Below are 252,699 nucleotides of genomic sequence, written 5' to 3'. Positions count from 1 at the left end.
TAATTTCATGGCTGCAATCACCATCTGCAGTGATTTTGGAGCCCAAAAAAATAAAGTCCACCACTGTTTCCACTGTTTCCCCATCTGTTTGCCATGAAGTGATGGGACCAGGTGCCATGATCTTAGTTTTCTGAATGTTGAATTTTAAGCCAACTTTTTCACTCTCCTCTTTCACTTTCATCAAGAGGCTCTTTAGTTCTTCTTCACTTTCTGCCATAAGGGTGGTGTCATCTGCATATCTGAGGTTATTGATATTTCTCCCGGCAATCTTGATTCCAGCTTGTGCTTCATCCAGCCCAGCGTTTCTCATGATGTACTCTGCATATAAGTTAAATAAGCAGGGTGACAATATACAGCCTTGACGTACTCCTTTTCCTATTTGGAACCAGTCTGTTGTTCCATGTCCAGTTCTAACTGTTGCTTCCTAACCTGCATACAGATTTCTCAAGTGGCAGGTAAGGTGGTCTGGTATTCCCATCTCTTTCAGAATTTTCCACAGTTTATTGTGATCCACACAGTCAAAGGCTTTGGCATAGTCAATAAAGCAGAAATAGATGTTTTTCTGGAACTCTTGCTTTTTCGATGATCCAGCGGATGTTGGCAATTTGATCTCTGGTTCCTCTGCCTTTTCTAAATCCAGCTTCAACTTCTGTAAGTTCACGGTTCATGTATTGTTGAAGCCTGGCTTGGAGAATTTTGAGCATTACTTTGCTAGCATGTGAGATGAGTGCAATTGTGTGGTAGTTTGAGCATTCTTGGGCATTGCCTTTCTTAGGGATTGGAATGAAAACTGACCTTTTCCAGTCCTTTGGCCACTGCTGAGTTTTCCATATTTGCTGGGATATTGAGTACAGCACTCTCACAGCATCATCTTTTAGGATTTGAAATAGCTCACCTGGAATTCCATCACCTCCTCTAGCTTTGTTTGTAGCAATGCTTCCTAAGGCCCACTTGACTTCACACTCCAGGATGTCTGGCTCTAGGTGAGGGATCACACCATCGTGATTATGTGGGTTGTGAAGATCTTTTTTTGTACAGTTCTTCTGTGTATTCTTGCCACCTCTTCTTAATATCTTCTGCTTCTTTTAGGTCCATACTATTTCTGTCCTTTATTGAGCCCATCTTTGCATGAAATATTCCCTTGGTATCTGTAATTTTCTTGAAGAAATCTCTAGTCTTTCCCATTCTATTGTTTTCCTCGATTTCTTTGCACTGATCACTGAGGAAGGCTTTCTTATCTCTCCTTGCTATTCTTTGGAACTTTGCATTCAAATGGGTATATCTTTCCTTTTCTCCTTTGCTTTTGGCTTCTCTTCTTTTCCCAGCTATTTGTAAGGCCTCCTCAGAGAGCCATTTTGCTTTTTTGCATTTCTTTTTCTTGGGGAGGGTCTTGCTCCCTGTCTCCTGCACAATGTCACGAACCTCTGTCCATAGTTCATCAGGCACTCTATCAGATTTAGTCCCTTAAATCTGTTTCTCACTTCTACTGTATGTCATTAGGGATTTGATGTAGGTCATACCTGAATGGTCTAGTGGTTTTCCCTACTTTCTTCCATTTAAGTGTGAATTTGGCAATAAGGAGTTCATGATCTCAGCCACAGTCTGCTCCTGGTCTTGTTTTTGCTGACTGTATAGAGCTTCTCCATCTTTGGCTGCAAAGAATATAATCAGTCTGATTTCGGTGTTGACCATCTGGTGATGTCCACGTGTAGAGTCTTCTCTTGTGTTGTTGGAAGAGGGTGTTTGCTATGACCAGTGCATTCTCTTGGCAGAACTCTATTAGCCTTTGTCCTGCTTCATTCTGTACTCCAAGGCCAAATTTGCATGTTACTCCAGGTGTTTCTTGACTTCCTACTTTTGCATTCCAGTCCCCTGTAATGAAAAGGACATCTTTTTGGGGTGTTAATTCTAGAAGGTCTTGTAGGTTTCATAGAACCATTCAACTTCAGCTTCTTCAGCATTACTGGTCGGGCATAGACTTGGATTACCGTGCTGTTGAATGGTTTGCCTTGGAAACAAACAGAGTCGTCTGTAACTAATACACCCAACAAAAGGAAGATGTTGGATTCTTCACTGCAAGACCACCTGAGGCCAGATTAAAGGAGTCCCCGCACACACCCTACCCTTATCAGCAACCCCACACTTTAACCATAAAACCTGGCTTAAAACTCAACATTCAAAAAAGTAAGATCATTGCATCTAGTCCCATCACTTCACAGCAAATAGATGGGGAAAAAATGGAAGCAGTGACAGATTTTCTTAAGCTCCAAAATCACTGTGGATGGTGACTGCACCTGTGAAATTAAAAGGTGCTTGCTCCTTGGAAGAAAAGCTATGACAAACCTAGACAGTGTATTAAAAAGCAGAGATATCATTTTGCCAACAAAGGTCCATACAGTCAATGCTATGGTTTTTCCGACTCACTGGACATGACTTTGAGCAAGCTCTGGGAGATGGTGAAGGACAGGGAAGCCTGGCGTGCTGTAGTCCATGGAGTCACAAACAGTTGGACCCGACTGAACAACAATGGTTTTTCCAGTAGCCATGTATAGATATGAGAGTTGGACCATAAAGAAGTGAGCACTGAAGAATGGATGCTTTGTCCATCTAGACAAAGCTATGGTTTTTTCAGTAGTTATGTATGGATGTGAGAGTTGGAACACAAAGAAAGCTGAGCGCCAAAGAATTGATGCTTTTGAACTGTGGTGTTGGAGAAGACTCAAGAGTCCCTTGGACAGCAAGGAGATCAAACCAGTCCATCCTAAAGGAAATCAGTCCTGAATATTCATTGGAATGACTGGTGCTGAAGCTGAAGCTCCAATACTTTGGCCACCTGATGTGAAGAACTGACTCACTGGAAAAGACCCTGATGCTGGGAAGGATTGAAGGCAGCAGAAGAAGCGGACAACAGAGGATGAGATGGTTGGATGGAATCACCAACTCATGGACATAAGTTTGAGCAAGCTCCGGGAGTTGGTGATGGACATGGAAGCCCAGCATGCTACCGTCCATGGGGTCGAAAAGAATTGGACACGACTAAGTGACTGAACTGAACTCACTTCAGAGAAGAGTTGCATTTGCCTCTGCCAGGTTTTGGGGTTACTGCTAATTCCGAGTCACTTGAAAGCAAGTTTAAACTTTGTCAACCCCAGTGATTTGAAAACTGGCCATATTTCCATGAGAGCTGTTCCACTTCTTGGTCATCCTGTCCTATTTGTGCTTTGTGTTTAGTCGTTCAGTCCAGTCCAACTCTTTGTGACTCCCCCATGGCCTGTAGCCCACCAGGCTCCTCTCTCCATGGGGATTCTCCAGGCAAGAATACTGGAGTGGATTGCCATGCCCTCCTCCAGGGGATCGTCCCAACCCAGGAATCGAACCAGGGTCTCCTGCATTGCAGGCAGATTCTTTACCAGATGAGCTTCCAGGGTAGCCCTGTCCTATTAGAATCCCTGGTACTGTCCTAGGCTTTGGTTCTGTCCTTCTCTTCTGGATAACTGTTTTGTTTTGTTTTTTTCCATTTTGGGGCTTACAATTTCTTACTGTATTATAATTTTTAATGCTATTAAGATTTTTTTTTAAATGTGTTACCCACGACTTTTTGTCATTTTTCAGCATGTAAATTAGCCTTCAATGACAGGATGACATATGGTATCTCCTTTTATCAGTTATATAAAGTTCTTAATAGCTACAAAGTTCTACATAGTTAAACAATGTGATCTGAAGAAAAAATCCACAATTAAAACCTTACTTGTCAGGCTTCCCTGGTGGTCCAGTGGTTAAGAATCTGCCTGCCAACGCAGGGGCTGTGGGTTCAATCCCTGCATGGTCTAGAGTCCATGCTCCACAATAATAGAGTAGCCCCTGCTTGCCGCAACAAGAGAAAACCCGCACACAGCAGTGAAAGCTTAGTGCAGCCCAAACAAAACAAAAACGGAAGCCTCTTTTCCCAAGATCAGGAAGCGTTGTAATTTCTCATTACAGACAAAAACCTCTGTGATTCCAAAATATGATAGTCCTCTCTTGAGCGCTTGTTTGAGTTTCTACTGTAGAACAAATATATATAAGCATCAATGGAAGACTAAGAAATTTAAAAACAGTTGAAGTTCTAGAAACACACCAGAAAGTAGCGTAACTAAGGTACTATATTAGTTTCCTAGAGCTCCCTAACAAATTACCATCAGTTGTATGGCTTAGAACAACCGAAAGCCACCTCTTACCCTGGAGGCCAGAAGTGTGGAACCAGCATGTCAACAAGACGGTGCTCCTCCCAGAGGCTCTAAGGGAGAGAGTCTGTCCCTCACTTTTCTAGCTTCTAGTGGCCACAGGTGTCCCTGGCTCACGGCCACCTCGCTTCTGTCCCTCATGTTCTCATGTCTTCCCTCTCTTCTGAGTCTTCTCTTCTGTGTCTCTAGCACATCTCCCTCTGCCTTTCTCTTATAAGGACACTTGGGATAGCATTTAGGGCTCAGTCACATAATCTAGGATCATCTCTCCATCCTAAAATCCTTAACTTCATCACATTTGCAAAGCAGTCCCACCCACCCCCAAATACAATGAATACAATAATTCTATAGGAGTTATATTATTAACAGCATATTATGATACATAGTGCTAAGCATATTCCGTTAATTTTTTAAAAAGCCATAGTTTGTTGCTGCTTGTAAACATGATGTACAAGTGTCAAATCTTTACTTTAAAAGTTAAAAGTTTGTATTATCCAGCCATATAGTTTAGCAGCAGATTTACATGTTAACAGAATAAGGATCCAATATGACACTTTTGCTATCAAGTGTTTAATATGTAGATTTTACTCGTGCTATATTAAAAGCTAAAAACCTTGCACATATTCTATAAAATTGGAGGAAAAAATCATAGGATTATAAGCATGGAACAATACTTGGATATCCTTTACTTGATATTCTGTCTTTTTAATAGCAATTGACAGCTAATGAAATATGTCGCTAAAAGATTTATGAGCTAATTTGTATGATGTGATCAGAGCTGCTCTATGTCAAATTGGAGGGTCCAGGTCATTCTTTATGCCTTGTTTTGTTCTCCCACCTTCCCTTAGTTTCTCTTAGTTAAATCGTGACAGTCACATCTTCTCACATCCAGTCACCTAAAAAAGAGTGATTACATGTGCACTATGTCTTCCATACAAAAATAACTAGAGCTGCACGCATATCGGGCCTATTAACTCTGAAATGTTAGCAATGATAGCTCAAGAAAGAACTGGATGTACACTCAGAATACATTGAGGACCCCTCCCGCCCCGCGCCGCGCCCCGCATGATAGATTGCAAGCATCCATCCTCAGAACTCTTTATGTATGCAGTTAGTCAAGATGGATACCTACTGAAATTCCAATTTCTAGTCACTTCAAAAAGACTTCAATCCTTGAGAGTGTGTGTGTGTGTGTGCGCGCGCGCGTGCTTACTCACTCAGTTATGTCCAACTCGTACTTTGGCACAAAAGTGTTTCCCTCTACTGTTTTCTGTTGCATTTCTCTTCTGAGACACAAGGGGGAGTAATCACTTCTCACTATCCTGACCTGGGAGGTTCAATGCCCTCTACTGGAATTAGGGAGTCAGTCCAGTTCAGTCGCTCAGTCGTGTCCTACTCTTTGTGACCCCATGGACTGCAGCACGCCAGCCTTCCCTGTCCATCACCAATTCCCAGAGCCTACTCAAACTCATGTCCATCGAGTCGGTGATGCCATCCAACCATCTCATCCTCTGTCGTCCCCTTCTCCTCCCGCCTCCAATCTTTCCCTGCATCAGGGTCTTTTCCAGTGAGTCAGTTCTTTGCATCAGGTGGCCAAAGTACTGGAGTTTCAGCTTCAGCATCAGTCCTTCCAATGAATATTCAGGACTGATTTCATTTAGGATGGACTGGTTGGAATCCAGGGAACTCTCAACAGTCTTCTCCAACACCACAGTTCAAAAGCATCAATTCTTTGGCACTCAGCCTTCTTTATGGTTGAATGCTCACATCCACACATAACTACTGGAAAAACCATAGCTTTGACTAGATGGACCTTTGTTGGGAAAGTAATGTCTCTGCTTTTTAATATGCTGTCTAGGTTGGTCATAACTTTTCTTCCAAGGAGCAAGCATCTTTTAATTTCATGGCTGCAGTCACCATCTGCAGTGATTTTGGAGCCCAAGAAAATAAAGTCTGCCACTGTTTCCACTGTTTCTCCATCTGTTTGCCATGAAGTGACGGGACCGGATGCCATGATCTTAGTTTTCTGAATGTTGAGTTTTAAACCAACTTTTTCACTTTCCTCTTTCACCGTCATGAAGAGGCTCTTTAGTCCTTCTTCGCTTTCTGCCCTAAGTGTGGTGTCATCTGAAAATTCATAATGGCCTTCACTTCTTGAGTTTTAAAACACCAAATAATATAACAAGCACTAAATGAATGTTGGCTCCTTTGATAAACTGCATGTGTGCATGCTTAGCTGAGAGCTGCATTTTCTTTTTTTTTTTTTACATAAATTGATTATTTAGTAAACATTTATTGAGGTTTTCACATGTGCCAGGCACTGTGCTTATTTTCTAACCCATGTTAATTTTCCGTGGGTTAAAATTCCTCAGAGTTAGCTCAAATGTTACCTTCTCCAATATGTCTTCATCTCCCAAACCAGAATTAGTCTTCCCATTGATTCAATAGCATTTTGTTATTGTTACTTTTATTTGTTATTTGCTAGTTTTATTATTTTCTATTTATTGTTGACTGACTGAGATCAAATCAGTCAATCCTAAAGGAAATCAGTCCTGAATATTCATTGGAAGGACTTAGGCTGAAGCTGAAACTCCAATACTTTGGCCACCTGATGCGAAGAAGTGACTCATTGGAAAAGACCCTGATGCTGGAAAAGATTGAAGGCAGGAGAAGGGGATGACAGAGGGTGAGATGGTTGGATGGCATCACCGACTTGATGGACATGAGTTTGAGCAAGCTTTGGGAGTTGGTGATGGACAGGGAAGCCTGGCGTGCTGCATTCCATAGGGCTGCAAAGAGTTGGACACCACTGAGTGACTGAACTGATTTATTGTCATCTGTTACTTTTATTACAGCACTCTATCTTTTCTCTAAAAGGCAATACCATTATAGAAAGAATATCAAGAGTCAAGAAAAGTAGAACATCATTTATATGTGAAATCTTAAAAAATACAATAGAAAATTCCCTGGCAGTCCAGTGGTTAGGGCTCCGGACTTCCTCTGCAGGGGGCAGAGATTTGATCCCTGGTGTGGTCCCGGAACTAAGATCCTGAAAGCTGCTTGGTATGGTCAAAAAAGAAACAAAGAAAAAAAAAATACAATCAACTAGTGAATGTAACAAAAAAAGAAGCAGATTCATAGATACAGAGAGCAAACTAGGGGTTATCAGTTGGAGGGTCAAAAAAGAAACAAAGAAAAAAAATACAATCAACTAGTGAATGTAACAAAAAAAGAAGCAGATTCATAGATACAGAGAGCAAACTAAGGGTTACCAGTTGGGAGAGAGAATGAAGAAAGAAAGTGAAATCACTCAGTTGTGTCTGATTCTTTGTGACCCCATGGACTGTAGCCTACCAGGCTCCTCTCTTCATGGGATTTTCCAGGCAAGAATAGTGGAGTGGGTTGCCCATTTCCTTCTCGTGAGAGCTGCATTTTCAAAAGACATTTTAAAAGACAACTGAACAGAGATTTCATCGTGTTGGACTGCTAGTATCAGTTAACTTTCTAATAATCAACATGCTTCTGATTTCTGCATACTTAGCCTCTTGGGTCCCATGAAACTGAAAGTCGCTCAGTCCATTCCGACTCTTTGCAACCCCATGGACTAATCAGTCCATGGAATTCTCCAGGCCAGAATACTGGAGTGGGTAGTCTTTACCTTCTCCAGCTGATCTTCCTGACCCAGGAATCGAACCGGGGTCTCCTGCATTGCCGGCAGATTCTTTACCAACTGAGTTATCAGGGAAGCCCCTTATGTCCCTTAGCAGGAGGAACTTTTTGTCTTCAGATTTGAGGTTGCAAACTGCTAATATGAGGATCAAATCCAGGTGATTGACCTATTACCTTTGGCTGCATAGTTTAAAAGTTGGGAAATTTTACATAAAAATCTTGATTTGTGATTCCCTTGAGGGACTGGGAAACGTAACCACATTGGTTACATTCCCACAGGGCAACAATGTGTTGGTGATACACAGTAGAAATTAGCTTTGAAGAGGACCTGCTGGCTCCAGTTGGCTACAGGTTTCTCTTTTCTTGCTTCCTTATTGATTCCTGGCTCCTGTAAGCACATTAAGTTTCTGACTATTCTTAGGAGATCAGTAAATGCCTTGCTGCCTAGGAGACAGATGGCTACATTGTAGATGAGTCAGCAGAACAGTTTTTGAGAGTTTGTGTGTGTGTGTTTTTAGTGTAGCTGCAAAATAAGTTAAGTACCAAAGATTCAACAGACTTGAAAAGAAAAACATTTCCTAGGTTATGTGATTTATATCCCTTCTTTTTTTTTTAAGTTACTTTTTATTTTTTATTTTTTTATAAATTTATTTATTTTAGTTGGGGGCTAATTACTTTACAATATTGTAATAGTTTTTGCCATACATTGACATGAATCAGCCATGGGTTTACATGTGTTCCCCTTCCTGGACCCCCCATCCACCTCCCTCCCCATCCCATCCCTCTGGGTCATCCCATTGCCCCGGCCCTGAGCCCTTGTCTCATGCATCGAACATGGAATGGTGTTCTGTTTCGCATATGACAATATACATGTTTCAATGCTATTCTCCCAGAACGTCCCACCCTCACCTTCTCCCTCAGAGTCCATAAAATTGTTCTATGCATCTGTCTCTTATTCTGTCTCGCATATAGGGTTATCGTTACCATCTTTCAAATTCCATATATATGCATTAGTATACTGTATTGGTGTTTTTCTTTCTGGCTTACTTCACTCTGTATAATGGGCTCCAGTTTCATCCATCTCAGTAGAACCGATTCAAATGTATTTTTTTTAATAGCTGAGTAATATTCCATTGTGTATATGTACCACAGCTTCCTTATCCATTCGTCTGCTGATGGACATCTAGGTTGCTTCCATGTCCTGGCTATTGTAAACAGTGCTGCGATGAACATTGGGGTACACGCATCTCTTTCAATTCTGGTTTCCTCGGTGTATATGCCTAGCAGTGGGATTGCTGGGTCATATGGCAGTTCTATTCCCAGTTTTTTAAGGAATCTCCACACTGTTCTCCATAGTGGCTGTACTAGTTTGCATTCCCACCAACAGAGTAAGAGGGTTCCCTTTTCTCCACACCCTCTCCAGCATTTATTGCTTGTAGACTTTTGGATAGCAGCCATTCTGACTGGTGTGAAATGGTACCTCATTGTGGTTTTGATTTGCATTTCTCTAATAATGAGTGATGTTGAGCATCTTTTCATGTGTTTGTTAGCCATCTGTATGTCTTCTTTGGAGAAATGTCTGTTTAGTTCTTTAGCCCATTTTTTGATTGGGTCGTTTATTTTTCTGGAATTCAGCTGCAGGAGTTGCTTGTATATTTTTGAGATTAATTGTTTGTCTGTTGCTTCATTTGCTATTATTTTCTCCCATTCTGAAGGCTGTCTTTTCACCTTGCTTATAGTTTCCTTTGTTGTGCAAAAGCTTTTAATTTTAATTAGGTCCCATTTGTTTATTTTTGCTTTTATTTCCAATATTCTGGGAGGTGGGTCATGGAGGATCCTGCTGTGATTTATGTCGGAGAGTGTTTTGCCTATGTTTTCCTCTAGGAGTTTTATAGTTTCTGGTCTTACGTTTAGATCTTTAATCCATTTTGAGTTTATTTTTGTGTATGGTGTTAGGAAGTGTTCTAGTTTCATTCTTTTACAAGTGGTTGACCAGTTTTCCCAGCACCACTTGTTAAAGAGATTGTCTTTTCTCCATTGTATATTCTGGCCTCCTTTGTCGAAGATAAGGTGTCCATATGTGCGTGGGTTTATCTCTGGGCTTTCTATTTTGTTCCATTGATCTATATTTCTATCTTTGTGCCAGTACCATACTGTCTTGATGACTGTGGCTTTGTAGTAGAGCCTGAAGTCAGGCAGGTTGATTCCTCCAGTTCCATTCTTCTTCCTCAAGATTGCTTTGGCTATTCGAGGTTTCTTATATTTCCATACAAATTGTGAGATGATTTGTTCTTGTTCTGTGAAAAATACCATTGGTAGCTTGATAGGGATTGCATTGAATCTATAGATTGCTTTGGGTAGTATACTCATTTTCACTATATTAATTCTTCCAATCCATGAACACGGTATATTTCTCCATCTGTTTGTGTCCTCTTTGATTTCTTTCATTAGTGTTTTATAGTTTTCTATATATAAGTCTTTTGTTTCTTTAGGTAGATATATTCCTAAGTATTTTATTCTTTTTGTTGCAGTGGTGAATGGTATTGTTTCCTTAATTTCTCTTCCTGTTTTCTCATTATTGGAGTATAGGAATGCAAGGGATTTCTGTGTGTTAATTTTATATCCTGCAACTTTACTATACTCATTGATTAACTCTAGTAATTTTCTAGTAGAGTCTTTAGGGTTTTCTATGTAGAGGATCATGTCATCTGCAAACAGTGAGAGTTTTACTTCTTCCTTTCCTATCTGTATTCCTTTTATTTCTTTTTCAGCTCTGATTGCTGTGGCCACAACTTCCAAAACTATGTTGAATAGTAGTGGTGAAAGTGGGCATCCTTGCCTTGTTCCTGACTTTAGGGGAAATGCTTTCAATTTTTCACCATTGAGGATAATGTTTGCTGTGGGTTTGTCATATATAGCTTTTATTATGTTGAGATATGTTCCTTCTATTCCTGCTTTCTGGAGGGTTTTTATCATAAATGGATGCTGAATTTTGTCAAAGGCTTTTTCTGCATCTATTGAGATAACCATATGGTTTTTTTCTTTCAATTTGTTAATGTGGTGTATTACATTGATTGATTTGCGGATGTTAAAAAAACCTTGCATTCCTGGGATAAAGCCCACTTGGTCATGATGTATGATCTTTTTAATATGATGTTGGATTCTGTTTGCTAGAATTTTATTGAGGATTTTTGCATCTATGTTCATCAGTGATATTGGCCTGTAGTTTTCCTTTTTTGTGACATCTTTGGTTTTGGAATTAGGGTGATGGTGGCCTCATAGAATGAGTTTGGAAGTTTACCATCTTCTGCAATTTTCTGGAAGAGTTTGAGTAGGATAGGTGTTAGCTCTTCTCTAAATTTTTGGTAGAATTCCGCTGATTTATATCCCTTTTGAAGTTCCTTAACTCTTTCATGAGTTGATTTATCTCTCAATATATCTGATTTGTTTTTCTTTTGCTAAAGACATTAGAAAATTTAACTAAAACTAAGACTTAAACCAAATTAATAAAAAAACTTTACCAGGGCTATTTTTTCTTTCTGAAATGATTAATAATAATTACTCTAAAATATTGAATGGTGAACCAAGCAGGCATGTTGCCTGATGGCATTTACTAGAAGCTATTATTTCCAGTGTATAGATGTAAATATTATCTCAATAATTTTTTATTTCCATTTTAAGCTCATTCAGATTTCCAACTAACACCTGAATAAATGTTACAAACAACACATCAGCAACTGCTGTGGAACCAAGAACAACTATTTACACTAACCTGGTAAGATAATGAAAAACTATGTTTTAAAAAAGTCAAAGTTAGGCTCAAAATCCTAGAGCAGAGACCATAAACTAGTAGCCCTACTACTGTATCTGTCTCACACATTGTATTCAAAAATTTTGAATTACAGTAGTTGCAAACTTGGAAAATCACGGTGCGGTAGTGTAGCTTCCACAAGGGGGCGCTGCCAGAACACTTGACCAGGTTAAGTAACATGCCTGGCCCATAGGCATTAAGAGTTTGTGACCTGTGCTCCACAGTTATTCTTTTTCAGTTCAGACGTGTTACAAGGAGACTCATTTTCACCATTTCTTCCTATTTTTAGAAAGTATTTATGGAAACACACACACACACACACACAAGAAGTAGCTGTTGGAAATGATAAGGCCAAAATGTGACATCATTGTGTGAGTATTAAATCCAAAAAAATTAGCAAACTATCAGAATTAGAGGATTTAATAAAATGACTGTGGATAGATAAATGTAGCTGTTAATAATGCTCTAGTATTTCTGCATGGAAAATAAGATAATTTCTCCCTCACCTCATCTTTTTAAAAGTATGTGCTAAACACAGTGATTCTTGTTACATGTGGTAGTTAAGTTCTATAAAGTTGCCACAGACTTTGTGTTAGTGAATATTGAACCATTACTTCTAGGGGAAATACAGGGATGGTTTCCTGTGAGCTTCTGGTCATAGCTGACCAATACATGACCTTGCTTTTTGTGTGTTTCTGTTTAAAAACACTTTATTTAACATAGTGTTAGTCGCTAGAATTTTTTGCACTTGGGAGAATCCCTCTGTTCCTCTCTAGTGATAGAGGAACTCACCACATTGCTAAGTACTTCCACCTCCACAAAAATGACACTGTCCTTACCATCCTTAATCCTCAAAAAAATAGAATGGGCCAGAAGTACAAGTTAGTCAAATGCTGAGGAACTCAGCCTGACTCGATTCCTAAGTCTTGTTGTTAGCCCTGAGCATCTTGTAATCCTCACTTTCCCCTCAACAATGAGTCTCCCTTTGAGAAATAATCACTGGCAGGCCCATGAAGATCCCTTACTCTTAGACCATAGGAGGTTCAAATCTGATCCAATTTGGTTTTCTTAAATATTGCCAAGGTCTTATCCGATACGCTCATACTTATTACTGATAGTTCAAATGCATTCAGTACTTTCCCCTGAGATGTCCCACCTCAGGCCTTGTATGATCTTCATGTTGAAGACCTGTTCTTCTGGAAAAAAAAATGCCATCAAAAGACCAATCTTGAAGCCAAGTGGAAGGAACCTTATTTGTTGTTGTTTAGTCATTAAGTCATGTTTGACTCTTTGCAGCCCCATGGACTATAGCCCACTAGGCTCCTCTGTCCATGGAATTTTCCAGGCAAGAATGCTGGAGTGGGTTGCTATTTCCTACTCCAGGGGAATCTTCCCAACCCAGGAATCGAACCTGAGTCTCTTGTGCTGTGCTTCAGTTGTGTCTGACTCTTTGTGACGATATGGACTGTAGCCCTCCAGGCTCCTCTGTCCCATGGGATTCTCCAGGCCAGAATACTAGAGTGGGTTGCCATTACCTTATCCATAGGATCTTCCTGACCCAGGGATTGAACCCTTATCTCCTGCATTGGGAAACAGATTCTTTACCGCTGAGCCACCTGAGAAGCCCATGGAAACTTATACTGTCTTTCTAACCACTTGTACTGCAGCAGAACTATAAGGAATACATCTTTTTGTTTCTCAATATTTAAAAGCAAAAGTCTTAATTTGAAGTTGGGAAGTCACCCGAGCAGCAGACCTCAAACAGGCTCCTTGAGAGCTCCCGGAAGCAGATGATGACATGAGACAAACTGCTTTCTCATGAATTTTGGAAAAGGCAGATAGCACCACAGTGGGGTCAACTTCCGCCCACGATCTTGCAGCACAATTGCCTAGGATTCCTGTCTCCAGTGCCCTTCATGTTCCTCCTTTGTATCTTCATCATTTTTAATTTTTCTATTTTTCATTAGTTTCAGAACTTCCTGAGTCGTGTCTTTCCTATTCCTTTCCATTTCTGCCCTCCTTCTCTATTCCTCATTTTTCTACAGTTGTGCACTTTTTTTTTTCACATTTGCCCCATCCCCCAACTTCTCTGACCTCTACATCATAAGCAAGAACATGTGAGATGCTAACCAAGAAATTCACTGCATTGCCTCCACAAGGGGGTCACAATGCTGACCCCATCCGTGAAGGATCTCCACATCAGTTTCCTGGAATCCACTAGACTGGTTCTCACTGGCCTTGGGTCTTGGTTTTACTCCTTTTTACAGTCTCTGATAAACAATTTTTTACTTTCTTTTAAAAGTATTCTTCTAATTAAGTACCTTTTCTCCAGAACCCTTTCTCAGCTTTAGACCACCATCAGAGCTCAACAGATGATTAAGCCCATGCTCCAAGGGGGGAGCCAACAAGAAACTGCTGACTCCATGGACAATTTCACTGAGCCTTGACCAAAACCCACAGGGATTAATGAGATTGTTCGAAGACTGATGATGTTTGTATTCAACAAGAGGAGGCACTGATTAAGGCCAAATACGGACCTTTCCCCCTTTGTCTGAACCTGCAGGTGAGGCCAGATACTGACCCTCCAACACTCCTCTGTCTCACGACTGATTTGCTAAGATTACAGCTGTTTGTCCCAGGAAACTAGCTAACCACAGAAAAAGACATTTCCTGTTCACATAATTGACGCAACTTCTTGCTGGGAAAAAAACCCCTCAACTATAAATCACCCTCTCTGCAACTTGTTTACTCCTCCCTATAAACGTCGAAGGCAGAATCACCCTGTGGAGACATTCTGATCATTGGATCTTAGATGCTGTTGCTATTGCCTGCAGACAACCTAGCTCCTTACTTGACTGACTTACCTTTGATATTTGTTGTTCAGTCACTCAGTCTTGTCTGACTCTTTGCGACCCCAAAAACTGCAGGCTTCCCTATCCTTCACCATCTTCCAGAGCTCATGTCCATTGAGTCAAAGTGATGTCATTCAAACATCTTATCCTCTGTTATCCCCTTCTCCTTCTGCCTTCAATCTTTCCCACTATCAGGGTCTTTTCCAGTGAGTCAGTTCTTCGCATCAGGTGGCCAAAGTATTGGAGCTTCAGCTTCAGCATCAGTCTTTCCAAAGAATATTCAGGGTTGATTTCCTTTAGGACTGACTGCTTTGATCTCCTTGCTGTCCGAGGGACTCGCTAGTACTCTATTGTCTATCAGACAGTAGAGTACTAGTGCAAAATCAAATGGACCAAGAAACAGAAATCAATCTATGTTATAAGGGAATTCCATGTAGGATAAATAAGGTACCACCAAGGAAGGGCAAAAAAATTTTTTTAATTGATGCTACTGGCCAAATTGCCTGGGATATCCCATGGACAGAGGAACCTGTGGGGCTACAGTTCATGGGTCACAGAGTTGAACATGACTGAGCAACTAACACTTTCATTTTCATGGAGAAAAGTAAAGTTGAATCCTTACCTTATTCAAATAAAAAGATGGGTCTCAGACTGAAGTCCTAAATTCAAAAAGTAAATTTATAAATCTAATTGAAGAAAATGTAGGAGAATATCTATGTGAACTAGAAGTGGAAAGAAATTTCCTAACCAAGACTCACATAATGAAGAAATACGAATGTATCAAACCTAAAAAATTTCTGATAAGCAATGTACCCATTTGGCAAAATTAACAGAGACATGACAGACCAGGAGATGTTTGAAAATCTATAACTGACTAGGGATTACAGCAAGGACAATTGATTTTAGATAATGATTTGCAGATCTTATTGAGTGATAAATTCAACTTAGAGAGTTGCAAGCAGAACTTTAGAAAGTGAAGCAAAATAGAATAGAAAATATCAGCATTCATAACAAGCATTATGAAAATATACTCATCAGCATTTTGCTTACATCATGTAAATAAAAATGTAAAATATAAAATGCATATATATATACAATAGTGTATATATACACTGTTGGGAATGTATATATTAATAATTAGTCATATTTAATTGTATAGAAAAAAACAATTATTTTACAAAATTAAAGTAATCAGAATCTAAAAGTTTTGTTACTTCATAATGTATATATATGCTATTTCTAAACTCCAAAATGAAAAAAAAAAATGAGCACTAATACCTGAAATGTATCTTACTGTATTAGGAAAAAAACAGAGGTATTTTTAGTATGGAATAAAAATAAATTTAGAGACCACAAATAAACCACAAATAAACATATCTGTTCTAATTTAAAATGGGCTCAATCAAGGAATAAAATGTCCCTACCATCACTGAGGGAAAAAGATCTATTGGAGCCTTTACAAAGGTCAATACAGACTAGTGGGTGTCTAGAACACTGCCTGATACATAATAAATTTTTGTCAAATAAGTGAATAATATCAAAACAAGAAATGCAATATATGAGGATAAATGATCAAATTGATAGCTGAAGAAGAAAGCAGTAAGCTGGGGGATCAAGAGAAGAAATGTTGCTAGAAGGTAGAAAATGAGAATTAAAAAAATGGTATACTTAGTAAAATTAAAAATCAATCAATCAATCTAGGAAGTTATGTAAAGTAGAAAAAAGAGTGATGCCTAGTGAGACCTGCCATTGATATTTTATTAGTGAGCTTATACAGTCTAAGCTTCCCTGGTAGCTCAGATGGTAAAGAATCCACGTACAATGCCAGAGACCTTGGTTCAGTCCCTGGGTTGGGAAGATCTCCTGGATAAGGGAATGGCTAACCACTCCAGTATTCTGGCCTGGAGAATTCCACGGACAGAGGAACCTGGCAGGCTACGGTCCATGGAGTTGCAAAGAGTCAGACATAACTGAGCAACTTTCACTTTATACAGTCTTAATGGAATAGATAATTCATACCTTAAATGAATACACCATAATAAAGGAAAAGCTGTCAAACTCATTTTATGACTGAACTTCTTTATGTCAAAACCAGATACGGGCAGTACCAGAAAAGAAAATAATAGGTTCATTTCACTTACATTTATAGCTGTGAAAATCTAGAATAAAATATTAACCAGCCAGACTCATCAGTATTAGTGATCAAGGAATGCAAGAAGGGTTCAAGTAAGGTCAAATTACAAGTCTACAAGGCAGAAAACTGGTTATAACTTTTCCTCTGCCAGAAAAGAAATCTTCAGAAAAATAAACCTTTACTTCAACATGCCAAGAGTCTACAGTCAGCATAATTACCTCTGCTAATTACTGCTAATAATTACTCTAATAATTAGTGCTGCTAAGTCACTTCAGTCGTGCCCGACTCTGTGCGACCCCATAGATGGCAGCCCACCAGGCTCCTCTGTCCCTGGGATTCTTGCCATTTCCTTCTCCAATGCATGCATGCATGCTAAGTCACTTCAGTTGTGTCCGACTCTGTGCAACCCTATGGACAGCAGCCTACCAGGCTCCTCTGTCCACGGGATTCTCTAGGCAAGAATACTGGAATGGGTTGCCATTTCCTTCTCCAATTAACTCTTAGGTTGGTGCAAAAGTAATTGTGTCTTTTGCATTGTTGAAATCTGCTTTTGATACTGGAATACATTCTTAAATAAATGTGGTTATGTTATACATCATTTTAATAACACATTTCTCACTTTATGTTTTTTCGCTGACATTTTTTTTTACTTGCCATTTTTTATGTTTATATTAGATTATGGAAATGATGTTAGACAAAAAGCAAATTTGAGTGATTTTCTTATTTGACTTCAAGATGGGTCATAAAGCAGTGGAGACAACTTGCGACATCAACGACACATTTGGCCCAGGAACTACTAATGAACATACAATGCAGTTGTGGTTCAATAAGTTTTGTAAAGGAGAGGAAAGCCTTGAAGATGAGCCGGCCATCGGAAGTTGACAGTGACCAATTGAGCGCCATCATAGAAGCTGATCCTCTTGCAACTACATGAGTAGTTGCCGAAGAACTCAACGTTGACCATTCTATGGTCATTCAGCATTTGAAGCAAATTGAAAAGGTGAAAAAGTTCTATAAGTGGGTGCCTTATGAGCTGACCGCAAGTCAAAAAAATTGTCATTTTGAAGTGTCATCTTCTATACAACAATGACAAACCATTTCTTGATCAGCTTGTGATGTGCAACAAAATGTGGATTTTATATGACCACTGGTGAAGACCCTCAGTGACTGGACTGAGAAGAAGCTCCAAAGCACTTCCCAAAGCCAAACTTGCACCAAAAAGGTCATGGTCACTGTTTGGTGGTCTGCTGCTGGTCTGAACCGCTTCAACTTTCTGAATCCTGGCAAAACCATTACATCTGAGACGTATGCTCAGCGAATTGATGAGATGCACAGAAAACTGCTATGTCTGCAGCTTTGATGAGATGCACAGAAAACTGCTATGTCTGCAGCTGGCACTGGTCAACAGAATGGGCCCAATTCTCCATGACAATGCCTGACTGCATGTTGCACAACCAACACTTCAAAAGTTGAACAAATTAAAAAATTTCCCATTAAAGGTGTCCTTATATTACAGCCAAGAAAATATATTCATAGATAAAGATAAATTATCAGAGAATTAGAATTTTGAAAAATAATTGGCAAACTTAAGTAAAAATAGAAGACATCAAAATAAGTACTATACACGATCTCAAACTGAGAGGAAGCCCTCTTGATGTAAAACAGTGCTATAAGCTTCTCTTTTTCCTTTGGAAATGTATCTTTTCTTAAGAAATAACAATAAACTTTTCTGGAGGGTAGGAAAAGTCAAATAATTAGAGAAGAGTACATCATGAAAGTGAAAAAAGTAAAAGTGTTAGTTACTCAGACATGTCCCACTCTTTGCAACCACATGGACTGTAGCCCACTAGGCTCCTCTGTCCATGGAATTCTCTAGGCAAGAATACTGGAGTCGGGACTTCCCTGGTAGTCCAGTGGCTAAGACTCCACACTCCCAATGCAAAGGGCTTGGGTTTGAACCCTGTTTGGGGAGGTAGATCCCATATTCTCCGACTAAGACCTGGAGACCAAATAAAAATAATAAATTAAAAAAAATACTGGGGTTGCCATTCCCTTCTCCAGGGGATCTTGTCAACCCAGGGATTGAACCCGGGTCTCCTGCATTTCGGGCAGATTCTTTACCATCTGAGCCACCAGGGAAGGTATCTTATATTTATCCTTAAATAAGGGAGAGATTTTAAAGCATATATAAGCAAGAGACAGTTTCTGCTATTAATATGTCTAATTCAAGTTAACAAAAATAATCTTTATAGTTTCAGAATTACAGATTATATTACTAAAACTGATAACAGTGAAGAGACATGGGCTTTTAGAACAAGGCAATCTTGTGTGAATTGGGGCTCTGCAACATTCAGGGTGAGGACCCCAGGAAAATTAGTTAACTTTATTATAGTAAAGATTAAAACTAACAGATATTCTTTTGAAAATAGCTTACGTCTGTAACATAAGTGGTATATAGTAAATGTTAGTCTTCTTCATTTATATTTTGTAATATTATGTAGTTTTCAAAGCCTTATCAAGTGTATTCTAATCTTTTATCCTTATCCTAACATTGTGAGCAGGTAATATTATTCCCAGGTTAGATAGCTAATAAGTAGGAGAGCCAGTTAAAGGAATTAGAACCTAGATTTTCTACTTTTAATATAGGACTCCTTTCACTCTACCACAATATGATTCAGGATGGAATAATGGAAGTTGTAGTAAAATGCCCTCATTTTATAGATGATGGGCTAGAGACCCAGAAAGTGATTGCTTAAAACATACCTAGTTCTTGGCAGAGAACTAGATTAGGACTAGATTAGATTAGTGCATAAAGGGTTAACAAAATTCTTTTCATTGGGTTAACAAAAAACTTCTGCATGAGTGTTTGAACTCCTGTTAACTTTCTAATTCTGCTTCTTTGGTAACCTGATCAATAAGGTGTGTTGACTGTGTTACCAGGCAGTATTGCTTGTGGTAAAAATGATTCCTGATTGGGAAGCTGTGAGAACTAAAAATGCTTGATCTCCCTTGGGCTTCCCTGAGTGTGCTGACTCTAGTCACCTGGAAAATATGCCTATAAAGTTGTCACAAGCGATTTTACTCCTCTAGGAAGTGGGGCTTCTAAAGTAGGGCAGCTCCCCTCCCCGTGATGTGAGTCTTATGTCCTTGAACTGAGCCCTCCACTGGGGGTGGAGGAGAACCACGCCTACAGGGCTGTATGGACAGCTACCAGAAGCCCTCTGAGGAGCCATGCCTGATGCTGTCGCCTAGTAAGAGGGGGATCCTGTCCTATATCCTCTCACCAGACTAGGGGGTCTTGTGACTCTGAATGTTGAGACATGAGTTCAGATTTCCACTCTGCCATTTACTGTGTAAGCAAGATACTCAACTATTCTGAGCCTCAGTTTTCCCATTGGTAATATGAAAAGTCTACTTACCTCAAAGGGTTGTTTTAAGCAACAGCGTGTATGTAAAGTACCTAGAATACAGTTATTGTTGCTGTTGTTGTTGCTCAGTTGTGTCTGACTCTTTGTGACCCCATGGACTGTAGCATGCCAGGCTTCTCTGTCCCTCACTATCTCCCAGAACTTGCTCAAACTCACGTCCATCGAGTCAGTGATGCCATCCCACCATCTCATCCTCTGTTGTCCCCTTCTCCTCCTGCCTTCCATCTTTCTCAGCTTCAGGGTCTTTTCTAATGAATTGGCTCTTCACATCAGGTGGCCAAAGTATTAGAGCTTCAGCATCAGTCCTTCCAGTGAATTCTCAGGATTGAGTTCCTTTAGGATTGGCTGGTTTGATCTCCTTGCAGTCCAAGAATACAGTAAGCATTCAATAAATTGTATATTTTATGATTATTATGTTTTATCCTCCAATTCAGGAATCAATCCAAGTTTGCCAGAGCACGTGACTTCCTCTTCAAATACCAACAGTGAAAGATTCTGGGTCAGTAAGCAAACAAGTTCTCTAGGAGGACCACAGATGCAGATCTTGGGGCTGTTGAACAATGCCCTGCCCCTCCCTAATCAGGGACCAACTGAGTAAATCTCCAAACTCTTTAGCATAAAATGACTCAGTCTAAGAAGTTCTGCCATTTACAGAGTTCCCTGAAGAAGTTTTCTTTCACAGACCTTTCCCTCCTGGTCTGCCCCATATCCCTACTTACAACTCAGTCCCTGTTGACCTTTTGCCAGACTGATTTCACCTCATTCAACATTTAAATAAGACTTCTACTGATCAGAGGCAGATTTATTTTTTTCAGTATACGTCAGATTCATTTTGACCAAGTTTACTGATGACATGATCAGCTATTTTTATGTATTCTCAGTCACTTAGTCATGTCTGACTCTTTGCAACCCCATGACCTGTAGCCCGCCAGGCTCCTCTGTCCAAGGAATTTTCCAGGCAACAATACTGGAGTGGGTTGCCATTTCCTTCTCTAGGGGCTATTTTTTATAGGTTTATAAAAATATTTTTAAAGGAAAAAAGTTATAGTTTATTTGAATTATGTCTCCCCCAAAGTGGGCTCAGTAAATGGTACCCAGAATGCTGGAGACAGACTCAGTTACTTGTATGATAAGATTTCTGCTCCTAATAATGGCAAATCTACATTTACATTATAAAATTTAACACAGGTTGATCTGTTATATTTTCAAAAGGTGTTCATAAGCTATTGTAAAATTTCTTTATTTAGGAAAAAACTCTCCAAATCATAAAAAGGATAATATAGACTCTGGTAGAGAATAGATAAGACAAATCCTTTAAAAAGAAAAGTTAAATCTCTACAAAATGTATAAAGCATGGGTGTGAGAAAGGTAAGTGTTTATTTTAGACCCTATCCTGAAAATAATAGACAATAAGTGAAAGAACACATTCTATTGATTATAAATACTAAAAATATTGGGCTTCCCTGGTGGCTCAGCAGTCAAGAATCTGCCTGCAATGCAGGAGCCTCAGGAGACTCAGGTTCAGTCCCTGGGTTGGGAAGATCCCCTGGAGGAGGGCATGGCAACCCACTCCAGTATTCGTGCCTGGAGAATCCCATGGACAGAGGACCTGGTGGGCTACAGTCCATAGGGTCAGAAAGAGTTGGACACGACTGAAGTGACTTAGCACGCTTGCATTAAAAATATTATAATGACAATGCATAATATATCCCATATCTGTAACTCACCATGTTACTGGAGGTAAGAAAATACTTGACTATGTTATTCTTTTACAGTTTTAACATCAGAGTAACAGGAAAAGTGTAATTTATTCTCTCCTAAATAATATAAAACACATGATGTTGGTTATACATTTTTTAATAACAACAAACAAATGGAAAAATTATACAACTCAAACAGAAGAATCATAATATACTTTTATATTGCAATCCATCTTGCCCAAGATATTATTTAAATCTATTAAATCTTTGTTGTTGTTTAGTTGCTAGTGGTATCTAACTCTTTTATGACCCCATGGACTGTAGCCTGCCAGGCTTCTCTGGCCATGGGATTTCCCAGGCAAGAATGCTGGAGTGGGTTGCCATTTCCTTCTCCAGGGGATCGTCCCAACCCAGGGATTGAAACCACATCTCCTGGATTGGCAGTCGAATTCTTTACCACTGAGTGCAATTAAATGTTTAAAAACTGTTAATTCATACACAAAATGTAGATTTTCACTGAGCACGGCAGATCTGTAATTCACCAGGGAACAGCTCGCCTTGCACTTCTCCCATTTTCTTATTCTCCCAGACTCAAAATCTTGACGTTACCTCAGACTTCTTTCTTCTCCCCAATGTTTCTTTTCTCCTGCATTTAATCAATTTTCATATGAATGTCATAGTTTTTGATTCATCCTTTCCTTGCGATTCTACTCTCACCACCGCAAGTTGGGGCCTCACTACTTCAGTTGTGGATTGCTGCAATAGCATCCTAACAACTATTTTTCTAGTTTGTCTTTTCTTTTTTAAATATTTATTTGTTTTATTTATTTATTTGTCTGTGTCAGGTCTTAGTTGCGACATGTGGGATCTAATTCCCTGACCAGGGATTGAATCTGGGCCTCCTGTATTGGGAGTGCAGAGTGTTAGCCACTGCACCACCAGGGAAGTCCCTGCTCTAGCCTTTTCAAATTATCCTCTTCTCACCAGTCAAGTTGGTATCTCACATATTACTTTCATCATGCTTTAAGAACTTACCTACCTACTACTAACTTCTCAGATTCATGTATCCAAGGACTTAATTATGTCTTATTTATCCAACATTAGATTCCTCCTCTGCATCCTCCTTCCAGAAAACATGTTTGAAGTCTTATTTAACTGACACCAACGGGTTAAGTATTCAACTGACACCAAAAGGCTTTGCTGGTGGCTCAGATGGTAAAGAATTTGACTGCAATGCAGGAGATGCAGATTCGATTCTTGCATCAGGAAGATCCCCTGGAGGAGGAAATGGCAACCCACTGAGTGGGTTGGGTCCTATACAAGTAACCCGGAGAAAGCAAAGGCAACCCACTCCAGTACTCTTGCCTGGAAAATCCCATGGACGGAGGAGCCTGGTAGGCTGCAGTCCATGGGGTCGCGAAGAGTTGGGCATGACTGAGCGACTTCACTTTCACTTTTCACTTTCATGCATTGGAGAAGGAAATGGCAACCCACTCCAGTGTTCTTGCCTGGAGAATCCCAGGGACGGCAGAGCCTGGTGGGCTGCCATCTATGGGGTCGTATAGAGTTGGACACGACTGGAGCGACTTAGCAGCAGCAGCAGCAGCAGCATACAAGTAACCCAGCATGAAATCAGATTTCCAGGTGCCCGTGGCGAATGGTAGCCACGGAGGTATCGGCTCAGGTCTCTGCTCCAGAGAACCTGCAACTGAGGATGAAGTCAGCAGACAGCCTCCAGCTTCCCCACTTCATTTCCCTGCAGTGTTCCCTGGGGGCAATGCCCTCCCTCGGCTGCTCTCAAACAAGGGAGGCCTGCACCAGGAGGGACTTAGAACTGACCATTTCTGCTTGACATGAAACTCTTCTAAAGGCAATCCTGTTCCTAGGTTCACCCCTGGCTGAGACTTTTTTAGGATGGCATGCAGCCTGAGGCTCCTCTCCCCCAACCCTCCCCCTTCCTCTCTCCTTCCACTGGCAGCTCTGGGGCTCCTGTTCCCTCCCCTTTCTTCATTCATTCTCTCAGGCGTATCAGGTTCCATCTTGGAAGCTACAGCAGGACCCTGAAACTAGCTCTTAGATTCATAAGAAAACCTATAAATTCCTGAAACTTCAGGGTGATTAGAGTGAGTGAATGTTATGAGGCCCAGATTTCCCCAGTTGTAGGGGGATTGTGTGATCCGAGACCAACTCACTGAACAGAACTTCTCCACTGACAATCATTTCTATATTACCAACCTTTGTTTTTTCTGACGTTCTTCCTAAATTACTACCACAAAATGAGTTACATCTTCTTACAGTGGTCTATGGATCAAACATTTTCCCTTACAGGAATTCTTTTTAAGTTCAAATGGTCCCTCCCATTCGGCTGCCCCACACATATACACACACGTTGAAAATGCTTACTGTTACTTAGAATCTTTAACTTGGTATTTTTTATTTCAGTTTTCAATTTTTAACATCTAATTCTCTTTCCCTGATTAATTCTGCTAGAGATAAACAGATTTGAAGTATCCTTTTTTCATTCATTCAACAGATACTTAGTAATGACTATGTATAGCAAACAATTTGCTGAAAGAAAAGACAAGATGGAAAAGAAATATAAAAAATTCTTGATAAAGAGAGAATTATTTTAAGCTCCTGTTTCAAAAAAATACATTGCCAGGAATGAGACTGTGATAATTGCATCTCTATTAACAAAATTGATTTTTTTTCTAAGATTGCTGTTTATTTGCAATAATTCATTTTATTTTTTTTAATTAGTTTATTTATCTATTTTTAAACTTTACAATATTGTATTTGTTTTGCCATACATTAATAATTCATTTTAGATAGATCAATTTGTTTTCAGAGGGTTAATTTTTTCTTCTAAGTCCCAAAGGAAAACTATATGTTCTTAAAAATATGATTAAAACAGAAAAAAAAATTGACTAGAATGATTATCAATTTTATCACAACCATAATCTCTGAGATTTATGAATGGCACGATGGCAAATCAGAAAGTGATCTCTTTTTTTAATTTGATCCTGAGAAATGTTCACAAGATATAACCAATTTATTCAGAGACAGGATCTAACATGACAGATTCTCCTGTAAACTGATCTAGGTTGGGGACCAAAGGAGAGTTAGGACAAACCACAGTTCAGTTCAGTTCAGTCGCTCAGTCGTGTCTGACTCTCTGCGACCCCATGAATTGCAGCACGCCAGGCCTCTCTGTCCATCACCAACTCCCGGAGTCTACCCAAACCCATGTTCATCGAGTCGGTGATGCCATCCAACCATCTCATCCTCTGTCGTCCCCTTCTCCTCCCGCCCCCAATCCTACCCAGCATTAGGGTCTTTTCCAATGAGTCAACCCTTCGCATGAGGTGGCCAAAGTATTGGAGCTTCAGCTTCAACATCAGACCTTCCAATGAACACCCAGGATTGATCTCCTTTAGGATGGATTGATTGGATCTCCTTGCAGTCCAAGGGACTCTCAAGAGTCTTCTCCAACACCACAGTTCAAAAGCATCAATTCTGCGGCGTTCAGCTTTCTTCACCGTCCAACTCTCACATCCATACATGATCACTGGAAAAACCATAGCCTTGACTAGATGGACTTTTGTTGGCAAAGTAATGTCTCTGCTTTTAAACATGCTATCTAGGTTGGCCATAACCTTCCTTCCAAGGAGTAAGCGTCTTTTAATTTCATGGCTGCAGTCATCATCAGCAGTGATTCTGGAGCCCAAAAAGGTAAAGTCTGACACTGTTTCCACTGTTTCCCCATCTATTTCCCATGGAGTGATGGGACCAGATGCCATGATCTTAGTTTTCTGAACGTTGAGCTTTAAGCCAACGTTTTCACTCTCCTCCTTCACCTTCATCAAGAGGCTCTTCAGTTCTTCTTCACTTTCTGCCATAAGGGTGGTGTCATCAGCATATCTGAGGTTATTGATATTTCTCCCGGCAATCTTGATTCCAGCTTGTGTTTCTTCCAGCCCAGCGTTTCTCATGAGGTACTCTGCATAGAAGTTAAATAAGCAGGGTGACAATATACAGCCTTGATGTACTCCTTTTCCTATTTGGAACCAGTCTGTTGTTCCATGTCCAGTTCTAACTGTTGCTTCCTGACCTGCATACAGGTTTCTCAAGAGACAGGTCAGATGGTCTGGTATTCCCATCTCTTTCAGAATTTTCCACAGTTTATTGTGATCCACACAGTCAAAGGCTTTGGCATAGTCAATAAAGCAGAAATAGATGTTTTTCTGGAATTCTCTTGCTTTTTCGATGATCCAGCGGATATTGGCAATTTGATCTCTGGTTCCTCTGCCTTTTCTAAAACCAGCTTGAACATCTGGAAGTTCACGGTTCACGTATTGCTGAAGCCTGGCTTGGAGAATTTTGAGCATTACTTTGCTAGCGTGTGAGATGAGTGCAATTGTGCGGTAGTTTGAGCATTCTTTGGCATTGCCTTTCTTTGGGATTGGAACGAAAACTGACCTTTTCCAGTCCTCTGGCCACTGCTGAGTTTTCCAAATTTGCTGGCATATCGAGTGCAGCACTTTCACAGCATCACCTTTGAGGATTTGAAATAGCTCAACTGGAATTCCATCACTTCCACTAGCTTTGTTCATAGTGATGCTTTCTAAGGCCCACTTGACTTCACATTCCAGGATGTCTGGCTCTAGGTGAGTGATCACACCATCGTGCTTATCTGGGTTGTGAAGATCTTTTTTGTACAGTTCTTCTGTGTATTCTTGCCACCTCTTCTTAATATCTTCTGCTTCTGTTAGGTCCATACCATTTCTGTCCTTTATCAAGCCTATCTTTGCATGAAATGTTCCTTTGGTATCTCTAATTTTCTTGAAGAGGTCTCTAGTCTTTCCCATTCTGTTGTTTTCCTCTATTTGTTTGCACTGATCGCTGAGGAAGGCTTTCTTATCTCTCCTTGCTATTCTTTGGAACTCTGCATTCAGATGAGAATATCTTTCCTTTTCTCCTTTGCTTTTCGCATCTCTTCTCTTCCCAGCTATCTGTAAGGCCTCCTCAGACAGCCATTTTGCTTTTTTGCATTTCTTTTCCATGGGGATTTTCTTGATCCCTGTCTCCTGTACAATGTCACGAACCTCTGTCCATAGTTCATCAGGCACTCTGTCTATCAGGTCTAGTCCCTTAAATCTATTTGTCACTTCCACTGTATACTCATAAGGGATTTGATATAGGTCATACCTGAATGGTCTAGTGGTTTTCCCTACTTTCTTCAATTTAAGTCTGAATTTGGCAATAAGCAGTTCATGATCTGAGCCACAGTCTGCTCCTGGTCTTGTTTTTGCTGACTGTATAGAGCTTCTCCATCTTTGGCTGCAAAGAATATAATCAATCTGATTTCGGTGTTGACCATCTGGTGATGTCCACGTGTAGAGTCTTCTCTTGTGTTGTTGGAATAGGGTGTTTGCTATTACCAGTGCGTTCTCGTGGCAAAACTCTATTAGCCTTTGCCCTGCTTCATTCTGTACTCCAAGGCCAAACTTGCCTGTTACACCAGGTGTTTCTTGACTTCCTACTTTTGCATTCCAGTCCCCTATAATGAAAAGGACATCTTTTTTGGGTGTTAGTTCTAGAAGGTCTTGTAGGTCTTCATAGAACCGTTCAACTTCAGCTTCTTTGGCGTTACTGGTCGGGGCATAGACTTGGATTACCGTGATATTGAATGGTTTGCCTTGGAAACGAAGAGAGATCATTCTGTCGTTTTTGAGATCGCATCCAAGTACTGCATTTCGGACTCTTTTGTTGACCATGATGGCTACTCCATTTCTTCTAAGGGATTCTTGCCCACAGTAGTAGATACAATGGTCACCTGAGTTATATTCACCCATTCCAGTCCATCTTAGTTAGCTGATTCCTAGAATGTCAACGTTCACTCTTGACATCTCCTGTTTGACCACTTCCAGTTTGCCTTGATTCATGGACCTAACATTCCAGGTTCCTATGCAATATTGCTCTTTACAGCATCGGACTTTGCGTCTATCACCAGTCACATCCACAGTTGGGTATCGTTTTTGCTTTGGCTCCATCCCGTCATTCTTTCTGGAGTTATTTCTCCACTGATCTCCATTAGCATATTGGGCACCTACTGACCTGGGGAGTTCATCTTTCAGTGTCCTATCCTTTTGCCTTTTCATACTGTTCATGGGGTTCTCAAGGCAAGAATACTGAAGTGGTTTGCCATGCCCTTCTCCAGTGGACCACAATCTGTCAGACCTCTCCACCATGACCCATCCGTCTTGGGTGGCCCCACACGGCATGGCTTAGTTTCATTGAGATAGACAAGGCTGTGGTCCCTGTGATCAGATTAGCTAGTTTTCTGTAGTTTTAATTTTAGTGTGTCTGCTCTCTGATGCCCTCTCGCAACACTTACCGTCTTACTTGGGTTTCTCTTACTTTGGGCCTTGGGTAATTCCTCTTGCCGTCGCCCCGCCGCCGCCGACCCCAGCCCCCGGCCTGGCCTAGCCTCTCTGGGCTGCCGCCCCCGGGCCCCGGCCCTCGGCCCCTGGCCCGGCCTAGGCCCTGTCAGCCGCTGCCCCCGGCCCCCGGCCCGGCCTAGCCCCTGTCGGCTGCCGCCCCCGGCCCCCGGCCCGGCCTAGCCCCTCTCGGCCGCCGCCCCCAGCTCCCGGCCCCCGGCCCGGCCTAGGCCCTGTCAGCCGCCGCCTCCAGCTCCCGGCCCCCGGCCCGGCCTAGGCCCTGTCGGCCGCCGCCCCTGGCCCCCGGCCCGGCCTAGCCCCTCTCGGCCGCCGCCCCCGGCCCCCGGGCCCCGGCCCGGCCTAGCCCCTGTCAGCCACCGCCCCCGGCCCCCGGCCCCCGGCCCCCGGCCCGGCCTAGCCCCTCTCGGCCGCCGCCCCCGGCTCTCGGCCCCCAGCCCCTGGCCCGGCCTAGCTCCTCTCGGCCACGCTTCTGCGCCGAGCCGTCGCAGCCGCCTCGCTTCTGCGCCGAGCCGTCGCAGCCGCCTCGCTTCTGCGCCGAGCCGTCGCAGCCGCCTCGCTTCTGCGCCGAGCCGTCGCAGCCGCCTCGCTTCTGCGCCGAGCCGTCGCAGCCGCCTCGCTTCTGCGCCGAGCCGTCGCAGCCGCCTCGCTTCTGCGCCGAGCCGTCGCAGCCGCCTCGCTTCTGCGCCGAGCCGTCGCAGCCGCCTCGCTTCTGCGCCGAGCCGTCGCAGCCGCCTCGCTTCTGCGCCGAGCCGTCGCAGACAAACCACAGTCTGCCCCAAAACCATTTCTCCAAGAGGATTACTTTATATTAGGTATGCTTATACACGCACACACACAGACACACACACACAGATATACACACACAAAACACAGAAGACTAAGAAAAGATATCAAAATTTTAAGTGGTATGATTTTAATTTTTCTTCCTCATACTTTTGTTTTCTAAATTCCCCCATTACTACTCTTAAAAAATCAAAGACAGATGAAAAAGAAACACTTCCTTATAATTATATACATATCATAATGATCCTCAAAACTGCTGCTTCTGAGTCCTTTCCTTGTATTCATCTGCTTATTCATTTTCAACAAATATTTATTGAGTGCCTACTCAATAAATTGTGGGATGTGCCTATTGTGCCTGTGGGATGTTACATATTGTGCTACTTCATCTGAACATCTCTCATAGAAAGGTGCTCTCATTTCATATTTATGTTCTCCTGTTTATCCCCAAATTTGATATAAATTTCTTTTTATTCCTCTTTCACTTATTGAACATCAACCATGTGTTAGTCACTACACTGGACAGGCATTAAAAGGAAATGTGATAGAAAATGAGCACCACACCTAGTGAAGAGGACAGACATGTAAAGAGCAGAACCAGGCTAAGAGGTGTGATTATATAGAGCTGTGCACAATGTTGCACTACTCAAAGGAAAGAAAAACTCATTATCAAAGAAAGCTGGGAGAGAATTTCTCAGTAGAGGAGACATTTCAACTGGACCTTGAATGATGGGTCAAATGATCATGGATGAGAAAGAAGGAGACTGGCAGAGAAGGAGGAGGCTGGCAGAGAGGTGGAGGCTGACTGGGAAGGCTCTGTGGGGCAAGCTGGGGGCAGCAGGGAGGGCTCCCAACTCCAAAGCAGGCAGAGATTCTAATGACACTGGCTGGCGTCTACCAACAAAGGCATGGAAGGGGTCAATGGGCTTGGAGCACACATTCTTGTTTGGAGGTGGAAGGACTGTTTGCTGACCTTTCCAGTCTTGTCCAGTCACCCACCAATCCCAGCTCTTTCCCCTTCCCTTCCATCTGAATTGCACTGTGGTTTGCCCAGAGCCCTCAGCCATTGACACTCAGTCATTGATACTCACCATGCTCAATCCTCATGTCTGCTCTCCATAGGCTGCATCAAGTTTTCGTTCTTCACCAGTTAGAGGGATTGCCAAGTCAAATAATGGTTTTTCCTTTTCTGGAAATGGTGCCAGTTAACAGAAGGGTGAGGTCTGCATTGCTAGACTCTGTCCCTGGCGATAGCTGATTAATCTAGGAATAACCATCTGATCTAGACTCTTTCAGCCAGTCAGGTTCCTGCTGAGGACTTTTAACCTGAACTGGAGCCCCATGATGGAAATTCTAGCTGTGTGTATGTGCAGGGAGTTTAGTTACATGACAGCAAAGTGTGAGGTTGTCAGGAACTCCTGACACTGTAGCCTGAGCTGCCTGGGTTAAACATGGACTGCCTGGATGTGACATGAGATGGGGGTGGGCAGGAAGAGGGGGTGGATATTAGTTGAACACTGAAAGAGGAATATTGTAATTTAGAATGGTTGCTTCTGATGGTGCTGAGAGACTCAAATCCCAGTATTACTGACCTAGCAAAAAAGACTTCCTCAGAACTGTCTTGTGACCCTTCTGAATGAAGCTCTTATGGCTGTGGCCCAAAGCTCAGATGATGAAAACCCAGTTCAGAACTGATTTTGAGGATTTCTGAAGTACACTGCCAGTTGAATTCACAACTGAGGTAGATATTGTTAATGAACATCAAAGTGGTAGATTATATGTCCAAGTGTGCACTTCAGTTGTGTCCGACCCTGTGACCCTATGGACTGTAGCCTGCCAGGCTCCTCTGTGCATGGGATTCTCCAGGCAAGAATACTGGAGTGGATTGCCATGCCCTCATCCAGGGAGGAGATCTTCCCGACCCAGGGATTGAATCCTTGTCTCCGGCACCTCCTGCACTGGCAGGTGGGTTCTTTCCCACTGGTGCCACCTGGGGAGCCCTTTATACTTCCACAAATGACTACAATAATCCCTCCTAACCCATAGGCTCTTCGGTCATGTCACCTTGCCACTCAAAAGAGGTGGAGTCTGTTTCTCCTGCCTTTGAACCTGGGCTGACACTGGGACCACCTTGGACAGTAGAATGAAGAAGTGATACTCTGAGACTTTGAAGTCTCAAGTGTTAAAGAAAATCTGGCAGCTCCCACTTCAGTGTTCTGGGGGAAGCCAACTGCCACGTAAGAAGTCCAATTACTATGACACTACAAGTCTGTGCGTAAGCCAAAGCTATTAATAGCTTGATGGAGAGGCCACGTAGAGAGACAAATGCCTCTTGGCCAGAACCCAGCTGCTGCAGTCAACCCAGCTGAACAGCCAGATGTGTGAGTTAGGAAGCCATCTTGGACATCCCAGCCCTGGCCCACAAAGAAGCCTAAACTTGTTCCTTTGGAGGACGGTGCTTTCTGATAAGTCTGCTGCATTTGGTGGCCTTCAGTGAACCTCATCTCTCAATATTTATGATTGTGCTTAGTCCTCCTCCCTTAAGTCTGGGCTAGGCTGGTGATTGGCTCTAGCCAATAGAATGTAGATGGTGTTTTGCTAGTACTAGGCCCAAGTGTGGCAGCTTCCTCTTTTGCATTTTTAGGAGACCTGAGCTGCCATGTAAGAGGTCCAACTAACCTGGTAAAGCAGCCTCATAGAGGGGCCAGGTAGAAAAGAAACATGTCCAGAGACTACTACATGGAGTGAGAAAGAAGCTCAGACATCAGGTGCCCAGCTGAGCTGAGTCTCCAGCCAACCCTCCAGCAGAGGATATACAAGAGGGGTCATTGGTAAGACCAGCAGAAACACCCAGCTGAGTCCAGCCCAGGCTACCATCTTGAGAAAATAAAATGGTGGTTGTTTTGTTGTTGTTCAGTTGCTCAGTTGTGTCTGACTTTTTGCAATCCCATGGATGCAAAGATCACCTAAATTCTTATTTAGATCTAAATTCTTCCTTCGAGGAAACCTATGCCAGTTCCTGCTGTGCTTCCCTTGTAGACTAAATCTAAAAATCCCTCCTTTTCCCTACTCGTTGTCAAATGGTGGATTCTGACTCAAACTGGAGAGTGTTAAGCACTATCAGAATAGAAAAGAATTATACCATAGAATTGCAAATTATAGAGTATGCTCTTTTTATTGTTAAAACTCAGAGGAAATGTTTATGGACCAGGAATTTTGAAATGGTCGACAAAAGATTGAAGAATGTAATTTGTGATTATTTTTTATTCATTGTCATAGTGATGCTGTATTTGTTATGCTAGCTAAGGCTGCTGGCTGGGGTTCTAAGGGACTGGATTGACTAATGTAAATTGGGCCCAATACCTGCACTGTTAGGTGATGGTGAAGGGCCAGAAAGCACCTGATACAGTGGAGAGAGAAGAATTCAAAGACTGATAACACTCAGAAGTCTCTCTCCCTTTTTTCATCATTAAGAGCAGATTGATAAGGGAAGCATCTAAGTCTTTTAAAATGTGCTCCCTGACACACCCTGTACAATAGCTAACACTTCTAACAGCACTTTCTAGATGCCAGGCTCTGTTCCAAGCACTTTACATATGTTAACTCCTTCAATTCCCAAGGAATCAAATGAGGCAAGTAATGTCATTTTTATATTGGCAATAAAACTGAGACACAGAGAAGTTAAGTCACTTTCTCAAGATGATGCAGCTAGAAAGTGGCAAAGACAGCATTCTAACATAGATGATCCTACTTTGGAGTCCAAGCTCTTAACTGCCATCTTGGTAGGACTGGATGAAGGCAGGTAGTGCTTCACTTAGATATGGATCCCTTATGTTAACGGAAATGAGAGGTGCCGAAGATGACCACATCCCCAGTGCTCATTATAATGACAGCCAAGTGGGCACCGTAGCCATGGTACCTAGAGGGCCTTGGCACCTGATATGTTGCTTCCATGTCAAGCATGGGCCTTCCCCTGGCCATTTAGTGGCACACTGTAACTCTTCTGCCACTGTGACTCTGTGCCCCATTCTAGTGGGGAGCAAGGTGACCATCTCACTATGTAGTAGGACCCGAAGAGCATAAAGAAACAATTTCCTAAGATACCCTGGTAAGATTCAGTGATGAAATAGAAAATCAAAGTTAATAAGAATACGCTTTAGCAAAGTTTGGATGAAGTCAGTATTCTGGATCCCACAGCGATCTCCCATTCCAAAGTAAAGAACAGGCTAGAGAACCACACGTTGCCTACTGCCAAGACAAACAATGCCTGGAAATGGGAGGCTGAACATGCCACATACCATTTAGAATTTCTGCTCTAATAATTTTGGTTCAAAAAAAATGGACAGCTTTGAGTGGGATCTAGCCCAGTTCCAGCTGCAGTACAAATTGGTTACTCTTCTCTCATGACCCAGTAGACCAGTTAAGCCTTGTTTGTGTCAAGAACTGTGAAGGATCTGAGATATTATCCTACTTTCTAAGTAATGACGTAGTTTTGGTGATGCTGGAGAGGACAGAAGACACTGGGACAAAACAAAAAACTCATTACTTTCAACAACAGCAGTAGCCAGAGTATCAGCATCTTTGTACCATACTTTGCACCTGAGCCCTAGGGTAACACAAAGCAGGCTAGATGACATGGACACACACGATGAGTTGCATTACCTGATAGGAACCCTGAACTTACGGAACCTGAATCTTTTATCATGGGCAGTAAGCGTGCTGCCTTTTGCTCCAGAAAAAGATGAGTTATCTTCATTATACAGTAAGCATGTGTACCCATTCACTCTGCATGGCTTATCCACTACCATGTGTTCCTCCATTTCTGTCACTTTATGTAGCAACACAGGGAATGAGGTAATAAAAAATGAGAATAGTAAGGCTCTGATGAATTTGGAATTTTTCCAGTCAGAAAATCTGGAAAGAAGTTAATTTAATTTCCACGTACATTTAAGTGTTGTATTATAATCAAACACTTAAAATTTTAATTACCCATAGGGAGACACAACAATCTTTTCAGCACACTGGAACCTTAGACATTTTAATCCCTCACAATTTGCCTCTGGCCCTCTCCTCATTCACATCACAAAAAGAAGTGAGGTAACGGGTGGATGTTTTGGGGATTCATAGCATTATTTTTTTTAAGTCTTTTTTGAAATTTTTTTTCTGTCTTATGTTTTGGTTTTTTGGCCATGAGGCAAGTGGGATCTTGGTTTCCCAACCAGGAACTGAAGCTGCACCCCCTTCACTGGGAGGCCAAGTCTTAACTTCTGGACCACCAGGGAAGCCCCCACTGCATGATTGATACTCTGCCATCCAGAAACATGGATGGTCTTATGACATAAGGAAGTCTACCGAAAGTTCATGCACAGTGGTCCTGGGGACACTGTGGTTTCTCTGGCTGGATGAAATGTATGTTCCATGTTGGAGATCCCCAGTATACAGGGATGCTTGCGATAGCTGGAACACAATAATCTGGGAAACAAGGGGTGGAGAGTGAATGTGGTTATTTTTAGATTTCACTTGATAAGCCACTGCTAACAGTTTTGCTTTTTGAGCTCTGTTAATCAAGTGGCCTATCTAACCAGTGTAAAAATACCAGTGAACACAACAGTGATCCCACTGATCCCACCAAGACTGCCATATAGCCATTTTTGTTTCCTGGTGCGTTAGGAAAACAGGCACAAGAGGGGATCATCAATCTTATTGAGAAAAAATAGAGACACTCTAACACAGTGAAAGTGAAAGTCTCTCAGTTGTGTCCGACTCTTTTCGACCCCACAGACTATACAGTCCATGGAATTCTCCAGGCCAGAATACTGGAGTGGGTAGTCTTTCCCTTCTCCAGGGGATATTCCAACCCAGGGATTGCACCCAGATCTCCCACATTGCAGGCGGATTCTTTAGCAGGCGGATTCTTTACCAGCTGAGCCAGAAGGGAAGCCCATAACACAGTGAGGACCAATATTAATTGGGTGGCTTCCAGGCCACACACTTTTACTACCAAGGATACCCCAAGATAAAAATCCATAGAAACTGAAAAAAAAATCAATGGAAACTAACTTACAGAGCCTCAGATCCTTCAGGAATGAAGACATTTCATTGTTTCCGGCAAAGGATCCTAATCAAGTGAGGTACAGTTCAGAGACAAGGCAGCACGTAGAATGTGTGGTAGAGAGATAAACCTAAGATAAACTAAGCCAGCTTTAGTATTAGTTACAGGGTCATAAAAGAGTCACATTTTTTTTGGTCTTTTGCTAAAGTGTAATAATTATCACCATTTTCCTCCTTTTTGACAAGGAATTAAGAGAAATTGATAGCACCTAGAGATTCTGGACTCCAAGAACAGTGGCTCTATGACATTATCTCTAGAATCCCATCATTAACTATGACTTTGAATGGACTGTTTTCAGGGAAGTGGTGAATAAATTTGTGGTCACATGAAGAATGAATTAGCTGAGCAGGGGTATCTTTGAACACATAGGAATACAGATGCATACATGGCATCCTACAGCTCAAACAGCCAAAGTGTAGACCACAGGATAGAATCTTAGGTTAAATAACTTTCCTGAGGACACACAGCTTGTAGGTGATGGAGCTAGATAAAAACCAGGCTATAAGATGTTAATATCAGGGGCAAATGAGTGTGGGTTATATGAGAACCCTCTGTACCACCATAATAACTTTTCAGTAAATGTTAAAGTAGTTAAAAAAATTTATTAAAAGAAGAAACATAGGTTGTCAGACTCTGTAGTTTACACTTTTAACCTTTGTGCCATGTTTAATCTCTGGAGCCCTAGCCCAGGTGACGCTCTGAGGAGCTGACAAACTCCTGTCTCCTACGTCCCCAGAGTGGGTCTTCTTCCTCCCCACGGACAAGCACTGCTTGTCCAGATTTTGCTTTGATTTTTCTGGCTTCCTGTAGTATCCTTCCAATAAACTCCCCTTTCATTGTAATTAGACAGGATGGATTTCTATTACCTGCAATGGAATAGCAACAGCTAACACTTAAGAGTATTCACAACGCCAGGCACGGTTCTAATTACTTTGTATGTATTAATTCATTTGGCCTTCACAACAGCGCAATTAGGTAGGTATTAATATTATCCCCATTTTACAGGTGAAAACACTCAGGCACAAAGAAATTAAATTATTTTCTCAGGTCATACATCTAGGAAGTGGCAAACCCGTAATGTCTGGCTCCTGAGTCTGAGTGCAGGGTCTACCCTGCCCACTATCCTCTTAGAAGAACTTTCAGGATACACAGGCGTGGCCATGGTTTGCAGTTCCCAGAAATGGACTCTCCTGGGCTGGATGCCTAGCCTTGCCCCATGTTGTCATGAGCAGTCTGTGGCTCTTCCTGGGCTTTTCCAGGAGGGTGTAACTCTCTGATCTCCAAATGTACTGGCCATCTTCTGACGACCTGGGAATGGGTGCTCTGAGAGCACACAGAGTTGCATCTTTTGGAATTCTACATGTCACATGTAGTTCTGTAAACCAGTACCTCCCCCAGACTCAGCCCCATGGTGGGGTCACATTTCCTTTTCTTTAGGTGTTACAATCTGACTTTGAAGTTGCCTCAAGAAAACCCAAATGGCTTCACCTGTAATTCCCATGAGGTTCTGAAAGCGCACACGGACATGAGCCTCCTTTATCACCTATCGTTCCCTGGCAGGATTGCATTGTACTCATTCTAATCTGAAAAAGACAAGGCTCAGAATGAGCTCCAGTCAACAAAAACCAAAGAATAAATACAGAAAACCCGTTCCCCAAGAGATAGTTATCATTTTTCATTTTCTTAAAAATCTCAAGGAAAATCTCCTCAGTGTTAACATAAGAAATTTTCTATGTATCCAAAATAAGAGAATGGAATGGTAAACATGTTGACAAAGTGTAATTTGAGTTAAAACGCTAATTCTATAATATTTTATCTAATTTTTACATTAACATTTAAATACGTTTTTTTCTAGGAATTGCCTAATGAAACTAGGAAATACAGAGAAAATTATGATTATCATTTGTTCACTATTCAAATTTTCATCTATGAACCAGCTAATTGGCAGTGATATTTGTGGGGTTCACATTGTTTCTTTTAATCAGTTTTTTGAATGTATCCCATGGGTGGATGTTACGTATTTGGAACATAAATGCTATAAAAATTAATCCCCCTAGCAGTACAGCTGCTGCAACAGCAATAAGTGTGTGTCCTGGAAATGGCAGAGGGACTTCGTCAACATAAATCTGCAACAGAGAAAGCAAAGTCTTTAAGTTTTCTGAGCTCAGCAATTCAGAACATTGAACTTGACATGATTCACACAATGGTGGAAACACTACTACTCATATAGCAATATTCTGTCCAGACCAATAGAGATATTCAACCTCCACAAATCTTAGAAACAATCTCTTGGCAATCTGACAGGTAACGATGTGCACATGTTACATAGGGAATAAGAATTCGATTTATATCCTGTATCTTTATCTTTTGTCTTTCTTCTTTCTTCTTCTTCTTAATCTTTTTTCCTATGCTTGGGCTTACTTGCTCTGTGGCATGTGGGATCTTCCCGGACCAGGGATTGAAACTGTGTCTCCTGCATTGGCAGGCAGATTCTTTACTACTGAGCCACTAGGGAAGCCCTATCATCTGTCTTTAATGGCAGAGATGGTCAGACAGAACACTTACACAGTAGGAAAACATTCTGTGTTTGGTCACAGAGGAACAGGCAAAGTGCCATTAGAACACAGTGAAAGTGAAAGTGGCTCAGTCATGTCAGACTCTTTGCGACCCCATGGACTATACAGTCCATGGAATTCTCCAGGCCAGAATACTATAGTGGGTAGCCTTTCCCTTCTCCAGGGGATCTTCCCAACCCAGGGATCAAACTGGGGTCTCCTGCATTGCAGGCATATTCTTTACCAGTTGAGCCACAAGGGAAACCCAAGAATACTGGTGTGGGTAGCCTATCTCTTCTTCAGTGGATCTTCCCAACCCAAGAATCTAACTGGGGTCTCCTGCATTGCAGGCAGATTCTTTACCAACTGAACTATGAGGAAACCCTGACTGTTTGGAAGAGGTACCAAAAATGAGGTATTGAAAGCAACAGAATTTAAAAGGTGGCTCTGGTAAGTGGTGTGGAAAGCAATGAGAAACTGCTTCCAATGTGAGAAGATAATTATCCTCATGGTAATGGACCAGCTTGTTTAATCATGTCCTGTTTTACTTGGAGGCTCAGACTACGTACCCAGTGCTCTGGGAATTATTGGGGATTGAAGGAAATGGCAACCCACTCCAGTACCCTTGCCTGGAAAATCCCATGGATGGAGGAGCCTGGCGGGCTACAGTCCATGGGGTCGCAAAGAGTCGGACATGACTGAGCGACTTCACTTTACTTTTATAGAAAAATATTACCTATTGAATGTGATACACTACTTGTGGTTTTCAGTATGGTGCTCCAAGACAACAAAAGTTTCTTTTAAAGGTGGCCCATCAGAGGAGGTTGGATAGTTAGCTTTGTAAGATCTAAAGATCTAATCTGTTTGTGGTCTGTGAGGGAGATAGTTGTGTGCTGCACGTAATTGCAAAAATGAGTCTGCTTTTTTCTAAAGCAAATGCTGAAGTTAGGAAGACCAGAGGAAATAATCCATTGTAATCATAATCTTTTTTTGTCTTCTATCTCTCTGTTCTGCTTCCTCAGTGTCAGATGACTCCCTCCAAAGTCCCAACAGTCCTATGGCTTGCCAGTAGCTCCTGAGGAGGCAAGTTTCCTTGTTCAATATCATTAAGAAAGAGCAAGTTCACATCTCAGCACTTTGAGCAAAAGCACTAGGATTGCGCAGTTGTAGATTACGTGCTCATCCCTAAACACTCCTTTTCAAAAATGTTTAATAGCTTCTCATTGCTGATAGGAATTTTCCAAAGCTCTCATTCCAACATTCGAGGTCTCCCACAATGGGACCCTAACCTACCCACTTTCTTATATACAACTTTCCATTCCAGCCAAATGGATCTACTATTGAAATGACTACTTAATGCCTCCTTGTATCTATGTCTTTGCTGCTGTCATTCTTTCCACTCAGAATGCCTTCCTTACCCATTTCTACCTAGAACAAAATTCTAGTGACTTTACCGACTGGACAATATGAAAATTTCATTTCTTCAATTAAGCCATCTAATACATTTCTAGGGCTTCCCTTGTGACTCAGCTGGTAAAGAATCCGCATGCAATGCAGGAGACCTGGGTTCAATCCCTGGGTTGGGAAGATCCCCTGGAGAAGGGAAAGGCTACCCACTCCAGTATTCTGGCCTAGAGAAGTCCATGGACTGTATAGTTCATGGGGTCGCAAAGAATTGGACACCACTGAGCGACTTTCACTTTCACTTTTATACATTTCTAAGAATGGAAACCCTATCGCCCCTGAATCATGTATTCTCCAGCTAAACTTCTGTCTCTAAAGTTCTTGAAAACAGTTTTTCTTTAAATGTTTCCCTTCCAATCTTCTATAATTATCTAAATATTCCACACCCTCTTCCAACAACACAAGAGAAGACTCTACACATGGACATCACCAGATGGTCAACACCGAAATCAGATTGATTATATTCTTTGCAGCCAAAGATGGAGAAGCTCTATACAGTCAGCAAAAACAAGACCAGGAGCAGACTGTGGCTCAGATCGTGAACTCCTTATTGCCAAATTCAGACTTAAATTGAAGAAAGTAGGGAAAACCACTAGACCGTTCAGGTATGACCTAAATCAAATCCTTTATGATTATACAGTGGAAGTGACAAATAGATTTAAGGGACTAGATTTGATAGACAGAGTGCCTGATGAGCTATGGACAGAGGTTCGTGACATTGTACAGGAGACAGGGAGCAAGACCATCCCCATGGAAAAGAAATGCATAAAAGCAAAACAGCTGTCTGAGGAGCCCTTACAAATAGCTGGGAAAAGAAGAGAAGCAAAAAGCAAAGGAGAAAAGAAAAGATATTCTCATCTGAATGCAGAGTTCCAAAGAATAGCAAGGAGAAATAAAGCCTTCCTCAGCAATCAATGCAAAGAAATAGAGGAAAACAACAGAATGGGAAAGACTAGAGATCTCTTCAAGAAAATTAGAGATACCAAGGGAACATTTCATGCAAAGATGGGCTCGATAAAGGACAGAAATGGTATGGACCTAACAGAAGCAGAAGATATTAAGAAGAGGTGGCAAGAATACACAGAAGAACTGTACAAAAAAGATCTTCACGACCCAGATAATCACGATGGTGTGATCACTCACCTAGAGCCAGACATCCTGGAATGTGAAGTCAAGTGGGCCTTAGAAAGCATCACTACAAACAAAGCTAGAGGAGGTGATGGAATTCCAGTTGAGCTATTTCGAATCCTGAAAGATGATACTGTGAAAGTGCTGCACTCAATATGCCAGCAAATCTGGAAAACTCAGCAGTGGCCACAGGACTGGAAAAGGTCAGTTTTCATTCCAATCCCAAAGAAAGGCAATGCCAAAGAATGCTCAAACTACTGCACAATTGCACTCATCTCACACGCTAGTAAAGTAATGCTCAAAATTCTCCAAGCCAGGCTTCAGCAATATGTGAACCATGAACTTCCAGATGTTCAAGCTGGTTTTAGAAAAGGCAGAGGAACCAGAGATCAAATTGCCAACATCCGATGGATCATCAAAAAAGCAAGAGAGCTCCAGAAAAACATCTATTTCTGCTTTATTGACTATGCCAAAGCCTTTGACTGTGTGGATCACAATAAACTGTGGAAAATTCTGAAAGAGGTGGGAATACCAGACCACCTGACCTGCCTCTTGAGAAACCTCTATGCAGGTCAGGAAGCAACAGTTAGAACTGGACATGGAACAACGGACTGGTTCCAAATAGGAAAAGGAGTACATCAAGGCTGTCGCTTATTTAACTTATATGCAGAGTACATCATGAGAAACGCTGGGCTGGAAGAAACACAAGCTGGAATCAAGATTGCTAGGCGAAATATCAATAACCTGAGATATGCAGATGACACCACCCTTATGGCAGAAAGTGAAGAAGAACTAAAGAGCCTCTTGATGAAAGTGAAAGAAGAGAGTGAAAAAGTTGGCTTAAAGCTCAATGTTCAGAAAACTAAGATCATGGCATCTGGTCCCATCACTTCATGGGAAATAGATGGGGAAACAGTGGAAACAGTGGCAGACTTTATTTTGGGAGCTCCAAAATCACTGCTGATGGTGATTGCAGCCATGAAATTAAAAGACGCTTACTCATTGGAAGGAAGGTTATGACCAACCTAGATAGCATATTTAAAAGCAGAGACATTACTTTGCCAACAAAGGTCTGTCTAGTCAAGGCTATGGTTTTTCCAGTGGTCATGTATGGATGTGAGAGTTGGATGGTGAAGAAAGCTAAGCGCTGAAGAATTGATGCTTTTGAACTGTGGTGTTAGAGAAGATTCTTGAGAGTCCCTTGTACTGCGAGAAGATCCAACCAGTCCATCCTAAAGGAGATCAGTCCTGGGTGTTCACTGGAAGGACTGACGTTGAAGCTGAAACTCCAATACTTTGGCCATCTCATGCGAAGAGTTGACTCATTGGAAAAGACCCTAATGCTGGGAAGGATTCGGGGCAGGAGGAGAAGGGGATGACAGAAGATGAGATGGTTGGATGGCATCACAGTCTCGATGGACATGGGTTTGGGTAAACTCCGGGAGTTGGTGATGGACAGGGAGGCCTGGCGTGCTGCAATTCACGGGGTCGCAACGAGTTGGACATGACTGAGCAACTGAACTGAACTGAAATATTCCATGACATGTTTAAAAAAAGGTTGAACCCCAGAATCACAGAAAAGTATGTTCTAGACACGATATCTTTTTATCATCAAAATACTTCAGTTTGTGCTTCTTTAATACAAATTGAAAGGATTCACTCATATTAGAATGCAATTATCAAAACCAAGATATTAACTCTGAGACAATGCTACTTTCTAATCTACAGATCTTACTCAAATTTTTTCAGTGATTTCAATAATGTCCTTAATGATGAGAAAAAAAGCCAAAATTTTGTGTTGCATTCCATTGTTTCAGGATACTTTCAAAAGCATGATTTAAGAAACCTTATCTTTTTCTATTGTTTCTTAATGATTCTCTTCCTTTATTAACTGTGCAATCACTTCCTATTTTTCTTTCATTCATTTTTGTAATTCTTCCTTCATTCCTGAAACTTTGTGTCTCTGTTGACATGTCTTCTTAGCCTGAAGAACTTCCTTATGCATTTTTTTAAGAGAAGTTCTGCCTATAGTAGATTACTTTATTCTTCCTTCACCTGAAAATACCTTAATTTCCCTCTCATTCCTGAAGGATATTTTCACTAGATATAGAATTCTGGGTAGACAGTCCTTCCTCCCTACACTGTGACTGTCCTCAGTACATTAAGGATATTGTACAATTTTCTTCTTACTTCTGTGGATTTATGAATCTAAATCATTAAGAGTTTTATCCCCCTGTATTATTGTGCTCTTCCATGAAACTGGGGATGACCATGGGACAAAGAGGTGAGAAAAAAAGAGAAAAATAATGAGGATTTTCTCTTAGGCTCCTCATATGACAGGTACTTCTTTTTCTAGATCCTCTTTCTAGTGGGATGGATTTTCTCTCAGGATCTTAAGTGTCTACACAGCTGCTTTGGCCACCCATCTGGTGCAGACTCATTACTGAGGCAGGGCCAGGACAGAAAAGGGAAAAAGGAGAGAGTTGAGAGCTTTTGTTTTTGATAATGTTGTATTGGTATTTGACAATGAATGAGCCATTAACTAATTTAATCAAATTCTCATTCTTCCACACCCCCATAAGCAGCAGATACCATTACGCGAGTAAGCAAAAATGAGTCACTGAACATCAGAGGGTGATTTGAGGAGACTGACTTTAGCTTTCAATTCTTTTGGATCTTGATGGCTTTGGGAGCATATAAGACTCTATTGTTACAATGCAAATAACCAAAGGGAGGATAATGCTGGAAACTAAAATGTTACAGACCGAGGTCTCTGTGGGGAGATGGTGGGGGATCAGAAAATCTAGCTAAATACGGAAGGTGAAGAGGGAACAAAAACAAACACAGGCACTTATTACAACTTTCCCAGCATCAGCTGGCCCTGAGACCTATCGAGGGCCCTGACTTCACCCTCGCTGATGATGTCACCTCCAGTCTCCAGGACCCCCCATCTCTGAGCCTTGTCCATCATATATATTCTGTCATTTTTTTCTCTTCAGTGTGTCCTGGAGAGATGCCTGTCATATTACTTCCCTAGCCATCACCCCACTGGATAACACTGGATACCTGTGCCTTCACTGTACCTGAAATTCTTCAACTAAGTTACAGAAAGAGACCCCCGGAACAACAGACACTCTGAAGTGAAAGAGCTCAGAGCCCTGTGGAAAAAATACACCAGGCATTAGCAACATCAACGTTTATGTTCCTTTAAGTAAAATTATACATTGGGGTTACTTTCCCTACTGATACTGCATAGAAAAATTCTCATCTCTTTTCTAAGCTTCTTGAGCATATACTTCATATAACAAAATAAAAATGGAAGAAGGACAAGAGTTTGAAACAGAGGGGTTCGATAGCTGATACTTTTTTCTTTTTCTTTCTTCTTTTTTTGAAGAAAAGATATTCATTCTATTTTATTTATTTTTCCCTACAGCTCTACTGAGGTATAATTGGCAAATAAAAATTATATACATTTAAGGTATACATGTGCTGGGGTTTTTGGGTAGATTTTTCTAAAATTGGAGTATAATTTCTTTTCAGTGTTGTGTTAGTCTCTGCTGGACAATGAATCAGCTATATATATATATCCCCTCCCTCTTGTACGTCCCTCTCTGCCCCCTCTACCCATCCCACCCATCAAGGTCATCACAGAGCACCTAGCTGAGCTCTCTATGCTATCCAGCAGGTTCACAGAAACATAAAGTCTAACAAGGCCTTGAGGAGTACTTTGGGCTAATCCATATATATGGTTTTAATATGTCCCCTAACTTTTATTGGCTTTCACCACAATTACCTAGATTATGTCAACCTGCTGTGCTCTTAGAGGCAGCTGGACCCAGAAGACATGTATCTGTGTATGTCAAGGTGAAGAATAGTGAGTCCGTTTCCACTAACTTGGGGAAACATCTTATCTGTTCCACCTTGATAATCCATTAGTCTTGTATTTCAGCTCAAAACATGGTAAGTTAATGTTAAATTCAACATTAAGGTACCTTTAGAAATAATAGCATCAAGGGAAATGGAGGACACTCTACACACTTCTCAGATGCTATTTCCACCATTCATAGATAACTAAACTTTAAAAACAAAGACATACAGGTCTTATCTAAACTCAAAATAGGGAAAATACAAATGTTGTCAACTTACTTTTATACTTAAGTTGAGGCCTAAAGGATTATACACTGGAGCAGAAAGAATCGATTCTAAGTAGTCCTTCATTTTTTTAACATTTTCTGGCACAGTGTGTCCTAAAATCACACCAAGTGTATATTTTAAGCACATGTATGCTATTTTCTCATTCTGCATAAAGTTTCTTAAATACACTAAGGTACAGTGAAAGATTCCACTCTATAACATGGCTAAATTTTTTCATAGTTTTAGTTCTTCTTGACTTGGTGGAGAATATATTTATGGGAAATTAGCCCTAGCATATGACAGTGTATCTTCTCAGGGGGATCATCAAGAAGGACAAGATCTCTGACCACCTTAATCCAGACTGACCTTTCTTTCCTGCCCTATGCTCTTGACTAGTACTGATCTGCCTATATTTTGGATATTTGGCAACGAAATAATTTCAGGACTACCTTAGCAGTTGGTAAATGATTTCCAGTAAGGTTCCACAATAAGGTCACTAAAATCTTTTCCAAAGGAAATGATCAGTTTCTCCTGTCTTCTTATAATTCTTTCTAAAACTAGATATGTAGTGTAGGGGTTAGAAATTGCAGTGGTGTAATGGTACATGGGATCTAAAGGGCGAAAAAAACCTCTGATTGCAGCATCTGCCAATTTTCAGGATGTGAATATTCTTTTCTAAATTGAAAAAAAAATTAAGTTGAAGTGTAGTTGATTTAAAATATTATGTTAGAAAAAAAATATTACGTTAGTTCCTAGTATATAGCAAAGTGATTCAGCATATATATATATTCTTTTTCATATTCTTTTCTATTACAGGGTATTATAGGATATTGAATATAGTTTCTTGTGCTATACAATAAGACTTGTTTATTTATTTAGTTTATATATAGTAGTTTGTATCTGCTAATCCCAAACTCTTAATTTATCCTTCTCCCACCCCTTTTCCCCTTTGGTAACCATAAATTTGTTTACTATGTTGACAAGTTTTCTTCTGTTTTGTAAATAAGTTCATTTGTAATATATTTCAGATTCTACATATAAGTAATATCATATGATATTTATCTTTTTCTTACTTTGCTTAGTGTGATAATCACTAGGTCCATCTATGTTGCTGCAAATGGCATTCTTTCATTCATTTTATGGCTGAGCAATAGTCCATCTATATATATGTCAATATATATATATATCTCACATCTTCTTTATCCATTCACCTGTCCGTGGGCACTTAGGTTACTTCCATGTCTTGGCTATTGCAAATAGTGCTGCTATGAACATAGGGGTGCATATATCTTTTTGAATTATAGTTTCGTTGGGATAGATGCCCAGGAGTGGGATTGCTGGGTCATGTGACAGTTCTATTTTTAGTTTTTTTAAGAAACCTCCACACTGTTCTCCATAGTAATTGTACCAATTTACATTCCTACCAACAGCATAGGAGGGTTCCCTTTTTTCCATACAGGGTGTGAATAGCCTCTTCGTGACTAATTTTAAGCAACTAGTGTATAACAACCAGTATGCAAAATACTTGAATATTTAACAATTGGTGCTCAAAAAGAACAGGCTTCAGCAAACCACAGAAAATAAGGATGTTAGTTAAAGCAAAATATTTACTAATTCTCTTTGCTCAATTTTTCATTTCAAAAATTCATATGTGGGTCAGAGTACGACTCACAGAATATGAAATGTCTGGATATTTGGTCACATTTAGAAATTTCATTTAACTCCATTTATTGATCTATCAATCTATCTACCCATCAATCTCCTTAAAGGTGCACATTCATGAACAAACACAAGTGTGCAACAAAAAATTATGTATTTGAGGTAAAATTGAATTTTGGTAGATTTCATTTTACTTATTTAGAAATACTTCTGCATTATTTCAATTATTTTACCATAAGCTATTTAATAAACTTTTCTTATATAATTAGAAGATAGATCCTAAGGATAATCTGGCAACGCCTTTTATATCTTCCTCCATACAAGCAATGAAAGGAGACACCAGACCAACATATGGCACAAACTCAATCAATTATTTTTGCTGCTAATCTAGATAATGGCTCTGAATCCAGGTCACTGAAGTGATGATGAAATAAGTGTGAGACACAGACACAGAAAACAAACTTACGGTTAACAAAGGGGAAAGGGGAAAAAGGGATAAACTAGGAGGTGGGGATTAACATATATATAGCACTATTTACAAAATAGAACACCATCAAGGACCTATTGTATAGCACAGGGAAATCTACTCAATATTTCCAATTAAAATAAATAAATTAAAAAAATTTTTATAATTATAAAGAGTAAAGAATCTCAAAAAGAATATATAAATATATGTATAACTAAATCATTGCACTGTATTAAAAAAAAGAAATGAGTGTGAGATGATAGAAGTAGCATGAACAGTGATATGATAATTGATTCAACTTCATTTCCAAAGACCTCTTGGTTTTCTTTTGTGTAAAAAAGGTTTTGCAAACCACTTCTCTAGGTAATAACAACAGTGTGTGTGCTGTGCTCAGTCGTATCCAACTCTTTGAAGCCCCATGGACTGTACCCCACCAGGCTTCTCTGTCCATGGAATTTTCCAGGCAAGAATACTGGAGTGGGTTGCCATTTCCTATTTCAGGGATCTTCCTGACCCAGGGCTTGAACCCACATCTCTTGCATATCCTACATTGGCAGGTGGATTCTTTACCACTGTGCAATCTGGGAAGCCCAATAACCACAGTACTTATAGCTATAACAATTACAGAAGAAAGCAAATCCTACTTAGGTTCCAGTTTTCCCTGTTATTCACTTCAGTCACAGTAACCAGGTATGGAGTTTCCACTGGGAAATTTCCATCTTCACTGTAAACTTGCAAAGAAACTGGATATTGTATAACTGGAAACTTAAAACGAGGAACCTAAAATGCAAATGCCAAGAATGAGTATAAATTTGGAAAATTCAATACTAATTTCATTTCCGGGAAAAGGATGAATAGAATTTGGCTATTCTAAATTAAGTGTGCTTCTGAGAGAATTACTGCCTTCTCAGGTCATGGAAAAAAATCTGTCTTACAGCAGAATCAGTGTGAATTTCAAAAGTAATGTGCAAACACTGTGGTAGTAAAACTTGTATCTTTCTATTGACCTTTTTTATTTTCCATAGGAATTTGCTATGATGATTTTTTGACTAACCCATATCCCTTAAGGTATTGTATGAACTGTAAGGTACTGTATGAGGAGAGTGAAAAAGTTTGCTTAAAGCTCAATGTTCAGAAAACAAAGATCACGGCATCCAGTCCCATCACTTCATGGCAAATAGATGGAGAAATAGTGGAAACAGTGGCAGACTTAATTTTTTTGGGCTCCAGAATCACTGCAGATAATGACTGCAGCCATGAAATTAAAAGACACTTACTTCTTGGAAGAAAAGTTATGACCAACCTAGACAGCATACTAAAAAGCAGAGATATTACTTTGCCAACAAAGTCCATCTAGTCAAGGCTATGGTTTTTCCAGTAGTCATGTATGGATGTGAGAGTTGGACTATAAGGAAAGCTGTTATGAACCGGGTCTTCCCAAAGCCCTTTCCCTGCTAGTCATGATCTTTCAGTCATACTCATTAAACTCAGGCTCTAGAGTTGAAATCTAGCTCCATCACATATTAATGATGTGATCTTTAGCAAATTACCAGGCTTCTCTGTGCCTCTAGTGAAACGAGACAAGTCATGGAGAAGCCTTAGAGCAGTATATGGTAGAAGTAAATGCTCAAGAAATAGTGGAATTCAGCAAGCGTGGAGTTGTGGTGGTATATAATAGCAACCTTTGTAGTTTACTGAATGCTGACTCTATGCCCAATATTATGGTACATGATTTTATTTTTATATAAAAACAAAGCAATGAAATCACTTAAAATAGTGTCATACATAGTCTGACAAGGACTTTGAAATAGATCTACTTGAAAGTTACACCAAGTGCGTAGGTTGAGTCAGCTAATGCAGACGCCAACATCAACCTGATACATGTCTGAATGCTTGGAGACTAACAGAAGGAACTATTTGACACAGAACCCACTCTCTTAACCAGCATATTATACTGTCTTCTAGTTTGTCACTACTACCTTGAGCTTCAAGTTTGATACTCCAGAGCCTGATACATATTATATACTCAATACTTTTTTGAATAAATCAATATTTACCACAATCTAGTGTAGCTTTTGGAGAAGGCAATGGCATCCCACTCCAGTACTCTTGCCTGGAAAATCCCATGGACAGAGGAGCCTCGTAAGCTTCAGTCCACAGGCTCGCGAAGAGTCAGACAAGACTGAGCGACTTCACTTTCACTTTTCACTTAAATATATCGGAGAAGGAAATGGCAACCCACTCCAGTGTTCTTGCCTGGAGAATCCCAGGGACGGAGGAGCCCGGTAGGCTGCCGTCTATGGGGTCGCACAGAGTCGGACACGACTGAAGCGACTTAGCAGCAGCAGCAGCAGCAGCAGTGTAGCTTTTGACAGTTTATAAATTGCTATCATATAGATATATGCATGTGTGTATCTTTATAAGAACCTGTGAAATGAATAGGGCAATGCAGGTTTTATTCTCTTTTACAGATGAGGTTAATTACTATGTCTCAGTTCAGTTCAATTGCTCAGTGGTGTGTGACTCTTTGCAAGAGAATTACTATGTCTGGAAACATTTAAATTACAATCTTTTTAGCTTGATGTCGTCTTTAATTCTATGTCACAATAAGACTTTATTTCTACGTCTTCTTTCATGTTTAACCAAAATGCCCATTTCAAAATCTTATTAATATAAAAGCACTATGTCTTCAGTAAATTAAAGATTATCTTACCTTTTCTCGACAATCTGAGAAAGCAACAGCATATGAAAACTTCTGATCATTTGTACAATTACACTCCTTCCGAGTAGTTGCATTTGCACACTGTTTGAATTTACCAGATCTCTGCAAATAGAATTAAAATAGGTCTATGTGCTGGTTTTGGTGGCAGAATTTCTGCATATTGAGTAAATATGAAATAAATATTTGTTCCCTGAATGAATAAAATCTTTGAGAAGGTCAAAGGGGAAAAATCCATTAATAATAAGGTAAAAGCACAGTATTTCTGAATTTTGTCTCCTTGCTTAGTAAGGAACCCAAGTATCACTCAGCTGCTTACCTCAGGGTTACCCTAGAGTCAACTTGCAGGGGACCAGAAAGATTGTATCATTAAAAAAAAAAACAACAACCAAAACATTTATTTTATATCTGGTGCGCTGAGTCTTCCTTGCTGTGCACAGGTTTCCTCTAGTTGTGCTGAGTGGGGGCTACTCTTCGTTGAGGTGCCCGGGCTTCTCATTGTGGTAGTTTCTCTTGTTATGGAGCACGGGTTCTAGGGTGCAGAGGCTTCAGTGGTTGTGGCTCCTGGGCTCTAGAGCGTGGGCTCAGTAGTTGTGGCACACAGGCTTAGCTGCATGGCATGTGGGATCCTCCCAGACCAGGGATTGATCCTGTGTCCCCTGCATTGGCAGGCAGATTCCTATCAACTGTACCACCAGGGAAGTCCAGCCTGTGTCATTCTGAATGCTGTAATTAGGATGCTCACCTCCCTGTCCTTGGCTGCTCCCATCACTGGCATGGAAGCTGAGACCTAAAGCAGCAGACTTGACATGACATGCTGCAGACTATGGATAGTCTTCAAACTTATTATTTTGTACTTGTCTCTCCTCATCACAGTCACTAATGCTGTTAAAATCCCCACTGTAGCCATCCACGTGTTATTCACTTTTTCATTTGATCACTGTTGCTAGAGGTTAGTTTATTCATTTTGGCAAAGAAATGGCTTTTGATTTTGATAACCAACTCTATTTCTAAAAAAGTTATTCTTCTTTCTTTTTATAAGATTACATTCTTGTCCTCATTGCTTCTTTTTTTCTTCTTTCTATTGAGATAAAATTTATCATTTTCAAGTGTACAATGCAGTGGGCTTTAGTACATTCACAATGTTGTTCAATCATTACCACTATTTCATTTCAGAACTAATTTGCTGCTTAGTTGGATTCATTAAGCTCTTTGAATCTTTTGAACTCTTGGTTTCACAATTATATTTTAAATTTTTGACTTTTTTGTGTGTGTGTGATGTCTGTCTCCATTTTTTCATTGTTACAATAGTTCCTTGAATTGTTCTGAAATAGTTACTATGCTTATTCTAAAGTTTGCTTGTATTTATGGTACTGTTTTCTGAGGCACAGTTTTTTAAGTTGTTGAGATTATGCTTCTTTCTTATTGTGGAAGTTTTTTTCAAATATTTGTTGTTGATCGTCATTGTTCAGTCACTCAGTCATGTCCAACTCTTTGTGACCCCATGGACTGTAGCACGCCAGGCTTCCCTGTTCTTCACCATCTCCTGGAGTTTGCTCAAAGTCATGTCCATTGAGTTGATGATGGTGTACAACCACCTCATCCTCTGTCATTCCCTTCTCCTCCTGCCCTCCATCTTTTCCAGTGAGTCAGTTCTTCCCATTAGGTGGCCAAAGTATTGGAGTTTTAGCTTCAGCATCAGTCCTTCCAATGAGTATACAGCGTTGATTTCCTTTAGGATTGGCTGGTTTGATCTCCTTGCTGTCCAAGGGACTCTCAAGAGTGTCCAACAACCACAGTTTGAAAGCATTTGTCTGCTTATTCTTGGGGAGTCTAATTGCAAACTGTGTATCTGGAATGATGTTACACATGATTGCCTAGTAAGGGGATGATGTCAGTGTAACAAGAAGTTACAGCATTGGTCCAGATGCACTTTTCCCACAGGTGGTATGTTTTGAGGTGATCAGAGGCAGACTTACATACATTTTTAGTCTGCTCCACTAGGTGATGCTATTTAATTTGTATAGCTTTCAAAACTTGAAAGTGAAAGTGTTAGTGAAAGTGTTTGTTGCTCATTGTTTGTGGCCCCATGGACTGTATAGTTTTCAAAGCTTTTTCTCCCCCATTAAAGATCCTCAAAGATGTCATGTTTATCTAGTTCACTGTTGTCTCTCTAGAAAATATCTATACAGTGTCTGTTAACTCTGGAAATGCTGGAATGTGAAATTAACATTTGCTGAATGTAGAAAAGGTGCCCACCAGAAAACTGGTCAACCACTTGTAAAAGAATGAAACTAGAACACTTTCTAACTCCATACACAAAAATAAGCTCAAAATGGATTAAAGATCTAAACATAAGACCAGAAAATATAAAACTCCTAGAGGAAAACATAGGCAAAACACTCTCTGACATAAGTCACAGCAGGATCCTCCATGACCCACCTCCTAGAATATTGGAAATAAAAGCAAAAATAAAAAAATGGGACCTAATCAAAATTAAAAGTTTTTGCACAACAAAGGAAACTATAAGCAAGGTGAAAAGACAGCCTTCAGAATGGGAGAAAATAATAGCAAATGAAGCAACGGACAAACAATTAATCTCAAAAATATACAAGCAACTCCTGCAGCTGAATTCCAGAAAAATAAATGACCCAATCAAACTATGGGCCAAAGAACTAAACAGACATCTCTCCAAAGAAGACATACAGATGGCTAACAAACACATGAAAAGATGCTCAACATCACTCATAATTAGAGAAATGCAAATCAAAACCACAATGAGGTACAATTTAACGCCAGTCAGAATGGCTGCTATCCAAAAGTCTTCAAGAAATAAATGCTGGAGAGGGTGTGGAGAAAAGGGAACCCTCTTACACTGTTGGTGGGAATGCAAACTTGTACAGCCACTATGGAGAACGGTGTGGAGATTCCTTAAAAAACTGGGAATAGAACTGCCATATGACCCAGCAGTCTCACTGCTGGGCATACACCAAGGAAACCAGAATCGAATGAGACACGTGTACCCCAATGTTCATCACAGCACTGTTTACAATAGCCAGGACATGGAAGCAACCTAGATGTCCATCAGCAGATGAATGGATAAGAAAGCTATGGTACATATACACAATGGAATATTACTCAGCCATTAAAAAGAATACATTTGAATCAGTTCTATTGAGATGGACAAAACTGGAGCCCATTATACAGAGTGAAGTAAGCCAGAAAGAAAAATACCAATACAGTATACTAATGCATATATATGGAATTTGAAAGATGGTAACGATAACCCTACATGCGAGACAGAATAAGAGACACAGATGCATAGAACAGTCTTATGGACTCTGAGGGAGAAGGTGAGGGTGGGACATTCTGAGAGAATAGCATTGAAATATGTATATTATCATATGTGAAACAGAACGCCAGTCCAGGCTCAATGCGTGAGACAAATGCTCAGGGCTGGGGCAATGGGATGACCCAGAGGGATGAGATGGGGAGCGAGGTGGGAGGGGGGTTCAGGATGGGGAACACATGCAAACCCATGGCTGATTCATGTCAATGTATGGCAAAAACCACTACAATATTGTAAAGTAATTAGCCCTCAACTAAAATAAATAAATTTATTTTTAAAAAATTTAAAAAAAGAATAATTGCAGTTTAATGTTAAAGATTATATAAAAAAAAGAAGAAGAAAAGGTGTCCACCAAAATCTGTTATTTACTTATATGTAAATTAGATAATTTCTTATTCAACTCCTAAGAAAATCCAGAAGAAAGAAAAAGAAAACCAAAAGTAAGGATTTCCATGTAAATATATTAAACTCATACTTCAATAGAGAAGGCTTGATTCTAGTGTCATAACAGAGTTCATCTTTGGAAGAGACTGCTGCTGCTGCTGCTGCTGCTAAGTCGCGTCAGTTGTGTCCGACTCTGTGCGACCCCATAGACGGCAGCCCACCAGGCTCCACCATCCCTGGGATTCTCCAGGCAAGAACACTGAAGTGGGTTGCCATTTCCTTCTCCAATGCATGAAAGTGAAAAGTGAAAGTGAAGTCGCTCGCGACCCCATGGACTGCAGCCTACCAAGCTCCTCTGTCCATGGGATTCTCCAGGCAAGAGTACTGGAGTGGGGTGCCATCGCCTTCTGAAGAATTCGGTATTTGAGTTGCTCATTGCCTGGAATAGAGCTTTTTACCCTGAAATCTAAGGTTCAACAAGTCAGTCTCATGTTGTGCATGTATGTGTGTGTATGTGTGTGTGTGAGTGTGAGTAATAGGATGTGTATAAACATGTATTATTTGTTTGTTGAACAATTTTTAAGCACTTCCTGTGTCTGGCACTTTTCTGGGTACTGAAGATGCATGTGTGCCAAGTCACTTCAGTTGTGTCCTACTCTGTGAGCCTATGGACTGTAGCCCGCCAGGCTCCTCTGTCCATGGGGATTCTCCAGGCAAGAATACTGGAGTGGGTTGCCATGCCCTCCTCCAGGGAATCTTCCCAATGCAGGGATTGAACCTATGTCTCTTACATCTCCTGCATTTGCAGGCAGGTTCTTTACCACTGAGCCACCTTTGAAGGACACTGAAGATAGCAGAGAGAATAAAACTGATTAAAAATCCTCAATAACAACCCTGTCTTATGTAATTTACATTTTAATGAAATAAATAAATGGGTAAAATACATAAAATTGTAAAAAGTGCAATGAAGAAAAATAAGGCAGGGAAGAGGGGCAGGATTGGTATCAGTGGAGGTGGATGGTACAGTTTTAAATAGGGTGGTCAAGGAAGGCCTCACAATGACGGCAACATTTAAGCAAAAACCTGAAGACGGTGATGAGATGTGCCATGTGATATCTGGCAGAAGTGCATTCCAGACAGAGGAAATTTTTAAAGCTTAAAGACCCTGAGGTGAAAATACATCTAGTATATTTGAAGAATAGCAAGGAGGCCAACATGGCCAGAATAGACCGACCTGGGGGGAATCAGGTCAGATGCAAATCCAAGGCTAAACCATGGAGGACCTTATAAACCATTGTAAGAATTAAGCTTTTACTCTGAATGAGACAGGGAGATGAAGAGTTTTGAACAAAAGGAACAACCATTTTCTGTCTTTGTGTGTGCATGTACGTTCAAGAATGGATGTGAATGTCTGCGTGTCCATATGTATATGCAGTTAGGTGTGTTTTTCTGGAGGGAGATTTCACAGGTATCTATGAGGTTCCCTTGGGCAGCCACCCCCTGATGCACTTTCCTTTTGAACCTAGTGGCTTCTCTCTGTTCTCTCTACTTTGTTCACTTAAACTCGAGAGAGGCAGAGTGCTGCTGGGGTTAGGTTATTTTCTAGGCAGGAAATGAGTCTATGTTGGAGCAAACACTCTTCTCTCCTTTTGGACATCATTCCTTTTACAGGGCTCGAACTATGAGATGCTTTGGGGCTCTTTCATTAAAAAACAAAACAAAACAAAAAAACGATGCTCTCATCCTCCTTATGCTCTTTGAAATTCAAGTGGGAGTTTGGGCGAGGTCAAGGGGAAAGAGTCCATTTAGACTCCTTGGTTCCAAAACCAAATCCAGGAATAGCAGTAAGAGAAGAAAGGGCTAAAGTAGTAGCAGGAAGAACAGGGATAGCAGTAGTAATAGTAGTAGTGGTAGTAGTAAGGGAGGAGAGGAGGGGGAGGGGAAGAAGAAGCAGCAGTGCTGTATAGGGCATATTATGCTTAATGCGTCTTCTCATTTAGTCTCTGCAGCCAGGTCTGGTCATCTGTAATTTTACTGAATGATTTCTTGAATGAAGATAAATACTAGTTTACCTGCAGAAAAAATATTTACCTTCGACTTGTAAAATAGATTTCTCGGTATGGGTTTGCTAGGATCTGCATGATAAAAATTATCTGTAAGTGGAATAGCAATTCCCATATTAGATGGAGGCCTGTAGTTTATCTGAAAATGATCAAACAAAGATACTGTAAATTTCATTATTATTTACTAAGTCTTTAATTTAAAAATCTTGATTTTGCAGAAAAGCATTCAAAACAGATATTTTACTTTTAGCTCCATGTATTTAAGTAAATTTCTCTTCCCCCAGCACTCTCTCAACCCATGGTAACGCAACTTGGACCTTGTAAATAAGTGAAAAAAGTTTTAGAGACTAAGGTAGCTGTCATGAAGTCATGCAACAAAGTTTAAAAATCTTATTAAGAGTCTTAGTGACATATTTAATAAATAATTCAATTATTTACTAAATAATTGAAGGTTTGGGTAATAATTTGGGGGTTTTTGTTACAAAGAAAATTATAAGTAATCAGTTAACAAAGAGCAGTAATTTATATTTTAAAAAGAGTCAAGCGTTCTGATGAGGCAAAAATTAAAATCGTTACTTCATTGAAATGGGACCAGTAAGATATATCAGCTCAGGACAAGTATGAGTCAGCTTAAGGGCAAATAACTGTATATACTGTGAAAGCCCAAGATTATGCCACCATAATATAGCAGAAAATTTGATATTAATAATGATGAGACTATTACACTAAGAAAAACCATTAGTTCAGAACATTTTCACATTTTAGTCATCATATCCTCAAAATGACATGAGGATTGAAAAATAACTGAAGTGTTTTGAGTAATTCAGGAAAGAATGCTAAGACCAAATGGCCAGCCAATCACACAAAAGTAACATATCACTGGAATTGCTCAGGTTTCTTACCGGCAAAACTTTGATCATATTAAAACCCTGACTGTTCATGTAAACTCCACTCATCCAGTCTTCCAAGGGTATAATTTCACTAGGAATGTGATGCATAGACTTGAGATAACTACAGCTGCTTTTCAACATTGGCACGAATGTTGTAACATAACACTCAGTCGACGCTCCCCAGACAATAAACTCTAGTGAAGTTGAACCCTGGAAATATCCAAATAAATGAAGGTTAATTAAAGTAACTGTTATTGACTGAAATTTGCCTACACCATATGTTGAAGTCCCAACCTCCAGTATCTCAGAATGGGACTGTATTTGGCAATAAGGCCTTTTTGTTGTCATTGTTCATACACTCAATTGTGTCTGACTCTTTGGAGACCCCATGGACTGCAGCACAACAGGCTTCCCTGTCCATCACCAACTCCCAGAACTTGCTCAAATCATGTCCATCGAGTCGGTGATGCCATCCAACCATCTCATCCTTTGTCATCCCCTTCTCCTCCTGCCTTCAATCTTTCCCAGCATCAGGGTCTTTTCTAATGAGTCAGCTCTTTATATCAGGTGGCCAAAGTATTGGATATTCAGCTTCAGCATCAGCCCTTCCAATGAATATTCAGGATTTATTTCCTTTAGGATTGACTGGTTTGATCTCTTTGCAGTCCAAGGGACTGTCAAGAGTCTTTTCCAACACCACAGTTCAAAAGCATCAATTCTTTGGCACTCAGCCTTCTTTCTGGTCCAATGCTCACATCCATACATGCTGCTGCTGCTGCTGCTGCTAAGTCGCTTCAGTCGTGTCCGACTCTGTGCGATCCCATAGACGGCAGCCCACCAGGCTCCCCCACCCCTGGGATTCTCCAGGCAAGAATACTGGAGTGGGTTGCCATTTCCTTCTCCAATGCATGAAAGTGAAAAGTGAAAGTGAAGTCGCTCAGTCATGTCCAACTCTTAGCGACCCCATGGACTGCATCCTATAAGGCTCCTCCATCCATAGGATTTTCCAGGCAAGAGTACTGGAGTGGGGTGCCATTGCCTTCTGAGATCCATACATGACTATTGGAAAAACCTTAGCTTTGACCAAATGGACCTTTGTTGGCAAAGTAATGTCTCTGCTTTTTAATATGCTGTCTAGGTTGGTCATAGCTTTTCTTCCAAGGAGCAAGCATCTTTTAATTTCATGGCTGCAGTTGCCATCTGAAGTGATTTTGGAGCCCAAGAAAATAAAGTCTGTCACTGTTTCTATTGTTTCCCCATCTATTTGCCATGAAATGATGGGGCCGGATGCTATGATCTTCGTTTTTTTGAAAGTTCAGTTTTAAGCCATCTTTTTCCTCTTTTACCTTTATCAAGATGCTTTTTAGTTCCTCTTCACTTTCTGCCATAAGGGTGGTGTCATCTGCATATCTGAGGTTATTGGTATTTCTCCCAGAAAACTTGATTCCAGCTTGTGCTTTATCCAGCCCGGCATATAAGTTAAATAAGCAGAGTAACAATATACAGCTTTGACTTACTCCTTTTACAATTCGGAACCAGTCCATTGTTCCATGTCTGGTTCTAACTGTTGCTTCTTGACCTGCATACGTTTCACAGGAGGCAGGTAAGGTGGTCTAGTATTCCCATCTCTTTAAGAATTTTCCAGTTTGTTGTGATCCACACAGTCAAAGGCTTTAGCGTAGTCAATGAAGCAGAAGTAGATGTTTTTCTGGAATTCTCTTGCTTTTTCTATGATGCAATGGATGTTGGCAATTTGATCTCTGGTTTCTCTGCCTTTTCTAAATCCAGCTTGAACATCTGGGAGTTCTCATTTCACATACTCTTGAGGCCTAGCTTGGAGAATTTTGAGCATTACCTTGCAAGTGTGTGAAATGAGTGCAATTGTGCGTTAATTCGAACATTCTTTGTTCAAAGGCCTTTAAGGAGGTAATTAAATTAAGGCCTTGAAGAAAGAAAGTGAAGTTCCTCAGTCATGTCCAACTCTCTTCGACCCCATGGACTGTAGCCTACCACGCTCCTCCGTCCATGGGATTTTCCAGGCAAGAGTACTGGAGTGGGTTGCCATTTCCTTCTCCAAAGGATCTTCCCAACCCAGGGATCGAACCTGTGTCTCCCGCATTGTAGGCAGACACTTTACCATCTGAGCCACCAGGGAAGGCCTTAAAAGAGGTAATTAAATTAAGATGAGATAATTAGTGTGGGCTCTAATCCAATATGATGGGCATCAGATAACAATAGGAAATTTGAACACAGATGCACACGGGGGAAGACCAAGTGAAGACACAGGGAGAGGTCAGCCATCTGCAAAACCAAGGACAAAGACCTGAGAAGAAACCAACCCTGCCAGTGCCTTGCTCTTGGCTTTTAGCCTCCAGAATGGTGAGAAAATAAATTTCTGTTGCTTAAGCCACTCAGTCCATTGTATTTTGTTATGGCAGCCCTGGCAAACGAGGACAGTAATCAACTAAAGAATACAGAAAATGAAAAGAAATAAAAAACAATGATAATAGAAAACAAAAATAGAGTCATAAATTTGACCATAACGATCTGTTTTAGAATAAATCTCAACAGAAGACATATTCTTTTCCAGGAAGAAATACATCCCAATCCAATTGGCTGTGTGTGACATTTGAAAATGAACAAGTATCAAGTGTTTATTATTAAATAAACACCATAATTGGATGTAGTTGTATATAAAACCAACTTAGAATAGCAAGACCTCCCTCATTCATTGATGAGCCTGTGGACATTTGCTTTGATAATACGAATAAAATAACTTCCATTGGTATACATTCTGAAAACAAGATATTCACTTAGTAATCACTATATTTCACAAAGATATGCTTTTAGTAGAAATTTATGTACAGAAAACATATTTTCACCTTGCACAACATTAAACATTCAACAAAGTTTGATAAATTCTGTTTGAAATTCTCAAATATTTCTGGAAATTAAAAAATGTAGAGATACTAATAATTGTAGAGATATAGTAACTCTGGTAGTTTTGTCCCTATCCCCATACTCTGTAAACCATTAAAAATAACAATTTTTAATGAATTTCTGCCAAAACACATCGAATCAGAATCTAAGCAGGGTTCTACTATTAAAGGAAATTTGGGGTGGGAGGAGGGGGGCTACCCAAGTTCAATAAGAAATAAGTAAGCAAACAGAAACATCCAGAATACTGGAGACTCTGCAACATAACTGACTCAACAGCAGCAGTTCAATGGCAGGGGAAGATAATGGAGCAATTCCTACTTTTGATGAAAAGAGACGAATAAATAACCACAGACTATGTGACTCTCGTTTGGATCCCAGTTCAAACAAACCAACCATGAACTATTTTTTGGAGAAGATTGGGGGAATCTGCTTATGCATTGGGCTTTATAGAATATCAAAACAAATTTAGCTTAAAAAATTTCAAGAGTGATAATGGCATTCTTGTTATGTGAGAGATTATATACATATTTTTGAAGATGTGTATGATGCCATATATGTATGAATTTGAGAAAACTTCTGGAGACAGTGGAAGACAGAGGAGCCTGGCATGCTATAGTCCATGGGATTGCAAAGAGTTGGACATGACTTAGCAACTGAACAACAACATGGACGCATATAGGAGTGAAATGACATGAAGTTGCTATTCATTTAACAGAATATAATATATTATATTATAACAGAATATAAATGAATTCTGAATATAATTGATCAGAAAAAAAAATTAGAATGATAAAACAAAAGTGTCAAAACCCTGACTGTTTAATTTGAGAAATAGGTATGTGGAAATTCATCTTTTGTCTATATCTGAAAATTTTTACGATAGACAAATTTTAGAGTATGCAAAAATATTTACACAAAATGATTATACCATAAAATTAAGTGGAAGTAATAGCTTACAGTGAATGGTGTCAGATTTGTGATTTCCAAAGAAGAGAATTTAGCTTCAGGACCAGAGAAGAGGCTCCAGGCAGTCAGAGCTTCATGTGCCAGAAGTTTTATTACGATGAAAAAGAGACAGAGAAAGCTTCTGAAATAGACATCAGAAGGGGGAAGAGTGCCCCACTCTTGAGAGTCTTGATCAAGGTCTTATATAATTTTTCCCTGGTGATTTCCCTGGTGGCTCAGACAGTAAAGCGTCTGCCTACCATGGTGGGAGACCCGAGTTCGATCCCTGGGTTGGGAAGATCCTCTGGAAAAGGAAATGGCAACCCACTGCAGTACTCTTGCCTGGAAAATCCCATGGATGGAGGAGTGTGGTGGGCTACAGTCCATGGGGTCGCAAAGAGTCAGACATGACTGAGTGACTTCACTTTATATACTTTTTCAATTGGTTACTAACAATAGAAAGGTCTCACCAGACCCACTCCCACAACATCCATCTTAAGGTAGCAGGGTTAGAACTAACAATAGAAAGGTTTTACCAGACCCACTTCCACAACATACATTTTAAGATAACAGGTTCTTAAGGAGAAACATGGCCTTGAGCAGGATATATTGCTGTTATATAATCATTAGTATAGAGTTTAAGGAAAAACATACCCTTGAGCAAATGAGTTGCTTTGTTGTGTAATCATAGCTCTGAGATTAAAGAAAGTTAGTCTTAGAAGAAATAGATTGTTGCAATAACAATTCAGAGCTTAAGGAAAAAACATCTTATGTGACTAAGATGAAGGAATGTAGAAAAAAAAAATTGTCCTTTCTCCTCCTCGAGGGCCTCGGACCCTTATCAGTCTCTCAGAAGGAGCAAATTTTTTAAAAGTGTATATATAATGCTCTCCTAGTTTAAGGGAAAAAAGGAAAAAACAGAAAATTCATTGTTGTTCAGTCACTAAGTTGTACCTGACTCTGCGATCCCATGAACTGCAGCACACCAGGCTTCCCTGTCCTCCACTACCTCCTGGAGTTTGCTCAAACTCATGTCTATTGAGTCAGTGATGCTATCCAACCTCTGTCTCCCCCTTCTCCTCTTGCCCTCAATCCTTCCCAGCATCAGGGTCTTTTCCAATGAGTTGGTTCTCCACATCAGGGGCAAAAGTACTGGAGCTTCAGCACCCATCCTTCCGATGAATACTCAGTGTTTATTTCCTTGTTGACCATTTTCTATGTGCCAGACAGTTATTGGAATGGCCTACATGACTTATCACATTTAATTCTCAAAACAATCCTATGAAGTATGACTATTATCACTTTAATTTTATAGATGAGTAAATTTGGTCAAAGTATGTTTCTCAAGCTCACAAAAACAGTGTCTGCACGTGTGCTAAGTTGATTCAGTCGTGTCCAACTCTTTGGGACCCCATGGACTGTAACCCGCCAGGCTCCTCTGTCCATGGGATTCTCCAGGCAAGAATACTGGAGTTGGTTGCTATGCCCTCCTCCAGGGGATCTTTTGACCCAGGGATCAAACCCATCTCTCTTGAGTCTTCTGCATTGGCAGGTGGGTTCTTTGCCACTAGTGCCATCTGGGAAGCCCACGAAAACAGTACCAGCAGTGAAAACCCAGTCTTTTCCAGAGCTCTATTTTTAATGTCTATCACAGACAGCCTTTTTGTAATGCCCAAGATGTTAGAAGTGTTTCATCATCCTTGATAGGTAGGATTATGCATAATTTTTCCTTCTTTTTCTTGTTTTATATCCTAAATTTTCTATAATCAATAGATTTTTAAAAATAATTAAAGGAAAACTTACTTGGCGTAAAGTTTTGCTAGCTGTAGAAACTTCCATTATATAACTGTCAGTTTCATCAAAATAGCCTTCAACTTTAACTTCCAACAAATTTGGGTTTCCAACAATTACTTGCAGTAGTGGTATTTTAAGCGTTCTAAGAACTATGGAAAAAAAACCAAGAGTTAACATGAAATCATGAAAATTTTAAGCAGTTTCATAATGATTGGTCAATCAGAATTCTATAACATCTACAGAATCTATTATGAAGGCTGCATAATGGCCACAAATATAGCTAGGGAACTTTAATACTTCTTTGAAAAAATTTATTTATTTTTTTAAAATTTATTTATTTTAATCGGAGGCTAATTACTTTACAATATTGTAGTGGTTTTTGCCATATATTGACATGAATCAGCCATGGGTGTACATGTGTTCCCCATCCTGAACCCCCCTCCCCCCTCCCTCCCCATCCCATCTCTCTGGGTCATCCCATGGCACCAGCCCTGAGCACTTGTCTCATGCATCGAACCTGGACTGGCGATCTGTTTCACATATGATAATATACATGTTTCAATGCTATTCTCTCAGATCATCCCACCCTCACCTTCTCCCACAGAGTCCAAAAGACTGTTCTATACATCTGTGTCTCTTGCTGTCTTGCATATAGGGTTATCGTTACCATCTTTCTAAATTCCATATATATGTGTTAGTATACTGTATTGGTGTTTTTCTTTCTGGCTTACTTCACTCTGTATAATAGGCTCCAGTTTCATCCACCTCATTAGAACTGATTCAAATGTATTCTTTTTAATGGCTGAGTAATATTCCATTGTGTATATGTACCACAGCTTTCTTATCCATTCGTCTGCTGATGGACATCTAGGTTGCTTCCATGTCCTGCCTAAAAATATGGAATGCTTCACAAATTTGTGTGTCATCCTTGTGCAGGGGCCATGCTAACCATCTCTGTATCATTCCAATTTTTAGTATATGTGCTGCTGAAGTGAGCATTTCTTTGAAAAAAGTTAATGTCACAACTATTTTCTCCTCTTTTTTCACAGAAATATTGCTCCTCTCCACCCCTAATTCTTCAGCCAGGTTCTCAAATGCATATAAAGGTCATTTGGATAGTCTCAGTCAAATTGAGTTGGATAACTCAGTAGGGAAACTGAGAATACAGGCTCAGTTTAAAGGGCTGTCAGTCAGGTGCTGCCAATAGAAAAATTCTAGGCAGTTAACACAGTATGTCATCAGGCCACTTTTCTGCCTGCAGGGCCCCTGTTTGCACCCTCTCCATACTGAGAAACTTAATGGAAAGAGACATTTGAAAAACTATGCAATCTAACTGCCATCTTTACTAATTAGTAAATCAGAGCTGAGAAGTAGTAAATGAGTTGCCTTAAGTCTCAGCTGTAGCTCGCTCAGTCACGTCTGACTCTGTGACCCCATAGTCTGTAGCCCACCAGGCTCCTCTGTCCATGGGGATTTTCCAGGCAAGAATACTGGAGTGGGTTGCCACACCCTCCTCCAGGGGATCTTCCCAACCCAAGGATCGAACCCAGATCTCCCTCATTGCGGGTGGATTCTTTACCAGCTGAGCTATCAGGGAAGCTCTTACAGCTGTAGTAGTTTCCCTTAAACCAAAGTGACCTGGCCAGTGCTTCCTAAACTATAACTGGAGATGTTGTTAGAATGCCAATTCTGACTTAGCAGGTCTGAGGAGGGTGCTGAGATTCCATATCCAGTCCCCTTCATACCTTTATTGAGGTATTTTGACAAATAAAACTGTATATTTTTAAAGTGTATAATGTGGTGGTTTGATGTACTTAAAGGTCTGTACAGTCAAAGCTATGATTTTTCCAGCTATCTCACATGTACAGATGTGAGAGTTAGACCACAAAGGAGGTTGAGCACTGAAGAATTGATGCTTTTGAACTGTGGTGCTGGAGAAGACTCTTGAGAGTCCCTCGGACTGCAAGGAGATCAAACCAGTCAATCCTAAAGGAAATCAACCCTGAATATTCATTGGAAGGACTGATGCTGAAGTGAACTCCAGTACTTTGGCCACCTGATGTGAAGAACTGACTCATTGGAAAAGACCCTGATGCTGGAAAAGACTGAAGGCAGGAGGACAACGGTATGACAGAAGATGAGATGATTGGATGGCATCACTGATTCAATGGACATGAGTTTGAGCAAACTCCGGGAGATAGTGAAGGACAGGAAAGACTGGCGTGTTGCAGTCTGTGGGGTCGCAAAGAGTCAGACATGACTGAGTGACTGAACAACAATAACAATATACATTGTGAAATGATTACCACAATGAAATTAATTAATGCAGTCACCACCTCACATAGTTTGTATGTATGTGTTGTATGTGTGTGGTGGCAACACTTGAGATCTTCTCTGTTAGCAAATTTCAAGTATACAATACAGTACCATTAACTATAGTTACCATGCTATGTATTATATTCCCTAAGACTTATTTATTTTATAACTGGAAGTTTGTATCTTTGACCAATATCTGCCCATTTTCTCCATCCCTCTGTCCCTGGTAACCAGCATTCTACTCCCTATTTCTATGAGGTAGACTTTTTTTTCTTTTTTAAGATTCCACATATAAGTGAGATAACACACTACTCGTCTTTGTCTGTCTGGCTTATTTCGCTCAGCGTTGTCTGATGGCTCAGCAGGGAAAGAATCTGCCAGCAATGAAGAAAATGTAGGAGACATGGGTTTAATTCCTGGGTGGGAAAGATTCCCTGGAGAAGGGCATGGCAACCTACTCCAGTATTCTTGCCAGGAAAATCGCATGGATGGAGGAGCCTGGCAGGTTAAGGTCCACAGGGTTACATATGACTGAAATGACTGAGAATGCATGCATTCAAGGTCTTCCAGATTCATTTTTTTGTTCATCCTTATTTTTTATGGCTGTATAATATTTCACTGTGTATATATACCACATTTTCTTTATCCAGTCATCTGTTGATGGACATAAGTTGTTTTCATACCTAGGCTACTGTGAATAGTGCTGCAACGAAAATGGGAGTACATATACCTCCCTCCTCAAATTGTGATTTTGTTTCCTTCAGATATATACCCAGAAGTGGGATTACTAGATAATGAAAGTGTTAGTTGCTCAATTGTGTCTGACTCTTTGCAACACCATGGACTATAGTCCACCAAGCTCCTCTGTCCATGGAATTCTCCAGGCAAGAATATTGGAGTGGGTTGCCATGCCCCAGGGAATCTTTGCAATCCAGGGACTGAACCTGGGTCTTCCATGTTACAGGAAGAGTCTTTACTGTCTGAGCCACCAGGGAACTCCTTACTAGATCATACAATAGTTCTATTTTTAGCTTTTTTTGGAGAAATTTACACACTGTTTTTAATGTGACTGAACCAATTTATATTCCTACTAACAGTGTACAAGTGTTCACTTTACTCTATATCCTCATCAGCACTTACTATGTCTTGTCTTTATGTTAACATACATTTTAACAGGTGTATTAGAGGTGATATTTCACTGTAGTTTTGATTTGCATTTTCTGATGATTACTTTGCTGAAAAAGGTCCATCTATTCAAAGCTACAATTTTTCCAGTAGTCACATAAGAATTTGAGTGTTGGACCATAAAGAAGTCTGAGCACCAAAGAATCAATGCTTTTGAACTGTGGTGTTGAAGAAGACTCTTGAGAGTCCCTTGGACTGCAAGGAGATACAACCAGTCAATCCTAAAGGGAATCAACCCTGAATATTCACTGGAAGGACTGATGCTAAAGCTGAAGCTCCAATACTTTGGCCACCTGACTGGAAGAACTGACTCACTGGAAAAGACCCTGATGCTGGGAAAGATCGAAGATGGGAGGAGGAGACGAGAGAGGATGAGATGGTTGGATGGCATCACCGACTCGAAGGACATGAGTTTGAGCAAGCTCCGGGAGTTGGTGATGGACAGGGAAGCCTGGCATGCTGCAGTCCATGAGGTCACAAAGAGTCAGACACGACTGAGCAACTGAGCTGAACTGATGATTGGTGATATTAAACATCTTATCATGTACCTGTTAGTCATTTTTTCAAAGCCTATAATTTTTATAAATTGCACTTTCTTACATTTTTCAAATAAGCATTTCTAAAAAAATAGTGTTTTGTCCTTTTCATTATGGTTCATATGCCTTCTTTTATCTAAGAAAGTAAAAGTCGCTCAGTCATGTCCGACTCTTTGCAACCCCATGGACTATACAGCCCGTGGAATTCTCCAGGCCAGAATACTGGAGTGGGTAGCCTTTCCCTTCTCCAGGGGATCTTCCCAACCCAGGTCTCCCACATTGCAGGTGGATTCTTTACCAGCTGAGCCACAAGGGAAGCCCAGGAATACTGGAGTGGGTGGCCTATCCGTTCTCCAGTAGGTCTTCCCGACCCATGAATTGAACCGGGGTCTCCTGCATTGCAGGTGGATTCTTTACCAACTGAGCTATCAGGGAAGCCCTTTTATCTAAGAGTTTTATATATATTATACGATTATTTTTATAATGTCTTTCTGATTTTTCCATCAACTCAAGATTGAAATTTTGTTTCCTATGCTTGTTGACTTTTTCTTCTGTTGGGTCATTTCCTTACATGGTTTTAAAATTATTTTTCTCAATACATGGTCAGTGTAGATAGATTTTTTAAATTGGAGGATAATTGTTTTACAATATCGTGTTGGCCTCTGCCATTCATCAGCATGAACTAGCCACAGGTATACATATATCCCCTCTCTCATGAACCTACCTCCCATCTCCACCCCATCCCACACTTCTAGGTTCACAGAACACTGGGTTGAGCTCCCTGTGTCACACAGCAAATTCCCACTTGCTCTCTATTTTACATATGGTAATGTATATATTTCCATGCTATTCTTTCAATTCGTCCCACCCTCTCCACTGTGTTCACAAGTCAGTTTTCTATGTCTGTGTCTTCATTGCTGCCCTGCAAATAGGTTCATCAGTACCATCTTTCTAGATTCCAAACACGTGCACAGAGTGAAGTAAGTCAGAAAGATTGATTGTTTGTGTGTGTGCAAGTCCATGTTACCTGGTTTATGAAAGTATTTGTACAGGTGGTTTTGTGCTTCATTAAACTGGGGCCCAGGGATTGTAATGATTTCTCAGTTTGGGATTCTTGTATCTGGTGTGTAGTCTCTGGGTGTTACACAGTCTAGAAGTTTGGGTTTTTTATAAGAAATTTTTTGTGAGTCCCATGGAGATCATAGTCCCCCTATCTCCTTCTCTGGGTTGTTGGGTAGCATTGTTGTTATTGCCTCTTCACCTCTCCACTATCTGATGGTTCCAGCCTTACTTTATGTTCTCAGTTCCAACTTCATACCACAAGGTAGAAATGTCAAAAAGCCTACATCTTCAAACCAATGGCTGGGCATTAAAACACATTCCACTATCTAAGTGATCTACATCTGAGCCTCACAACCTTGTAGGAGTTACATATTAGCTAACTCTTTCAACTTTGAGTTCCCTCTTCATTTCTTGTTGTTGTTGCTCAGTTGCTCAGTGGTGTCTGACTCTTTGCGACCCCATGGGCTGCAGCACACCAGGCTTCCCTGTCTTTCACCAACTCCCGGAGTTTGCTCAAACTCATGTCCATTGAGTCAGTAATGCCATCCAACCATAGTGTCCTCTGTCGTCCCTTCTGAATGAATATTCAGGATTGACTTCCTTTAGGATTGACTGGTTTGATCTCCTTGCAGTCCAAGGGACTCTCAAGGTCTTCTCCAACACCACAGTTCAAAAGCATCAATTTTTTGGCACTCGGCCTTCTTTATGGTCCAATGCTCACATCCATACATGACTACTGGAAAAACCTTAGCTTTGACCAGATGGACCTTTGTTGGCAAAGTAATGTCTCTGCTTCTTAATAAGCTATCTAGCTTTGTCATAGCTTTTCTTCCAAGGAGCAAGCATCTTTTAATTTCATGGCTGCAGTTGCCATCTGAAGTGATTTTGGAGCCCAAGAAAATAAAGTCACTGTTTCTATTGTTTTCCCATCTATTTGCCATGAAGTGATGGGACTGGATGCCACAATCTTTGTTTTTTGAAAGTTGAGTTTTAAGCCAGCTTTTTCACTGTCCTCTTTCACTTTCATCAAGAAGCTCTTTAGTTCCTCTTCGCTTTCTGCCATAAGGGTGGTGTCATCTGCATGTCTGAGGTTATTGATATTTCTCCTGGCAATCTTGACTTCAGCTTGTGCTTCATCCAGCCTGGCATTTTGCATGATGTACTCTGCATATAAGTTAAATAAGCAGAGTGGCAATATACAGCCTTGAAGTACTCCTCTTCCAACTTGGAACCAGTCCGTTGTTCCATGTTCAGTTCTAACTGTTGGTTTTTTATCTGCATACAGGTTTCTCAGGATGCAAGCAAGGTGGTCTGGTATTCCCATCTCTTTAAGAATTTTCTACAATTTGTTGTGAGCCACACATCAAAGGCTTTAGTGTAGTCAATGAAGCAGATGTTTTTCTGGAATTCTCTTGCTTTTTCTATGATCCAGCAGATATCTGATTCCTCTACCTTTTCCAAATCCAGCTTGAATATCTGGAAGTTCTTGGTTCACATACTGTTGAAGCCTAGCCTGGAGAATTATGAGCAATACTTTGCTAACGTCTTCGTTTCTAGTGACAAGATTTTCCTTTTTCTCTCTCCTCTCTTTCATCTTTCTTTCCTCACGTTCTAGCTAAGTTATTTACTAAAGTTTTTTGTTTTACTTTTTTCCAGTATGCCATTTTACCATCATCTTTAGTAAGTATTATATTTTTAAATAAATAAATATTTGGAAAATGGAGCAAAGTATAGAATTCTATTTAAAAGTCTTTTTTTTTGGCTTAAAATAAATACTTGAAATGATTATAACAATAACAAGGTAATTAAAAGGTTTTCTTTTCAGAGGGCAGCTAAAATTTAAACTAAAATCCTCTGTAAATTTGGGCTGGTAATATAACCTCATTTTTCTCATTTATAAAATAAGGATTATAATCTAGCCCATTAGGATAGTCATAAACCATAAATTTTAAATGTATAAAAACATTTAATACAGAGTTTTGCATAAGTGCTCAATAATTAGAAGCTTATACTGTTAGCAATAGAATGCCACCTACTAATGAAACCAAAGATAAAGGAAATATCAAAGAGTATATTTTACATGCAAGAAAAGCAATAATATCTCCTCTTGATATTTCCCAATAAAAATAAACTTACCTTTTTTATTAGGTATGACCTTCATTTTTAAAGTGTGAGATTTCCCCAGATCAATGTATTTCAGGACACTGAGGGATAGTGAATCATCTTGTTGTTGAAACCAGTAATTACATGGTTTTTCATATATGTTCCATGTTTGTCCATTCCTTTTTCCAAAGTTGTATAAGAACCAGGAGTCTTTTTGAAAGGTCATGTTATGGGGGACTATTTCAGGCATGGTAGCAACAGCTAAAGCATTCTCATTATCTAAAATCGTTGTGATCAGGAAGCTGCTGTAACCGGGAATCACCACAGTCTTTTCTATATCCGAATCTTGAAATGAGGAGATAACACCTGGAGCTAAAACAAGAATGATTTGGTATAAAATAGAACAGCCAATGTTTTCCAAGCAGCACTGGTGGACATAACTGAGGAATACATTATTTGAGTTTTTAAACTATGGTCTTAACTAGAGAACATATTTGCCTCTGGCATGGTCATAATTCAAATTATTTTGTAGAAAGTGTATCACAAATATGCCAAACACAACTTCTACTGTGAAACTAGTTCTATAAAACTCTCAGTAAAAAACAACCTACATAGGGTTATGTAATGATAAGAAAGCTGATTTCTTTTCTATAGAACTAGTAAGAGCCTTAATAACCTAGAGATTGGAGAAAATCCATCAGAGTGGATATGAGAGAAGTCAAAAGATGGCTGTTTGAAGGAGAGAGGAGTCATTATTTTAAAATGTTTTGAAACACATCAACAAGGATACTCACCTTGTTCTGAAAAAAATAAATAGAAGTAGTCTGAAGAGAACCTCATAATTCCTTTATTATGCACACATGTTCTAATTTTTCCCATTTCAACAAACCAACAAAAAACCCTTTTTTACATTCCCTTCAACTACCATCTCATTTCTCTCTTCCCCTTCACTGTGAGATTCCACAAAAGGATTGCCTTATTCACTGTCTTCAATTCCCTGCCTCTTGCAATTTTTTGACCCTAACCCAATGATTGCATGTCATTTTTGTCTACATGACTCCACCCAACAACAGCTTTTTTCAACTTTACCAGTGACTTTGACACAGATCCATCAGGCAGTTTTCTCTCCCGACCTCTTTTCTAAACCCACCTCTTGGAAGCATGTAGCACAGCATCACTCCCTCCTTCTTGAAGTAACTTCTTCACTTGGTTTCCGAGACATACTCTCTTCTCCTAGTAGACCATCCAGTCTTCCCCATCTCTCTGACCACTAAATGTTGGAAGACCAGGGATTGGATCTCAAACTTTTTCCTTTCTTTATCTATACCTGCTTTCCCAGTGATCTCATCTAACCCAGCAGCATTAACTATCATACATGCTGACCACTGGGCTTCCCAGGTGGCTCGGTAGTAAAGAATTCACCTGCCAGTGCAGGAGATGCTGGAGATGTGGGCTTGGTTTCTGGGTTGGTAAGATTCCTTCAGGAGGGAATGGCAAACTGGTCCAGTATTCTTGCCTGGGAAATGCCATAGGCAGAGGAGCTTGGCGGGCTACAGTCCATGGGGTCGCAAAGAGTTGGACATCACTGAGTGACTGAGCACACTTGCTTGATGCTGGTCACTCGCTTTTCCCTCCACCTTTTGACTTTTTGAGATATAATTGATACATAATATTAGTTTCAGGTGTACAAAATGATTCGGTATTTGTATATATTGCAAAATAATAACCAAAATATATCCAGTTAACATCCATCACCATATATAGTTATAATTTTTTTTTCTTGTGGGGAAAACGTCTAAGATTTACTCTCTTAGCAACCTTTAAATGTATATTGCAAGTGTTAACTATCATCATCATGCCCTTATATTATATCCCTATGACTTATTTTATAACTCTAGGTTTGTATTTTTTGATCCTTTCACCCAATCCCCACCTCTAGGAACTACCAACTTATTCTCTGAGTTCATTTTTGTGTTGCTTGTTTTTAGAATTCACATATCAGTTCAGTTCAGTCACTCAGTCATGTCTGACTCTTTGCGACCCCATGAGCTGCAGCATGCCAGGCCTCCCTGTCCAACACCAACTCCCAGAACCCATTCAAACTCATGTCCATTGAGTCGGTGATGCCATCCAATCATCTCATCCTCTGTCGTCCCCTTCTCCTCCTGCCCTCAATCTTTCCCAGCATCAGGGGTCTTTTCAAATGAGTCAGCTCTTTGCCATCAGGTGGCCAAAGTATTGGAGTTTCAGCTTCAACATCAGTCCTTCCAATGAACACCCAGGACTGATCTCCTTTAGGATGGACTGGTTGAATTCACATATAAGTGAGGTCATACAGTATGTCTTTCCCCGTCTGACTTATCTCACTTACAATAATGCCCTCCAAATCCATCCATGCTGTTGCAAATGGCAAGATTCCCTCCTGTTTTAAGCTTCTTCAATCCATTGGTCATTCAGTATCATGTTGCTCAATCTCCACATATTTATGAATTTTACAGTTTTCTTCTGGTAATTGATTTCTGGTTTCATACCATTGTTGTCAGGAAAGATGACTGATATGATTTCAGTCTTCTTAAATTTATTAACTCTTGTTTTGTGGCCTAACGTATGAGCTATCCTGGAGAATGTTCCACATGAGCTTGAGAAGAATGTATATTCTGTTGCTTCTGGATGAAATGTCCTGTATATCTTTGTAAGCCTATTTGGTCTAACATGTTAAGGCCAATTCTCCCTTGTTGATTTTCTGTCTGTATGATCTATCCATTGATGAAAGTGTGGTATTAAAATCCTCAACTATTTTTGTATTGCTGTTTCTCCTCAGTCTATGAATATGTGCTTTATTATTTAGGTGCTCATTTGTTAAGTGCATAAATATTTACAAATGCTATATCTTTTTGTTTGACTCTTATTAAATAATAACCTTCATTAGCCTTTGTCTTAAGGTCTACTTTCTCTCATATAAGTATTGGTATCCCAGACTTCTTTTGATTTCCACTTGCAGAAAGTATCTTTTTTCATCCCTTCACTTTCAGTCTGCATGTCTCCTTACATCTGAAGTGAGTCCCTTGTAGGCACCATATAGCATATCTTGTTTTTGTTTCTAAATCAACTCAACCACTTTATATCTTTTGATTGAAGAATTTAGGTCATTTACGTTTAAGTAGTTATGGATAGGTATGCATTGATCACCACTTAAAAATTTTTTTTGTTGTTGTTTTATCATTTCTTTCCTCCAAAATCAACAAGGGGCATGATTGAACTTATGTTTTAGTAAGATCACTTAAGCTGCTCTGTTGAGAATAGACTGGGCATGTGACAGAGAAAGGGCAAGAAGGAAAGCAGAGAAATCAGTTTCCTTAAAAACTATTGAGTTGGCCAAAAAGTTTGTTCAGGTTCTCCTGTAAGATGTTATGAAAAACCCAAACAGACTTTTTGGCCAACTCAGTAAATATGCAATTACTATTCAGCCCAGCAGTTGCACTCCTGGGCATTTATTCCAGAGAAGTGAAAACATATGTATACACAAAAACCTGTACACAAATACTTAAGGTAGAGTCAAAATTCTGTCTATTGTATGATTCCATTTATATAACATTCTGGAAAAGAGAGAAGTTAGGGAACAAAAAATAGATCATTGGTTGCCAGGGGCCAGGGTTGGGAGAGCAAAGAATTAGGAGAGAGTTTTGTGGGACTGATCACAATGGTGGCTCCATCATTGAATGAATGGATTTATCAAAATCCATAGACGTATACTGAAAAGAGTGAATTTTACTGTATGTAAGTTATACCTTAATAAACCTGACCAAAAAAAAAGATAGAGAGACTATTGCAATAATCAAGTGAGAGAACATATTAAATGTAAGATGCCTGTTATTCATCCCAGTGGAGAAATCAGGTTTTATTATATTAAAAATAAAGAATTCCTCCAGGAATTTAAGTATATGTAGACTTCTGTAGATTATCAATTGGTTTAAATTTTGAAATCTATTGTTCTATAAAAGAGCATGAACACTCATCCCAAAAGATAGTTCTTCATTTTTCCCAGCCATCAGAAATATTATTACACTTACTTTGTAATTGAAGACTAAGTTTATAGGAGTAGTTTCCAGCTTCACTAACGGAAAGGGAACTAGACAAACAAGAGCTCTCATTTACTTCCTCTATTCCAAAAGGGTCTATCAGTTCTGCAATAACTGAGGACAAAAATCCTTCAGGACTGTTATGTTGAAACACCTTTTTTATGTAAGCTGTTCCAGTTTTCCTAAAAACAAACCAACAAATATCAAGCAATTTGGATAAAACAGTGGTTTAAATTAGCAAGTTCATAAACATATAATTTATAAATTAAAAATACCACAAACGGTTAACAAATGAATATTTGAGTAACGTTTGTTCAAACTGTGGAAAATTCTTAAACAGATGGGAATACCTTACCTGTCTCCTGGGAAACCTGTATGCAGGTCAAGAAGCAACAGTTAGAACCAGACATGGAACAACAGACTGGTTCAAAATTGGGAAAGGAGTATGACAGGGCTGTATATTGTTACCCTGCTTATTTAGCTTCTATGCAGAGTACATCGTACAAAATGCTGGGCTGGATGAATCACAAGCTGGAGTAAAGATTGCTAGGAGAAATATCAATAACTTTAGATATGCAGATGATACCACTCTCATGGCAGAAAGTGAAGAGGAACTAAAGAACCTTTTGATGAAGGTGAAAGAAGAGAGTAAAAAAGCTGGCTTGAAACTCAACATATAGGAAACTAGTATCATGGCATCTGGTCCCATCACTTCATGCAAACAGAAGGGGAAAAAGTGGAAACAGTGACAGATTTTATGTTCTTGGGCCCCAAAATCACTGTGGGTAGTGACTGCAGCCATGAAATTAAAAGACACTTTCCCTTGAAAGGAAAGCTATGACAAACTTAGACAGCATTTTAAAAAGCAGGGATATCACTTTGCCAATAAAGGTCCATATAATCAAAGCTATGATTTTTCCAGGAGTCATGTACGGATGTGAGAGTTGGACCATAAAGAAGGCTGTAATTATTAAGCTGTAAGCAATCTGAAAGAGCACATCACAGTGGTTAAGTGGCCAGACTGTTGTTGTGCTTATGTGCTCAGTCATGTCTGACTCTCTGTGACCCCATGGACTATAGCTTACCAGGCTTCTCTGACCATGGGATTTCCCAGGCAAGAATACTGGAGTGGGTTGCCATTTCCTTCTTCAGGGGATCTTCCTGACCCAGGAATCAAACTCATGTCTCCTGTGTCTCCTGCATTGCAGGTGGATTCTTTACCCGTTGAGCCATCAAAGAAGGCTGAACACTGAAGAATTGATGGTTTCTAATTGTGGTGCTGGAGAAGACTCTTGAGAGTCCCTTGGACAGCAAGGAGATCAAACCAGTCAATCCTAAAGGAAATCAATCCTGAATATTCATTGGAAGGACCCTTGCTGAAGCTGAAGCTCTAATACTTTGGCCACCGGATGCAAAGAACTGACTCATTGGGAAAGACCCTGATACTGGGAAAGATTGAAGACAAAAGGAGAAGGGGGGCGACAGAGGATGAGATGGTTGGATGGCATTGTTGACTCAATGGGTATGAATCTGAACAAACTCCAGGAGATTGTGAAGGACAGGGGAGCCTGGCTTGCTGCAGTCCATGGGGTTGCAAACAGCTGGACACAACTTAGCAACTGGACAACAACAGCAAAACAGAGACAGTGTAGATGTCAGGGGTTAGTAGGATGGAGGGATGAATAGGAAGAACAGAGAGGACTTTCAGGGCAATGAAACTATTCTGTATGATAATGTAAGATGTATATGTGTCATTACAGAATTGCCAAAATCCATAGAAAGTACAACACCAAGAGTGAATCCTCATGTAAACTATGGACTTCAGGTGATTGATTATGTGTCAGTATAGGTTCACGGATTGGAACAAATAAACCACTCTAGTGTCAGACACAAAGTGAGGGAGATATGTGTGGAGATAAGGCACATGGGAACTCTCTGTACTTTCTGATCCATGTTGCTTGATCCTAACACTGCTCTTAAAAAATAAAGCTTATTACCATAATTAAAAAAAACTATCAACCTCTTTGCATCTGGAGTCACTGACCAATAGCCAGGCAGACACCTTAATTATTGACCCTGCCACCCCACTTCTCCCACCACTGGAGAAGTAAATGAGTCTCTTGTATTCAAGTGTCCAGGATGGCTCTTGGGGGGCAGTCAAGCTCTACTCTTATAGGAGGGGTGCGAATTCAGCTTTTAAAGGAGAGAAGAGGGTTTGGGCAATGAAGGATGGGCTTAAAATTAGGAGTCAGGAAGTTCCTGAGGTGGAGAGGAATATCTGTTGAGTGGGGAAAACACTACAAAAAGGCAATCGCCGTCAAATGTAACTACCTATACCTGCTAAATTCCAATTCCAGTACCCATGCTGTTTCTCCAGCCCACTGCCCTCCCCACAAGCCAATGAAACTGCTTTAATCAAGGTTACTACAGCCTGGAAGGTTGCCACATCCAAAGGTCACGTCACTTCTTTGTTCTTATGTTACTCAGTCTCTCAGTCACATGGGTCACAGTGGTTTACACCATACTTTCCAAAACATCCGCCTCCCTTGGCTTACATGTCCCCACTTTACCCTGTTTTGTTTTTTTTTTTTCTACTTTACTGGCTATTCCTTCTTGGTTTTCTTGGCTGGGGCCTCCTCTTCTGCCTAATCTCTCTTCCTGGAGTGCCCCAGGCCTTTTCTTCTCTACATACATCCATTTATATTGGAACAACTACCAAATGCAGAGCTCCTGCTATTTTTGCGGGATGCATTCGTATATCCAGGCAACTGTCAACTTCACATCTTTACCTAGGTACCTAATAGGTATTTCACACTTAATATTTCCAATATGCAAGTCTTATTCACCCTGCCTAACCCTGCACTCCAAACTTGAGAAAATGACAGCATCCTCTACCTAGCTACAAACTAAAACCCTAGCAAATTCTTGATGGCTCTCTTGCTCACTCCCACAACAGGCAATCCACCATCAAATCCTGTCTTTTCTCAAGTGCACTGCTTCGACCATCTTCTTTTCTCACCTGTATTGTTTCAGCAGCTTTCCAAGGAGCCTGGAGACTTTGACTCTCACCCAGTCCTATACTTTTCACAGCAAATGATCTTTTAAAAAATACAAATTATTTCACTATCCTGTATAAAACTTTCCAATGGCTTCCCCTGGCACCAAGAATAAAATGTAAACCCCTATGCAGCCTACAGTTCCCTGTATGATCTGGTACTTCCCTATCTTCTCACTGGCCTTCCAACACACCATCTCACTCTGCACTATCCACACAAGCAGTCCAAGTGTAATTGGACTAAGCTCTCCAATTAAAAAAAGCAGTTCTAAAAAAAAACCAAAGAAATGGTTCTGGAGATGGACAGTGGTGATGGTTGCACAACCATGTGAATATACTTAATGCCACAGAACTACACTCTTAAAAGATGGCTAAAATGGTAAATTTTATCTAATGCATATTTTGCTATACCCCCAGGCTGTAATGCAAAAAAGCATTATAAATATAAATGTAGTCATTAAATATCAATAAAATGTTCAACTCATCAAGAAGATGTAACAATTCTTTTTTGTAACACTGCAAGTTGCTGTCTTATTTTAAACTACTTTATTGAATTATGATTGACACATAAAAGACCTAACATATTTAATATAAACAACTTGATGAGTTTAAGGATAAGTATATACCCATGAAATCAACATCATAAGAAAGTCTGAGAAGATGTAACAATTTTAAACTTATACATATCTAATAACAGCCTCACACATATATAAGGCAAAATTGACAGAACTACAATGAACAATTGGCAAATTCAATATCACATCAGAAAATTTTAACATAACTCAATAATTGATAGATCACAAAAGAAAAAAACCAGCTACGGATAAAGAAAATTGGAAAATCACAATTAACAAGATTAATCTAACAAGTGAATACTAACACTGCATGCAACAATGTATAAAATGTATAAACATAGATAATACACAATGACCAAGATAGGTTTATTCCATGACTTTCAGTCTGATTCAACATTAAATCCAGAATATAATTCACAGCATTAAGTAAAAGTTCAAAGGAAAAAATTATATAGGTAAGTTCAATAGATATAGGAGAAACATTTAAGTTAAAAACAAAAAGAAAACACCTCTTCAACTGAAAAAAAAAAGATAACTAAATGAAAAAGAGTTTTTAAAATGTATGGAAAGGATAGTACATGATAGTGAAATATTTAAAATATCTTTTTAAAAGTCAGGAACAAGGAAGCCCACTGCTAATGGTCTGAATGTTTGTATCCCTCCAAAATTCCTGTGTTGAAAACATAATGCCAAAAGTGATGGTATTTGGAGATGAAGTTTTTGGGAAGTGATTCAGGTCATGCAGGTAAAGCATTTGTGAATCAGTTTAGTACCCTGCCCCTTTCAATCATGACAGTATACGGCGAGAAGTTGGCAATCTATACCCAGGAGAGAGCCTGCACCTGAACTTACCATGCTGGCACCTTTGTCTTCATAACTATGAGAAATAACATTTGTTTATACGCCATCTGTCTGGAGAATCCCCATGGGCAGAGGAGCCTGGTGGGCTATAGCCCATGGGGTCGCAAAGAGTTGGACACGACTAAAATGACTTAGCACAGCCATCCAGCTTTTTTTGTGTTTGATTAGAGCAGCTTGAACAGAATGACACCCATTAACTTCATTTATATTTCATAAGCTCCTAGATACTGTAACAGAAAGAAATGTATAGATGCTAAAAGATGTTAAAATAAACAAATTATCTGTAGGTGATGTGATTATCTGCTTAGAAAAATATTTACCCCTACTCAGAAAATCCAAAAGAATAGATAGAAAAAGTACTAGAATCAGCAAATGAGTTTAGCAAATTTGAAACACTTGAGATTGCTACACAAAAGTCAATTATAAAGCATTCTGCTTTGGCTTTTGATGTAGAAAGAAGCAGCCCAACAAGCACTGATACAAAATGGAAAAATCACAGAGCTGTCACTTTCCTCAAGCCATCCAAGAACTAACCAGAAATCCAAGGGAATAAGCCATTCCAAGGAGAGTCTGAACACAGGAACAGTCTCACTTGTGGAAGAGCATAGAAGGGAGAAATATGGCCACAAAAGAAATAAATAAGAAATGTCTAATAATAGAAAAAACAGAAACAAAAAACTGCCGAAGGCCAAGATGTGCTGGTATGTGAGTCCGGAAATGCTGGGACACCTTTCGAAAGGGAGCTGCACTCACTTGCAAGCTCCTTCCCATGGGCCTCAGGAGAAAGACTGGGGCAGAGAGTGGACCAGAGAGAGTCCCTGCTGGTGGTGCAGGCAGCAAGGGAGTGCGGGGCAAGGTCATTATAGGGAGGTTGGAGAGGGTGGGAGGAAACAGGGAGGAAGTATCATTCACTTCCCTGAAACTTCTTTCATAAGGAGCAAAAGCCTTGGCTGGGCATTAAACAGTTAAACATAGGCCTCAACAGAGGTGATCTTGGCTGGGGAGGAAGGCCTGGAGGGTGCTGGCACTGAAGCCCTGGCTCCCTGCCCTCCCCTCCCACCTTGCCTCTCTCCTCCCTCCCTCGTCTCCCCCTACACAGCAGAAGCTTTAAACTACTGAGAGAGAGAGAGGAAGCAAAGCCACCCGTCGCTGGGACACAGGCAAAGACACACTATGAGTAAGGGAAGACTAAAATAAAAACCCTCTATCCTTATGGAGAGTCAGGAAGTTGTCTTGGGCCTAAAATTCTAGGAGCACAAATAGAATATCCTACTGCAAGAAGAGTCAGGAATCTCCATTTAGGATCTAACTGCAGCTATAAAGCAGAATTCGGTTGCAAGAAGTAATTTTTATTAACAGGTTGTTGTGTTTTTTTTTTTTCCTTAATGGAACTTGACTAGCTGAATCTAACATTTAAATGCAAGAACAAAGGCCAAGAAGATCCAAGACAGGGTGTTATTCACGCAAGTTATCTGGTTAGAGAAAATTTGTCAGCATGATCTAGGGAAGGTCACATACAGTAATGAAACAGAAGAGAGACCGAGACAGACTGATGCACGTGGGGAACCAGGGTATGTTACAGCGGTGACACGGCAGATCGGAAGGGCCTTGTTTGCACAATTGGTTGTCTATACATAAAAAAATAAAGACATCTGATTTCTATTATACTTCATGCTACACTCAACATCTATTCTAGATTAAAAACAAAAGTACACAGCAAAAGTTAAAAACTACAAGACGTAATAGGAGCACAGCCAAATAGATTGTGATATATTCATATGAGTGACTATAGACACATACATCAATACCAAATAATTTTTTGTATGAAAAAGGCAAATCATAGGAAAGGGCATACATTGCTAAGTAATACATTTGGCAAAATGAAACAATATAGTTTGATACACATGTATGTTAAACCCTTAAAAAAACATTTCTTAAAATGTTCACACAAAATTTAAGATAATGGGTATTTCTGGGGAGGCATAGTTTGGGGCAGGAGAGGCAGCAAAGAAAAGGAAAATTGCCCAGAAGCAATAGTGGAAGAGTTCAGGGCCCTCAAGAGTGGAAGACTTTCCAACACCTAGAAGTGATGGGGGCAGTGGTATTCAGGTAGAAGTGTCACCCCTATCAGCAGACCTCTTGCCCCTATATCTCACCTCACTCTCAATCAAACTCCAGAAGAGGCTGAAAACCATCAGCTAAGAGGGAGGGAGGATATGAGTCTAAAAATAATAAGAATGAGAAACTCTTCACCCCCTATACTGTAGGCTCCTCAGACTGGGTCAAGCTCAAATGGGGGTTGGAAAACAGACTTAAATCGGATAAGGGTTTGAAGTTTCTTAAAACACTGGACAGGAATGGAATCATGTGGTAATTGACTGACTTAGACATTTTTAAGCTAAGGAAACAATTATTTACTTTTTAATGGAAAAGCTATGGGCCTTGCAGATACTTCATCTAGAGGCAGAAAGCAAATAGGTCCACAGAGGTGGTTTGAAAAGACAGGATGAAAAGTAAAGTTGATATCTAGCTGATTGAGTAAACAAATTACACATAATCAATCTGGTCATTCACTTAATTAGAATCCTTCAAGCTTTCTGATCCCTCAGAATAACATCCACATTCCCTACTGAGACTAAAAGGGGCCCATCTGGTCTCGAATAACTTTTCTCCTTGGTTCACAACACTCGGGTCACTCTGGTTTTTCTTGAGCTTCTCAAGCACACATCATGCTTCTTTGGGCCTGGGGGCCTTTTCCATATTGTGGTCTTGGCTGGAGCCTTTCCCCCATCCCCTTCCTTCACCCTCATTCCTCTGATCTCATCTTAAGCATCACTGCCTCTGCGAAACCTCCCCAAATTCTCCAAACAAGGACTCAGCCCCTGAGAACTCTCTCTCTCAATGCTCCATGCTCCTCTATTGCAGACTCTCATCAACTGTAATTTCATAACTGTCTACGTCCTGTGCTGGAATACAAGTTCCAGCAGTACATGGGCTTGAATGTCTTCCTCACTCTATCACAGCACCTCCCTGGGCGTCTTGCATGTAGTAAGTATTAAAAAACTATTTGTGGAAGACGAAAATATAGGGCTCATCCTGCTTCACTCCTGACCACCTAGACATCTTCCTTTGGCCTACGGCCGACCTCATGACTCCGGCTCCCAAATCCTTGACCTTTCTGGTTGAATCCCACCTGCCTCCAGTTCCCAGATCCTGGCTCTTTGCTACCCGTCCTTCCTCAGAAATGCCCATTCTCTAGTTTCTGTGCAAGTAGAGCAAAGTTACTGACTGAGCATAGAACATGCTATGCTGCTTTTTAAACATTCTGATCTTTTAGAGAATTATCATATGCTTTCAAAATAATTAGGATAAAAGTTGATATTAATATTGAGATGATACTAATCATATGTTAATTTTAAAGAGTGATTCTCTACATTTTCTACAAAGACATACCTATATAAACAGGCACTAATGGATCTGTAATATTACACATATGAAAGCCATCAAAAACAAATAGTTCTTGATGATCACAGATACTTTTCTTAGAGACAGAAGGTTCTACAATCATTGTGGAATAAAACCTAATGCCAACATCTGCTATATTATGTTTTCTTCCTGTCTGCATAATCTACCTCTGAGGGAGTTGTTGGGTGGAGCATGGAGCTGTTGGCTGCTGCTCCTGCTGCTGCTAAATCACTTCAGTCATGTCCAACTCTGTGTGACCCCATAGACAGCAGCCCTCCAGGCTCCCCCGTCCCTGCGATTCTCCAGGCAAGAACACTGGAGTGGGTTGCCATTTCCTTCTCCAATGTATGAAAGTGAAAAGTGAAAGTGAAGTTGCTCAGTTGTGTACGACTCTTAGCGATTCACAGCAGCCCACCAGGCTCCTCCGTCCATGGGATTTTCCAGGCAAGAGTACTGGAGTGGGTTGCCATTTCCTTCTCCAGGAGCTGTTGGCTATGGGACATTAGCTAGTTGATAGCCCAATGGATGTATAATAGAGAGATTTCAACCTGGTGGAACAGGGCTCACCAGTTTGGGAACTGGTGAGTTTCTGGCAATCTGAGACTGTTCCTTTTCTGGTTGTTAGATCTATGTGTGTGGGAGGGGGCGGTTGTAGAATTCATATTGTTTTTCAAAGATTTTAGCCCTTAAAGGCAGCTTTCAGGGTCATTGGCTCTTGCTAGTATCTTTGAAGAAAGCATTCCTGAGAACTGTGCATACTCTGTCAGGCAGTCTTTCATGCAGGATGGTCTCCTCTATGTTAGATTTGCTTGTCATAGGACATATGACAACTACCATGGGAGTGAGCTCTGAGGATAAGCAGTACCTAGTGTAGCCCAGACATTTTTGATACTCAGGACAACAAACACACATTTCTTTAGCTTGGCCTGATGGTGCTGATATACCTGGCCCCATGTTCCTAAAACTGGGGCACCGTGCAAAGCACCTTGAAGTCTACAAATGTATTTTACTTCGCAAGTTGTTCAAAAAAAGACTTACTCTCCTTGACTAAGAAAATTACTCTAAAAGGTAGGCTCAAAATTTAGAATTTAGATACTGGTGTGCAATCTAAGTAAAATGTGAAGCTAATCAGTACCTACCTGGAGTGTATCAATTTTCCAAAGTGAATGTCATGGAATTGCTTGGTGTATACTCTATCCTTCTGTTCATTCTTGGGCACATATGCATAAAATATCATTTCATTTAAGGTGAGATACTGTGGAGCAAGGGCAGTGTCAAAGCCCATGTCAAAAGCCTGGAACATGAAAAAAGAAAATATTGAATTTATTTGGACTGCAAGGAGAACAAACTGTCAATCCTAAAGAAAATGAACCCTGAATATTCACTGGAAGGACTGGTGCTGAAGTTCCAATATTTTGGCCACTAGATGCGAAGAGCTGATTCATTGGAAAAGACTCTGATGCTGGGAAAGATTGAGGGCAGGAGGAGAAGAGGGCTACAGAAGATGAGATGGGTGGATGGCATCACCAACTCAGTGGACATGAGTCGGAGCAAACTCCAGGAGATAGTGAAGGGACAGGGAAGCCAGGCGTGCTACAGTCCATGGGGTTGCAAAGAGTTGGACATGATTTAGCGACTGAACAACAACAGCATAATTCCATTACAACAAAATGCAGATAATGGATTTGCTTCCATTTCACATCAAAACAATATTGCTTTTCTTATCAATAGAAGGAATATCGCTGAATATCCATGCAGATGGGAGGGAAAACACACTTTTCTACTGAGGAGGAGAGGAAATTCTGAAGAGTGAAGTTCAGTTTAACATTCCTGTGTAGAAGGCTGCAACGGCAGACAGAAGTGTCTTGTCTTATATGTGGGGAAGGAGTTTAGAAGTGCAGGTTCTAGAACTTGGTTCCTGTTTGGAGTATTCTGTAAGCAAGGGGCTGAGAAGCACCTCCTGACACTTGAGAGCTACTCCCCCCATGTCATGGTGGTAACTCTGTACTGCTGCTGCTGAGTCCTCAAGGCTGGTGGTTTACAAGGCTTTTCCTCTCTCTCAACACAACTCTGGACCAGATTTCTGATCTGCAAGTCATCTTTCCAACATACCCTTCTCTGATGCTGATCTTGTCCAGCTTTGGGAAATTGTAGGAGTGAGAAGACAGGTGGGGACCAGTCCCAAGGGGATGCTGGAGTTGCCCTGGTTGCTGTGACATGAGGACGGAGGGGTAGATGCTGCAGGCTGATGGAGCAGCCACCATCAAGCGGTGCCGTTCAGACCCATGTTCTGTCATGCCTTTTCCTCTGGTCTCTGAAATTTGGGAACTCACTGAGAAGGGGAGAGAATGGGAAACAGATGCCAGGAGAATACACATCGGACTGAATGTGTATTGAACAGATGGCTTAAGGACTCTTGAAAACTGCTGACAAGGCTCTAAGAGTTCTGTGTGACATTCGAGACTGGGAGTGGCAAGAACATCTCATGAAAGAATGTGCAAGTCCCGGGGAAGACAGCATAGTGACTAAAGGCACAGGTCCTGAACCTGTTGCCCCAAACTGGTTTGATGCCTGATTCCAGGAACTAACCGGTGGTGTGTATAATTTGGGGTGGATTATTTACCCTCCCTGTGCCTCACTTTCCTTGTGGGTAAAATGAGGATAAGTAATTGTTATAAAGATTAAGTGTTCACGACAGTGTTTGGCACCTACTCAGAGCCAAACGAGGTTTATGAATCATGTGTATTCAGAGAGGACACAGATATAGTTTGTTTTGGGAGAAGGAGGTGGTAATATTGAGTGCAAATTCCTTGAACGCACTCACCCTGAGTATAAAAACCAATTTTGGCTTTTGATTTTAATAATTAAACTTGCACGTAAGAGAGCATTTTCTACAAATTGTGAGGTTAGTGAAAGTTGAGGTAACTGCTTTTTTGGTTAGGGCAACCCTGCTGATCACAGGATTTGATTTGTTTCCATGTAGCGCCATACAACAGACTGGTGAATAAATTACACAGGGAGTCACATGATGGCATCTTACTGTCACTAGGAAGTTCCACTTTTTTCTCTGCCAGTATCTCAGAAGACAGGGAAGTTAAAGCACCGTGTTCTGAACCGCAGTCTTGGCCTGGTAATTTTGAGTGATCTATTAAAACTAGAGTCACCCTTTATTCTATATCCTTTAAGCTAAAGTGCAGATTTTATTAGATCCCAGTTAAAAAATCTGTTTAATTGCTGATATATTGATGAGAATTCATTATCATGATTATGTGTTCCGTGATGAGTTTTTAGGTTCAAATATCTTTATAAGTGACCCATTCATTATACACTAAAATTATTAGAAAAATCTGCATGAAGTATCATCTGTGATGCAGATGATTATTCCTTTCTCTGTTAGCATTAGAAAAGGAAGAAACAAGTGGGGAGGGTTAGTAAGAAAGAAAAAAGTCAACAGTGGGGAAAAAACAACTCATGTTTCTTTAAGGTCAACCTTGAGAGAGTCAAACTCCCCATAAACCTGGGTTGGACCTAGTTTAGAATATCTGGTGGTTTGCTGTGAAAATATTTATATGAAAATATTCCAGGTGTGTGTGTAAATCTATAAAGCTCTGTATGGGACTTGGAAGATTTTGGAGATGTTCTGTGATATATGAAGGTTTTTCCTTTAGTTAAAAATAGCAAAGAGTAAAAATAGCAAAGAGTATTAAGAGTGTTTGTCCCTCTTAGGGAAATAGGGACGCTTTCCTGTTTCCCTCTTAGGGAAATAGGAAACGCTTTCCCATTTCCCTATTTCTCTGTATATAGAATATGACATCTATTAAAACAAGGCAAACTGTTTCAACGCATTAGATCACTGACCTGTCCAAAAATACCTTTAAAATTTCCAGAGGCAGCAAGTGATCCACCAGCTTCAAAGTGGTCTGGAGTCAGTTTATGTATGAATCCCATGTGGTCATAGTATAAAGTGAAAATTTTATCAGAAATAGATCCAATTTGACTATATTTTCCTAACCCTGTTAGAAAAGAAATGGATATCGCTTGATATTGATATGATACACTTCAGTTCAGTCGCTCAGTTGTGTCCGACTCTTTGCGGCCCCATGGACTGCAGCACACCAGGCTTCCCTGTCCATCACCAACTCCCGGAGCCTGCTCAAATTCACGTCCATTGAGCCGGTGATGCCATCCAACCATGTCATCCTCTGTCATCCCCTTCTCCTCCTGCCTTCAATATTTCCGAGCATCAAGGTCCTTTCCAGTGAGTCAGTTCTTCGCATCAGGTGGCCAAAGTATTGGATGATACAACTAGAGAACTTTTAAAACTCTACCTTATAAAAACTCTATTTAAACTAAGAGGTGAGAGAAGCGCTCTGAGACTCCATAGTTAGCAAATTCATGTTAGTTTTTGTGAAGTCCATGGAAAGTTTTTTTCAAGCTCCATTTCATTACTGAACCTGTTTGCTGAAGCAGGTGAAGGACAGACTGAGCAGATGTCTGGAGGAAAGGAGGCTAGCTTCCCCTGGTTGTGGGTTCTCTTCATAACACTGAAATCAGACCCCCCAGTAGGTGGAAGGCAGTGAGAAAATAACCTTTGCGGAGGCAAAGGGAATTATCAGTAGAGACCACTGGGTCATTAGCTATACTAGGATTAATGTGTTGAACCAGACTTGGTTATCTCCTGTTTCTCCTGTGTCCTGGCAGTAATCTGGTGGTGCAGCAACATTCACTAGACCAGACATTGAGCCACTGAAAGAGAGTGCGCCCTTTCCTGGATGGACGATGAACGCTCAAGTCTCAGTATGAGAAAGGCTGACTTCCAAGCCCCAGCCACCAAGCCCTCTCATCCTCCCAGTTTGGCCAGGGTCTCCTGGCCCATTCTCCTGTCCTAACCTCTAAATACCCAGGACAACACCCAGGACTCAGTTCTTAGATCTATTCTCTCACTCTCTCAAGATATCTGGTCCAGTTTCAGGTTTTTAAATACATCTTTATATGGATAATTCCCAAATTGAAACCTTTATTTGGTTTCCCATCTCACTCTTTCCTGAACTCTAGACTTATCTATAACTGTCTAACGACCTCTCCATATGCATGTCAGCCAAGTATCTCCCATGGAACTGATCCCATACTGCACTCCTAACCTTCACACAAACTTCCTCCACGTTCAGTCTTGTTACTCACTCAGTTGTGTCTGACGCTTTGTGACTCCATGGACTGTAGCTCACCAGGCTCCTCTGTCCATGGAATTCTCCAGCAAGAATACTGGAGTGGGTAGCCATTCCCTTCTCTGGGGATCTTCTCAACCCAGAGATGGAACCATGGTCTCTCACATTGCGGGAAGGTTCTTTACCTTCTGAGCCACTAGAGAAGTCTTCCTTATCTCCAATAAGGGCAACTGCATTATTCCTGCTGCTCAGTCCAGAAACCATGGTGCCATTCTTAACACCTCTATTTCTGTCACACCTTGTATCCAATCCATCAGGAAATCCTACTAACTTTAGCCTCAAGGTGTGTGTGTGTGTGTGTGTGTGTGTGTGTGTGTGTGTGTGTGTGTGTGTGTGTGTGTGTGTGTGTCTATATATAGATAAATAACCTAGCCTCTCTCACCAGAATCACCCTGGACAAGCTAATGTATATATTTAGTCATTAAGAAATTTATGAGGAATTACCTCATGCAATTATGGAGGCTGAGAAGTTCTATGATCTGCTGTCTGCAAGGTAGAGAAGAGGTCCAAGCACCAGGGGAGTTGGTGGTGTGACTACTAGTTAGAGCCCGAAGGCCTGAGAACTGGGTTGTTGGGAGAACAGAAAACAGATGCACAAGAAGCAGAGGGGTGAATTCCTCTCTCCTCCACCTTTTTGTTCTATTTAGGTCTTCAACAGACTGGGTGATATCCACCCATGCTGGGCAGGGCAGTCTACAGATTCAAATGTTAATCTGGTCCCGAAACAGCCACACAGACACACGCAGAAATATGTTTAATTTGGGCATCCCTTGGTAGCTCAGACAGTAGAGAATCTGCCTGCAATGTGGGAGACCTGGGTTTGATCCCTGGGTTGGGAAGATCCCCTGAAGGAGGGCATGGCAACCCACTCCAGTATTCTTTTTTTTTTTTTTTTTTAATAAATTTATTTATTTTAGTTGGGGGCTAATTACTTTACAATATTGTAATAGTTTTTGCCATACATTGACATGAATCAGCCATGGGTTTACATGTGTTCCCCTTCCTGGACCCCCCACCCACCTCCCTCCCCATCCCATCCTTCTGGATCATCCCATTGCCCCGGCCCTGAGCCCTTGTCACATGCATCGAACATGGAATGGTGTTCTGTTTCACATATGATAATATACATGTTTCAACGCTATTCTCCCAGAACGTCCCACCCTCACATACAGAGTGAAGTAAGCCAGAAAGAAAAACAACAATACAGTATACTAATGCATATATATGGAATTTGAAAGATGGTAACGATAACCCTATATGCGAGACAGAATAAGAGACACAGATCCACTCCAGTATTCTTGCCTGTAGAATTCCATGGACAGAGGAGCCTGGTGGGCTACAGTCCATAGAGTCAGAAAGAGTGGGACACAACTGAGAGACTTTCACTGGCTCAGTCAAGTTGACACATGAAATTAGCCATTATGATTACTAAGGTCCAATATGCCGTATTTCATCTATAAACATAAGATAGACTTTTCATATTTTAACATCTTGGAAATGGACATGTTTTATAATTGATGTCTTATAATCATTGTCCACTAGGTGGCACTCATGCCATAGTAGTCAATCAGCTACGGGGGATATATCACTACTTCGTCTCCGTTCTTTATATTGTCATTACTTCCCTGGATCGTTGGTATAATACATGTTGAGTTATAATGTGCTTAAAATGCTTTAAAATATTACATTATAATTTGGTATTGAAACAAAATTATTGTGGATTCAGCAAGAGAGGAAAACAAAGTACGGCCTATATTCATCAAAAAAAGCTGCTGCTGCTGCTGCTGCTAAGTCGCTTCAGTCGTGTCCGACTCTGTGCGACCCCATAGACGGCAGCCCACCGGGCTCCGCCGTCCCTGGGATTCTCCAGGCAAGAACACTGGAGTGGGGTGCCGTTTCCTTCTCCAGTGCATGAAAGGGAAAAGTGAAAGTGAAGTCGCTCAGTCGTGTCCGACTCCTAGCGACCCCATGGACTGCAGCCTACCAGGCTCCTCCGTCCATGGGAGTCTCCAGGCAAGAGTACTGGAGTGGGGTGCCATTGCCTTGCAAATGGCACTAAAGAATTACCACACTACCACATTTTCTTGTAGAACAATCACCAATTATTTTATATGACCTAATAGGAAAGAAGCCTATAAGTAGATGAAATTACATGTTTTACTGTGAAGATATACATGAAATTATTGCCTTATCACACACTAAGCTGGGGAAATAATGTCAGCATAATCCATGTATCACCCATGATCATTGTTAAAACACTGCGTTAAAATTTAACTGGAAGAGCTTTTCCTTTCTTTGTGTGAATAGAACCAAGTGTATCTTACACTTAATAAAGCTCATATTTGATGAAGTATGTTTGTAACATTCTTCAGTTGGTTTTGCATATGAATAACTAGTTGTGCATGAGCAGTCGCTCAGTCGTGTTGGACACTTTGTAACCCCATGGACTGTAGTCCACCAGGCTCCTCTGTCCATAGGATTTTCCAGGCAAGAATACTGGACTGGGTTGCCATTTCCTCCACCAGGAGATCTTCCTGACCCAGGGATCAAACCTGCGTCTCCTGCGTTTCCTGCTTTGGCAGGCTGAGTTTTTACCACTGAGCCACCTGGGTTGAATTGGCTCCAGATTCTTAGGTAATCTTTTTCTCCAAAGGTTCTTTAAAAGAATATGTGATATTATTTGTTGCAGCAGAGAAAAAACCAAAGTTGGCTTGATTCTTTTGTGCCTTTAACATTGATTTACATTTTCTACTTCAAATAATCCAGAAGTGTTTCTGCTTTTATTATTGGTTTTGCTTTTAGTTAAAAATTTAATGTCTTAATCAATTTTGATTTCCTTTATTCTTATTATTTTCAGTATTGATTCATTCATTCATATTAGAGAGCTACAATGTGCCAGGAAGAGAAATACAGAAACATCACCTTTGTTAATCACAGACAATCCCCACCACTTATAAGTTCTCAATCTTTAGCATCAATATTTGTCATCTGAGATTCTACTTACTTATTCATTCTATATGTAGACATGTTTCTATAGTTTATATCTATGATTTTTAATAGTTTATATTGTCAAGTTAGTTTAGTTTTCTTAAGTGATGATTATTTTTACTATTTCCAAAGTAATCTTGCTTAGTCTATTTTGACTTTTGTTTCTAATACGTGTTTATTCTCTGTTTGACTATTCCCCTGGATCCATTCTCTGACTCTCTTCCTTGTTTGGTGCACTGAAACGCTCATCCCTGTGAATTTCAATCTGTTGCTGTTTAGTCGCTAAGTTGTGTCTGACTCTTTGTGACCCCATGGACATTCAGGCTTCTCTGTCCGTCACTATTTCTCTGAATTTGCTCAAACTCATTTCCAGTGAGTCAGTGATGCCATCCGACCATCTCACCCTCCATTGCCTTCTCTTATTTCCCTCAATCTTTCCCAGCATCAAGATCTTTTCCAAAGAGTCCGCTCTTCGCATCAGGCCAAAGGATTGGAGCTAGATGTGTTCTGTTTCTAGCAGGCTTCTGATTGCCAAACCAAGTAAACGCAGAGCCACATGTCATTCACCCAACTCTACCTCTTACAAGCTGTGTGGCTTTAATCATATCGATTCGATCTGTAAAAGTAATCTAATATTACCCACTTCACCTTGGCTGTTGTGAATATTAAATGAGATGATACTTGTAATACTCTGAATACAAGTGCAGTAGCTCAGTGTGGGAGCTATTAATATTATTTGTCTTTGGGTGGAGTGACATCATAAATGAGAATAAAGCATAATGTTTCAGAGTTCCCCTGCTTTAGGGTTGTTCATAGGATCCTACTTTTGTAGATCCTAAAAATCTACCACCACCACCCCATCCCTGCCAGAGGAGTCTGGGAAGATGGTAGAGAAGGTTGCACAAGGAATCTCTCCCCACGTGGACAACAATTGCACTGGAAGAATCTATCTGATGTAACTCTTTGGGAACTCTGGAGTCTATTGAAGGCTTGCAACTTTCAGAGGAAGACTTGGATAGTAAATTGTGGTTAATTTCAGCTCTTAACACAGTAGAAGCTACCCATCCTCCATTTTCAGCCTCATGGCAAACAGTTATGCGTATGTTTCTGGGACAGTTGCACACAGCTTGCAGGAACCAGGGTGGGCAAAAAGAACTTTGTCCTCCAAATATTGCGGATCTGTGTTCTGTTTGCTGATTGTGGTTTCTTATCACACAAGTGCAGACAAAAAGGAGGGTGGCCATTCTTTGTGCACATCTCTCAGTGTTGCAAGTCCCACTCTCCCCTGGCTGAAATGACTTCCAGGGAATTTAAAGGGCCTGGGCTTTTCCCCCTTATTTACTCCTTAATTTCTCCTTTTTTTTTCCGTTTTAGAACCAGACATTAAAGACTAGACATCTGAGTTGTTATCAAAAAGACTAAAGATAACAAGTGTTAGTTAAGATTTAGAGAAAAGAGAACACTTGTACACTGTTGGTGGGAATGTAAATTAATGCAGCCACTGTGAAAAACAGTGTGAAGACACCAACAAAAAATTAAGTCTGAAAATACCATATGATCCAGCAATTCAACTTTTGGGTATATATCCAAACGAAATGAAATCACTGTCTTGAATAGATAGTTGCACCCCCATTTTCATCAAAACATTGTTCAGAATAACTGAAACATGTAAACAGCCTAAATGTGCACCGACAGATGAATCGATAAAGAAAATGTGGTACATATACACAAAAGAATAGTATTTGGCCATTAAAAAGAAGGAAACCCTGCCATATGCAACAATGGAGGAAACTTGAGGGCATTATGTTAAATGAAATAAGTCAGAGAAAGTACTTATAGGACCTCATTTATATGTTGAACCTATAAAAAAGTCAGTATCACATACAGTATCTCCTCTGACCACAAGGAGATGATGTTAAAAATCATTAACAAAGAAACTGTAAAATTCCAAAACTGCGGGAACTAAATAAAGCACATTTAAACTAGCAACTACCAAAGAAGAAATCACAAGGGAAACTGTAAAATACTTAGAGGCAAATGAAACTACAATATGCCAAAACTTACGGGGTGAAGTGAAAGTGGTACTATGGGAGAAATTTATTACTATAAATATTTACATTAAAAATAAGGAAGAAACAAGAGTCTATTATATGAAGTAAGTCAGAAAGAGAAAAACAAATGTCGTATATTAATGTATATATATGAAATCTAGAAAGACGGTACTGATGAACCTACTTGCAGGGCAGCAATGGAGACTGCAGACATAGAGAACAGACTTGTGGACACGGCAGTGGGGGGAGGAAGGAGAGAGTGGGATGAATGGAGAGAATAACATGGAACCAAATACATTACCATCTGCAAAATAGATAGTCAATGGGAATTTGCTATATGACTCAGGGAACTCAAACTGGGGCTCCGTAACAACCCTAGAGAGGTGGGGTGGGGCAGGAGGTGGTAGGGAGGTTCAAGAGTCAGGGGACAGATGTATACCTATGGCTGATTCACAATGATGTCTGATAGAAACCAACACAATATTGTAAAGTAATTATCCTTCAATTAAAAATAAATGCATTTTTTAAAAATTAAAAAAAGGAGTAACTGAGTGAAGGGAATCAAAGACTACAAAACTTCACTTATAAAATGAATAAGTCATGGAGATGAATAGGAATATCTTGGAGATGCTGCAACTTTGTTTCTAATAAAGCAAATATTGCAATAAAGTGAGTCACATGAATTTATTTGGTTTCCCAGAGTATATAATGCAATTGATCAGTGATCAATGCAAAGAAATAGAGGAAAACAATAGAATGGGAGAGACTAGAGGTCTCTTCAAGAAAATTAGAGATACCAAAGGAATATTTCATGCAAAGATGGGCACAATAAAGGACAGAAATGGTATGGACCTAACAGAAGCAGAAGATATTAAGAAGAGGTGGCAAGAACATGACCCAGATAACCACAATGGCTTGATCACTCCCTTAGAGCCAGACATCCTGGAATGCAAAGTCAAGTGGGCCTTAGGAAGCATCCCTACAAACAAAGCTAGTGGAGGCAATGGAATTCCAGTTGAGCTATTTCAAATCCTAAAAGATGATGCTGTGAAAGTGCTGCACCCAATATGCCAGTAACTTTGGAAAACTCAGCAGTGGCCACAAGACTGGAAAAGGTCAGTTTTCATTCCAATCCCAAAGAAAGGCAATGCCAAAGAATGCTCAAACTACCACACAATTGCACTCATCTCACACACTAGCAAAGTAATCCTCAAAATTCTCCAAGCCAGGCTTCAACAGTACGTGAACCGTGAACTTCCAGATGTTCAAGGCGGATTTAGAAAAGGCAGAGAAATCAGAGATCAAATCACCAACATCCACTGGATCACTGAAAAAGCAAGAGAGTTCCAGAAAACCGTCTACTTTTACTTTATTGATTACACCAAAGCCTTTGACTGTGTGGATCACAACAGTGGAAAATTCTTCAAGAGATCAGAATACCAGACCACCTTACCTGCCTCCTGAGAAATCTCTATGCAAGTCAAGAAGCAAGTTAGAACTGGACATGGAACAACAGACTGGTTCCAAATTGGGAAAGGAGTATGTCAAGGCTGTATATTGTCACCCTGCCTATTCAACTTATATGCAGAGTACATCATGCAGAACGCTGGGTTGGATGAAGCACAAGTTGGAATGAAGATTGCCGGGAGAAATATCAATAACCTCAGACATGCAGATGACACCACCCTTATGGGAGGAGAACTAAAGAGCCTCTTGATGAAAGTGAAAGAAGACAGTGAAAAAGCTGGCTTAAAACTCAACTTTCAAAAAACAAAGATCGTGGCATCCAGTTGCATCATTTCATGGCAAATAGATGGCGAAACAGTGACAGGCTTTATTTTGGGGGGCTCCAAAATCACTGCAGGTGGGGACTGCAGCCATGAAATTAAAAGACGCATGCTCCTTGGAAGAAAAGTTATGACCCACCTAGACAGCATATTAAAAAGCAGAGACATTACTTTCCCAACAAAGGTCCATCTAGTCAAAGCTATGGTTTTTCCAGTAGTCATGTATGGATGTGAGAGTTGGACTATAAAGAAAGCTGAGTGCTGAAGAATTGATGCTTTTGAACTGTGGTGATGGAGAAGACTCTTGAGAGTCCCTTGGACAGCAAGGAGATAAATCAGTCAATCCTAAAGGAAATCAAGACTGAATATTCACTGGAAGGACTGATGCTGAAGCTGAAGCTTCAATACTTTGGCCACCTGATGCGAAGAACTGACTTATTGGAAAAGACCCTGATGCTGGGAAAGATTGAAGGCAGGAGGAGAAGGGATGAGAGAGGATGAGATGGTTGGATGGCATCACCAACTCAATGAATATGAGTTTGAGTAAACTCCAGGAGATGGTGAAGGACAGGGAAGCCTAGCATGCTGCAGTCCATGGGGTCACAAACAGTTGGACACCACTGAGCGACTGAAGAACAACAATAACAACAACATTGTACAGGAGGCAGTGACCACAAAGAAAAAGAAATGCAAGAAGGCAAAGTGGTTGTCTGAGGAGGCTTTACAAAGAGCCAAGAAAAGAAGAGAAGAGAAACGCAAGGGAGAAAAGGAAAGATAAAACCAAATAAATGCAGAGTTCCAGGGAATAGTAAGGAGAGATAAGAAGGCCTTCTTAAATGAGCAATGCAAATAATAGAGGAAAACAATACAATGGGAATGACTAGAAATCTCTTCAATAAAATGAGAGCTATCAAGGGATCATTTCATGCAAGGATGGGGACAATAAAGGACAGAAATGGTATGAACCTAGCAGAAGCAGAAGATATTAAGAAGAGATGGCAAGAATACATAGAAGAACTATACAAAGATGGTCTTAAAGACATGGATAATTGTGATGGTGTGGTCACTCACCTAGAGCCAGACATCCTGGAGTGCAAAGTCAAGTGGGTCTTAGAAAGTATTACTACAGCAAAGCTAGTGGGCATAATGGAATTCCAGCAGAAATATTTAAAATCCTAAAAGATAATGCTGTTAAAGTTCTGCACTCAATATGTCAGCAAATTTGGAAAACTCATCAGTGGCCACAGAACTGGAAAAGGTCAGTTTTCATTCCAGTCCCAAAGAAGGGCAATGCCAAAGAATGTTCAAACTACCATATAGTTGCTCTCCTTTCATATGCTAGTAAGGTTATGGTCAAATCCTTCAAGCTAGGCTTCAACAGTATCTGAACTGAGAACTCCCAGATGTACAAGCTGGATTTAGAAAAAGCAGAGGAACCAGAGATCAAATTGCCAAAATTTATTGGGTCATAGAAAAAGCAAGAGACTTCCAGAAAAACATCTATTTCAGCTTCATTGACTCCACTAAAGACTTTGACTGTGTGGATCACAACAAACTGGAAAATTCTGAAAAAGATGGGAATGTCAGATACATTATCTGTCTCCTGAGAGACCTGTATGTCCATCAAGAAGCAATTGCTAGAACTGGACATGGTACAACTGACTGGTTCAAAAACTTGGGAAAGGAATACGACAAAGCTATATATTGTCACCCAGTTTATTTAACTTATATGCAGAACACATCATGTGAAATGCTGGGCTGGATGAAGCACAAGCTAGAATTAAGATTCTGGGAAGAAATATTAATAACTTCAGTTATGCAGATGACACCACCCTTATGGCAGAAAGCGAAGAGGAAATAAAGAGCCTCTTGATGAAAGTGAAAGAGGAGAGTGGAAGAGCTGGCTTAAAACTCAACACTCAGAAAACAAAGATGATGGTATCTGGTCCCATCACTTTATGACAGATAGATGGGGAAACAATGGAAACAGTGACAGATTTGATTTTTGGGGGCTCCAAAATCATTGCAGATGGTACTGCAGCCATGAAATTAAAAGACCCTTGCTCCTTGGAAGAAAAGCTTTTACCAACTTAGAAAGTATATTAAAAAGCAGAGACATTGCTTTGCCGACAAAGGTCCATCTAGTCAAAGCTATGGTTTTTCCAGTAGTCATGTACAGATGTGAGAGTTGGACCATAAAGAAAGTTGAGTGCCAAGGAACTGATGCTTTTGAACTGTGGCATTGGAGAAGACTCTCGAGAGTCCCTTGGATGGCAAGGAAATTAAACCACTCAATCCTAAAGGAAATCAGTCCTGAATATTCATTGGAAGGGCTGATGCTAAAGCTGAAGCTCCCATACTCTGGCCACCTGATGTGAAGAACTGACTCATTGGACCTGATGCTGGGAAAGATTGAAGGCAGGTGGAGAAGGGGACAACAGAGGATGAGATAATTTGATGTCATCACTGACTCAGTGGACATGAGTTTTAGCAAGGCCCAGGAGTTGGTGATGGAGTGGGAAGCCTGGTGTGCTACAGTCCATGCGGTCACAAATAGTTGAACTGACTAGTGACTGATCAACAATAACAACAACCTCATCACATCCAGCAGGATGATTGCTATCAAAAGACCAGAAAATAACAAGTGTTGGCAATGTTATGGAGAAACCGGAACCATTTTACACTGGAAGTCAGAATAAAATAGTATAGTGCTGTGTAAAATAATATTGCAAATCCTCAAAAAATTAAAAGTAGAATTATGATTCATCAATGCCACTTCTGGATATATACCCAAAAGAATTGAAAGCAGGTCTTAAAGATGTATCTGTATACCTGTGTTCGTAGCAACACTATTCGCAATAGATACATGTGGAAGCAACCCAAGTGTCCACTGATGGATGATTGGACAAGCTAAATGTATCTATATGGCACAATCATTATTCAGCCTTAATCATGAAGAAAACCCTGATACAAACTATTATATGTATGGACCTTAAGGCCATTATGCTAAGTGAAATTATCTAGTCACAAAAGGACAAATACTGTATGATTCCACTTATATAAGGCACCAGAATAATCAAAATCATAGAAACAGAAAATAGAATGGTAGTTGTGAGAAGCTGTGGGGAAGAGGGGTGTGGGGATTTATTTTTAAAAGGTATAAAGTTTTAAGATGAAGAGAGTTATGGAGATGGATGTTGGTGATGGTTGCAGAATATTTGCATGTATTTAATACCACTGAAGAAAGCTGAGTGCAGAAGAATTGATGTTTTTGAACTGTGGTGTTGGAGAAGACTCTTGAGGGTCCCTGGGACAGCAAGGAGATCCAACCAGTCCATCCTAAAAGAGATCAGTCCTGGGTGTTCATTGGAAGGACTGATGTTGAAGCTGAAACTTCAATACTTTGGCCACCTCATGTGAAGTGTTGACTCATTGGAAAAGACCCTGATGCTGGAAAGGATTGGAAGCAGGAGGAGAAGGGGACGACAGAGGATGAGATGGCTGGATGGCATCACCAACTTGATGGACATGAGTTTGGATAGACTCTGGGAGTTGGTGATGGACAGGGAGGCCTGGCGTGCTTTGATTCATGGGGTCGTAAAGAGTCGGACATGACTGAGCGACTGAACTGAACTGAACTGAATACCACTGAGGGCTTCCCAGGTGGTGCTCCCGGTAAAGAACCTGCCTGCCAATGCAAGAGATGCAGGTTTGATCCCTGGGTCAGGAAGATCCCCTAGAGGAAGGCATCGCAACCCACTGCAGTATTCTTGCCTGGAGAATCCCATGGACAGAGGAGCCTGGCGGGGTAAGTCCATAGGTTTGCAAAGAATCGGACACAAGTGAAGTGACTGAGCACGTATCCAATACCACTGAACTATATATTTAGAATGGTTAAGATGTTAAATTTTGTTATGTTTATTTTTATTACTGTAAAACATTTAAAAAGTCCATCTAAAACCCCTAGTATGTCTGAGACCTTAGGATCAGTTCATTAATATGGCAGATTTAAAAATACATCTTCTAACCTTTGGCTCACAGGTAGTGCTTATACCAGTAAAAGTGAATTTCTCACCTGCCTTTGTCAAGTAAACCTTTCCACTTTGGGAAACAAGAGTTATATCTGAAGTATAAAAACTATGGTAAGTATTCTTTATGATATCATCATGAAAGTCAGCTATTAAATCAAAGGTGTTGCCGCCATCAATTGAAAGCCATACCTAAGGGAATAGAAAGACAATACCTCACTAAAGAGCTGCCATGTAACAGTCAGCAATTACCTAATCTTCCTACATAAGAAAAGTCATGCGGCATAACCAGACTCCCACATCCATCATGCATTCATCCCCCTCATACACACAAGTGTAAAGACTCATTACCTATTGGTCAACCCTCTATTCCCTTCCTAGAGTTTGTGCAACAGTGCATGTGGTAGTCTTCAGTTTTATAAAAGATGCCTAAAAGAACAAAGTTATTTAATCATCTCTCAACTGGGTCCTCCTTGTTCATAAAAGGATGAAGTGTTGGATGAATTGCTATATGGAGGAGAGGGCTTACCGATATTAAAATGAGACTTTTGTGCTGAATTCCTCTCTTCTAACAGGGTTTTTTTTGTTTGTTTTTTGCAGTATCTTCAGAGTTTTCTACATATAAGATCATATCACATGTGAACACAGATAATTTTGCTTCTTCCTTTTATATGCAGATTCTTTAAATTTTCTTTTTCTTGTCTAATATCTCTGGTCAGAACTTCCAGTATTATATTGAATAGAAGTGGCGAGAGTGTGCCTCCTTGCCTTATTCCTTATCTTAGAGGAAAAGCTATGTCTTTCACTGTTGAGTATAATGTTCATTGTGTGTTTCTTGTATATGGTTTTCATCATGTTTAGGTAGTTTTCTTCTATTTCTAGTCTACCACAAGTTTTTTTCATGAAAGTATGTTGAATTTTATCAAATGCTCTTTTGTATCAGCTGAGATGATGTTGTGATTTTTTTCCCCCTTCATTCTGTTAATGTGGTATATTACATTGTTCAACTTTCATATGTTGAACCATCTCTGTGTTACAGGAACAAATCCCACTTGGTCGTAGTATGTATAATCTTTCTAATCCCATTGCTGAATTCAGTTTCCTAGTATTTTGTTGAGAATTTTTGTATCAATGTTGTCTAGGGATTTGATTTATAGTTTTCTTGTAGTATTCTTGTCTGACTTTGATATCAGGTTAATGGTGGTCTCAAAGAATGACCTTGAAAATATTCATTCCTCTTCATTTTTTTCTTCCCTTTGGTAAGAGTTTGAAGAGGTTTAGTGTTAATTCCTCTTTAAACATTCGGACCAATTCACCAATGAAGCCATATGGCCTTGGACTTTCCTTTGTTGGGAGGTTTGATTACTGATTCAATTTCCTAACTAGTTATTGGTCTGCTCAGATTTCCTATTTCTTCATGATTTAAGAATTAGTAGGTTGTGTGTTTCTGGGAATTTACCCATTTGTTCTAGGTTATCCAGTTTGTTAGCATACAACTATTGATAATATTCTCATATCCTCCTTGTTTCTGTGGCATCCGTTGTAATGTCCCCTCTTTTAATTTTTAGATGAATCTTCTTTTTCTTAGTTTATCTAGTGAAGTTTTTTCAATAAACCAGGTCTTAATTTAACTGCTTTTTTCTATTCCCTATTACATTTATCTTTTCTCTATTCATTATTATATCCTCCCATTTGCTAGCTTTTAGATTGTGGCTCTTCTTTTTTTAGTTCCTTAAGTTATAAAATTAGGTTGCCCATCCTCCTAGGCAACTATTTAATTCTGTTGTCTCTTTCCTCAAATCCTCTCCCCTCTACATTTCTCCTCCACCATCACTCATAAATAATTTTGATTTTTTTGTGAGAAAATAGAAGATAAATTCCCACATCCTCCATTACCATAGCTCCCCACCTACCTGCTTTTGAACCCCAAAACCCTTCCTCCCTCCACTTACTATTGTCTGTGCTAAGATCAATCTCTTCACTAGTTCATATAGATTACCTCCTCTCACCTCTTCAGAAATGTCTCTCCAGCAGTTTGCTCTCTTTCCTGCATCATTAATTTTTCCCTCTCTATCAAATAATTCCCGGAAGCACACATCATAATTCCTTCTATCTTAAAAAAAAACTCTTCTTTTGACCTTTCCTTTTTCAAATACTGTCACATTTTCCTGTTCCACTTTTCAGCAAAACTTCACAAAAGATTTGTTTGTATTCACTGTCACTAATTCCTTTCCTCTCGTTCTCTCTTCATTAGGCTTTTCACCTCCCTGACCATCAGAGCAACTCCATTCTTAATGTATAACCACTCAGCATGGAGTAAGTGAAGAATTTACATCTATGCTAGAGTGTAAAGTTTAATCTATACATACCTGATTACCATAAGCATACAGAAAATGGCTTCGTGGGTGGAATATCATTCCAACAGGGGAAGAGAATGATGAAGGAAAAGAGAAAAGTGGAAATTTTTGTATTAAGTCTGGTTTGTTGTGTTTTAGGATCCTCACAGAGACAATGGCATTTTTCTAGAAATAGATAAACAAAGAAGGAGCAAATTGTAAGATTTCTTTCCACCAACAGTACTAAATCTGTGTTACAATTTTTACAGTTTCTTGTTATTGGATTTTGATTAAGGTAGGGATACAACCTTTAACAGCATAGAATTGACAGGATTAGCAACTAATGATATCTCTTTAGTGCCTCCCCCTACTGTATAGGTCCCTTTTGCAGATATTGAACATGAAGTAAAGAGGATTAAATAATTTGTCCAAGGTTCTATAATAAATGTCAAGGGGGGATTTATTGTAGAATCATTACTGAGCTTGACAGACTCCAATGCCCATTCACCAGAACTATAATGTCAAGTTACTTTTTAAAATATGGACACCTAGGCCACACTACAGTTCTGTCAGATCATTATTCTGATGGGGATCAGAATATGCACCCCAAGGTATGACACTTTGGTATAAAGTTTATTTTATGCTGACATTTTAGATTCAAAAGATGCAGAAAAAAATTTCTTCCCTTATTTGACTAAAAGCAGCAACATCTGGGATATAAGGCTGCCATTAATTCCTCTTCAGAGCATATCTACTCCCAGAAGGCAGCATGCGAACAAAACCTACCCCAGATCCCTTCTTCAGCAGAGCTTTAAGGCCCTCAAGAGACAGAAAAATCACTCAAACTTGTTCAAACAAATATTATCACGGACTTTCTTAACTCCTGTTTGTTCTCCTGTAAACCCATTATCTTTTCACTTGTTTTCTTTTAAGTATCTTTCTCACTCAATTCCTTAAACTATTAAGATGGTATATAACCTCCAAAATTTAACTACCTTTTGAGTTATTCATCATTGACTTTCACCCACATGTGTGTGCATTCAGTTCACAGTCAGTTGTGTCCAACTCTTTGCAACCCCATGGACTGCAGCATGCCAGGCTTTCCTGTCCATCACCAACTCCTGGAGCTTGCTCAAACTCATGTCCATCAAGTTGGTGAGGCCATCCAACCATCTCATCCTCTGTTGTCCCTTTCTCCTCTTGCCTTCAATCTTTCCTAGCATCACGGATTTTTCCAAGGAGTCAGTTCTTCGCATCAGGTGGCTAAAGTATTGAAGCTTCAGCTTCAGCATCAGTCCTTCCAGTGAACATTCAGGACTGATCTCCTTTAGGATGGACTGGTTGGATCTCTTTGCAGTCCAAGGGACTCTCAAGAGTCTTCTCCAACACCACAGTTCAAAAGCATTGATTCTTCGGTGCTGAGTTTGCTTTATAGTCCAACTCTCCCATTCAATACATGACTACTGGAAAAACCATAGCTTTGATTAGATGGACCTCTGTCAGCAAAGTAATGTCTCTGCTTTTTAATATGCTGTCTAGGTTGGTCATAGCTTTTCTTCCAAGGAGCAAGTGTCTTTCAATTTCATGGCTGAAGTCACCATCTGCAGTGATTTTGGAGCCCAAAAAACTAAAGTCTGTCACTGTTTCCATTGTTTCCCCATCTATTTACCATAAAGTGATGGGACTGGATGCCATGATCTTCATTTTTTGAAAGCTGAGTTTTAAGCCAACTTTTTCACTGTCCTCTTTCACTTTCATCAAGAGACTCTTTAGTTCTTCTTTGCTTTCTGCCATAAGGGTGGTGTCATCTGCATATCTGAGGTTATTGCCAGGTTATTCTCCTGGCAGTCTTGATCTCAACTTGTGCTTCATCCACCCCAGCATTTCACATGATGTACTCTGCACATAAGTTAAATAAGCAGGGTGACAATATACAGCCTTGACGTACTCCTTTCCCAATTTGGAACCAGTCTGTTGTTCCATGTCCGGTTCTAATGTTGCTTCTTGACCTGCATACAGATTTCTCAGGAGGCAGGTAAGGTGATCTGGTAGTCCAATCTCTTGAAGAATTTTCTACAGATAGTTGTGATCCACACAGTCAAAGGCTTTGGCGTAGTCAATAAAGTAGAAGTAGATGTTTTTCTGGAACTCTCTTGTTTTTTTGATGACCCAATGGATGTTGGCAATTTGATCTCTGGTTCCTCTGCCTTTTCTAAATCCACCTTGAACATCTGGAAGTTCACGGTTCACGTACCGTTGAAGCCTGGCTTGGAGAGTTTTGAGGATAACTTTGCTAGCATGTGAGATGAGTGCAGTTGTGTGGTAGTTTGAAAAATCTTTGGCATTGCCTTTCCTTGGGATTGGAATGAAAACCAACCTTTTCCAGTCCTGTGGCCACTGCTGAGTTTTCCAAATTTGCTGGCATATTGGGTGGAGCACTTTCACAGCATCATCTTTTAGGATTTGAAATAGCTCAGCTGGAATTCCATCACCTCACTAGCTTTGTTGGTTGTGATGCTTCCTAAGGCCCACTTGACTTCACATTCCACGATGCCTGGCTCTAGGTGAGTGATCACATCATTGTGGTTATATGGGTCAGAAGATTTTTTTTGTATAGTTCTTCAGCATCGGAGTTTACTTCCATCACCAGTTTCATATACAACTGGGCGTTGTTTTCACTTTGGCTTTGTCTCTTCGTTTTTTCTGGAGTTATTTCTCCACTCTTTTCCAGTAGCATATAGGGCACCTACTGACCTGGGAAGTTCATCTTTCAGTGTCTTATCTTTTTGCCTTTTCATACTGTTCAAGGGGTTCTCAAGGAAAGAATGCTGAAGTGGTTTGCCATTCCCTTCTCCAGTGGACCACATTTTGTCAGAACTCTCCACCATGACTCATCCATCTTGGGTGGCCCTACACAGCATGGCTCATAGTTTCATTGAGTTAGACAAGGCTGTGGTCCATGTGATCAGTTTGATCAGTTTTCTGTGATTGTGTGTGCATTGCATGCATAAATAATTATTTTCTTCTCTCTTATTAATCTGTCTTTTATCAGTTTAATTTGCAGGGCCCTAATTAGAGGGTAGAGGAAAAATCTCTATCCCCTAAAATCATGCGGGTAGGGCTTGTTCCACTTTTTGTTCATTTAAACTAACCATTTTATGGAAACTTAAATATATACAGACCAAATACAGCTTATACTCTCCAGAAGAATAAGCAAAGCAGAATCATTATACAAACAGCATTGAATTTTGTGTTTTCATCAAACTGAATGATAATCAGAGACAAGACATCTATAAGGTATCAAGTGAAAGTGAAAGTCACTCAGTCATGTCCGACACTTTGTGACCCCATGGATGTCCATGGAATTCTCTAGGCCAGAATACTGGAGTAGGTAACCTTTCCCTTCTCCAGGGGATTTTCCCAACCCAGGGATGGAACCCAGGTCTCCTGCATTCCAGGTGGATTCTTTACCAGCTGAGCCACAAGAGAAGTCTAAGAATATTGGAGTGGGTAGCCTATCCCTTCTCCAGCGGATCTTCCCGACCCAGGAATCAAACCAGGGTCTCCTGCATTGCAGGAGGATTCTTTACCAACTGAGCTATCAGGGAAGCCCATAAGGTATCAAACTATATTAATTATCATAAATAATTTCACTGTAGCCAATTTTTATCAACTTACACTGCCAAAGAAAACAAGAATTTGGAAATAAGTTTTGATCAGGTACATTTTCATTATTGTGGTGTCAAGAGTAATCCCCACTGGGCTTTAAGGCCTACCTGGTTATGGAAGAGGTAGACTGCAGAACTTTGCTCTTGGTCAACAAGAAATGTTATCACAGTTGAAAGAATAGTTTTTGTTCCTTTTGGAACAGGGGGTAAGCAAGGTAACCATTCAAGAAATGGTTCTTTACTGTAAAAACAAGAGCTTGCCTACAAAAAGAGAAAGGAAAAGTTAATGCCATTGTTGAACTCTAAAAGTCCTCATTAGCTCCTATAGGCAAATAAACCAATGGACCATTGTATTGTTATCTTCTGGGTGATAAGAGTCCAGAAAACATGGCCAAACATCCCTTTCTGGCATGAATTGTTAGATAATTGCTGCTGCTGCTAAGTTGCTTCAGTCGTGCCCAACCCTGTGTGACCCCATAGACGGCAGCCCACCAGGCTCCTCTGTCCCTAGGATTCTCCATTTAAGAATACTGGAGTGGGTTACCATTTCCTTCTCCAGTTAGATAATTACCATTAGATAATTACCATTGAACCCAAGCAGCAGCACCATTGGGAGCAAAGAGTGATTGTTAAGCTTTTCAGCCTGTAGAATTGCCATTCTTTAGATTAATAACAACCTATGAAATTATGCACAGCAAAAATTCTTACTTTTTAAAATATTGAATATCATACCTCACTTAGGGTCCTGTTTCTGTCAAAGGTGATAGTAACATAATCAACTATAAAACATAAAGGTATAGAAATTATAAGTAGCATCTATATTTTTAAATGTATCATTAAGTATATTCAAATATAATTTTCTTGCATTTATAACAGGGCATACCTATTGCCTTATATTTAAATTAATTTTTTCCCCCAGTTTTAGGCTCTTCACTTATACAAAACAAATCTCTTTATGTTTAATTCTATTTTTATTTCATTTTATCTAATCTATATGTGCTATCTACATTAAGAAAAGCTTATTAAAATTTACCTTCAAAGTGTTCTCTGTTAGCAAAACATCTTTCATTATACCACAGTTTTCCTTTGATGTAGTCAACCTACATAAATAAACAAAAGTATCATTTAGGCAATACATAGACTTAAGATGTAAGATAGAAAAACATCAGAAAATTTAAAAGTTAAATAGTTCAGGAATATGAGGCAAATAAACAGAAAAAAACTGTGTGCCGACAAATAAAAGATCATAGAAGGAAGGCAGGAAACAAGAATATGTTTTTTGAACAATACACAAAAAAGGAATAAAAAATTTTGCTTGATTAGCATATGTTAATGAAGATGCTGCTATCTATGAATTGTCTATCTGAGGCTCCCAGGAGCTGTTGATCTTTCATTACAGTTAAAACAGGCTATATGCTTATCTTTTATTCTCCTTCAGCTGCAGCTAGGTTTAAGCAGTCTTTCCAGAAGCCTGACAGCAGCACAAAGCAATAAGAAAAAAATACAGGTTTTGAAAAATTGGTCATAAGAGAGAAACTTCCAAGAAGATAAGATTACACATGTTGGATATGAGTTATATGCAAGAATTTGAGATGGTTTTGTTATAGGTATCTATGAAAAAATGTTGCCTGCCTGCAGTAAACAAAGGATTTGCAGCCATCAAGCCACTACAACCACGACTGTGAGCCTTGAGTGAACTCAGAATGGAGACAGATGGGCTGCCTGCCTGCTGCCATGCCCTCGGTCACTGCAGCCAGCCCCCAAAGATGCATCCTGAGGAGACTCAGGATGAGAAAGCACAGGGTACTGGTCCCAAAGAGCTGAGGTGCACATCAAAGGAATGATTTCAGGGAGCCCAGACTCTTGCATCTTCCCATACATAGAAAAGCACTAAATTCCTTGAGATATCTGGTTTTCTTTAAAGAAAACCTTTGATGTTCCAACTACCTGGTCTTTGCTGCAAAAACTCCTTATATATCCTGGTTCCCCCTTCCCTCTTGGGAGCAGTCTCTCAAAGCTATCTGAGAGGCTGTGTCCTGGGCTTATGTCTTCACTTTTGTCCACAGAATAAAATATAACTCTCAACTTTTAGATTATGTAATTTTTTCAGTTAACATAGGAAGACTCTGACTCTCAAATTATTGTTGAGACAAAAGGAAGACCTTCTTACATTTTTAAAGACCAATAATAAAACCTGCATAATCTGTACAATAAAAGCCTTTAAAATATTTTAGAATAGACTATGGTGGTGATTGCACAACTGTGAATATACTAAAGGCCATTGAATTGTACACTGTAAGTGGGTAAATATTATGCTATGTGAATTATATCTTAATAAAACTGGTAAACAAACAAAAAAGCCTTTTAAAATGGAACAGATAATAATTTATTTGAATTTCAATCTAAGGCATTATATCAAATGAGCCTTTTGAGTTCTCATATAAATCTTTAGTGTTTTAGAATATTGTTATTATCATGACTCTATATGGGCAATTAATATAGAATCTCTACTGGGTCCTGAGATTCCCTTTTTTTTTTTCTCTTGCTCTTTAGATTTCTTTTTTTTTTTCCTACCTGAAATAAAACTGATAATACTTCACTGATAATACTTCAGTGAATATCCTTGGGGATAATTTAATCTGAACAGGCTGACTTTGTTCCAAGGATGAGCTCATGCCTCAGGCCTGATTTAGAGTCACAAAGACGGGTCAGGAATGAACACACAATCCAAATTAGGTTAATGAGTCGGCCCTGAGACTTGGAACTACCAGAAAAGAGATATTTTGTTCCTGCGGGGATCGCTAAATTGCTTGCACCTAAACTTGGTGGCCGTTCTTACTGACAATTGGAACAAATCCACTGAGAATGAAGTTAATGTAGAGGAAAGCAGACTCAAATGCTGAGAAGACAGAGTTCGACAGACACTTGTTAGGCACAAAATCCAGTCATGTCTGAAAGCCAGATTCTTCATTCCTTGAATTCCCTGCTCACATGAGCCAACAACTGCATCTCCTTTGCTAAAATCAGATTTAGTTGGTTTCTGTCATTTGCTTTCAAAAGGTTCTGACTAACCGTTTGGAGAGAAAACATAGTTTTTGTTTGTTTATTTGTTTAAGTTTCTACTTTGCTTCATGAACCAGGCCAAGTTTTTATATAATGTTATTTAATCACTTCAACTCTAAGAGGTAGATAATGTTATGAACACTTTAAAATGAAGAAATTGAGGCCAGAGAGGTATATGACTGTTCAAAGTTCTGTGCTGCATGGCTACTAACTTCCTACAAGACTGGACTCCTGTCTGTCTTCATTTATTCACTCATGGATTCTGCAAATATTTATTTGAGATGACCTATGTGCAAGGCAGGGTGGTAACTTATTAGCATACACCAGTAAATAAGGTAGTTCTTGACATGAAACCTAAAATCTGGTGAGGCAAGTCAGAGGGCTCAACAGACAAAATAGGGTGACAAATGACAGCCATTAGTGGTGAGAGCATTGAGACTGTACAGGAAAGGCACCCTTGGTAGTCACAGAGGGGTTATTGAAGCAGCGGTAGGAACTCTCTGAGCCATGGGTCCCTAACCTCCAGGATCTAATGCTTGATGATCTGTGGTGGAGTTGATGCAATAATAATAGAAATAAATTGCACAATAAATGTAATATGCTTGAATCATTCCAAAACCATCCTCCTCACTCTGGTCTGTGGAAAAATTGTCTTCCAAGAAACTGGTCCCTGGTGCCAAAAAGGTTGGGGGAACCTTGCTCTAAGTGAAAATGAAAGGGAGGGGGAGGGAATGCACCCTAAGGAGATGAAACATCTTGTCCAACTGATTCAAAGCGTAAGAAATGATGGCTCATTTCAGGGCGCGTTTGCTGTGCCTGGAAAGGGCTGCTTGGGGTGAGGAGCAGGCACAACAAGGCTGAGGAAGGCATGAGAGGCTCTGACCGTGAAGGACTCTGTATGTCTCTCAAGAGCTTGGATTTTATCCTTAAAGAAGTGACCCCAGATGCCTGCTATTTTCACTAACCAGATTTTGGCAGAGAGATTTTGCCTCATGTCAAGTTCCCAACTGAGGACCTTTGCACCAGTGTCTGGACATATTTTGGCAAAATCATTTCTTCAAATCATTTGAATTTCTGCTTCAATTTCGCCTGCCATAATCACCTGGCTTAAAATACAATATTATTCTCTCTTAACTCTCTGTTTCCCTTTCCTGCTTTAATTTGAATAAGCCCTTTTTACTCTCCACAGTCTGCATATGTTTGTATACTTGTTCATGGTCCAGCTGCTTCAGGAGAATGGAAAGCTACAGGCGAGTCAGGACTTTATCTTGTATGTCTTTGTCTAAACAAGCCTGACTCAACAAACTTTTGTTGAATGGATGAATAAGGGCATGAATAAAAGGCAATGGCACCCCACTCCAGTACTCTTGCCTAGAAAATCCCATGGACAGAGGAGCCTGGTGGGCTGCAGTCCATGGGGTCGCTAAGAGTCAGACATGACTGAGTGACTTCACTTTCACTTTTCCCTTTCATGCATTGGAGAAGAAATGGCAACCCACTCCAGTGTTCTTGCCTGGGAAACCCCAGGGATGGGGGGGCCTGGTGGGCTGCCGTCTATGGGGTCTCACAGAGTCGGACACAACTGAAGCGACTTAGCATTAATTCCTTCAAATTCCTGGTTGGATAGCCACACACATCCCATTCTTACTGTCCTTTCTTCAATCATTATAGAAGAGGCCTTTCCTAAAGGTAAATCCCTATACCTTTAAGAATAAGTTCACTTTCACCTGCATTTTGCCCTGCCACATGACCTCACTATCTTTGGATCGCTTGTAATTCTCCTCTCTCTCATCATTACCAGAAGTCCCTGAGTTTTTGCTAAAACATTTCAGCTCAAGAGGATTTATTTTAATATCCTTGTAAATAGTAAAAATGTCTATGAAAGGCAACTTGTGATTGTCTTTTAATATTGTACAAGGATTTACTCCATGATGTGTCCATCCAAGTTCCAAGAATATATTGTACTGATATAGCCGGATACATACAAACTTGCTGGATACAAATTATTAGTGGAAGCGTTGTTTGTAATATAAAAGCAAAAGATTAGAAAAACTACTCAAGTATCCACTCATAGGAGAATGGTTAAGTAAACTCTGGTTAAGTTCACAAGATGGAATATATGCAGCTATAAAAACACAGAAGGGTGGGCTCAGGTCTGGTGAAAAGCACAGATAAGTTTCCTGCCTCCTTTAGAGTTCACATTTCTAGTTCCATCATTATTTCTGTCATCCCACTTCTTCATGGGAATCTCTGGACGATAAACTCTCCTGATGCCTCATCTGTGAAAATTTCTTTTCTTCATCCTCACTCTTGAGTGATAGAGTTTTTCTCAGTTTGGAATTCTGTCCTTGACAGTTCTCCTCCTTGCTGTTTGTAATGGAAATCAGTTTTGCCTGCCAGACCTTCCCAGTTCTCAGCTTCATGTTTCTCGGAATCAGTGCAGCAAGAAGTCAATTCCTTTTGCTTCCTGAGAAGTAAGTGCCTCTTTGCTTTAGTCAGTGTGAGTAAGTGTGCATGTGTGTGCCCATGTGCATCTGTGCCCACAGGCCTATATGGGAGGGGACATGGCAAAACGCTACAAATACTCATAATTTTGTTGTGCTCATATGTTGATAGCAATGAGGCAATGACTTAGTTGAATCTCAAAACCTGACCTCATAACAGAGAGGGGAGATAATTCATGGAACAAAATTACACCCTGAAAAGCCAGAATCAGAGCTTATGTGGTTGCTTGTATCATATTAGAAAGAGTGCCCCTTTCTCTCAGTAGACACAGACTCATACGAGGGTCAGGAGCAGGCAGACTGAGGAGTCAAGTGTTAAGCCAGATTTCATCTCTCACTATCTTTTCTTTACTTTTTTGTTTTTTTTAAGATTTTTATGATGTGGACCATTTTTTAAAAAGTCTTTATTAAATCTGTCACAATATTGCTTCTGCTCTATATTTTGGGTTTTTGGCCCTGAGGCATGTGGGATCTTAGCTCCCCAACCGTGGATTGAACCCATGTCCACTGAATTGGAAGGTGAAGTCTTAACCACGGGACTGCCAGCAAACCACTGGATTGCCTATTATCTTTTCAACTGGGTACTCTTGTGCAGAACACATTGAACAGCTACAGCAGTCCTGGATAGAACACATAAAGAAGGGGTAAGGGCTGCCTCTAAAACAAAGAGTAGCATTTCCTCCTTTGAAACAGAACAAGAGATCATTGCTTAATGGTTAGTGGAAACACATTTTTAAGTTCAAACTGTAAATAATATGTAGTGTCAGGTATCATTTATATTATGAATTCTTGTCTTGCACCTCATCTCTTCGGTCACCAAGGAAATGCATATCTTCTAACAAACCCTTGTAAATTGAAAGCTCCTTACCCTTTCGAAACCGCAAAAGTCTACCCTTGAAAGCTAGAAGAAAGAAAAGAAGGAATTTAAATTTTTGCTTGCAATCAGAAGGCATGATAAAACATAGCAGTTTAAATTACACCACATGTGTTTTCTACATGTATGTATTTGAAACTTCCCATAAATTTGTATAGCAGCAAAACTAGCACCATTTCCAAATGATATATTCAACACTATAAGGCAAAGGAAAAAATCATGATATTATGCTTTCACATTTCAATTTTAAGATGTACCACACATAACTCAAGTATCCAATATTTCTACTTTATATCACATAAGATATTTAAGGTTAACTTCTAGTTACAGAGCAATTCACCTACCATTAAGACAGAGGATGATGGATAACGAAGATCTCCACTTATAAAAAGGCCCAAAGAGGTGAGGATAACTAAAAAATGATTTGTTAAAACCATATCCACCACTGAGAGCTGTTTGTGTTCTAAAGGAAGAAATCATATAATGGGTTAAAAGATAAGGGAAAAGTGATGTTTTCAGCAAAGCAAAGACATTTCATAAATATTCATGAAGTGTTGATGCAAAGGAAAATGTCGAAGATGAAGTCACTGTTAGAGGAGTTACCTTCTCCAACTTGGGAATAGATCGTATCTGTCAGGTTATACCACTGGGTATCATCATAATCCCCAAATCCAGAAAAGCTGAGGCCTATGTAAACACCTACCATGAGAGAAAAGGGAAATTAAGGCAAGATAACTGCAAAGTGAGTAACTGACTACTAAGGTGCTAGGTTTTAGGAAGGAGAGCCTGCATCTGCCCCACCTTCCAGCCTATGCTTCACCTTTGCCCCAGCCCCTCAAAGTGAAGTTTGAGTGTCACTTCCCCAAGCATTAGAAAGATGAAGTTTCAACTTGGGTTATACAACAGAAGTTTAGCCAGCCGTCAAATTATTAAGGATTTTGTTTTGTATTGAAGGAGATCAGAATACGTCATCCCTAAAATATGCCACTTTGGCATCAGAGTTTTGAGCTGAAGGCAAGTGAGAATCAAGAGATGCAGGAAGAGTTCTTTGCCTCCCTTTTCCTGCTAAAAAGCAGGTCATTTTCTAACCACTTCACCTGTATCAGGAAGTAAAAGTTAAAGTCGCTCAGTCGTGTCTGACTCTTGACCCCGTAGAATATACAGTCCATGGAATTCTCCAAGCCAGAATACTGGAGTGGGTAGCCTTCCCCTTCTCCAGGGGATCTTCCCAATACAGAGATTGAACCCAGGTCTCCCACACTGCAGGTGGTTTCTTTACCAGCTGAGCCAAAAGGGAAGCCCAAGAATACTGGAGTGGGTAGCCTATCCCTTCTCCAGTGGATCTTCCCAACCCAGGGATCAAACCAGGGTCTCCTGCATTGCAGGCAGATTCTTTACCAACTGAGCTATGAGGGAAGCCCATAAAACCAGGAAGAGAAGAGAGCAATCTTCTCACCAGAGACAGGGAGATGATTCCAAAATGAGTCTGCATAAACAGACTTCACCAAAATAAGTCTTATCTTCCATTAGTCCACCCATGAATTTCCCCATCACTTCACAATTTCTTGTCCCTTGAGGTCTAGACTCCTTTGCTTTGTTAAGATGGTATATAAGCCTCCAAGTTTAACCAGTTCTCTGAGTTTCATTTCTCTTCTGGGAACTCCCATGATTATAAATATTAATAAAAAGCACATGCCTTTTCTCCTGTTAATGTCTTGGTTAATTTGGAAGTCCCCAGTCATAACCTATGAGGATACAGGAAAAACTTTTCCTTCCTGACAATATCCTTCTAAGCAAAAATATGTTGCTATTTCAAGAATACAATTATAGTGAACAATACAAAAATTCCAAAGAAAAAGATTAAAATGCAAAACCCAAAAGGGAAGAAATTGGGTTCGATTTACTTTATTTTTTGAAAGTGATTTGCTTTATTGTGATTTTTAAAATAGAATAAATTGTTAATAAGAGAATCTATTTGTGGCTCAGATGGTAAAGAATCTGCCTGTAATGCAGGAAACCCAGGTTCAATCACTGGGTCAGGAAGATCCCTGGAGAAGGGAATGGCTACCTACTCTAGTATTCTTTCCCTTAGAGATAAGGGAAAGTCTACCCACTCCAGTATTCTGGCCTGGAGAATTCCATGGACTGTACAGCCCATGGGGTCACAAAGAGTCAGACACGACTGAGCAACTAACACTTTACTTCATTCAAACTTTGAGAACTTATTAAAAAGAGACTGAACATATTGCAAATACCGAAACCACTTTGTTCCTTGATCTTACCTTTCCTTGGCCATAGTAGGAATGTTTAGCGTCTTTTGTGTTTTAAATGTGGAACATTAATATGAAGTCTAGTCAACAGGCATATAATTATGTGGGTGGTAGAGGGAGCCTGAAGAGAGTTAATAATCTAATGCATATGCTTTGTTTCTAAAAGATGAATGCAGGATCACTCAGATTGTGAAGTGTCTGTTTCAACTTCTAGATCTTTTCTGTGTAGGGAAAGATATAGAAGAAAATGTTATCATCATCCACTTTTTCCAGAAAGAGGAAAGCTAAAGACAAGCTTTGCTTTTCTAAGGCAAAAGCTAAGCATATCACATGACCAGACTCTGGCAAAGTCTAGAAATATTTAATAGAGAGGTAAGTAGTAAAATAAAAGCTTATTCTGGTTGATATTTTAGACTGAAATTAAGTTACAGGCTATTCTCTGTGACAAACTGGCCATAATTGTATATCAGGGTTACAGAAGCTGATGTAGACCATTGCAATGATTTTGGATTTTATTCTAATGGGCAAAGGGAAGCCACTGGAATGTTTGAAGCTGGAAAGTAGTGTGATTTGTTTTACACTTGAGATCATTGTGGTGACTGTTTGGATGGTGGGTTGTACTAGGGTTAGAAACAGGGAGACCACTTAAGAGGCTGTGAATTAGTCTCATGAAAAACCATTGTTATCTTGGCCTAAGATTTTACCAGAGGAGCCAAGTGGTCTCGCTGAGGATAGACACTGGATGTGGCCTCATCCTGGAATGTCATCAGAGTAAAAACAATCAAGAGTTTATGCTAAATTTTATGTTTGAGTAATTGGATATACATTAGGATGAAAAGTACTAGAGAGGAACAGATTTTAAAGGGAGATGAATCAAGAGTTTTGGCTTAGCTTTTTATATCAGAGATGCTCATTAGATATCAACAGGAAGTGTAAAACAGACAATTAAGTGTGGGAGTTTGGTCTCAAGGAAGTGGTCAGCACCAGGAATACAAATTCAGGGATCATCAGCCCGAAGGTGGCATTATTACCAAAGGACTAGATTACATTTCTCAGAGAGGATCTGGTAGAGCTGAAGACAAAGCCTTATTTCATTGACATGTTAGGGGTCACAACAAACGAGCTGGTTTAGAAAACTAAGGATTGACCAATGAGGTAAGATAAATGTAACTACAGGTGGTGTAAGGAAGCCAAAAGAATAAAGTGTTCTGTTGAGAAGTAAAGTAGTTAACTGTGTAAAATTCTGCTGGGAGGGAGAGTAGAATGAGGATAAAGAATTGACTGTTGGAATTGGCAACATGGAGATCATGGGTGACCTTAGAATGAATTGTTTCAGAACAATGGTAGGAACAATCTGATTTGCAGGGGAATGAAGATAAAATAGGAAGGTGGAAAATGTAATGCCATCTACAATAAATTCTTCCAATCATTTTGTTTGAAGGGGAACAGAGGGATGAGGGATGGTGGTAAAGTGAGATAAATGAAGATTTTGGCTAAGATGGAGGATATTAGGGTATGTTTCTATACTAATACATCTAATCCAGTGAGGAGGGACAGAGTGATGATGTATGAGAGAAAGGTGAGAACTGCAGGACAGATGCAGGAGCAAGGTTCTCCAGGTGATTGGAGAGAATGGGATGCAGGACACAAGGGGTGATGGGCAGCCTTTGGCACAGCAGAAACATTTCCCACGATGCAACAGGCAAGAAGGCAAAGCATGCAAGTACTAAGGCAGGTAGTGTGGCAGGTGAGTGCAGAAGCGATGATGGAATGCCTTGTGATCAGTCTTGATCTTCTACGTCAAGTATTAAAGGCACAGTTGAGAGCAGAGAGGGAAAGGAGGTGAGGCACAGCATTTGAGGAATGGGAAGAGGTGTGACCAGATTACTCTGCAGAATAGGAAAATAAACATCCCAAGGAAGAGAGGTGGGATTTCTGGGTCATTCTGAGTACTCACTTGAGACTTGCAATCATGAATTTACGGTGAGACCAGCTAGTGGAATTTTAAAGAGAGACTGGTGTGCAACTTTTGTCTAGTAATATTCTGCTCTGCCAATGGAGTAGAGGTGGTTTTAATGACAGTTGAGATTATGCAGGCAAGGAAGAAAGAGAAGGGCAAAGAAATTACAGAAGTGTTTATAAAGAGAGACAATTAAAATTATGGTGAAAAAATAAGGATGTTGAGTAGTGAAAAAAAGTGGTGGAGAAAACATATTGATGTCTCCAAGAAGTGTCAGACTGTGAATACTAGGGTAGGCTGAAAGTATAGAAGGTAGTGGGCAGACCGTGAGATGATTGTAGTGGAGATTTTGGAGGCAATAACAATATCAGAGACAACAAGGTCAAGAAAATGACCACAGAAGTAGGATGAGGGAAAGATCACTGGGGAAGAACAGGCCTTGAAAGCATTGGTCCATATGAGTTGTGAAATCACCAAAAATAGTAACAAAAATAAGGTGGAGAGAAAGGCAGGGGTCCAGATGCTAAACTCATCAATGAAAGTGAGTGATGGGAGGGTTGTCATAGACTGGCAGCCAAGAAGAGTTAGAGGGAGTGAAGTCTGAATTCAAAGGGACTGAACATTTTCAAGGAGAAGACAGAAGTTAATTGTTAAAAAGTAGCCTTTAAGGAATAAGGACAATGACCCCTTGAGACTCAAACATGTGCCATGTGAGATGGCTGCAGGGAAAAGAATGATAACTGGGATTGGCCAGATTACTCTTTACAGCAATTGAGGGGACCATTAAGAGAAAAGATTAGTAGTATGGGGGAATTTACTGATAACAGACCACATATTCCAATGAATGGATTTGGGTGAATGGAGATGGATGGAAGTTTCAATTCAGTTCAGTCACTTAGTTGTGTCCAACTCTGTGACCCCAAGGACTGCAGCATGCCAGGTCTTGCTCTCCATCGCCAGCTCCTGGAGTTTACTCAAACTCATGTCCATTGAGTTGGTGATGCCATCCAACTATCTCATCCTCTGTCGTCCCCTTCTCCTCCTGCCTTCAATCTTTCCCAGCATCAGGGACTTTTCTAATGAGTCAGTTCTTCACATCAGGTGGCCAAAGTATTGGAGCTTCAGCTTCAGCATCAGTCCTTCCAATGAACATTCAGGATTGATTTCCTTTAGGATGGACTGGTTTGATCTCCTTGCAGTCCAAGGGGCTCTCAAGAGTCTTCTCCATCACCACAGTTCAAAAGCATCAATTCTTCAGTGCTCAGCTGTCTTTATAGTCCAACTCTCACATCCATACATAACTACTGGGAAAACCATAGCTTTGACTAGACAGACCTTTGTTGGCAAAGTAATGTCTCTGCTTTTTAATATGCTGTCTGGGGTGATCATAACATCTTTTTAATTTCATGGCTGCAGTCACCATCTGCAGTGATTTTGGGGCCCCCAGAAATAAAGTCTGACACTGTTTCCCCATCTATTTGCCATGAAGTGATGGGACCAGATGCCATGATCTTAGTTTTCTGAATGTTGTTTGGGTGAAATTAAAGGAAATTCAAAATAATATGTGGTATAGAGTAACCATAAGTGACCTGGAGGCTTAGGTTTCTACAGTGACATAAAACTGGGGTGAGAGGCATGATGGATGTATTAGGAGTGTCATAGAGGAGGAGGATGGGTAATAAGTCTAGACTGGAACATATGGACCATATGAGGCTCCTGGATTCCTGTTCTCACCATTGACTCCATTTGGGATGAAGCCTCATTGGTGCGGGGAGGGCAGATGAACCAAAGCCTCACAAAAGAATGGTCAGTGGCAGCCTGATACTGTGGGAACTTATTTTCTGCTTCAGCACACCAGTGGCCAGCTGAGGGAAAAAGTGGATTCATCTAAAAACAGGTTTCCAAAACTTTCTTTTCTGGAGATGTTGAAGTGATCGAGTGAGTGAGACCCTGAGGAACTGAGACTGCCTTCTCTCCTATGATTCTCAGGGGTGTGGCAGGATGCAGAGAGTGGCTCCTCTCCTGTGTCTCACAAAAGTATGGCAGGTTTGGACAGAGAAAAGAGGAGGGGGCCCTGGTCTTGCATCTATGGAACAAAGCTAGAAAAGAGCTGAGTTTCCATCTGGTTGAGAGAGAGGAAAATGAGACACAGCTTCTCACTGAACTAATTCTGCCCAAGCAGGCTGGAGCTAGGATAATTAAAAGACTGCAAGTCGTTGGAATTCAAAGAAATATGGGACAAGGCTATCTATCTATCCCTATACCAGTGCATATTACTTGAATTTATTACTTTATCATGGTAGGGCAACCTATTGTGCTCTTTTATTCTTTAAAATCATGTTTGTTAGTCATGTTGCTTTAGTCTCCCACATGAATTTTGGTATTGGCTTATCAATTTCCATACACACAAAAATACAGATGTAATTTTTCTTGGATTTGTATTGAATTGATTGATAAATTTTGAGAGAACTAACATTTTTACATAAAATCTTTTTTAGTCTCTTTTAATAGCCTTCATTAAAATTTTATAATTTCTATACAAGCCTTGCACGTCTTTTTTGGCTTATTTCTAGGTCCCTATTAGGTTTCATTACTTTCTGAATAGGATTTTTAAATTCATAATCTTTAATCAGTCTTTAATGGAGTGGTTTTTATATACTGTTATGTTTGTCAATTCCATAGCACTCCCATACTTGTTCTGATAGTTTGTCTGTTGATTCTTTTGGATTTTTATATAGATACACATATAATCTATGGGTAATAAAATTTGTTTCCTATCTTTTAGTTCTTTTTTTTTTTTGTCCTTCAGAAATGTCAGATTTGGGGTCACTGAAGTCATCAATGACCTAAGAAAAACAATCTAGAATATTAATTATAATAATAATAGAAAAACACATAACAAAATAATGTGATACCGCAGAACAACTTTACCTAATTTATGTGTGGCAGGAATAGAAGATGGATTAGAAATTCAATGAATTATCTCTGGGAAGAAAGAACATATTGATGGAGGACAGAGTATCAAGCGGGGCTTCCCTGGTGGCTCAGACGGTAAAAGCGTCTGCCTGGAATGAGGGAGACTCAGGTTCGATCCCTGGGTTGGGAAGATACCCTGGAGAAGGAAATGGCAACCCACTCCAGTACTCTTGCCTGGAAAATTCCACGGATGGATGATCCTGGTAGGCAGGTTACAGTCCATGGGGCTGCAAAGAGTCGGACACGACTGAATGACTTCACTTTCTGATAAATCTTTTTATCCTCTGCTGTACAGAAGCAGTGGGTATTTCCAAACATAAATCACCAGAGTATCAAGGAAATTTGGAGAGACATTAAAGTTAGTAGTAACAAGGCAAAATGTCACAAAGAAAAAAGTTTATCATACTAGCAAGCAGACAAGGGGAAATGACAAAGTTCTTTGGTATTTTTAGGAAACATTTTCACTCCATTATGCCTGTATGTTTAACTTGCACTGCCAATTAAACATGACTGTCATGTAATACAAAATGCCATCCCCAATTCTGAATAAAGTCGCAAACTTACCATCAAATGTTGTGTTCATAATGAAGCCAAGTAATGCCACATCATTGGCACAGGGACACTTTGTTGTTTTGAGATCTACCACATGTGGATATAATTGCTGGATTGTTCTTTTTCTCATCATAGTCCCAAGTTTCCAGTGAAGGATAGGTTCTGTGGAAATCAAGTTTTGGTGTTTAAATTACAGCAGCACTCTTGAAAATAAAACATTACTGCTTTCTTTTTTTCTTTTTTAAAAATTAAAAAAAAATTAAATTGAAGTATAGTTGATTTACAATGTTGTGTTAATTATTGTTGTACTACAAAATGATTCTACTATACATACATACCAACATATACATGCGTGCATATACATATTATCTTTTACATATTCTTTTCCATTATGGTTTATCATGAAGTACCGAGTATAGTTTTCTGTGCTATACAATAGGACCTTGCTGTTTATTCAGTCTATATGGATATCCATTCTATATGAATTAGAAGTTTGCATTTGTTAATCTCAAACTCCCAATCCATCCTTCTACCCCTTCTCCTTGGCAACCACCAGTCTATTCTCCACGTCCACGATTCTGTTTCTGTTTCACAGTTAGGTTCATTTGTGTCATACTTTAGATTCCATATATAAGTGACATCATATGGCATTTATCTTTCTCTTTCTGACTTACTTCACTTAGTGTGATAATTTCTAGTTGCACCCATGTTCCTGCAAATGGCATTATTTCATTTTTTATGGCTGAGTAATATCCCATTGTATATGTGTACTGTGTCTTCTTTATCCATTTATCTGTTGATGGACATTTGTTTCCATGTCTTGGCTATTGTAAATAGTGCTATGAACATAGGAGTGCGTATATATTTTTGAATTATAGTTTTGTCTGGATTTATGCCCAGGAGTGGGGTTGCTAATAATTGGTAATTCTATTATTAGTTTTCTGAGGAACCTCTATACTGTTTTCCACCAACTGTGTAGGAGGGTTCCACCAACAGTATAGGAAGTTTCCCTTTTCTCCACAACCTCTCCAGCATTAATTATGTGTAGACTTAAAGAAACATATTTATTTATTTGGTTGTGCTAGGTCTTAATCTTTGATTTTTGTTGTGGCATGAGGAATCTAGTTTGCTGACCAGGGGCTGAACCTGGGCCCCATGCATTGGGGGCATGGAGTCTTAGCCACTGGACCACCAGAGAAGTCCCTATAGCCTTGCTAATGATGGCCATTCTGACCAATGGGGCTTCCCTGGTGGCTCAGATGGTAAAGAATCTGCCTACAATGTGGGAGACCGGAGTTCGATCCTTGGGTCAGGAAGATCCCCTGGAGAAGGGAATGGCTACCCACTCCAGTATTCTTGCCTGGAGAATTCCATGGACAGAAGAGCCTGGCAGGCTACAGTCCATGTGGTCACAAAGAGTTGGACATGATTGAGCGATTTGGATTCTCTCTACACCATTCTGACCAATGAGGAGGTACCTTATTATAGTTTTGACTTGCATTTCTTAAATAATTCATTATTTATTTAAGGGTTTTAAAGAAATTATGTAAAGGAATTATTCCATTGTTTAAAAAATAGGTGTATCACCTCATTTTTCATCAGTTAAAAATAGGTTGATTCTTATTTTCCAAAGTATGAGGAATGAAGGCTAATTTCTTTAAAGGGGGCCTGGCAAGGTCATACAGCAGAAGAACATGTGATGTGGGAGACCCTGTTTTGAAAATATTTGGGAAATACAATTGGCCACAGGATCTATCCCTGGAAATGGAATTGCTGGATCACAGGATTTGCACATTTACAGCTTAGAGAATAACTTCTGCTTTGAGAGGCCCCACATTTACTTTATGTTCACTTTCCCAATCCCATAGAGTCAGCAGGAGGTATATATAAACAAGAATAAATCTGGAACAGCAAAAGAGAATGGGGAAAGTTGTCATCAGTGGCCAAGACCCTTAGAGGGATTTCTGGAAGATACCAAGGAGTCAGGGAGAGACTAACAGGAAAAACTAGTCAGAGGCAAGATATCTCCAACCCTTCAACCCATCAATCTATTCTTAGATATACAAAGGGTTGGAGGTGGACAAAGTCTAAAGCATGAGAAATGGGAGAACTTATTTTTCTGAAAAAAATGAGAAAAGAAAATATAAAAAGTAAGCCAGGACAGTTTGACAGAGAACTGTTGTCTGAATTTCAAAAATAGTCAAGGGACTTTTAAGAACAGGGATACAGTCACTCCATAGCTGTTTACATTTCTGCAATATGAATCTCATCAAATTTTCAATAAAGTCTGCTACAAAACCAAAAACTTAATGTGACATATACTTCAGTTTGGGCAAAGCAAGAAAAAGAACTAAGTTTCCATCTAGGCTGACATAGTGTAGCACAGGTATGGCCAAGAAAGAAAAGAGACACAATTTATAACCAAATTAATTCATTCTGAAATTCAAAGAAATCTGGGGCAAGACAGCTGACTTTCCAGGTTGTAGCATGTGTGTACAGACAATTAATGACCATATCTCAGAAGGCAGGGAGATTTGAGCTTGCATTTGGAACATGCCTCCATTTACTTGAAAATGCCTCTTTACTGATTTGCTTTATTTTAAGTGTTTTAGGAATGAAGGAGTGATTAAAAGTCTTGACTGGTGAGAAGCTATAAAGGAGACAGAAAAATGACTGATATGAAGGTGACTGGTGATTGTGATTAACAGCAATTTTAGTGAAGTGGTCTGGGTTGTGAATCAAAGATTAGGAAGTAGAGATAATACTTTTCAACATCTCTTGAATTTAGTAATGAATGAAGATTTCCAGCTGTAACTCTAACCTTAATACTTATTGGCACTTCCCAGTGTTTTCTCCCGTCTTCAGCATCTCGGTAAATGATACTGTCATCTACTTGATTGTTCAAGTAAGAAATCTAGGATTCATCCTTAATATCTGTTTCCTTCATCCCCATTCCACCTGGAGGTCATATCAGCTCTACTTTCAAACTGTATCCTGAACACTAACTTCTCACCATCTCCGCTGCTCATCCCAAGTATTCCAGACCATTTCCTGTGTGGAAAGTGGCAACAGCTGCCCACCAATTTCCTTCATTCCATTCTTGTCATCTACCCTCAAGAGTCAGTTCTCTACATGGCAGCCAAAGTGATATTTTTAAAAAGAATAAATCAGTATCACTCTCCTGCTTAAAATACTTCAATGGCTTTTCATTATGATTAGAATAAAATCCACACTTTACTGTGACTTCTGCCCATCTGTCTAAACTCATTACACACCACTCTGTCATTTACTGTGCTCCCACAACACTGGCTTCCTCTCAGTTCCTCAAACAGATCTCCGTTCTGTAACTGGAAACTTTAAGAACTTTTAATTTTCCACAGTGGCTGCACCAATTTACATTCCCACTGACAGTGCACAAGAGTACTTTTCTCTATATCCTCACCAACACTTGTTATTTGTTGACTTTTTGATAACAGTCATTCTGACAGGTGTCAGGTAGTAGCTCACTGTGCGTTTGATTTGCATTTCCCTGATGATTAGTGACGCTGAGCATCTTTTCAAGTGCCTGTCAGCCATCTGCATGTCTTCAATGGAAAAATGTCTATTTAGTTCTGCCCATTTCAAAAATAAGGTTGTTTTTATATGGGTTCTTTGTATATTTTGGATGTTAGCCTATTATCTGATATATTGTTTGCATATATCCTCTCCCATTCAGTAGGTGACCTTTTTGTCTAATTTCCTTAACCCTGCAAAAGCCTTTCAGTTTGATGAAGTCTCATTTGCTGCTTGTTTCCTTCGTGTGAAGAGAAAGATCAAAATAAATATTGCTGTAAGCCGATATCCAAGAGTGTACTGCTTCCATTTTCCTCTAGGAGTTTTATAGTTTAAGGTTTCACATTTAAATCTTGAGTCCATTTTTGAATTACTTTTGAATATGGTGTGAGAAAGTAGTCCAGTTTGATTCTTCTGCCTGTAGCTTTCCAGTTTTCCCAAAACTAATTACTGAAGAAGTTTTCTTTCCATGCACTGTACTTCTTGCCTCCTTTGTCATAGATCATTAACCATATAAGTGTGGGTTCATTTTTGGGCTCTCTTCCATTCCACTTGATCTATGTGTCTGATTTTTGGGCCAGTACCAGAGTTTTAGTTACTATAGCTTTGTAGTACAATTTAAAATTAAGGAGCATTATACCTTTAGCTTTGTTCTTCTTTCTCAAGATTGTTTTGGCTATTTAGGGTCTTCTGTGTTCCCCTACAAATTTCTAAATGATTTGTTCTAGTTCTGTGAAGAATGCCATTGGTATTTTGACAGTGATTACATTGAATCTGTAGATTGCTTTTGGTGTTATGGTCATTTTAGCAATGTTAATTCTTAGTTTTTTTAATCCATTCAGCCACTGTCTTTTGATTGGACTATTTAGTCCATTTAGAGTAAAATTATTGATAGGTATGTATTTATTACCACTTTGCTCATACATGATTATTTAAAGTTGATAATCTCTTAAGTTTGATGGTATCTTAAGTAGGTCTGACTGAGGTTCTTTTCCAATTACTGCCTCTGTGCTGGGACTAGGAGCACATGAGATGTGTGTGTCCTTGAAGAGCAGAGTCTCTGTTTCCTACAGTTCTCTGGCTCTCCCACACACAAGCTACACTGGGCTTCAAAGCCAGATGTTCTGGGAGCTTTTCTTCCCTGTACATCAGTCTAGGGAGCCCAATGTGGGGTTTGGACCCCTTGCTCCTTAGGGAAGACCTCTGCAATTGTGATTATCCTCCCATTTGTGGGTTGCCTACATGGTGGTGTTGGTTTTCGCTCTACAGTGACTCTACCTCCCCTCCTACTCATCTTGATGTGGTTCCTTCTTTATATGTTTACTTGTGGGAAATCTTTTCTGCTAGTCTTCTGTTCATTCCATAGATAATTACTCTGTAAATAGTTGTAATTTTGGTGTGCCTGTGGGAGGAGGTGAGCTCAGGGTCTTCCTGCTTCATCTTGGCCCTGAATCATCATTACTTTTCTTAAAGCTATCCAGGTGACTCTTTCCATAAGATGAAATATTTATTTATTTTTACTCTGGGCTTCCCTGGTGGCTCAGAGGGTAAAGAATCTGCCTACAATGCAGGAGACCTGGGTTCAATCCCTGGTTCAGGAAGATCCCCTGGAGTAGGAAATGGCAACCCACTCCAGTATTCTTGCCTGGAGAATTCCATGGAGAGAGGAGCCTGGTGGACTACAGTCCACAGGGTCACAAAGAGTCAGACACAATTGAGCAACTAACACTTTTCACTCTCACTCTGCATTCTACATAGCACTGTATCAAAGTGGGAGCAAAAGAATAAACATGAAAAGGGAAGGTGAGGAAAATGAGGATAAATACAAAATCCAGGACTGAGGTTTTTCCCTATATACAATAGAGTCACAAAGAGTCAGATACGACTTAGTGACTGAACAACAATAGCACTATCAGTTCAGTTTAGTCGCTCAGTTTTGTTGGACTGTTTGTGACTCCATGGACTGCACCACACCAGGCTTCCCTGTCCATCACCAACTCCCAGAGCTAACCCAGAGCTTACTCAAACTCATGTCCATTGCGTCGGTGATGCCATCCAACCATCTCATCCTCTATTGTCCCCTTCTCCTCATGCCTTCAATCTTTCCCAGCATCAGGGTATTTTCCATTGAGTTGGTTCTTTGCATCAGGTGCCCAAAGTATTGGAGTTTCAGCTTCAGCTTCAGTCCTTCCAATGAATGTTCAGGACTGATTTCCTTTAGGATTGACTTGTTGGATCTCCTCGCAGTCCAAGAGACTCTCAAGAGTCTTCTCCAATACCACAGTACAAAAGCATCAATTCTTCAGCACTCAACTTTCTTTATAGTCCAACTCTCACATCCATACATGACTAAAATGCACTATAGGTGACCCCAAAATTGGGCAATCAATCAGACAAGTGAAAAGAAAAGCCTAATCAGTTATATTCCTCAGTGTTCACAAACTTAAAACAACCAATATTTTAATGAAAAAATACAAGTGTTCTTACTAACACTGAACAAAACTTTTTGCTTGATGGTTCTCATAGAGTGTGATGCAATAAATATTACCTTCTAAAATATCTCTACAGAAGATGCAAAAATTAACTTTATAAAGCCATTGTTTATGATGACCCCCAATATGGCTATAGAAAAAATATAATTCCATATTTCTATACCACTCTTTTGTTGTTGTTCAGTTGCTCAATTGTGTCCAACTCTTTGCAACCCCATGGACTGCAGCACACAAGGCCTCTCTGTCCCTCACATACTCCCAGAGCTTGCTCAGACTCATGTCCATTGAGTCGATGATGCCATTCAACCATCTCATCCTCTGTTGTCCCCTTCTCCTCCTGCCTTCAATCTTCCCCATCATTAAGGTCTTTTCCAGTGAGTCAGCGCTTCACATCAGGTGGCCAAAGTATTGGAGCTTCAGCATCAGTCCTTCCAATGAATACTCAGGGTTGATTTCCTTTAGGATTGACTGATTTGATCTCCTTCCTGTCCAAGGGACTCTCAAGAGTCTTCTCCAGCACCACAGTTCAAAGGCATCAATTCTTCAGTGCTCAGCCTTTCTTATTGTCCAGATCTCACATCCATAAGTAACTACTGGAAAAACCACAGCTTTGACTAGATGGATCTTTGTTGGCAAAGTAATGTCTCTGTTTTTTAATGACACTGTTTAGGTTTGTCCAGAGAAGGAAATGGCAACCCGCTCCAGTACTCTTGCCTGGAAAATCCCATGGACAGAGGAGCCTGGTAGGCTGCAGTCATGGGGTCGCTAAGGGACGGACATGATTGAGCGACTTCACTTTCACTTTTCACTTTCATGCATTGGAGAAGGAAATGGCAACCCACTCCAGTGTTCTTGCCTGGAGAATCCTGGGGACGGGGGAGCCTGGTGGGCTACCATCTATGGGGTCGCACAGAGTTGGACACGACTGAAGCGACTTAGCAGCAGCAGCAGCAGCTAGGTTTGTCACTGCTTTTCTTCCAAGGAGCAAGCGTCTTAATTTCATGGCTGCAGTCACCATCCTCAGTGATTTTGGAGCCCAAGAAAATAAAGTCTCTCACTGTTTCCATTGTTTCCCCATCTACTTCCCATGAAGTGATGGGACCGGATGCCATGATCTTCATTTCTTGAATGTTGAGTTTTAAGCCAGCTTTTTTACTCTCCTCTTCCACCTTCATCAAGAAGCTCTTTAATTCCTCTTAGCTTTCTGCCCTCCGGGCGGTGTCATCTGCATATCTGCTGCTGCTGCTGCTAAGTCACCTTAGTTGTGTCCGACTCTGTGCGACCCCATAGACAGCAGCCCACCAGGCTCTGCCGTCCCTGGGATTCTCCAGGCAAGAACACTGGAGTGGGTTGCCATTTCCTTCTCCAATGCATGAAAGTGAATAGAGAAAGTGAAGTCGCTCAGTAGTGTCCGACTCTTCGCGACCCCATGGGCTGCAGCCTACCAGGCTCCTCCATCCATGGGATTTTCCAGGCAAGAGTACTGGAGTGAGTTGCCATTGCCTTCTCCGCACTGCATATCTGAGGTTATTGATATTTCTTCTGGAAATTTTGATTCTAGTTTGTGATTCATCCAGCCTGGCATTACTCATGATGCATTCTGCATGTAAGTTAAATATGCAGGGTGACAATATACAGCCTTGACACACTTTTCCCAATTTGGAACCAGTCTGTCATTCCATGTCTGGTTCTAACTGTTGCTTCTTGACCAGTATACATATTTTTCAGGAGGCAGATAAAGTGGTCTGGTATTCCCATCTCTTGAATACCAAGAAATGGTATTCCCATCTCTTGAAGAATTTTCCACAGTTTGTCACAATCTACACAGTCAAAGGCTTTAGCAGAGTCAATGAAGCAGATGTTTTTCTGGAATTCTCTAGCTTTTTCTATGATCCAATAGATGTTGGCAATGTGATCTCTGATACCTCTGCCTTTTCTAAATCCAGCTTGTACATCTGGAACTTCTCAGTTCACATACTGCTGAAGCCTAGCTTGAAGGATTTTGAGCATTACTTTGCTAGCATGTGAAATGAATACAATTATGTGGTAGTTTGAACATTCTTTGGCATTGCCCTTCTTTGGGATTGGCTTTCCTGGTAGCTCAGCTGGTAAAGAATCTCCCTGCAATGCATGAGACCCCAGTTTGATTCCCGGGTCATGAAGATCTCCTGGAGAAGAGATAAACTACCCATTCCAGTATTCTTGGGCTTCCTGGTGGATTAGATGGTAAAGAATCTGCCTGCAATGCGGGAGATGTGAGTTCAATGCCTGGGTTGGGAAGATCCCCTGGAGGAGGGCATGGCAACCACACTTTGCAGACCTTTATTAAAAATTACCTATGAATATTTAAATCTTTACCTCATCAGATTGTCAGCCCTTGAAGAGCCATGATCATTTCTTAACTATCTCTAGCACTTAGCACAGAGTACAGCATATTATAGTTTACAACATTTGTTGAAAGAATATTACAACTTTTGCTTTACTTTTACCTACTGGCATTTACCTCGAACAGTATCCAATAATGTTCCTTCAGTGGTATAAATATTTAATCCATATTGTAAAGTGATTCTTACTAACCATTCTTCTACAGCTGCAATATCTGAAAACAAAAGGCAAGCAATTAGTTTTTTTTGTACGTCATGTTGGTGAAATTTAAGACTATTTGAACCTGGGTTTCCTGCATTACAGGCAGATTCTTTACCATCTGAGCCACCAGGGAAGACCCATATGAACATTACTAACAACAATTACCTTTTATTTCCCTATTATTTTGATTGCACTTAAATATGTTTTACTATAAACATTTTGATGATAAAATAAGGACAGAAGAATTATGAAGTGATCTTATCAACAGAGTAATAAACCCAGAGAAAAGTATTTTAGATTATAATTTTTCTTGAGAGCTGTTATAACTTGGTAGGAAGCAAATTGCGATACTTCAAGTGAAGTTGTGTAATACTTTTTGAAAGCAGACCATGGTTAATTAAAATATTTAGCATATCAAGAGTTCCCTGATTGTCCAGTGGGTAGGACTCTTTCACTGCTGAGGGCACCAGTTGAGTTCAATCTCTGGTTGGGCAAAAAAAAAAAAGAAGCTAATAAAACTGAAAGGAGAAATAAATCCACACAACTGTAGCTCGTTCCTTCAACACTCCTCTTTAAGTAATTGACAAAATCAGTGAGGATATGTAAGAGCTGAATAACACTATCAACCAACTGATCCAATCAACTTTCATAGAACACTCCAGCAAAGAACTTTTTTTTCAAGTGCACAGGGAAGATTCACCAAATGATCATACAAAATATATTCTCAGAACATAATAGAGTCAATCTAGAAGAATCAATAACAGAAAGATATTTGGAACATTCCCAGATATATGGACATTGTACAACAGATTCCTAAATAACACGTCAAAGAGAAAGTGACATGGCGAATTAGAAAATATTTTGAATTGAAAGAAAATGAAAACACAACATACAAAAATTTATGAGATGCAGATAAAGCAGTGCTGAAGAGAAATATATAGTAGTAAAATATTTATATTAAAAAAGAAAGATCTCAAATCAGTTATCTGAAGCAGTAGTAACAGCCTTATAAAGTGTCAAAGAGTAAATGTTTAGGTCTTTGTGGGCCATATGATCTCTGTCTCAACATTTCAACTCTGCCATGGTAGCACACAAGCAGCTATAGAAAACATAAATAAATGAGCATGGCTGTGTTCCAATAAAGCTAATTTACAAAGCAGGCAGCAGACCAGATTTGGCCTGAAAACTATAGTTTGTCAACCCCTGATCTAAAGGTTCCCAACTTAAGAAACTATGGAAAAAAGCAGCAAGTAAAACCTAAAGGAAGTAGAAGGATGATATAAAGAGTAAAATCAATGAAATGAAGAATATAAAAACAATAGCCACAATCAATGAAATCTAAAGATGCTTCTTTGAAAGGATCAATAAAACTGATGAATTTCCACCAGACTAATCAAGAAGGAAATAAAGATGCAAATTACTCATATTAGAGATGAAATATGTCACATCAGTACAGACTCTTTATGGTTAATGAAAGAACATCACAAAAACATTTATGTTATAAATTCAACAACTTAGACAAAATGAACAAGTTTCTTAAAAGATACAAACTGCTGAAACTCACTTCAGAATAAATAGAAACTTTGAGTATTTCCATATCTATTAAGGAAATTGAACTTGTAGTTAAAATCTTCACACAAAGAAAACTCAACACCCAGAAATCTCCACTGGTGGTGAATCCCAAACATTTAATGGGCTTCCCTGGTAGCTCAGATGGTAAAGAATCTGCTGGCAATGGGAGAGACCTGGGTTCACTCCCTGGGTTGGGAAGATCCCCTGGAGAAGGGAACGGCAACCAACTCCAGTATTCTTGCCTGGAGAATTCCATAGACAGAGGAGCCTGGCAGGCTACAGTCCATGGGGTCACAAAGAGTCAGACACAACTGAGTGACTTGCACTTTCATACAAAAATTCTTACATAATATAGGGGGAACTCTGCTCAATTCATGTTTATTTATATATTTCCCTTTTTAGAAAGCCTGCAAATTTACTTTCTGACCAGATACTTACCAGTTAGGATTTCAAAAATCACAACAAGCAAATCAGACACCTGTGAGATTCTGGGCAGTGCCCTCCTGCATTTCATTTTGGCAATTAAACCAGAACTCCCTTTCAAAGAAGCTTCTGTGCAAAATACTACACTGTATTTCCTAGAATGAGGCTCACTGTTTTTCCACTTGAATTCACCCACTTGAAAAGCAGACCCCAAAACCAAGAACTCAGTCCCAATATCACCACATAAGTCATTTTCATTCTAGCAATTGTACAATTAATAACCCCCCCAAATTCCTTTATCTAACAGAATGTTTCAAGGCAAGGTAAAATTTCTCCTAACACCCTTGTCAGCATCTGCCAAATGTCTTCCATGGGAATCAGTAATATTTTACCCTTAAAGTCCTGGAGATGACCCCACCTGGCAAGCAGAGCCAAATCCTACCAGGGAGTAATATGGACAAAGAGCTCCTTGCTGATCCCAGAACTGCTGTCAGACCCAGAAACAATAAAATTACTCCTTACTCATAAACACTGTCCAACAAAGAGGCTACCATAAAACTTAGAAGCCCACCTTTCTGCACAGGTTTCTGGATAAAAATGTTTCTTTTTTTTTTTTAAACTCTGTGATTCAGACCAAAAGATGATTATTAAAAAGAAAATCAAGAAATGGAAACAAGTTTCTAGTAAAAGATTCCAATATGATAAAAAACGATCTAGATAAGTTCTTTTGTCTAGAGGAATGCAATGTTATCAGTCCCTTACACAAGCCCTCCTGAAACTCCGTAGTAGACAACATTTCAACTCAGAAATCCAAGTGAAAATACCTTTGAAACGAAAGAAGTGATATGGCTGGGAAATCATGTACACCTTAGCAAACATTTTCCTACCCACCAGGAGCTTGGGTTTTCTGGTAAGGTCACCAGCTTTCTGGTCAAAAACATTCTTGAAGTCATCAGGAACAGAGGATTGGAGATTTGGTGTCTGAGCCCATGTGTTCTGGGTTCCATATCTGGGGCTCAAGAGCCAACAGGATCCTGTGGGACTCATGTAAGATTCCCCAAGGTGATGAAGATTCTGAAGTTCCTAAAGCTCAGTAAGAACTCAAGGCTGGTATCACCTGTGCTGGGTTTCCTTGACTCCTCCCAAAGTTCTGTGCACCCTTGGTTTTCAACTTAAAGCTGAGCACCGCCCCCAATGTTCATCAGCCCCAGCATCCTAAACAGCTGAGCAACTCATGTGAAAAAGCATTACCAGATACCAAAACAAAATAAAAATATTACAAGAAAATAAAACTCCAGACTGATAATTCCAAGAACCCACTAGCCAAATGAGTCCAGCAATACACAAAAAGGATAATGCATCGTAACTAATAGTTGTTTATCTTAGTATTGCAAGGCTGGTTCAGAATTCAACATAAATCAATGGAATCCTCCATTATCAAGAGACGAAAGAAAAGAATCCTTATAATCATCTCAATAGATGCAGAAAGAGCATTTAACAAAATTCAACACCAATTCATGAAATCAGCAAACTAGGAATAGAAGGGAACTTCCTTAGCCTAATAAAAGGCATCTACAAAATACCTACAGATAACAACATCTTAACCTAATGAGGAAAGGCTGAATATTCTCTCCCTAAAGTTGGAAACAAGGCAGTGATATCCTCTCTCACCATTCCTACTTAACATTGTACTGGAGTTCCCACCAGTACAATAAGGCAAAAATAGAGAAGTAAGTAAGTACATAAGAAAATAAATATGTAAATAAATAAAATGAATACATGTTAGAATGGAAGAAATGAAGTTATCTCTATTTCTAGATAGATGATTTTCCATGTAGAAAATCCCAAAGAATATAAAAGTCTGTGCGTGTGTGCTAAGTCACTTCAGTTGTGTCTGATTTTTGCAACACTATGGACCATCAGGATCCTCTGTCCATGGGATTCTCCAGGCAAGGATACTGGAGTGGGTTCCCGTGCCCTCCTCCAGGGGATCTTTCCGATTCAGGGATCGAACCAGCGTCTCTTGTCTCCTGCATTGGCAGGTGGGCTCTTTACCACTAGCACCACCTGGGAAGCCCCATACAAAAGGCTAGTTGAACTAATAAGTAAATTTAACAAAGTTGCAAAACATAAGGTCATGTTACAAAAATCATTTGTATATTTACATATTATCAATCAGTTAAGTTCAGTTGCTCAGTCGTGTCCAACTCTTTGCGACCCCATGGACTGCAGCATGACAGGCTTCCCGGTCCATCACCAACTCCCAGAGTTTACTCAAACTCGTGTCCATTGAATCAGTGATGCCACCCAACCATCTCATCCTCTGCTGTCCCCTTCTCCTCCCACCTTCAATCTTTCCCAGCATCAGGGTCTTTTCAAATGAGTCAGTTCTTGAAATCAGGTGGCCAAAGTACTGGAGTTTCAGCTTCAGCATCAGTCCTTCCAATGAATATTCAGGACTGATTTCCTTTAGGATGGACTGGTTGGATCTCCTTGCAATCCAAGGGACTCTCAAGGTCTTCTCCAACACCACAGTTCAAAAGCATCAGTTCTTCGGCGCTCAGTTTTCTTTATAGTCCAACTCTCACATCCATACATGACTACAGGAAAAACCATAGCTGTGACTAGATGGACCTTTATTGGCAAAGTAATGTCTCTGCTTTTTAATATGCTGTCTAGGTTGGTTATAACTTTTCTTCCAAGGAGCAAGCATCTTTTAATTTCATGGCTGCAGTCACCATCTGCAGTGATTTTGGAGCCCCCCTGAATAAAATCTGTCACTGTTTCCATTGTTTCCCCACCTATTTGCCATGAAGTGATGGGACCAGATGCCATGATCTTAGTTTTCTGAATGTTGAGTTTTAAGCCAACTTTTTCACTCTCCTCTTTCACTTTCATCAAGAGGCTCTTTCGTTCTTCACTTTCTGCCATAAAGGTGGTGTCATCTGCATATCTGAGGTTATTGATATTTTTCCCAGCAATCTTGATTCCAGCTTGTGCTTCAGCCAGCCCAGCATTTCTCATGATGTATTCTGCATATAAGTTAAATAAGTAGGGTGACAATGTACAGCCTTGACGTACTCCTTTCCCGATTTGGAACCAGTCTGTTGTTCCATGTCCAGTTCTAACTGTTGCTTCCTGACCTGCATACAGATTTCTCAAGAGGCAGGTCAGGTGGTCTGGTATTCCCATCTCTTTCAGAATTTTCCACAGTTTATTGTGATCCACATAGTCAAAGGCTTTGGCATAGTCAATAAAGCAGATGTTTTTCTGGAACTCTCTTGCTTTTTCGACAATCCAGTGAATAACAATTGGAAATTAAGATATTAAAAATAACCATTTAAAGTAATACCAAATCCATGAAATACTTAGATATAAATTTTTAAAAAGTATATGCACTATTTCTATACTGAAAACCACAAAACCCTGATGAAATAAATCAGTGGAGATGTAAATAAATGGAGAGATATACTGAGTCCATGGATTGGAAGACTGAATATTGTTAAGATGTCAATTCTCCCTAACAAATCTATAGATTCAATGCAATTCTGATTAAAAAAAATTTTTTTTTGCAGAATTGTTTGTAGAACTAAACACGTTGATGGTAAAATTTACAGTGGAGAGATAAAAGAACTAAAGGAACAAAAGAAAAAGATTGAAAATCATTGAAGGGATAATATTACTCACTATAAGCTTATTATTAGTTCCCTGGTAGCTCAGATAGTAAAGCGTCTGCCTACAATATGGGTAGACCCGGGTTCAATCCCTGGGTCAGGAAGATCCTCTGGAGAAGGAAATGGCAACCCACTCCAGTACTCTTGCCTGGAAAATCCCATGGACAGAGGAGCATGGTAGGTCACAGTCCATGGGGTCACAGAGAGTCAGACATGACTGAATGACTTTACTTTCACTTTCATAAGCTTATTATTTATAAAGCTAAAGTAATCAAGTGTGGTATTGGTAAAGGATAGAGAGTTCAGAAATAGCAACTCAATGGAGACAAAATAGCTTTTATGACAAAGGTATAGGAATAAATGGATATCCATATTTCCCTCATATTTACCTCAGTCCATATAATGTGCAAAAATTAACTTAAATTCAGTCATAGGCCTAAATACAAAACCTAGAACCATGAATTTCTAGAGGTAAATATAAGAGAGCTTTTATGGGGCAGGCAAATAATTTCTTAGCTATGATGCCAAAAGTACAATCCATAGGAAAAAAACCCTGATAAATTAGACTTCATAAAAATTAAATCTCTAATCTACAAAGAATATTCTTAAGAGATTAAAAATACAAGCCTGAGAGAAAATATTTGTAAACTGTATATCTGATAAAAGAGTTGTATCAGAACATATAAAGAACTTGAAAAAATTTGAATAGTTAACTCATCAAATGGCAAATAAGCCCCCCAAAATATGTTCAATTCATTATTTCGCACATGCAAATTAAAAACATAATTGAATATCACTATACACCTATTAGAATGGCTAAAACAAAATATATATGTATTGATATGTATTAAAAATGTATATAAATATATATACATACTATATAAATATACACATATGTATGGGTTTCTCTGGTGACTCAGTGGTAAAGAAACTGCCAGCAATGCAGGAGATGCAGGAGACTTGAGTTAGACCCCTGGGTGGGGAAGATCCCCTGGAGGAGAGCATGGCAACCCACTCAGTATTCTTGCCAGGAAAATCCCATGGACAGAAGAGCCTGGTAGGCTATAATCTATGGCGTTGCAAAGAGTCAGACACAACTAAAGTGACTGAGCGTGCATGCACACATATGTATACATGTGTTCAAATACACTTATATATACTAAGTGCTGGCATGGATCCAGATAGCCGGGTGGTAAAAGTAAAAAATAATATAACTACTTTGCAAAATAGTTTGATAATTTCTTATAAAGTTAAACTTACACTTGTAACACAATAATCCTACTATCTGGTAATAGGCAAATGCAACAAAAATTTGTATTCACACAAGAATCTATATGAGAATGCCTTTAGTAACTTTATTCATAATTGCCAAAAACGGAAAAATGCCCTGCAAAAAATAAACTAAGATACATCTATCTATACAGTGGAATAATAGCCAGTAAGAAAATGAAAGAAACTATAACATATAAATCTCAAATGAATTATGCTAAGTGAAAGTAGCCAGGCTCAAAAGACTACATATTCAATGATTCCATTTATATGTTCTGGAATAAAAAAAAACAATAGGAACAGAGAACAGATCTGTGGTTCCCAGGAGACAAGAGTTGACTACTGGTGGGATAATCTTATTGGATGATGGAACAGTTCTAAATCTTGATTCGTGAATACCCAATTGTGAAAACTTATAGAGCTAGGCACTAAAAAGGGTGTATTTTACCGAATGTTAAGTATACCTTATTTCAAGGTAGAAAAAAAAAGAAACATATTTGAAGTATAAATGGAGAGACTCTTTTTACTTTTCACTGTCTTCCCCATTTTCTAGTTATCACCAAACCGCCATATAGATCCATAGGCCTGTTAAATCATTGAAAAATGGAGCTAATAATAGTACCTAATATATACCTGCCTTCTAAGTTGCCTCAGTCATGTCCAACTCTTTGCAACCCAATGGACCGTAGCCTGCCAGGCTCCTCTCTGTCCATGGGATTCTCCAGGCAAGAGTACTGAAGTAGATTGTCATTTCCTGCTCCAGGGGATCTTCCTGACCCAGGGATCAATCTCATGTAGCAGGCAGGTTTTTTACCAGTAGTGCCACCTGGGAAGCCTACCTAACACCTAATAAGTAATAAATGAATTAAGATAGATAAAGTGTTTAGAGTCACGCTGTAAATATAAGAATTTAGTAAGTGCTACCTGCTGGTTCTACTGCTACCAAGAAGATTATTTTGCTATCTTTGTTATTGGTGTTACATAAATTACCCTTTCCAAGATTTTACATGTACACCTTGTGGCTCAGCTGGTAAAGAATCTGCCCGCAATGAGGAAGACCTGGGTTTGATCCCTGGGTTGGGATGATCCCCTGGGGAAGGGAAAGGCTACCCACTCCAGTGTTCTGGCCTGGAGAACTCCATGGACTGTAGAGTCCATGGGATTGCAAAGAGTCGGGCACGACTGAGCAACTTTCACTTTCAGTTTCAATGCTCAAATTCATGGCATGGCAGCAAATGAGAAATGATTGAGGAAAAAGTCAATGAGCAAATATGGTCTCCTTCCCCCGAATATTTTCTTTCCTGATTTCTAGCATATTACTAATATTAGATCATCCTCTTCTATTACATTATGAAGTGAAGTGAAGTGAAGTAAAAGTCGCTCAGTCGTGTCCCATTCTTTGAGACCCCATGGACTGTACAGTCCATGGAATTCTCCAGGCCAGAATACTGGAGTGGGTAGCCCTTCCCTTCTCCAGGGGATCTTCCCAACCCAGGGATCAAACCCAGGTCTCCCACATTGCAGGCGGATTCTCTACCAGCTGGGCCACAAGGGAAACACACTACATTATGAGCTCAAATATATCTCTATTTACTCAACCCAGAAGTTGAGTCAAGATAGGCAGATATTATTTGGTCTCTTTCTCTAAAATACTTAAATTTTCAGATCAACTTTGTTCCTCCCTAGGTGATCTTAGAAATCAATGTATTTCTGAAATTAAAATTTGTAAATCGGAGAAGTGAAAATAACAAGTGATCTTCACTTCTTCAATTGTCAAACTAATGTCAATATTAGGCCAAGCAACCAGAACAATGCATCTCATTAGACTGTACTCCCTTGCTCCTTTTTTAATGGAGTAGAATTTTCAGGATGAATTCTTTGAAACGAAAATCACAAAAAATTCCAATAGATTAATTTGAAAAAATTGAGATGAATGAAGGATAAAAATAGTGATATAATCTAAGTTAGCTGTCATAACATGGGGGCTTCTTTTTCAATCTTTTATTTTCAATGTTCCCTTATATAGAGTCTTTTCCATTCTTTCTGCCTACTGTCCCTTCTCCCCTGCCTTTTACTCTGTAGGACACATAATTTGGTTCATCCTTTAACTTCTTCCATAGAAGGGTTTACCTGTATGATTCCCCCAATTCCTCATCACCTGCTACATTTGACTGGCACACAAGAGGGTGCCTGATCAATTCTAGGGCAGTTGAAGACACTTTTCTGGGAATTTTGAATTGGGCTGGCCCCTATGAAATGTAAATAAAAAAATTTGACAGCAGTGAATCAGCTTTAGAAAACTAATCTGCAAAATGGAAAAATAAATATAGAGGTATAGAAAATATAGATAAGAGAAACAGGGTAAAAATATTCCCTGGGTTCTTGATGAATCTCCATTTCTTACTTCTAATTCCTTCCTATAGTTTGGCTTCATTTTTGTCTTTGGGTTTCACGACAAAAAGAAATTTAGTATTTTTCCTTTAGTGAGGTCAAGATGGTTTCTGTTTCTTACACTTACCAAATTAGAATAATATGTCCTTTATCATTTTTAAACTATGGGTCTGTATCTCATGCCTGAAGATCTACTAGCCCAGTCCACTAGCTCAATAGTCACACTTTCTGGATTTTCATTTTCCTTTTTTTCTTTAGGTATTTACAGTAGCATATAAACTAGGCGAATGGTACCCCACTCCAGTACTCTTGCCCGGAAAATCCCATGGACAGAGGAGCCTGGTAGGCTACGGTCCATGGGGTCGCTAATAGTCGGACATGACTGAGCAACTTCACTTCCACTTTTCCCTTTCATGCACTGGAGAAGAAAATGGCAACCCACTCTAGTATTCTTGCCTGGAGAATCCCAGGGACAACGGAGCCTGGTGGGCTGCCGTCTATGGGGTCACACAGAGTCGGACACGACTGAAGTGACTTAGCAGCAGTAGCAACAGCATATACTAGGCTACCACATAGCACTTAGTAATAGAGCCAACAGTAAAATAATATATTACATTTTAAAATTAATGATTCCATTTCATTAAAATTAATTGGTACCTGAATTTCTCAATACTATAAATTTTAAGTTCTGGAACATGAGTCTACTTTAAATAAAGAATAATATAAGCTATGTATATCAGAACCATTCATGTATAATAAATTGCCAGATAAAACACAGGAAGCACAGTTAAATTGGAGTTTCAGATGATCACTAAATAACTTTTAGTAAAATGTATGTCCCAAATATCCCAGGAGACATTAACATGAGATAGCATAATTTTTAACATGATAAATGGCTTTTATTTGATAAATTTGGCAATCTATACCCATGAGTAAAATAATTAATTTAGATCACTCTTACCTGTATTTTTTGTAATGTTTTCTCTGGGAATATCAATCAACCAGTAAACCCGATCACTGTACTTGAATAAAGAAGATATGAGAAAACAGTGTCTTACAATGTTGATAGAAACACTTATTTTGGCATAGTCTACCCCATATTCAAAGCTAAAATTAAACAAAAACATCCAATGCAAATATCCTTTACCCAGAAATTTCACTCCTGGGAATTTATCCTACATTATACTCACATATGTGTGAAATGTGTTCAAGGATATTTTCATCATTACTTTTGCTAGTATTAGAAGATTGAAAATAATTAAAAAATAATTAAAGTATTCATTACATAAAGTTATATGTAAGAATATAGTCACAAAATGGAATATGATAGAGTCAAACTCAGGTAGCATAAAGCTAAAGCATTATTGGCTTGATGTGTTAGAGAACAGAGCCTGCTGCTAACAGAAAATTTAGGAATTTAAGAGGAAAATACCAGGAGCAAGGGAACTGCAAAATATTGATCTAAGAATTAAATACAAATGTGAGAGTTTGACCATAAAGAAGGTTAAGCACAGAAGAATTGATGCTTTCAAACTGTGATGCTGCAGAAGACTCTTGAGAGTTCCTTGGACAGCAAGGAGATCAAAAAACAGTCAATCCAAAAGAAAATCAACCCTGAATATTCATTGGAAGGACTGGTGCTGAAGCTGAAGCTCCAATATTTTGGCCACCTGATGGGAAGAACTGACTCACTGGAAAATACACAGATGCTGGGAAAGACTGAGGGCAAGAGGAGAAGGGAGCGACAGAGAATGAAATGGTTGGATGGCATCACTGACTCAATGGACATGAGTTTGAGTAAACTCTGGGAGATGGTGAAGGACAGGGAAGCCTGGCATGCTGCAGTGCATGGGGTCGCAAAGAGTAGGACATGACTAAGCAACTGAACAACAAGAGTTAAATATAAATTCTTTCCAAATTCTTGGGCAACACAAGTGCAGGGGAGATCCTCAGAAGGCCATGTTAAAATAAAAAAATCAGCAGTGGAAACTAAAAGAACTAAACAGACATATCAGCTGCTGAAACCATAGGTTAAGACCATTTGCAATTTGTGCCAGGGCAATTAATAGCATTTTAGACCACCACCAACAAAAACAACAGCAAATTCTTATAAGAACATAGCAGAACCCAGAGTTGCTACAGCTTACTATTGTCAATGTCACTTTTCTACCAAAAGTAACAGGATATGAAAAGAAATAGAAACATGTAACTAATACTCAGGTAAAAAAAGATAAACCATAAACTGATGCAGAATGAGTTCAGATACAGACGAAGACTTCAAAGAAGCTATTACAAATATGTGAAGAGATTTAAGGAAAATTTGTTAATGAGGGAATGGGTAGGAAATCCAGTACTAAAATGAAAAATAAAATCATAAAACCAAGTGGAAATAATGAGGTTGAAAACTGTAACTGAGATAAAATATTAACTGTGTGTGTGTTAGTCGCTCAGTCGTGTCTGACACTTTGCGACCCCATGGACTGTAGACCACCAGACTCCTCTGTCCAATGTATTTTCCAGGAAAGAGTATTGGAGTGGGTAGCCATTCCCTTCTCCAGGGGATCTTGCCAACCCAGGGATCAAACCCAGTCTCCTGCATTGCAGGCAGATTCTTTACCATCTGAGCCACCAGGAAAGTCCTGTGAATTTTCAGATACTATAAAAATTCAGTTGTTGTTGAGGAGGAAACTGAGGTACACTGACCTCCCCCTACCCCAGGCCTCTATTTGCCAGTCCATGGTCTAGCCTACACCCTCCTAGTCTCAGTGGAATGAGTTGCATGCAAGAAGACTTTTGACTTGGGGGAGGGTATCAGGAGCCCTCCTGGTGGCCTGTGTTGGGGGGAGGCTGGGCAGGATCAAGAGCTGTGGATGGGGAAACAGGAGGAAGGGTGTGGTTGGAAATGGCAAAAGAAAGAATAAGTGAACTTAAATATATAACAACTGAGATTATTAAGTCTGAAATGGGGGTAAAATGATGAAAGGAAAATAGATGAAGCTATAGAGATCTGTGGGTTGATAAAACATTTCCCAAAATGTGCCCAATTGAGCTTTTGGTTCAAGATGGTGGAGTAGAAGGGCATATCCTCATCTCCTCCTGTGAGAGCACCAAAATTGCAACTAGCTATTGAACAACCATCAACAGGAGGACACTGGAACCCACCAAAACACATACCCCATGTCCAAAGAAAAAGAAGAAGCTGCAGCAAGATGGTAGGAGGTGTGCAATCGTGATAAAATCAAATCCCATACATACCAGGTGGGTGATCCACAGACTGAAGAACAGTAATACCAAAGAAGTTCTCGCACTATTGTGAAAGTTCTGAACCCCATTATTGTGAAGGCTGGGAAGTCTGACAATCTGACAAAGGGACAGGGAATCTCCAGGAATCTGGCCTTGAGGGCCAGTGGGGTTTGATTACAGGCCTTCCAGAAGACTGGGGGAAACAGAGATTTCAGTCTTTGAGGGTACAAACAAAATTTTGGTGCAGCAAGACCCAGAGGAGAGGAGCAGTGACCCCATAGGAGACTGAACCAAAACTACTTGCTAGTGTTGAAGGGCCTCCTTTGGGGCCTGGGTCAGCAGGGGCTCACCACAGGGACAGGACACTGAAAGGTCTCTCTTGGCATAAAGTCTCTTGGAGTTCACCATTAACCCTACCATAGAGCCCATAGACCCCAGGGCTGGGTCACCTCAGGCCAAACAACTACCAGGGAGGGAGTGCAACCCCACCTATTAGCAGATAATTGGATTAAAACTACTGAGCAAGGCCCTGCCCACCAGAGCAAGACCCAGTTTTTCCCAGTTCCTCCCATCAAGAAGTTTACACAAGCCTCTTAGCCTCATCCATTAGAGGGCCAACAGAAGAAGCAAAAGAAGCATAGTCTCACAGCAGCTGAAACAAAAACCATATCACAGAAAGTTAATCACTATGAAAAAGCAGAAAGTTTTTTTCCAGATGAAGGGACAAGATAAAATCCCAGAAAAACAACTAAATGAAATAGAGATAGACAACCTTCCAGAAAAAGAATTCAGAAAAAGATAGTGCAGATGATCCAGAATCTTGGGAAAAGAATGGAGGCAAAGTTCAAGAAGATGCAAGAAATGTTTACCAAAGACCTAGAAGAACTAAAGAACAGACAAACAGAAATGAATAATACACTAGAAAGAATCCATAGCAGAGTAACTGAGGTAGAAGAATGGATAAATGACCTGAAGGATAAAATGGTGGAAATCATTGCCGTAGAACAGAATATAGAAAAAAGAATGAAAACAGCCTAAGAGACCTCTGATAACATTAAATGCACCAACATTCACATTACAGGTCTCCCAGAAGGAGAAGAGAGAGAGAAAGGACCTGAGAAAATATCTGAAGAGATAATACCTGAAAACTTCCCTACCATGGGAAAGGAAATAGTCAACCAAGCCCAGGAAGCACAGAGAGTCCCAGGAAGGATAAACCCAAGGAGGAACAAACTGAAACACATAATAATCAAACTGACAAAAATTAAATACAGAGATAAAATATTAAAAGCATCAAGGGGAAAATGACAAATAACATACAAGGGAACTCCCATCATGTTATCAGCTGATTTCTCAACAGAAACTCTACAAGCCAGAAGGGAATGACCTGATATATTTAAAGTGATGAACGGGAAGAAACTACAACCACAAATACTCTACCCAGCAAGATTCTCCTTTAGATTTGATTGAGAAATCAAGTTTTCCAGACAAGCAAAAGTTAAGAGAATTCAGCACCACCAAACCAGCTTTACAACAAATGCTAAAGAAGCTTCTCCAGGCAGGAAACACAAGAGAAGGAAAAGATCTACAGAAAATAAACCCAAAACAATTAAGAAAACAGTAATAGGATCATACATATTGATAATTACCTTAAGTGTAAATGGATTAAATGCACCAACCAAAAGACATAGACTGGCTGGGTGGGTGAAAACATGTGCATGTATGCACTTCCACTTACCACATCACTCTACTTGACAACCCCCAAGTTGTATGTAATTATTTTACATTGTTAAGTTAATCATGTTCCCATTATGGCTTGCAATTGTAATAATCTTTTATTTTTTGTCTGGCTGTTGATTGTGAAACGGAGAAGGCAATGGGACCCCACTCCAGTACTCTTGTCTGGAAAATCCCATGGACGGAGGAGCCTGGAAGGCTACAGTCCATGGGGTCACGAAAAACTGATAAACATCTTTTACTATTGTGAAAAAAAAATATGTCCAGTTGGAGTGCCAGGCAGGGAAAGAGAGAAAGGGGCAGAACATTTCTTTGGAGAAGTAGTGGCTGAAAACTTTAGAAATTTGGTAAACTTACAATCCAAAAAGCTCAGAGAATCTCAATTAGAGTAAATACAAAGAGAACTCTTAAATACAAAGAGTAAATACAAAAAGCACTAAAAGGAAAATGCCACATTATATACAGTGGACAATAACAAAATTAACAGTTGACTTCTCATTCAGAAAAAATGATGTCAGGTGACATATTCAAAATTCAGAATGACATATTCAAAATGCTTAAAGCAAATGAAATCACTCAGAAATTCTACATCTTACAAAATAATCTTTCAAAAATTAGGGTGACCACTAAAAATCTACTAGAATTTATAAGTGAGTTCAGTATGTTTTCAGGATATCAGATACAACAATTAATTTTATTTTTTATATACTTGCAAAGAACAACCTGGAAATGAGAATAAGAAAGCAATTCTCTTTACAACAGCATCAAAAAGAATGAAATATTAGAAATAAATTTAACAAAAGAAGTGCAAAACTTATACTCTGAAAACAACAAAACATTGTTGAAAGAAATTCAAGAAAACCTAAGTAAATGGAAAGAATCCAGCTTGTTCCTCTGGAATTTCTTGGTTCATATACTGTTGAAGCCTAGCTTGAAGGATTTTGAGCATTGCCTTGCTAGGATGTAAAATGAATGCAACTGTGTGGTAGTTTGAACATTCTTTGGCATTGCTATTCTTTGGGACTGGAATGAAAACTGACCTTTTCCAGTCCTGTGGCCACTGCTGAGTTTTCCAAGTTTGCTGACATATTGAGTGCAGCACTTTCACGGCATCATCTTTTAGGATTTGAAATAGCTCAGCTGGAATTCCATCACCTCTGCTACTTTTGTTTATAGTATTGCTTCCTAAGGTTCACTTGAGTTCACACTCCAAGATGTCTGGGTCTAGGTGAGTGACCACATCAACATGGTTATCTGGGTTATTAAGACCTTTTTTGTATAGTTCTTCTGTGTATTCTTGCCATCTGTTCTTAATCTCTTCTGCTTCAGTTAGGTCCTTGCCATTTCTGTCCTTTATCATGCCCATCCTTGGATGAAATGTCCCCTGGATATCTCCAATTTTCATTTTATTTCTTAAAATTTTCATTTATTTATTTTTTAACTCTTGGTTGAGCTCTGTCTTTGTTGCTGCACAGAGGCTTTCTCTAGTTGTGACAAGCAGGGCCCACTCTAGATGTGGTGCCTCGGGTTCTCATTGTGGTGGCTTCTCTTCTTATGGAGCATGGGCTCTGGGGCCCATGGGCTTCAGCAGGTGCGGCTCTAGGGGTCTAGAGCACAAGCTAAATAGTTGTGGTCTGAGTTTCTCTGCAGCATGTGGGATCTTTCTGGACCAAGGATTCAACCAGGGTCCCCTGCATTGGCAGGCAGATTGTTTACCACTAGACCACCAAAGAAGTCCTTCCAATTTTCTTGAAGCAGTCTCTAGTCTTTCCCATTCTACCATTTTCCTCTATTTCTTCGCATTGTTCATTAAAGAAGGACTTCTTATCTTCTTGCTAGTCTCTGGAATGCTGCATTCAGTTGTGTATGGTGAGGGTGGTGGTTTAGTTGCTAAGTCAGGCCCGACGCTTGCAACCCCACAGACTGCAACCTGCCAGGCTCCTCTGTCCATGGTATTTCCTAAGCAAGAATACCTGAGTGGGTTGCCATTTCTTTCTCCAGGGGATATTCCCTGACCCAGGGATCAAACCTGGGACTCCTGCATTGCAGGCAGTTTCTTGACCAACTGAACCACCAGGGAGGCCCCAGTTGGGTATATCTTTCCCTTTCTCCATTGTCTTTCACTTCTCTTCTTTTCTCATATATTTGTAAAGCCACCTCAGACAATTAGTTTGCCTTCTTAGATTTCTCTTTTGGGGATGATTCTGGTCACTGCCTCCTTTACAGTGTTACAAACCTCCATCCATAGTTCTTCAGGCACTCTGTCTATCAGATCTAATCCCTTGAATCCATTCATCACCTCCACTATTTAATCATAAGGGATTTGATTTAGGTCCTACCTGAATGGCTTAGTGGTTTTCCCTACTTTCTTCAATTTAAGTCTGAATTTGGCAATAAGGAGCTTGTGATCTAAGCCACAGTTAGCTCCAGGTCTTCTTTTTGCTGACTGTATAAAGCTTCTCCATCTTTGGGTGCAAATAACATAATCAATCTGATTTCAGTATTGACCATCTGGTGATGTCAATGTGTAGAGTCATCACTTGGGTTATTGGAAAAGGGTGTTTGCTATGACCAGTATATATTTTTGACTAAACTCTGTTAGCCTTTGCTCCACTTCATTTTGTACTCCAAGGCCAATCTTGCCTGCTGTTCCAGGTATCTCTTGACTTCCTACTTTTGCATTCCAATCCCCTATGATGAAAAGGATATTTTGTGTGTGTGTGTGTTAGTTCTAGATGTTGTTTGGGGTCTTTATATTACCAGCCAACTTCATCCTCTTTGACATCAGTGGTTGGACCTGGACTTGAATTACTGTGATGTTGAGTGGTTTGCCTTGGAAATAAAGTGAGATCATTCTGTCATTTTTGAGATTGCACCCAACTACTGTATTTCAGACTCTTTTGTTGACTATGAGGGTTACTCCATTTCTTCTAAGGGATTCTTGCCCACAGTAGTAAATATAATGGTCATCTGAATTAAATTCTCCCATTCCTGTCCATTTTAGTTCACTGATTCCTAAGATGTTCACTCTTGCCATCTCATCTTGCCAGTGAACTCAGTGTTCACTGCTTGACCACATCCAAGTTACCTTGATTAATGGACCTAACTTTCAGGTTCCTACGCAATATTGTTCTTTACAGCATCAGACTTTACTTTCCCCACCAGACATACCCACAACTGAGTGTCATTTCCACTTTGGCCCAGCCACTTCATTCTTTCTGGAGCAATTCATAATTGCCCTTTGCTCTTCCCCAGTAGCATATTGGACACCTTCCAACCTAGGGGGCTTATCTTCTGGTGCCGTATCTTTTTGCCTTTTCATACTGCTCATGGAGTTCTTGTGGCAAGACTATGGAGTGGTTTGGCATTTTCTGCTCCAGTGGACCACATTTTGTCAGAATTCTTCACTATAACCTGTCTTGGGTGGCCCTGCAGAGCATGGCTCATAGCTTCATCGAGTTATGCAAGTCTCTTTGCCATGACAAGGCTGTGATCCATGAAGGAGATCTAATATAATTTGTCATTAAAAAGAATTATGTACTGATATATGCTATCACATGATGAACCTTGAAAATATGATGATAACTGAAGGAAGCCATTCACAAAATACTACATATTATACTGTTTCATTTATATGAAATGTTCAAATAAGCAAATCCAGAGAGACAGAAAGTACATTAGTGGTTGCTTAATACTGGGCAATAGAAGGTGTATTGGGGAGTGACTGTCAATGGGTATGGGCTGTCTTTTGGAAGTGGTGAAAGTGTTCTAATATTAGATAGTAGTGATGGTTGCACTCTGTGAATATACTAAAAACCATTTAATTGTACACTTTAGGCAAATTGTATGGCATGTAAATTATATCTTAATAAAGTTGCTACCCTCTTTCTCCCCTCCAAAAATGAAATAAAGACATTTTCAAAGGCAAAATACATCCAGAGAATTAACTGCCAGTAGACCTGCTCTGTAAGAAATGTTAAAAGTTCTTCATTGTTGAAGAAATATGACACCAGATGACAACTTATACTTACAGAAAAGAATGAAGAGCAGTAGAAATAATGAATATGTGAATAAAAAATATGAATCTTTTTCTTTTCTTCTCTTAATTTTTTAAAAGAATATGACTGTTTAAAGTAAAAAGTGTAACAATGTATTATTGGATTTAAATCATATTGCCAGATTAGCTGTTTTTAAAAACACATGCTAAAAGGAACAGTATTCTTGTTAATAATATATCACAGAATAAAATAAAATGTAATTACCAAAGTCAAATTAAAGTGGAAGATTCCCGTGTATGTACTATTTATGATTTCCAGGCTGGGAGCAAGTCCTGCTGATGTGAACACACTGAGAAACTCCTTTGTAGTAAACTCAACTTCAGATTGGAAAAAACATTGGATTTTCTTTGGGAAAGAGAAAAACAAAAACAAGTAGTGACAATTTGATGAAGGGAAGCATGTTTTATATTGATTTAAAAGTGAGGAGAAATCCATGAAAAGTAGATGTTGCTAAAGATTGCTATCTCTAGTAATTTCAGTCTTTAACATAAAAAAAAATCTATTTTGTCTCGCGTATAGGGTTATCGTTGACATTTTTCAAATTCCATATATATGCATTAGTATGCTGTATTGGTGTTTTTCTTTCTGGCTTACTTCACTCTGTATAGTGGGCTCCAGTTTCATCCATCTCAATAGAATCGATTCAAATGTATTTTTTTAATGGCTGAGTAATATTCCATTGTGTATATGTACCACAGCTTCCTTATCCATCTATTTTGAAAAGTACACTTTTCAAAAGTCAGTAAGCTATTATGCTAGTGTCATAACAGATTTCAATACATCCTATAATAATATTTTCTGTCATAGAAATGGTCATAAAGTTACTATATTTAATAAACATAGAATCAAAGCCTAATGCTATCACATGTAGAAATTTCTATTTTATTAACATCATTATTTTGTGTCTAAATAAGAAAGAAGCAAGTGTATGAAGCAAAATCATTTCACTGCATTTTTATTGAATATTTCCCAGTTGTGAGAAGGTAAATGAAAAGGTAGTGATCATAAATGGTGGATTTTCTTGAAAATCAATACTGATAGGAAGAGCTTCATCTCATTTAGTTCTCCTAGTAGAGATCACTTTGGGCAAGTTACCTATCTGAATTTCAGTTTCCCTATCTATAAAATGAGGAAACATTCATTCCAAGGATATTTACTGAGCCCTTACCATGAAGCAGGAAGTGTCATAGATGCTGGGGCAACAGAAGTGAACAAAACAGGCAAAAATCCTTGACCTAATGGAATTTGTATACTAAGGGGGTTAACCAGGAGATAAACCCAAATACAAAAGTGTTATCACTTCTCCACAGTTTATTGCTGTTTGTTAAGATGGTATATAAGCTCCAAATTCTAAGCACCCCTTTGAGTCACTCATCACTGAGTTCTCCTATGGGTATGTGCACTGCATGCGTAAATAAACTTTTTTCTATTTTTGGCTGTGCCCTGCAGCTTGCAGGATCTTAGTTCCCCAACCAGGGATTGAGCCCAGGCCATGGCAGTAAAAGTGCTGAGTCCTAACCACTGGGCTGCCAGGGAATTTCCAAAGTTCATATTTATCTCCTGCTTAATCTGTCTTTTGTCAGTTTATTTTACAGGCCCCAGCCACATAACCTAAGAGGGGAGGTTCAGTACTTCCCTATAGTACTTACCTTAAAGAAGATTAAAAGTTATAATGAACATGAAAATGCTTAGGAAAATGCCTGGCACACATAAATACTTTATAAATGTTAACTATTATTTCTACTAATTCCTCTTCTAGACCTGTGCTGTGGTGTGCTTAGTCTCTCAGTCATATCCGACTCTTTTTGACCCCATGGACTGTAGCCCACCAGGCTCCTCTGTCCATGGGATTCTCCAGGCAAGAATACTGGAGTGGGTTGCCATGCCCTCCTTCAGAAGATCTTCACAACCTAGGGATTTGACTCAGGTCTCCTGCATTGAGGCGGATTCTTTACCAGCTGAGCCATGAGGGAAGCCCCTTCTAGAACTAGCACATTACAACTATCCAAAAACTAGGTTATAATTCCCCTTCACAAAGGACAAAACTGAAAATCAGTTAGGTAACCTGCCCTAGGCCACACAGCCTATGTATGGTAGACCCAAAATTTGACCCCAGTTCTGTAAGTCTTTCTCTAGAGCTCATTTCTTCTCTAAAATATGTACTCAGAGACTCAGTCATGTCTGACTCTTTGTAACCCCATGAACTGTAGCCCACCAAGGCTCTTCCGTCCATGGGCTTTCCCAGGCAAGAATACTGGAGTGAGTTGTCATTTCCTTCTTCATTTCCCATAATATTTAATCACAAACAGGAAAGATGTGTGTGACTCAAAGGGCATGAACTTCATAAGAACTGTAAATAAAAAATTAAATATATGTTTGGCATATCAAGAAGGAATGGGGAACTAAGTCAAAGCAGACTTTAGGATAAATGTATTTGTCCTTATGGAGCAGTTTTCTTTGTTGTATTTATCAAGGATTTTTAGACAATCTGTGCAATTTTCATTAACTTATGTTTTTCTTAGTGTTTGCTTCATGACTATCCTATCCTATTTTATTTTGCTATGTTTTTTAAACTTTGTCATTATTTGAATCAAAGGAATCAAATAACCCTTACCCCAAATGACAATTGCAATGTGGTACTTGTTACGAAAGGAAAAGATTCTTTCCCAAGTTCGTGTGAGGTAACGTTCTTTCTCTAACAGGCTACATCTGTCAAACTTCAAATGAACAAATCAGATCCATAAAAAATGAAGATCATTACAGCTAATCTTTTTTTTAAAAAGAAGAAGGAGGCATCTTAAAGAAAAAAAAAAAAAAGGCAAACTACCCAGGGTGTTCAATGGCTAAAAGAAATATTTCACTTGATTCAAGGGAAATGAAATAGAAAGGATAGGAAGGATAATAATTTATATCTAATTTCACATCCTGAAGTCTGAAAATAGTAGAAGATATTTGAAAAGAGTACAGTGCTACTCGTTTCACATTTGGACTTAAAAGGAGTATGAGGGATTGTAAAACACATGCTATTAGTAATGGACCTTACCAAGTCATCAGAGGACAGATACAATTTGATAATTTCATCCTTTTGGGGAAACCCTTCACTATCACAAGCAAAGTGTGCCTCTGTATCACCTAAATAATACAAACACATATATGTATATTTTAGGTCATTAATGAATAATTTCCATTAAAAAACATTTTTAAACAGGAAATATTTTTAAAAGAATAAAAATTATAATTGTGTATTTTAAATTCACATCACTCTAGATAAAATTAAGTTCTCCCACTTTTTCATTTTAAAGATACAATTGGTATTGTTTTTCAGGTGCTAAGTCATGTTCAATTCTTTGTGACCCCTTGGACTGCAGCATGCCACGCCTCCCTGTCCTTCACTATCTCCCTGAGTTTGCTCAAACTCATGTCTATTGTGTCAGTGATGCCATCCAACCATCTCATCCTCTGTCACCCTCTTCTCCTCCTTCCCTCAATCTTTCCCACATCAGGGTCTTTTCCAGTGAGTCAGCTCTGTGCATCAGGTGGCCAAAGTATCGGAGCTTCAGCTTCAGCATCAGTCCTTCCAATGAATATTGAGGGTTGATTTCCTTTAGGATTGACTAGTTTGATCTCTTTTCTGTCCAAGGGACTCCCCAAGGGTTTTCTCCAGCTCTAAAATGTTAAAGCTAGCTTTGAAAGCTAATTTCAAAAGCATCAATTCTTAGGCACTCAGCCTCCTATTTATGGACCAACTTTCATATCCATGCATGATACTGGAAAAATCAGAACTTTGTCAGCGAAGAGATGTTTCTGCTTTTTAATTAGCTTTGTCATGGCTTTCCTTCCAAGGAGCAAGCATCTTTTAATTTCATGGCTGCAGTCACCATCAGCAGTGATTTTGGAGCCCAGGAAAATAAAGTCTGTCACTGTTTCCACATTTTCCCCTTCTATTTGCCATGAAGTGATGGGACCAGATGCCATGATCTTAGTTTTTTTAATGTTGAGTTTTAAACCACTTATCTATGCTGTGTTTGGAACTGAGACTAGTTCTATACTGAGATATTTTTTCCTCAAAAAATTGCAATAGTCCCTGAATAAACTGTGGTATTACAGTTTTAAATACTGTCCAGCTCTGGTTTTCTTTGAAGTTAAAGCCAGATGCAGCAAAGTACTGAAGCCCATCATAGGTAAGGCTAGATGAAGAGTGACTACAGACATCTTTTATAATAAGCATGGGTTTTGGTGGTATGCAATGGTAAAATACTTTTAAAAAGACTGTTTAATTTAAAGATGAGTTAGGGATTTTTTATATCATTTTTGAAAAAGTGTTTTAAATTTTCTGATCTTTTTGAAATGAAAAATGGCTGTCAGGAATATGCTGACAGTTTCAAAAAAGTAAATCAGGACTCACTATGTCCTTTCAAACTGAAGGTTCATTTGAACAAGGAACATGAAATCAAATACTTTAAAAAGTGCATGCTGTGGAGAGAGCATTTTGAATATAGGTAGTGGAAAATGTTTACATTATTATGTGATTTTGTTGCAGGAAATCTCATAAATACATCACCAATAATTAATGTCATATCTGTAATACTCTAGAAATTTGAAAATGGAATTTTTACTTAATTTAAATATTTCAAATGAAATTTCAATTAAGTTTGAAACTATTTAAATGCTAAAAATTTGATGTACAGAAAGATGGAAGCTTGCTAAAATTTTTTCGATAAAAACCTTTACAAAGTTGAAAGATGGGATTGATAAATCACTTATCCGTGGATCACTTATCCTTGTGCTGTCTTTGTGGAATACTCTTCCACATGCCTGCATAGACATTTGGGGGACCATATATATTGCTATCTTTCCTACAATGTTTTCTCTGACTCCATCCTGTGACCAGTTGGAAGTATATACTCTCTCTTCCCTGAAGTCTCATAAGTTTGCCAGTGACTCTCCAATCTTAGTTTATATCCACATTTGTGTAATATATTCTCTAGTAGATATAGGAAATAGAATTGATTCACTCCATAACTCATCCAATTCTGCAACACATCATGTGTAGAAGAGAGCCTGAAGTCTCTCCATCCACTCAGTCAACAATTTTTTTGAGCATCTACTATGTTCTGGTAGATCCAGTTTCGGATACTACAGAAGCTATACAATCTGCACAAATTGAGGTGGATTTGTCTCATTCCTTTTATAAAGTTTTACACCATGAAAATCCTATTCGTCAATTTGATCCATGTATTAATTTCAGAAAATTCTCAGATTATTAGCTTATAATTCAGTTTACAATTCATCTTATATGTAATCATTCATGGAGGAAAAATCAAAAAGATCTATCCAAATAATCCAAGCTTTGTAAAGATAAAATGCTCCTTAAAATTTAAATATTGTATGACTTACAAGTAATGAAATACTATAGCTAAAGAAAAGTCCCAAGGTGCACAATGATATTATTAGAAACCTCTACTACAATAGATAGTACCCATGGAAAACTGGAAGATAAGGTAAAGAAGAAGTGCTGAAAGAAAAAATTGTTAGTGAGGAAAGGCTATAAAGGGGAACTCATGAGGAGATTTTCTCTATTTTAGAGAGTAAGAGTCTGAAACCTACCTTTATTATATGTTATTCCTGATGAAAAGTCAAACATGTTCAAAAGTAAAATCAGAACATATAAATGTAGTAATTCCATCTGTTAGAAGAAACAAGAATTGTTTCCATTCATTTACTCTGAACATACTTTTTAGTTCCTTTTGCTATAAACAACAGCATAGTAAAGAAAACGTCTCTTTTGTGAATTAAAAATATTTCTCAATATGTGATAAAAGCAGAAAACAATGGACTAAACTCTATACTTACTCTTTAGTTGGTAAGAAAGATATTTATAAATATAATTATTGTAAACTAAAGAGCTGTGGCTCAGGTTTTTCTGTAATGCATGTAACTGTTAGAGAGGCATGATTAATTCTACATCTGTGTAAAACCCAACCTAAAACAGCTGTGTAAAGACTCTGGGGATGATATAGTTGTACCTTGATCTAAGATTCTGACTGCAATGCTCTTGAAAGAGACAACCCATGTGACTTCTAAGCATCCCTGCACATCCTTGCTGGGTACCAAGAATGCAAGGCCCTTTTCTCAGGGTTGTGTTTGCGGCAAGCAACCTTGAAGGATGAGGTAACATCTTCCCTGGACAAGCACAGGCTTGTTTCCATGAAGACTCTCCCAGACTTGGTGTTCTTCTCCTGTAATGCACACCACTATGTGTGTTAGCAAGTATCTGTTATGGGCCAAACCGTTTCCCACCCACCAAATTCATATGCTGAAGTCCTAAACTGAAAGTACATCAGAATGTGGTCATATATAGAGATGGGTGTCTTTACAGAAGTAATTAAGCTAAAATGAAATCATTAGGGTAGGCTCTAATCCAACATGACTGGTATCTTTATAAGAAGGGAAAATTTTGGACACACGCTCATACAGAGGGAAGATGATGTGAAGACACAGGGAGAAGGCGGACATCTACAAGCCAAGGCGAGAGGCCTGGAACACTTCCTTCCTTGTGGCTCTCAAAGGGAACCAACTCTGCTAACACTTTGATCTTGAAACTAAACAGGACTCTTTGGGACCTTCTTGCTTTGTTTGGGACCCTACATCTCCCCCACTTTTTGAAGTAAAAGAGGTTTCTCCTGAAGTTTGCAGGTTTCTCCTGAGTCCCTAAAGGCTGGCTCAAGAGTTAAAGATCAGGAAAGTGTGATCATGAAAAAAAAAAAAGAATAACTGTTCAGTCAGGAAACTGGTAATGATTTAAACAAAAGATTAGTCAGATAGCAGAGTCAGAGGACCTTTAGTTCCTCCACTAAGATGTTCGATCACTGGAAAGTGACTTAACTTCTTCAGGTTCAGGTTCATTTTCTATTCAGTCAAATAGGGATAACACTTCAGAGGGTTGTTGTGAAAAGAACTGAATAATAAACTAACACATCCAACAGCTACTTTACACAGAATAAGCACTTGATAAATATTATCTCTGAATCCATATTTTTATACATTGAAGCAACTTCTTTATCCTTATCATATCACACTCTCCTACTCATCCTTAACAGTCAAATTACCTCCACTTATTCCCATTTAACGCTTACAAGTTTCATGTAATGGTCAGATATAGGGCACAAATCTGGGCATTTCTATTTTCCGGCAACAAATAAATATTGGGGAATTGTCCCAGAGAAGGAACCTACCTCCCTCACCATCTGGTATTTATAGTTACTCTATTATCATGGAAGAGTGATTACACTATAAATTCATGCTATAGTAGGGCCCTTATTTCTTACTGTAATTTCCTCTTACAGGGATGCCCAACCAGTTGCACTTGTCTTTTTTATATTTTCCCAAGCTTTCTTCCATATAGGTTGACAAAGAAGAACCCAAATTGGGAGCCGAGTTTTCACACCTTACTGGTTTAGTAGTTCACTTAACTGTGGTAACAGCCAATCAGCTGCTACCAAGTACAGAAGCATGCTTAGAAAAACCTGAAGGACAGGCAGTTAGAATTTCCAGTTAACTGTCTCTTTCAAAGAGCACCAAAGGTCATTTTTTTAAAAACTCTTCAAGACATGGAGTTTGTTCAAACCTATCATCTTTTATACAACATCCATCCAGGAAGGTTCAGAAATCTACAAGTGACTATCTACAAAATACTTCAATCATCATGGGATTGAGTGCCTGAGAAGAAACAAAAATGATGAAAGTTCATATACCAACTACCTACAATGAGGTTTAAGGGAAGACAGTCTGCCAAAGAGAGCTTCATAACTGTGTCCAGAAAGAAGAATGGGACTTAATAGGGAAACCTTATTGATTAGGGTTGCTAAGTAGGAAGTTAGACACGAGCAACAAGGGGAGGCCTGGCTGAAAGGGATGCAAGCTGATCTCTAAACTTCATCCCAGACACACACAGCAGAGCTCATAGATACACTACAAAATAACTACAGAGACTTTTCAACTCTTGCCCATGTGTCCTGGGCACACAGTGGATACAAAAGACCACAGGGGCTTCTCCAAGAAACCTTAGGCAGTTAGGCAGTTAGGAGCTCATTAAGGGCTCATGAATATTCTACATCTAATTATAACAGATGGAATTATGGGAAGATATAAACAACACGGCCAGCTGTTATACAACTTATAATTGTCAATCGGCCTTGAGGGTATGCCCATTTAATAGTATTCCCTTTCATTGATTGGTGGTAGGTACAAGCTCTATTTTGAACCAGACATAACCAAAGGAGGAGACTGAAAGTATAAAAGAGGGAAGCCAAGAGGGTTTTCCAGGAAGGATGAGGAGGACTCCTTTTATTAGTCCCTTGGACTGCAAGGAGATCCAACCAGTCCATCCTAAAGGAGATCAGTCCTGGGTGTTCATTGGAAGGACTGATGTTGAAGCTGAAACTCCAATACTTTAGCCACCTGATGTGAAGAGCTGACTCATTGGAAAAGACCCTGATGCTGGGAAAGATTGAGGGCAGGAGGAGAAGGGGACGACAGAGGATGAGATGGTTGGATGGCATCACTGACTCAATGGACATGAGTGTGGGTAAACTCCAGGAGTTGGTGATGGACAGGGAGGCCTGGTGTCCTGCGGTTCATGGGGTCACAAAGAGTCAGACACAACTGAGCAACTGAACTGAACTGACTATGTGAACCTTTGTCAGAAAAGTAATGTCTCTGCTTTCTAATATGCTGCCTAGGCTTGTCATAGCATTCCTTCCAAGTAGCAAGCATCTTTTACTTTCATGGCTGCAGTCACCATCTGCAGTGATTTTGGAGCCCAAGAAAAGAAAATTGGTCACTGCTTTTACTTTTTCCCCTTCTGTTTGTCATGAAGTGATGGGACCAAATGCCATGATTTTAGTTTTTTAAATTTTGATTTTCAAGCCAGCTTTTTCATTCTCCTCTTTCACCCTCATCAAGAGGCTCTTTAGTTCCTCTTCACTTTCTGGCATTAGAGTGGTATCATCTGCATAGCTGAGGTTGTTGATAATTCTCCTGGCAATCTTGATTCTAGCCTGTGATTCATCCAGCCTAGCATTTTGCATGATGTACTCTGGTTAGAAGTTAAATAAGCAGGGTGACAATATATAGCCTTGCCTTACTCATTTCCCCATTTTGAACCAGTCAGCTGTTCCATGTCCAGTTCTAAATCTAACCGTTGTTTCTTGACTTGCATATAAGTTTCTTGGGAGACAGGTAAGGTGGTCTGGTATTCCCAACTCTTTAAGAATCCTCCACAGTTTGATGTGATTCATGCAGTCAAAGGCTTTAGCATAGTCAGTGAAGCAGAAGTAGATGTTTTTCTGAAATTTCCTTGCTTTCTCTACGATCCAACGAATGTTGGCAATTTGATCTCAAGTTCCTCTGCTTCTTTGAAACCCAGCTTGTCCATCTGGAAGTTCTCGGTTCATGTACTGCTGAAGCCTAGCTTGAAGGATTTTGAGCATAATCCTGCTAGTGTGTGAAATGAACACAGTTTTATGATAGTTTGAATATTCTTTGGTGTTGCCTTCCATAGGCTTTGGATTATAGTGTTTTCATTGTCATTTGTATCTAGGTATTTTTTGATCTCCTCTTTCAATCCTCTGATGATCCATTGTTTGTTTAGTAACATATTGTTCAGTATCCACCTGTTTGTGTATTCTTTATAGGTTTTGTCCTGTAATTTATTTCTAATCTTATAGCATTGTGGTTGAAAAAGATGCTTAATATGAAACTCCCCTTCTTATCCCAAATTATTTTTTCTCTCTTTTTTCCTTGCAACTTATTAGCTTAAGAAGTAGTTTATGCTAATGTTTTTCTCACATTCTGGAATTTTCTAATTGTATCATCATCGTTTTTATTTTTTACACCATATGTATATCTCATTTGTCCTGTAAATTGCTAAGTAGATTTAAAGGCTTGATCAGATTCAGGTTAATTTTTTTTGGCAGAGACACTTCATATGTGGAATTGAGTATTTCTAACAAGTGGCACTGGAGAAGGCAATGGCACCCCACTCCAGTACTCTTGCCTGGAAAATCCCATGGACGGAGGAGCCTGGTAGGCTGCAGTCCACGGAGTCGCTAAGAGGTGGACACGACTGAGCAGCTTCACTTTCACTTTGCACTTTCGTGCATTGGAGAGGGAAATGGCACCCCACTCCAGTGTTCTTGCCTGGAGAATCCCAGGGACGGCGGAGCCTGGTGGGCTGCCGTCTATGGGGTCGCACGGAGTCGGACACGACTGAAGTGACTTAGCAGCAGCAGCAGCAACAAGCAGCACATAATGTCTGGTTCTCTCTTTCCATGATACACCAACAACTATGTATTGCCTAGTGAAAATGCTCAGTCGTGTCCAACTCTTTGTGACTGCATGGACTATACAGAACATAGTCCTATATATTCTGTATAGTATTCTGTACAGGCCAGAATACTGGAGTGGGTAGACTTTCCCTTCTCTAGGGGATCTTCCCAACCCAGGGATCGAACCCAGGTCTCCCGCACTGCAGGTGGATTCTTTACTAGTTGAGCCACAAGGGAAGCCCCCATTTATTGCCTAGATCTGTTAAATTCACTGGAGGTGGCAAGATGGTGATATTTTATCATTAGTTTTTTCATTCATTCATTGGAATACTTCTATAAAGACAAAATTTCCTTCACCAACTATTCAGATACCCAGGAAAGGCAAAATAAATGATTCATTCTTTTCCTTCACTTACTAGGTTTGATTCTCTGGCAGTAATTCCCTAGCATCTTTGTAGAAGCAACCAATAGGATTTATTTTTAAATATCATTATGAATTTACAGATTTCTATTTAAATATATTTGAGTGTTTCTATCCATTACAGTTATTATCCTTATTGACGTTCGAAATGTCCAATGTTTAGCAGGTATGGTCTTCTTAAAGAGTCCTTTTGGCATGACCGTACTAGAGGCTTTGCTTGTTTGCTTTCCTCCTTTCTTCTAGGACAAAATGCTTCAGACTCACTCTATACATTTCCATTCCAAACATAGAATCAGTCATTTCTGTATGTAATTCTAATTCCTTTTACTGGAAAATGGTATTTAGTAACCATAATCTGAGGTAGACTAGCCTTTAAAAAAATAAAGATGTAACAACTTCATGGAAGATACATTGTATCTACTTAAAACTGAATTTCTCCACATAATTGTCAAAAAATCACATAAAGAGGAGAATTAGTAAAACAAACCTAGAGCAACCACTGCATAGAGATTACTATCAACTTCAATTCACATAAAAGTAGAAACATAAATATTGAAACCCAGCACGACCAAATCCAGAGTCTACATCAGAGCAAAGTGGGGTAGAGATTGTGTGGGAAAGAACAGATCTTCAAAGGGGTGAAGCAGTGTTTGGATATAGGTGGATTTCTCTGTAATAGAATTCTACTTGAGAGAAGGAATACTGAGAACAGGTTTGATAACTGGTATATTACAACAGTTGTAATCTCAATGGACAAGTGTTTGAGCCAGCTCCAGGAAATGGTGAAGGACAGGGAAGCCTAGCGTGCTGCAGCCCATGGGGTGGCAAAGAGTTGGACACAATTGAGTGACTGAAAAACAGCAACAAAATTACAACACTGGTTTGAAAATTTCCTTGCAATTTTAAGAAGGCACCATTCAGAAGAAGAGGTAGGTACCTTTGAATGAGGAGGAATTTCTCAGGTATTTGATAGTAAAAGAAAAAAGAAAGCAAACAATGGAAATTAAAGGTCTTACAGAAACAAAAGAGAACCACAAAATTGGGAAACACACTGACCCCACTCCGAAAAGTTTCCATCCATTCACTCAAAAAATGAACTTCCCTTTAACAACAGAAGAGGATGCTTTTGAATTAAGCAACCTAGATAGAACTAATGGCATTTTTTCACAGAATTAGAACAAATAATTCTAAAATTTGTATGAAATTACAAAAGACTGTGAATCACCAAAACAATCTTGAGAAAGAAGAACAAAACTACAGATATCATGTGCTCTGATTTTAAACTACACCACAAAGCTACATTACTCAAAACAGTGTAGTACTGGCACAAAAACAGACAGATGAATCAATGGAACAGAATAGGGAGCCCAGAAATAAACTCACATTTATATGGTCAATCAATCTACAACAAAGGAGGTAAGAATATATAATGGGGGAAAAGACAGCCTCTCCAATAATTGGTATTGGGAAAATTAGACAGCTATATGCAAAAGAATGAAGCTGGACTATACTCTCATATCACATTTAAAAAGCCCTCAAATGGATGAGGGCAATGGCACCCCCACTCCAGTATTCTGGAAAATCCCATGGATAGAGGAGCTTGGTAGGCTGCAGTCCATGGGGTCGCGGAGAGTTGGACACGACTGAGTGACTTCACTTTCACTTTTCACTTTCATGCATTGGAGAAGGAAATGGCAACCCACTCCAGTGTTCTTGCCTGGAGAATCCCAGGGACGGCAGAGCTTGGTGGGCTGCTGTCTATGGGGTCACACAGAGTTGGACACGACTGAAGCGACTTAGCAGCAGCAGCAGCAGCAGCAAGTGGATTAAAGACTTAAATGTAAAACTTGAAACAATCAATCTCCTAGAAGACAATAAAGGCAGTACGCTCTCTTGATGCTGGTCTTGGCAACAATTTTTTGATCTGTCTCCTCATGCAAGGGAAACAAAAGCAAAAATAAACAAATGGCACTATATCAAAATAAACAGTTTTTGGACAGCAAAGGAAACTATCAACAAAAGGAAAAGTCAGCCTACTGAATTGGAGAAGATAATTCCAAACAATATATCTGATGAAGAGTTAATGTCCAAAGTATATAAAGAACTTATACAACTTAACATCAAAAACAAAATAAAAAATCTGGGCAGAAGACCTGACTAGACATTTTTTAAAGACATACCAATGACCAGTGGAATATTAAAAGATACTCAACATCCCTAGTCTTAAGAGAAATAAAAAGCAAAACACAATAAGAAATTGCCTTATGTCTATCAGAATAGCTAATGTCAAAAAGACAACAAATAACAAATGTTGGCAAGGGTATGGAGAAAAGAGAACCCTCTTGCATTGTTGGTGGGGATGTAAATTAGTACAACTACTATGGAAAACAGTATGGTTATTCCTCAAAAAAACTAAAAATAGAACTATCATACAATCCAATACCTCTTCATGGATCACAGCCTTGTGTCAAAGGGACTTGCATAACTCAATGAAACTATGAGCCATACCTTGCAGGGTCATACAAGACAGATGGATCATAGTGAAGAATTCTGGCAAAATGTGGTCCACTGGAGAAGGGAATGGCAAACCACTTCAGTATTCTTGCCTTGAGAACCCAATGAACAGTATGAAAAGGCAAAAAGATATGACAACAGATGACCTCCCCAGGTCAGAAGGTGTCCAATATGCTACTAGCGAAGAGCAGAGGGCAATTACTAAGAGCTCCAAAAAGAATGAATTGGCTGGGCCAAAGCAGAAATGACACTCAGTTTTAGATATGTTTGGTGGTGAAAGTAAAGGCTGATGCTGTAAAGGACAATATTGCATAGGAATCTGGAATGTTAGGTCCATGAATGATGGTAAATTGATGTGGTCAAGCAAGAGAGAGCAAGAGTAAACATCAACATCTTAGGAATCAGTGAACTAAAATGGATGGGAATGGGCGAATTTAATTCAGATGACCATTATATGTACTACTGTGAGCAAGAATCCCTTGAAAGGAGTAGTCCTCATAGTCAAGTAAACAGTCCAAAATGCACTACTTACTTGAGTGAAGACTCAAAAACAACAGAATGATCTCAGTTTGTTTCCAAGGCAAACCATTCAACATCACAGTAATACAAGTCTATGCCCCAACCACTAATGCCAAAGAAGCTGACACTGACTTGTTCTATGAAGACCAACAACATATTCTAGAACTAACACCAAAAAAAAGATGTCCTTTTCGTCATAGGGGATTGGAATGCAAAGTAGGAAGTCAAGCGATAACCTGGAGGAACAGGCAAGTTTGGCCTTGGAGTATTTGTCAAGAGAACACAGTGGTCATAGCAAACATCCTCTTTCAACAACACAAGAGATGACTCTACACATGGACATCACTAGAAGGTCAATACTGAAATCAAATTGATTTTATTCCTTGCAGCCAAAGATGGAGAAATCCTATACAGTCAGCAAAAACAAGATCAGAAGCTGACTGTGGCTAAGATCATGAGCTCCTTATTGCAAAGTTCAGGTTTGCAATAGAAAGTAGGGAAAACCACTAGACCATTCATGTATGACCTAAATCAAATCCCTTATGATTTTACAGTAGAGGTGACAAATAGATTCAAGGGATTAGATCTGGTGGACAGAGTGCCTGAAGAACTATGGATGGAGGTTCATAACATTGTACAGGAAGCAGTGACCAAAACCATCCCAAAGAAAAAGAAATACAAGAAGGTAAAGTGGTTCTCTGAGGTGGCTTTATCAATAGCTGAGAAGAGAAGCAAAAGGCAAGGAAGAAAGAGAAAGATATACCCAATTGAATGCAGAGTTTCAGAGAATAGCAAGGAGAGATAAGAAAGCCTTCTTAAATGAACAGTGAAAAGAAATAGTGGAATACAATAGAATGGAAAAGACTAGAGATTTCTTCAGGAAAATTGGAGGTATGAAGGGAATATTTCATGCAAGGATGGGCATGATAAAGGACAGAAACAGGAAGGACCTAACAGAAGCAGAAGAGATTAAGAAGAGGTGACAGGAATTCACAGAGGAACTCTACAAAAAATGGTATTAATGACCTGGATAATCACGATGGTGTGGTCACTCACCTACAGCCAGGCATCCTGGAGTGAAGTCAAATGGGCCTTAGAAACGTTACTATAAACAAAGCTAGTGGAGGTGATAGAATTCCAGCTGAGCTATTTAAAATCCTCAAAGATGATGCTGTTAAAGTGTTGCAGTCAATATGTCAGCAAATTTGGAAAACTCAGCAGTGGCCACAGGTCTTGAAAGGTCAGTTTTCATTCCAATCCCAAAGAAGGGCAATGCCAAAGGATGTTCTGTACAATTGTGCTCATTTCACATGCTAGTAAGTTTATACTCAAAATCCTTCAAGCTAGCCTTCAGCAGTATGTGAACTGAGAACTTCCAGATGAATAAGCTGGGTTTTGAAGAGGCAGAGGAACCAGAGATCAAATTGCCAAAGTCCACTGGATCATAGAAAAAGCAAAAGAATTCCAGAAAAACATCTACTTCTTCTTCATTGACTATACTAAAACCTTGACTATGTGGATCACAATAAACTGTAGAAAATTCTTAAAGAGATGGGAATACCAGATCACTTTACCTTCTTCCAGAGAAACCTGTATGCTGGTCAAGAAGCAATAGTTAGAACCTTAGATGGAACAATTGACTGGTTCAAAATTGGGAAATGAGTAAGGCAAGGCTAATTATTGTCACCCTGCTTATTTAACTTCTATACAGAAGTTAACTTCTATACAGAGTACATTATGCAAAATGCTGAGCTTATTTAACTTCTATATGGAAGTAAACTTCTACACAGAGTACATTATGCAAAATGCTGAGCTTATTTAACTTCTATACAGAAGTTAACTTCTATACATAGTACATCATGCAAAATGCTGAGCTCGATGAATCATAGGCTAGAATCAAGATTGCCGAAATATCAATAACCTCAGATAAGCAGATGATACCATTCTAATGGCAAAAAGTGAAGAGGAACTAAAGAGCCTCTTGATGAGGGTAAAAGAGGAGAATGAAAAAGCTGGCTTGAAACTCAAAATTCAAGAAACTAAAATCATGGCATTTGGTCCCATCACTTCATGGCAAATAGAAGGGGAAAAAGGGGAAGCAGTGACCAATTTTCTTTTCTTGGGCTCCAAAATCACTGCAGATGGTTGGTGACTGCAGCCATGAAATTAAAAGATGCTTGCTTCTTGGAAGGAAAGTTATGACAAACCTAGACAGCATATTAAAAAGCAGACATCACTTTGCCAACAAAGGTTTGTATAGTTAAAGCTATGGTTTTTCCAGTAGTCAAGTACAGATTTGAGAGTTGGAACATAAAGAAGGCTGAGAGCCAAAGAACTGATGCTTTTGAATTGTGGTGCTGGAGAAGATTCTTGAGAGTTCTTCGGACTGTAAGGAGATCAAACCAATCCATCCTCAAGGAAATCAACCCTGAATATTCATTGGAAGGACTGATGCTAAAGCTGAAGCTCCAATACTTTGGCTACCTGTTCCAAAGAGGCGACTCTTTGGTGAAAATTCTGGGGCTGGGAAAGATTGAAGGCAAAAGGAGAATGGAGTGGCAGAGGATGAGATGGTTAGATGGCATCACTGACTCAATGCACATGAATCTGAGCAAACTCTAGGAGATAGGAAGGACAGGGAAGCATAATGTACTACAGTCCATGGGAATAGCAAAGATTCGGACATGACTTAGTGACTGAACAACAAGAACAATGACAACAACAATCCAATAATTTCATTTCTGGATATTTATTTGAAGAAAAAATTTAGACAACTAATTTAAAAAGATATTTTTACTCCTATGTTCATTGAAGCCCAATTTACAATAGCTAAGATATGGAAGCAACCTAAGTGTCCATCAACTGATGACTGAATAAAGAAGATGTGTTATATATACACAATGGAATATTACTTAGTCATAAGAAGAGTGAAATCTTTCTATGTGCAACAACATAAATGGGCCTAGAGGACATTATGATAAGTGACGTAAGTCAGACAGAGAAAGACGAGGACTATGTATCACTTATATGTGAAATATCAAAAACAAAACAAATGAACAAACATAACAAAACAAAATAGAGTCATAGATAAAGAGAACAAATTGGTGGTTGCTTGAGGGAGAGGAGTGGTGGAACAAGTAAATTAGGTAAGAGAGATTAAGAGGTACAAACTTACAGTTACAAAAAACTGAGTCACAGGGATGAAAGGCACAGTACAGGAAATATAGTCAATTATACTGTAATATCTTTGTGTGGTGACAGATGGTAACTGGACATATCATGATGGATCATTTGTAACATATAGAAATATTGAATTACTGTGTTGTGCACCTGGAACTAACACAATATTGTGAGTCAATTATACTTCAATTAAAAAATATGTGTACACTGAAACAGTGCATTAAAATGCTAATGATGGCTATCTCTTGGGGGGGTGAGTTACGGGTGATTGTTGATGTTTACTTTATGTTGATTTCTTTTATATATTTCTAGTTGTCCACAATGAACATGTATGGCTTGTAAAATCAGAAAGAAAGCCAATAAATATCACTATGAAAACATTTTTTAAACAAAATTTTTAAAAAAGAAATAACTGAGAAATTAAATTTCACTAAAAGTAAAGTTTCCTGCTGTGTGAAATGCACTGTCAAGAGAATAAAAAACATAGATGGGAGAAAATGTTTGCAAAAGGCATAAGTGATAAAGGACTGTTATCTAAAACATACAAGGAACTCTTAAAATTCTATAAAAAAAAATCCAGTTAAAAAATGGGTCAAAGATCTTAACAGAAACCTCATGAAAGGAGATATACAGATGACAAATAAGTATATGAAAACATGCTCCATATCATATGTCATTAGGGAAATGCAAGTTAAAACAATACCATTGCACATGATACCATCACACATCTATTAGAATGGCCAAAATTTGGACCGCTGACAACACCAGTGCTGGAGAATATGTGGAGTAAAAGCTGCTCTCATTTATTGCTGGTTGGAATGCAAAATGTTACAGCTACTGGGAAAACAGTTTGGTGAGTTTTTAAAAATAAAACTAAACATACTCTTTTACCACATAATCCAGAAATTGCACTCCTTGGTATTTAGCCTAAAGTGTTGAAAGCTTAAATTCACATAAACACTTGTAAACAGATGTTTATACTAGCAATTTTATTCATAATTGCCCAAACTTGGAAGCAACCAAGATGTCTTTCAGTTGGTGAATGAATAAACAAACTGAGGTACATCTAGACAATATAATGTTATTCAGCACTAAAAGGAAATGAGCTTTTCAAAAGGAGGAAACTTAAATGCATATTGCTTGGTGAAAACAGTTAATCTGAAAAGGCTAGTTATTCTGCAATTTCAACTATTAATATATGGTATTATGGAAAAGGCAAAACTACAGAGACAATAAAAATATCAGTAGTTGACAGGAGTTTGTATTGGGGAGGAAGTGGTGAATAGGCAGAGCACAGAGGATTTTGGCGATAGTGAAAATACTCTGTATGTTGTGATAATCATAAATACATATCATTTTTCATTTATCCAAACCTATAGAATACACAATACCAAGAGTGAACCCTAAGATAAACTATGGGCTTTGGATGATTATATGTCAATGTAGGAAATTCATCAGTTGTAACACATGTATAACCTTGTGGAGGATTTTGATAACAGGGGATGCTATGCATGTATCAGGGCAGGAAGTATATGGGAAACATCTATACTTTGCTCTAAATTTTACTATAAACCTAAAACTGCTCTAAATTTTTTTCTAAAAATTTGAAAAAAATAAAATTAAGAATTACATTGTCCAAAAAAAAATAGAGAGACATAGATACTCAAATCTTGCCCTCTACCCACAGTCTTGTCCAAAAAACATATGACATTTCAAAATGAACACAAAATAACAGGAAACATCCATGCAAAGCTATTGGAAGATAGAAGTATAAATGGAAATATTTCAGCAGATAAGAATATTCTCCCTGGGATTTCCCTTGTGGTCCAGTGGTTAAGACTTCATTAAGACTTCTAAGGCAAGAGGAGCAAGTTTGATCCCTGATCAGGGAATTAAGATCCCACATGCCTCACAGCCAAAAAGGAAAAATAAAAAAAAAAAAAGAGAGAGCGAGAGAAACTATTTTCCCTGCCCAACACAGAAAATAAACAGAAAAAAAAAAACAAAAACTGTAACATAACATTGTAACCTGAATTAAAATGTTAAAACAAGGATTTGTACATGAAAACAAAAATTACCTTAAATAATAATTTCAAAATAAATCAAACTAGAAACAGAGAAAAAATAAGATGTGAAATGAGAGTTAACCAAATGTAGGAAATGGAAGAAAAAGACAAAATAATCTCAGAAATTAAATATTAAATTTCAAGAGGCCCAAGGGAAAATAGTTTTGACCAGAATATAGTAAGGGTCATAGAGTAGAGAAATGAAAACTATCAGGAGCACAAAATGAAATAAAGAAAATGGTAAAAGTACTGGAGGAAAAGTAATAAATATAGGCAATGGGCAAAGGAAATCTAACATCTTCTCAGCACAAAAGAAAGACATAAATATATAGACTGAAAAAAATCACAGAATGCCAACACAAAAAATGAAAATGGCTCATATCTGGACATAGCTCATGAAATTTCCAGACAGAGAAATTCCCACTAAAGAGACAAGAATCAGATTAGCATAAGTCCTATGAGCAATACTGGATAATGGAAGAAAATGGAGCTACGCCTTCAAGGTTGTACAGCACTCATGAAATAATGAATGGATAAAGGAGGCATGGAATAAAATTAAAAAAAAAAAAAGGAGGCATAGCATATACATATATACACCCACACACATACACAAAGCAATATTATTCAGCTATGAGAAATAAGGATATCCTGCCATTTGCAACAACATGGATGGACCTTGAAGACATTATGACCTTGAGGACATTATGCTAAGTAAAATCAGTGAGACAGAAAAAGACAAATACTGTATGATATCACATATATGTGGAATCTAAAAAAGCCAAAAACTCATAAAAACAGTAAAATGGTGATTACCAGGGAATGGAAAGAGAGGAAGGATAGGAAAGATGTTAAGGTACAAACTTGCTATGAGAGTAAATGAGCCCTAGAAATCTAATGCACAGAATAGCAAATATAGACAATATTTTGTTTTTTGGCTTTTGGCCTCAATGCACAGCATGCAGGATCTCAATTCCCTGACCAGGAACTGAAAGCATACCTCCTGCAGTGGAGGTGCAGAGTCTTAACCACACACCACTAGGGAAGTCCTTAGACAATATTGTACTATAATCATCAAACTTGCTAAGAGACTGCTGCTGCTGCTAAGTCACGGCAGTCATGTCTGACTCCGTGTGACCCCAGAGACGGCAGCCCACCAGACACCCCCGTCCCTGGGATTCTCCAGGCAAGAACACTGGAGTGGGTTGCCATTTCCTTCTCCAATGAATGAAAGTGAAAAGTGAAAGTGAAGTCACTCTGTCATGTCCGACTCTTCGCGACCCCATGGACTGCAGCCCACCAGGCTCCTCCGTCCATGGGATCCTCCAGGCAAGAGTACTGGAGTGGGTTGCCATTGCCTTCTTCTTAATTATTTCAGTTACTGAAAAGAAATGACAATAATGTGACTTGATGGTGATGCTAATTACACTACAATGGCCATCACATCACTACATGTAAATGTATCTAACCAACATGTTGCACATCTTCAGTTTATACAATGTTATATATCAAATATTATTTCAACCAAAAAAATTTAAAACATCTATTGATAATAATAGTTCTTTACTTTGAGGAACTTACTCTCTCTCTGTAGTCTGGTGGGACTGCTAATCAAGAGTCTTTGCCTTGATGTAGAAAACAAATTCACAGTTACCAAAGGGAAAAGATGGGGGGAAGGATAAATTAAGAATGTGGGTATTAAAAAAAAAAAAAAAAAAAAGAATGTGGGTATTAACATATACATACTACTAAACATAAACTAGACAACCAACAAGGACCTACTGTATAGCCCAGGGAATTATACATAATATTTTGTAATAACCTATAAGGGAAAAGAAACTGAAAAAGGATATAAAACTGAATCACTTTGTCATATACCTGAAATTAACACAAGAGTGAAAGGCTATTATACTCCAATTTTTTTAAAAAGTAAAAACCAAAAAATATCTTGTCTTTCAATAGCTATCTGGAATAATTAAATTAAACCTCTTAGCAAGCACATGCACATGCCTCAAGCCAGGACAAGCAGATTCTCCTTTCCTAAATCAGGAGTCATGAACAGAACAACAAAAAGACAGCTGATGGTGGGAGTCCATTCTTGAGGCAGGTTCCAAACTACATTGGTAAGTGCTTTCTATATAATCCTCTCTGGAGCTGTCTAATCTTTATCTTTTCTTGCCCTAGTTCATCAGCATTTGAGTAAATGAGCACCCCATTATCCTTCAAATAAACTCCTTGATTAAGTCATAAGTCTATTTATACTATAGGATCTGATACAACTAGGACTCAGAAAGAAAACTTGAAGATATTCAAAGCACATTATTCTCTTGTTAACAAAAACAACAGCAAAATGAAAGGGGATAAGGAAATCTAGGAAAACAAAATGCTCTATGATAAAGCACCATTTCAAATCATGATAGAAGGTGATACTTCTTAAAGCCAGGGTGCTTTATTTTTCTGTTTTATTTTTAAAACCAAAGTTATACATTCACATAGTTTAAACAAATAGTTCTACAAGTCTGGTTGCAAAAACACAGCAGTTCCTTGTATCTTCCACCCATCGAGAGATAATCACTTTCAATCTCCTGTAGTTTTGTGTTAGTTTTAGGCATTATTGATTGACTTTTCACATCTGTCTCTCTCTTCCATTCCCCCCACACATGTGAACCCTTTCTATTCCTCTGTTATCCAAAAATCTTTTGGTCTGTTCATATAATTTTCTTTCCACTCCTATTTCCCATCACTTTGTCTTTTTGCTTACTTTTCTAAGAGTTTTCTCAATTTTGTATTCCAAAGACTTTTCCTTTCCATAGATTCTATTCTTATTTCATGCTCTCTCTTCTGAGACTGGAAAAGGTCAGTTTTCATTCCAATCCCAAAGAAAGGCAATGCCAACGAATGCTCAAACTACCACACAATTGCACTCATCTCACATGCTAGTAAAGTAATGCTCAAAATTCTCCAAGTCAGGCTTCAGCAATACGTGAACCATGAACTTCCAGATGTTCAAACTGGTTTTAGAAAAGGCAGAGGAACCAGAGATCAAATTGCCAATATCCACTGATCATCGAAAAAGCAAGAGAGTTCCAGAAAAACATCTATTTCTGCTTTATTGACTATGCCAAAGCCTTTGACTGTGTGGATCACAATAAACTGTGGAAAATTCTGAAAGAGATGGGAATACCAGACCATCTGACCTGTCTCTTGAGAAACCTGTATACAGGTCAGGAAGCAACAGTTAGAACTGGACATGGAGCAACAGACTGGTTCCAAATAGGAAAAGGAGTACATCAAGGCTGTATATTGTCACCCTGTTTATTTAACTTATATGCAGAGTACATCATGAGAAACGCTGGGCTGGACGAAACACAAGCTGGAATCAAGATTGCCGGGAGAAATATCAATAACCTCAGATATGCAGATGACACCACCCTTATGGCAGAAAATGTAGAAGAACTAAAGAGCCTCTTGATGAAAGTGAAAGAGGAGAGTGAAAAAGTTGGCTTAAAGCTCAACGTTCAGAAAACTAAGATCATGGCATCTGGTCCCATCACTTCATGGGAAATAGATAGGGAAACAGTGCAAACAGTGTCAGACTTTATTTCTGGGGGCTCCAAAATCACTGCAGATGGTGATTGCAGCCATGAAATTAAAAGACGCTTACTTCTTGGAAGGAAGGTTATGGCCAACCTAGATAGCATATTTAAAAGCAGAGACATTACTTTGCCAACAAAAGTCCATCTAGTCAAGGCTATGGTTTTTCCAGTGGTCATGTATGGATGTGAGAGTTGGACGGTGAAGAAAGCTGAGCACCGAAGAATCGATGCTTTTGAACTGTGGTGTTGGAGAAGATTCTTGAGAGTCCCTTGGACTGCAAGGAGATCCAATCAATCTATGCTAAAGGAGATCAATCCTGGGTGTTCATTGGAAGGACTGATGTTGAAGCTGAAACTCCAATACTTTGGCCACCTCATGCTAAAAGTTGACTCATTGGAAAAGACCCTAATGCTGGGTAGGATTGTGGGCAGGAGGAGAAGGGGACAACAGAGGATGAGATGGTTGGATGGCATCATTGACTCGATGGACATGGGTTTGGGTAGACTCTGGGAGTTGGTGATGGACAGAGAGGCCTGGTGTGCTGCAATTCATGGGGTCGCAAAGAGTCGGACATGACTGAGTGACTGAACTGAACTGAACTTCTGAGTCTATTAATGGTAGGGTGTTTTTATTTAACCTCTTTACACAGATTCCTCAAAATCATTTTATCCTTTTAATTTTTTCTGGTTTCAGTCTTTCAGTTTTGAGACTTTCCCAGCATTCTTCATGATCCTTGGTTGTTTTCTCATATTTAAGAGCAGGTGCTATGAAGTTTGGGCTTTCCTGGTGGCTCAGATTGTAAAGCATCCACCTGCAATGCAGGAGACCTGGGTTCGATCCCTGATTTGGGAAGATCTCCTGGAGGAGGGCATGGCAACCCGCTCCAGTATTCTTGTCTGGAGAATCCGCATGGACAGAGGAGCCTGGTGGGCCACAGTCCATGGGGTTGCAAAGAGTCAGATATGACTGAGTGACTAAGCACACAACTATGAAGTTTATTTGAAGTTCATCATTGGATAAACCATCCAAGAGAATGGTCTATCAGCTATGAAAAGTGATAAGAAAGAGTAGCACGTTCTGGAGAATTTATTTCCTTTGGGAACAGTCTCAACGTTTTAAACTCTTTTCTCTTTGGCATCTCAAACTTCATTTGGTCTTTCCATCTCCTTTCCAAAGAGTATAGGCCTGACAGGCTGCTAGCATTCCGGGGCATCAGTATTTAGTATTTAAGCATTCATCTCCACCTGTTTTCAGTATAGTGCCTCCTTTTTTCACATATGCTTGATTTTGATCAGTCCAGCAACTCTCTGCTTTACCCTCTCTCAAGAATAAACATCCAGCCACTCTCTGGGTGGGGAAGGGCAGCTGCCAGACTGCACAAAATTGAGGATCTGAAAACTTCTTCCATGGGTATTCAAATAATCCTACTTTTAGTCCCACATTGATCTCCACTTCAAGACATATCTGTTGCTAGAGTCCAGAACACTTAGGGGGTTCTGCAGTACAAACTCCATTGCTTCCACTCTTGCTCAATGCCAGTTTAGGATTTAGCTTTCCTAGTTCTGCTAATTCAGTTATCATTTATCCATCTGCTTTTCTGCTTGCTAAATTTTGTTCTCATGGTCACATCTCCAGTTCTCTCTGTCCCTATGAATTTATGCCACTTTAGAGATCCTTTAAGTGTTTAGTTTGGTAGGCGTTAGAGTAAATATGTTTATTCAAAATCAAATAAACAGAAATCCGAAATGTACCACAAATTTAAAGAATTGACGTTCTTGTTGTTGTTCAGTCGCTCAGTCAAGTCCAACTCTTTGTGACCCCAGGGACTGTGGCATGCCAGGCTTCCCTGTCCTTCACTCTACCGGAGCTTTCCCAAACTCATGTCCATTGAGTCAGTGATGCTATCCAATCATCTGGTCCTCTGTTGTCCCCTTCTCCTACCTTCAATCTTTCCCAAAATCAGGGTCTTTTCTAATGAGTCGGCTCTTCACATCAGGTGGCCAAAGTATTGGTGCTTCAGCTTCATCATCAGTCCTTCTAATGAACATTCAGCTCTGATTTCCTTTAGGATTGACTGCCTTGATCCCCTTGCAGTCCAAGGGACTCTCAAGAGTCTTCTCCAACACCGCAGTTCAAAAACATCAATTCTTTGACTCTTAGCCATCTTTAGGGTCCAATTGTCACATCCATACATGACTAATGGAAAAACTATAGCTTTGAGTATGCGGACCTTTGTCAGCATGTAGTGTCTCTGCTTTTCAATATGCTGTCTAGGTTTGTCACAGCTTTTCTTCTAAGGAACAAGCGCCTTTTAATTTCATGGCTGCAGTCATCATCTGCAGTGATTTTGGAGCCCGAGAAAACAAAGTCTGTCACTGTTTCTATTGTTTCCCCATCTATTTGCCATGAAGTGATGGGATCAGATACCGTCATGCTCGATCTCTGAATGTTGAGTTTTAAGCCAGCTTTTTCACTCTCCTCTTTCACCTCCATCAAGAGGCTCTTTAGCTCCTCTTCGTTTTCTGCCATAAGGGTGGTGTCATCTGCATATCTGAGGTTGATATTTCTCCCTCTTAACTCTAGCTTGTGCTTCATCCAGCGCAGCATTTTGCATGATGTATTCTGCATATAAGTCAAATAAGCAGGGTGACAATATACAGTCTTGACGTACTCCTTTCGCAATTCAGAACCAGTCCATTGTTCCATGTCTGGTTCTAGCTGTTGCTTCTTGACCTGCATACTGGTCTTGCAGGAGACAGGTATGGTGATATTCCCATTTCTTTAAGAATTTTCCACAGTTTGTTGTGATCCACACAGTCAAACGCTTTAGTATAGTCAATGAAGCAGAAGTAGATGTTTTTCTGGACTTCTCTTTTTCTATGATACAGCTGGAATTCTATCACCTCCACTACCTTTGTTTATAGTGACGCTATCTAAGGCCCACTTGACTTTGCACTTGAAGATGTCTGACTCTAGGTGAGTGATCACACCATCGTGGTTATCTAGGTCATTAAGATCTTTTTTGTATAGTTCTTCTGTGTATTTGTCCCACCTCTTCTTAATATCTTCTGCTTCTATAAGGTCCATACCATTTCTGTCCTTGACTGTGCCCAACTTTGCATGATCTGTTCCCTTGGTATCTCTAATTTTCTTGAAGAGATCTCTAGTCTTTCCTGTTCTATTGTTTTCCTCTATTTCTTTGCGTTGGTCGCTGAGGAAGGCTTTCTTATTTCTCTTTGCTATTCTTTGGAACTCTGCATTCAGATGCATATATCTCCTTTTCTCCTTTGCCTATCACTTCTCTTCTTTTTTCTCAGCTATTTGTAAGGCCTCCTCAGATGACCATTTTGTCTTTTCTGCATTTCTTTTTCATTGGGATGATTACCACCACCTGTACAATGTTACAATCCTAGTTCTTCAGGCACTCTATCAGATCTAATCCCTTGAATCTATTTGTCACTTCCACTGTATAATCATAAGGAATTTGACTTAGATCATAATTGAATGGCCTACTGGTTTTCCCTACTTTCTTCAATTTAAGTCTGAATTTTGCAATAAGGAGTTCATGATCTGAGTCACAGCCAGCTCCCAGTCTTGTTTTTGCTGACTGTGTAGAGATTCTCCATCTTTGGCTGCAAAGAATATAATCAATCTGATTTCAGTATTGACCATCTGGTGATGTCCATGTGTAGAGTCATTCCTTGTGTTGTTGGAAGAAGGTGTTTGCTATTACCAGTGCGTTCTCTTGTCAAAACTCTGTTAGCCTTTGCCCTGCTTCATTTTGTACTCCAAGGCCAAGCTTGCCTGTTACTTCAGGTTATCTCTTGACTTCCCACTTTTGCATTCCAGTTCCCTATGATGAAAAAGACATCTTTTTTTGGTGTTAGTTCTAGAAGGTCTTGTAGGTCTTCACAGAATGGTTCAACTTCAGCTACTTTGGCACTAGTGGGGCAAAGACTTGGATTACTTTGATATTGAATGGTTTGCCATGGATATAAAGAGATCATTCTGTCATTTTTGAGATTGCATCCAAGTCCTGAATTTTGGACTGTTTTCTTGACTATGAGGGCTACTCCATTTCTTCTAAGCTATTCTTGCCCACAGTAGTAGATATAATGGTCATTTGAATTAAATTCACCCATTCCAGTCCATTTTAGTTCACTGACTCCTAAAATGTCAGTGTTCACTCTTGCCATCTCTTGTTCGACTACTTCCAATATACCTTGATTCATGGACCTAACTTTCCAGGTTCCTATGCAATACTGTTCTTTACAGCATCAGACCTTACTTTCACCACCAGATACATCCACAACTGGGAGTTGTTTCCACTTTGGCTCAGCCTCTTCATTCCTTCTGGAGCTATTTCTTTGCTTTTTTCCCATAGCATATTGGGCATCTACTAGCCAGGGGAGTTCATCTTTCAGTGTTATTTATTTATTTATTTATTTTGCCTTTTCATACCTTTCATGGGATTCTCAAGGCAAGAATATTGAAGTGTTTGCCATTCCCTTCTCCAGTGGACCACATTTTGTCAGAACTCTCCACCATAATCTGTCCATCTTGTGTGGCCCTACATGGCATAGCTCGTAGTATCATTGAGTTAGACAGGGCTGTGGTCCGTGTGATTAGTTTGGGTAGTTTTCTGTGATTGTGGTTTTCATTCTGTCAATTGATGGAAGGTAGTAAAAAAAAAAACATGCCTTTGATACTAGGTACATTCTTTATTAAAATTTAGATATAATTGACATATAACATTATATTAGTTTCAGGTGTACAAGACAATAATTTGATATTTGTGTACAATGTGTGGGGAATGACCACCACAATAAGTTTAGTTAACATCCATCCATTGTTTTTGATGGTCTAGAGATTGTGACATTAGACCCACTGGACCCAGGCCCCTGGAAATGAACAGTATTTACACAACCATTGTGGCTGACATAACCTAAGGTGACCCACAAAGATTCATGTTTTTGTATAATCCCCTCTCCCTGAGTGTAGGTAGGATCTGTGACTTGCTTCTAACCCACAGGATATGGCAAAGGTGATGAGATGTCACTCCTCTGATTAGGTTATATCATATGACAAAAGTGATGGTAAGTGACTCCTGTGACGATCGTTCATTATATTACACATAAGAAGACTGATTTTGCTGAAGGGATCCTTCTTCTGGCTTTAAAGGAGTAAATGGTCATGTTGGGAGCTTCTTATGGAGTTGGGCCATGCAGCAGGGAACTACAGGCATTCCCTAGGAGCTAAGGGCGGTCCCAGGTAGTCAGAAGCAAGGGCCCTCAATTATACAGCCATAAGGAGAGAGATTCTGCCAACAATCTGATCTAAGATGTGAATTCTTCCCCAGTTGAGTCTCCAGATGAAACATCAGCCCAGCCAACACCTTGACTGAAGCCCTGAGATTCTAAACAGAAAACCAGTCAACTTGTGTTTGGGCTCCTCACCCACTGGAAACTGTGAAGTAATAAATGTGTGTTTTAGGCCACTAAGTCTGTGGTGCTTTGCTACACAGAAGTGGGGAGTTAGTACAGGTCACAACAAGGATTTCATTGACCTGCAAATAGAGACTGTTACCCAGCCACTTCAGGCTATTCTGCCTCTGAATCAACAGATTAAGAAGGAAGTTATTCTACAGGTCAGGGTGATTGATCTTGACTACCAAGCAGAAAGTAGTTTGGTCCTACACAAGGTGAGTAAGCAGGGGTATGTATGGCTTACAGGAGACTCTTCCAGGGCATCTTTTAACACTATCATGTCTGTAATTAGAGTCAATGGAAAACTACAACAACCCAATTCAGGCAGGACAGCTAATGGGCCAGATCCTTGAGGAATGAAGATAGGGGTCACCCCACAAGGCAAAAAACTATAGTTAGCTGAGATGCCTCTAAGGGCAAAGGAAATGAGGAATAAGGAATGAACAGAAGAAGACAGTTACAAATATCAACAACGACCATATGACTAGTTAAATAAATAAAAACAATAATAGTCATGAGTATTTCCTCTTAATTCTACTATAAACATGTGTATATACATACATACGGGTTTCCCTGGTGGCTCATCTGGTAAAGAATCTGCTTGCAGTACAGGAGACCTGGGTTCAATCTCTGGGTTGGGAAGATCCCCTGGAGAAGGGAACAGCTACCCACTCCAGTATTCTGGCCTGAAGAATTCCATGGACTGTATAGTCCATGGGGTCAAAAAGAGTCAGACATGACTAAGTAATTTTCATATATATATAGATACATGCACACTATTTGGATATATCCAAATATTTTTGTGGCTTTCCCTCTCTCATACCCTTATCATCTAGCATGTGATTAATTATAGTTAAATTTACATCTCAGTATTTAAATTACAGGATAGCAAAGGAGAAGAGTACTATCACTGAAGGACTCTGTCATCTTCTGGGAAAAAGGTTAGCCTATTTCAATTGTGCAGGGCAGAACTGTAGCATGTAAGGCAGAAATGTGACTGCTTCACTGTCTTTATTTGGACATTAACTATGATTTAAACAGACATGTATGACAGCCAAGTTGACAAGGACTGTGATGCTTTTGTGGTGTGTCAGCTTGGCTACATTCCCCAGAATTCTCTTTCTAGCATGTTTCTAGTTAGGTTGGGCTATAAGGGCTATTTTCTCATGAGCTGGAGGACAAATGGAAAGCAGCAGCCATTTTGTAAAATCCATGTACCTTCTTCCAGTTATCCAATCAACCACTAATCCAGGTACTGCTGTGAAGGGATTTTGCAGAGGCAGTCAAAGACCCTAACCAGCTGACTAACAAAACAGGAGATTATCCTGGATTGACAAAGCAATTCAGAGGCTTCAAATTTCAGCTGGTGCTCCTGGGTTCAGGCTGCTTGTGATCTTCTCTTTGTGATTGCCTGCCCTACAGACTCCAGCTTTGCTTGGCTAGCCCCCACATTGCGTAAGTCACTTCCTCATAATAAACTAGTGTGTGTATGCACATATTCAGATATATGTCTCTCTCTATATATACATAGATAGATGATAGACAGATAATCTTCTGGTTTTGCTTCTTTGGCTGAACTCTGATACAATAGTAGTAAATGTCACTGACTGGTTTCTGACATTTAAACTGAACTTATTGAAAAAGCATAGGCTTACAAATCAAAAATAGAGGAATCATCATATTTTATAAAGTTATGGGAGCAATCACTGGAAGAACACAGAAACTATCAGGAAAGATGTCTCTGGAGAAGGGGACTAAGGTAAAAACTGAATGGAACCTGAATATAGCTTTTCATCATTATTCCTTTGGTGCTACTTTGCTACCACATATTTGCATATCTTCAGATAAAAGAAGGCAATGTATAATGTGTTAAAAGAAATACACACAAACACACACATAACATATATAAATAATTTTCCTCCCCAGTGGAGACAATGTAGATTGGAGCAAGGACTCTGCAGTTAGATTTCCTGGACTCCTAATCCTACAGTCTTTGTTAACTGTGCTATTTTGAAAAGGTTACTTATCCCGCTAGCCCTCAGTTTCCATCTCTGAAAAATGAGGGTAATATATAATACTATTTATCTTACACATTATATGAGTGTGTGTTCATATACACTTTTGCTTTTCCTTTTAAAGTAGCTTACCATACATGCTGTTATGTTCTATACTTTTGAACCTAACACTGCATCTTGAAGCTCTTTCCTTATAACTGCCCCATTCCTTGTTAGTGGTTGCCTCTTATCCCATCATGTGGATGTACCATAATTTATACAACCAGCCATAATTTATATACAATTATGTACTATAATTTATATAATCATAATTTATATAACCTAGGACAGACATTGCTGTTGTTTCCAATCTTTTTCTGTTATAAAGAATATCCTCATCAACATGTCATTTTACACATTTGTAAATATAAGGTAAATTTCTGGGAATGAAATTGTTGGCTTAAAGAAAAAGTGCTTTTAAAATTTTAGTATTACCAAATCTCCCATCACTGCGGATGTGGAAATTAAGGCACACTGTTACCAACAGCATGTGAGGGCAAATGTCTCCACATCCTCACCTACTAAAGCTATTATGTCATGGAAAATATCATATTGTCATAGTATTTGCATTGCTTATAGTATATACTCTCTTTTTTCAGAGGTTTTGCCCATTTATCTCAAATGTTGATCTTTCTTATTGATTTGAAGCATTCTTATATGTTAAGGAAATTAGCTCTTTGTCTATGAGGTGAATTGTAAAGAATTTCCTCCATCTGTCCTTTGTCTTTTGACTTTTTTATGGTGACATGATTTTTAAAATAAAAGGATTTTCTCTATTATTCTGTGGTAATTTATGGTGTCATTTTTTAACGTGACTTCTTTGACTCATCTGGAAATTATTCATCTGTGAAGTAGAAACCCAATCTTTTTTAGATGGCTACTCAATTGTCCCAACACTATCTACCGAATAATCCTTTTTTTCTCCACTGTTTTGAAATAAGACCTTCATTTAACTGCTGTGTATATTTTGGGTCCATTTCCTTTGGATTGTTGATTCACACAAGTACCAGTATCTCATCGTTTTCATTACTGCAGAATAAGTTTTTATATTTAGTACAGTTAACTCCCTTTCATTAATCTTTTCTTTTCAGAACTTTCTTGATAATTTTTACTTCTTCATTTTTTCACATTATTTTTAGAATAAACTTGTCCAGTTCCAAAAAACAACAACAAAAACATGCTGCTTGGATCAGTCACACTAACTTAAGGAGAATCAACATGATGATGATACTGAATTTTCCTATCTAAATGTGACAATACTTTTATATTTCTTTAGGTCTTCTTTTTTTCATGGTGCTTTACCATTTTCTTCACATGAATTCTGCATGTTTCATGTTAAGTCTATTCCTTTATTTTAATCTTTTTCTAAATTATGCAAAGGGGTAATTTCTTCATCACTTCTTCTAACTAGCTGTTAATTGAATATAAGTTCTCTTTCTATGCCTTTTGTCTCAGTGACCTCACTGAAGTATTCTACCATAGTCTTTCAGTTGATTTCTGGGACCTGCAAATGTTGTTTTAATCTCCTTCTTTTGAAAAATTTATATTGTTTACTGTTTCTACTTCAGTCTAATTGCAATGGCCAATACCTTCAGAACAAAGATAATTATGATGACTTCATCCTTATCTCATTTCTGATTTTAATGGGGGTGCTTATACTATTTCTTTATTAAGTGTGATACAATTGTTAGTTTTCAGCAGCTTATGGTTGTTTGATTCTATAGTTGCTAATCTGTTAAAAACCGTTCCATTCGAATGGGCTCAATTCATTATACCCTATCATAGATTTAAAGGACTAGATCTGATAGACAGAATACCTGATGAACTATGGATGGAGGTTCGTGACATTGTACAGGAAACAGGAATCAAGACCATCCCCAAAAAGAAACACAAAAAAGCAAAATGGCTGTCTGAGGAGGCCTTACAAATAGCTGTGAAAAGATGGGAAGTGAAAAGCAAAGGAGAAAAGGAAAGATATATCCATTTGAATGCAGAATTCCAAAGAATAGCAAGGAGAGATAAGAAAGCCTTCCTCAGCGATCAATGCAAAGAAATAGAGGAAAACAACAGAATGGGAAAGACTAGAGATCTCTTCAAGCAAATTAGAGATACCAAGGGAACATTTCATGCAAAGATAGGCTCAATAAAGGACAGAAATGGTAGGGACCTAACAGAAGCAGAAGATATTAAGAAGAGGTGGCAAGAATACACAGAATTGTACAAAAAAGTTCTTCACGACCCAGACAATCACAATGGTGTGATCACTCACGTAGAGCCAGACATCCTGGAATGTGAAGTCAAGTGGGCCTTAGGAAGCATTGCTACAAACAAAGCTAGTGGAGGTGATGGAATTTCAGTTGAGCTATTTCAAATCCTGAAAGATGATGCTGTGAAAGTGCTGCACTCAATATGCCAGCAAATATGGAAAACTCAGCAGTGGCCACAGGACTGGAAAAGGTCAGTTTTCATTCCAATCCCAAAGAATGCTCAAACTACCACACAACTGCACTCATCTCACACGCTAGTAAAGTAATGTTCAAAATTCTCCAAGTCAGGCTTCAGCAATATGTGAACCATGAACTTCCAGATGTTCAAACTGGTTTTAGAAAAGGCAGAGGAATCAGAGATCAAATTGCCAACATCTGATGGATCATTGAAAAAGCAAGAGAGTTCCAGAAAAACATCTATTTCTGCTTTATTGACTATGCCAAAGCCTTTGACTGTGTGGATCACAATAACCTGTGGAAAATCCTGAAGGAGATGGGAATACCAGACCACCTGACCTGCCTCTTGAGAAACCTGTATACAGGTCAGGAAGCAACAGTTAGAACTGGACATGGAACAACAGACTGGTTGCAAATAGGAAAAGGAATACATCAAGGCTGTATATTGTCACCCTGCTTATTTAACTTCTATGCAGAGTACATCATGAGAAACGCTAGGGTGGATGAAGCACAAGCTGGAATCAAGATTGCCGGGAGAAATATCAATAACCTCAGATAGGCAGATGACACCACCCTTATGGCAGAAAGTGTAGAAGAACTAAAGAGCCTCTTGATGAAAGTGAAAGAGGAGAGTGAAAAAGTTGCCTTAAAGCTCAACATTCAGAAAACTAAGATCATGGCATCCGGTCCCATCACTTCATGACAGATAGATGGGGAAACAGTGGCTGACTTTATTTTTCTGGGCTCCAAAATCACTGCAGATGGTGATTGCAGCCATGAAATTAAAAAACGCTTACTCCTTGGAAGGAAAGTTATGACCAACCTTGATAGCATATTAAAAAGCAGAGACATTACTTTGCCAACAAAGGTCCATCTAGTCAAGGCTATGGTTTTTCTAGTGGTCATGTATGGATGTGAGAGTCGGAGTATAAGAAAGCTGAGCACCGAAGAATTGATGCTTTTGAACTGTGGTGTTGGAGAAGACTCTTGAGAGTCCATTGGACTGCAAGGACATCCAACCAGTCCACCCTAAAGGAGATCAGCCCTGGGTGTTCATTGGAAGGTCTGATGTTGAAGCTGAAACTCCAATACTTTGGCCACCTGATACGAAGAACTGACTCATTGGAAAAGACCCTGATGCTGGGAAAGATTGAGGGCAGGAGGAGAAGGGGATGACAGTGGATGAGGTGGCTGGATGGCATCATCGACTCAATGGACATGGGTTTGGGTGGACTCAGGGAGTTGGTGATGCACAGGGAAGCCTGGCTTCATGGGGTCACAAAGAGTCAGACACGACTGAGCAACTGAACTGAACTGAACTCAGACAGGGAAAGGGCTTGTTGTAGAGTCAGCAGCTATGTGGGATGGTGGTGGTGATATAAGATTTCTGACAGTAACCACAAATGCAGATGACTGTAAACTTTGAGAACCAGAAAACAAAAAAGGTATCAGGGTAAAGAAGTGGTAGAGAGAATTATAGTAAAAGAAAAAGTGAACCTGTTTTACAGATGGAGCAAGATTCCTTGCAGCCGGGGGCGATATTCAGACCAAAACAAGTTGGCTATTGGGAAATTACTGGGCAATATATTTCTAGCAATTTCTAGAGCTCTTCAGTTTGATCTTTGCTCTTAAAAAGAAGAACTGAAAGCAACTAGGGAAAAAAAAGTAGAGCTCACCTGCAAAGAAATAATTAGAAACACAATTGACTTTTCTTTAGTGATAATTAGGACCAGGAGGCAATGGAAAAATACCTTCACAATGTTCAGCAAAATAACTGTCAACCTATAACTGTGTGCCCATCAAAACTATCTCTCAGGAATGAGGTTAAAAATAAAGCATTTACTATCAAGAATTCCAAACTAAGGTAACTTCTACAGTAGCACTTCAAGAAAGAAAATGACATAACCTCAGAAAAATGATTGGAAGTACAAGAAGGAATGATGACATAAAGGGAAATATAAAAGAAAAAAGGTACCCAGCAATCCCACTGCTGGGCACACACACTGAGGACCATAATTGAAAGAGACACGTGTACCCCAATGTTCATCACAGCACTGTTTACAATAGCCAGGACATGGAAGCAACCTAGATGTTCATCAGCAGATGAATGGATAAGAAAGCTGTGGTACATATAAACAATGGAATATTACTCAGTATTAAAAAGAATGCATTTGAATCACTTCTAATGAGGTGGATGAAACTGGAGCCTATTATACAGAGTGAAGTAAGTCAGAAAGAAAAACACCAGTACAGTATGTTAACACATATATATGGAATTTAGAAAGATGGTAACGATGACCCTATATGTGAGACAGCAAAAGAGACACAGATGTAAAGAACAGACTTTTAGACTCTGTGGGAGAAGGTGAGGGTGGAATGATTTGAGGGAGGAATGATTTGAGGGAATAGCATAGGAACATGTATATTACCATATGTGAAATAGATCGCCAGTCCAGGCTCAATGCATGAGACAGGGTGCTCAGGGCTGGTGCACTGGGACGACCCTGAGGGATGGGATGGAGGGGAAGGTAGGAGGGGGTTTCAGGATGGGGGACACATGCACACCATGGCTGATTTATGTGAATCTATGGCAAAAACCACTACAATATTGTAAAGTAATTAGCCTCCAATTAAAATAAATAAATTAATTTACAAAAATAAGAGGTAGTGTTCTTAGATGCAACTAATTTTGATTTTGAATTTAGGAGTCATCTGAAAGGATATCGTGTGACCCACACAATTGCTGGGAAGGCTCACAGGAGCCAAGACCACAACCAAGTATTATACCATAGTACAGTCCATGAGCACATTTTGGTGCTGCAACCAAAACACTGAAAGCCTGCAGCTTGCCACATAACCTCCAATGACCGAATGCCAGATACCACCTCTGCAGACAGGATGTTGCTGGGATTATCTACTGCTCCTGCTTCTTTTTGTCATAAACTCGGGATCAAAGTCTGTGTGGGTGCCCCTGATTGATCAAACCTAGGTCATATGCCTGGGCTGTGTGGCTCAGTGGTAAAGAATCCACCTGCCAATGCCAAAGAAACAGGTTCGATCCCTGGATCAGGAAGATCTCCCAGAGAAGGAAATGGCAACCCACTCCAGTATTCTTGCCTGGGAAATCCCATGGACAGAGGAGCCTGGTGGACTACAGTCCATGGATGGGGTCCAAAAAGAGTCAGACTTGACTTAGCAACTAAAAACAAAACAAAACAAACAAAACAAGAGTTCCCAAAGAGGATCTCAGTCTCACTCCCAGTAGAACCAAGGGCTTTCTTGGTGGCTAAGTGGTAAAGAATCCACCTGCCAATGCAGGAGATGCAGGTTTGATCCCTGGGTCAAGAAGATCCCCTGGAGAAGGAAATGGCAACACAGTTTAGTACCCTTGCCTGGAAAATCCCATGGACAGAGGAGGATGGGTTGCAAAAGACTTGGACACAAGTTAGCGACTAAACAACAACAAAAATGCAAGGAAGGCTGAGATACCAACTATGTAGCATTTTGGGTTACATTTCACAGAAAGACTTCTATGTAAGAATGTCCTCAACACTGGAATACGGGGTGCTGAGCAACCCAATATATCTGACAATGTCCACTACAGGCAGAAAATTTAAAATTCAATCAGACCATTGTCATAAAAAATAAAACCAATAGGACAAAACATAACTAAGGCAGAATGTTTTAGCTAAGATTTTTAAAATAACTAAGACTCTTGTGAGCAGAGTGAGAGACATAATTCAAATAAAATATTTTATTGGAAAAATCACAGCTGAAAAACCCTTGAAAGTGGAAAACCCCAGGCAGATATCCAGAAAGTGGAGAAGTTCCAGGGAAAATCCCTTTGTTTGTGCCAAAGTATTATGCCTCCCTATGTGGAACAACTGATTGGTTCAAGATTGAGAAAGGAATACGACAGGTCTGTCAGCTGTCACCCTGTTTGTTTAACCTATATGCTGAACACATCATGAGAAATGCCGGGCTAGATGAGTTACATGCTGGAATCAAGATGGGGGGAGAAACATCAACAACCTCAGATATGCGGATGATATCGCTCTAATGGCAGAAAGCAAAGAGAACTAAAGAGTCTCTTGAGGAGGTGAAGGAGGAGAGTGACAGAGCTGGCTTAAAACTAAATATTAAATAAACTAAGATCATGGCATCTGGTCCCATTACTTCATGGCAAATAGAAGGGGAAAAGGTGAAAGTAGTGACAGATTTCCTCTTCTTGGGCTCTAAAATCCCTGTGGATGGTAACTGCAGCCATGAAATCAGAAGACGATTGCTTCTTGGCAGGAAAGATATGACAAACCTAGTCAGTGTGTTGAAAAGCAGAGACATTACTCTGCCAACAAAGGTACATATAGTCAAGGCTATGATCTTCCCAGTGGTCATGTGTGGTGTGAGAGTTGGACTGTAAAGAAGGCAGAATGCCAAAGAATTGGTGCCTTTGAACTGTGGTGCTGGAAAAGACTCCTGAAAGTCCCTTGGCAGACCAAGATTGCTTTAAAAGGTGAGGGGGGAGCACAGAACTATAGGTAGTGAAAAGCAGGTATGGCAATGCACTGAAGAGCAGACAGGTGCAGTATAACACCAAAGAAATGAACAGAAATTGAGAAAAGTTGGATGTGGGGCAAACACTGGCACATAACAAACACTGAAAAGTAATCATGAAATCATATTTGGTAAGACACTGATAGTTTTATAAAGAGAGACAGAAAAAAGAACTCTTTGTGTTAATTTTCAAATTTTTTAAATAATTACTTGATTTACTCATTCATTAAAAAACATTAAATATGTGTAGGTTGGAATGAAATACTGATACGTCTTTGTATTTATAACCCAGTGAGGTATAAAGCCAAAAATGAGTAAATGATTGAAAAGATTAGTAAGAGATCATGAGTAGTATGGTGCTATGATAGGGAATATGGGGGTAAGGGGTATGCACTATTGAAGGAATGCCTCTTTGAGATGACACTTAAACTAAAAGTTGGAAGAAGGCCTTCTTGTGAAGAGTTGTATACCTATGGGGTTGAGTATAAAGGGGGCTAGAATAAAGGGCAGAGGGGACAGCATGTGAAACTCTAATGATTCTTCCCATCACATGATTCAGTATCAATGCAGTTACAATACGGATGTGTATAAGAGTACATAGGAGAAATGTGAAACTATCTTCTTGGCATCATGAAGGCTTCTGAGAATTCTCAGATTTTCGTGTTTTCTTTTCTGTGAAAATCTTGAAAAACTAAAGGAATCATTTTCTGTATCATTTGGATGACTCTACATAACTGAGCACTGCCATTCAGCTCTACTGCTCAAGTATGTGTTCATGATCTTTGTGTTTGTTTGAAATTTCCTTACAGTATCAAGCCTGAATTGAAACAAAAATTCAGACTATTCCTTTCCCTTCCCCAACCCCAGTTTTGACTTTTATTAACCAAAAACACTGGACTTTGTTCATTATCTGAGTATGTTTTCCTAGTTCCTCTTCACCTCTCTAAACTCTTCATGTTGGAGAACTTCAGTGCTCAGTCCCTGGTACTCTGTCTAGACCCATTCCTTGGCAAGCCTATTCAGGCTCTTAGCTTTACACATGTATGCCAATGACTCCAAAAATTTACATTTCCAGCCCAGACCTTGTCTCTGAACTTCTAACTAGTAACAAGCTGCTGTCTTGAATCTCTATTTGGATGGCCGACATTTCAAACTTAACATGATCAAATGGAAATCTTCATCCTGTCCCCTCACCCCAACAAACCTTCTTCCTACCATCCCTAAATCATTACCTGTGACTGTGTGTGTGTGTGCATTAGTAGCTCAGTCATGTCCAACTCTTTGCGACCTCATGGATTGTGTAATCTGCCAGGCTCCTCTTCCCATGGAATTCTCCAGGCAAGAATACTAGAGTAGGTTGCCAATTCCCTTCTCCAGGGGAATCTTCCCTATCAAGGAATCAAACCCTGATCTCCTCCCCCATTGCAGGCAGATTCTTTATCATCTGAGCCACCAGAGAAGCCCTAAATCATCACCCACCCAGTCATAAAGTCAAAAACTTGGGAGTCATCCTTACTTTTCTCTATCACTCTTCCATTTGGCTGGCTGCCTTGACCAGCAGATGTGCTCCAAAATTGACCTCAACTCTCTCCACTCCTTTCCACTTATAATGCTGTCACCCTATATCTCTCAAACAGACTTCGACCTTGGTTTCCTGATTTCACTGCTCCTATTCTAAACCATTCTTCATATGGGAACAACAGCTGTCTTTTAAAAACCTAAATCAGTAGCTTCCCAGAAAATGTGGATTCCTAACTACAGCCAAAGAGGCCATTTATTATGATCTGGCCCTACTGTGTTTTGTGTTTCTCTAAATTCCTTTCACAATACACTCACTCTCCCTTACCTTAATCATCATGCTCCAAATATACAAATTAACCTTCTTTCAATTCCTCAAACACATGGAGTTCTTCATCTCTGGCACTTTCCTTATTCTGCTTCCACCTACAGGCCCCTCCCCTAGGTCTTCATAGAATTACTTTCTCAGTGTCCAAATCTCAGCTTAAATGTCACTTTCTAATATAGCCCTCTCAATCACTCTAACAATCCAAAGTATACAGCATCTTTCTTAAATCTACTGTTTTACTTTATAACACTTTAATATTTGTCAGTTCTAAAATAAATTCTACATTAGACAGCATGGGTTAAAGATGGGCTTTACTGGGGAAAGAGAAAACTTAGAGGTAAAAGGCCAAGACTAAGGAGAGAAGAAAATATATGAGCATCCCACCCTCCCCCTACAGAAACCACTGTACTCCTGGGCTTTGACTCTAGTTAGAAAGATAACTTTGTTGTTATTTGGTCTCTAAGTCCTAAGTCCTGTCTGACTCTTTGTAACTACATTGACTGTAGCCCATCAGACTTCTTTGTCCATGGGATTTCCCAGGCAAGAATACTGGAGCAGGGTTACCATTTTTTTCTCCAGGGGATCTTCCCAACCCAGGGATAGAACCTGTGTCTCCTGCTTGGCAGAAGGATGCTTTACCACTGAGTCACATGGGAAGCCCAGAAAGACAATGAGCCCCCTGCTATTGTCCCTGTTTATGGAGCCTTAACTTTAGAGAAATGCGCAAACTACCTGGTGCCAGGAAACCTGACTTTCCATAGCTGGCAGGCTGCTTACTGGAGTTGTCCAAGAATTCCAGCTTCCCTGTGAAGTTGCAATCACCTCTACTAAGAAGACAGAGCCACCAGTCCATAAGAACTGGGCAGAGCTCTTCTTACAGAGGGGAAAAGGAGCCCCTAGGTCTCTCATTGTTCAGGAAACCCAGGGTGAGAACTCTGGCCATTTTCAGACAATTCTGTTCCTTGAACCACACCTTATTTCTTATCTTTCTCCCCTACAAGACTGAAAGCTCCATGAATGCAGGGACCAGATCTCTTTTGTCTCCTTTTATACCCCTGAAGTGAAGCGAAGTAGCTCAGTCGTGTCCAACTCTTTGCAACCCCATGGACTGTAGCCTAACAGGCTCCTCCATCCATGGGATTTTCCAGCCAAGAAGACCAGAGTGGGTTGCCATTTCCTTCTCCAGAGGATCTTCCTGACCCAGGGATCAAACCAGGGTCTCCCGCATTGTAGGCAGACACTTTACTGTCTGAGCCACCAGGGAAATGCTAGGACAAATACTAGGCACTCAATAAACACTTGTTGAGTAAAGGAAAGGATGGATAGGAGGGGCAGACCGGGGGGTGGGGTGGGGTGGGGGAACAGGTCCAAGATTAGAAAAACACAGTAATTTTATAAGGTGCTGCAAATCAAAAATCAGAAACTCTAGCTTTGTAGGAATGGTTCCAAGGTATTAAACACTTTCTCAAATCAGGTTTCTGATCAAACCAATTCTACATAGAGATTAAGAGGAGCCCTGTTGGAGAAGTAGGTCTGGTGTATGGTGGCAATGGTAAGGTGATTTGATTACTGCTGTATGGATGCTGATAATAACATGTCATACTTGGTTGAATCAACCCAGCACAAGAAAAACTTGGCCTTTATATTGCTTCCTACTGCTCACATAGCCAAAGAGTAGAAATTTAATAAGTTCATATATATGTAGTGGGTGATGTCAGCACTGTACCTCTACCCACTGGGATTCATTAACTTTTCCTGCACACTGGCTCTTAGGGGGCTTTCATTTTCCAGAACCAGCCCCTGTGTCTCTGTCTGAGTGCTGCTCTTAGGCTGCCAAAGACCACTTTGCCTGATAGTCTGAAGTTTGGGGGAATTCACAGCTCCTCAGGGGCAACTTTAAACCAGTGGTCCTCAGTTGCGGGCAATGTTGACCTCCAGGGGGTCAAACCATCTAGAGGCAGTTTTTGTTGTCATCACTGGGTAGGGAAGGGGGTTGGAATGCTACTAGTCTCTAGCAAGTAGAAGCTAGGGATGCTGCTGGACACCCTACGCTGCACAGGACAGATTGCTGCAACAAAAAGCAAAGAACTATCCCCCAAATGTCAATAGTGCCCACGTTAAATGCCTTAAACAATGATTGACTGGCCAGGAAGTACAAATACTCCAGCTCCCTTGGACCTGATTTGGATACTTCCGAGATATGACCTATGCTATTTCCAGAGCTCTCTGTGAGACTGAAGAAACTACCTCCTTGGGCTTATAAAAAACAAACTTATGGTTACCAAAGGGGAAACATGGCAGGGAGGAACAAAGCAGGAGCTTGGGATGAATACACGTACACTACTAAACATACAATAGACAACCAACAAGGACCTATTGTATAGCATGAGGAACTCTACCCAATATTCTGTGTTAACCTATATGTGAGAAGAATCTTAAAAAATAATGAATATATGAGTAACTGAATCACTTTGCTGTACATCTGAAACTAACACAACATTGTAAATCAACTATACTCCAAAAAAATATTTTCTTAAAAATTTCCTCCTTGGTAGTTTGCCTGCTATTTTATCCTTGTTTGGTTTCCTTCTCTTCCCTGTCCATGTCCCCACTGCCCTACAGACTTTCCCAGGGAACATTTCCTGATAAACCATTTACACAAATCTTCACCTCAGGGTTACTTTGGGAAAACAACCCATAACAAAAAAACTTAAGGATCACTACAGATTTTATGTACACAGTATGAAGTAGGTTACTAAATGGTTGGCTCTGTCCTAACCAAACCCATATAGTTGGACAAGCCCAGAAGTAGAGAATCACAATATTTTAAAGCCAAACTAGGAAAGCATGGTATGGTAGGAAAAGAAACTGAGAAGCTAGGAAACCTGAGTCATCTCTGTGACTAAGGAGTCATGAGATCTTCAGTAAATTACGGCTGCTTGGAAAAGGAGGAAATACAAAGCTGGATAATTGCTGAAGTGTTTTCTCCAACAATTCTATTTTGGCTTAGAGCAATGGTACTCAACTAGGGGCAATTTTGCCTTGGGGGACATTTGGCATTGTCTGGAGACATTTTTGGCTGTCACATGTGGTGGCAGGGGAACTACTGGCATCTAATGAATAGAGGCTAGGGATATTGCTAAACCATCTACAATGTACAAGCAAGTCTACCAATTTCAATCCCCCACCCCCACCCACCCCCTGCCAACAAAGAACTGTCAAGCTCAAAATGTCAACAGTACCCAGGCTGAGAAATCCTGTCTTATAGAGATAATTATAAATTAACTTAAGGCTTTCCTGATCTTTATATAAGGAAACATATTACTGATGGAAACTATAGCATAGTAACTAAATACATCCTTAAAAACAACATAGACTATAGATGCTTTTCTGTATAAGATTTGGATGGGCTTACTCAAAACAGATCTTGAAATGTTCTGTGGGAGAACTAAGCACCCATCCAAGAAGCTAGACAGAGGAGATCTGGGGCCTGAATATCAGCAAGCTGGACATTATTCTGAAGAAGCAACTCAGTCACGTATTGGGATTTAAATATTCTGTGATTACACACCCCTGTCTCCTGTAATGACCAAAGAATCCTCCCTCAAATGTCTATTACCCTGTGGATACAACTTTGGGGGCTGAGCTTTCTCCTCTAAACATTTTCCTAGAGTGAAAAAGAAAAAGTTTCCTCAAATCATATGAAAGAGAGAAAACTAATTATTTTATAGCTGGCTTATCTGAGGTGATAAAAATTTAAGAGTACACCATATTTGCTTTTGAATCCGGGTCTATTCATGTGACAGGTGGTATGATGACGCCATACTTAATTTGACTTCACATTCCTGTTAGCTCAAACCTCTCACACCCTTTTTAAACAAAGAGCTGGCAGTAAAATCCAACATACTGTGTAAGTAACTAATGTTACAAATTGCTCATAAAACTCTACACTCCCAACAGGAAATTCCAAAAATGAAAGGAGTTTCTCTGTTTCTTTATCAGATAGGTGCCCTGTTCCAGTCACAATAGGTAGGCTACAATGAAAACATTCACTCCTGGTTTATTTCCTTGAAAGTGAGTTGAGATGGAGCCCAAAGTTCTCATTTGGTTCTGAAGGTGGATGGCTGGCACCCTGCACTTCACCTAAGTCTTGTTTATCAGGAGTCAGGCAAAGAGAGGCATACTGATCAACCCCTTCCCTCCACCCTCCAGCTCAGAAGGGTCTAAATTCATCTACCATAACAACACCACAAGGCATTTGATTATCTGCTGTCAATGGCTGAACCAAAACATGTTTAACAGAAAGGCACAGTTTTGACTTTTCAGATCCAAGGTCTCAAAGGTGAGTGTTTACTTTCAATAATACAACTGCCCAGGTATTAGTCAGCAGCAAAGCAAACACTTTAAGATGTAATTCACACTGCTTACAGTTATTAAATGCAAATTTAAATAAACTAAATAACAATGATTTTCTTTTTACCAAAATTACCATAACTTTCTGGAGAAGGAAATGGCAACCCAGTCCAGTATTTTTGCCTGGAAAATTCCATGGACAGAGGAACTCGGTGAGCTATGGTCTGTGGGGTCGCAAAGAGTTGGACATGACTGAGCAACTAACACTTTCACTTTTCAACATAACATTTATATCATGGGGACACTGTATATCATCAAAAAGAACGGAATGAACATTTGCTGAGATTCAACTCTGAGTCTTCCAATATGTTTTAGCAAAATGCATTTATTCTTGAAGGCGGGCAGGGGCAACTGAGGGTACTGATTCAAATGAAAGTTATTTTACTGCCATTTGGGGTATTTAAGAAATAATAATAGATGTAAAAACTAGATTTTCTTTATTTCTTTAGAGTTTGACTTGTCAATATCTGATGTAAAAACAACAAAAAGTCAAGGAAAAGGACAAGTTTATAGTAAGTTATGTTTCCTTTCCACTCACATTAAAATAACTCCATTTCATCACTAAAAAAGAAGGGACAGGGAAGGGAATGAAAATAATTCAACTAGGTAAATCTACAACTGGTTAGATAATGGTTAAATCAATGATAACTCAAACATGCATATTAGAGAAACAACTCCTAGTGGTAGACAGTTGAGCAATATCTCTACCTTTAGCTGCTTTATCAATAATAAGGTACAAAGATGTAACAAAACTATTAAATTTTGAATTATACAAAGACATAGGCTTATTATTTGGATAGTATCTGATATCTCAATATTTCTTCTTCTATAACTAAAGTGGGCAGTAACATGTTATAAAGTTATTATATATTCTAAAATAATTTTAGCCAAAATATGGCATCTAACACACTACCTGGAGATGTAGCAAGTACTTGATGTCTGTTGAGCCAAAGATCATTAGATTAGACATCAGGAAACATGAATGCTTGACCTAGTTCTGACACAAATTAGCTGATCTGATAAATCTCTGCAACATTTACTTTAGATTCCAGGCTTCAGTTATGAAATGTTTATTTTTCCTCTCAGGTTTATGATTCTAAGGTCAATCAGATGGGCTAAGTAACTATTAACATATTAAACCAGAAATTATAATCTGAAAATACACATTTTATGTTAAAAGCTATCAATTACTATAAAATAGGACCAGAAGAAGAGGAAGGAAATTAGCCTAAGATTTAGTGGTTTTATAACAAATCCAAAGAGTGATAAAATAGGGTTGTTGTTGTTCTTCAGTTGCTCAGTCACGTCCGACTTTCTGACCCCATGAACTGCAGCATGCCAGGCTTCCTTGTCCTTCACTACTTCCCGGAATTTGCTCAAACTCATGTCCATTGAGTCAGTGATGCCATCCAACCATCTAATCCTTTGTTGTCCTCTTCTCCTCTTGCCCTCTGTCTTTTCTAGCATCAGGGTCTTTTCCAGTGAGTCGGCTGTTCACATCAGGTGGCCAAAGTACTGGAGCTTCAGCTTCAGCATCAGTCCTTCCAATGAATATTCGGGGTTGATTTCTTTTAGGATTGACTGGTTTGATCTCTTTGCAATCCAAGGGATGTTCAAGAGTCTTCTCTAGCACCCCAGTTGGAAAACATCAGTTCTTTGGCACTCAGCCATCTTTATGGTCATACTCTCACATCTGTACATGACTACTGGAAAAACCATAGCTTTGACTATACAGACCTTTGTTGGCAAAGTGATGTCTCTGCCTTTTAATATGCTGTCTAGGTTTGTCATAGCTTTTCTTCCAAGGATCAAGCGTCTTTTAATTTTATGGCTGCAGTCATTGTTCAGGGTGATTTTGGAGCCCAAGAAAATAAAATGTCACTGCTTCCACTTTTTCCCCTTCTATTTGCCATGAAGTGATGGGACTGAATGCCATGATCTTAGTTTTTTAAATGTTGAGTTTTAAGCCAGCTTTTTCACTTTCCTCTTTCATCTTCATCAAGAGGCTCTTTAGTTCCTCTTTGCTTTGTGCCATTAGGGTGATATTACCTGCACATCTGAGGTTATTGATATTTCTCCCAGCAATCTTGATTCCAGATTGTGAGTTATCCAGCCCAGCATTTTGCATGATGTATTCTGCATATAAGTTAATAAGCAAGGTGATAATATATAACCTTGATGAGCTCCTTTCCCAATTTTGAACCAGTCTGTTGTTTCATGTCTGGTTCTGTTGCTTCTAGTCCTGCATACAGGTTTCTCAGGAGTCAGGTAAGGTGGTCTGGTAATCCCATCTCTTTAAGAATTTGCCACTGTTTGTTGTGAGCCACATGGCCAAAGGCTTTAGTGTAGTCAATGAAGCAGATTTTTTTTTTTTGGAATTCCCTTGCTTTGCCTATGATCCAGTGGATGTTGGCAGTTTGATCTCTGGTTCCTCTTCATTTTCTAAATCCAGCTTATACATCTGGAAGTTCTCAGTTCACGGACTGAAGCCTAACTTGGAGAATTTTGAGCATAATCTTGCTAGCATCTGAAATGAGTGCAATTGTATGACAATTTGAACATGCTTTGGCATTGCCTTTCTTTGGGACTGGAATGAAAATTGATCTTTTCCAGTCCTGCGGCTGCTGCTGAGTTTTCCAAATTTGCTGACATGTTGAGTGTAGCACTTTAACAGCATCATCTTTTAGGATTTTAAATAGCTCATCTGGAATTCTATCACCTTCACTAGCTTTGTTTGTAGTAATGCTTCCTAAGGCCTACTTGACTTCACACTCCAGGTTGTCTGATTCTAGGTGAGTGACTAGGTAAGACGCTTACAATACATAGAAATTAGATAGGTGAGGTGGGAAAGAGGAAGGCACTGACTAAAGTGTTTCAGGCAAAGGAAAACAATATCAACATAGCTCCAAAGGGCAAGACAGTATATAAGACACCCACATATAAACCCCAAGACCTATGCTAATGATACTGGATATTGAGATTTTATCAGAGTCTTTCTCTTATTCTGTATCCTGAGAAAAGGAGAAATAACTATTCTCAAGGAACATGGATTTACATGTCATCAAATTACTTCCCTTTTTCTCAGGACAGACTATTTCAAGAGACTTCTGGCATGTAATTAATCTCTGTTAGTTAATGTTAACTCTTGTTATTTAACTTGAATCAATCTGGAAGATAACCAATCATTAATGGTCATTCTGTTACACAAAAGTCAGTAGAGCACTTCTTCCTACCACTTTCTCATAGACATGCACGTGAGGGAGTATATAAATACATGTTGAAAAAATTGAGTTGAAAATTTTAATGCCTGGCACACAGATTTAATTATAAAAAAGAAAAAATAGGAATACAGTTTTCTCTGGAACCCATATATAATTGATATCCTGTGCATATAATTGATTTGAAAGCTACATTTATCTGGATTCCTTTTAAGTCATTTATCTACATAAGATAAAACATTTCTCATGTGCTTATAATTTTCTCTAGGCATGAATATGAACTTCTTCAAATGGGAATGATTATACTTATGACCAATTGGCTTGGTGATGGTTAAGTGATGTTTTATTTCAAGTTTTTTCTCCATTTTTGGAAACAAGATCTTTGTATGTTCTTGTTTCCTCATTATCACTCCACCTCTATGACAAAATTATTTGGAATTATAGCAGATAAAGCCTTTTCCATAAATGTAAGCTTCCAGATGTTTTTTATAAGTATACTATCACAACTCTCCTCCTTCCAAAAATTTTTACTGATGGTTTCTGTAATTATGACCACATCCCAAAGACAGTAAGCAGAAAAGTTAGTCTCAGATTAAGTAAATCCTCTGCTATATATGCTAAACTGGTGATGATCACTCTGCCATGTTTGTTAATAATGTGGATGATAAAATGCTTTCAGGTAACTTTCATCCCACAAAAGGGGTAAAAGATAGCACTGAGTAAAGAATTGCTCCTTAAAATTTAGGTAACATTATGGGCATTTCCGGAGAAGACAATGGCAACCCACTCCAGTACTTTTGCCTGGAAAATCCCACGGATAGAGGAGCCTGGTAGGCTGCAGTCCATGGGGTTGCTAAGAGGCAGACACGACTGAGTGACTTCACTCTCACTTTTCACTTTCATGTATTGGAGAAGGAAATGGCAACTCACTCCAGTGTTCTTGCCTGGAGAATCCCAGGGACGAGGGAGCCTGGTGGGCTGCCATCTATGGGGTCGCACAGAGTCGGACACGACTGAAGCGACTTAGCAGCAGCAGCAGCAGCAGCAGCATGGGCATTTCTCTGGTGGTCCAGTGGTTAAGACTCTGTGCTTCCAGGGCAGGGGGCACAGGTTCAATCCCTGGTCAGGGAACTAAGATCCCACATGCCATGTGACAGGGCCCAAAACAAACAAACAAACAAAAACAAACAACCTAGGTAATGTTATGAACTAGTGTTCTGAAGAAACTCTACTTCTGAAACTTGTAGAAAACAGGGAGTCTCAGCAAATCTTTAAAATATAATTCCAATGCAAGACTACATTTCTTTAGCTCTACACCATATTTGGCATGAAAAAGCTATTTCTCATCATTTTCTTCCTAAGGGAGAAAAATGATAGAACACTTTCAGATAAGTAAACTAAGATGCCAGAAAGTATCAAAATACACTTTTCACACTTTCAAATGACCCTGCAATAAAAATAGAAATCTTGCTAGAGAGTGTGAGACACATAAAGACAGAGACAGCTGTTTTATAAGAACATTTCCCCTGTATCTTTGGAAAACAGATCATTATTTGGAAACTCTGGGTTCCAGTCATCTAAATCCCAAGCTGGCATATCACTGGAATGCAGATTCACATGAGATTTGCATGATGACCTGAGATATTCTTTGACTAGTTGAAGAGGAATTCTGCACTGATATATCACTCTTCGGAGAAGGCAATGGCACCCCACTCCAGTACTCTTGCCTGGAAAATCCCATGGATGGAGGAGCCTGGTAGGCTACAGTCCATGGGGTCGTTAAGAGTCGGACGACTGAGCGACTTCACTTTCACTTTTCCCGTTTATGCACTGGAGAAGGAAATGGCAGCCCACTCCAGTATTCTTGCCTGGAGAATCCCAGGCATGGCGGAGCCTGGTGGGCTGCCGTCTATGGGGTCGCACAGAGTCGGACACGACTGAAGTGACTTAGCAGCAGCATATCCCTCTTACCTTCCTTGTGCTATGAAGCCTCCCAACAAAGTACAACACAAACCCTGTCTAGTTTCCTTGTCTTCTAAATGATAGTGCCATATTTTCCTCCATATTTCATTTAGTGCTTAAAGCTACTCCAGCTAAGGCAAAAAAAAAAAAACTTTCTTAAAAACGAAGAAAAGTGTTTTTAAAAGGAGGAGGTAGTTAACTATGTCAAATGCTATTGATAGAATAAAAACTGCAAACCTAGAGACTTCATTTATATATTACCAAACATATATTTACATATTATCAAAGAGTGTGGGGAATTTCTAAAACTGCACATTGGATAATCTAGGAGATGTCATAACATGTGATTATAACTTAGCAAGCTGAAACCTCATCAATTAAATAACTTATCTGACCAAAGACTATAAAATAGGTGGAGGGGATTAGAATGAACCACAGAAAAAGGAAAATTCAAAGAGGCAGAATAAACCATGTGAGTCCTATACTCTACAGGAGAAAGACAGTATGGGCATCAGACAGTAAGGATCTTCAACAGTCTCCAGCTTGGGGCAGGATGTTCAACTGACCACACCAGAGCCTGCAATATACCTCTGTCTATAATCTGCTTCCCTTTGCTTTGATTTCATGATCTCCAAACAATTTTCTGGCTCCTAAAATTCAATTCTCTAGGTGCCCTGACACAAAACAGAGGCTGACTATGAAAGCAGACATAAATATTTCTGTCACTGGAAGGACTATCCCCACTTAATAAATTAATAAATGTACTGCAGTTGTACATCAGACATTGGAAAGTTTCGTTAGCCAAGCCAACTCCTCTAATTTATTAGTGTTCTGAGAAAATGAAAATCTGAGCCTCACAAAACTGTGAGTCCAAATGCCACACTCAGAAACTTCACTCAGATGAAGCTGTCCTGAGCAGTCTTGGTCTCTCCAAGTTATTCGTATCTCCCTTCTCAAACAGCCACAAAGTTTACCTACTATCTTATGGCAGGCAACAGCAATCACACCAGGTTCTGAATGCTTATTTCTACTTTTCAAAGAAATACTTTGAAAACATTTAAATAAATGTTTTCCAAATGTGGCCCAAAGATCAAAAGATTAATACCTTCCAAGATTATGCTAAAGCCTTTGACTGTGTAGATCACAACACGCTGTGGAAAATTTTTAAAGAGATGGGAATAACCAGACCACTACCTGCCTTCTGCGAAATCTGTATGCATTCAGGTCAAGAAGCAACAGTCAGAACTGTACATAGAACAACGGCCTGGTTCCAAATTGGGGAAGGTTGTACATCAAGGCTGTATATTGTCACCCTGCTTATTTAACTTATATGCAGAGTACATCATGTGCAATGCCAGGCTGCATGAAGCACAAGCTGGAATCAAGATTGCCAGGAGAAATATCAATAATCTCAGATATGCAGATGACACCATCCTTATGGCAGAAAGTGAAGAGGAATTAAAGAGCCTCTTGATGAAGGTGAAAGATAAGAGTGAAAACACTGGCTTAGAATTCAACATTCAAAAAAACGAAGATCATGGCATCCAGTCCCATCTTCATGGCAAATGTATGCGGAAACAATGGAAACAGTGACAGACTTTATTTTCTTGGGTTCCAAAATCATGTAGATGGTGACTGCAGCCATGAAATTTTCAAAAGATGCTTGCTTCTTGGAAGAAAAGCTATGACAAACCTAGACAGCATATTAAAAAGCAGAGACATTACTTTGCCTACAAAGGTGCATATAGTCAAACCTGTGGTTTTCCCAGTAGTCATGTACGGATGTGAGAGCTGGACAATAAAAAAGGCTGAGTGCCAAAGAACTGATGTCTTTGAACTGTGGCACTAGAGAAGACTCTGGAGAGTCCCTTGGAAAGGAAGGAGATCAAACCAGTCAATCCTAAAGGGAATCAACCCTGAATATTCATTGGAAGGGCTGATACTGAAGCTCCAACACTTTGGCCACCTGATGGGAAGAGTTGACTCATTAAAAAAGACCCCAATGCTGGGAAAGATTGAAGGCAGGAGGAGAAGGGATGACAGAGGATGAGATGGTTGGATGGCATCACTGACTCAATGGACATGAGTTTGAGCAAACTCTGGGAGATAGTGAAGGACAGAGAAGCCTGGCGTGCTGCAGTGCATGGGGTCGCAAAGAGTTGGACACACTGAACAACAACAAACATTTTTCTAAAAATATATTTAAAAAACATTTTAAAATAAAATATGTGTACTTTATTTGCCTCATCCCTAGGCCATGAAAAATACTTACACAATAGTTTTGGGTTGGCCAAAAAGTTTGGTTTTCCCGTAAGATGGCTTTAGTAAAGCCTAGCTGTGTTTAACTCCATTCAAAACAGTTTTGTTAGATTGCATTATGACAGCTGTTATATTGGTGTGCATTTTTTAAAAACTCAACAAAATTGTTGAATTTTTGTGTAGCCATTTTAATATTGAAGATAGAAGGAAAAAAGCAACATTTTCAGTATACCCTGCTTTATCATTTCAAGAAAGGCAAAAACACAACTGAAACGCAAAAAAAATTTGTGCAGTGTATGGAGAAGGTGCTGTGACTGATCAAAACATGTCAAAAGCAAAGTTTTATGCTGGAGATTTCTTGCTGAGCGATGCTCCACAGTCAGCTAGACCAGTTGAAGTTGATAGCAATCAAATCAAGACATTAACTGAGAACAATTAACATTATACCACATGTGAGACAGCCGACATATTCAAAATATCCAAATGAAAATCATTTGCACCAGCTTGGTTAGGCTCGTTGCTTTGATGTTTGGATTCCACATAAGTTAAGTGAAAAAAACCTTGTTGACTGTTTCCGCATGCGATTCTCTACTTAAATGTAAAGAAAGTGAAAGCCGCTCAGTCGTGTCCGACTCTTTGTAACCCCATGGACTATATAGTCCATGGAATTCTCCAGGCCAGAATACTGGAGTGAGTAGCCTTTCCCTTCTCCGGGGGATCTTCCCAACCCAGGGATTGAACCTAGGTCTCGCGCATTGTGGGCGGATTCTTAACCAGCTGAGCCACAAGGGAAACCAATGTAAAGAAAATGTTCAATTAAAAAAAAATTGTGACAGGTGATGAAAAGTGGATACTATAAAATAATGTGGAATGGAAGAGACTGTGGGGCAAGAAAATGAACCACCTTAGCCACATCAAAGGCTGGTCTTCATCCAATAAAGGTGATGTTGTGCATATGGTGGGACTGGAAGGGTGTACTCTATTATGAGCTGTTTCCTGAAAACCAAATGATTAATTCCAATAAGTACTGCTCCCAGTTAGACCAACTGAAATCAGCACTTGATGAAAAGCACCAGAATTGGTCAACAGAAAAAGCATACTCTTCCATCAGGATGATGCATGACTACATGTTTCTTTGTGTGTGTACGTGCTCAGTCATGTCTGACTCTTTGCAACCCCATGGACTGTAGCCCTCCAGGCTCCTCTGCCCATGGAATTTTCAAGACAAGAATGCTGGAGTGGGTTGCTGTTTCCTATTCCAGGGGATCTTCCCAGCCCAGGGATCAAACCCATGTCTATTACATGGGTATCCTGCATTGGCAGGTGGATTCTTTACCATTGCACCACCTGGGAAGCCTCACATATTGCTTTGATAACCAGGCAAAAGCTGTTACAGCTTAGCTGGGACGTTCTGATTAATCTGCTGTATTCACCAGATAGTGCACCATTGGATTTCCATTTATTTCAGACTTTACAAAATTCTCTTAATGGAAAAAAATTGCAATTCCCTGGAAGATTGTAAAAGGCACCTGGAACAATTCTTTGCTCAAAAAGATGAAAAAGTTTGGGGAAGCCAGAATTATGACATTGCCTGAAAAATGGAAGAAGGTAGTGGAACAAAACAGTGACTATGTTGTTCAATAAAGTTCTTGGTGAAAATGAAAAATGTCTTTTATTTTTACTTAAAATCAAAGGAACTTTCTGGTCAACCCAATATGAATGAGGAATAAACACCTGAGAAATTCTAAAGGATAAATTACATTTTAATGTGTGACTTGCTTTAAGATAAAACTGCATAGCCTAGGATTTGGCATTGTTTCTTGGGTATGACAACAAAGGCACAGGCAACAAAAGTAAAAATAGGCAAAATGCACCTCATAAAAATTATTTAATTTTGTGCATCGAAAGACAGTATCTACAGAGTGAAAAGACAGCCCACAGAGTGAGAGGATATATTTACAAATCATATATCTGATCCTAGTATTGATATCCAGAATGTATGGAGAATTCCCAAAACTCAACAAAAACAAAAAACCCAACTCAAACAAGGACAAAGGACTTGAATAGACACGTCTCCAAAGGTATTCGAACAGCCAATAAGGACGTGAAAAGATGCTCAATGTTACTAATCATTACTAATCAAACCTGAGTTTCCTGCATTGAAGACAGACTCTTTACCATCTGAGCTACCAGGGAAGTTCTACTAATCATTAGGGACATGCAAGTCAACAATAGAATGAGACATTACCTCACACTGATTAGGATGGCTATCATCAAAACAAACAAACAAAAAAACCAAATACACACACATACCCAAAACAGAAAAAAAAAAAACAACAACAATAAAACAGAAAATAGCAAGTGTTTGTGAGGATGTGGAGAAACTGGAACACTTGCTGTTTTCACCCTGTTGATGGGATGTAAAGTGTTGTAGAAGCTATTGGAAAACAGTATGGTAGTTACTCAAAAAATTTTAAACAGAATTACCATATGATACAGTGATTCCAATTCTGAATATATACAAAAAAGAAAGCTGAGTTTCAAAGAGAATTTGCACACTTATATTTGTAGCAACATTATTCAAAATAGCTAAAATATAGAAGAACCCAAGTGTCCATTTTTGGATGAAAAAACAAGCAAAATATCACATATACATTCAATGAACTATTATTCAGCCTTAATAAGGAAAGAAATTCTGAATATGCTACCACATGGATAAACCTTGAGGGCTAGATGAAATGGTGTGTGTGTTCTCAATTGTGTCCATCTCTTTACAACCCCATAGACTGTAGCCTGCCAGGCTCCTCTGTCCATGGGATTTTCCAGGCAAGAATACTGGAGTGGGTTGCCATTTCCTCCTCCATAAGTGAAATAAGTCAGTCACAAAGAGACAAATGTTGTATGATTCCATTTACATGAGAGACCTGAAGCAGTCAAAAACATAGGAACATAAAGTACAATGATGGTTTCCATAGGCTGGGGGAGGAAGGAATGGTGAGTTATGATTTTAATAGATATAGAGTTTGGATTTTCCAAGATGGAGTTATGGAGATGGATGGTGGTGATGGCTGCAGAACATTATGAATATACTCCTGAAGTATACACTTAAAAATGGTTAAGATGGTAAATTTTATATCTATTTTACCACAATTATAAAAAATGAAAAAAACCTACAAACTACATAGCTTAGGTATGTGGATGAATTTCACTATGACCCACCTACTTCACTAATTCTATAACAGGTATAACAAAATCATCTGGAGTTGCCCACGCACACCTCAAGATTCACAACCTGGATGCAAATTATTGCTGCTATGACTCACTGTTAGTCATGAAGTATGTCACACACCTCAGGTATTCTGGGGAAGAAAAAAGTGAAAAACTATTATTTTGTTTCATATACCCAAGTAATACTATTAGGAAAAAATTTTTAACTCTCTCAGCTTTCAGAAAGGAACCAGGAATATGAATCCCTAGAGCATTTATTATTTATCATCCACTGCAGAGATAGAATGCTAGACCCAGGGAGCTCTACACGCTAAGCCAAAAAAACAATGACATCATTCCAAACATTTTCCTGTTTTGTTGTTTCTGCAACTTATTTTCTTCTGGACTAGGAAAGAGGAAGACTTTTCCCCTTTATTATTTCTTATGCTTAGTGTTTTTCTGGATTGGGAAAAAAACCAAACTTGATTGTGATCAAATCTGTCATAATGTTTCCCTCATTCTTCCAACTCTGTTGGAATCATTTATTCCCCTTTCAAGAAAACAGATGTCATTTTTCTAATTCTACAAAATAAAGGACATGTGTGTTGCATGAACGGACACACGCACACGTGCACACACACACACCTAACCCACTTTAAGACAAATCCTACCACTTATTGTGACTTTCTTGACACTTGATATCACCATTTTCCTGAAAACCCCCACTAACTTAAGCCCACTCTTCCTTTTGCCTTACCCACATGCTTCAAAAGAGTAAAAATATCTTTAAGAATAAAGAAAATATTTTTAGAAAAGACTCAACTACTTTTTCAATGTTCCAAAGAAACTGTGCTTAGTTAGTAAATAATCTAGTTTAAGCATTTTAAGAAAATGTCTCTGATGCCTTTTTCCTTTCCTTTATCTTTCATTCTTAAAAGACAGAAAATAATTAACCTATGTGACTACATCAGGGAGAGTATAAGTATAAATACATTCACATATACACACAGAAAGAGAAAGGAAATGCAGAAAACTGAAATACTTTCTCTTTGGCCTTCCCAGACACTATAATCTCTTACAGTACAAAGAAGTCCATTGTATTTTTTGGCTAAAGTCAAAGTAGTTCAAGGAAAATAATACTTTCAAAATGTACCTCTTTTGAAAAAAACTCTTAGAATATCAATATGTTATGAACATGAGTATTTGAAGTAACCTAAAACAGAAGGAAATTAAACAAGGACAATTAGTATTTGAAAGAGTCATAAGGAAGGAAGATCAGGAACAGATTTTCTGATCTTGTATTTGCTCATTCATTCATTGAAATTCATCAAAGTTTACTCAGAAATATTCTGTGTGTTCTGATATATTCACTATAAATTTTATGAGGGCAGTTTTTATTATTAGGTATATTCCCAGCATTTAAAACTGAATGGCACAAGGTAGTTACCCAACAGTGGGAATTTATTCTAGAGAACCCTTCAGGTCTTGTCTAGACACAAGAGTCACTGATTTTATTATCATTGACCAAATCAGTTTTCATATTTTCTATGAAGAAAGCAAAAACTGAGCATGAGTTTCGGTAAACAGCAGAGATGCAGAAGAGAAGGAGGGAGGAAGAAAAGATGAAGGAAAGGAGAAGAGGGAGGGATAGTATAAGAATTTTACATATATTTCTCTGAAAGTGAAAAGTGAAGTCACTCAGTTGTGTCCGACTCTTTGCGACCCCATGGACTGTAGCCTACCAGGCTCCTCCGTCCATGGGATTCTCCAGACAAGAATACTGGAGTGGGTTGCCATTTCCTTCTCCAGGGAATCTTCCCAACCCAGGGATCGAACCCAGGTCTCCCGTGTCAGAGGCAGACGCTTAACCTCTGAGCCACCAGGGAAGCCTTAATTATGACAAGGTGTCTCACGTAAAAAGTGTACAGTATTAGGAAGAATACAGTATCAGGCACCTTGCTAAGAGATCACTGTGCAACTATATCATAGTGAGTAAGAAAATCTTATTCACCTTCCTTGTCCCCAGAATGAATATCTGTGAGGATGAGTCCTTTGTTTTGAGATGTATATAGGGTTAGGTTTACTCCTCTTACAGCTTCTTCTCTGAATTCCTTTCTTAAATTCTATCAGAAAAGGTCTCCAAACTTCTCATTCTGTCCTTCCAGGATTAGAACTGTTACCTAAACAATCCCCTACTCATCTTCTTTTCTACTAAAGTTGTATGAATCCTGTTTAGGCTGGTAAGTAACTTAAATAGGTTATTTACATCTAACAGGAAAATTTCAAAGCTGGACACAATCTAAGTATCCTTCTTATTTTATTCAGGAACCAAACTTAACAGCTTCCCTGCAAAAACAAAGTTTTAAAATAAACTAATGCAATATTTGTGCTTCGTAATGACACACAGTAAGTTGTTAACATGCAACAATAAAGTTAAATCTGATGAATATTCAGCAACCCATGAAATTTAGCATCAGTTATGGCATGCTGCAGTCCATGGGGTTGCAAAGAATCAGACATGACTTAGCAATGGGACAACAACATTATATATACTGCTCAGAATTTCAGAAAAAAATTTTCCAGACCTATTTTTCCTAAGCTGTAACTCAGAGTGAAGCTATGTTTCTTTTCTCTATAATTAAATACATCTACAAATTTTAAAAGTAAATGTACTAATAATGTATAACCCAACATTATTTTTTTCAGGAAGAAGATACTGGCCTTCAGCTATCATTTATGAGCAATATAATATGACGCAGTGTGTTCATTCATCTTCTTCTGTTTATTCACTGCTATATCCCTGACACCCAAAATGCTGCCTATCAGCTAAATGAATGAGTAAACAATATTTACTATATATCCATTATGTGCCAGGTACTGCACTAGCCACAGGGATGAAACAATAAACAGGACCCTGCTTTCATGGAAATTGCAGTATAGAAGAGATCTTAAACAAAAATTTCACAATTTTTAACCATAACTATGATAAAAGCTATAAAGGAAAATTATATAAGACAATAGGATCTAACATTGCCTAAGATATAATAAAAGACTTTTCTGAGGAATAGACATTTAAGCTAGCACCTAAAAAACAACAAGATTTGGCAAAGGGAAGAGTAAAGAGTAAAACTATGCCACAGGGATGAGACAACATGTGCAAAGATCCTGAGGAAGCTAGGTACGTATTGTCTTCCAGGAACAGAAATGGATCCATGCGAATAGTTTAAGATGAGGCTGGAATGCAAAGCAGAGCTTCGACTATGCATGACCTTGTAGGATTTGGGGCTTCACATCAAGAGCAATAGGAACTAAGGAGTGACAACCATATTTACATGCTAAAATTACATGTTAAAAAATAACACTCTGCCTTCTGGTGTTTCTTAGAACTTCCCTAGTGGCTTAGTGGTAAAGAATCCACCTGCCAGTGCAAGAGACACGGGTTCCATCCCTAGTCCGGGAAGATTCCATATGCCCCAGAGCAAATACGCCTGTGTGCCACAAATATTGAGTCTGTGCTCTAGAGCCTGGGAGCTGCAACTACTGAGCCCACGTGCCACAACTACTGAAGCCCGCATGCCCTAGAGCCTGTGCTCCGCAGCAACAGAAGCCACCACAATGAGAAGCACACTCACTGCAATTAGAGAGTAGTTCCTGCTCACAACAGCTAGAAAAAGCCCAAGCAGCAATGAAGACCCAGCACAGCCAAAAACAAATAAATAAAATTATATATATAATATTAAGTGTATCATATATAAAGAATTTCTTAAAAGAAGGAAATAGGCCATTTTAGAGAGGCCTGAAGTGTAGGTGAACTAACATACTATGTTGAGAAACTAATGCCTGTACTCATTAACTACACTTAAGTTCTTAACAATTGCTTGGGAATTTGTTGGGATTGTTCTCCACCAGTTACAATACTTGTTAAGCAAGCAGAAATGAAGGTTACGGTTGGGAATGAATAGCCACGTGAGAGAAGGAAAGTAAAGAAAAATAAAAATTCCTGTGATAATGAAAACTGAGCTTCTGGGAATCGTCATGGGCCCCAAGTAGACTCATTCACAGTAGTATGCCCTGAGGGAACTAAGGGGCCCTGGGAAGACAGATCTACCCCAGGAGTATGTCACACTGTCCTTGCTTTATGTAATGTCTCCATAGGTTCCTTCATCAATACAGAAACTTGACCTCCACAGTCAAGCATGCACCAAGGAGCCTTGAATGATGATATGAATTATCCAGTAGAGAGGCTCAAGGAATAGTAGAGAATAGGCATAGTAAAAGAAATGAGATCCCTGAAAAGCAGAGGGTTGGATTCAGAATTCATAATAAAGAATTGACTTTTTAACATAATGGAGAATAGATATGACTACAAATAAGTTTGTGGATGTGACAATGGGATAGGGAAGGAACGCCTGACACTTTTGCGAAGTATGAAACAAGATCTTCTACTACTAAGAGTAAAGAAAGGAGCAGGTGAGTTGAAGATTAGAAGAGGGTGGAAGCAAGTATAAACTGTTTTTCAAAGTGAGTCAGCTGATAAAAGAAATGAACTAAGATTGCTAGTTTGGCAGAGTCAGTGATCATGAATTCACACTGCTGCCAATCTGCCTGGTTTTGTTTCAGATCAAAGATATATCAAGCCTTTCCTAATTTCTTCAGCTGTATTTAATTAATTCTTTTTTTTAACTTAAAAAATTCTTCATTTTGTTTTTTTTTTGAGGAAAATTGCTTTACAATGCTGTGTTGTTCTGCTGTACACCACCACCCATCAGTTATAACTACATGTATATCCCCTCCCTGTTGAGCCTCCCTCCCACCCCCACTCCATTCCAGTCATTACAGAGTGCCAGGCTGGGCTCCCTGTGTTACATAGCAGCTTCCCACTAGGTATCTATTTTATACATGGTATTGTATACATGTCAATGCTACTTTCTCAATTCTTTATTTAGGCCTCTAAACATTTTGTCCATACTTAAATCCTGCTTATTACCATTCTGCTTTATACTGTTTTGTTTCCCTACTGAAATATTAAACCCCAGAGTAAAGAGTGTTGGATTATTCATTTTTTTTATCCCTGAAAGGACCTAGAACAGTTCTTTGCATGAAGTGCTATATAGATATTTTTGTACTGAATTATGAAATATATAAAATGGCTCATTTTAAAATAAATTTTTAATTTTAGTCCATGCATTGTATAATCAAGAAAGATTAACAATCTAGAAATTAAACTAAAAGACAACTTAAAACCACAGTCAACCAAATTTGTCTGTTAAAATCAATCTAGTTCTATGATTAAGGACAAGTATATTTTATCCTCCTGCCTCAGAAACTAAAGAATGGTGACCCAGAAAAAAAATTCCACAGCATGAGAAAATGAAAATCATCATATTTTAAAAGACATACCTCAGTCATAGATTTATCCCAGCATGGAATCAGATATCTTTTTTAACTGTTTGAGAGGACATACAGACCTTTCTTTCTAGACATTTACTGCTATTACCGCTTCCCTGGTGGCTCAGACGGTAAAGTGTCTGCCTGCAATGCGGGAGACTTGGGTTCAATCCCTGGGTTGAGAAGGTCCACTAGAGAAAGAAACGGCAACCCACTCCAGGACTCTTGCCTGTAAAATTCCATGGACTGAGGAGCCTGGTAGGTTGCAGTCCATGGGGTTGCAAAGAGTTGGACACGACTGAGCAACTTCACTTTTACTTTCTTTCACTGCTATTATCAGAGTCCTATGTTTTAATATAGTTATATGATTGAAGTTAGTTATCAGTTTTAATAAAATATCATTATTTTAGATATCAGACTTTTATACATGAAAGTTAAAAAGTCTGTAAATCCTAAATTAAAAATTTTTCCACTAGGAAATCACTGAAAATGTAGGCAGCATTCATCTTCAGACAATCTATCACCCATAAAATATAATCTAATTTTATACAGGGCTTAGCAACTAAACAATAACAAAATTTCATAGGGTTACATTTTGTGTGTGTGTATAGGTGTGTGCTCAGTTGTGTCTGACTCTTTGTGATCCCCTGGACTGTAGCCAGCTCGGCTGCTCTGTCCATGGGATTTCCCCAAGCAAGAATACTGGAGTGGGTTGCCATTTCCTTCTCCAAGGGATCTTGCCAACCCAGGGATCAAACCCATGTCTCTTGGCAGGCAGATTCTTTATCACTGCATCACCTGGAAAGCCCAGGACTACATTAACTCTTATAAATAAATAAAACAGAAACCTCAATAAGATAGAATTGGGAGACCAGAAGGGGGAGCTCCCATGCCCTGCAATGTGACCAAAGCCCAATAGTCAGCAGAGACTCCTCTTCTTTCCTGGCAAGAACTCAACCAATGAAAAGCCATGGACTCTGTTTACTGTAGCCCTCTCAACTTCCTTTTCCTCTCTATAATATAAAGTGTTCTCCTTCACTGGCAGGTGGGACTTAGACTTGACTCTCCATGGTAGCTGGCCACAAACTGCAATCTTCTGCTATTCCTAAATAAATCCATCTTTTTCTAGAGAAATATCTGACAGTTTTGAATGAAAAATGTTGCCTGTCATATGGGTAAACAAAAGATGTTGCCATCAAGCTGCCCCTGACAGTGAACCCTGAGGGAACTCAGGATGGAGACAAATGGGGCTGCCCCTGCTGGAAAGCCCTCAGTGGCTGCAGCCACCCACAATGGTGCACCCGAAGGAACTCAGGATGGGAAAGCCAGGACACTGGCTCTTGATAGCTAAGGTGCACATCAAAGAAATGATTTTTAATGAGCCTTGGCTCTTGCATCTTCCCATACATAGAAAACTGTTAAATTCCTTAAGATATCCAGTTTTCTTTAATTCATCTTTTGATGTTCCCACTACCTTTGTTGTAAGAACCCCTATATATCCTGGCTCCTCCCTTACCTCTTCAAGGCAGTACCTCACAGTGATCTGAGAGGATGTCTTCTAGGCTTGAAGTCCTTGGAAAACTGCTGAATAAAACAAAATTCTCAACTTTCAGACTGTGCGTTTCTTTTTTTTTTTAGTCAGCACAGTGTATTTATTTCAGGTCATCACTCTTTAACCTCTTTAACACCTTTTTAAATCTTAAATCTGTATTTCAAAATGGACAGGTACTTCATATATATCCTTTTCATAATTATTTTCTTGATGTTTCAGACAAAAGTTCAAGCATTTGATATTTATTTTTGAACAATAATTACTACTAATGCACTAAAAGAACACTAGTAGGTACCTGCCATAGTTAATTTTATGTGTCAGCTTGACTGGCCAGGGTGCCCAGATTAAATATCATTTCTGAGTGTGTCTGTGAGGGTATTTCTGTGTGTGTCTGTGAGAGTATTTCTGGATGAGATTAGTACTTGTATCAGTGTGGGTGGGCATATTTTAATCTCACTGTTTGAACTGTTCTTATCTCATTTTCTCTTGACTTCAGACTGGGATTTATACTATTGGTTCCTCTGGTTCTCAAGCCTTTGGACTCAGACTGAATTAGACCATTGGTTTTCCTGGGTCTCCAGCTTGGGGCAGATTGTGGGATTTCTCAGTTTCCATAAACATACATGAATTCTTCATAATTAAAAGAAAATTTGTATCTCCCTCCCTTCTTATCTATCTCCTACTGATTCCATTTCTCTGGAACCCTAATACAGCTGACTCTTGAACAACACAGGTTTGAACTGCACAAGTCCACTTATATGTGGATTTTTTTCAGTAAGTACATGAGGCGGGCAAGCTCTGCCCCAGGCCAGTGGGTGGGCTCAGAGTTTACCAGTCCACTGAGGCTGGGCTTGAGTCATCTGAGCATGGACCTTGCTGAGATGCACAACCTCTCATCACAATATTTTGCACCTTTTCTGGACACAATGCCAAGGTAGGCAGAGATGTGGCCAGGTTCTAAATGAAGACAGCATCTCTTAACTCCTGTATCCACTGTCCATATCCAAACTGATACTCCACCAAATTTTTAAAAAGATAAACGTTGTTCAGTTTCTTTAGACTAAATTTGAGATGAAGAATTCTCTCCCCTTGGAGTTGACACTGCTGTGGTTTTCCTGAACCTAAGTCCCAGTTTTGATATTTACTAACTAGATAACTGGGCTTCCCAGGTGGTGCTAGTGGTAAAGAACCCACCTGCTAATGCAGGAGATAAAAGAGACCAGGTTCGATCCCTGGGTCAGGAAGATCCCCTGGAGGAGGGCATGGCAACCCACTCCAGTATTCTTGCCCGGAGAATCCCAAGGACGCAGAAGCCTGGAGGACTATAGTCCTTAGGGTCACAAAGAGTCGGACACAACTGAAGCGACTCAACACACATGCACAGTATAACATAATGCAAGGTTAGTTGAACCTGTGAATTCAGAACCACAGAGGGACAAATGTAAAGTTATACTCAGATTTTCAACTGCATTGGGATACCCTTAATCCCTGTGTTGTTAAAGGGTCAACTGTAAACATTCTCACAACTAATGTAAATACAGACTTTTATCTGGAACTTCCCTCAATACAACCTACCAAATACCAAAAGTAAATATATATTTTTGAAATATCCATTACTGCCATAATATAAAAAGTTGATACTGTAAATTTCTGAAATCCTTCATAAACAAACCATTATTTGATTAAACAAACACTGGAAATTTTTGTTGGGAAATATAGTTTTTGTACATTAGTATCAGAGAAATTCACATAACTGTATTCAAACAAAAGATCAATTTAGGTTATTTTCAGACTATGACTACATAACTTACGTTTAAAATCCCACTGGTTCCCTCTGAATTGATATACTTCAGTGGTAAGTTCTCTAGTTCTGCTAAAAAAAAATCATAGAAAACCAAACAAAAGCCAAACAGTGAAGTTATGTTTTGATACGGACTGCAGCTATTTAATTGTATTAATCTGAAGACTTATAAATAAATACACTGTTAGAGATTAGCACTGTGCAAGCTGTTAGCTATCAATGTGAACCCTACCTGCTTTTCTCTGGTTGCCCAGCATCATTTTAGTTCTCTCTCATTTATAAGTGGGTAAAGGTAAAAAAAATGCCAAGTAAGTACAAAGAGAAGTGATTTTTTGCATAGTATTTAATTTTTTATTACCAGTTTCTAATGTTTTTTCTCATGAGTAGCTATTAATAGAACAGTGTGTTTCTTTTTCTATTTCCAGGTAAAGCTTCAAGGAAACAGCAAGAACATCTCCTATTCAGTACTACTTCATTTGAATAAGGCTTAAGTAAACACTAATTAAAATATTTGGGATCTTAGTTGTGTCAAACACTTCTCTAACTGAAGTCCTTAAAATAAAAAGATTTTCTTCTAATTTTTTTATTTACCTAGGATTCTAAGACACACAAAAAACCAAGAACTTATATCTTCCCTTCAAATTATATACTACACACATATTAAAAATATTGAAAATTAAATAAAATAATTAGAAGTTACATTAAAGACTACCTGTAATAAATTTAGAAATTGAAAGCATTACTAGAACAGAATAAATTGCTAAAATAAAATTTTAGATTTTTTTTAAAACAATAAAGTCTGTTACTTATCTAAAAGACAATGATATATTTACTTCTTTCTTAACTATTCAAATGGTTGTATTTGCAGAGAATTTTTAGGGCAGTGACACTACTCTGCATGAAATTAGAGTGGTGGATACATGTCATTTGTGTATTTGTCAAACTCATAGAATGTACAACATAAAGAGTGATCCCTAATATAAACTATGGACTTTGAGTGATGATATGTCAATGAAGGTTCAGTGATTTTAACAAATATACCATTATAGTGCAAGGTGTTGATAGCAAGGAAAGCTGTGTAAATGTGGGGATAGAGGGTATATGAGAACTCTCTGTACCTTCCTCTCAATTTTGCTGTGAACCTAAAACTGATCTAAAATATAAAGTCTATTTTTTAAAAATTGTTTGAAATGACTGCCATCTGTCTCAAAGACTCAAAATACCTCCACTCAAGGTGATTTCTCTTGAAAGTCTATATGAGTACTCACCAATATGCCATTTTTCACAAATCTAAAAAAAAAATTATTTCAGAGAGTACCTGTCAACACCTCCAATAAACCATAGCTCTAGAAGCAGAAGCAAAGGGAATGTCAACTATGCATGTTTTGTAGCTTGAGGAGGTGGTACTCAGGAAAAGGGGAATTAGTATTTATTCAGGAAATCTTAACTAATGCTGGGAAAGATTGAAGGTGGGAGGAGAAGGGGACGACAGAGGATGAGATGGTTGGATGGCATCACCAACTCAATGGACATGAGTTTGGGTAGACTCCAGGAGTTGGTGATGGACAGGGAGGCCTGGCGTGCTGCAGTCCACGGGGTCGCAAAGAGTCGAACACGACTGAGCGACTGAACTGAACTGAATGAGATACAGATACACAGAACAAGAATCAGAATAAAAAGGGCATGCTTAAGTTACAGCAAAGTATACTTCTGACCTAAAATATCACTATTTATCTCTTGGCATGTGTGGGACAAGGTAAGAGAGAAAAAAAAATGGAAGATGAATCACTTAGACTACCCATTAGCAAAAGTAAAGTCATATTTTCCAAGATCAGGAATGGTGTTACTGATTTCTCCAAATGACTGTGTTTTTTTGATCACAGCTTGTCTGACCAACTAAACTGAAATTATCCCTACATATTGAGTTGTAGTAAGTACTGGAGAAAAATTGGAACAGAAAGTATGTATTTGCTATATAATGTTATCATGTATGGTCAGTTTTAAAACTTAGGAAAATATTCTAATGTTGTGGATTATAGAACAAGTAATTTATATTTAAAAAACTAAAAACAAATAAGTGATTATCATAAAATATTGAATTTGTTATTTAAGCTTATTTAATTATCCTAATTAGGATGGGCGATATGGATGATAACCTTACAGAAAAATGTGTGTATGCTGAATTTCCAATTAAACTTCAACCTTCTGGTGTTTTCATTTATTCCATTCTTGCCAAAATGTAGTTTTCTATATCTGAGATTTCTTAGAGATAAATAGCTTATAAAGTGGCAATGTGACAACTTAGGGTAAATAATGGTAAGCATAGGCCACAAACTTTCCCCAAATAAGAAGAGTTGAAGTGATTCAATTCATTTTTGCTTTCTGAGAGAAAATATGTAGCAAGGAGTTAAAACAGTAGAGTTAATATATAATCAATAATGACTAGCACTGAAACAGTGGCAGTCTTCTGTATGTCCACTTGTAACAACAACTTGATATACTGGATTTTTAATATCTATGTAAAGCTTTAAAATACTCATAACCATTATATAGCAGTAACTATCTATGACTGATATTCCTACTGACTTTATAATTTATTTAGTTGCCCTACTGTCTAAAACATTTCCTTTACTTTGGATATCTGATATAATTCATCCCATTTTTTACCAAGCGTAATTTTCTATTAGACCAATTATATTACTATAATATGGCCTCTGTAAAGAAATTAACAAATGTAATGATTTGTCTCTTTAAATTGGTAGCAAATTAAAGTCATAAGTCTTCGAAAAGAATGTCAAGTTCATCACCAAATTAATGTGTGGCGTCTTCAAGATGGATTTAATTTGTGCCACTTAATAACAACCTTTTCTGGATTTGTGACTGTCTCTTTCCATTGGCTCACTGCTTCAATGTTATTACTGTCTTCACTTATCCAAATCTGTAAAGGAATAGTACAGTTATTTAACTTAACACAATAATGGTAACTGAGTTCATACAACTGATTACTCTCACTAATGAAAGACAATTGGAAGTTTGGGTTACCTATTTTTGACTAAACATATTTCCATTTTTCCAAAAGTTTGTCTCTTTGAAACTTAAATTTTAAAACACTTAACCTAGAAACTGAAGACTATTTTATATGACTTAATTCAATTTAAAAATTCACTGTGACATATTACAGAATCATTTCCTCCAAAACAGTTTTTAGTATCCTTTCTTAGGCAATTAACCTAGAAGCTCAACTTAAGACTGATCCCAACCACTTAAAAACATTTTTGTAAATACTAATTGAGACTAATTATAATTTAAACTGATTGGTGTGTGCTAAGTCACTTCAGTTGTATCCAACTCTTTGCAATCCTATGGATTGTAGCCCACCAGGCTCTTGTGTCCATGGGATTCTCCAGGCAAGAACACTGGAGTGGGTTGTCACGCCCTTCTCCAGGGAATCTTCCTGACCCAGAGACTGAACCCGCATCTCTGACATCTCCTGCATTGGCAGGCAGTTTCTTCACCACTAGTGCCACCTGGGAGGTTGCAAATTGATTGGTAAGGAATGTGTATTTTAAGTACCTTTATATTAGATAAAACTGTAATTTTAATTGAAATCTAATAAATCTAATCTAAATGAAATCATTCTTGATCCATAGTAAAACCTTTCAATGAACCTATCATTTATGTAACTTTAGATAACATATGTGAATGAACTTGGGAAAACTGTAAAGCATTATGGAAATATAAGTTATCACATTATATGTTATGTATCATGGAGGCAAGGTGAACAAGGAAACAAACTTGAATTCTCAACTCAGCTATAGCACTAACAAAAGATGTTACTTTGGAGTTAACTTCTTTGAAACTCAGTTTCTAATTCTTTTAAATAAATAATTTGGAGCAGGTCACTTCAAAAGGTTTGTTTTTCAAACTTTTCTCTTTTAATTTCTTGGTCTGAAGAACTTTCCTTCAAATAAAATCATATAAAGAATCCAAATATATAAAACAGATAGCAGGAAAGTGCTTTGGCTGATAGACGAGTGGGAGATCTTGATTCCACATGTGGCTACCTGACCAGGGTGGCTCCCTGAGGCTCCCAGAGGAGCCAGAGGGAACAGACAACCAACAGGAACCTTTCCAGAGTTATTCTTAACTACAGTCTCAACTGAGATAGTGGAATCACCAAAAACATTATTCTGAAAATTGTCAGGTAAATCTCCTTTTCCATTCATACGTGGTAGTTGAGACTTAATGATAGAGAAAAATTTATAAATTCAAATTTGACTTTGAAAAGTATGCTAGTTATACTAATTCTTGAGTTCAAACTCTTTTCCAAATAAGAATAAATGAAGAACAACAAAAATGTAATATTTTTCACAAACATTTTAGGTAGAATATATGAAGCCAGTTAATATCAATCTTTGAAAATTCACATATAATTTGAAGATTCATGTAAAGTGCTAATAACATCTTGCTGTCAAATAGAAGCTTTTAAAACTAATAATACAGATTTTGGAATTTAAATGTGAGTCAAACAATTCTAATTAAGATAAAAAATAATATACAGCTAATATAATGTACCCAATAAGAGTAAAGAAAGAACTACAAAAGGAAACAAGTTCCCTAGGATTGGCAAGTAAGCAAGTGTTATGCAGTTTTATAAAAATTACTAAGAATTTTAAAATAGGTTAATCCAGATAACAATATTGACTAAATAATATCACAACCACTGTTAAGATCAATGTTTTCTAGGAATTCAGATTTACCACAATGGAGCTGCTGCTAAGTCACTTCAGTCATGTCCGACTCTGTGCGACCCCATAGACGGCAGCCCAGCAGGCTCCGCCGTCCCTAGGATTCTCCAGGCAAGAATACTGGAGTGGGTTGCCATTTCCTTCTCCAGTGCATGAAAGGGAAAAGTGAAAGTGAAGTCGCTCAGTCGTGTCCGACTCTTCGCGACCCCGTGGACTGTAGCCTACCAGGCTCCTCCGTCCATGGGATTTTCCAGGCAAGAGTACTAATAGCATACAAACATTAAAATGAACATGACACAATAAAGCAAGCCTTAAGAAATCTGATTCAAATACTTAAGAGTTTCCTCTTTCACAAGGAATGGATTAAGAAGAGTATTGAAAAATTGATCTTTCCTACCATTTTTAAAGTTGAAAATCTCAGGAAAAAAACCTCATTGTAAAAATCCTGGTTGCTCAGAAATTAGAACTATTTTTGTATGAAAGCTGAAAGAAAGTCTGACAAGATTTGATTTTTGCAGTAAGTTTTTTTTCCTGCAAACTTTTTTACAGCAAATTTTTTTTTGAGTTTTGCATTAGAATTTAACTTTTGATGAAGAATTTCACTCTATTCAGCCTCAGTTTTATCTTGTATTCCCTTTGTTAACCAATTGTTTAAATGCTACAAAAGTGCAAGGAAAGAATATGAGATAAAACTGCCTACTAACCTGTCCCACAAAGTGTCTTCTTCCGACAGAGCTTCGACTATAAAGCTTAATGAGAAAAATAATTTCTTTTTCACTCTGTATAAGTGGAAAAATCATAGTCTCTCCCCACTTTACTCTTCCATTGGAGGCCTTCAGTAAGCGTGTCTTCTTCTTATAAATCAACTCTCCCGAGCTAAACATTGCCACTTTCACAAAAAAACCTAAAGAATAAGAAATTTTGATAAGTAAAATTTTAAATGTCATAGAGATATAATCCATATATTTGTCATAAAATAACAATAAGTACTTTTAAAGATCTGATGAGTTACTGCCATAAGAGAAAACTTCTCTAGTAAACTTTACAATTACTATTGTAATTTACAAATAACTACTGTCACTTTAAATGAATCTAATCTTCCTCTACTGCCATTAAAGACTGGAATTGTAGGCATAAATAACAATCAGCAGTAAAAGAGTACACACTGAAAAGGATTATACAAAAAAGAAATGCCAATTCTTTGAAGAGCTAAAGGAATTTATTTCACCAACTTACATAAGTAAAATTATTTGCTTGAGACTCCAGAAGTTAAACACCTGCCCACTAGAGAAAATCTATTCTTTAAGTAAATTTGAGATGTAGAGCCTCCAGTAATGGTAAAACAGCTTATACAAACTAACCTCTCATAGACGATAATTATAAACTGGGGAAAATATTAAAAACAATTGTTCAAGACACTAAACACAGACCAGAAACAGAAAGAAACTAGAGGGGTGTCACGTCTTAAAAGATGGGAAGCACACTAAGTAAAATTTGGGTTTATTCAGCGTTCACCTAAGCCTGCCCCCCAATCTGACACACAGTGCTTAACAGCTCAAGCAGAAAGTGCAGTCTGACTAATTTGAGAAGTGATGGTATAGAGATGGGGCTGCCAGACAACAAGAAAGTGAAGAGTTTCCAGAAAGGAGGCAGCCACAAAGTGAGAACTGAGGCTGATCAACATTTATAAAAAGGAGATCACTGGTAATCCTGATTACCATTAGCCATTTTGATTAAAGGAAGACACATGTTAATGTAATAAACTTCATTGTTTTTTCCTTGTTTCCTAGACTTAACCTTATACAGTCCTGGTAATTTAACTTATTCTTTTAATGCCAAGTTGGACTTTACTTATTATTTTATGATTTTTCCATCTACCTACATAAATAATGGTAGTCTATAGCTATTTTTTGTGTATGCTATCCTTTCTGTTTTGATATCAAGAATATGCTAACCTCATAAACCTTTTTCCATCTTTTTTTCATGCTGTGGAACAGCTCATATAGAAAAGGAATTATATGTTCCTTGAAAGTTTAGTAGAATCTGCCAGTAAAATCATCTTGGCCTCTGCTTTCGTTACAGGCAGTTCTTTAACTGCTTTTACATGGTTACAATATTGTTCTATTCAGATTCTTCCCTCTTCTTGAGTGAATTCTAACATTTTTTTTCTTAGAAAATCATTTATTTTATATAGCTATTCAAATGAACTGGTATCATTATAAATGGTGTTGTCTTATTTTTGAATCTCTTATGAATTTGAAATTATATCCTCTTCCTTGTTCATGTTTTCTTTTATTTTTTGCTTGATCCAGCCTTCTACAGATTTGTCTATTTTAATATTCTTTCCAAAAGAACAATCTTTTGGTTTCGTTAACTTTGTGGGGTTTTTGTTGTCTACATATTTATCAACGCCAACTTTAGCTTTAATTTCTATTCCTACCTTCCTTTGTGTTTGCTGTTGTTTTCCTAGTTTATTGAATTGTGCTCAATTGTATTAACTTTCAATCTTTGTAGTTACAGTGGACATCATTGCTTCTGCCTACCTCCAGATATTTTCTTTTCTTCTAGTAGGAATAAGGAACACTTCTACCCCCACTCTTAGCCCTTTAGGTAGGACTGACCTCAAACCTCCCACTCTAGGAGCACCCGTGTGAACCAGGGCTAGACAACCAAAACATCAGAACCTCTGAATATACTCAAAGGCACAAGGTGAAAGTGTTCTAAGGTTTGTGTCTTTTCAAGATTTGAGTTAGTTTTTTAAAATTAAGTTTCAAGTTAGCAGAGTATCCAAAAAAGGGCATAGACCTAGAGAGAGGATATATCATCTAGGCTGATGAAACATATCTGACAGTCCTCTGGATACTCAACCTATATTAACTAATGAGATAAATAAAGAATAGCATCAAATGCAAGAAGGTCACAATTGGATAAGAATCAAGAGAGCAGTGGGTTAACATAATGGCTAAAATTTGAAATCCAATAAAGTAATTTTAAGTTGAAAGGTAAGTATGTAAGTTAAATAATGAAAGTAACTAAGATTATAATCTTCACTGTAAGAAATGTAGGAAAAATCTATCTGTTACAAATATTTTCTGAAGATTTCACTTTAAATCACTTTGACATACTTACTCAAAGTTAGGGGTGTTGATGAACTTGGAAGGTACTGTGCCTCAAGAATTTGTAACTGAATTCTGCTATTCACTGCCTGAAAACAAGTCCCCAGTTCAAGTTCTGCGTGGCAAACCTGCATATTAAAAAAGTGTTACTTGGTAATTAAGAATAAAGTTTGGGGATGTTTCAAAAATTCAAAAACAAAGAGCTAAGGCTAGACATTCCCAGGTGGTGCTAGTGGTAAAGAATCTGCCTGCCAATCTAGAGATGCGGGTTCAATCCCTGGGTTGGAAGATCCCCTGGAGAAAGGGATGGCAACCCACCCCAGTATTCTTGACTGGAGAATCCCCTGGGTAGAGGAGCCTGGCAGGCTATAGTCCAAAGGGTCACACAGAGTTGGACATGACTGAAATGACTCAGCAAGCACACATGCTCTTTACTGTCATACAAAGCTAAGTGTTAAAAGAGAATGCTAAATGTCATGCAGTCTGTCAATATAAAGTACTTACTGACTTTCATAAATTCTTATAATGTAAGTTATACTCACATATATACTGAACCTTCAAAATCAGGGAGACCAAAGACATGCAAATTTAAAAAAAATTAAATTCCTAAGCAGTTTAAGTAGAAAATATGTCAGAGAAATAAACACAAGAGCACATTTTCAAAAGATTTAAATGTAGTCATTTGAAAAATCTTTTCAAATGACTGAAATATGATAATATGATATGAATATATGAAATATGATAAAAATGTTATATATGACATGCATCAGTTTTTCCAGTTGTAGAAATCAGAGGTAGTGCTACCAAAATCAGAAGACAAAGGATTACTACAATGAACAGATTTGTGGATTAAAAGTTGAATTACTATGCTAAATGGAAGTAAGCCGATGACAAAAATTGGCAAGAAGGAAGCTAGTGAAAGTGATGAGGCAGTAAATAATAAGGAAAAGGTCAAAGAAAATCTGAGGCAAACAATAAAATGAAAGAAATTTAGAAAGGAGGAGAAGCTAAAATGTGCTCTTCAGTATTTCTGACTAAGAGCAGAAGAAAGTGAGTAATCTGCCTTACACAAGCGAACCTATTTACGTGGATTCCAGGGTGCTTGGAGTAAAAAATAAAAGAAACATAAAGTCAGCCAACACAAAAACATTACTGTTCACAGGTTGAAAAGAGTAAATATAAGATTAAAGAAAGAACATAATGTTAACAGATCTCACGAGGGTCAGTATGGATAAACACAAAAGTCTTGGCTAGTGTTAATCCCAAGAAAGCTACAGAACAGCTGACTGATACTTCATCAAGCGGTTTATATTTGATAATTACCCAGTATTCTCCAGTAATTGACACATGGATCAGTTAAAAAAGAACCTTTTTATGTACATGCCATTGACTGAATCTTGGATTCTAAACATGATATTCTGTAACGGTCAAAATGGCCAAAATTGCTCTTGCCTTAAGCCTTCCTCAGCAATCAATGCAAAGAAACAGAGGAAAACAACAGATTGGGAAAGACTAGAGATCTCTTCAAGAAAATTAGAGATACCAAGGGAACATTTCATGCAAAGATAGGCTCAATAAAGGACAGAAATGGTATGGACCTAACAGAAGCAGAATATATTAAGAAGAGGTGGCAAGAATACACAGAAGAACTGTACAAAAAAGATCTTCACAACCCAGATAATCACGATGGTGTGATCACTCACCTAGAGCCAGACATCCTGGAATGTGAAGTCAAGTGGGCCTTTGAAAGCATCACTACGAACAAAGCTAGTGGAGGTGATGGAATTCCAGTTGAGCTATTTCAAATCCTGAAAGATGATGCTGTGAAAGTGCTGCACTCGATATGCCAGCAAATTTGGAAAACTCAGCAGTGGCCACAGGACTGGAAAGGTCAGTTTTCGTTCCAATCCCAAAGCAAGGCAATGCCAAAGAATGCTCAAACTACTGCACAATTGCACTCATCTCACAAGCTAGTAAAGTAATGCTCAAAATTCTCCAAGCCAGGCTTCAGCAATACGTGAACCATGAACTTCCAGATGTTAAAGCTGGTTTTCAAAAAGTCGGAGGAACCAGAGATCAAATTGCCAATATCCACTGGATCATCGAAAAAGCAAGAGAGTTCCAGAAAAACACCTATTTCTGTTTTATTGACTATGCCAAAGCCTTTGACTGTGTGGATCACAATAAACTGTGGAAAATTCTGAAAGAGATGGGAATACCAGACCATCTGACCTGTCTCTTGAGAAACCTGTATGCAGGTCAGGAAGCAACAGTTAGAACTGGACATGGAACAACAGACTGGTTCCAAATAGGAAAAGGAGTACGTCAACGCTGTCTATTGTCACCCTGCTTATTTAACTTATATGCAGAGTACATCATGAGAAACGCTGGGCTGGAAGAAACACAAGCTGGAATCAAGATTGCCGGGAGAAATATCAATAACCTCAGATATGCAGATGACACCACCCTTATGGCAGAAAGTGAAGAAGAACTAAAGAGCCTCTTGATGAAAGTGAAAGAGGAGAGTGGAAAAAGTTGGCTTAAAGCTCAACATTCAGAAAACTAAGATCATGGCATCTGGTCCCATCACTTCATGGAAAATAGATGGGGAAACAGTGGAAACAGTGTCAGACTTTATTTTTTTGGGCTCCAAAATCACTGCACATGGTGATTGCAGCCATGAAATTAAAAGACGCTTACTCCTTGGAAGGAAGGTTATGGCCAACCTAGATAGCATATTTCAGAGAAGGCAATGGCACCCCACTCCAGTACTCTTGCCTGGAAAATCCCATGGACGGAGGAGCCTGGTAGGCTGCAGTCCATGGGGTCGCGAAGAGTCGGACACGACTGAGGACTTCACTTTCACTTTTCCCTTTCATGCACTGGAGAAGGAAATGGCAACCCACTCCAGTATTCTTGCCTGGAGAATCCTAGGGACGGCGGAGCCTGGTGGGCTGCCGTCTATGGGGTCGCACAGAGTCGGACACGACTGAAGCGACTTAGCAGCAGCAGCAGATAGCATATTTAAAAGCAGAGACATTACTTTGCCAACAAAAGTCCGTCTAGTCAAGGCTATGGTTTTTCCAGTGGTCATGTATGGATGTGAGAGTTGGACGGTGAAGAAAGCTGAGCGCCGAAGAATTGATGCTTTTGAACTGTGGTGTTGGAGAAGACTCTTGAGAGTCCCTTGGACTGCAAGCAGATCCAATCAATCCATCCTAAAGGAGATCAATCCTGGGTGTTCATTGGAAGAACTGATGTTGAAGCTGAAACTCCAATACTTTGGCCACCTCATGGGAAGAGTTGACTTATTGGAAAAGACCCTAATGCTGGGTAGGATTGGAGGCAGGAGGAGAAGGGGACGACAGAGGATGAGATGGTTGGATGGCATCACTGACTCGATGGACATGGGTTTGGGTGGACTCCGGGAGTTGGTGATGGACAGGGAGGCCTGGCATGCTGCAATTTATGGGGTCGCAAAGAGTCGGACATGACTGAGCGACTGAACTGAACTGAACTAAGAAATCAAAAGATACAAAGTGAATCACTTAAAAGTTTAAAATCAACTGTTGAGGTCACTCCTTCTTGAAAAATCTAAAATGATGATAAAAGTTATCTATTTGGCAATAATTGCTGAATTCTAATAAATAAAAGTGAATGCACTGCTTTTGCTTTTAATAAGAATAAGAATGGATTAATCTTTTTAGGTGGACTAATTCAGTAGTCATATATAAAATACCTTTGCTGATTAAAAGAACAATTGCTAAAAAAAAAAAAAAAAAGAACAAATGCTGCCGTCCATTTAAAAGTCATTTATTGTTTACAAAACAGAAAGGAAACCAGGATAAGATTTTTTTCATTCATTTTTTCATTATGGTTTTGTACCCTTAATATAACAGATGAAAATACTGAAAGATGGCAAAACTTCTCTTAGAGTTACACACTGGTAGAATTCATTCTCACAAAACAGAGCAGCATTCAGCAGTGGGTTTACCATTTCTTACTTACCAGGTTATTTCACAAATTCAATTTATACTCTAAGATATTAATTCAGATCATGAAAAATGTGGTTTTCAACCTCACAATAACCAAAAACTTAAAATTCTAAGTTAGTCAGGTATCAATTAGTTAAGTATATATTAAAAGTATTTCTAATGATCTCCATTCCTGAATAATGTATCATTTTTTTAAAGAAAAAAAAAATCTTTTTTGTCTTTCATGGAATGACTGTTGAAAGTGTAATTCAGCATAATTAGAGAAATCCCTTATCTGGTGATTTTTGAGACTATCTTCTTAGGGGGACAATACAGTGTTGATGAAAGATATTTTCATATATTGAGGTATATAGGGAAGTCATTCTGGTGTATATATGAATTGACTTGACTTTTATACTGATTAAAATAGCCCATTTGTGGCCTATCAAGTATACATTGTATATCTGCTTTAATTATTAAAGCAAAGGGTGTACTGATCACAAGTAAAGAACAGTCATGTTAAAAATAAAGATTAAATGCTTCCTTTCCTAGGACACCACTGCTGTTCCTCCTTCAATGATAAAACTCCCTTCCCAGGAGCCAAGACCATACTGACACTGTGCACATGCTCCTTTTTTTTTTTCAAACCCTGAAGGAATGTATCCCTGATTTGTTTGACATTCTGTATTCTGATAAGATGTTAAAACAGTGCTGAAAACCATGCTTCTCCTGAGCAATTCCTCAGTTATCTGAGAGGCTGTCTTCCATGCTACAGTCCTCAGTTTGGTTCAAATAACACTCGTTTCTATCACAGACTATTTATTGATTTTTTTCATCAATGTGGTAAAATTAAGACAGCTGGCTCTGGAATCAGAATGCCTCCGTTCAAATCCTTATTCCCCAACAAAAAGCTATATAAACTCAGGTAAATGCTTCAAGGTCTTGGTCTCCACAATAGGGGTAACAAGAGCAGCAAGATCATTAAGTTTGTTGTGAGCATTAAATCACTTAGAACTGAGTTAGTTGTATGTGAAGTTTCTTCAAACGTCAGATATTAAATAATTCTTCAGGGAAACCTTGTCTCTTGCACACCATTCAACACAGAAATTTGAGTTGTCAACTATTTGTTAAAGTCAAAAGCTCTGTGGTGAAGAAAATTAATAGCTCTACATGGAAGTTCTATTGTTCATGATGTCACTGTGAAGGACAGATATGTAAGTGTATCTTTTTCAATGTCACAATTAGAATATCAATTTTGTTCTTCAACACAGGAAACAAAGCATATTATTCTTGCTTTTAGTCAATATGAACAGTAATATAAATTCACTGTTCCAAGATAGCCCGAAAGCCATTGCTTCAAGCCATCAATCTTGGCATCCCTAGCACATGGCATACAAAATGTTTATAAAAGATCTCTGATATGCAAAATGTAATTGTAGAAACTGTGCCATAATCATTCATTCCGATTCTCCAAGGCAGATTCAGACTATAATGTCTCAATTCCCCAGAAAATACATTTGCTGAGTTATCTTCTGATATACTCTACTAGTCTTTAAAGGCTTAATCCATCAATTATCCATTTAAATAGTAATATGTGCCTTCTGTAAAACATGGTTGCAGATTATTGTCTACTAATCTAGTTAAGTGATAAACTCCTGTCACAGTTACAAAACAAATTTGCTATACTTTAACAGAAAACAGTAATCTAATTTAGCATGCTTTCACTCATCATTTATTCTTTCCTATCAACCTACATACAAATATTCAATGCCAAGAATATAAAAGTCCCTTACTAAGGGCACAGTAAAATATGAAGAAAAAAGATGTAAGCTCAGATCTTATTTTCTTTTTAAAACAGTAACTTAAATAATTCTGAAAGTGAAGTGAAAGTTGCTCAGTCATGTCCAACTCTTTGCAACCCCATAACTCTACAGTCCACAGAATTCTCCAGGCCAGAATACTGGAGTGGGTAGCCTATCCCTTCTCCAGGGGATCTTCCCAACCCAGGAATCAAACCGGGGTGTCCTGCATTGCAGGTGGATTCTTTACCAACTGAGCTATTGGGGAAGCCTAAGTTATAGTAAATGCTATAAAGAAAACAGATTTGGTATGAAAACAGAAAATAAAAGATCAGAAATAACAAGATTTTTCAACTCTTCTTGATTACAGTACTCTTTCATTCTTTATTTTTAATCCCTAATTTCACTTCAATTCAGTGGTTCTTAAGCAAACTTACACATGAGAACCACCTGAGTAATTTGAAAATTACAAATGCCTCTGGCTCACTCTTCCCCAAATTTTGATTTAACGGTTTAAGTGTAGGCATGTTTAACAGCTCCCCATGTAATTCTAGCATGTAGCCAGCTTAAGAACCACTTCAAGTCACCTTAAATATTTTTGAAAACAGGTAAAATATAACTCCTAAGTAAACTTAAAATCACATGTAAGTTTGACTTTAAAAAGGGTTGTGACTGATTTCTATATATGTTATCCTGACACAGAAGCTACATAATTAAATCATTAGGAATTTCTAGAACTTAAAAAGTGTTCAGCTGGTTAACTGAAAGAAGCAACTATTGGGCCTCAAAAATCAATCAGCACCATAGACAATCACGTCCTTTACAAAAAAATACCAGCTGGAAGATCCTCCATTCTACCCAATTTATGGACAGATATAGTACCTACTCATGACTAAAACTTTCCTAATCTCTTTCAAGGCAATCTCTCATTGAGTTTGGAGTTTATAATTTTTTCTTACTTTTCCTATGTTATCAGCTACTTAAAAAAAACCAAAAAATAAACAATTTTTAAAAATTATTCACTTCTAGGGCTATTATGTTGAAGTGCCCTGCTGTGCTTGGTCACTTCAGTCGTGTCCAACTACGCAACCCCATGGACCTCAGCCCACCAGGCTCCTCTGTCCACAGGATTCTCCAGACAAGAATACTGGTGGGTTGCCATGCCCTCCTCCAGTAGATCTTCCTGACCCAGGGATCAAACAAACCTGTGTCTCCTGCATTGCACGTGGATTCTTTACCACTGAGCCACCGGGAAAGCCCATTATTTTGAAGTATGAAACATTAATAAACCAGGTATTAGGAGAAGGTAAGCCTACTGTTACTTTTCAACGGAGAAAGAAAAGCAACTCTGTTAACATTTTATCAATTTCAAAAAAGTTAAATAATGACATAATTATTACTTTTTTACATTTATGTTGTTATTGCTTGAGAGCCTTCCTAATCCTTCAGTATATTCTTGTGCTCAAATTATACTCCAAAAAAAATTCATCCAGTAAATAATTCTAAAAGTGTGAAATACTTTGACATTACATATTACATCACTTACAGAAATTTTTGAAGGTGGTGATATGTCCAGAGAATAATCCATTTCCTGTGTGCTAAGAGTTCTGAGTGACAGTGAGCATTCTCCAATAGTTTTCTTCCTGGGAGTTTGGGTTTGAATCTTAAATACAAGTCTCACAGTTTGTAGACTTTGGAGTTTAATAGCAAATACAAAAGTTTCCATAAATTCAATATTCTAAAAATAAAAATATAAAACATGTAAATAGCATATTTTTAAAAAGGGTCATATGCCAACACAATATAAGTAAAAATAACATTTTATAATCTAGGAAAGGCAAATTTAATATTTTTATAATAACAAAAAATATTTTAAAATGAAAATGAGAATGGCCATGACTTGTTTTTCCAAAATTTATTCTAGATACTATTCATCTTAGTTTCACAAATCCTTCTAATTACTTAGGAATTTAGTCGGTAGTAACACCAAGTTCACCAGAATACAGCTTTTTCCCTTTTTGAAAATGAGGTTGTTCTCCATCTTTGGTTCTGGAGCATCATTCCTGCTGCTCACCACAGATCTTCAACAGTTAACGAGAGTACTTCAAGACTCTCACGCAAGCTCTCTCTGTATGCAAAATCTAACTTGTTCACATTAAGAGACTTGAATTACTTCTTTAAAGGACCTAGTCTGTCCAATGCTCTTCCCATCTAATTTGGGGTTCAGTTTATCTTTACTCTTTCCAAAATGAAAATTGATCTCCTTGACAGAGAAGACAAAGCAAAATATGAGTTTCAAGTTCTACCTTCTCCAATAATCTTCCACTCCAGGCAGCAAATGTTTTCCATGCGCAGACTATTTTCAGATGTTCTTTTTATTTTTTAAAACCTTGCCTTACTGTGAACTAACATCTTCTTGACACTAGACTGTTTTTTGATTGTAAACTTCCTTCTTTTCATCTTTAGTGCATCTTTTTGAAGGGGACTTTTTTTTACCTTTCGATATCTGGGCAACTAACATCAATGTTTTAGATACTGTGCCCAAGTGTTCACTTTTATTACAATCACTTATAACTGTGTACAGAATTGTGTTTCTGAGAGTCTCCCAACCACCTGAGCTATCTTTTTCTTTCAGTCTCAAACCACAGATCACATCAACAACACAGTATACATAAAATGTTTAATTTTTAAATTCATATGCAATGAGCTTATAAATGAAGTAAGTGTGCTGGTTTACATTCTGTCATAATAGAGGACTCCTAAACAACTTGATAAATAATAAATTTTAAAATATTCCATGCAAGTTTTAATATGAGAACATTTCCCCCTAACTTTCCCCAAGTTGGCTTAGTTTCATTTGAAAATCAAAAAGTTTAATTTGGGAAATATTCATCTGTGAGTGTCAGGATTAAAACTAGAGTTAAGATTTATTTCCATCTAGACTTTCTACAAAGTGAAAGCATATTTTCATAAAGTAAGATCCTAATATAACACATAAATTTTGGTTACTGCCTTTTCACTTATTAAGAACATTTTCCTATGTCCTTAAAAACTCTTCCTAAGCATTATTTTTCATGGCTGCCTAATATTCTATCACATGGTATTATGGTTTGAATTGTGTCCCCCTGCTAAAAGTTATCTTGAAGTCCTAACCTTCAGTAACTCAGAATGTGGCCTTATTTGGAAATATGGTCATTGAAAATAAAATTTGTGAAGTTAAGATAAGGTTATAGTGGCTAGGAGGACCCCTAATCCAATATAACAGGCATCCTTGTAAGAAGTCAGCCATGTGAACACATAGAGACACATGGAGATGAAAGTCATGTAGCTAAATGAAAGCCATTGATTAGAGTGAAGCCAAGGAATGACAGGGATTGCTGGTCATCACCACAAGCTAGGAGAGAGGCATGTTAGAGATGGAACAGATTCTCCTTCAGAGAAGCAACCAACATTGCTGGCACGCTGACTTCTGACTTCCTCTAAAACTGTGAGAGAAAAAATATTTGTTGTTCTAAGCTACCTGGTTTGTAACACACCAACCGTAGGAAACTAATATACATGGTATACCATGAGTTTTCTCAATCATTCTCCTATGGCAAACATTTAGATGGAAAAAGTTTCCAGCTTTCAGCCTATGAACAAAACTGCCAGGAATACTTTATATATATTTTGTTCACATCTTAGATTATTTCCATGAAGTGATCCAAGTAGAAACACAATGCTAAAACCTATAAATATTTGAAAGTTTTTTTTCCTTTAAAAAAATTGTTTATTGAGGTACAGTTGATTTACAATGTTGTGTTAGTTTCTGATGTACAGCAAAGTGATTCAGTTATATATACATATATTCTTTTTCATATTCTTTTCCATTATGGTTCATTATAGAATATTGAATATAGTTCCCTATGCTATACAACAAGATGTTCTTGTTTATCTATTTTATATATAGTGTTTGTATCTGTTGTTGTTTAGTTGCTAAGTCGTGTCCAACTCTTTTGCAATCCCATGGACTGTAGCCAGGCTCCTCTGTCCATGGAATTTTCCAGGCAAGAATACTGGAGTGGGTTGCCATTTCCTCCTCCTGGGCATCTTCCCGACCCAGGAATCAAACCTGCCTTTCTTGTGTCTCCTGCATTGGCAGGCAGATTCTTTACCACTGAGCCTGGTAACCCCAAACTCCTAATTTATCCCTCCCCAACCCGCTTTCCCTTTGGTAATCATAAATTTATTTTCTGTCTGTGAGTCTGTTTCTGCTTTGTAAGTAAGTACACTAACATATTTTAGATTCCACATGAGTGATATATGATATTTATCTCTCTGACTTATTTCACTTAGTATAATCTTATTTTAAGGTTTTAATGTATATTGTCAAAATAATTGCCAAAATAATTTTATAAGCTAGAGTGCTCATAAAACTTTCCTTATTTTAATAAGCAAAAAAAGTAAAGAAAGAGAAAGCAATATATAATTTAAATTTGTATATCTATGAATACTAGTGAGTGTAAATTTCTTCATGCTTATTAGTCATCTGAATTACTTTATTTTTAAATGATATATTCTTATAGAAGATAAGTTTCATTTCTATGGAAAAACAGTAATCTTTCAGTCCATATCAGAAGACAGAAATACAGATATATTTAAATTGAAATCTAGAATCTATAAAACAAATTCAGGATCATAAGTCTTCCAGTTATGATCATGGAAAGTATTTAAAAGAAATTAACTACAATCATGCAATTATTTATCAAAGTCAACTGGGATAGGGGGAGAAAGGATGAAAATAAGACACTTACTTTCCTTACATACAAGAAAAGTAAATACTCTCATCAGATATTACTCATAAATATTTTAGTGGTTAAGATTTTCTTTTTAAATGCATCTTATATTGGACAATGAAATATCAAGTATTTCTGAGGCTTAAAATTCTTTAAAAAAGCAAGGCATACATAATTTGTAGTTTCCCCAAAATAAAACATTTTCTTATTCTAATTCTTTACATAGGTTAAAGTGACAAACATGAGGAAAACATAAAAAGATACTGAAACACAAACACTTACATTAGAGCCTTCCTTGACTGAAGATTTGAAATGCACTGGTTTGGGCAATGTTAGTATTCCTTTTACAGAAATAGTAGGAGTATCTCCATACCTAGAGGGCCAACTTAAATCTCTGCACTAAAAAAAAAAATTATAGGTTGAGTTTTACAAAGCTTGACAATACAAATATTTGATACATTTCTTGAGTTAATGACAAATAAAACTATAAAAGTAAACTTTAATCTACTGAGATCTTTTGTTTCATCTCTGTTAAAATAATCTGACAGTTAATGTTCTACACATCATATCAATTTCCCTCTTGAGGAAAACATGTTTTAACCGTATCCAAAGATTTATTTTCTTTAGATTCTTTATTAAGTACTATTTTCTGCAAAATACTATAGAATCCTAAATTCCAAAGAAGATATTGACCCATTCTCCTGAAGATAGCAACAGCAGATGCTTATAATTTACACCCCTAATCATTCAATTTTGTAAGAAAAGTTGGTATTAGCTCTATTAACTTACCTGTAAAACTGTGATCCAGATCTGCTCTACTGAAGAATTATAAAACACTTTCACATTTAATCTCCCCCAGTCTCTTTCATCTCCTGATAGAGTAATTGTGTCTGAATTGCAAATGGACAAAGAAGTTTCAATTACTATGCAATCCTTCCAATCCAACTGAGCTTTGTACTGTGCTCAGTTGCCCAGTCGTGTCCAACTCTTTGGGACCCCCTGGACGGTAGCCCTCCAGGCTCTTCTGTCCATGAGATTTTCCAGCCAAGAATACTGGAATGGGTTGCCATTTCCTCCTCCAGGGGATCTTCCCGACCCAGGGATCGAACCTGCCTCTCTTGCATCTCCTGCACTGGCAGGCAGATTCTTTACCACTGTGCTACCTGGGAAGCCCAATTGAACTTTGATACAATCCAATTTTAAGAGCACAACTGAAAAATGCTATAATTATTTTTTAAAGTTGTCAGTTTATTAAGATAAAAATCATACTTCAATGCCTTTACTGAAGTGCTGGTAGAAGACATACTATAAAAAAATAACTGGCTTAAAAACTAAACCCAATTATAACCCGAAGAATTTAAGTTAAAACTAAGAAAACCTTTCCCAAATAACACTGATATGGTTTTAATACTGTATGCTTCTGGAAATTCCCTCACTAATATACTTTAAAACAAACAAAAGATATTTAATTTTAAAAATGCCTTTATGCCTGAACATTAAAAAATACGTCATCTGATCTGAGTATTCATATGCAGATAACACTGCCAATATGGATAAAATCATCTAAACTTTTCTTAAAATCTTATCATAAATACATTCAAATTACTATTGGGTAGAAATAATTCCCTTAAGAATATAAAGTAGAATGATTTATTCCTTACCCAGGCTTCTGTTACTCCCCTGAGAATTTTTCCTTGAAGAAGAACTACTAGGCACACTGGACAATGAATCATGTCTCTACAAATAAAATTCATTTTTAGTCAGATGTTGCATATCAGATGTTAAGGATTCTGAAACTTATGCCTTAGCACCCACTCTAGTATCAAACTAAGGGCTAACCATTCTGACAGTGTTACTGCTCAGAATTTTCCACTTTTAGACAGGAGAGAGGGAAAAAGTTTTCTCTGTGTGTTAATCAGGAAAATCTTAAATCTCTTACTAGGTTATACATGGCAAAGGCTTTGCTGTTTTTGGTTTGGTTTTGTAATAAAGAAGAAGAGATTACTGTTTATATTTCATACTTGGAAGTACTAATAAAAGTCAGAATATACTAATATTTGGAAGTGCCCTATTACCAAAAAACCTATAAAGCAGTAGTTATCAAAGCATAGTCCCCTGGGCCAGCAGTATCAGCATCACCTGGGAACCTGATAGAAATACAAACTCAGGCCCCAGTGCAGAGCTATTGAATCAAAAATTCTGGTGGTGAGGCCTGGCAATCTGTATTTTAACAAGTTCTTCTAACAATTCTGATGCACATTAAAAACAAACTGGTGCTACAAAGAATTAATTCTGCAAAAAATTAACTCAATTGAGGATAATTAAGAATATATTTCCATTTTAACATATGCATATACATTCACACGGAAAAAGGCCCACAAGTCTGTATTTTCAAAATTCTCAATTCTACTTCAAAAACAGAACACTGTGTTAATATTAATAAAGTTCTATATCTCAACAGAAATACTAATATTTACTAACTAGGTAGTTATATTCAACAAGGAAAGTTAAATCAATAAACATTTTTAAGTATACCATTTTAAATTCCAACTGCCCCAAGACTGCCTCAGTGCATACCATGAAAGAAGTAAAATTCATTTTTTTAAAAAAAGAGAAAAACTACTGTCTTTTAGTATTCAACTGAAAGCTTCCTGAAATAATACACATGGAAAATGCCAAGTGTTTATTCTTTAGATATTAGAATAGAAATGTCTACAAAAGATACATAACATGTTGTTCCTAATGAAACATATCTGAATTTTAGCATGAAAATAAATTATTGCTTATAATTAAATTCACATAAATTATTTACCTGAATGAACCGCTGAGATGAACTTGTAAGATCAAACATAGACTTGCTTAGCCCAGGGGAACTGGGAAGTCTGTTGGTCCTTAGGTCACAAACTACAACGGGACATGAGAAAATTACTTATTTTTATAGTAAAGAAGAAGAAACACGAAGTCTATTTAATTACCATGAACTAAATCTCTATAGGAGAAATAGCATAAATATGTGATGGTTTAGCTGCTAGATCATGTCTGACTCCTGCGACACCATGGATTGTAGCCTGCCAGGCTCCTCTGTCCACAGGATTTCCCAGGCAAGAATACTGGAGTGGATTGCCATTTCCTTCTCCAGGGGATCTTCCCAAGCCAGGGATTGAACCCGAACTCACGTTTCCTGCATGCAGACAGATTCTTTAATGCTGAGCCACCAGGCAAGCATAATATATGCAAATCTACTTAAGAGACAAAGCCTTCCAATGAAGTTAAAAAAGTTGTTTTTCAATTATTTCACTTTTGTTTGAAACAGAAACCAACACAAATCAAACATCACATTTTCACACCACATCAAATATCAACCAGGAAAAATTCATTCTTTTTGTTTATGTCACTTGATTCTTCATCTAGAAGAATAATCTAAGAGGATGTAAGTCATCTGTACTAAAAGCAATTCAACTATTTAATGAGCACTTATTATATTAAAAATATCAATATTGAATTCCATGTACTGTTATATTTCTAGTCTGTATTTCTAGTGTCCTTTCTAAACTATAAGATCCTTGAAGAATGAAACTCTGAATAATAACTGTATAGCCTAGCACAGTGCTGAAATAAATATTTAAATAAATCCTTCTACTTTATTTTCAGTACCTCACCCTGAATTTAGTGGTTGAGACAGCTATATATATATTTTTGAAAAACAGTGAAAATTTTGTGAATTGGATATGTACAAGATAGTCCATAATTGATACAGTCTCAAATATTAAACTAAAAAAGTTTGGTAATCACTTAGGCATTTTCTATTTTTTTTGTTTACATTTCTAATCTCATCATTAGTTTCTAAATTTCTCATTTTCACTGAGTAGAACAGAAAATAAATACAGTTAGTAACTTCTTATTGTAGATATGAATAGTTAGATGTTATATAAAATATGTACAAAATCTAAAAATTTCTTTTAAAATAGGACAAACAAAATGGAACTTAGAACTACCAATATACAGAACTCATTAGTCTTTCAATTTTTACATTGGATATAAACCAGAGAAGTTACGATGTGATTTAATCATATCACTTCTGAAGCCAGCTTTTCTCTTTATTTTTAAATTGTTTTTCATTTGATTAATCATTTCTTCCAGAATCTTAGATTTAATTTGATTTCTACATTTGTTAAAGAGAAAAGACAAAGAGGAAAAACGAAACTTTTTTCATACCCGATCCATACAGTCTTGTTGCCTCAGAACGAGGAGGAAAGCGCCGACTCAAATCAGGTGACACGTGCTGGTACTTATAGAATGGGTTATATACATCATAGCTGGGTCCATGCTGGGCTGAACTGGAAAGTTCTGCCTTTCTATCTCCAAAAGATGCTCTGGCAGATCCTGAAAGCAAGTGTTTCTAAAATTTTAAAACATCCTTTTCTTGGAATTATTAGCTAACAACTGGTGCACCCAAGGCAAAGGGGAAAAAAAACTTACTAACCTATAACAAAAGAATATATATACAATATGTAATTTCACTTATATAAAGGTCAGAAACAGAAAAAAACTAAGCCACAATATTTAGGGATATGTGCTTAGGCGGTAAAAAGTAAAAACAGCAAGAAAGTATGACTGTAACAACTGGAATTTTGATTAGAGTGACTGAAAAGGGGGAAGACGGAAGCTTTTGTTTTGTTGGTAATACTCCCTATTCTTTACTTGAGTGGTGACCATACATTCATTTTACTTTTATATTTTACATACATCTATTTTGCTTTATAATAAATCACAAATCATTTCTGTTTTGTTCCTTTTGTCTACGTATATCTCACAATTTTAAAAAGGTAAAACAATAGACCAAATTCTTTTCATAGTTAAGACTCACATTAGAATTATAGACATAAAATAAAATTCTTAAATGTTTAAATCATCACCATCTTTTAATTATTTTTATCCTATCTAAAATAGAAACCACAGTATAAACAAATATTTTCTGAATTAAGCTGAACAATAAAACAGGTGGCTTCATGTTGAGTTCAGAAAAGAAAAATAACATATTTGGTTTTGAAGTGAGATCTTATCCTCGTACTCTGGTTCAAATAACTATGTGTACAATCCAAGGCCTGTACATAGGCAGAGGGGTGCCAAGAGGGAGGTGTGATCTCAGAGAGCCTTATAAGAAGCCTCTAATCTTATAAGCCAACAGTTAAATCATTCAGCACATAAACACTACTGCAAAAGTCTGTTTATGGTAACAAGAGCAGCGCTGTCAACAGGAGGAGCATAAAGATGACTCTCTACCTTTATATGCTATCCTTAAAAATGAATATTCTTATTTCATTTTTCCTTTATAAGTAAGTCAATAAAGAATTCCAATTTTCCTCTTAAAAAGATATTATATTTAAAGTTTAAGATTAATAACTCTCAATTTACAGAACCACAGTGCTATAGAACTAAATGTAAAGTAGTACAACTGCTTATAAAGCTCAATTAAAAGCTCAATTAAAAATTTCAGGATTTATTCAAATGCATTCTCTTAATGGATAAGTAGACAGACATGTCATAAAGCAAATAGAGTAAAATATTAATAATCAATCTCTGTTATCCAAGCAGTAATCTGCAGTTAAAATCAGATCCAACAGCAAGTACACAATGCAATATAACAAATGTCAAATATTTGAAACATGATATTAGACATTATTGATAGTGGTCCACCCTATCTTCTCAAAATCTCTGTATCAGCCCATCACTCACACATTCATACATACATACAAGAGATACATATATGATTTCTATAATTAGGCACCAAAAATGCTTTATTGACTCATTAAATAAAGTAATTTTCTCTCTGATATGCTAAAAAATCAGATGCATTTATCACCTCTTCATTGAGCCTATAGTTTCAGTGTAAACCAATTTCTCACTCATCCAACTCAAAAAGCAATGTTTTCTAGTGATACAATGAAAAAAAAAAAGACAAAAGAAAAACTATCACATACTGTCAGGTAGGTATTTCCTACTTAGCTTCTGATAATGAAAATAATATATAAAATACCCTATATGTCTAAGAATAGAGAATTTATTAAATACATTTTTATAGTACTTCCATATGATTTATCCTTTACTACTGAGCCATTAAAAATTTCATGATATATGATATGAATAAAACAGATTACAAGGCTATTTATATGATTTACTCCCAATGCTGTTAACAAGTACAAGAGAAAGATCAACTGATGAGGGTATACTGTGAATCAGAACTCTTAGAAACTGTTTTGGACAGACACTGCTGATATGTGCAAAGCAGGGTATCAAAGCTGATATGTGCTAAGCCAGGCTCAGGGTTCATCTTTCTTTGCTTCTTTTAAAAAAGTTATCACTTCTGCCAGACCCAACTCTCCTGTGCATGCGTGGTGTTAAGTCGTTTCAATCGTGTCCAAATCTTTGTGACCCTATGAACTGTAGCCCCTCAGGTTCCTCTATCCATGGGATTCTCCAGGCAAGAATACTGGAGCGGGTTGCCATGCCCTCCTCCAGGGGATTTTCCCAACCCAGGGATCAAACCTGCGTCTCTTAGGTCACCGGCATTAGACAGGCAGGTTCTTGACCACTAACACCACCTGGGAAGTCCAACTCTCCTGTAGATAACTATAATAACCAACCAAAACAAACAAACAAAATACCCTGAAGACACTAAAGAGTGAAAAAAAAGTAGTAAGGACTCTAAACAGCACTTTAGGACAAAGGGGAATGGCCACCAGTTTTTAATGACTTTTAGCCTTTGGGCAGGCCAAAATTGGCACTGTATGGGGGGCAGATAAAATTCCGGTAGAAAATCCAGTCTTTCTGGCCTGAAGAACATAGGGCAGAGTGTAGAGCAACCACAGCTGCTAGAAATAAGGTGGGAATCTTAGAAAGGAGAAAACCCCAAATTCTGTGACTAAAAGTCTGCTCAAATATCTGGCTGATCCCTGAACCACACATGTGTGATACAGACTCCCAATAAGGATTAAAAAAAAAAATACTAAGCTCAGATAACAGCTGCCACCAAAGGCACAGAATCTGCCACACAGTACAACCAGGTTAATTGCCTGCTAAAGTTAAGGAAGGAGGAAGGAAAGCACAAAGGGAGGAAAGGAAGGAAGGGGAAAAAAAACTGTCAAGAGTAATATAACAGATTCCAGAGTCTCCCAGAGAAGGAAATGGCACCTCACTCCAGTACTCTTGCCTGGAGAATCCCATGGACGGAGGAGCCTGGTTGGCTGCAGTCCATGGGGTCGCTAAGAGTCGGACATGACTGAGCGGCTTCACTTTCACTTTTCACTTTCATGCATTGGAGAAAGAAATGGCAACCCACTCCAGTGTTCTTGCCTGGAGAATCCCAGGGAAGGGGGAGCCTGGTGGGCTGCCGTCTATGGGGTCGCACAGAATCGGACACGACTGAAGCGACTTAGCAGCAGCAGCAGCAGCAGCCAGAGTCTCCACAACAAGACATCCAACGTCCAGAATACAATCCAAAATCATTCCACATACAGAGAAATGGGAAAATGTGACTCATTCTCAAAAAAAGACAATCCACAGAATCCAAATCTGGAAGACCCAGATGTTAGAATAGTACACAAAGATGTTAAAACTCAAAGAAATAAAAGAAAATAGGTTCATGATTATTGGGGGTGGGGGCAGAAACCACAGAAAAATAGAAACTATGAAAAGAACCAAATGTAAATATTACAACTGAAAAATATATCTAAAATTAAAAACTCACTGGATGGGCTTAATGGCTGAATGGAAATAATGAAGGAAAGAGACAGTGAACTTGAAAATAGGTCAATATTACCAAACCTTAAGAATACAGAGGAAATGCGTGCATATGGCGTCACCTGGAACTTGAACAGCTGCACGAGGCTATCAGAGACGATGGCCAAGAACAAACTAAGAGGGCAGAAGTCCAGGAACATATTCCAAATAGCCAGCCAAAAAAGCTTTAAGGTTAAAAATAAAGCAAAACCAGCTACCACTAATCTTAACAAGATAAACACTGTGAATGATGAAAAAGCTAACAGAGTGAATAAACCTTTCGGAGATATACAAAAGGAACTTGCACACCTCTTTAAAGGCTTTTCACTTAAACCTCTGCAGAAATAGCTGATTCCTCAGCAGTGTCATGAAAGCAAATTCCAGCTAATGTTGATGAAACTATAAGATTAGTGGTTCAGTTGTAATACACTGACGATGCATCAAATTGCCCCAAAAGAACAATAAATTAAATGTTTTACATAAAAATAAAAGAATAGAGAGGTGGAAAAAAATTGGGGAAATAAAAAGAAGCTTCATAGACAAATAAGACAATATCACAAGGTCCAACATATGTGTAATTGGTATCCCATAAGAAGAGAGAAAGGATGGGGTAGAAAAAGTACTTAGAGAAATACTATAGATCTTGATGGGAGGTTGGATCACACTGGTATATACATTTGTCAAAACTCAACAAACATACACTTACAACTTGAGCAGTTCATTTTGTTTAAAGTTTATGTCAAAAGAAGGAAACTGTAAACAACTGAACTCTAGTAAATGATATATATACTTAAATATTTAGAGAGAAGTGAACTGATGTCTACAATTTACTCTGAAATGCATTCTCCCCCTACCCTCAAAAGAATTACTAATGGTTAAGGAAATGGATAGATAGATATGTGATAAAGTATATATAGTAAAAGTGTTAGTGACAGAATCTATATGGTAGATATACAGGCATTCACCATTAAGTTCTTTCAATTATTCTGTATGTTTGAAATTTTCCATAATAAAAATTTGAGGGAAATAAACCATTGTAACTGTTTCAATGAACTAAAACAAACTATTTCTAAAATACAAGTTACATGTTGCTTCCTTTTATCTTCCTTAGTCCACTGGCCTCTAGAATATCAGCCAATGAATTCAGCCGATAAATCTACCTCATTCAAGTGGCTATTTAGACTGGGAAGCATATTTAGACTGAGAAGTATAATAATGAAAAAGAAGGGAAGGGAGAAAGACTACTTCATTGCTTCCTTATTTCTCTTTACACTAAAATTTAGAAAATAATATTTCCTATATTTATTGACCAAAACCAGAACAATTTCTCTATTTTTTTCTTTCTAAATGTGTGAAGGATAACTGATATATTACAATTATATTACTCCTTTAAACAAGAATACTAGGGTGGGTTGTCATACCCTCCTCCAGAGGATCTTCCCGACCCAAGGATCAAACCTCCGTCTCCTGCATTGTCAGGTGGGTTCTTTACCACTAGTGCCACCTGCAAAGCCCTAAAAAAGGCCAATTCTACACACAAATGTGTCGATTGGTGTCAGATATCATAATGGGACTTTTCAAAAACACTGTGCACTGAATTCCTCTACAGAAGGAGCAAGGCATTTAAAAAAATGAAATGTCAAATTTGTACACAAAGATATTTTATATCTTTATATATCTATAAAAGGGCAAATTAAATAAAAGCAATAACAACATTTAAATGTTGCATGTTGATTTTTAAATCCTGCCATTTTATTGTTTACCTTCTAGTTCTTCCAACTGTGAAGGAGTTCCTTGCGTCCTGGGCTGAATATAAGATAACTTAAACCTGGGCACCACAAATGGTACTTCTTTGCCATCAGATGGTAACTTGGAAAGTAAATAATCCTCAGTACAGCCAACCTGAGGCTTTACAGAAACAGAAGTCAATGGGGGTATAGAGATAGCAGTATTTTGACTATGTGATACCGCTGCTTTAAAGTCTCTTTCCACAGATACTGCATAGAAAAGAAGAGAAAAGAAAAGAGAAAAAAATCACAAATATGCATGGAGATTTATGCATATGATAATCTAAACCTAACATGCTTTGGTACTTATTTAACCATTTTAAAAGAAACTGTTGACACATAAACTACTTTTGGGTCTTATCAAGCACTCTGGAATCTACATTAATTCTGCCTAGCCAATATTTGAGAAGTTAATATACTACTACCAAAATGTATTAACTTATCATAATGGTAAAAGCAGTTTCTAAAGAATCTCATTTCCACAAAAGAGTTCATAGATGGAAAACAGGCTAATTTTGTAGTTTCACAGTGCTTTCAAATAAATATTAATCTAGTCATTTAAATAAAAATACTGTCAACAAAACAATTCTTATTGTTAATACTAATGGTTAATTTCAGCCTTAAATACCAAAAGCTACTTTGAAAAGAAGCTAAAGGTCTCCACGTCTACAAAAAAAAATCTTTACTAAACCACAAAATAAAATTTACTTTGACCCTAGTATAATAAAAACTCCCCTGTGCTAGCTTCTGTGACCTCTTTTGTTTATTACCTTGAAAGATATGTGATTCCTAGGCTGTGTGACTTAGGATGAGGAAGTAAGAAACATCTAGAACTAATCTTTATGTATAATTAATACTGTCTATAGACAGAATGAAAGCACAACTACTACTCTGTTGGAATTTATGAAATGTTTTATTGTGAAAAAGAAGCCTTCATACTCAAATATACTAGGAAGCTATGTTTTAGACTAAGAAATATAAGAAAGAACCAAGAAAAATAAAGTTCCAGTCCTAACCTTGAAGGGCTGAGAAAACCCAGGCAATAGCAAGGGAAATCTCCAGGAGTACTTGGTAAGTGTGGCTCTTGATAAAGTTATAGGTTTCTTCTCTATTGGTCATTCATTCATTCACGGAAGGCACGTTTTAAAGCACTGTTCATAAATTGGAAATTGTCTGTATTTAAATTAAAACATTTGCCCAAGTATGTTATTTCCCAAATACTTCTCTCCCTACTTTTGCTCACACTATTTCATCCACCTGTAACACTCATATCTAATCCTCACTTTCTCTTACTTCCTTCTTCCCACTTGGCTTGCTAAAATCCTCTTCAAACTTCCATACCACAGGCCATCTTCTTGTGGTAATGTCCTAGAGTGTCTCCTATGTTGAACTCATCTTTCTCTCCCCTATGCTCCAAGGTACTTTCATACCTAGCTAGTGTGCCTCACATTTATGTTTCTGACCCCCTTGTGAAGTTAAAAAATATGTCTCATTTACATTTATATCACAAAATGCCACAAATAAAGACATTAAATAAATGCTGAAATCAAAAAGAAGCAAAACTCACAGTTGTGTTTTTCTCTTCCACCATAGAAACATCCTCTGCAGCAACTCTTTATAAATTCTGTTGCCATTACATTCAATCTCCAATATCCAGCAAAAGATACAAACTTCCGATTTTAATAGTAATCTGTTGGAAGAATAGAAAACAAGTTAACATGATCATGCATAATGTCATTAGGCATCATTAAATAAATCATATTATCTGTCTTTCTAAAGCATAATGAGGACTCAAAGCAAAAAACAAAAAAAATGTTTAGAGGAAGATAGATTTTTTGTTCCTTTGCATAATTCTATATAACTTAGGTTCCTTCTAAGTTATTAAAATAACATGCTTAAAAATTACTAAATGAACAATCTCAATGTTAAATCTGGAAAAAAATTCCACTCTCAGTTTTCTCTTTCAGCTGATATATCTGAATCAATGTCCAAATAAAATTTGCAAGAATATATGGCATTCATAAAAAGTGTGAGAAAAATTTCACTCCTTCCAAATCAATTCCGTTGGTAATCCAAAGGTCCTATGAGGGCCAATAAACAAACAACTTCATACTTGAAGAGTTAGTTTAATGCAGAGAAGTACACTAACAGAAAAATCTATCTTAAATATACATTAACACATATTCTCTCTCTCTCACACACACCCACCCACCCACACACACATATACACACACACACATGCACATGCATGCTAACTAAACCACAAATAAGATATATTGGAAATAAAGAGAGTCTGTTTTAAATTTACCAGAAACATAAAATGGTATACGAAGCTAACTGCCCACCTTGGCTTCAGTGACTTTGTTCCAAATGCATTCTCCTCATTTACGTCTACTTAAACCGATATTTTTAATGGGAAATTTCAAATGTATACAAGAGGAGACAAAATAGTATAACAAAACCCCTACCACCTAGACTAAACAATGATCAACTTGTGGCAAATCTTAATTCATCTCACTGTTCATTATCTTTTGTTCATCTTTCTATACAATTACCAGTCCTTTTCCTCCTCAGTTTTAGAGGGTAGTCAAATATTTGAGAGACTAAAGCAATGTCCATAATGTAAGTGGTAAACATTCTTCCAGTTTGTCACTGTCTTTTCAATTTGATGATGGTGTTTTCTGCTATGCAAAAAAACAGGAGTGGGAGTGTGTATGTGGATATATAAACAGGCATATATACAAACATACATACATATACAAGTGTGTGAATACTGTACCTCCCAGTAGTGTGTGAACGGGATCCAATGCTATATTCTCTCAATTGACTATCCTAGTATCACAAACACCACTTATTAAAAATTCCATATTTTCTCCACTGATTTTAGGATGCTGATTTTATTACAGACTAAATTTCCACATGCCACTGGGTTTGGGTTTTATAGTTTGTATTCAATTGATTTGTATTCCTGAATCAATACCATATTTTAAAAATTATGGGACTTCCCTTGTGGTCCAGTGGTTAAGAATCTGCCTTTCAATGCAGGGAACGCAGATTCAATCCCTGGTCAGGGAACTAAGATCCCACATGTTGTGAAGCAACTAAACCCATGTGCCGCAACTACTGAGTCTATGTGCCCTAAAGCCCATGCTCTGCGACAAGAAAAGCCCTCAGCTGCAACTAGAGAAAGGGTGCATGCCACAACAAAGACCCAGAGCAGCCAAAAAAAAAAAAAATTATAATGGCTTATGTTTCAATATCCAGGAGAGCTAGCCTTCCATTCTTACTGGTCTTCAATTTCAAAATTTTCCTAGCTATGCTTGCTTGTCTGTTCTTACAAATAAACTTTATAATTTGTCCAGACCTAGGAATAAAAAGGCTGATATTTTTATTGAGATCATGTTACATTTATATATTATTTGAGAAAAAAACTGACTTCTTTAGGATGTAGAGTATTCTGATTCAAAATATCTGTTCAAGTTTATGTTTGTTTCTTTGGGAGTTTTTTATAGTTTTCCCCATAAATTTTGAACTTCTGTTAAGTGTATGCTCATAAAATTTATTTGGCTAAATGGCATCTTTTCTTCCATTATATCTTGTAATTTATTTATTTTTTTTAATTTATACATTTTTTCAAAGGCCCTTCTCAGTCTCAGTTTAGAGGATGAATTCCCTGACAAGCCATATCATACTAATTTTTCTCATCTTTAAGCATCTAGTGAATTTTTGTTTAAATTTTACATTTTTCATGACATTTCATGACAACTGTTCTATCTCCCCTGCTAGAATAAAAACTTTCCAGAAACAATATTGCACTCACTTTTCTACTTAACACTCAGAACCTTGTATGATGCTGGGAATACAGCAGGAACTCAGCAAATATGCAGTTGATAGACAATGAAACAATGTATAATAACTAGGTTATATAAAACCTAGGTTGGGAAGATCCCCTTGAGGAGGAAATGGCAATCCACTCCAGTATTCTTGCCTGGAGAATTCCATGGATAGAAAAGCCTGTTGGGTTACAGTCCACAGGGTCACAAAGAGTCGGACAAGACTGAGTGACTAATACTATATAAAAACTCCTAATATGCTCATCAAACCACATTTCTGGACTTGTCAACTTGCAAATACTTTACATTAATTATGAGGGGAATGTGAGGGGACTGGTTAAAAATGGCTACTGCTTCTGGGGGAAGAGTTTTCAAAGCTGACATGGCCTTGAACCATCCAAAATGAACTGGAGATGAGAGAGGGATTCTTATATAAATAAGAATAATGGAGCTAGAGTTTGTATGACAGACTACTGGAGAGCAGAGACATGTACATAGAAAGAAGTACAAACATCAGTGGAGGGTCCTACTTAAGTATTCAGTAGAGTACTGATCAGAACATGCCTGTAAAGAAACTACACAAGACTGAAGGAAGACCACCAGAAAATGTTACAAAGACCATAACAACCTTTACTAAGGTCAGTAATAAAGCCTGTCCCCACCAACCAAACTGGAAAAACCTCACACAGAACACTGAGTAGAGGACTCAGAGTCTTGCCTCAGTGGTGGGGAAAAAATAGCCCTACATTAGAGACTAGTCTGACCTAACAAATCTTAAAGGCAAGTCTCAAAAGGATCAAACTATTTCTAAGAAACTTAACTATGTTCCAAAGCAGAAAATAATTACAGAAACCTAAACATATATATCACACAAGGTAAAATTTACAATATCTGGTAGCAACCAATAAAAAATTACCAGACATACAAAGAAGGGGAAAAAAATAATGCAGAGAAAAATCCATCAATTGGAACCAATACAGAAATGAAGTGAACAGTTAAGGACCTCAAAACAGTTATAAGTGATTCTATATGTGCAAAAATTAAGTAAAACCTTGGAAGAATCAAAAAAAGACACCAACCAACTTCTAAAGATGAAAACAATAATGTCTGAGATGGAAAAAATACTGATGGGATTAATACAGCAGATTAGATACTGCAAAAGATACAATAACCACAGCAATGAGACCCCAAATGAAATACAAACAGGAAAAAAATGAATAAAAACAAAATGAAAAGCATATCTCAGACCCATGAAACAATTTCAAGAAGCCTAATATACTTGTGTTGAAATTCATGACAGTAATGGGGAGGCAGGAAAAAATTTTTTAAGAAATAATACTAAAATTTTCCAAATATGAGACCTACAAAGCTCAGATCTAAGAAACAACAAACAGTAAGCTTAGAAACTATGAAGAAAATTATGCCAAGGTACATCATATTAAAATGGCTCATACATCCAATAAAAGGCTTATGTATAATATATTTTTTAAAACTATTACAACTTAATAATAAAAAGAAAAGTAACCCAATTTAAAAAGGATTTGGACAGACACATCTCCACAAAAAATATACAAATGGCCAAAAAAGTACATTAAAAACATGTTCAACACCATAATTCATTAAGGAAATGCAAGTTAAACTACAATGAGATAATATTACACACTTGTTAGAAATAATGAAATTGCAAAGACCGAGTGTTCCAAGCATGTGGAACAAACAGAACTCTCATTTTCAACTGGTGGGACTATAAAATGGTTTGGTAATTTAAGTTAAACATACAGCTACCAAATGATCCAGACATTTCATTCCTAGGTATTTATTCAAGAAAAAAGAAATTTTATATCCATACAAAGACTGATACATTAGTGTTCACAGAAGCTCTATTTGAATAGCCAAAACATAGAAATTATCAAATATCCATCAACAGATGCATAAACAATTGGGTATACCTGGATAACTCATCTGTGGATTGGTGTCTTTCCACCTGTACCGGTAGACTTTCCAGTACTAAATTCTCATTCATTATCTCTTTAAACGTGGTTTTTGCCCATTCTCTATTTCTTTGCTTTCAGGAACTCCCAATCACTAAACTTTCTTAACTTCTTGTTCTGATTATTCTAATTTTAATGTATCTTAATCTCTTTCATATCTTCCATTTCTGTATCTTTGAGCTGTATTCTGAATGATTTACTCTCATCTATACTCCAGTTCATTCATTCTCTCTTGGGGTTTGCCTAATTGCCTAATCTGTGGTTAAACTTAACAAATGAGTTTTGAGTTTTTATTACTGCATTTTTAATTAATAGAAATTACATTCAGTTTCTTTTTCAACAGGTTTGGTACCTTTTCAGATTCCTGCTCCCTGCATATATTTTCAATTGTGACTTTTATTTACTTAAATCATGGTTAGTTTAATAATCAATAACTAGTAATTACAATACATAAGCATTTGCAAGTTTTCCTCTAATTGTCCACTGTTTTTGCTGATTCTTGCTCAGGTTGTCTTATCTCCACTTGGTTATCTTTTACAGATTATCTATTGACCTCAAAACTTAACCGGCAGAACTTTTTTAAGCCAAAGATGAAAGTATACTCCTACAGAGAATTTGCATTTGTATATTATATCATTTTAAATTCATGTCTTGACATATAACTTGATTTTAAAATGAGCAAAGGATGTGAACAGACATTTCTCAAAAAAAAAAAAGAAAAATACAGCTAATAAACACATGGAAAGGTGCTCAACATCATCAGTTATTAGGGAAATGCAGATCAAAATCTCAATGAGATACCTCTTCACAGACACTAAGATAGCTATAATCAAAAAGACAGAGAAAAGTAAGTCTTGGTGAGGATGCAGAGAAACTAGAACCCTCATACATTGTCGGTAGGTGTAGCTGCTTTGGAAAACAGTTTGGCAGTTCCTCAAAGCAAATACAGAATTACCATATGACCTAGCATTTCATACTTGTAGGTAAGTGGAGAATGAAAATATATTTTCTATGAGAATGGAAAACATATTTCCATACAAAAACTTGTATGCAAATATTCCTAAGAGCCAAGAAGTGGATATAACCATCAACCAAGGAATGGGAAAACAAAGTGTGGTATTATCCATACAATGGAATATCAGTCAGCCATTAAAAAGAATAAAGTACTGATTCATGGTAAACATGAATAATCCTTGAAACAATTATGCTAAGTGAAATAAGACACAAAAGGCATATTATATGATTTCATTCATATCAAATGCCCAGAATAAGCAAATCACACAGACAAAAGTAGATTAGAAGTTGCCAAGGGTTGGGGGAAAAGAAGGATATGGGGAATGACTATCAATGGTATGAGGTTTTTTTCTGGGGGTAATAAAAGTGTTCTGGAATTAAGATACTGATGATGGTTATACAACTTTGTGGATATATGAAAACCCACTGAATTATACACTCTCAAGGGTGAATTTTATGACATATGTATATATGTAAAGAAAAAAAGATTTTTAACAATTCACATATTGAAATTTTTTAGACCACCAAAGTGACGTGTACTTCCCCCATGATCTGATAGTTTTGACTGCCCAAGGACAGGTTTTTTTCCCACTTCTGTTTCACTTGGCATCGAGACAACTTTCCTTGCAGATCCCTGAAGGAAGTTTCATCTTTTCCATGACATCACAGACCTTTGGGATCCCAGAATTATGGGCAGAAGTCTCTATGTTAGCTAACCATGAATGAGCCCTGGACTGACTTCTAACTATGCCTCCAACCCTACAAATCTACCAAATTCTTACTCAAATATAATCAAGTTCCCCCAGTTTAGAAAATACCCTCAAAGCAAATAAAGCTCAAGGGCTCCTACAGTCTTAGATTTCCAGCTTTCTCTTAGATTTTGGCATATAAAATCCTAAATAACTTAAAAAAAAAATTTTTTTTAATACAGCTATTCTTAGCTATTTTCAGTGTGAAGGTTTTTCCAAATGCCTTAACTATATTCCAAAAGTGAAAATCCAATATTTACTTTTCAAGTTAAAGTTAACTCCAGTGAGTTAGGACAGGATTTGCAAAAACTAAAGACAGCCTGATATAATCCACAATAAAGTAGCTTCGGAAGTACTTGTGACCTTGGGTGACTATAGCAGATATTTAAGACTTAAATAACATATTTCTATATACTCTGATGTAAAGTTTACTTTAGAAAAACCATTAAACATTAATTTGAGTCCTAAAAGAAGCGTGGGTAGGTGACTTGTCTTTTAGGTATGGAGGCTCTTTATACAGCTAAGTAAAAGTAAGATTGCAGCAAGGATACACAAAGAGACCAATAAAAGGATAGCCCAGAAACATGTGACATATGTATGGAAAGTTGACATACAACACTTATAGATTATTGAAAGGAAAAACAGAATATTAAATAAATGATGCTGGGAAGAGCGGATTACCCATATGGAAAAAAAAATGAAACTGGATTCCTACTTCACACCACATAAAAATCAATTTCACATGGACTAAGGACACAACTATGAAAGGCAACCTTTTAAAGCTTTTAGAAGAAAATATTAGACTATATCTTTATGATCTGAGGGAAAGGAAAGATTTGTTAAACAAGATGTCAAAAGAGCAAACCATAAGGAAAAGCTTGACATATTCAACCACGTTAAACTACAAAATGAATGTGTCTGTCAAAAGCACTATAAAGAAAGTAAAAGACAAACTACTCACTAGAAAAAAGCTATTTGCCACAAGCATAACTGATAAGAGATTAGTATCCAGAAAATGTATATAATATATATGCCAGAAATCAACTTTTAAAAGACAAAAATTTTAACACAGGCAAAAAACAGAAACAGCCATCCCATACATCCATAACTAAGGAAATGTAAATTAAACCTCACTATTTCTCACCTACCAAATGGGTGAAAAGAAAAAATTCAGATTATTACAAATGTACAAATGTCTCAAATGTTGTTGAGAAAGGAAACAAAGTGAATACTTAACACATTGCTTGTCAGAGTATGAACTGTTATAAAGCAATTCAGTATTATCTAGCAAATCTGAAGATCTACAACTCTACTCTGAGGCAAAAAAGCACAGGAAATTCTTACACATGGACACAGAGAAACATGAATAGGTACTGTAATAACAAAGTAGCTTTTAATGGCAAAAAGCAAAATCAGATTTTAATATGAAGACTGAAAACACCCTAAAATATCCATCAACAGGAGGATGGATAAACAGTTGTAAATTCATATAGTGGAGTGCTATGCAGCAAAAAAAGGAAATTAACTATAACACAACATAGATGAATCTCACAAATACAATTTTGTGCTCCCCCAAAACACGAAACTGAACAGTACATTACTTATGAATACCTATTTATGTAGTAAAACTACACAAAAATTCAAGGAGCATAGCAAGAGAAAGACATGATCAAGGAGAAAGATACAATTATGGTTAAAAAAATATGTATTAGTCTATAGCATGATATAGGTACAGGGCATCTATTTTATCTGTAGTCTCTAAACCTGTAGATACTTATGAATACCTACTTATGTAATAAAACTATACAAAAAGTCAAGGAGCATAGCAAGAGAAAGACATGATCAAGGAGAAAGATACAATTATGGTTAAAAAAATATGTATTAGTCTATAGCATGATATAGGTACAGGGCATCTATTTTATCTGTAGTCTCTAAACCTGTAGATGTATCAAAAGTAGTATTTTGCACATATGAAATAATTTTCATTTAAAAATTAAGCAAGCACATGGCTGTGGTATAAATTATGAAAATACATAAAACTATATGAAGAAAATAAAAATTAACAATAATCCCATCATCCTGAGATAACAGCAATACTTAAATAAACATACTTAAATGATGTGTTTTCTTCTACTCTCTAGTTTGTTTTGTTTTGTTTTGGCTTTGGCCTTGGCCCTGCAGAGCTTACAGGGTTCTAGTTCCCTGACCAGGGATCAAACCCATGCCCCCTAATGTGGAAACACGGAGTCCTAGCCAGTGGATCACCAGGGAATTCCCATTCTTCTATTTTTACTCTTTTTTTTTTTTTTTTACAGTTTTATTGAGGTGCTGACTTAAGTGAATTGCACATATTTAAAATGTACAATTACATGAGTCAGGCATATGTATACAGAAACAGAAACATCTTTACAATCAAGAAAATGAACATACCCATGAATACATTCATGAGACAGGGAAGCCTGGCGTGCTGCAGTTCAAGGGTCGCAAAGAGTCGAACATGACTGAGCAACTGAACTGAACTGACTGATTAATAAATTCACCCTCCCTGAAAGTTACCCCCTTTACATCCATCCCCTTTTCCTTCCCTTGCTGTCCCCTACCCTCAGGTAACCATTGATCTGTTTTCTATTACTTTAGTTTGTCGTTTCTAGAGTTTTGTCAGGTATAGTTTGGGCATAACTTATTCATATGCTTCACTTTAGTAGATACTGCCACCAGTTTACACTTCTACCAGCAGAGTACGAGAGTTCCAGTTGTTCCACATACTTATCAACACTTGTTTGCCTTTTCCATTTTTAGCCATTTTTTTCATATCCTAAGAAAAATACACATAAAATTACTGCCTGAACAAAAAAATTAAACTCTCAATGAAGACTGAAGTTAAACTCAGAAATTTTCATCTAAGAGCATTTTCCCTTGCTGCTACTGCTGCTGCTACGTCGCTTCAGTCGTGTCCGACTCTGTGCGACCCCATGGACTGCAGCCTACCGGGCCTCTCCGTCCATGGGATTTTCCAGGCAAAAGTACTGGAGTGGGGTGCCATTGCCTTCTCCGGCATTTTCCCTTAAATGCATGATAATAACAGAAGCAAAGGCCCTAACTGGTGTATGCCTCATGAATTCCGATTCAGCCAAAATGTCTGATACCTACATAAGATTTTTAGAAGAGTCATTGAGATACACATTAGAAAAATCACATGACTTAAAAGTTATTGTTCAGTCACTCAGTCGTATCTGACTCTTTGTGACCCCATGGACTGCGCACGCCAGGCTTCCTTGTCCGTCACTATTTCCCAGAGCTTGCTCAAACTCATGTCCATTGAGTTGGTGCTGCCATTCAACCATCTCATCCTCTGTTGTCCCCTTCTCCTGCCTTCAATCTTTCCCAGCATCTGGGTCTTTTCTAACAAGTCAGCTCTTCACATCAGGTGGCCAAAGTATTGGAGGTTCAGCTTCAGAATCAGTCCTTCCAATGAATAGTCAGGGTTGATTTCCTTTATACTATTCATGAGGTTCTCAAGGCAAGAATGCTAAAGCAGTTCCAAGGAACAATGCACTCTCAAGAGTCTTCTCTAACACCACAGTTCAAAAGTATCAATTCTTTGATGCTCAGCCTTCTTTATGGTCCAACTCTCACATCCATACATGACTAATGGAAAAACCATAGCTTTGACTATATGAATCTTTGTTGGCAAAGTAATGTCTCTGCTTTTTTTAATATGCTAAGTTGGGAGCATCTAAATACTAGAACTCAGGTGAAATACAATTCAACAGTTTGTTAAAATGTGACTTTAACACTGACAACAACATCTGAACTCAACAGATCAAAATACCACTAAAATAGTGTTCATAATTTGAATTGGGGGATTAAATATTTTCTATTCAATATGCTCAGATACTTGCTCTCAGCTACTACTTAACCAGCAGACAGGAACCATGCTGGGAGAGGCTCTTTAATATAATTGTATCCTATTGGCCTTATATTCTTTCCAATCTGACCATAAACTCCCCTATACTCTACTACCCTATCACTTCTTCAAATCTTTGTGTCTCAAAATAAGGATTCCACACTCACTATCTTTATTTCTTCATCTTCTATTTACTCCTCAAAGTCATTCAAATTTAGCTTCCATCTTTATCTTTTTATTGGGTTGGCCAAAAAGGTCCTTCAGATTTTTCTGTAAGATACGGAAAATCTCAAAATTTTTGGCCAACCCAATATTTAAACTATGCTTGTTGAGTTCAATGACAGCCTTCTAACTACCAAAGCCAACAGGCACGTTATCAGTTCCTATCTTCCCGATTGCTCTATCTCATTTGACTCTAAAATAGATTTCCATCCTTTATTAAAACTCTTCCCTCTCCTGGCTTCTATGACACCACTGTCTGTTAATTTGCTTCCTTCTTTCCTGAACTTGCCTCCTTGGTCTCCTTGGCTGTCTCTACCCATCACTTAAGTACTGGTATTTTCCATCCTTGGTCTTCCTCTTTTTTTTTTTTAATTCTACTTACTTGAATCATTTCTTCCACTCTCACAAGATTAAGTATCACACATCCATGGGTGGTTTCCAACACTCACAACTCTGATCCTGACTTTAGAAAATCTCAGTACCAATATACCTAACTGCCAACTAGACAGCTCTGCCAAAAGTCCTACAAGAATCACAAGCTCGTTTTCTCTCAACCTGAATTAGTCCCTCAATCTGTTAGTTTTATTTGTGAATACACAATTGTAATTCAAGTGGAGCCAATAAAATATAAGAGGAACCTAAAATTTTTGTTTCTTGACGAGTTTTTAAAAAAGAGCAAATTTTTATGAAGGCTTTTCCCTCCAGACTCAAAGTCATTAGCAAAAGTTACAAAATATATGATAAAATACCTCAAATCCCAGTTCTCAAAGGCAATCAATATTAATATTTTCTTCCAGAAACAGCAATTTTTAACCTTGAAAAAGTCACATATCAAAATATTGAACTGGTAAGTAGGAAGTGTTGTTACTGTTAACTCTTAATATTTCCAGGCTACTTGTAACAGTATTAATCAGGGAAAACACCTCTATCAAACAACCTACTTGGAGGAAAAATCAGTATATTTTAAAAATGAAAGCAACTCTTTTACATGCTGTATTTTAAAGCAGTGGTCCCGAACTTTTTGGCATTTTTTGGCACTAGTGACCAGTTTGGTGGAAGAGAATTTTTCCAAGGAGGTGGTGTGTTGGCGGGGTGGGGAGGGGAGCGGGCGGGGCGCGAGGGGGGTGCCTCGGATGGTTTTGGAATGATTTAAGCATATTACATTTATTGTGCACTTTATTTCTATTATTATTACATCAGCTCGACCTCAGATCATCAGGCATTAAATCTCAGAGGTGGGGGGACTCCTAAAGGAATCAATCAGCGTTTTTTGGCTCGGCATCTATCTTACCTATACCTACCATCTGTGTGCCATATAGCCACGATTCATGCGTAGTATTTTCTTGATTTAAAGAAAACCGTAGTAAAGAAACAAGAAGAAAGAACTGGAGGAGATAGAAGCCAAATCTAAAATCTAGCTAAGTAGATAATTCATATTTTCCAAAATTCAAAGCAAAGTGATATTTACCACCCCTCCGCGGATTCAGTTTCAGAAACATCACAGATGGAAACAATTCTCTAACCAGTTCTCATCAGTTTCTCCAGGTAAAAGAAAAGCCTTCTCTTCCGTCTTAACCCAGAGGCCACCCAACCCCACCCCAGCCCCTGCTCCCAGAGCTGGTGGTTGGAAGTGCGCGCCCAGGGCAGGGAGTAGGGCGCGCTGCCGGCCCCGCCAGTGCTGGTGTCTCCCCTCCGTCCGGCCCGGGGGGTCCCAAGGAGGAGACCCGTGAACCCAGCGGACCCACAGCCCCCAGTGCTCCACAGGGCGACTCCCTGCCCTCCAGGCCTCAGAGATCCCGCTTGTCGAGGAAACTTCCCTCAGGCCTGAGGAGAGCTGGCGTCGCTGAGGAAACTCAGGTACAGTCCCCCGAGCCCCGAAATAGTGAGACTTTTTTTTTTTTAAGTTAAAGGAGACCAAACCCTACAAAACAATTGCTCCACACACAGCCTCCAGAGGCTGCGGGTGAGGGGGCTATTCAGCCGCCGGCGAGTCCCACCTGGTGGGCCCAGCAACGGCCGCTCGGAGCCACACAGCTCACCGGGGAAACGTCCGCGACCCCACACCTGACCCCCCTGGCTCCCTCCCCCGCCGCGGACCCGGGGTCTCCACGCTTCGCTCTCGGGGAGTCCCCGCTTCACACGCCGCTGAGGCAGTGCCGCGCGGCCGCAGCCGGTTACCTGCTCGAGGTAGTGGGCGCTCTGGCGTCGCCGCCCGCGGGAACCGTGATTCGGGTCACCTCGCGCGGCCGCGCCCCGAGGCCCCGCCCCCGTCCCCTGAAGACCGCCCCGCCCTCTCTCCAGGTCCGCCCCACCTGACCCGAGGTGCGCGCCGAAGGCGCGGCATGGGGCGTGGCCGTCCGTCGCTGTACCTGAGCGCCAGGGGCCTGCGCCCTCGGCTCCTCCCCTCCTCGCCTGTCCCAGCACAGTTCTCAGATGCACCCTCTGGAAGGGTCTAAGATGAAGCCAGGCAGGGTTTGGAGTGTGTTGAGGGATCAGAAGGATTTAGTGGGAATGCCACTCGCCTAACGAACTTCCCTGAATAGGGAAGGAAGGAGCAAATTCTCTTGCCAGAAGATACTTCTGCAAGTAGAGAAACTTCTTGGAAGCCAGGAAACTTTTGTTTGTGTTACTGGTCTTTAGTGTTTATATCCTATTTAAAAAGTCTTGAGGATCAGCTCACAACTCTTCACTTTTATGACTTTACGTTTCCTACTGCTTTATCTGGTGGCTCAGCGGTAAAGAATCTGCCCGCAATGCGGAAGACAGGGGTTCCATCCCTGGGTTGGAAAGATCCCCTGGAGAAGGAAGTGGCAACCCACTCCTGTATTCTTGCCTGGAAAATCCCATGGACAGAGAAGCCTAACATGGGGTTGCAAAGAGTCAGACATGACTGAGCATGCATACACTGCTTTACCAGCAGCAGGTACCTTGGAAGGAATCCCAGAGGTATCCATTACTTATCCTGCCCCATTCTATGCTAGAATCCCATCTGGCACACTTTGGCACAGTTGGCTGGCCCTCTTCTTTTTTGCCTTCCTTTCTGGGAATCTCTGTTCTTGGAAAGTTGTTGAATGAATTCCTAGATTATCTGTTGATGAATGGCTAAGTTTTGAGAGGCTGATGGATTGTAAATTGAAGTTCAGTTCAGTTCAGCTGCTCAGTTTTGTCTGACTCTTTGCGACCCCGTGGACTGTAGCACACCAGGCTTTCCTGTCCATCACCAATTCCCAGAGCTTGCTCAAACTCATGTCCATAGAGTCGGTGACGCCATCCAACCATCTCATCTTCTGTCATCCCCTTCTCCTCCTGCCTGCCATCTTTCCCAGCATCAGGGTCTTTTCCAGTGAGTCAGTTCTTGGAATCAGGTGGCCAAAGTATTGGAGTTTCAGCTTCAGCATCAGTCCTTCCAATGAATATTCAGGACTGATTTCCTTCAGGATGGACTGGTTGGATCTCCTTGCTGTCCAAGTGACTTTCAAGAGTCTTCTCCAACACCACAGTTCAAAAGCATTGAATAAAGGTAATCATTTTCTTTCTGGAGATCAGTCTTTCTGAAAATGGGTTCTGTTCATTTCCAGGATCTAGATGCTAGAGTGGGAGTTAGGGTTGGGTGGGGGTGGGGAGGAGGACGCCTTGATCCTGAAAACAAGTTAATCTGGAGAAAGAGAGAATATAGCTTCTCTCCTTGAGCTGACAGGGCTTTCAAGGCTTAAGAACTGTGCTTTACTTTGTATCATCCTGTATTTCTCAAGTTTATTTGATCTGAGGAGTGGCAGAATATGCCACCCCAAAATATTTGCACACTTTGGCATAAAGATTATTTTGAGGCACTGAGAATCAGCAGTTGGAAGGAGGGTACTCTCAACTTCCTTTTTCTTTCCGAAAGCAGGGAATGAAACTCCCAGGTGAACAACGTCCTCCCTATACCATGAGGAAAGAAAAAGGCTTATCACCAGGGATGAGAGTCAAGGATGGGGGAAGTCTACACAAAGAAAGCTTTTTAAAGTAACCTTTATCTTTATATTCACTTCTCCACTATTAACTGCCCCGGCTCAAGTCCCTTTGTTGCCCCCCATTTTTGCTCCTTACTACTCTGTGTCCAATTTAGTATATAACTAAGTGTTTAGCTCTAACTGCTTCTTTGGGTTTTCACTTTCCTGTGGGTGCACCCATGAATATGTAAAAAAAAATCAGTGTGCTTTGCTCCTGTTTATCTGTGTCAATTTAATTCTCAGTTCCAGGTAGAAACCCTAAGAGTGTAAAGTTTTTGCCTTCCCTTCACACAGCTCTCTTCTTGAGAAATGCCAGTTAGCATCCTGGGGCCTCAATGTCTCAGCAAACACACTTTGATAAACACTGCTTCAAAGTCCTGGAATAGTCACTTCAGTAATTTTTCATTCTATTACAAATGTTTGCAGAGTTCTGTACTCTTTACACAAAGCTTTCACATGAATCATCTCATTTAAGCCTCACAATTGTGATGTAACTGTTATTATACTAGTTTTACAGCTGAAAATATTGAGGGTCAAACAAGCAGTAGTTACTCAAGTATAGAGTCTAGATTGACTCTGAACTTCAGACTCCAAGGCTTTAAAAATATGTATTATATAAAGTGTGTAGATAATGTGCTCTATTTAAGGATCAAATGATTCTGTGTGTATGTGACTTCACACACACACATATACACACACACATATACTTTCTCTCTCATTTGACGCTTAAGTAGAGTACTTCCTTGGTTGGAAATCTCTGGATTCATGTGTTACTTTTCCAGGGCAAGGACCTTTACCTATCTTTTATTCCCTGCAGCACCTGACATCATAGTGTAGGGCACAGAAGTGTCACTTATATGTGCTGGACAAACAAAGAGTGACTGGTGGGGACTTCCCTGATGGTCCAGTTCATTTCAGTTCATTCGCTCAGTCGTGTCACTCTTTGTGACCCCATGGACTGCAGCATGTCAGGCTTCCCTGTCCATCACCAATTCCCAGAGCTTGGTCCAACTCATGTCCATTGAGTCGGTGATTCCATCCAATCATTTCCTCCTCTGTCATCCCCTTCTCCTCCTGCCTCCCAGCATCAGGATCTTTTCCAATGAGTCAGTTCTTGGAATCAGGTGGCCAAAGTATTGGAGCTTCAACTTCAGCATCAGTCCTTCCAATGAATATTCAGGACTGAGTTCCTTTAGTATTGATGGTTAAGAATTTGCTCTGTAATGCAGGTGATGCTCCCACATGCCACAGAGCAACTAAGCCTGTGTATTGCAACTACTGAGCCCATGTGCCACAACTACTGAACCCTGTGTGCCACCAATAGAGAGTCTGTGCACTGCAATAAAAGATCCTGGGTGATGCAATGAAGGTCCTGTGTGCCTCAACTAAGACTGGGTACAGCCAAATAAGTAAGCAATCAATATAATATTTGAAAAAAAGAGTGAATGGTGAATGAATGCGCAATAGTCCTTCCTGAGCTGGATGGGGTATTTGGTTCCCTGATGAACAACCTTAGCAACCTCCTCACTGATGCAGAAGTCCCCAAACTTCTTTGGGTTTTCAAACAAGAGCTCCCCAAATTACTCCTAATTTTCTTCCATCTAAAAAGGCTTCTTAGAAGAACTTACTCAGCTGACAGATATAGTTTGTTGAAAACAACAAAACCAGTTCCTTTGTTTTCTTTGAAATGTTCCCCCTTCCTGTTCTGCTTTCAGAGGCAACAAATGGAGGATATGGTACACCTTTCTCTGTGACCTTGTGTTCCCTCTTCCCATAGAATGATGGTGTTTGCAACATTCTGAGTGGTTTTTTTTTTTTTTACTGTTTGTTTTTTTAATGTTAAACATAAATGCTTTTAATGTTTAATGTCCTTTTATTTGAGGCAGATATAAGGAGAAACAGATTTAGGTTGACGTGGATAACACAGCTGCCTAGACTTTGCTATGCGTACTATTTCATTTGATAGGGACAAATCACTTAATCCCTGTCCTAATCCCTCTTCATTCTTCCTTCATTTAGTGCAGTTTATAA

General features: G+C 38.8%; 2 protein-coding genes, 3 long non-coding RNA genes, 1 other non-coding gene and 1 pseudogene across 60 annotated transcripts; 3 read left to right on the top strand and 4 right to left on the bottom strand.

Annotated features, from left to right (window-relative positions):
- Positions 1–20,918: 20,918 nt before the first annotated feature.
- Positions 20,919–24,580, bottom strand: LOC145528971 (uncharacterized). Its single transcript, XR_014070823.1, has 2 exons — positions 22,278–24,580; positions 20,919–21,686 (listed from the first exon to the last, which is right to left on the bottom strand). It is a non-coding gene; the product is annotated as an uncharacterized LOC145528971 (long non-coding RNA).
- An 11,172-nt stretch (positions 24,581–35,752) lies between these two features.
- Positions 35,753–152,242, bottom strand: CATSPERB (catsper channel auxiliary subunit beta). 50 transcript variants are annotated; one of them, XM_081548210.1, is made up of 29 exons: positions 151,942–152,242; positions 150,203–150,415; positions 149,784–149,862; positions 147,220–147,308; positions 144,381–144,521; positions 136,100–136,160; positions 125,727–125,822; positions 117,192–117,341; positions 110,025–110,120; positions 109,766–109,884; positions 109,416–109,448; positions 104,014–104,080; positions 103,713–103,759; positions 103,089–103,241; positions 99,346–99,498; positions 97,024–97,168; positions 84,756–84,910; positions 82,037–82,191; positions 72,933–73,123; positions 68,896–69,234; positions 61,670–61,809; positions 55,994–56,191; positions 55,120–55,230; positions 49,290–49,400; positions 47,221–47,356; positions 44,464–44,564; positions 43,401–43,475; positions 36,659–36,753; positions 35,753–36,036 (listed from the first exon to the last, which is right to left on the bottom strand). In XM_081548210.1, exons 3-29 carry the CDS (start codon positions 149,860–149,862, stop codon positions 36,033–36,035), a joined length of 3,240 nt encoding a protein of 1,079 aa, XP_081404336.1. In that variant the 5' UTR covers positions 150,203–150,415; positions 151,942–152,242; the 3' UTR covers positions 35,753–36,032. The 50 variants fall into 50 exon arrangements, with proteins under 50 accessions (XP_081404336.1, XP_081404371.1, XP_081404333.1 ...); XM_081548245.1 differs by lacking the exon at positions 47,221–47,356; XM_081548207.1 differs by lacking the exon at positions 150,203–150,415.
- LOC145528969 (uncharacterized) lies at positions 37,820–43,647 on the top strand. The gene is made up of 3 exons (XR_014070820.1): positions 37,820–37,885; positions 38,076–38,175; positions 43,317–43,647. It is a non-coding gene; the product is annotated as an uncharacterized LOC145528969 (long non-coding RNA).
- On the bottom strand, positions 62,552–62,659 carry LOC145530628 (U6 spliceosomal RNA). The gene has a single exon (XR_014071945.1). It is a non-coding gene; the product is annotated as a U6 spliceosomal RNA (small nuclear RNA).
- A 55,068-nt stretch (positions 152,243–207,310) lies between the features above and the next one.
- TC2N (tandem C2 domains, nuclear) lies at positions 207,311–249,047 on the bottom strand. 6 transcript variants are annotated; one of them, XM_081548258.1, is made up of 13 exons: positions 248,855–248,975; positions 236,528–236,650; positions 235,977–236,111; positions 234,937–235,170; positions 229,610–229,777; positions 228,207–228,298; positions 227,056–227,131; positions 226,184–226,284; positions 225,677–225,793; positions 222,166–222,357; positions 214,860–214,974; positions 212,435–212,634; positions 207,311–209,920 (listed from the first exon to the last, which is right to left on the bottom strand). In XM_081548258.1, exons 3-13 carry the CDS (start codon positions 236,077–236,079, stop codon positions 209,810–209,812), a joined length of 1,509 nt encoding a protein of 502 aa, XP_081404384.1. In that variant the 5' UTR covers positions 236,080–236,111; positions 236,528–236,650; positions 248,855–248,975; the 3' UTR covers positions 207,311–209,809. The 6 variants fall into 6 exon arrangements, with proteins under 6 accessions (XP_081404384.1, XP_081404385.1, XP_081404386.1 ...); XM_081548259.1 differs by lacking the exon at positions 248,855–248,975 and adding an exon at positions 248,674–248,838; XM_081548260.1 differs by lacking the exon at positions 235,977–236,111 and having other exon boundaries at positions 248,855–249,047.
- LOC145528968 (ribosomal biogenesis factor-like) lies at positions 233,294–233,598 on the top strand (annotated as a pseudogene).
- On the top strand, positions 244,826–248,957 carry LOC145528970 (uncharacterized). Its single transcript, XR_014070821.1, has 2 exons — positions 244,826–245,011; positions 245,871–248,957. It is a non-coding gene; the product is annotated as an uncharacterized LOC145528970 (long non-coding RNA).
- Positions 249,048–252,699: the final 3,652 nt, after the last annotated feature.

Source organism: Giraffa tippelskirchi, chromosome 12, assembly GCF_054371585.1.
Source record: "Giraffa tippelskirchi isolate mGirTip1 chromosome 12, T2T-mGirTip1v1.2.pri, whole genome shotgun sequence".
In the NCBI taxonomy this organism is placed as follows: domain Eukaryota; kingdom Metazoa; phylum Chordata; class Mammalia; order Artiodactyla; family Giraffidae; genus Giraffa; species Giraffa tippelskirchi.
Note: the sequence above shows the minus strand (reverse complement) of the source record. Positions and strands in the feature narration are given on the sequence as shown.

What these genes read in the sequence shown, in the direction of transcription:
- CATSPERB (XM_081548203.1), bottom strand. Translation starts at nt 151,577, where the DNA reads ATGGAAGAAAGCTTGGGAAAATATAAAAAAGACAAGTGCAACTGGTTG. An exon ending in ATTATTGGATACTGTTCGAG is followed by an intron (nt 117,342 to 125,726) that starts GTAAATGCCAGT and finishes TGATTTCCACAG; the next exon opens with AACCTATCCTTCACTGGAAA. An exon ending in ACTTAGTTGAAGAATTTCAG is followed by an intron (nt 37,297 to 43,400) that starts GTACAGTGAAGG and finishes TCTCTGTTGCAG; the next exon opens with ATTTATGTTGACGAAGTCCC.
- TC2N (XM_081548258.1), bottom strand. Translation starts at nt 236,079, where the DNA reads ATGACCAATAGAGAAGAAACCTATAACTTTATCAAGAGCCACACTTAC. An exon ending in GGTTTTCTCAGCCCTTCAAG is followed by an intron (nt 235,171 to 235,976) that starts GTTAGGACTGGA and finishes TTTTCTATGCAG; the next exon opens with TATCTGTGGAAAGAGACTTT. An exon ending in ATCAACACCCCTAACTTTGA is followed by an intron (nt 212,635 to 214,859) that starts GTAAGTATGTCA and finishes CTTATTCTTTAG; the next exon opens with GTTTTTTTGTGAAAGTGGCA.